General features: G+C 33.7%; 10 protein-coding genes, 1 long non-coding RNA gene and 1 other non-coding gene across 13 annotated transcripts; 7 read left to right on the forward strand and 5 right to left on the reverse strand.

Moving 5' to 3' along the window:
- Nucleotides 1–3,123: 3,123 nt before the first annotated feature.
- LOC138335130 (tudor domain-containing protein 6-like) lies at nucleotides 3,124–42,392 on the reverse strand. The gene is given in 31 exon segments (XM_069284068.1): nucleotides 3,124–3,220; nucleotides 3,223–3,312; nucleotides 4,824–4,994; nucleotides 5,528–5,638; nucleotides 6,046–7,400; nucleotides 7,710–7,907; nucleotides 8,340–8,463; nucleotides 8,943–9,123; nucleotides 9,422–9,640; nucleotides 13,054–13,158; nucleotides 13,656–13,698; nucleotides 14,257–14,344; nucleotides 15,994–16,168; nucleotides 16,983–17,201; nucleotides 17,585–17,686; nucleotides 19,019–19,164; nucleotides 19,638–19,854; nucleotides 20,306–20,366; nucleotides 20,690–20,798; nucleotides 21,349–21,411; nucleotides 23,135–23,521; nucleotides 25,147–25,379; nucleotides 25,995–26,068; nucleotides 33,773–33,877; nucleotides 35,911–36,049; nucleotides 36,295–36,386; nucleotides 37,015–37,069; nucleotides 37,411–37,515; nucleotides 38,002–38,040; nucleotides 39,471–39,512; nucleotides 42,304–42,392. Coding segments are annotated over 30 exon segments (5,073 nt in total). The 5' UTR covers nucleotides 39,494–39,512; nucleotides 42,304–42,392; the 3' UTR covers nucleotides 3,124–3,176.
- Nucleotides 42,393–42,631: 239 nt separating this feature from the next.
- Nucleotides 42,632–42,704, forward strand: Trnav-aac (transfer RNA valine (anticodon AAC)). The gene has a single exon. It is a non-coding gene; the product is annotated as a tRNA-Val (tRNA).
- Nucleotides 42,705–55,167: 12,463 nt separating this feature from the next.
- LOC138335131 (probable sodium/potassium/calcium exchanger CG1090) lies at nucleotides 55,168–128,616 on the forward strand. Its single transcript, XM_069284069.1, has 11 exons — nucleotides 55,168–55,675; nucleotides 100,060–100,257; nucleotides 104,673–104,773; nucleotides 105,834–105,920; nucleotides 108,339–108,439; nucleotides 111,322–111,545; nucleotides 112,330–112,395; nucleotides 118,607–118,831; nucleotides 119,497–119,598; nucleotides 121,491–121,619; nucleotides 123,982–128,616. Exons 1-11 carry the CDS (start codon nucleotides 55,519–55,521, stop codon nucleotides 124,179–124,181), a joined length of 1,590 nt encoding a protein of 529 aa, XP_069140170.1. The 5' UTR covers nucleotides 55,168–55,518; the 3' UTR covers nucleotides 124,182–128,616.
- A 19,628-nt stretch (nucleotides 128,617–148,244) lies between these two features.
- On the forward strand, nucleotides 148,245–148,952 carry LOC138334506 (uncharacterized). The gene is made up of 2 exons (XM_069283165.1): nucleotides 148,245–148,677; nucleotides 148,927–148,952. Exons 1-2 carry the CDS (start codon nucleotides 148,245–148,247, stop codon nucleotides 148,950–148,952), a joined length of 459 nt encoding a protein of 152 aa, XP_069139266.1.
- Nucleotides 148,953–150,992: 2,040 nt separating this feature from the next.
- Nucleotides 150,993–153,934, reverse strand: LOC138334507 (L-rhamnose-binding lectin CSL2-like). Its single transcript, XM_069283166.1, has 6 exons — nucleotides 153,877–153,934; nucleotides 153,230–153,526; nucleotides 152,698–152,833; nucleotides 152,101–152,240; nucleotides 151,587–151,792; nucleotides 150,993–151,001 (listed from the first exon to the last, which is right to left on the reverse strand). Exons 1-6 carry the CDS (start codon nucleotides 153,932–153,934, stop codon nucleotides 150,993–150,995), a joined length of 846 nt encoding a protein of 281 aa, XP_069139267.1.
- Nucleotides 153,935–155,897: 1,963 nt separating this feature from the next.
- LOC138335775 (ferric-chelate reductase 1-like) lies at nucleotides 155,898–166,295 on the forward strand. 2 transcript variants are annotated; one of them, XM_069284940.1, is made up of 14 exons: nucleotides 155,898–155,951; nucleotides 156,605–156,748; nucleotides 159,345–159,493; nucleotides 159,775–159,866; nucleotides 160,326–160,419; nucleotides 160,721–160,918; nucleotides 161,278–161,373; nucleotides 161,702–161,873; nucleotides 162,104–162,220; nucleotides 162,415–162,530; nucleotides 163,323–163,409; nucleotides 163,859–164,015; nucleotides 164,956–165,102; nucleotides 165,645–166,295. In XM_069284940.1, exons 1-14 carry the CDS (start codon nucleotides 155,903–155,905, stop codon nucleotides 165,773–165,775), a joined length of 1,749 nt encoding a protein of 582 aa, XP_069141041.1. In that variant the 5' UTR covers nucleotides 155,898–155,902; the 3' UTR covers nucleotides 165,776–166,295. The 2 variants fall into 2 exon arrangements, with proteins under 2 accessions (XP_069141041.1, XP_069141042.1); XM_069284941.1 differs by lacking the exon at nucleotides 155,898–155,951 and adding an exon at nucleotides 156,071–156,138.
- A 12,635-nt stretch (nucleotides 166,296–178,930) lies between these two features.
- Nucleotides 178,931–180,916, reverse strand: LOC138334508 (uncharacterized). The gene has a single exon (XM_069283168.1). It carries the CDS (start codon nucleotides 180,914–180,916, stop codon nucleotides 178,931–178,933), a length of 1,986 nt encoding a protein of 661 aa, XP_069139269.1.
- Nucleotides 180,917–194,377: 13,461 nt separating this feature from the next.
- On the forward strand, nucleotides 194,378–197,978 carry LOC138334509 (glucans biosynthesis glucosyltransferase H-like). The gene has a single exon (XM_069283169.1). It carries the CDS (start codon nucleotides 194,378–194,380, stop codon nucleotides 196,412–196,414), a length of 2,037 nt encoding a protein of 678 aa, XP_069139270.1. The 3' UTR covers nucleotides 196,415–197,978.
- A 34,484-nt stretch (nucleotides 197,979–232,462) lies between these two features.
- On the reverse strand, nucleotides 232,463–240,683 carry LOC138335814 (uncharacterized). The gene is made up of 2 exons (XR_011210331.1): nucleotides 240,545–240,683; nucleotides 232,463–232,647 (listed from the first exon to the last, which is right to left on the reverse strand). It is a non-coding gene; the product is annotated as an uncharacterized lncRNA (long non-coding RNA).
- On the forward strand, nucleotides 240,610–243,462 carry LOC138335813 (uncharacterized). The gene is made up of 2 exons (XM_069284974.1): nucleotides 240,610–240,700; nucleotides 242,402–243,462. The coding sequence occupies exons 1-2, from the start codon at nucleotides 240,647–240,649 to the stop codon at nucleotides 242,852–242,854; spliced, it is 507 nt and encodes a 168-aa protein (XP_069141075.1). The 5' UTR covers nucleotides 240,610–240,646; the 3' UTR covers nucleotides 242,855–243,462.
- An 11,887-nt stretch (nucleotides 243,463–255,349) lies between these two features.
- Nucleotides 255,350–256,070, reverse strand: LOC138334510 (uncharacterized). Its single transcript, XM_069283170.1, has 2 exons — nucleotides 255,870–256,070; nucleotides 255,350–255,448 (listed from the first exon to the last, which is right to left on the reverse strand). The coding sequence occupies exons 1-2, from the start codon at nucleotides 256,068–256,070 to the stop codon at nucleotides 255,350–255,352; spliced, it is 300 nt and encodes a 99-aa protein (XP_069139271.1).
- A 2,282-nt stretch (nucleotides 256,071–258,352) lies between these two features.
- Nucleotides 258,353–284,490, forward strand: LOC138334511 (uncharacterized). Its single transcript, XM_069283171.1, has 4 exons — nucleotides 258,353–258,471; nucleotides 279,551–279,797; nucleotides 280,695–280,769; nucleotides 281,839–284,490. The coding sequence occupies exons 1-4, from the start codon at nucleotides 258,353–258,355 to the stop codon at nucleotides 282,379–282,381; spliced, it is 984 nt and encodes a 327-aa protein (XP_069139272.1). The 3' UTR covers nucleotides 282,382–284,490.
- The last annotated feature ends 3,868 nt before the right edge of the window (nucleotides 284,491–288,358 follow it).

Here is a 288,358-nt window from a genome sequence, read left to right on the forward strand (position 1 = left end):
ATCCGGTATTACGATCACCGCAAGCTATTACACTAAGTTGACAATAATAAAACAGATGGTGTTGCCTAATAATCTAACATTGCAGGAAGTTTTACGAAAATCCATCAACATTTTATTATATAACAGTTATCTGGAAACCAAATTTAGAAAAACAGTTTATTTTTAGTAACAGTGCAGACCTCTGTAGTTGACCATTTGACCCAAATTTAATCCAAAGTTGTAATAAGCTACCATTTTATGAAGCATCAACACAATCCATTCAAGTTATTGTCTGGAAACCAATATCCTGACATAAGATGTACAAACCAATATCCACACAGACAGACGGAGACTAATACTATAGTTCCATCAGCAGGAGACTTGTAATTTGAAAGCTACTAACCACGAAAGAATGTACCCAGAAATATTTCATGTTATACAGTGTGCGAAACAACTGGTTCTACCTTTTGTAAATGCAATCGTTTCAAGAATAATTGCTGATAAGACTTGCAGATTTTGATGCAGAAGACTACCTGCAGGTTAACGATTACTTTATTAACAAACAGTCCAACCAGTTGACCATATACAAACGAAAATGTCCCAAGACTCCATAATGAAAGTTGTCTAGCAGAAAAACATGTTTATAGCAAACACATATACAACCAATTCTAGATTATAATGTACCGTATTTTCCGGAGTACAAGTCGTGACTTTTTTCCCTGAAAATCGGGAGTACAACCTTTATACACCAGTGCTTTTAATTCCTTGTCAAGATTCCTGTTAGATGGTTGTAATATATGTATAACAAATTACATATACAAGAAAGTGATTTTTTGTTATAACCATGTTTTACTGTAATTGGACTTCCTTCCAATTGTATGGTAGCTAATCTAGACCTAAGTCTTGAGATTCACATCAAGAGTCCTGAGGTGGGGTAAATATTTTACTACAATAGCACTTAAACAATTTCTATTGTTTTATGTACCTTTTGTAAATACAACATGTGTGTTTTTATTTGCACTGACAATGACCTCAACAGTTGCCATTTTCCCAGGTTACTGTTATGTCATAATCAATGAACTTAACTCCTGAACTTTGCCTATTAATAGCCATCAGGAAATCCAGTAACAGATTAATATTCATCGATACACTCAACTTAATGAGGCTTATAAACCAAGCATGTAAAATGACCTAGCCAAAAAAAGTCAGGTAAACTTGTGCTTGCGTCATTAGGGCACACCCTACTCCATTAGGTTTCCTGATAAGGAACTCAATAATATCTTGAAGGCTTACCATCGCAAAAGTTAATTGATTTCTTACAGTTTGTTGACTGCAATCCATTGTATTATCCATATGCAGTTCACGGAACTTTCTTTAACTCACTAGTCCACAGAAGCTTCTATGACTCACTAAGAAGTCAACAGAAATTTTGACGAAACTTTCACGATCCACTAAAAAATCCTCGGACAAGTCGACGAAACCTTCCATGATTCACTAAAAAGTCCACAGAAAAGTTGACGGAACCTTCCACAATTCACTAACAAGTCCACAGAAAAAGCCAACAAAACTTTCCTCTTCTGTAATAAACGAAGATTACTTTCATTTATTTATATATATATAATTTTTAATTAATACTATTTAGGTTTTTACCTAAAAACATTGCTGATTCTATCGACTTTTATCAATTACATTAATTGGTTATGGATCCTCATTATATATTACTTCAAACATATGAATTGTTCTTGTTTCTAAAGATTCTTTACAATGGAATTAAGCATAACATAAGTTTAAGTACAAATATTACAAACAATTTTAGTTTTGTGAGATGCAAACTTTTGCATAATTTTGCGAGGGCACAAGCACAAATTCAATTGTTCTGCAAATAATTGTAAAGAAGGTAAAATTAATGCACTATTAACCCTTGATGGCAAATTTAAGTACATGTATTGGTGAACATGGACTCAAAATATTGTCTATATATACGAAAATAAGTGGTTTACTGTTGTACTAAAAATAAAACTTTATTTCACGAGGTATACATATTTAGTAAAGTACATATGGCCTTCACAACAATACCAAGAAAACAAATTTATAGTATATTCATTTTGACAGAAATAAACGTTAAATATTGTCATTTTTCACCGAATACACTTTCATAAAAACACAGAAATTCTTTATAAACATTATTTTTTCCCCATTAATATCAAACATACCTTGTACATCTTAAAGTGCACATATACATAACAATAATTTATCAATCATTTACAAAAATATAACAGGATAGTGCATCAACTAGGATGACGGTAGCCAATATGGTGTTGATAATATATAAATACTACAACTCAGCCTAAGTTGGTCCCTTCATTAAGATGTAACAGATGTGATAAAATACTTACTTCTAAGTCTTTTTACTTTTCACCTTGGACAGTTGTGCTTGAAGAGCTGCAATTTGTTCCGCAATTCTAGCTGCCTCATCATCTTCTTCTGAAAGCAAGTCATAAAATGATAAACATAATCTTGAAGCTCCAATAAATCCTAAACAAGAAATAAGTTCATGATGATGAATATTCGCTTAAGACCTATTTTTGTCCTAAGTCAGGTTTTGTTGTGGAGAAAAACATTAGTTCCGAAAGAGAAAAAAAATGCTGAGACCTATGATCTGCCTTGACAATACTGTAAACCAATTTCTATCGCGGCTACTAGATTATGTGATTTTCATTTCAAAACATTTTCGTAGACATGAATTTTCGTAGATTTAATATTAAATGGATGTACATTTGAATGTATTTGCGAAAGAATCGTGTAAGATTTCAATTTGCGGAGATCAACTCTCAGAAATTTACCTTCAAACTCACAAAAACAAATCGCAGGCAAAAGAAAGTTAGTTTATACGGAATCTCCAAATTAGTGACCACAACATGGGTGACTAGTGTTAGAATGGAGACATCTAACTCAATGATCCATCAAACTATCAGATACTGACTGTTGGTTGGTGGTTTTTCTCTGTGTACTCCGGCTTTCCTCACCAACAAACCTGGCAAGTTCTTGCGCGACCCTGGCTCTCAATAGGACATTAAACTAACAAAACCATACACTGAAATAAACTGCTCCATTACTAAATAAAGCAGAACTTCTCACCTTCATTTTCTGCAGGTCTCGTCGCAAGACCACTTTCCACTAAGAAGTCGGAGATTCGGTTACCACCAGCACTCAGTTCTACCATATACACATCCCCAACCTTCTCTATAATGTCTAATGTCAACTTCTCATTGCAGAATTCATTCAGTTTAACTATAACTTCTTGTGACCATGCTTCACCTACTGGCTTCAACCCTGGCAAAACAAAAACATAGAACTTTACAGAAGGTTGATATCTATTCTCTTTTTTCAAATTTTCTCTACTATAACGACTCTACTATCTGAATCAGTTTGTAATTTTTATACTTCTGCACAACAACTTAAAGTGAAAAGTCGGGCAAAGGAAAGCTAAAGTTGGTAAAACTGATGTTATTTTATATCCAGTACAATTTCTTATGAAATAAAAGAAATAAAAAAATTTTGTATTTTTTATTTTCAGCAAAATTGCTCTGTATGCGAAGACGTTAAAGGGACATGAACCTAAATAAACCATGTAAATTTGAGTAAAATTTAAGACATGTCAGATACCTTACTGAAAAATATACATCATTTATTGGGCAAATGTTTCAAATAAAATAGTTATAATGGAAATTCCATCTTTCTGTATTTTGAATCAGCCCGGTTTAATTTTGTAGACTGCAGTGTGATGAAAACAGTAGTATTGAACTTAAGTGACCTCCCACAATGCACTGCACAAATTAAATGAACGTAAACAAACTGGTGGGTCGAAAACGTGGGTGAAGCGAACACAAATGAATTCCGATAGACACTAGATTACGACAAGAGTCAGTAACGTGCGCAATTGGGAAAGTAGGTAAATATAAATGGTTCGATGAAATGCAAGAGACGGGAGCAACTTCCCACTTTATACTTGCATGATGTACATATGTGCCTCTCTTTGCGGTATCCCATCAAATGAAAAGTCTTATTTGACTTTTGACTTATCATTCAATTACGCTAAACACAAACTGTTTTATTACGAATATTAACAAATACAGCTTATAATCATATGTCAACGATCGTAAATTAGAAAATCATCTTAAAATGTGGAAAACTTGTCATGTCAGCAAGTTTGTTGTTCGTTATAACCTCGCTTTTGACCAGCTTTCGTTTTGTGTTATGACGGTTATTTTTCCCATTTTGGGGGTAGGTATTCCCCACGTTTTCCTGTCGTTTTAGATAACCAATCAATGTAAAAAAATATTCAATAAACATCTGAAAACCATATCTTAGCATACAGAAAAACTGAATTTAGATTCATGTCCCTTTAATCTATATTATAGGAATCTTAACATGTCCTCCCGGCTGGTTATGTCTGTGTTGGCATTTCCATGCAGCATCACTTTCATAGAGTTATTTTTTAGAAATGTTCTAAATCTATATAGGAGCTTTTCCATAATTTCAAAACTGGACAATGTATGGAGATCTGGACCATCTTCTAGGTATGTAAGGACTTTTGGAAGGCAAATGAACACATTTTCTTTGCCCGATTATTCACATTGCGTCAACAAGTTTAGACTCACTTAAAAGTCATTCGCCCCTGAAATTTTACAACGGACTGGTCTATTCTTTGAATAAGAAGAGTCTTAGTGTGTCTCGATTATCATAAACAATGGTTTTGGATCGCCATCTGGTGCTAATGGGCGACATCATTAGATTTCGAAATATTTATGATGTGTTGAGAAAGGAAGCTCAGATATACTGACCTTGTAATGCACATTTGAATGCTGTGACATTGAGCTCTGTATACTCGGGTTGGATTGGTCGAATATTCTCCCTCGATACCACCTCAGTATTTCCAAAGTCAACAAAATGGACCAGCAATGTATTGTCAGGGAAAATCTGTTCTACAGAAGCTCTATACCATGACTTGTCAGCTGCAAAAGGATCATAAAACTCTATACAAACATAGGCCAGAGAAAAACGATGGTGCGTAAAGGTACCAAGGATGTAGAGGGAATAATGGATAAAACTATTTTTGATATCTTATAGACGCTTAAATTCAAATTGTTCACGATTTTTACTAATAACGAGAAAATTAATTTCTAGACATTTCAAAATTCATCCAATTGTCTATTTTTACTCATACATTTCTCAATATTTTGGGAATCAATTTTTTTTCTTGGGTTTTATCAAAACAAGAGGCCAAGAGGGCCTGTATCGTTCACCTGGTTTGTAATGTCAAGTAATGTTCTGAATACAGGTTTATTGTTCTTTCCTGAATAAATTGAATTTTACCTCTACTTCCCCTAATGGACATCACCCCTCCTGCACCCCACCCCCCTATGACTAAAGGTCATATTGTTTCAAAATTTATGTTGTCAAGGTTTTGATTTTGATCACAAGCTGAAGGAAAGAAAAATAACATGTACATAAGCCTTTAGTTCTTTAGTTTTGAAACATTACTAACTGAATTGAGCACAACAGAGGTCGCCAACTTGAGGGTTGAACGAAGGGTTGATGTTCTCCATCTCACAGTGTAGCATAATGTTCTGCAGCAGCAGCGTCAGGGCCTGGATATCTAAACAACAGACAATGTGTGATTACCACATTTATTTCATTTTTTCACCATCAAAGCATACAAAAATTATATCCGTAACAAAACATTGGATATAATTTTACAGGAAGAAAACATTCTTCAATCAAGCTGGCTTAGTTAATATAATATCTAGTTTCTGTGTGATTGGTTTTGCATTGATACCTGATCATCAACAGACCCCATTACTGTAAACCAACTGCAACTTACTTTCAAGTTTATGAAATTTCAGCAGCTTCAGCTGCCTCATTTCAAAACAAGTTCATGAAGATATTAAAATCTGAAGATTTAAACATTTTATGGATATAGTGTAGATATTGATTTGCAAAGCAAAAGGCTTTAACAATACTAAAGTAGAAAAGACAAAAGCATACTTTTATTGTAATACTTACTTTCTTCTGCAGTTATCTGGCAGTAGAATTCCGCAGGATTTACAACATAAGAAATGACAATTTCAAATTGCTTCTCCTTTGGGGCAAATTTTTTGATCTCAGACAGTTTAAAGTTGCCCTTGTGCTGCTCCTCTGGATGTGGGGAAAGTTGGTGTGTGGGTTTGGCTTCTTTGATCTGCCTGGGAGAGGCATCGTTAACCTGCCCGGAAGAGGCATTATTTACCTGCTTGGGTGTGGCATCGTTCACCTGCCCTGGGGAGGCATTGTTTACCTGCCTAGGAGCAGGGTCATTCACTTGTGCGACATTTGTTACCTGAAACCTTTCATTGACGTCTACTCCATTTGCTGTTGTGAGAAGTATAGAATATACACCATTGTCGCAGCGCTTCGCCTCAACCTGCACCTTACACTCTCCAACCAATTGAGCAAAGGCCTGAAGGGTTTCATGTGACTGCCCCTCATTTGTGACACCATGAAGCTTACAATGGATACTCTGACAAGGCAGCGACGTAAACTGTGCCGTCATCTTTCTGATACTGTCTGTACTGACCTCGTCACAGTTACCATAATCCACAAACTGTGTATTAAACTGGCCGTCCTCTAGCACCTCTAGAACCTTGGCCCTGTACCAATCACCATAGTACTTGGCACAGATCAGCTCGCCCTGAACTGGAGTGTATGGACTAGCAGAATCACAGTAGGCTAAAATACTTTGCTGTAACTCTGTTCGCTTTGTATGTGATTTCACAAGTTGAATGTAAAAGGATTCAAAGTCCACAATGAATGATATTACTGCTTCTTCAATTGTGATAGGAAGATCTTCAGAGGAAATATCAGAAGCCATAAAGGGCACTGTGTTTTGTCCTGGAGAAGTGTCTACTTTTGGGATGGCACCCTGATCGGTCTTTGTGGGAATATTAGTCTCCTCTACAGTGGGTACTGCAGAAACAGTGGCTTCAGCTGCCTCAGGCTGTAGGTCCACTAACGCCAGTTGTATGACTTCGCTCACAGACATCTTCTCTTCTCCAGCCTTTAGATCAATCATAGCTACGTTATCTACCATACATTTGAATTCTGCTTCCTGTGGGTTTGCTGCCAAATCACTGAAAACTTGCAGGATTTCTGGTGGCCAAACCTCAGGCACTGTCACTCCATGTAGACAGCACTGAACAGATTGAGCAGGAAGCGAATCACAGGTTTCGATGGCAGCAGCCAACTGAGAAAATTCCTTCACTTCTCTGTTACCAAAGTCGATAAAATAAACTTCGGCTTCGTTTTCTGTCAGACGGATGACCTCTCCTCTATACCAACCTCCCTCATAAAGTCCGAGCACCAGCTCACCAACCTTTTCAGGCCTGTAAATATTGTTACAAGGACATTTCACAAGGATCAATATTGACTCATCAAATTTTGAATGTATTTTCTAACAATAATTAGGTACTGACAATTAAGAAATATATGATCTAAAACATTACCGTGTACATTGATCTTTTTGTGTATGGATATTTTTGCTATCCTTGCTTTCAAACATTTCACAGTGTGATAATGTTGCAGTGCAAATATGATCAAACTATTCACATGCACTTGATGTCTCCATGCGTAATTATGGACAAAGATTAAATGAAAGTGATTTTTTAAATCCAATATTTCCATAATAGACCTACCTGTAACCAGTGGTAACAGTCTCCATGGTTTGATTGAGTTCTAAGCTGAAGGCTGCAAATGGTCGGATGAACTCATCCAGGTTCAGTTGTATCACAAATTTGGCGGGTGAGGTTACATCTGTCATCATCACAGGGACTATGTCATTAGGAGACAGTTTATCGGCTACACTTCCAAGTGACTTCGCCATCACAGAGATTCTGTAAGCATGCAAATATGTGTATAATATTTCAGTTGCTGTATTTGACCCCCTAAGTGCCAGGGCAGTTTAAGATATTGAGTGGTGCTTAACAAGACCTAATTGAAACTTAACATTTACAAATAACCATAAAAGGAATTGCCATTTTCAGTCTACATTTGATTAAGATTTAAATTCAATGAAAGTTATCTTGGGCCTTGAACAAGGGAAAGTGTACTTAAAGGAACTGAAGCACTGATTGGGTCGAACAAAGTACAAGATAATTTTCATACAAACATAATTATGTCATTTAATTAAACAGAAAACAAAGATATTGCAAGAAAACATTAAAGTAGTTGTTATATAATATTTTTTTTTGAATATTCATACATTACATTTCAAAACATTCCAACATTTGAAAGTGTTTTTTTTTATATAAACATGTGCGTCCTACCGTTTAATCCCAGACTTTGGCACTTCCTTTTCTTGGTTTTTGGGAACAGCCACACTTTCTGATGCAGTTGCCCCAATTCTTCTAACAACCCCTGCCTCTATCAATTTTTCAGAAATATCAGTGCCTGAAATAGAAAAAGACTGCCATTACATTTGTGCACTGTTTATTTATATCAAATGTGTTATTCAACTTTGGACACTGTCTAGTCTTTTCACATCCCATAATTTTGCTTTCGCTCAAGTCCAATCTAGTGTTTGTGATGTCATACTGTCCCACCAAAATACAGAGGAGTATAGTCTGCAATTTTGTTGGTCATCGGCATGATCGCGAAATTTTGATTAAGAAATACAAGAATTGGTTGAATTATATATACCCTTGAAGCAAAATTGCAAAATTTTGATTCACAAAAATTTAATTTTCAGAGTTATTAGTCCAAATCGTGAAAATTTTCAACAAGGATAACCAGCTACTATTTCAAAACTCCTGTATATACCCAGTGTATTGATCATTTTAATGTGTATAAATCATACCGTCAATGTCTGCTAGTCTTGACGGTGGTAGAGTGTATTGACCTCTGACCTTTTAAATGTGTATAAATCATACCGTCCATGTCTGTTAGTCTAACAGTGGTAGTAGAAGCTGAACGCTCCACGGCCTCAGCCATGTACTTGTTCTGTGATTCTGCAGTGGGTTGAACCAGTTCTCTCAGTGTGGCTTTAGCATTGTCACTCCATGATTGTTCTCCGGCCAAGGGGGCTATACCATCCAACACCAAGTGTACTCCCTGACAATGAGAAATGATACAGTCAGATTATCAACAGGCACCACAATATCCCCGTATTGACAAATAGCAATTACATAAGGTCATCACTTCGTCTCAGGAAAAATTAAAACTGTGTGAAAGTCCATGACAGAATCGAGTTACTTGAGTACTGATACACTTGAGACAATCAAACCATCCATAATTTGTAAGTTGATACTAAAAGTTTTAGAATAACAAAATATCTCGAAGTGAAACTAAATTTCTGAATTCATTAAGTAACCAATGAAATGGAAGTCCACATGTTTCAATTTTGACATACAGTCACAGGCTCAGTCTTTAAGAAGTCCACCAGTTCTTGCATCTGTGATAGCGAGACACTCTCCTGGTTGCCAAACTCCAAGTATGTGACAAGAATTGTTCCGTCCTCCTTCACACGATCAGCACGTGCACGGTACCAGCCCACATCTTTGGCACTGTATGCTGCATACATCTCTCCAGGTTTGACATCCGTTACTGGTTTCAGTAGTTGTCGACAAACCTTAAGAGGTTCAAATTCAGACAAATCACCAGACATGATTACCAACAATGCTGATAGTTCAAATGAAACCATAATGTTAGCTATACACCAGGTCACTTTCTGTAGTGACAAAAAGAGAAAACAAACTAGCTAGCAACCAATGACAAGGAAACTAAAAAGCTAGCAACCAATGACAAGGAAACTCAAAAGCTAGCAACCAATGACAAGGAAACTCAAAAGCTAGCAACCAATGACAACAAAACTCAAAAGCTAGCAACCAATGACAACAAAACTCAAAAGCTAGCAACCAATGACAAGGAAACTCAAAAGCTAGCAACCAATGACAAGGAAACTCAATAGCTAGCAACCAATGACAAGGAAACTCAAAAGCTAGCAACCAATGACAAGAAAACTCAAAAGCTAGCAACCAATGACAAGAAAACTCAAAAGCTAGAAACCAATGACAAGAAAACTCAAAAGCTAGAAACCAATGACAAGGAAACTCAAAAGCTAGCAACCAATGACAAGAAAACTCAAAAGCTAGAAACCAATGACAAGGAAAATCAATTGCTAGCAAATAATAACAAGAGGCCCATGGGCCTTAACGGTCACCTGATATTTTATACAAATTAGTTATGTCATTTACGAGCTAACTGATGTCTTTATTCATAAAATAGGAACATAGATCTTAATGGTTTCCATACAAATTTTAATTAAGCTTCATGCATAATAAGTAACATAATCGTGTTTACAAGGTTCAATAATTATTATTGCAAGGGGCAATAACTCCTTAATTAAATTAGAGTCGAATCAAGCTGATTTTAAAACTTATCCAAGATCTTTCCAATGTTAGTTTACATACAAAGTTTAATTAAGCTCATTTCATACTCACACAAGTTAACGTGTTCACAAGATTCAATAATAGTTATTAGTGCAAAGGGCAATAACTCCTTAAATAACTGTCGAATCACGCTGATCAAGGCAAAATCAGGGCAATAACTCCTTAAATAACTGTCGAATCACTTGTCCAAGATCTTTCCAATATTAGTTTACAAACGAAGTTTCAGTAAGCTGGGTGCATACTAACTAACAGGGTTCAATAATTAGTATTGCAAAGGATAATATCGCCGTAATTAAGTTGGAGTTGAATCACGCTGATTTTCGAACTTTTCAATATTAGGCTACATACAAAATTTCATTAAGCTCGGTCTACATTTACTAAAGTTATCGTGTTCATAAGGTCCAAAATTAATTATTTGTGTAAATGGCAATAACTCTGTATACGTAAATTACGGTCGGATCACATTGATTTTCTAACTCATCCAAAATCTTTCCAATATTAGTCTACATATTTCAGTAAGCTCAGTTTATATTACTCAAGTTATTGTGTTAACAGGGTCCAAATATAATTATTCGTGTAAAGGGCAATAACTCTGTTAATTACAGTGGAATCACGCTGATTTTTGAACTCATCAAAGATCTTTCCAATATTAGTCTACATAAAAAGTTTCAGTAAGCTCAGTTCATATTTACTCAAGTTATTGTGTTAACAGGGTCCAAAAATAATTATTCGTGTAAAGGGCAATAACTCTGTTAATTACAGTGGAATCACGCTGATTTTTGAACTCATCAAAGATCTTTCCAATATTAGTCTACATACAAAATTTCAGTAAGCTCAGTTCATATTTACTCAAGTTATTGTGTTAACAGGGTCCAAAAATAATTATTCGTGTAAAGGGCAATAACTCTGTAAAGTACTTTCAAATCGCGCTGTTTTCGAACTCATCCAAGATCTTTCCAATATAAGTCTACAAACAAAGTTTCATTAAGCACATTTCATAATTTCTCAAGTTATCATGTTCACAAGGTCAAATAATAATTATTAGTACAAAGGGCAATAACTCTGCAGATCTTTCCAATGTTAGTCTAGATAAAAAATTTCATCAAGCTTGGTTTATATTTACTCCAGTTATCTTGTTCACAAAGTCTAATTATATTTATTAGTGCAAAGGGTAATAACTTCTAAAACTACTGTTGAATTGCACTGATTTTCGAACTCATTGGAGATCTTTCCAATGTTAGTCTACATGAAAAGTTTCATCAAGCTCGGTTTTATGTTAACTCCAATTCTGTTCACAAGGTCCAATAATATTTATTAGGGCAAAGGGCAATAACTCCGTTAATTACTTTTGCATTGCGCGGATTTTCAAACTCAACTGAGATCTTTACAATGTTAGTATACATACAAAGTTTCATCAGGCTCGGTTTCTCTTTAGTCCAGTTATGGCGTTCACAAGGAAATGTTAACGAACATGGCATGACGGACAAGGCATGATGGCGGACAAAAGACTATTGCAATAGGTCACCATGACCTATGGTCAGGTGACGTTACAAGGAAACTCAAAAGTGCAGCAAACAATGACAAGGAAACTCAAAAGCTAGCAAAGAAAACAAAACTCATTAGCAAGCAAACAATGAAGATCAAACTAGTAAACAAGAAGAAAAACAAGAGGCCAAGGGCCTTAACGGTCACCTGATATTTGATACAAATTAGTTATGTAATTAACTAGCAAACTGATGTCTTTTGTTCACGAAATAGGGACAAAGATCTAATATGTCTGCATACAAAGTTTCATTGAGTTTGGTGCATATTTACTCATATTACTGTGTTCATGAGTTGAATTAAGCTTATTTTCAAACTTGTTTGAGATATTTCCAATGTTAGTCTATATGCAAGGTTTCATTAAGCTCGGATCATATTTACTAAGTTATCATGTTCACAAGATTCAATAATTATAATTGCAAAGAGCAATAACTCCGTAAGTTGCAATTTAATCCAGCTGATTTTCAAACCCTTGTGATACCTTTCCAATGTTAGTCTACATGCAAAGCTCGGTGAATATTTACTCAAATTATCAAGTGCACAAGGAAATGTTATGGGACGTCGCAGTGCGACGGACAACATATGACGCACGACGACGGACAAAAGACTATCGCAATAGTCTAAACTAAAAAACAATAGCAAGGAAATAATGAAGACAAAACCATATTACAGTTATTTTTTGGACATTGCTACAAATAACATTGAAAATTTTGATATCATTTTTTTTTCATTTACAAGAAACAATACCCATCATTTGAACAATTATTGTTGTTTAATCGCGTATATATGTGTCTAATTAACACAAAAGTACATACACAATCAGTACTTAATTCCATGTAACTAGGGTATAGTGCCATGGCTTTTGTCGGGATGCAATTGATTATTTTCATACTTTTTAAAACAAGAAGCTTAAATTTTTCAATAGCATAAAGTTATATTTGTAACTGAAGAAAAATACTGATAAAGTAACTGTCTATCAATCTAAATATATTCTAGCAATGAAATATATTAAAAGCTCACTCATAAAAGTCGAAACCTTGTATAAACTCACCACTTTATTAAGGGATTCTGTAATTTGCATTCCTTGTTGAATTTTTTTCTCAACTCCCTCCTGTACCCAGATTTCACCAGGACTTACCACCTCCATTGGCAATACCTACAAGTATGAATTGTAAATCATGATATAAAAATAACACTTTTTGCTCCACAAGTAGATATGTCACCCGTGTACTATTCATAGTAACAGTGACCTTGACATTGATATTCAGACCAAGAAACATAATCGAAAGTATTAAAAGCACTTTTGGTAAGATAACTCAAGTTACCACATTAAAAATAACATGATGTTTGATTTATTCTCAGGGCATTGTATCAAGTTTCAAATAAATCATTCAACCTCTTAATCTAATTATTGAAAGGAAATGGCCACAAATATTTAATCAAAGGACTATAACTCTTAAAATATAGATTGGCAAACTTAATTTACTTGGGTAATCCAAATTAGCATGTAATAACCATGATGCCGACTGGAGAGAAAAAAAAATTTAACATTTGAGGCAGTTATTCCACGGCAGTTAAGCACACACAACCAAACCAATAACAGGGCATAAAAATAGCAAATCTTATTGTTGTAGCATATTTTGTTGCACTTACCAGTACTTTTTCATTTAATGGAAGTGTACTGTAAGGGACTGGACTGAAAGAAAAGGGGACAAATATCATAGTGTGATACTACAGTATACATTGTCAAAACCGGTCCTTGTATAATCTAGGTCTGTGTATTCTGGCATTTTCATTCTTAATTTATGGTAAATAAAACATGTATAATCCAGAAACCTGGCATCAGGCTAAGGAAACAGACTCCAAAACTGTTCTAATTTTAAACTTAGTCAATGAAAGATGACGTTACAAAAAGTTTATGATTGGCTACAACAAAACTTTAGTCTAAGATTTTATTTTTGCCATGATCCTAAAGCCTGGCTATATTGATCCCAGTGTCAGTTTAGACAAGTTATACTATAATCTCTATCCATTAGCCATTTTGTATATGTATAACTAACCAAAAGAGCATCTCAGCAATTTAACATAATGTTGACGGTTTCTTCTTCAATTAGCTCTCTCATATTTTAATTTTTAAGATCATCTTACAATCGTCAGTTGAAGCAATCACATGTTCACAACTATAGTAAGAAACAATTTCATCTATTATATGACAACTTCTTTCACTTGGGAAACAATTAAACAACATTCTTACCAAGAACCAGCTTCAGCCAGTGGAGGTGCTTGTGAAGGTACTTCTAAAACTACGCCAGCTTTCACAAGTTTCTCACTGATATCTTCACCTAATAAATGCATTTCAACATACTAATGTATAGTATCAAGAATAATTAATTAACAAGAGATCCCAGAGGGATCTTGGCGCCCACCAAAGAATGATCTACGTCTGACAATGGAAAGAGGGATCTTTTCCCTGCTTTTCAAACTTTTTCAAACACACTACATATAAAATTTGAGACAGATCGCTATAGTACTTTCTAAGAAATAGTGGTAACAAACTTCAACAACGTTCAACCATCTTGTTCACCGATCAGTTACAAAATGCAATATGCACAACTAGGGCCCTAGGGAAGCCTACAAACTTTAACTATCAAAATCCAAGATGGCTGCCATGCGTCCATTTTGTTGACCGATTGGTTCCAAGACACAATATACACAACTAGGGCCCTAGAGGGACCTACATATGAAATTTGAGAAAGATCCCTTAAGTACTTTCCGAGAAAAAGCGGTAACAAACTTCAACTGTCAAAATCCAAAATGGCCGCCTGTCGACCATCTTGTTGACCGATTACTCCCAAAATGCAACATGCACAACTAGGGCCCTAGGGGAACCTACATATGAAATTTGAGAAAGATCCCTTCAGTACTTTCTGGGAAATAGCGGTAACTATCTTTAAATATCAAAATCCAAGATGGCTGCCTGTCGGCCATCTTGTTGACTGATCGGTCCCAAAATGCAATATGCACAACTAGGGTCCTAGGGGAACCTACATATGAAATTTGAGAAAGATCCCTTCAGTACTTTCTGGGAAATAGCGGTAACAATCTTTAAATATCAAAATCTAAGATGGCTGCCTGGCGGCCATCTTGTTGACCGATTGGTCCCAAAATGCAATATGCATAACTAGACCTCTAGGGGAACCTACATATATAATTTGAGAAAGATCCCTTAAGTACTCTCCGAGAAATAGGGGTAACAAACTTTAACTGTCAAAATCCAAGATGGCTGCCTGTTGAACGATTGGTCCCAAAATGCAATATGCACAACAAGGGTCCTAGGGGAACCTACATATGAAATTTGAGAAAGATCCCTTCAATACTTATTGGGAAATAGCGGTAACAAACTTTAACTATTTAATTCCCATCTTGTTGACCGATCAGTTCCAAAATGCAATATGCACAACAAGGGCCCTAGGGGAACCTACATATGAAATTTGAAAAAGATCTCTTTAGTACTTTCTGAAAAATAGCGGTAACAAGAATTGATAACGGACGGACGGACGACGGACCACGGACGAAAGGCAATTTGAATAGCCCACCATCTGATGATGGTGGGCTAAAAATATGATTTTGGGACAGCATGCATACTTTAAAATTTTTTAACAAGAGCACAAAGAGAGAGGATCAACATTAGCAACAAAAATTTAATAAACATATTAAAATATTATCAATATAATGCAAAATTGGTAACAAATCGATTAACTTGTTAAGTTACATCATTTCAAGATTAAGCAAGTACCTATTGTAGTGAGTACATTACAGATGTCATTGATTGATACATCCCCAAGGCATATCATTATATTTGGTATTCTCATTACCCATATTGTTATTGTTTTGTTTGTTTTAATTACAAAGTTATAAAATTATTTAATACCTTAACTATATCCCAAACCCTAACATGTTTCTAAAATGAAAATTTAAAACATTGCCTTACCGTTTTGATCCAGCACAGACACTGTGTAACAGTCTTCGAGTTTGGAAAGCACCTTGATAATGTACAATCTCTCAGATTGCGAAGATGGTGGCAAAAGTGACTTGAGTAATTCTGCTGCTTCTCTCCAACTTTCGGGCGTCTTTGGTTTCACACCACTCAGGCTGCATTTCATTACCTACAAAATATATATCTACAAATTAATTTGTCTTTAAAGACATTTTTTCCATATATCTGTATTATTTTCTTCCTTGGACACAATCTAATACAACTTTATCTTCATAAGAGGGATAAACAAATTTTAAAGAATGGATTTTTTTTTTATTTTGAGCAACTGATCTTCATGAAATTCAGTGTTGTATAAATATGGTAAAAAGATGCTAAAGAAATATTCATTTCGACCATGTATATCTTTTTTATGGCAGAGGAACAAGATTTATCAAACAGACGTAACCATCATAAACAAAATGGCAGTTTGTTAACATTTTCTGCTTCGCTTCGAATTGCAATATGTTCGATCAAAATCTAGATGCAGGTTTTAAATAATTTATAAAATGATTTCTAAGTAAGTTCAAATAATTGCACTAACCTTAGCATGTTTAAATTAAACAAATTAATACACAACAATCAGAAATTTTGTTCATCACTTTCTCAAAATGTCCAATGGCAAGGACGATGCCATTAACTACTTCCATGATGGAATCAAGAAAGAAGACAAAGTATGAAAAGAGTGAATAAGACCATTACCTTGGTGCCCCAATAGCAATTTCAACACATTTTGACTATTGTTTAAAGAGCTATATATAGACCTTTTGTCTTTACACATATATATGCACAGACCATCAACAAAACAAGCAGTACAAAGCTGTGAGATTTAGCCTGGATTATCATTTACAGAACTAAAACTATTGCTAGACTTTGGCCCATTAACTAAAATACTTAAATGACGATAAAATTAAACTCAAACCTGATTCCAAGTGTTTGATGCTTACCGCTGCTGGTAGTAACGTCATCTCATCCTTTAATTGGCGTAGTTTGCAGATTCCGACAGTTTCACTGTTACCATAGTCTATGTAGGTCACAGCGACCTTGTCTGACCCCTGAAGGGCCGTCACCTTGGCTCTGTACCAGTTCCCGTCCATACTGAACTCGGCAGCGTAGTTATCTCCCACGACTGGGGAAACCACATAATTATTTGTGGTATCATAAAACTGCAAGAAAAAAATGTTTTAACTGCAATATTTGCCAACCATGTGAGTAAACTGACAGGAGTTATAACTCCTGTACTTTTACGTCTTATTTTCATGTTTAAATGCCAGACAAAACCTCTTCATGGCGATATAATTTTGCTATTTAGAGTTGTATAATTCTGATATTCCTTTGCTTGAAACATTTTCACAGGAACTTATTTTTCGCAATTTCTTGTGGCCTGTTACAACTTCCAGTGATAAATATAGAAAGAGCAAATACCCCTGACAAATGTTGAATTAGAATGTCAAAATACAACATAGTAGAAAGTATGGAAAAATGTATCCATTCTCAAAAAATGACATAAAAAAAGAAAAAAATAAAGATGATTTTAAGTTGTACATACAGTCTTCATTTCCTGCATTAAATGTGTCAGTGCTGTGATGTTGTCTTGCTGATAGAGCTGAACCCATATCGCATGTGGATCCACAACCTCTGATACACAGACCTGGTACAAAAAATTATCAAAATGAAGTTTCATTGCCAGTAAAAAGGATTCTTCCAATGTTATTACAGTGTTTATCTATTTTGTGTTTTATTAGTTTAACTTCCTATTAACAGCCAGGGTCATGTAAGGATGTGCAAGGTTTGTTGGTGGAGGAAAGCCGGGGTACCACTAACAGCGGTCAGTACCTGGCAACTGCACCTTATGGGATTCAAACTCGTGACCCAGAGGTGGCGAGCTTGTGATAATATGTCGAGACATCTTAACCACTCGGCAACAGCGACCCAGAGGTGATGAGCTTTCGGTATGTTCAGACATCTTAACCACTCAGCCACCGCAACCCAAAATGTTATTACAGCAATCACAGGTATAACAAAATGTTATAAGCGTAATTTTTTATACACAATAAAAATTAAAACTAATTTTCTTTCTGTAGGGAGACTGTCAGTCTCCGTTTCCTTTTAAGTTATATGTGCCGTAACCTGGGCGAAAATTATGACATACTTTTTTTTCTTCAGTAATCTATTGAAAACAATAAGATGTGACGAATTACGCAGTGAAAATCATTCAAATGGACAGACAAACATGTATGATGCCTTATAAACATAAGTTACAACACAGAATTTATGCACTGTAAAATTGTTGTTTTTTATGCTTTATATATGTTTAATTGTTTTTATGCTTTATGTATGTTTAGATGGAACCATAATGGGAGAAATCACTTTGATAATTCCTAATAGTACTGTAGAAATGTGAAATAAAATTGTAGACCACTACTTGGCTTCATGGTCTGACTGTATGAACTCATTTCAATGCACAGTAGATGTAAATATAATGATTTTTGGCAGTACTGCCAAAAATCATTTTCAGCTCTTATTTGTTCTTGTAAAATGAAAACCTATGCATATTAAGTATTGTTATTCTCAAAATGTTTGTAACTTTTGGTAGTTAATAAGATATTAAAAGTTCATCTTGATTTGTGAGTATAAAAATTACGGCACATATATCTTTAAAGTTAAGTGTCCAAGTCCACATCTTCAGTTATTTACTGTAATATATATCATAATAAAATGACTAATTAGGGATTTGAAACTTCATGAATTTGAACTAAAGGAATTTAATAGAATGTATCAATAAAGATTACAGCATGCTATCAGACTTGAGTAAATCTTTGCCTTTTTCTATATAACTTGTATTTATTGAAATTAAAATGTAGTTGAAATTAAGCTTAGGTAGTAACTAAATCCACCTGAAGACGCCTGTGATAACAGAAAGGGTTTGTGGCAAAGACAGATTCATTAAATGCAGCGTAGATTTAATTCGACGACAATTTACCTCAACATCAGTGCCTACTGGCAGCTCTGAATCCTTTATTGCTTTTCCTGGAGCTTGAAGTGTATGTGGTGGTGGAGGCGATTTGGCCGCTTCCTTCGTTTCCACACTACGTCGCTGAACTTGAAGTGGAACCATAGACGTTGCAGCTGAAAAATACAAGTTTGGAAAAACATTCTAATTTCAGCTTTAAAAACTTTGAACTATAAGCTCTATCTATTTTACATCGACTGTGAAACAAGTTTTATAACCTATACAAATCACTTTCCATGACCCGGATATGGGAGGAAACTGGAGTGTCCAGAGAAAACCCACGTGATCAAGAAGGCCACCTCTGACCTTTTCACATCCATGCTGGGAATCTCATTGCGGCTGCCAAGATAAAAGGCAAGTGGCTTATTGACTACACCACCAGATCTCTTAAACTGTTCTATAGCCTTATTATATTAAAATCAATACTGTTAGATTTGGTATATGTTAAGTTTTGGGTGCTAATTAAATTGTTTTTCTTTCTTTTCCAAGTCAAAATTGTGACACTTTTTACATGTGTGACAAAAGAAAGCATGCTCTACAGTTTTAAGCTAAATAGAGCAAATTTATGTTTATGTTGGTGGGTACATACCTGGCACTTCTTGTTGTGATGGTGATGTGTTTGCTGATGGAGACTTTCCTTTGGCACTTGGAAATTTGTTGGATTTAGGCGGGGTCTTGTCAGATTTAGGACTTTTGTTTGATTTTGTTGGAGTTTTCTTCGGTGTTTCTTTGATCACTTTACTAGCTGACTTTTTGTCAGAGACTGTCACCTCAATTTTTTCAAGGGCACCGCCAGCAACCATTTTCTACAATGAGGAAAACATCAAACCGTTTAATAAAGATTAATACTACGTAAATATATAAATAATTTTCGAAACAGACTGTATCAATACTTCCAGACAATGTTTTCTCGACTACAGTGAAACTTCACCGCACCACCTCTGTATAAAGACACCTACTGATATAGCCCATGGTTTGTCTTATGAAAGACAGAATTTTCAAGTAAATTTTTTCTATCTTAATCAATTATTTTGGTCCCTATTTGCAAAATTATGTAATCGTATTCAGTTGATTGTCACCTACATATTGTGCGATAAATGAGATATACATTTTTATAATATAATTAAGGTGTGGGTCATAATCAGCATCAGAATTTTTTTTGAACGGTCAACATTCATTTGTCCGATGGCCAAATCCACTTATCTGGGCGAGTGGACTAGTATATGTCTCCAGCCCTGCTTCAAGCAAGGTACAAACCTGTATTAGATCATCTCCTATAGATATCTCTCCAAATTCTTCATCCTCTTGTTCAACTTGTCTGAAATAAAAAAAACCAATAAATCAATATAAAACATATTTCTATGGATCATATGCACATTAACTTTCATTCATGATACAATACATGTATTTAACTAAAGATATGTAGCATAAGATTTCACTCAATACTCATTAGTAATTTCTACAAAGTGAAAATTCAAATACAGGTAAACGTAAAATTTACATCAATCTTTGTCATTTGACCAACACATAATTGAGCAATTTCTGTACTTTCTGTAACTCTTTATGTGATTGTCCCCGTTTATTTACCACTGCGTTTCTTTACACTTCTCATTGTTATCATCACAGCGTACCAATACTTACTTGTGGAATTTCTGTATTTCTTTACATCTTTCTTTGTGATCATGCCAGTGAGCTTTCTGACACTCCGGTGAACAGTATGATGTCTTGCATCTGCTGCACTGATAGCTCCCTGAAACACCAAGTATAAGACATTAAACCACAACTTACCTTAGTAACCACCTCTATATAGAGACCACCTGCTAAACTCCTTCACCCTGAAGACACATTTGAACTCCTCTGATTAAATGGCTGGAATAGTTCATCATTAATTTTCGGGAGTGAATATGTGAACAAGATCACTTTCAACTTAATTCAACCCGCTTATAAAAACTGCTATTAAGGCCAGTTTTTCTCTTTCCATTGGGTGGTCTTTACAATCATCAAAATTTGAACCAGGATCCATTTTAGCGTAACTCGATCTGAGATTCTTTTTTTTATGGTACAAACTATAACAAATAAATACAATAAATCCTCCCAAATATACAGTGAACTTCTCAGAGTAAGGTTTTTGTGCATGTTACTACTACCAATTTGAAATCATTTCATGTCATGAAGTGATCGTTGCAAAATATATGGGAGACTGCTTTTTCACCATTTGGCCTTGAAAAATGTACTTTGAAAGATATAAATGAATGCAGTAAATACATTGAATCAACATGTGTGGATTTATTTTTTCATACCTGGTTGTTCACAAAGTGCACATGGATGTTTTTTATTCATCTGTTTAGGACGACTGACACCAGCTAAAATCAAAAAGATGGAAAACAATGAATAAATGATAATTGAATTTTCTTTAGGGAAGTGTCTAAATTTCTTAAGCAATGAAAACTCTTCATAATATAAATATAAATACAAACTTTATTTAATTGGGAAACAAGTTATACAGCTTATACAAATCACTTTCCAGATGGCCAGCATGAAAGCATGCGAGAACAACGAAAATCTCTTCACATGGTCAACAAATACTTAATGTTATACAATTTTCTCTCTTCACATATTTAAGAGTTACCTCCCTTTCTGATAGGTATCCATTGTGATGTCATTCTTCTGTGAGCGCAACTCATGTCATTTTCTCAGAAAAGTATGACATTAAGCTTGTAAATACACGACGTCACAATCAATACCTACCCTCAAGGGCAGATAACTCTAAAATATGCAAATACGGAATAACTTGAGTTCAATTCACTTAACCCTTTACCACATGCAAACTAGTAGACTGCATCACCAGGCTTCCATGAGGAAAGTATACAATGTTCAACATGAACATTGTTGCAACATCTGTCAAGTGTATGCACCATCTCAATGGCACTTTTTGAAGTTTTCAGTCTGGATTGATAATACGTTTTTAAAGTTGGATTTATTTACTTTCATGTTTATTTTTGAGAAATGTTTTGGTAATAAAGTTGCTTCAAAATGAATCAAACTACACAGTGATGCTATCAATTTCAAATATCATTCGTTATGAGGACGTCAAAAACTATTAAAAATATCTACAGGTCAGAAAATGGTTGATTTTCTCTGTCGGAAATACTCAAAATATTGCCGATTTTTTATAATTTTTAGAAAAAAAATTGCACAAACTACTTGAAATATCGTAAACAAACTAATATATATCTGAATCATGGCTCAGTCAATATATTTGCTCTGAAAAACAGTGTTAATTCTGCTTTGTCCGTGCCGGTTCACAACCCGTTCACCGCTACTTTCACTTTCTATCGTTCCGAGTAGTGTGTTTGTTGTGGGATGTTTATACATTATTTGCCGTTGAAAAATGCACGAAAATAGTCTATCAACTTTAAATGAAGTATATTAAAGGTTTATTGAAGTTTTGACAACAAGTTTCTAACAAAATTAGCTGTAAACTCGCCAGTCCATTCCAACACGGCGTCAGGTAATGGCGATAGTACGGGACCTCGCCGTTCTTCAATACCGTCAGATTTTCGATCGGTCAAATTGAATAAAACATCGTCTAAATCATTGTCAGATTATATGCTTTTAGGTCTGTGATATTTAAATATCATGACATTGTACTTATAATTACAAATATCTGCCGTAATATCAACAACAGAAGCCATGATGGCGTCCCCGGTAACATGAGTGAAGCAGTGAAACACATGTGTGATTTTCTCGGTTAATTTATTCAGAGTTTTATATAGTAACACTGCACTGATTTTTGATTGGTTAGAAATTTGGTCACGTCTATAATTAGATTGTAAAGTCTGAACACAGGTGGCGCTTTTATCACGTTATACGAAGCTAGCAAAACATTGATAGTCAAAATGGCATCCAGAGTCGCTTGCATTGAGATTGTGTAGGGGCGTCCAGAGGCGCTAACATTGAGATGGTGCGGTGGCGTCCAAAGTCGCTTACATGGGGCAAGGGGTAAAGGCGTCCAAAGGCGCTTACATGTGGTAAAGGGTAAAGGTTTAATTTCCTATCTTTATAAAATCTTTTTGTAATATTTACCCATCGAGTTCAGAGACTCCATACTACCATGGTGGTACTGGGGGCGACAATCTGCGGGAGCTTGGAAAGGTCCTTGGTAATGTTGTTGAAATCCCCCACCCCGTCTGGCACCTCTGAAGTTCTGGTTTTGTGGCGGGATTCCACGCCCATAGCCCATCTGAACATTCCTAGAAAAATTGCCTGGTCCTGGTCCAAAATAGTTGGGCTGTTGGTAGCCATGCCCGCCACGTCCGTAGCCACGACCATAGCCTCGCCCATATCCACCTTGATACTCAAATTCTTCATAGTAATGATCTTGGAAGTGATGCACTCCACGACCCCTCCTGACTCCTCCGAAGTAGCCTCGCCCTCTTCCCTGTGCAGATCCCTGACCTGGCATTATATTCTCTATAACGGTGAAACGTTCATTCAGAGTAGAAGACTTTTGACACAGTAACACTGCAGGGTCTGCAGATTTCAGTTCATTCTCTTAGTAAGCACATGGAAAAAGAAAGCAGACACTCTTTAGAATCATGTTAATACTGACTATAGGTAACTGATTGACTAGTTATCTCGATTATGTTTGTTATGTAGGTTCTAAAAGCAATAGAAATGGATCAAAGAAGTTATAATTCAATGCTCTGGGTTGCAAAACCTTAATTACCGTAACATACACATATGTTTAAACTTTGTGAACTCAAACTTGCATAACTCTGGTAAACTTGAGTTGTACACTCTTGTGTTTTGTTAATTTTGACAAAAATTTTTTATTCTACTTTTACCAGTAATCTGACACCACAAGGAACAGTTTTGATGTTGATAATTTTGCTGATGATAAAATTTTAAAATACATCTTGTCATACACTTATTAGAAACAATGCCTAAGGCACCATTTCAGTTTAAACATGTGCAATTTGTTGAAAATAATAGTTTGAAACCTGTGATGATATCGAAATCTAGATTCACAAAGTCATATGTCATCAAAAGAACTTTCATAAAAATGTCAGCAATCTATTGCCATATATTATTCTTGGACCTTGCACCAACAGTTTTAGGAATTAAGCTAAGAGCAAAGAAGATGAGAGCTAAAAGCAAAAGTGTTGTTGTAATTGTTAAGCACACTCATTTACTCCTGAAGTTTTGTAATCACCTGTTCTAATCCTTTATTTAGGAGTCTAAATGCATAGGGGTCAGAGAGTTAAAAGCTGGGTTATAATATGGAAAAGCAATTATACTACTAAAATGAATATTGTTTGTTTCCCCTTCCTTATTCCATGGTCCCGAAAACTTGTCACCCATTTTTCCCACATAAACGTTTTTTGTTGTTCCCCCCCCCCCATTTAGTTCTGTATATTCACTTACTGCAAACCGAAAGGTATATGCCACATGTAGCAGCTCTTTATTCCAAGTGTTTCAGGTCATTTACTTTGTTACAATACTTTTTTTCCAATTTGCTTATTTACATTTACATAGTTTTTTTCTTTTTTTCTTTTAAAAAACTTGTTTGCTTACCTACCAATCCAAATTATTTTAGGGAAGTGGAAACAAACATTTAAAGGATGGCCTATTCACCACAGTAATGTTTTTTTCAGGTGTTTTTTCTCTCTTCACCAATCTAATTTTACTACATTTGAATCTTTTGTCATAGTCATCTTTTGTAATACTCATAAAAGCTTCATATAATCTTCCAACATTTTATGCCTTGATTTATGGTGTAATTCCCTAATAAAAATTACTTTGTAAAATTACTTTGTATCTTTTGCTCGTTACTATGCTATTTCATAAAGGAAATATTCCTTTTTACTAAGTTTGTCGTATCTTCACAAAATGTTCTATGAAATTTTGTCAACTCAAACTAATCGATTACTAAAACTGAAAATGAGTAATGAGGCATTGATTACGTGCTCTACAGGGATACACAGCCGGCAGTGGTAAAAATATTCATGCAGTGAAGAAAATCAGTGAAAAAATATAGGGATGAATGGAAGGCAGACAACCAAGGCACAACCAATGACACGACGAGTCAGTGTTACCTTGTCTCCAGCTATGTACAGCCGTGCCCCTTGTGTGCGACATCCCACCGACGTTGCCATGGTAATAAGGCCTACCAACTATACCTGATGGATAGTACCCTTCAGAGTGATGGGGTACATTAGGGGCCTGACCGAGTAATCCTAACCCTAATCCTCCTGCAGGTCCAAAGGCGTTGTTGTTGCCGTTCTCGTAAGGATAGCCTCCGGCAACTCCGTGAGGGTAATGTTGTGCACTGTGTAAACAAACTTTCAACATTAATATAAGCGATCTAACATAGTGACAAGACAAATTCATAAATTATAATTCCTTACAAACTTTCATCTAAGAATAAGATTGGCCTGTTTGCTGTAGGTCAAAGGTCAAAATGTAACTTCCATAAAGGAACATAATATGTCTCTGATAACTCCCCATGGCAAAAAGATATCTGAAGGTCATTCTCTATGGTAAGGTCATTTTATATAATACAAGAAGTGTGCATGTATGTACTGAACTCATGTATGAACCTTGAAAGAAAAGTTAAATTATTTTAAATGTTATGGTAAAACTGTGATACATTACCAAATTTCATTATTTTTGTTGCTGAATAACTAGTCAATGAGGAGATATAATTGTAAATGTATTATCTCCTATTACAACCATCATTGTCCAACAAAAAATATGTCAGCAATGCTACACACCATATATCCATTACGCAAGAGAACTCATTTTATACAAATGTGGAAAGAAGGAATTTGAGCAATATTTGAAAATATTTCAACATTGAATTGAAACCCAGTATTGGTCTCAGAAGTACCTGAACATATATAAATGTATTAAGGTTTTTTTTCTTGTTTTTCTAGTTACCTACCTGGCTTGATCTATAGAATGGCCGTTACTAAGTTCTGGTTTGCCGTTTGTCCTCCCCTTACTTCTTCCATTCATCTGTAATCAATATAAAGATCACTGACAATTATCGGGTAATAAGTTTAAAGAAGGAAGTATCAAGTTAGCAAGTCTTAAATTGATACAAGGAAGCTAGCAAGTCTTAAATTGATACGAGGAAGCTAGAAAGTCTTAAATACAAGGAAGCTAGCAAGTCTTAAATTGATACAAGGAAGCTAGCAAGTCTTAAATTGATACAAGGAAGTTAGCAGGTCTTAAATTGATACAAGGAAGCTAGTAAGTCTTAAATTGATACAAGGAAGCTAGCAGGTCTTAAATTGATAGAAGGAAGCTAGCAAGTCTTAAATTGATACGAGGAAGCTAGCAAGTCTTAAATTGATTTAAGGAAGCTAGTAGGTCTTAAATTGATACAAGGAAGCTAGCAGGTCTTAAATTGATAGAAGGAAGCTAGCAAGTCTTAAATTGATACGAGGAAGCTAGCAAGTCTTAAATTGATACAAGAAAGCTAGCAAGTCTTAAATACAAGGAAGCTAGCAAGTCTTAAATTGATACAAGGAAGCTAGCAAGTCTTAAATTGATACAAGGAAGCTAGTAAGTCTTAAAATGATACGAGGAAGCTAGCAATTCTTAAATTGATACAAGGAAGCTAACAAGTCTTAAATTGATACAAGGAAGCTAGTAAGTCTTAAATTGATACAAGGAAACTAGCAGGTCTTAAATTGATACAAGGAAGCTAGCAAGTCTTAAATTGATACGAGGAAGCTAGCAAGTCTTAAATTAATACAAGAAAGCTAGCAAGTCTTAAATTGATACAAGGAAGCTAGCAAGTCTTAAAATGATACGAGGAAGCTAGCAAGTCTTAAATTGAAACAAGAGGCCCATGGGCCTTAACGGTCATCTGACTCATGGCACAAAACAACAAAGTCACAGTATAAAGTATTGGTTAACGATTAATATAAACAATACAAGGAACTCCTTAGTTGAATCTAAGTTTCTGAAAAAGGTAAATGTCATTTGTTGAACAAACTTGGTAGCCCTTCATCCAAATATGGTCGAAACCCATTCAAGGATTAATATAAGGAGGAGTCAGATTTTAAAGCCAAATTTCAGTAAAGCTCCCATTTTGGACCTCGGTCATACTATCACCATGGGTCTTACCTCGGTCCTTTATAAAATATGATTGTCCTTACCTAAAGTTCCCCCTTCTGAATCAATTAAAACCACTATAGACCAATTTGCATTAAGATCGGAGACTGAAACCTTAAAACAGGAAGTGGGCCAGCGGCCATCTTGGAATACCAAAATCTTTAAGAAAATGTTTGCATGTTGTTCGGCATCAATTAAAACCACTATAGACCAATTTTCATTGAGATCGGAGACTGAAACCTTAAAACAGGAAGTGGGACAGCGACCATCTTGGAATACCAAAATCTTCACGAAAATGTTTGCATGTTGTTCGGCATCATTTAAAACCCCTATAGACCAATTTTCATTGAGATCGGAGACTGAAACCTTAAAACAGGAAGTGGGCCAGCGGCCATCTTGGAATACCAAAATCTTTACGAAAATGTTTGCATGTTGTTCGGCATCAATTAAAACCCCTATAGACCAATTTTCATTGAGATCGGAGACTGAAACCTTAAAACAGGAAGTGAGCCAGCTAAAATTAAGAAAATTTGCCCTTTTGGGGCCCCACCCCTCAGTTCCTAGGGATCAGACCAGACTCATTTATATAAAATATAATTGTGTTTCCCCAATGATGCTTCACACCAAATATGGATAAAATTCATCCAAGGATGGAGGAGGAGTAGGATTTTAAAGCTAAAATTAAGAAAATTTCCCCATTTGGGGCCCCACCCCTCAGCCCCTAGGGGTCGGACCAGGCTCATTTATATCAAATATGATTGTCCGTCCCCAATGATGTTTCACATCAAATATGGATGAAATCCATCCAAGGATGAAGGAGGAGTAGGATTTTAAAGCTAAAATTAAGAAAATTTGCCCTTTGGGGGCCCCACCCCTCAGCCCCTAGGGGTTGGACCACGCTCATTTATATAAAATATGATTGTCCGTCCCAAATAATGTTTCACACCAAATATGGATGAAATCCATCCAAGGATGAAGGAGGAGTAGGTTTTTAAAGCTTTAAATAAGAAAATTCGCCCTTTTGGGGCCCCACCCCTCAGCCCCTAGGGGTCACACCTATCTCAAATATATAAAATATGAATGTCCTTCATCAATAATGTTTCACACCAAATATGGATGAAATCCATCCAAGGATGAAGGAGGAGTAGGATTTTAAAGCTTTAAATAAGAAAATTCGCCCTTTTGGGGCCCCACCCCTCAGCCCCTAGGGGTCACACCTATCTCAAATATATAAAATATGAATGTCCTTACCTAATGATGTTTCACACTAAATATGGATGAAATCCATCCAAGGATGAAGGAGGAGTAGGATTTTAAAGCTAAAATAAGAAAATTTGCCCTTTGGGGCCCCACCCCTCAGCCCCTAGGGGTCGGACCAGACTCATTTATATAAAATATGATTGCCCTACCCCAATGATGTTTCAAACCAAATATGGATGAAATCCATCCAAGGATGAAGGAGGAGTAGGATTTTAAAGCTAAAATTAAGAAAATTTGCCCTTTTGTGGCCCCGCCCCTCTGACCCTAGGGGTCGGACCAGGCTCATTTATATAAAATATGATTGTCCTTCCCTAATGAAGTTTCACACCAAATATGGATGAAATCCATCCAAGGATGAAGGAGGAGTAGGATTTTAAAGCTAAAATTAAGAAAATTTGCCCTTTTGGTGCCCCACCCCTCAGCCCCTAGGGGTCGGACCAGGCTCATTTATATAAAATATGATTGTCCTTCCCTAATGATGCTTCAAACCAAATATGGATGAAATCCATCAAAGGATGAAGGAGGAGTAGGCTTTTGTATAAATAGTCTTACGCACGACGCACGGCGCACGGCGGACGGCGGACGGCGCACGGCGCACGGCGCACGACGACGGACGAAACACGATGACAATAGGTCATCCTGACCTTCGGTCAGATGACCTAAAAAGGAAGTTAGCAAGTCTTAAATTGATACAAGGAAGCTAGCAAGTCTTAAATTGTTACAAGGAAGCTAGCAAGTCTTAAATTGATACGAGGAAGCAAGCAAGTCTTACATTTATACAAGGAAGCTAGCAAGTCTTAAATTGATACGAGGAAGCTAGCAAGTCTTAAATACAAGGAAGCTAGCAAGTCTTAAATTGATACAAGGAAGCTAGCAAGTCTTAAATTGATACAAGGAAGCTAGTAAGTCTTAAAATGATACGAGGAAGGTAGCAATTCTAAAATTGATACAAGGAAGCTAGTAAGTCTTAAATTGATAAAAGGAAGCTTGCAAGTCTTAAATTGATAAAAGAAAGCTAGCAAGTCTTAAATTGATACAAGGAAGCTAGCAAGTCTTAAATTGATACAAGGAAGTTAGCAGGTCTTAAATTCATACGAGGAAGCTAGCAAGTCTTAAATTGATACAAGAAAGCTAGCAAGTCTTAAATTGATACAAGGAAGCTATCAAGTCTTAAATTGATACAAGGAAGCTAGCAAGTCTTAAATTGATACAAGGAAGCTAGCAAGTCTTAAATTGATACGAGGAAGCTAGCAAGTCTTAAATTGATACAAGGAAGCTAGTAAGTCTTAAATTGATACAAGGAAGCTAGCAAGTCTTAAATTGATACAAGGAAGTTAGTAAGTCTTAAATTGATACAAGGAAGCTAGCAAGTCTTAAATTGATACGAGGAAGCTAGCAAGTCTTAAATTGATACAAGGAAGCTAGTAAGTCTTAAATTGATACAAGGAAGCTAGCAAGTCTTAAATTGATACAAGGAAGTTAGTAAGTCTTAAATTGATACAAGGAAGCTAGCAAGTCTTAAATTGATACAAGGAAGCTAGCAAGTCTTAAATTGATAAAAGAAAGCTAGCAAGTCTTAAATTGATACAAGGAAGCTAGCAAGTCTTAAATTGATACAAGGAAGTTAGCAGGTCTTAAATTGATACAAGGAAGTTAGCAGGTCTTAAATTGATACAAGGAAGCTAGGAGGTCTTAAATTGATACAAGGAAGCTAGCAAGTCTTAAATTCATACGAGGAAGCTAGCAAGTCTTAAATTGATACAACAAAGCTAGCAAGTCTTAAATTGATAGAAGGAAGCTATCAAGTCTTAAATTGATACAAGGAAGCTAGCAAGTCTTCAATTGATACAAGGAAGCTAGCAAGTCTTAAATTTATACAAGGAAGCTAGCAAGTCTTAAATTGATACAAGGAAGCTAGCAAGTCTTAAATTGATACAAGGAAGTTAGTAAGTCTTAAATTGATACAAGGAAGCTAGCAAGTCTTAAATTGATACGAGGAAGCTAGCAAGTCTTAAATTGATACAAGGAAGCTAGTAAGTCTTAAATTGATACAAGGAAGCTAGCAAGTCTTAAATTGATACAAGGAAGTTAGTAAGTCTTAAATTGATACAAGGAAGCTATCAAGTCTTAAATTGATACAAGGAAGCTAGCAAGTCTTAAATTGATACAAGGAAGCTAGCAAGTCTTAAATTGATACGAGGAAGCTAGCAAGTCTTAAATTGATACAAGGAAGCTATCAAGTCTTAAATTGATACAAGGAAGCTAGCAAGTCTTAAATTGATATGAGGAAGCTAGCAAGTCTTAAATTGATACAAGAAAGCTAGCAAGTCTTAATTACAAGGAAGCTAGCAAGTCTTAAATTGATAAAAGGAAGCTAGCAAGTCTTAAATTGATACAAGGAAGCTAGTAAGTCTTAAATTGATACAAGGAAGCTAGCAAGTCTTAAATTGATACGAGGAAGCTAGCAAGTCTTAAATTGATACAAGAAAGCTAGCAAGTCTTAAAATGATACAAGGAAGCTATCAAGTCTTAAATTGATACAAGGAAGCTAGCAAGTCTTAAATTGATACAAGGAAGCTAGTAAGTCTTAAATTGATACAAGGAAGCTAGCAGGTCTAAAATTGATACAAGGAAGCTAGCAAGTCTTAAATTGATACGAGGAAGCTAGCAAGTCTTAAATTAATACAAGAAAGCTAGCAAGTCTTAAATTGATACAAGGAAGCTAGCAAGTCTTAAAATGATACGAGGAAGCTAGCAATTCTTAAATTGATACAAGGAAGCTAGCAAGTCTTAAATTGAAAAAAGGAAGCTAGCAAGTCTTAAATTCATACAAGGAAGCTAGCAAGTCTTAAATTGATACAAGGAAGCTAGCAGGTCTTTAATTGATACAAGAAAGCTAGCAAGTCTTAAATTGATACGAGGAAGCTAGCAAGTCTTAAATTGATACAAGAAAGCTAGCAAGTCTTAAATTGATACAAGGAAGTTAGTAAGTCTTAAATTGATACAAGGAAGCTAGCAAGTCTTAAATTGATACAAGGAAGCTAGTAAGTCTTAAATTGATACAAGGAAGCTAGCAAGTCTTAAATTGATACAAGGAAGCTAGCAAGTCTTAAATTGATACAAGGAAGCTAGTAAGTCTTAAATTGATACAAGGAAGCTAGCAGGTCTTAAATTGATACAAGGAAGCTAGCAAGTCTTAAATTGATACGAGGAAGCTAGCAAGTCTTAAATTGATACAAGGAAGCTAGCAAGTCTTAAATTGATACAAGGAAGCTAGCAAGTCTTAAATTGATACAAGGAAGCTAGCAAGTCTTAAATTGATAGAAAATGTTTCTGCATACTATAACTGCATTACACAGACTTTTCAGTTTGCAAAATTCATTTATTTCTAGTGGTGCAAAGATTCTAAAACTATACAGTAGAATCTGGTTCAATAACTACTTGGCTGTCCTGGCGATTAACCTTCACAATAAACTTTCTACTTCATTGAACTTCAACACTCAAGATTACTCTACTAACAAACTGCAAATTATTCTGATTTCAAAATGTTTTACTATACATAAACATTAACAATTTATGTAGTTTTCCCAGATTTTTAGCTCACCTGGCCCGAAGGGCCGGTGAGCTTATGTCATGGCGCGGCGTCCGTCGTCCGTCCTTCAACATTTCCTTTAATCGCTACTGGTCATAGAGTTCTGCATGGATTGTAACCAAATTTGGCCACAAACATCCTTGGGGGAAGGGGAACAGAACTTGTATAAATTTTGGCTCTGACCCCCCGGGGGCAGGAGGGGCGGGGCCCAATAGGGAAAATAAAGGTAAATCCTATAAAACGCTACTAGTCATAGAGTTCTGCATGGATTGTAACCAAATTTGGCCACAAACATCCTTTGGGGAAGGGGAATAGAACTTGTATAAATTTTGGCTCTGACCCCCCGGGGGCAGGAGGGGCGGGGCCCAATAGGGAAAATAAAGGTAAATCCTATAAAACGCTACTAGTCCTAGAGTTCTGCATGGATTGTAACCAAATTTGGTCACAAACATCCTTGAGGGAAGGGGAACAGAACTTGTATAAATTTTGGCTCTGACCCCCCGGGGGCAGGAGGGGCAGGGCCCAATAGGGGAAATAGAGGTAAATCCTTTAAATCGCTACTAGTCTTAGAGTTCTGAATGGAATGTAACCAAATTTGGCCACAAACATCCTTGGGGGAAGGGGAACAGAACTTGTATGAATTTTGGCTCTGATCCCCCGGGGGCAGGAGGGGCGGGGCCCAATAGGGGAAATAGAGTGGACAGGGATTTCTCCCATACTTGACAAGAGTTATCTCGCGGTTGCTAGGGAAAAGATAACTGTCTCTTTTACCGGGTAGGGAAAAGACAGCTAACAAATGGTAGACAATGACGTTACGTCATCAATACATGCAGTGTCTATTGTCGGCGACATCATTAATTTTGACTCAATGGGATGTTCCTATGATGGTGGCGCTTTGGAAACATTTCTAAAAACTGAATTTTCATAATGTCTCGTGAAAGTGTGGCAAAATGAATCAAACATGGGTCTATCAAATGGACAGGGATATCTCGACCTTTGTGAAAGATTTTCGCCGCCAACCCTCAGCAAGCCTCGGGTAGCCCAGTCAAAACCTTTCACTCGGGTTGAGATATCCCTGTCCACTTGACAGACCATGTAAGATTCTATTAATCTCAACCTGAGTAAAAGATTTTGGCTAATAAACTTGAGGCTTTCCAAGGGTTGATGGCCAAAATCTTTTACGAGGGTGGAGATATCCCTGTCCACTTGACTGACCCATTTAAGATTCTTTTCTCCCATACTTTAACAAGAAATGGTGAAATTTCAGTCGTCATGATCGTTGCTGTGCGTAAAAACTGGTGCGGCAAGTATTGATGACGTCACTGTCTAGCACATGTGAGCTGTCTTTTCCCTACCCTGATAAAAGACAGAATATCTTTTGACTGAAAACCAGAATACTAAGAAAATTTGTTTTGTACAGTTTGATCTTTCCACAAATCTACTGCTATTTATGTTATGTATATACTCTATCTGAACCAAAACGTTGCTGATAAAAGGACCAGCTACATGGTAAATATTGTCTGCCCGTTTATAAAGTTGCCGGTCACTGGCAGTTGGACAGGCGTTAATTTTGAATGCTGGTCATTGTCTAGCGCATGTGAAATGTTTTTTCCCTACCCCGTTAAAAGACAAAGTTATCTTTTTCCTAGTAACCATAGGATAGCCCTGTCAAGTATGGGAGAAACAATGGTCACGCACAAACCTTATCGGGTATCACATGGTACATGAATGAGTCCCATTCTCACCTTAGATTGACTTCCAGATGAACAGCTATCTGTATCGGAACTTGCTCCTGCAGCTCTTACTTTACTTTGCTGGCTTGGAAGAGACTTGATGAAATTTTCTTCCTCCTGTCGACAGAAAAATCACTTTTGAAAATTGTTCATATCATATGCTGTAATAGATCTAGAAAGGTTTGATTATCAACTCATTTAAAATGCTTCAACTGATTTGTAAGGATATAGATTTACTACTAGATCTTTTTTTGTTCTCATTTAAATGAGATTTCTTCAAGACTTGAATATTTCTGATACACAATGGGTATATATTTTATACACAATGCATTGCCAAAGACTTTTTTCAACTTTGTGATGTTTTGTAAAATTGAACCCTGTTTTAATAATATACTTTGGAATAAATTCAATTAGGGTCAATATTTTTGATTGTATAGGAGCAACACTGAATTCAGTTAACAGTTCAGCATCGACCATAAAACCACCTCACTTAGCTTACAACCTCGAGAAACACTTAAGACTGTGCAGGTTCGAACAATGATAACAACAGCACAAAATAAACAACAACACATGCATGGGTTTGTATTAGGATATTCTTTACTGAAAATCTTTAGTATCTTATTGTGATTTATTAGAATTCTACTACTGTATTCCGAATTTGCATATTACAGAGTTATCTGCACTTGCAAGTAGGTATCGATTGTGACGTGTGTGTGTGTGTGTGTGTGCGTAACGTCATACATTAAAACGACGTGAATTGCGCTCACAAAATATTGACGTAACAATCGATACCTACCCGCAAGGGCGCTAACTCTGCAATATGCAAAGACGGAATATCACCAGACTTATATTTTTTTTGCAAATGTAATCCAAGTAGGGTCCTTATTGGCAGATACATCAAAATCAACTATTTCTCCAGCATATACCACTAGATCTAGACCTATTGTCTTAACTTCTGCCGATAAATAGATTATAAATAATTAATTAATATCAACTTCAAATAGATTACAAATAGGTCTTCAAACAATGGGCACCCATTTTCACACAGGAAGCACCTTTATAGGACAATCTATATAAAATTAGACTTGTAATTCCGCTCTACTACGATACTCTGCGATACACTCCAACAACACCCTGTTCAGGGTCACCTCAGCATGACCCCTAGCCTAGAATCGGAACATATCAGTACATACTAGTAGCCATTCATACTTCCGAGATATTCACATCACACTTAAGATTTCATAGGAAACATGCGGATTGGCTACCCATAGAGGTTATGCTCAGGTGACCCAAATTGGAAGTTGTTATATCTTGAATTGGAGCGTATTGTTGAGCATCGTAGTAGAGCAGAATTACAAATCTAATTTGAATTAGATTGAATGAAGGATAAACTTAAACATTACTACAAATGATAAGTAGTCAAGAAACTTAATAATGTTTCATAATTTAACAAAAGTAGTTGTGTTCCCTTTTGCAATATGGAAAATTTATAATTATCAACATCCTAAAAATAAGGCAATATACTGTGATGGTACCCTTCACATTACTGTCCAACTGATGTTTACATAGTCATGAGTATTACAAAATTAAAAGTACATGATTATGAACCAAGGAATACAGTCAATACACTGCACATCAGTTTCGGGACAGTAAAATGAATTGGGAGTATGATTCATCCAATTTTCCCTGAGCTTATTTATGACGTCACACAGTTCCAAAACTATATCAAAATCACAAGTTATTTATCATTTTACTTCTTGCAACCACTTCCATGCTTGTACATGTGTTTTTCATTCATTTAAACTTTACCATTTCAGGATATAAGCCTTTTACAAACTAACACTTTGGACAAAACTAACAAATATTTTTAACAATTTTGGTCTTTTAAGTGTATGATACCTTTAATTTTGATACTGAAAGAAAATTGAAGTACAAAAACACCTTTTTTGTGAGGGTTCTATGGCCCATCATGTATACAACAACAATTGAACATCTAACTACTGCCCTACATGGGTCTCAAATCTACACTCAAGAGTAGGAAGGTTATTGCAGATAATATCTAAGATTACTACTTAAATTTAAGTTCTGAAGGCTTGTCCTTCACACATCTGCTATCTATACTTCTGTATTAAACTGTCTTCATTCTTTACCAGTTTCTTTTCTTTCCGTTTCCTCATTTCTTCCTCAGACATGGCTATTCTAACCCGCATACGGAAGCGGCCGATATTGAAGTTGTTAAATCTGGCGAGGGCATTGTCTGCATCAGCTACGGATCCCATAGTTACAAATCTGTAACAAAAAGCAAAGAAATTATTTATTTTCCAACACTGTATTCATGTTAAGATAGAATTTATACAATTGATGATTATCACATATAGTTGGTTTTTTTTTGCAATTTTCATTCAATATCATTGTTCCTACAAGATGTTTGTAATGTGTGTACAACAAACTATTCTTAGAACAAAGTAATTACTGTGACTGTTGTATGTAATATTATGATCCAATTTTTAAACTTGAAGGCTTTGAAAACTCACCCATATGTGTCCCCAGCATCAGGATTCTTAGAAACACATTTTTTGGAACGAAGGCAACTGCCTGCTTGAGAAAACAAATTGTAGAGTCCATCCTGTAATGAAATATAGAGATGTTGCAAGTCAATTTTTATGCCATTTAATAGAGATTACAAACTTATTATTGTGAGCTATAAAATTCCATCTATTTCGCATATGAAAAAAAAAGAGTGAAAACTATTTGGCACAGAAATAGTTCAAATTACAAATTAAGATGCTGTAAATAGGTTGTTGGGACATGAAAGTGTAAGTTAAATTGCAGAGTAAAATAATTTAGTTTACAACATAACCAGTATATCAGGAGTCACTTTCCTTTGAACAACCTTTAACTAGTTCAACTTAATATCCTGATTTGATGGTACTTTAAAGACAAAGTCATTTAAAAATAATAACATCATGGAGACCAGTATATAAAGATAATTGAAATCTATCGATAAGAATTAGGAGTCAGTGGGTAGAATTCATTTCATACATTTGCAATCATGATAAACAGGCCTCAGCCTTTACATCAGGTTATCTGACTTGTTTGATATAATTCAGGTTTGGAAAAGACAAGGTAATTAATTTGAAACGGAGTTAGGAAAAGAGAAGACAAGGTAGTTAAAATAATTTGATCAGAGACTTGTTGAGGTTTAAAAAATAGAAGGCAATTAATTTGAAATGGAGTTACTAAAAGATAATTACCTCTGTTAGATCATTAGGAATGCCACTGATGTACAGCTGAATCCCATCGGTCTTACTGTAATCAATGAAGCAGAGAGTTGAGCATAACATCTGAGTATTTGACCCAATAAGAATTTGCATTAAATGCAGTCTTTTAAGGTACACAAGTTTGAGTTAAAATAAAGTTAGAATTTATAAGTAGCTCAGGTTTCCCAAACACATTTTGCAAGAGGGAATGTTTTGTTAAATGAGAAATTCTTAGATTCATTACATATTAAATTACACCACATATCATGGCCAATAGTAATATTTACCAAATCAGTGATTGTTAAAGTCATAAAATAGATGTTTTATCCTTCTCAGCCATGTAGGTCAATGTAGTTCTATCAAAATTAATAAATAATCAAATGTATTTACCTTCTATCAACTTTGCTAGGTAAAAATTGTCCTGGCCCCCGATCATATGTATTAAACTTCTGGCATTCAAAATCGTCTTGTCTAGGATCCCATTCATCAAAACTTCTGTAAGACACAAAATATAGCACTTCCTACATACTATTATTTAAATACACATTCTTTACAGCTGTGTGTGATATACGTTCATAATAATTAATATGGAGTAATAATGAACAAAATAATAGCATGTGCATGTAACAGCAGTAGAGAACATTTAGCGACCAGAGCAAGATCTGAACCAGGTTCTCCGACCAGTAGCCAGAAACACTACCAATTAAGCTACCTGGTCACTAATGATCGACCGAGTTCAAATCCACTACATGAATGTTCATTTCAGCATTTTCATTACAAAATGTTGCACATTACTTTCTCCCATTGATTTGCTTTTGATATTCAACTAAACAAAATTATCATGACTTGAACTGGACTATTAACAGACAGCACTATGGAGATATAAAAATGCTTATTAGCACATACAATAACTTTGGTACAAATGAAGCAACTGATGAATTGATTTATTTGATTAATATATTGAGAAGTCATTAATCATACTTTGCAACTTTAGGCCCCTCCTCTGGTTTATCTTCATCTCTGAAACAAATATAAAGCAGAAACTTGCACTGCCAAAAATCATATTTCCGTCTACAGTGCAGTAAAACGAACACACAGACAAAATAATTTCTTCGGTAACGTTATGCATAGGAATGGATTATATATCTTTTTTGATATATTTTATGAATTAAATATATCTTTGTGAAAAGAGTTACTGTATCAATCGACTTCGTTTAGAGTGTTCTTCCACTGTTTGTAAACTAGGTATCTCATGATGCAATTCACCGAAGCCTTATTTTTGTAAACTTCCAGATTATGACCTCGTGGTGTTTGCCGCTACAGAGATCGATAATATGGTATTTTATAGACTATTTGATGCTCATAACATTGCTATAATGTTCTATATAACATGTAAAAAAATAAACTTGATTGCTGATTATTTCATTGAAATCACAGCGACAGGATTCCGAGAAATACACATGTTGACCGAGTGTAACATGTGTGCAAGTTAGCAATAGCAGTCATTCAGAAGATCGTTTTCTTGCTGTCCACGGACATTTCTTGCACACACATATTATTTAAACAATATATTTAACTTATTGATTGATATTTGATGATTTTTGACGTTTTAATTATTATTTTCTTGGTAACAATCCTGCAGCAAATCGATAGCGAAATCAGTCCGCCATTTTGTTGTGACTGTAAACAACCACGCTTCAGTCGGCCGATTTTCCGTGAATTAAACAATTGATCATGTATCTGGTACGTTATTATTTATATCTTTATTATATTTTTATCACATATTATATAGTTTAAACATTTTTACAGTGATTTTTTCGATGTATAACTTTACTAAACCGCCATTGTGTTGTGACTGGAAACAACCACGCTTCAGTCGGCCGATTTGCCGTGAATTAAACAATTTTACGAATCAACATGAATCTGATACGTAATTATTTTCATCTTTAATATATTTTCATTGCATATTTTATCTTTTAAACACTTTTTACAGTGATTTGGTCGATGTATAACTTAACAAAACTGGCGAGTAAAACTAACGATTTCCACACGTGAATCACGACGTACTCATGCAAAAACATGGTCAGATTTTGGTTTTCGTCCACGGATAAGCCGCACTGATGTATAAGCCGCACTGCCAATTTTCAGGTAAAAAAGTAGCGGCTTATACTCCGGAAAATACGGTAAGTCAAACACACAAAATAATAAGTCAAGGTATGGCCTACAATTTCATTTCACATATTTTTGTTGTTATTAGTAATCATAAAATTACTTCTGCAGATGTTTTTGTCTAAACATACATAAAGCATAAAAACATGAACTATAACGGTTTTCAGTTTTTAATAGACAACTTAAGAAAAATTAGGATGCCAATTTTTTCACCCAATTAAGGCACATAAATCAGTTTAATGTATTAATCTGTACATAACATTGTGAAAAATCAATCTTACTTGAACTTTCCACATTCAGCCATTTGAACTTCTTCAAGTCATCTGGAACAGGTACATAAACTGAAAACTTACACAACATAAAAATTGTAATAATACATGTAAGATTTCAAATCCTACTACAGCTATAAAACATTTTGACTTCAGTAAAATATAGAGATGTATCATGAAGCTTTCTAAGCCAAACAAACCTTGTGTAAGGAATCTAAGCATATACAATCATATACTTGTATATTAATTTCCCAATTTGAACTATCATTATTTCTATCATAAATATTTCAATGCAATTTCACTATAACCATTCCTAAATGATCAACATCCATTTTGTATTCTGGCAAATATAACAAGAGGTCCGATAATTATACCGGTAAAATAATGAATTGACTGTGGTTGCAGATCAGTTATAATTAACATGTCTTGGCATACTACAATTTACCACAAGACTTAAGCCTCCACCTCTGGGTTGTGAGTTTGAATCCTGTGTGGGACAGTTGCCAACTGGGTATGCTACTGGACCAAAGATTGGTAGATACTTCCGTTTTCAAGCCTAAACAGGGCACATCCTTAAATGACCCTTGACATTTTAAACACAAATCAAACCAAACCTAATATAATATAATAGCTACGTGCAAAGATAATTGAAACGTTCACATGCATGGATTCATCAGTCTTTAATCAATTATATGCATTTTCAACTAGCGATATTTACTCCATAATACCAGAAAGTTGGCTCTTTTTTTTTTAAATACAAAGAATTTATCATAACATTGACAACCATCATCTTAGAAATTGTGCACCTGTTGAATTTAACTTCTACTCAAAACTTATTATTTTTTTATTATCTGTTTGGTTGTAAGTTTTCTCTTCTTTCATTTTTTTCAATGACTCAACTTTATCATGCCACTGATGCCAATTTGAAGTGTTTTTGGGGGTTTTTTTTGTTTGCTTTCATTGTGTTAAGACATATATGATTATAACAAACATAATAATAGGTTTTTGAGTTTAATTTTTTATTGTATTAAAAATTAAAGGCAATCTTTTTGGCTATAATTATAAACTTGTGTAAAGTCTGCAAACAGTGCTTAAATCTTTATAAATATATACTGGCTGGCGACATATTATCGTGAAAAAATAGCGATTTTTCTCGATTTTTTTCTAAACGTTGTATTTAAATTTAGATTTTTAGAGTTGTAAATAAGCTTTGGTCCACAACACTTTAAATAAATTAGCTTTAAGTGAATTTATATGATATTTTACAATAAACACAGCCCTTTGAAAAAAGTCGGTCAAATAGGTTTTCCGTGTCATTTTACTGAACATATTATCATGATTTTTTTCAAAAAATTATTAAAAATAGTTACGTGTGATGGAATAAATTAAAATTTGGTATCAACATAAAGTATAACATTTGAACTATTTTAAAAAAAATAATTGATGTAAAAAATGCGTTGCAAAAGAGGGAAAACGTGTATTGTTTATGACATGTAAAATCGTTAGATTACGCTGACGGGAAATGAAGAGGTCGCCATTTACCGATCTATTTCTGGCAAAATGACAAATATTTCTCACTTGTCTGTATAAATTATTAGTATTCTGAATAAATATCAAAGATATTTGAATGATTTCTGGTGGTGATTAATTCTGTAAACAATAAAATAACAAATCAAATCGGCATTGTTTTCTACCTTGTATTTTGTCGTCTGGTCAAAAGCGCTTGAGTGACCCCGATCAGCGTTCTTTTTTTAAGATTGAATTACCTCCCTTACAACTTTCGTTTTTTGAACGCTGTTGTCTGTCATCAGAGGAAGCAGACGATATATAAATCGGGATTTTGTTAAGACATATATGATTATAACAAACATAATAATAGGTTTTTGAGTTTGATTTTTTATTGTATTAAAAATTAAAGGCAATCTTTTTGGCTATAATTATAAACTTGTGCAAAGTCTACAAACAGTGCTTAAATCTTTATAATATGTCGCCAACCAGTATATATTTAGTGACTGTCTAGGGATAGAGATGAGATGCTTAATGGCAAAATGGCATTTTTTTACTGTGAATATAATGTGAATGAATCAAACCAAATGGATTTTAACATCAAACTATAAATACAGAATCATCAATAAATCTTCCATTCTTCGTATATATACAATCGTCAAATTGTTATAGTATATTTTTTGTTTGTGCTGTTTGTATTTTAATTTCCATAGACGTGCAAGTTCACACACTCATATTATTCTTGTTTCCTTTATCACCGACGATCAGGGCGTGAGAGGGGTTATTTATATATACAGATATACTTACCATGCACATGGATAAATTTTCCTGCTTTATTAAGTTTTCGAAAAACAACGATCTCGGTTGCTTTAATAACATTTAATTCGGTATGTAGCAATCTTGTATAGTACAAAAAAAACGGTTACAACTTTGTACGAAAAGTTGTTGGGCCTACCACTGGCTAAAACCGGAAACGGGACGTTATGTCATGACTGTAGCCGAAGGCAGCGACACGACAAATCAGATAAAAGGTGAAAATGAACAAATACAATAACGATACGAAAACAAAATCGTTGACATAGGATAGCAAGCTTTCGTGAAACAATAACAGAGATAATCTTAAGAAATCCTTCAATCAAGACCCGAAGATAACGTGCATGATTTCTTTCCCGCCATCAATCAGATGTTTTGAGCAGGAGCCATCTGCAACTGGACATCGTGTTTCGAAAGCATCATCAAAGCAAAATAATGCGGAATGCCATTTGACTTTCTTTAAATAAATCCATAAATAAATAGACAAACAATTGTCAATAATTGTGCATTATCAATATTAACGTACCAAACAACTACTAAGAAGTTTTGAAGTTTGTCAGGAGCACATGCTTATCCATCAATCCAACTATGCAGCAAACTTAATCTGATCAGCTGTGCGCTTGTAATGAAAGAGGTAATTCGAAGCGTGTTGACTACGTCGATGTCAATATTATGATCTTTAATTTGTGTGTTTATCAAATAATTCGACAGAAAAGTAGGTATAAGAACTCAAAATATAACAAATGTGTAAATATAATACTGCATTTTCCTCTCAAACAATAGAAAATATCCATAATTTAAAACGATGATTTAAAATACTTTAAGTAATATCTTTTTCACTGACGGATGTAACAGGTTCCGTGGTGTAGTGGTTATCACGTCTGCTTAACACGCAGAAGGTCACGAGTTCGAAACTCGTCGGAACCTGGATAATAATTTTTATTTATTTCGCATTATGTTTTTGGTCATAAGTAATTCAACAAAGAAAAAATATCAAGAAAAACGCTGACAAATTGTTATTTTTTTCACTATCAAAAACATGAGCAGACAAATAAGTATTTATCTTCAGTTAAAAAAAGTTACTAACTTTGGACCATTACCATTATTGAAAAGTTGGAGCTTTTTATTTTACTTTAAAGAGAATAGTCGGGCAAAGAAAACCAGTCTAAATGCGTTCATTGGCCTTCCAAAAGTTCTCACATATTAATACGACGGTCAAGTTCTGCTTAGTTTCCCAGTTCTGACCATTAAAGTAAAGAAAAGTTGAAAGCATTGAAAGCGAGGCTGCGTGGAAATGTAACCACGGACATAGTGAGCCGGGAGGACGTTTTAGAATTTCAATACTTTGAATTAATTTCTTCGTACGCAGACAGATTTTGACGAGAGATTTTATTTTTTTCATTTCATAAGAAATTATACTGGATACATTTACACCATTTTTACCGACTCTAGCCATCCTTGCCCGACTGTTCACTTTAAAACAAAAGCATTAAAAAATAATAAATTGCATCTCGAAAAAAATCTGTGGCACTATGTTCTATATGGAATAAATTATTTTATATTATTCTTTGTGTAAATTAGACATACATATATACAAATAAACACTAATTATTGTGCAAATGATGTGTATCATTTATGCTCTGTCGGCGGTGGAGCATCTTTAAGCAATGGCTTTCTAATATGATTCTTAGACTACTTTATCAATCTATACAATCCTGTTATGATATAGGTTCACTTGTAGGTAGTCAATTTGAGCTAGATTTCCAAATCCACATATTGCCGAAAATCAATTACTAAGATTTACTTTTTGTGTTTGCAAACCTCTGCAAAACACATGATAATTGACGTAAGTTCCTGACATAGCTATGGTGGCTTTTTTCGGCCAAGTGGCGGGATCATGTAGTACGACCATAGGGGTAGGCGCTTTCCTTGGTCACAAAAGTGGTTGGGTGAAATAGCCCCCCCTCGCGATTAGGCGACCCATCTCACGAATTGGGACGGGTCATACTCGGGAGGGGCTATTTTTTTCATCTTTCAACCGTCGTGGGACGGGTCAAAATTGGGAGAGGGCTACACCAAGTGAGTAAAAGAGTGAGACGGTGGAATAGCAACAAAATACACCGACAATACCACGAAATCACAATCCTGTTATTTTTTCAATTTATAATTGGTTTTGGACTGGCAAAATTAAAAATTTAGGCAAGCGTATTTTTTAACATACGATGACGCTTGGTCCGTAAAATATATATTAGAAACAAAAACTGATACCATCCCGCAAGCTATATTCTGATGGTCCGAAACTTCCTATTCAATTACAAATTCTGATGTGAAAAAGGGGGGGGGGGGAGGAGGGACAAAACGACAAAACTTCTTGCGAACGCCTTCGCCCATCGCCACGGGCTCTTCTTACAATGATAATGTGACGTGAAACACAGGTTTACGACGCGCGCAAAAAAAAAAAAAAATAAAAAAATTTTTTTTTTTTTTTTTTTTTTGCGCGCGCGCGTCGTAAACCTGTTTGTGAATCAATAAATCATATTTACAAATTCTTAATTCTTCCATCAACTATTCAAACGTATACATTGTTATACAGATCAATTGATTTTACCTACAACAGAAAGAAGGGAGATAAAGAATCACAAAATACGTTTCAACATGTGGTAGAGAGAATTTATTTTTGATATTTTAAAAGATCAAAATATTGAGATATCAAACAAACGAAAAACTAGTTTTCAGACCGTGTGGTCGCTTTCAAATTTTAATCGATATACGAGTAAATGCACCGATATAGATATATAGGCATATACGTACCGGCCTACTATACCTTTCGGCCGGGTACGAATTGGTCCCTATGTGTCGTAGTGGAGCAGTGCCCCCGAAAATCACTCGGGCACAATTTTCTTTACGTTTTCGTAGGTTTCCAATTATTCTATGCGTATACATTCATTTATATATTATTTTTGTCCAAAACAAACATAACTACCATTCTTAATATCTACCGTACCGCTCACAATACGTCAAATTCACAACTTGTGGACTTGTCGTACGTATTATATAAAAAAAAAATGCCTCGATGAGAATTTGATATTTAATGTGGTTCAGTTTTATTGTCTAGTAGGTAAGCGATATCAAACAAGTACGATAAAATGCAAACAAACGTTTTATGATGGTTTGCATAATAATTACTTTGCTCCATTAGCAGTAATAGGTAGCAATTGTAGCTCTAAAGACGACACCATTTTCTGTCTAAAAGTCTTTTGAGCTACAATATTGCAGCTAGTAATACCTGGACAGGATGTTGTTTACCTGTACGTTACAACGCCATTCATCGAACTCACCTGTAATTACCTGGCCGCTGGCAATTTGCTATTGGGTGGACTATATCGGGTATTTGCTATTGTCTTACTGTCAATGTCATCCGTTAATTGGATTGTGATTTAAATTAAGGAAAACCCGTACATCTATGCTCTAGGTTTTTTTTTATTTTCACCTCCATTTTTGTAATGAAGATGTAAAGGCAAATGGAAATAAAAATATCCCTGATCATACCTAGGAATATATATTACATATATGGAAAGAAGACAAAAAATTCTATTAAATCTTTTAACATTGATTGCCTTGAGATTATGTGTGAAGATACTGTAAAACTTTTAGGTGTAGATATTGACTTTGTTCTTAAATTTGATGCACACATATCTCGACTCTGTAGAAATGCTGCCAAACAACTCGCTGTTTTAAAAAGACTGGGAAATATTCTTACAAAGAAGGGGGAAATTACCATTTTTAAGTCTTTTATACTTTCAAATTTTAACTATTGTCCACTTGCCTGGCACTTTTGTATACTGACAAATACTTGGAAAATGGAAAAGTCCAGGAGGGAGCACTTCGTTTTATTGACAATGACTATGTTTCCCCAGTCTTCGATATTTTAAGGAGGCACAAACCTGATTTTTTACATGTAAAGCGTATGAAAAATATGGCCTCTGAGGTTTTTAAAATTTTAAATGATATTTCTCCTCATATTTTACAAAATCTTGTTGAGAAGAAAGAAGTTTTTTATAATCTTAGACAGGACAACCTGGTAAAGATTCCAGGGGTAAACACCTCCACTTATGGTAAGAGATCTTTTCGTTTCGCTGCTCCTCAGGTGTGGAACAGTCTGCCAAATGAGTGTCGGCTAATTTAACTGAAAACTACAATTCGTTTCGCAGACTGCTTCACACCTGGGATACACAGATCTGCTCCTGTGCCATCTGTACACACCATATAGGATGAGTTGTTCCCCTTTGGAATCTACCTGCTTGAAATTATACCATACAACCTGTGATATTTCAAACCTTTTCAAAGATCATTACTTTTATAAACCTTATTTTAGCTTATTGTTTTCTACCTATGACTCCAATATCTATTTTAATTCACACTATGTTAGTGTATATCCTGTAATTTTTTACACTTTGCTATATTAGCATTTATGTACATTACACTTCAGTGTCTTAACCTATTTTGTGTAACAGTTGTGTGACAAACAAGTGTAATTATTAAGTAATTACCTTTAAATTAAATTTTCTTATTTCTGCTAAACTGTGATAGCTGTTTCCAAATAAATATCATGTATCTATTGCATGCTTGTGATAGTTAAATTGTTGTCTGTCTATATATATTTTACCTGTTTGTACTGTGATATTTTTACATATGTTTGTCGCAAGAATAGCACTACAATGCTCATGTTATTATGTTCCTCATGTATGCGACTCTAAATAAAACTTCTTGACTCTTGATATTTATATGTCGCACACAGGTAAAACAATAATGGAAGTTGACTTATTCAAAACAAAAATGGTTATAAGAACTATTCCAACTAAAGGTTTGACATGTCTCACTGGTGCGATTTGATCGTATTATATAAACGATTATCGTCTTATTTCGCCAAAACCAGTTAGTACGTAAAATTAACGCATTTTTGCGCTCTCAACTATAGTCCGCAAAACCTGCCTATTTTTGAGTTGTTTTTTTGTCTATTATATATTCCAGTCAGGATATAGGAATATTCCGTAATTGCTAAGGTATTAGTAAGAATTCTAAGAATGTATTTTCACAGTTTCTAATCTACAGGTATAGTCATACACGAAGAGTTACAGCATTACCACGCTAAATATACTTATCTAAATATCACTAGGTGCATTTTTAAAACGTACAAGATATTACATCTATTTATAATGCCTGTATACAAGTAATTTCATTTTTCATTTTAACACTTTATGTGGTTACTTTTTGGATTATATGATAAATGCTCATATATCCGGAGACTTAGATATATAGATCTTAGTCTCTGATATATCATATATACTATTTAAATCTTGGTGTGATATACAAAAGGATCGACAATGAATATACTATTTTAAGGATTTAGTATAATTTTGAAATAATGAATTTAAAATCTGCACTTATACTGTAATTAAGAAACATATCAGAATTATCGTTGATGTGTTTCTGCTTTTTAGTAAACGTTATGGATAAAGTCTCAAAGGCAACAATATAGATATACATATCATTTTCAGCTTAGTTCGCTACCGTTATAAAGATAGTGTTACATTATACTGATTTTATTTCACAGAAATCTACACAATATGCTATTTAAATCTCAGTCCAGATTTATCCGAACATCATTTTGTTATCGCTATCAAATTGGACTGATTATCTAATATAAAGTTAGATATTTGCTTGTTTGCATTTTTGAAATGGTGTAAATGGAATGTTTTGAAACTGAAAATATCTACATCATCAGCTAGAATAACCATTTACTCGAAAAACTGAAATTGTGACCGCCCAGCTTATTAATTATCTCTGAACCGTAGGGGGGGGGCTTGATTTTTCATTCATCCAAAGTAATATCCTGACGTATTCCTGACGTATTATAAAAAAAAATGACTGCACAAATACTTAAAGAAGTGATTTATGATATACATGCATAAAATAATGATAAAAAACCACAATACCAGTGGGAGAATAGCTTTCGGAGTACATGTATCTTCTCAAAATCAAAGTGAACGTTGAAGTGCCATTAATTCAAGATAGTCGGTTTCATGATACAGAAATGGTTCCAACAAGAAGTAATTTGAAACGCTCTAGATAGTTTGAAACCTGAATGGAAATCCGATAAACCAGAACGTTCTATATTTGCCGGTCTTTATTTTCTCGTGTTAAAAGTCAATTTAATATATTTTTCTGTGATTTAGATAGGCCTTTTTTTTAAATGCGACATTTAAAAGACATTAATTAGATCAAATCACTCTATTTTCGACTTCGCCAAAAAACCTGACTAGATTCAATAGATCTAGGCACAGTTTCAAAGTTTGGGTTGCATACATAATTTTGCTTAAAATATAGCATGATGAATTCGGTCGACTTCTTGTGTGTCAATCGTAAAATTATACCTTAGGATACTGAATAAAGACATTCCAAATATTCATGATCTTACATATGCTGCAAATGTAATCTCCGGTCTCACTGGTGCGATTTGTTTGTATTATATAAACGATTATCGTCTTATTTCGCCAAAACCCGTTAGTACGCAAAATTAACACATTTTTGCGCTCTCAACTATAGTCCGCTAACTATATTATTAGGCTTTTGAATTATTTTTTTTGCCTAATATATCTCAACTTCACCTCCAAATAAACAAAAGGACAAGATGTATCTCAGTGTGTCATTACTGGCCCTCAAATCTGGCTGTTCTATTCGAAATATTGAGAACATCCCTGATGCATCTATAATGGTAGTTTTTCTTAGTTGCCATGATGACCATCCGAAATATGCATAAGTTACGGAAATTTGAAAATATTGCCATTTCTAATAGATTATTCTGCAAGAAGCAATAGAGCGAGCGCAATCTTGAACAAATTCAACATTTACTCTCATACAATACATCTTTTAGGAGAAATATAAAGCTTGTACAAGGATGCACTCTATGATTTCTAGACGAAAAACTAGGCCAAAAATAATCAAATATCTCGGATGGTTACCATAGCAAAACTACACATGCAATGTTAAAGGGACAGTTCAGTCTAAGAGAACATTAAAATTTGTACAAATATCGGAAAAACCCAGTTCTTATATAATTTAGATCAGTCGGTTTTTCTGTGATGTGCCAGAAAAGCCCATGGTGTTGAAATGCGTGTATCATTAAAGCCCCACCCCCACCATCACCATTGTCCCCACCCCTCAGACCTATCATCAACACCTTAACATCACCAATGTCCCCACCCCTCAGACCTATCATCACCAATATTAGATTTGATATGTTCATTACAAACTAAGTCCTCACCAACAGCCTTATTGCTTCCTAATTTACTGACACATTTAAGTATTTCAGATGCTGATATTTGTTGATTCAAGATACTATGAACACCACGGTTCGACAACTCTTTGATTTCTTCAATTGATAGTACATGGTCAATATCACCTTCAACATTATTATTAAAGGGACAAATCAATCTAAGAGAACATTAAAATTTGTACATATTTCGGGACAAAACCCAAGTTATAAATGGAAATTAGATCAGTCGGTTTTTGCTGTGATATGCTAGAAAAACCCATAGTGGTGAAATGCGTGTGAAATGTTAAAACTCGTTCGCTGTCCGCCATTACACATTGTGGTCGAACATCTTGTGTGCCGAACCCTGTCCCTTGCTCGTAGAGTAATGCACTTTTTGTCTAGAACTGCTCAAATCGCTCTGGCAGTAGCGTGTTTACCTTATAAGGTTAATTTTCTTGCCTGAAAAATCATTTGTCACCTCCTCAGTGGTTATTTAGTTCATTTGTTTAACGTGCGTGACTTTGGCTCGAGTATGGGTACAGCGTACATATTGTACCTGCTTAATCGTATTGATCAACGATTTGTAATTACAACGGTATTAATTAAAATACTAATCAATGACGTGGAATTTGTTTCAATATTTCATGTTATATTTTTCTTAAGAAATGTAGAACGATACATTCCCATATTTTGCTTCTTAGTTATGTAACAGAATTAGCCTGAATGAATTGTCCCTTTAAAGGCCGCTACCTTTCAGATTTTTTTAAAAAAAACATTAATAACATAAGGAAATATATATCAATGGCCTCAGATGAGGTTACGATACCAAACAAAAGCAAGATTTCCCGCGTAAACTATGTTTACAGTGAAGATTCATTTCGCTGTTTTGCCGTCTTGTGCAGTGATAATCAACTAACGCTCGGTATTTAGGACGACGGTGGGAAACATAATACGACCCACATTATAAAAATTAATATATAATTTATTTAAATTTAATTTTTCAGAAGGTGATAACAAGTGTAGTATTAACGGTAAGCTAATAAATTTTGCGACTCTACAAAAATATCAATCTTGTTTTACTTTCCGATTTAAAAAAATAAAAGCCGATTTGGAAAGGTAGTTGGCTTTTTTTGAAATAAAAAAAATCATCACTAAATAACAGTTTTGAAAATTGACGGGGTGAAGGGCCAAAAAGGGCCCAGACGCGGGCGAAACTAACAAAATTAACGGGGTTTTTTCGCTCTCAGTAATAATGGGGTAATAAATTCATTGTCTTTATTTTTATACAAAACGTTATGTATTAATCATAATGTACGACATCCTCGATACACCAGGGGTTCCGATCACTTACGATCTCTACACCCCTGGACTATCTCATAGCGAAACTGGAGGCAACCGGACAGAACAGGTAATTTAGTCATTTGATGTACATCAAAAGAGCCGTATAACGGTACACTGTGGTTGACTGTGTGGCTTTGATGTTAGGCGTCGCTCTCTCAAAAGAAATCTTTGCAGGCCTGTGATTGGTCAGAAATTTTCTTCTGAACTGCCTTCAATTTTACTATGAGATAGTCCAGGGGTGGATATAACGTCAGTTATGGTAACCCCTGGAGTATCGAGGATGAATGTACGAGAGACCAATGATAAAGCAACAAGCTAATCGATTCATCTTTCATAGTGGTGAATTTGTCCCGTCTTATTCTGTTTCGCCTACTCGAGTCACAATCTGGCTCTCTCATCAAAGTTGCAGGTTTTCATTCTGGTTCTCTTCCAGTGGATGCCTTATAAATAGTTTTTCGCTGATCATACCGGAAGTATATCCCATAACTTGTTTTCAAACATATCCTGTAGACCGGAAATACACCCTCGCATGCTTCCAGTATAGTTTTGATGGTTATGACATTAGAGACAGATGATAACGCCTTATCAAAGCTAATTAACAATATTTGTATGCAAGCAGCAACGAGCGCATCTTCTGGTACTAATATAGAAAATCGTTTCCCGTGATCTTGAAAACCAGAACAAAGTGTGATTGTTCCCGGATATCTATTTGTATTATCCTTTTTCTACATCGTGCTGGTATGAATTGACAAGTTGTCACACTTTTTCTATGTGCTGATTTTTAAGGCCCACTTCCTTTTCGAAACAAAAAAATAAAAACAACAGACATTAGAAAATGTATAGTGATGGCCTAAAATGAGGTCATAACGCCAACTGAATGCGAGATTCCTTTCTTGAAGATTCTAGCCGACTGGCGCAGTGATAGTCAAATTATGCGCGGTACTTAGCACAGGGATCTGAGAATTAGTTACAGATTACATAATAATGGACCCACCTGAGTGCCGTGAGACGTTTTAGAGGTCTGAAAAACGCTTTTTCATTTTCCTTTCTTTGTTAAAATTTACGCTAACAAGCAGAAACATATTAAAAATGTAATGAAGTAAACTTGTGCAGAAAAAAGTTGTTTTATGTACTGTCAAACCATCTTGTCAACTCTTTTAACCTCGTATCATGGAAATCAATCAATCAATCAATCAATCAAAATAATAAATGAATAAACAAATTTTCTATAAATGTTTGTGTACTGTTTGGCACTTCGTACACATACAACAGAGACATCACTTTACATAAACATCTTGATTAAAGCAAAACTAAGATCATTGATGTGAATGACTCTTATATTTCGATTTACAATGCTACCTGTGTGTACATATAAATATGATCTAAAATCATCCTTTTTTATAACAACAAGATGCCACCATGCATGACATAGCTCACCCATGTGTACCGAGTGTAAAGATGACAATCAATAGAACTTATTATTAGCCAGGTAGGTGTTTACTATGCATTTTCTATACATTCCACCCCATTTCAACCCCAGTTTTTGTCGTGTGTTTTTGCGTCTGTCAATTATCGCTGCTTTCTATTTGATAACACAGGGCCACGGCATGTGTATGATACTATATCATTAGTAAATATAGACTTATATATACCCTGGTATGATATTCGTGTGAAATCCCTGTGTTTGAAGATATAGCAGTAAATGTTGCTGATATCAAATGCGATTATGTTGAATTATTAGAGTATTTTAACATATATCTATTTTTATAGAAACGTATTGGCCTATCAAAATACAACAAAAGCACCAGTCATTAATAAAATTCTTTTATGTACGTCAAAGGACTAAAATAGCCCCTAGTTTTGCTATACGAGATGGTCCAGGGGTGGAAAAACGACAGTTATAGTAACCCTGGAAGTGGGGAGGATGGGGGACAAACATTGATTAAACGTACGCGTCCAGTGCTACGGCATCCTCGATATTCCAGGGGTTCCGATCACTTACGATCTCTAAAATCGTAAGTGATCGGAACCCCTGGAGTATCGAGGATGGTGCTACGGTAATTTAAATGGAACTCTTGCTGTTTTTGTTGTACAATGCACCGAACAACACACTCCAATCGATGATATTCTCTGACAACGGACAAACCAGTCGTCCCTCTAGAATCATGTTGAGATTGAGTGATATTGAAAGTGAATAAGAATGAAAGTTTTCAGTATTTTGGTAAATCACCTTTGATATCAATATTCCAAGGGGTTACTACCACTGTCACGATATTCTATAGTAACTTCCTTAAGTATCAAAAATGCCACTGGAATAACGAAGATGACTACACAGACTTTGTCTTGGCCGAGGACAGAACTTAAATGCCTCCTTCTTAGGAACAAGCGCTCAACTGAAGGCGATGTTAATTAAATATGGAGATATTCGGCCTATAAAAGTTAGTCATCAGATCCACAGTTTAGAAGTCTTTCTAGTTTTTACGGCCATTAATGGGGACAGCAGGTACAACAACCTACTCGATACTCCAGGGGTTACTATCACTGACGTTACATTCATCCCTTTTAGTATGAGATAGTCAAGGGGTGGACATAACGTCAGTGATAGTAACTCCTGGTGTGTCCAGGATGGTAGGACAATAAATGAATGAATGTTACCTAATGCATATTAATATTCATAATACACTGTAGATATATAGACATGAATTATATATACATGTATAATGTTATTGTATTGTGACGTGTCAGTCACACGTGGCATCGATTCCTTCTTCCACATTTATAAATCCGCGTGTTCCGTGTCATTTTTTTATCGATCGCAATCAACTGTGATTCGATTTGTTATGACACATGCAGTAATACGCAAACATTTTAAAATATAAATAGTAGATTCGAATATCATTTAATTTTAGTCTTTTGATCTTAATTACACTGTAGGAGTTGACAGGCAATGACAGTGTGACATTTATTTATTTTATATATTTATTTATTTATCTATTTATTTATTTATTTTTGCATTTATAAGGGGTTTTTCTTATGACAAAAATTCATATTGAAAACTGCAATAACTAAATACAGTACTCCAGTGTAATGAGTAAGAGCTATATATATGTTTTGTAGATCAACCGATCTAAATAATCATACAGAATAGGACCTTTACTTATTTGATCTTTTAAGCTATATATGTGCCGTTATCTTCATACTCGCGAATCAAGAAGATTAATATTTTATTCACCATAAAAAATTACCAACGTATTGATAATTACAATACTTACAATACATCATCCTCGGATACTCCAGAGGTTATTATCACTGACATATAACGTACACGTCAGTAATTATATAGTAACTCTAGGAGTATCGAGGATGACAATGCAAATGTTTGAATTTTATTATTTTAAAAGTACAACAAGAGGCCCAGGGGGGCTGTATCGCTCACCTGTTGTTGTTTTTCTTCTTCTTCTTCTGTAATTTAGTAATTAGTGATTCAAATATCACAAAGACAAATTGACAAATTGACCTTACGATTTGTTTAATTTTGAATCCCTGCAACCATATAATGATGCTAAGATACCATACGAATATGCTATCCAATACATAGTTTCAGAGAGGAAGCAATTTATATGAAAGGCCCCGGGGGGTCAGCCCTATCATTTGTACAATTTTGAATCCCAACCCTATAAGGATGTTACCATTGCATTGTGAGTGCTATCCTATGCTTAGTTTCAGAGAAGAAGTCGTTTATATGGAAATAGCCAAATTCACCCCTTTTGACCTCGTCCCTCAGGCCCCCGGGGGTTCAGCCCCATCATTTGTACAATTTTGAATCCACACCCTATAAGGATGTTACCATTGTATTATGAGTGCTATCCCATGCTTAGTTTCAGAGAAGAAGTCGTTTATATGGAAATAGCCAAATAGCCATCAGCCCCCCCCCCCCGATGGGTCAGCCCCATCATTTGTACAATTTTTTAATCTCCACTAACTCCCTTGTAAATTACTGGGACAAATTAGATGAAGCAATGGATAAAGCATACAGTTTGAATAAAGATTTATTTATTTGTGGTGATATTAATCGTGACATGCTGAAATTAACCCCTAATTCACATCTTAAGAGAATTATGATAAAATATGGTTTGCAAAATATTATTAATGAACGTACTAGGATAACCTCCACATCTTCAACATGCCTTGACTTACTTTTGACAAATGATACTAAACTTCTTACGTAAGTATTCATCCTCCATCTAAAAATGGTCTTAGCTAGGGCACTCTGGTGGGTCCATGACTATATAATCTGTAACTAATTTTCAGATCCCTGTGGTCAGACCATGAATTTAATTTACAGTAACATTTTTACAGTGTTATTAGTAATAGTAAAAAGATTTCTGCTTGTATACTTCTATCGAAACATACTTAAGGCATAAAAAGCTAGAAATTTACAGATTATTTATGTATATTGTATATAATTTTTACAGCTAATTCATCAAATCAGATGGTTTTCAATAGCATTGCCGAAGAAAACATAACGTGTCAAAATCTTTGCCCATCTATAATATATATCACTTAAAAACAGATTGGCACCAAAGATAATATATATACTCCATAATTCGATAAAATACAACATCGTTTTGCGCATAGCAACATGAACACGCTATCTGAGATGGCATTTAGAAAAGCCTAGAGATGTTCCGAAAAGACGCACCTGTCATTTCTCATTAATTATGGAACGTGCTATTTTGAAGTGCTTTGAAGTAGGTTGTTCATGTTTGTATTTACCCCCAATCAAATAAGGGAAATGGAAATTGATCTTTAATTCAAATACACACAAACACAATACGTCATTCAGCAGTTTTACCATCAAATTATATATTTTGCGTCTTGGCTTCGTACGTACGAAAGTAATGGACTCGTCCAATGTAAACGTCTGTGTATATACCGAAAGTAGGTTCGTATAAACAGTCGACAACTCAGAGACGTCAGGACGCTGTCTGTAGAACGTGTGTGTGTCATGGATGGTTGATTGTTGTTACTGGGGATAATTTGGAAAGTTACATGTAACCGGTCATCAGTTATCTTTACCAAGCGATGAAACGACGGGAGGTGAGATGTATACAAGTGGCGGTCTGTTTGGTGGGGCTGGTGTGTGTTTTTGCCTGGGATCGTCTCGGGCTAATGAAATTTGACAGATCAGCGAATGACCGGCGCGACACTGGACAAACTTCGGACACGTGGGCCAGTCGAGGTAAGCATTATTGATAATAAAAAACACAAAAATGCACTTACATTTCATCATAAAAATCGACAACAATTAGTCAGTGTCGTCTGCTAACAGTAGACATCAGCCAGTATCTTGTGTGTTACATGTCATGTTGTCATCACCAGATAATTTGAAAGTATTATGTGTAGAGTGCTTCTGTGTGTTAATCGTAATCACCCTGTAATGAATTTAGGTGTAATCTGTCCGTCCACATAATTTTATTCAACGACAAAATTAGTTTTCAATCAGTGACATTTGTTTATTCTAATGGAACAGAAATGCTTGGGTTAATTATAGCATTCAGAGTTAAAATCTATGTACAATATTGATGTAACGTTAAGTGCTAGCAATTATAGCCTGTAGTGAAACAATGTATATCTCAAGCTGAACTTGATATATACAGTAGCTAAATTTACATAAAATGTCATACCTGAAAAGTTACCTGATATTCCAGTGATTACTGATATATCACTGTCGTTATATCCACAAGAGTGATAGTAACCCCTGCAAAATGTTGAGGATGATATTTGAGGTATCTGATACTTCTTAAAGGACGCAGTAACTACTAGCTATACTGTTATGGCGAAAAATGTATTTTATACACTAACAATGTCAAAAGTCTTATATATCATTTCCACAACAACAGTAGCTAAGTAACTACACATGCTATGTATGTCAGTTTCAACTAATTAATTACCATAAAGGACTTACAAGTTTTATTAAAAAATACAGTATAACTACTAGATATACTGTCATGGCGAAAAAGATATTACTAAAAGACATCAAAAGTCTGATATCGTTTCCATACCAACAGTAACTACTACTAGTTAATCACATAACTGGCCCGTTCAGCCATATCATACGACCATGTCCTAAATATATCGTAAGACACATGTGTAATAACACTATTGTGACGTCACGTGTAGTTGACGTCATAATATATTAATGACGTCGCATGATTGTTTCAGTAGACGGGAACTTCATATCTGAGCCAGATTTCTACTGTTTTATATGAGATGATATTTAAAGTTTTGCTTATATTTCTATTGATAAAAGTTATATGATAAATAGAATCTTACACTCGTGGCTATGTGATATGAAATTAACTTGTTGAATAATTTGCTATGCTACAAGCCTTAAGAAGGCTCATGGCATATCAAATAATTGAACTTGTTTGATAAATTTCATATCACATAGCTTCTTATGTAAGATCCTCTATATGTCAGTTTTAACTAAATAATTACCATACAGAATGTTTATTGATATGGACATGTATGATATACTAATACTGCAGAAGGTAAATATTCTTAAATGTTACCTATGAAATATGAAATTAAAATTTAAAGGTATCTGATATGAAAATAGCATGATGGATATAGGTCTATACTGTAGTGAATACATATATATAGTGGGCCAGTGTTGGTCACGACATTTTCAACTTGATTAATTGCCATAGGACAAATTCTACATACTACTATTAGCTACCTGGCTGCATTTTAAATTCCTTTCTCTTCACAATAAATTGGGTCATAAGCCATAATTTTAAACATGTCTTGGTGTTTTTAAAATGCAGGAGAAAATAAGTAAACTTGACTGATGTGATATACGATTTGTACAATATTATATTCTAAAATTAAATCTATCTAGAGTAGGTAATGACAAAGTGGTTAGTGGTTATGTATTCCAACATTCTTCCTATTGTCTAGCTGTCACCTCAACCTCAAGAGCCATGTGGGGCAGTTAACAGATACTGAAAATACAAGTATGATCTTCTATGAGTTTTCCTCAACTTATGTACACAGATGAATATCCTTAAATGACTGTACAAGTATGCTGATCTGTTATGTAAGAACCCAAATGAGCTAATCCCATCACTCACATTTTCAAATTTGAAATGATAAGGGTATTAGTAACTGAATATCTGCGAAAAATAAGTCTTCATGCTAAAATATTCAAAATAAAATGATCTAATTATGTACCTATTTGACCCAATAAATGCCATTATGCCTATAAGCATTAACCCTCCCCGTTATTGGGGCTTCAATTTCACTTACCTTAATTTAAATGTAAATTGAAAATATGAAAACCGTGTAGATTTATTTATTGAATTCTTTTGTAAATTGATTGATAACTTAATACGGGTATGTGCAATAATTTTATGAATTAAAAGGTAGCCCAAATTTGGTTCTATTAAAGTGAATAGTCGGGCAAGGATGGCTTAAGTCGGTAAAAATGGTGTGAATGTATCCAGTATAATTTCTTATGAAATGGAAAAATAAAATCTCTCGTCAAAATCTGTCTGCGTACGAAGAAATTAATTTAAAGTATGGGAATTCTAAAACGTCCTCCTGGCTCACTATGTCCGTGGTTACATTTCCACACAACCTCGCTTTCGATGCTTTCAACTTTTCTTTACTTTAATGGTCAGAACTGGGAAACTAAGCAGAACTTGACCGTCGTATTAATATGTGAGAACTTTTGGAAGGCCAATGAACGCATTTAGACTGGTTTTCTTTGCCCGACTATTCACTTTAAATATAAGCGCCTCTTATTTTAATTTTTTTAAGCACCCTGGGTACTTATTGGGTTAAATACGTATTTGTAATTAGTCTATTAGTACATGTATTGTAAGCGCTGAACAGGTGATCAGAACCTTGTATGTTCCTGGCTTAATTGATATGTTGGGACTGGTCGTCTTATTGATTAATTGTATTACAAACGAAATGATAAGCAATTACGTTTGTTTCTTTTAGTCTGTACATATATTGCATCATAGAAAAAACTTTTGTTTTTCACCTTGCTAATAGATGTTAAACCGGCTGTTAGTTTACCAGTTTACAATGCATGTTCCTCTTCCTTGGTACAGCTTAGCTAGACAAGGCTTTGCTTTAATAGGGTAAAGATAACCGATTGTACAGTAAATATATTTTTAAATGCATGTAAATACTGGTTATAGTTAGACAATATGTTATAATAAAAACTTGAAGAAATGTTATACTTAATTTGAGAAGTGACTGATTATCACAGCATCATAACATAGAAAATACCAACAAGATATTTACATAAACTCCAGGTTTTTTTTGACAAATAAACAAAACAATTAAGACTATGAAAGGGACATCTGTCTTTCATGGTTGAGCAGAGGTTGGAAAAAAGTGAATATACAGTACCTGATCAGGAAGAAAATTAGGACATGAAAATGTCTCACTTACTGGTGACTGTGAAGATAGATATGATAAATATTTTAAGGAGCAAAATGTCCCACATGTTGGTGATTATTTAAGTAATTTCTTTGATAAGTCCGTGCTGAGATTCTATCATGTATTTACTTACTGTTGTGTATAACTTTAAGTTTATAGAAATTCTGGAACACAACTCGTGTCATTATATCACTGTAAATCGATATACATTTTTTTTTTATTGGAAAAGCAAAGAAACAAAATGTATCACGTTATATATATTTTCGGGTGAACTATTTTAAACCAATAAGCTGAAAAATTCCAGTCTTTATCATAATTTAAACTAGTCATGCAAAAAAATCAGAATGTGTTATGAAACACAATTTTAGCATTTTCTGGAGCATTTTATAATTGAGCAATAAACTTAAAATTTAGCATGCAATCATATGATACAAAATGAATCTGATGTTTATTTTTAGTTGAAAAGTTTAAGAGTAATCATTTGTAGGATGTATCACAGTTTATATATTCGGCTTTAACTTCTGGAGCATTACAGTTATCAAAGATATTAAACCAATCTCATACAATCTGATATACAAATTTTCAGCTGAAAATTGTCTGATGGAAAATTTTATCACTCAATCACCACAAAACAAGTTTCTGGAACATATTTTACAAGTAAACCTTTTTAACTCCAACTTGTTTCAATCTTGTATCATTTGTGCAGGTACACAAAATTTTTTGGAAAAAGCATTGTCCATGCCAGAGTCCCAAAATCATTGTATGAAGGTGACAATTTTCAGTGCAAAACATTCCCAATAAATGTTTGGCAATTTCCACCAAGATATGTCGTATTTAAAAGAAATAACATATATCAAAACTGCGTTGTGTTAGTTTTCCTTTATGGAGACCATCAAACCCAAACCACAATGTCTTTGTTTGTTCCCAGTTTTGCTTTATTATAGATTCTTCATATCCTGATTCCAAAAATCAATCCTGAGTGAAGTGTATGTTTTATGTCATATACAACATTACAATAAAATGGTGAGTCTTTTTCACTATATTACTGTAACAAAATGTAAACACTATAACAGTATGTAACAGATGTTTACAGAACTATGGTATCAAGTTAAGCTTGGTTCTTTTGTATTATACAACATGTATGAGATCAAAAATTATATACACAATATATGTATTATGAAGATAGAGATAAAAAATCTATTCTGTAATCTTAAAGATACATTCAATAAGTTAACAACTATGTACATCAAAAGTTTGTTTTTACCAGTACAGTATATTGGTACTTTTTCATATTTTTTTTTGGTAAAGATTTATAGGACAATTTGAATAATACAACATTTATTCTTTACTTTGAGGGGGTTTACACACACTTTTATGATAATAAAATGGCTATACTCTTTTTCTCTTTTTTATATATTTCATTGTATTTTTCTTTTCATTTTACTCCCTCTTCCGATAATGATTCAGGTTTACTGTTAGCTTATCTGTCTGTGTTGAACCAACAATTGACCGACTACTCCTCCTAAATTACTGGATGGATTAAACAAAACTTTTTGGTGATAATTCTTATACAGTGTAGATGTGTGGTGTCTTTGGTAGCATGCTTCAGTGATATAGCACTATAAAAAATGTCTGAGTTCCAAAGTACAAGAAGACACAACATGAATATACCGCAGTCTCCCAAAACACACACGTCACACTACATATACGATACACACCGCATACATGGGAGGCCGTCCTTACATGACCATAGCTGTTAATAGGTCGTTAATTAATCAAAAAAAAAAAAAAAGGAATCTACATTGAACAAAATATCTACACCTTTTTCAGATTTATGCCCCCTTGTTACAAAATTGGGAGGTAGAGTGGGTAAGTTGGCCTTAATGGCCGATAGTTCTAGTATTTTAGTGGGGCGGCAGTGGCTGTATGAGTCAGGTATTTTGACATATTACCACTTAATTCCTTTACCTCTATGTTGTGAGTTTGAATCTATCATTGGGCAGTTGTCAGCTGTGTATGTCAGTAGGTTTTCTCAAGGAACTCAGGGTTTCTTCCACCTTCTACACCTGGAACATCCTAATAATCCTAACTTTACACTTCCTAGAATTACACACAGTAAAAGATTGTGTTACAGGTTTTGGTTGATTTTATTGTTTAAAGAAAATGTTGTAAATATAAGGATTAACCTCTTACTTTAATTGTTTAGTTTATGGGATGATAAACCCAATGGAGCAGTTGGTAAATTGTACCTAAACTCTTCACGTTGATGCAATCTACCTCTTGCTCCATTGGGTTTATTATCTCATAAACTAAACAAAGTAAGAGGTTAATCCTTAAAAAAGGAAAGATTTGGATGGTCTTGAGCGAAGTTATGTCTGTTTCATCAGTTTTCTTTCAATTAGACATGACATAAGACTTATCTTTTAAATTTTAAGTTTTCTACAGCACAATCTCTACTTAATAGCTCCACTTAGTATTTTGGTGTTAAATTCCATGTAAGTCTGGTGTAATTGCAGTAATTAGGCTATTTATTATTAACAGAAGTTATATACCCAGTATTTTATGTAATTTCTGACTAGGAATGAAGAATTTTCTTTGCATTCACAGACTTTATTGAACGTGACATCATGAATAATTTCTCTTGTGGCTAAAGTGTTATTGTATATGTCTCGCAATGTTTATGACGTAACTAGTCATAAGGTATATGTAGTAGGAAAAGGTCAGTTGGGTGTATTGTGTGGAATTTATGGTTATACCGATGAAGCTGATATTTTATTACTCTATGTACATCTGTGAACATTAGTAAAGGACTCTAATATACCCTTGTACTCAATTATGAATGGACAGCCATCTGACAGTGATGATATTTTCAAGTGTACGCACCTATATGTTTAACACTTTCACTAACTGTACTTTCAAATTTCATTTTGAAAATGAAGATGACAGGTTGCTATTAGAAGTCTGGTTAAATGTAAACTCATTTTAAATTCTATTTTTATTTTCTGTAACATTTGTTTAATTAATATTGTATGTGTCTCTATACTACATATGGTTTGAGTCTGTCATCTCTCTCTTTTAATTATTTCCTCTCTTTGCATGATGTTATTTGCTCCACTGATGGATCATATATTAATAAGTAATAAAGAATTGAACTAAACGAAATTCTAGATCTAACAAATGCTGCCAAACTAATAGAAACTTTTTAAAATTTCAATTTTTATTGATTTTCATAACACACACAGTACAATATTACATTGGACAAAACTAAACCTTACACTAAAATACAGACTCTATACATTACAATGATTGCGTGTGTATCACACTTGGCTGTACTATTGATATATAATGAATTCGACATACATGTTTAGAAGAGGTGACAAGCAATACACATGCACCACAAGACCAATATCCATTTAGGTTAAAATATGTATATCACAAAAACTGTCAAGTGATTAAAAATTTTCAAATAAGGAATACCATCCATCCCATTGTTTAAGGAACTTAGTATATTCACTTAACTAATAGAAACTTAGCCTAAATCCTTAATATATATTTTTTTGTTTGCATAGACCCCTAAATTACCACATGGTGTTCTATTGAAATCAAGTTCATCTCAATTCATCCAACAGTTCCACTATACAAGAAGACACAACATGAATATACCGCAGTCTCCCACAACACACACCTCGCACAACATACACACAACACACCGCATACATGCGAGGCCGTCCTTACATGACCATAGCTGTTAATAGGACGTTAAGTAATCAAACAAACAAACAAACAAATCCATCATTCAATCTCATCAGAACTTAGCATCCACCTTTGATCAATTTCAGTTACTCCTTATAAATTTATATGCAATACAGCTAAAACCTGCCATAGCAACCACCTCTTTATAATGACCACCTGTTTAATAAGATCGTCACCACTTTCAGAGCCCCAAATGTTCAATTTCTTCACAATTTGACATGTGTATACAGACCACTTGGCTATACAAACTATCATTTCTATCTTCCTCGGCCATGAGTGGTGGTGGTCTTTATAGACAGGTTGGAATGTATAATTCAAATTTTTCTATATCTCTTCTGTAATTACACATTTTCTAATGCAGATCATAATTATATACATGTTTCCACCATGTTGTTGTAATTTATTAATTTATGTATCATAAAATTGCGATGTTGTGTTATATTCAGAATAATCTCCGAAAGCATGGATACATATATTATACAGTTAGGATACATTACTTTTAATGACATCTTAAAATTATATTTAACTTCCAGAATATACATTTGGTTGGTCCTAATAAGCTTCTTCTTTTGAAACAAGTTTGTAAATTTCATGGGTACGTACTAAAACAAAAAATCTAGTAGTGTTAACATTTGAATGTAGACGTTTTATGTATCAATATTTGATGAGTTTGTTGTCAGGAATTGCTTGAAAATTACCTAAATATAAATGTTAGTGTAAAACTAATTTGATAATTTTGTGGAGTCGCAATTAAGTTATTTCATATGCGTACTGTTAATTATCATTGCTTCCTGAACTATATAACAATATATTCATATGTTGATGGCCCACCATGAAAAAAGGGAGTGGGGGGGGGGGGTTGGGTTAGTGCGGCCTGTCCTGTCGTGTCGTGCTCTAGCTACTTGATATAGGAGACAGAGATGCGCCATTTAAACATACATGTTAGCCATTTCTAGTTTGATAATTATAAGTAAGAATTTGACAGGTTTACTGCTAAGCTTAACCATTCTATCACAAGATTTCTGTCTCAATGACTATAGTCATTGTTCTGTCAGAGTCAGGAAATTTTGTTAAAAGCTGCCTTGCTTAAATATCTCATTTGAATAATAGAATGTGTTTTTGCAACATTGATATGAACTTTGCTAAATGATAGGGACAGTAATTTGATTTACCCATTAGTTGTAAATGATTTATCAATATGAGATATTTAGTCAAATAATCATTACATCATAGAGTATAGATAAGTGCTTGAATGCAGTTTTAAATTCTTCGAATTAAATTGGAAAAGTCAACTGCGTGGTAATCTTCAAGCAATTCAATCCTGTGTGGTATTAAAGGTTAGCAAAAAAATTATATTCTAACTTATTTAAATTTCAACTCTTAGAAGAAAATGAAATTGAAACTATTCCAAATAATTCTGAAATACCGTAATGTATAATACTGTAATCATGCAAAATTATACACTAGGCTTGGCAAACATAAACATTTTGTTTGCAGCATATTTTCAATGCATTCAGCTGTTACAAAAATTTCACACCAATATTGTGAGTCTTATTTACTCCTGTCACGGAATTAGATATTCTGATTTCTGTCAGAATGCAATTTCCAAGCATAGCAATAAAGATGAAAAATTAGGACAGGTAATCTTGATGCAACTTGGTCTTTTTTTTGTGATGTTAGGTTGGAATCATGATATCTAATTAGTGTTGTATATGTTATGGATTGAGTGTCTTATTTATGGATGCCAACAAAGTGTCTTGGACATGTATGTAATTGCCATTACACAGTAATGTAATCTAGTTGGTCTTAACCATACCAAAGTCATTGCTAGACCTGCAAGTATTTTGTCAAAATTATACCTGCATGATCCTAGTAAAAGGTGACAATATGAAAAGTTTGGAATTTCTTTTCTTTCCTTCATAACTGACTTTCTTTTTCCTTAAATATCTTTAAACTGTCTCACTTTTGGCCTTGAATTTAGCTGTATCCCCCCCCCACCCACCAGTGAGGAAGACTCTGAGTGGCCAAGACATGTAGTCTATAAAAGTGGTAGTGTCTGATTCTACTTGGTCAGCATAAGAAAGCCGTTCAGTTTGTTTTCATTATGAATATATCACAGCCTCCCAAAACACATTTTCACAAAGAAGCACACACAAATATACCACAGCCTCCCAAAACATATAGCACCACACACAACACACTGCATACAGGGGAGACAATCCTTAAATGACTTAAGTATTAATAGAGTGTTGCACAAAATCACCAAACCTGATTCATTTAAATAAGCACAAAGAGTGTTCAATATAATTTAGGAAAATATGAGAGATGTTAATGGATATCGGAACTAAACACTTTGTTTAATTACTGTATTCGACCCAAATCGGAACTAAACACTTTGTTTAATTACTGTATTCGACCCAATAAGCGCCCCTCCCCTTTTTGAGGCCTCATTTCAAAGCCCAGACATAGACCAAAACTATTAAAACTGTATAGGTTTGAAATAATTTCATCTTATTAAGCACCTTTCAGTTTTTCATTTTTTTTAAACGTCCTGGACTCTTATTTGGTTGAATACTGTACAAGTTTAATTACACAAGCAGAAACAGCCCTGTGTGTGTCTGTTGCTCTACATCACTGCATTTAGATAGAGGGCGTGTATATAGACATATTGCCTTTTGCCCAATTGCCATTGTCTTTAACATCTGACAATAAAATATTCTGAAATGAAATAACTGCATTTTATATGGATTCCCCATGTAGAGGTGATGTCTAACAGAAAGGAAAAGATAGAGAGAGCAGGGTAACAATTGTATAGATATAACAAAGCCCAGGTGTTTATTTGTTTTGAAATCTCAGGTATTGCTTTAAAATGCTCAGGTGTTGTGTTACAGATTGTTGCCTTCTACTGTAACTTATAAATCCTATATATCACTGTGTTTAAAGATCCATGACAATTTTTTTTTACATAATTGGCTTGTCTTCTCTTAACGATCGTTTTGATACACATTATTTAGTTGTTATGGAAGGCACAAAGCAATTAGTTCTAGCACTGATAAACATCTTGATTTCCTGCCATTCTTATTGTAACACACAAAAAAATTAAGTCGATAATGGAAATCTTCAGGTAAATTATGAAAAAGTGAGTTTTATAGGTAATAACTGTCCTATTAAGATGGAAAAAATGTTATTTAAAGATGCTCCACCGCTGACAAATGATATTTTTTCACTATCAAAAACAGCAGCAGACGATCTAGGTCTTTTCTTCAGTTACAAAAGTAACTTACTTTACACCATTACCATCGTTGAAAAGTTTGAGCTTCTAATTTTATTTCAAGTTTAAAATATCAAAAATAATTAATTGCATCCCGAAAAAATTCCCTGGCACTATATGCTATATGGAATGATGTACTGATTGGGCATGCACCAAAGTTAAAATAAATTATTTCATATTATTTTTTGCGTTAATTAGACATATATCTAAACGATTAAACACCAATTATTGTTCAAATAATGAATACCATTTATGCTCTGTCGCCGGTGGGAAAAAATGTTATTTAAAGCAATTTTTACGAAAATGAATAATAATTTTTTTATGTTATAATTCATGACTTTTGAATGCCTTGATATGTATATACGGAATACAATTTATATAAAGTAAATGTCGGTACACAATACAGGGCTGGGGAAATGTACACGTCCGCTCATCTAGAAGAATGGATTTGGCCATCGGACGAGTGAATGTTGACATCACGCTTGTCCGTCGGACGAATGAAAAATTCTGACAATGACTATATGACCTACACCTTATTAATTGAATCATTTCTCAATAAATTTACATAGGGTCTGACATTCGTATCAGTTTCTTAAAAATACGACGAAGCAATGATGAGCTTTCGCTTTCTGCTCACGACTTTCGTTTTCAATGCGCATGCGCGTGTACAGCATTGTAACATGAATAAATCTAAGGTCTATTGATATCGTAATCAAGAGTCTAGAGGTGTATAGAATAACAAGATGTCACAGCGAAATTTGCTTCAGTTTTTTGCGACATTCGCCACAAAAAAATCTTACCAGAAAAATGTCATTAAAAATAATATATACCTACTACATTGGAAAGTAAGTTAAAATATCGACCATTTAAAAAGGTATCTTTTTTATTACACTTGCACACAAAATTGTTTGTGAATTAAATGTTTTTGTCAGTCTTCTTGTAAAACTGTCTGTTAGTCATCTTATCCCGAATCGGCATCAATACAATTCTGACAATCAAATGGATATATCTTTAACCGCTGTAGGCTAATATATACAGTCACATCTACTTATTATCTGACAAATATTGCGGACAAGTAAAAATGTCATTCGGACGAGTAGATTGTGATGCCAAGCACTTGTCCGACGGACAAGTACATTTCAAAGTTTTTCCGCGGCCCTGACAATATCTCCTCAATAACAAAAGAATAACAATGGTCATTATTACAATTACATGAATAAATGCTTGTAATCTGATTATCGTCTCCGAAACAGGATGACATTGTTTTATGTAAACCTCCTTCATCTGTTTGAACAGCAATATGCGGATCACAATTGCTCTCTACTTATTCATTTTGTCTGATTTTTAGGTCATCTGACCCGAAGGGTCAGGATGACCTATAGTCATCATGCTTCGTCCGTCGTCGTGCGCCGTCCGCCGTCCGCCGTGCGCCGTCCGCCGTCCGTAAACTTTTCACATTTCAATCTTCTTCTCAAGTTTGACCAGTGGGATTGAGCTGAAACTTACATGAAATGATCCTGACATGGTCCCGACAAAGTGTTGTTATTTTTCGGGTCGATCCGAAATCCAAGATGGCCGCCACAGCCGCCATCTTGAAAACACATTTTGAACTTCTTCTCAAGTTCTACCAGTGCGATTTGGCTGAAACTTGCATGAAATGATCCTGACATGGTCCCGACAAAGTGTTGTTATTTTTTGGGTCGATCCGAAATCCAAGATGGCCGCCACAGCCGCCATCTTGAAAACACATTTTGAACTTCTTCTCAAGTTCTACAAGTGCGATTTGGCTGAAACTTGCATAAAAATGATCCTGACATGGTCCCGACAAAGTGTTGTTATTTTTTGGGTCGATCCGAAATCCAAGATGGCCGCCACAGCCGCCATCTTGAAAACACATTTTGAACTTCTTCTCAAGTTCTACCGGTGCGATTTGGCTGAAACTTGCATGAAATGATCCTGACATAGTCCCGACAAAGTGTTGTTATTTTTCGGGTCGATCCGAAATCCAAGATGGCCGCCACAGCCGCCATCTTGAAAACACATTTTGAACTTCTTCTCAAGTTCTACTAGTGCGATTTGGCTGAAACTTGCATGAAATGATCCTGACATGGTTCCGACAAAGTGTTGTTATTTTTCGGGTCGATCCGAAATCCAAGATGGCCGCCACAGCCGCCATCTTGAAAACACATTTTGAACTTCTTCTCAAGTTCTACCGGTGCGATTTGGCTGAAACTTGCATGAAATGATCCTGACATAGTCCCGACAAAGTGTTGTTATTTTTCGGGTTGATCTGAAATCCAAGATGGCCGCCACAGCCGCCATCTTGAAAACACATTTTGAACTTCTTCTCAAGTTCTACTAGTGCGATTTGGCTGAAACTTGCATGAAATGATCCTGACATGGTTCCGACAAAGTGTTGTTATTTTTCGGGTCGATCCGAAATCCAAGATGGCCGCCACAGCCGCCATCTTGAAAACACATTTTGAACTTCTTCTCAAGTTCTACTAGTGCGATTTGGCTGAAACTTGCATGAAATGATCCTGACATGGTCCCGACAAAGTGTTGTTATTTTTCGGGTCGATCCGAAATCCAAGATGGCCGCCACAGCCGCCATCTTGAAAACACATTTTGAACTTCTTCTCAAGTTCTACTAGTGCGATTTGGCTGAAACTTGCATGAAATGATCCTGACATGGTTCCGACAAAGTGTTGTTATTTTTCGGGTCGATCCGAAATCAAAGATGGCCGCCACAGCCGCCATCTTGAAAACACATTTTGAACTTCTTCTCAAGTTCTACCGGTGCGATTTGGCTGAAACTTGCATGAAATGATCCTGACATAGTCCCGACAAAGTGTTGTTATTTTTCGGGTTGATCCGAAATCCAAGATGGCCGCCACAGCCGCCATCTTGAAAACACATTTTGAACTTCTTCTCAAGTTCTACTAGTGCGATTTGGCTGAAACTTGCATGAAATGATCCTGACATGGTTCCGACAAAGTGTTGTTATTTTTCGGGTCGATCCGAAATCCAAGATGGCCGCCACAGCCGCCATCTTGAAAACACATTTTGAACTTCTTCTCAAGTTCTACCGGTGCGATTTGGCTGAAACTTGCATGAAATGATCCTGACATAGTCCCGACAAAGTGTTGTTATTTTTCGGGTTGATCCGAAATCCAAGATGGCCGCCACAGCCGCCATCTTGAAAACACATTTTGAACTTCTTCTCAAGTTCTACTAGTGCGATTTGGCTGAAACTTGCATGAAATGATCCTGACATGGTTCCGACAAAGTGTTGTTATTTTCGGGTCGATCCGAAATCCAAGATGGCCGCCACAGCCGCCATCTTGAAAACACATTTTGAACTTCTTCTCAAGTTCTACTAGTGCGACTTTTATCTGAAACTTGCAATGAAATGATCCTGACATGGTTCCGACAAAGTGTTGTTATTTTCGGGTCGATACAAATCCAAGATGGCCGCCACAGCCGCCATCTTGAAAACACATTTTGAACTTCTTCTCAAGTTTTACGGTTCGATTTGGCTGAAACTTGCATGAAAGGAGCCTGACATGGTCCCAACAAAGTGTGTTGACATTGTTTTATGTAAACCTCCTTCATCTGTTTGAACAGCAATATGCGGATCACAATTGCTCTCTACTTATTCATTTTGTCTGATTTTTTAAAACTATGTCGGTTTAATTAAAAAATTATTTAACAAATCTCATCCCTTAAAGTTTCACCTACCTGACATTCACTAAGTTCAATTTACTTACATAAACGTAAAAGTTTAAGTCCAAGGTCACTTGCTTGATCACATGAGTTTTCTTTGAATCCTCTGGTTACCTTCTAATCCAGGACCATGGGCTTACAACCAGGCCATCGAAAGGGAATTGCTGAAGTAAAATAACAATCAATGTAACTATATAACTAGTCCTGTACCCAGCAAAACACTCCCTTAAAAAAGCACGGCCCTTTTAATACCACTTGGTAATATAAAAATATATAGTTATAGACCATTCTTGCTTAGGCCCTCATAATTATAGGGATGCAAATTCCATAAGGTTAGTTTATCTCATAGACCACAGATTTTGATTAATACTCACAAAACAAGAATCAAATATCAAGTTTAAGTAAACTTAAAAAATCAATTTTGATAAAAAAAAAAGGTTAAGTTAAAAATACAGGAAAAAAATTAAAGTTAAAAAATAATCACACATGGAAGAAAGTGGAGATGATATTTTATTTTTTTCTTCTCCTAAATCGTATTTTGATTATTGGAATTCATTTCTATTTATCTCCACAACAATGGAGTTTTTTTACCTGTAGGTGCATGAATCTTGTTTGATTGGTGTCCTATTCACAGCCAGTGACATTGACGGAGATGACTGGTTTAGAAAGTGTAGGAAAAGAAGTAGTGCCCTGAGCAAACCTTGATTTCTCGTCTTCTTCTTCTAGAATGTATCTTCCATTCACTCGATTGTAGCTCTTCTACTTCTAGAAGCTCTTCCATCTACATGTATATGCTGGAAGATCTTCTGAGAAGACTTCTTTTCTTAGAAGAGCGCAAATCGAGTGGAGCTCAGGAAAAGAAACACTGAGCGACAGATCAATACCTGCAGGCAACTGCCCTACATGGATTTGAACTCCCGACCCAGAGGTTTGTGCAGGTTAGATAATATATATTCGGACATCTTAATCGCTCGGCCTTTGTGGCCCTTATGCCTGAACTTGCAGACATATTGCATGACAAGAGTAATAGCGTGATACATGTACTTTCTGGCTTTCATGTTATCCTAGTCTATCATTTGTAAAGATATAAATGTAAGATACTAGATGCTTTTTCTTAATTAAAATATAACCTATGAATGTTTGTCATTTTGTTATTTCTGCAGACAGCTGTTCTACTGGCTGTCTTATGTCTTGGTTTATGTAGCTAATGTTGTGACATTTTTTTGCGTGCTAATTGAATAAACGTTTTAGACAGATCATCACACCCAGACTACCTTAGTAATACAACTTTCTTCTCGTTTGAAATTATTCAGAATTTATTCAATGATGACACTTAACAGCACGGAATCGTGATATTCCGTTTATGCATAAACCATGGTAATTTGGTCATTTTCCTAAGAGGGAGGAAAATTTGTGTCAATAATATTCATGAAACTTGGTTATATTTTCACTTGTCGTTACGACAGATATAATTATGTGTAGGTAAATAATGTATCTGATGTCAAACGGTCATGTAATAAACATACCTGTCTCCTACAACTGTATGTATCACATAGGATAACTGATGGGATGTAGCTTCATTAAAAATGTTATGTTTTAGATGTTGAATAAACAATGCTATTTAAGGCTTTTTCATCCAATTAGCAGACAAACATGGCTCTAAGTCAATGTTATTTGTATACAACCTAGAGCCGTGGTGGCCGAGCGGTTTACAAGCATTCCACCTCTGGGATGTGAGTTCAAATTCTATGTGACAGTTGCCAAGTACTAACTGCTGGTTGATGGTTTTTCTCTGGGGACTCTGGCTTTCCTCCACCAACAAACCTGGCAAGTCCTAACATGACCCTGGCTTTTAATAGGACGTTAAACTAATGAAACCAAAAAAAAAAATAAAGAATTCATCCTTGTGTAACTTGATAACCTTTTTTATTTTGATTTGGAAAAGTTACAAAAAAGTCTTAAATTATGATTTGACTGTACATTTAATTACATGAAGTATATGGAATGGGGCGCATTTGTTTAAGAAGATATTGTGGTGAATTCTAATAAAGATTTTTTTTCATAATTAAACTTATTTTGAAGTCAATTTCATGTGTTATTTGAGTCTTGGTATTACCACAAACACGTTTTGTTTAATATGAAAATGCACAACAAGGGTAATATTTAAAATGTGTAGTCGGGCAAAGGAAGGCTAATGTCGATAAAAATGGTGTTGATATATATATCCAGTATAATTTCATATGAAACAGAAAAATAAAACTTCCGATCAAAATTGCTCTGCATTTCAATGGGCAAAACTGGACAAAGTCTTAGGACTTGACCGTCATTTTGATATATAAGGACTTTTGGAAGGCAACAAACACATTTAGACTGGATTCATTGCCGACAATTCACTTTAAACTTAAAGATTGATTTTTGCTCAAAACTTTAGTTCAAGGGATCAAATACATGTAATCTTCAGACAATCATCTTTCTGAAATACTCGGGGCTAAATGAACTGTCTTCACTTATTTTCAATAAATGATTAGTAATGATTTATATTTGGAACGGTATTTACAAGCGATGTCCGTGATCTGTGTTATTATGAACTACGGTCTGTAGATCCACTGTACTTAGTTCTCATCCACTGTTTGGAATGTTTCGAAAATCAAGGGGTCAATTGCCATGGTTACGAACCTTAGGTTGGTAACTTTTTTTGGGAACTCTGACTTTCATCCACCTTCTCAATCTTTGCATTTCTTTAAATGATCCTTGCTGTTGAAATGATGTCAAAAACATAACCCAAACTAAACTTTACCAAAGTAATCATTTTATCTGTTTACACTTTCAAGAATAGATTAGATGAAATATGGAAAACCTAGAAATAAATATAATTATAAGGCAGCCGTAACTGGAACTTGACTGTTCCAGTACTGGAAAACAACTACCATACGACTAAAACTGATCCCCTTCCTCTATTATACAGTATTCCACCCTGTCCCTTTCTATCTGGATTCAATACAACTGGCTAATTCAGGAAACTGCAAATTCAATTCTAGCCAAACTCCTAATCAAAATTGATGTCTAGACTTACTGATCTGTCTATTTTTGTCCAGATCAAACAATATGGCCACCATTGCCAGTCTGATTGATTGAGCCTTTTTTGTATGGACAAGATGACTTTTATGTCTTGAAGACATTTTTTTTTAGATTATTTGAGTTACGAGAAAAATTGATCAATCAGGAAGCTATTATGTGCATACTAACCATAAGGGATTAGGATTAATTAAAGATGCTCTACCGTCGACAAATGGTATTTTTTTCACTATCAAAAACAGGAGCAGACGATTTAGTATTTTTCTTCAGTTACAAAAAATAATTACTTAATTATTTTATATTAATTTTTGTGTTAATTAGGCATTATTGTTAATTAGGCATATATATACACGATTAAACACCAATTATTGTTCAAATGATGAATATCATTTATGCTCTGTTGGCGGTGGAGCATCTTTAAGTATGTTCTTATAAAAGATATTGTTAGATAAAAATAACCCTTAGCTCTTCATGGTCACTCTTAATTTTTACCTGGTACCTCTTCGTAGACACCGTAGTTAGCTGGTTACCTAATAAGGAAGTGAACCTGTTGTCATGGATTAAGTAAAAGCATAAAAAAGGGGAGGGGTGCTTATTGAGTCAAACATGATACATTAATGATTTTCTCAGAATGGATGTAACTTTATATCTATAGTTCCCCTCGTACCTTATACCTGGTAAATTTTTCAGGTAAACATTTTGTTGACTGGGATAATTAGATGCTGTCACTATGGATCCGACAGGTTAACATAACTTTTTATTGTATATTGAGACAGCTAGGAATAGAGTTTATTTGCTCACCTTTATAAGGTGTATGAATTAACCACCTGGTGGTTTGAGAACAATGGATGTTTCAAGGTCGTATGTAAAAAGGGATCTGAGGGGTCATCTGTCAAACCACCTGATTTGCTCTCACATTACATTGAGCATGAACTCTCTGACATGCTGACCTATCTGTTTATCTTGTTAGGTAATTGAGGAGTACAACCCATGTATTCTTTTTTTTTTTTTACTTAATTGATAGTACACTCTCTCGTAAATAGAAGATCTTACATGAGTGGGAATGTAATAAGAAATTTTTTAAACAAGTTCAGTAATTTAACATGCCACAAGTTCATATTACGTAGTCATGAATGTAAGATTCTATTTAAAAATGTATTACATAATTATTTCCCTTATATAGACAAAGCTTTCCATTTCATTTCTACATAATAGTGGGCGAAATCAGACTCAAATTTGATGTTTCCGTCTACCGAGACAATCGTACGATGTCATATCTTAATTATGATGTCATTATTATCTTTGATAAAGAGTTATTACACATGTTTTAAGATATCGGTGTCTTTGATTCCAGCCACAATGTCTACTTCATGTTGTGTCCAGTCTCATTGTGGCTAATTACAAGTTATTTTCCACTACATTTCCTCAGCTCATATAATACATTCATTAAATGTGACATTTAAAAAAAATTGTGAATCTGAAAATATGCCATCATTACCAGGTAACATTTTCTGAAGTGTTATTCTATTACATATTTATTTTGCATATTTATTTTTCCCTCAGTTCTATTATAGAGTATTAAGTTATAAACCTTTTTTTTCTTTTCTGTTTTCATCATCACCTTTATTATATTTTTTTTATAAAAATTATTTATTTTTGTCATTTCCGGACATTGGAAAGGATTTGTATAGGCTTTGCCTGTTATCTTATCCAATTGTTAATACATGTACATTGTACTTTATTCATGATCTATATTATAATTTTGTTTATATTTATTGTATTATCAATAAAATATTTTGAAATGAAAAGTGTTAGTGATGATACAACCACGAGTATTTATCATCAGTTCAGAGAATGTTACATAATACTGTACAACATTGTGTAAATCTACTCGTGGATCAAATTAAACACAAAATGTAGTAAAACCAGCTGTCCCTCTTAAACATGTATTGGCAAAAAATTGATTTTGTCTTATTCAGGTATGCTGATGTTACTAGGGATTCTATCATTAACTAAATGTGAGATATTTTGTACATTTTACTTTTTACCATACACCAAACAAATTCCTGTACAGATCTTTTTCTCATTTTAATCTTTTCATTGATTTATATATACATCTGTCCAAATTCCCTGGAATACAGATGAAATGCTGATAAAAGCTTGAATTTCATTTTGTCAGTTTTTCCATCAGTTCTCTAAGAATTTGGTGGGGCTCTATCTTATTCATATACTTTAAATCAACTTTCTTTCGTGTGCAATTTATTTTTACGAATATTGCAATCAAGGTAAATTGGCAAAAGTCTATCTCCGCAAATCGATATCTTCCACATTGCTTGCCCCATTATATTAAAAGATATTTCCATTCAATTTTAATCCGGGAAACTTAATCTCCGCGAAATGTTTTGAAACTGACATCGTGAAATTAAAAAACGAAAGTTGGTTGAGAGTACCAGGGTCACCAATAACACTTTCTTTCGCATATAACTTTGAGACTCTTTGGTCTTGTCCTTGATTTTGACCTTTTGACCTTCATTGAAGAGGACCTTATCTTAATCTGTTAGCATTGTCTACTTTAAAAGTGTAAAGAAGCCACATGATCTAAAGGTATTGTACATGTCAAATTTCAGGCCAGATTTACATACGTAAATGTACTGTAATTAACACTTTACTTCACTGATGGTTTTGTGCACTGTGCCCCCAATAAAGCAGAGTCCCAGATCACAATACATCCATATAAAATGATTCTTCCATGCAAGATAATGAAGATTTTTTGGCCAACTTTGGTACGTGGATTAAAGACTGTCAGGTATGATGTGTATGTTTGTTAGTCTACAAGCGTAGGCATGTTATCGAGGTTGGCCAAAAAGCTACACTTCTTTAAAGAAATTGTTTTTCTGGAGTTATTATACAGCATGTTATTTGTGGGTGTGCCAAGCCGAAAAATGATCAATACAGTAAGTGAAATGTTAAATACAGAACATTTTCTTACCTGGAATCGGCTGTGTACAATACCTTTTGATCACATGGCTTCCCTCCCCACCATGTCTTTGTGTCACTAGAATTTCATACTGGGATACATGTTTACTTTAGGCAAAAGACAATGTCGTTATAACCATGTTCTAATGCTAGGGCATAGTCTTATCATTTAATGATTACTGCATCTAGGAATGAATTTAACCTGACTTCAACTTCTATAGTACTTCCAACTGGACCTGGCAAATGTGTTTTAACCTATGAAACTGTGCTACAAGTATTCTGTCTTTGCATATTACAGAGTTAAAATTATGTCCCCTGTGGGTAGGTATCCATTGTGACATCATTATTTTTTGAGCGTTTTCTCTGAAAAGTTTCACATGACGCTCACAAACACTTGAATCACAATTAATACCTACTCACAAGGCAGATAACTTTTTAATATGCAAATACAGAATATGTACCAAAAATAGGTCATTTTGACCTATATTTTGACACTTGATTTACATAAAAGGATAACGCTTTTGCGGCATACAGCCTGTTTTGGGGACTATAATATATGTTCACAAACAATATCAAATAGCACTAAACAATACATTGGACCTGTAAGTGTGTGATGAGTTCTTCCTTCCTATACGTAATATTGCATGCAAGTGAATAATTCATTGATAGAAAGATCAGGAAAATAAACTTTTATTGGAGAACCCATTAAGGCAGCTGACTCTAGGAAGAGGTGTGTCAGGAATACTGAGACGCCAGTTGCTCTTAAATCAATGTTGAATTTTTGGCTCTAGACATGTTGTATTTCTATGTGCATAAAGTGGCCCTTGTGTAAAGTTAGTAGCTTTAAGAGGCATCCAAAAACAAATTTCTTATAGCGTCAGACTCATAACTTATGGAGTTTTGTTGAAGGACAAATAAAAGGTTAAAATTGTTATACAAAGAATTGGTTCAAGGTAATACTTATGGAAAGACAATGTAACCAGCATAATACTTCTCAAGGGGACAATTTGTAAATAAAATCTAATGATTTTTGGAGAGTCAAATTTATGGATGCATTTGAAAGGCCAAGGACTCTTTGTATATTACATTTATTCATACAATAACCAAATAAGGGACAGCTGACAAATGAAATGTGAGGCTGAAAGAAATGAAATGATAAGTTATAAGTTCAGTTGAACCTGTTTGATCAGCCACCTGTCTAAGCAGTCATTTTTGTTGGTCCCTTGGATCACCGCTAATCCACTTTAATTTAATCAACTGGTCTCATTACACAACAAAAATCAACTGGTCTCATTACACATACATTGGACAGTATTACTGTAATCGACCCAATAAGTACCCAGGGCGCTGAAAATTTTTTTAAAAAATAAAAAATAAATAAGGGATCACTTGATAAAACTGAACTTGGACTAGCCTTTCATGAAATTATTGCACAAGATAAATAAATTTCCAAAACAAAATAAAGAAACCTACATGATTTTCATATTTTCACACTACATTTAATTTGAAATCAATTAAATTGAGGCCTCAAAAAGGGGAGGGGTACTAATGGGATGTTTATTGGGTCAAATACGATAATAAACTTGCCTAGATGAGTCCTGGACCCTTGCTTTTCATGTTGGATTTAATGTGCAGTTAGTGTTCTGGAATCATCTTTACAAATCCTACATAAATTTCTGTTAGATGTTAACTTGTATGTGATCGAAGACCATACAATTTTAACTTGTATGTGATCGAAGACCATACAATTTTAACTTGTATGTGATCGAAGACCATAAAATTTTTAACTTGTATGTGATCAAATACCATACAATTTTAACTTGTATGTGATCGAAGACCATACAATTTTAACTTGTATGTGATCGAAGACCATACAATTTTAACTTGTATGTGATCGAAGACCATACAATTTTAACTTGTATGTGATCGAAGACCATACAATTTTAACTTGTATGTGATCGAAGACCATACAATTTTAACTTGTATGTGATCGAAGACCATACAATTTTAACTTGTATGCGATCGAAGACTATACGATTTTCATTGGAGTACACTGTAACTTATCTAAACTGGATGTCAAAGAGACCAGCATATTTGGCCGGTATCGTCAGGATTCCGGATTATTCAAGTTTCAATTAATATATATTCAGAAGGAAAATGCTATACAAATTACGCCAGAATATATACACAAAGATCTGGAGTAGACAACTTCTCCACGCTGGTTTAGACATTTCAGTTATATGCTGTATTTTAAAAGTGCATATCAAAGATAATTGAAAAGATTAAAAGCAATTAAAAACACACTTAATTATTGCCACTACAGAACACTGTCATTATATATTGTATTAATTTGCTATCAGGAGGAAGTCTGTTTTGTAATTCAAATCTGTTATATACATTTGCATAATTTGATCAATGTGGCATACACCTGTACAAGTCCTGGTGGTAACATCTGTATGGTTATAAGGTCATGTGTTTACTTATACTATATAGTTGATTAATTAATCTGTTTATTTGATGGGAAAAGTTTTTTAGATGTTGTAATGTGAAATGAATTGAAATCATAAATGCAATATCATCAAAATATCATTCCGGAAAATGTATGAAATATACTACCACGATCTGGGTTCTTTTCATCATTTATTTAATTATTTGGATATACATAATGTACATGTATTTGATAATAAATGATATGTAATCTTCATCAAAATTGCTTTAATATTGGAAAAATACTGTTCTAATGACTCTTAGCTTTTCTGTCTGTCTTTCTGCCTTCCCCATAACCAGATCTAGAGGGCACAGCTCGATTCATATTTGAAATTTAGCAAATTCTTGAATGTTATAAATCTGGAGTAACTTTGTTTCGTCAAATATGTGACCTTGACCTTCAGTTTTCAGGTTTCATTAATCAAATACTTGATAACCTTTAGTTTTTCTTTTCTATCCATAAAATGGTAAGAGTATATGATGGAATATACTCTGCTTAAAATGAGCAAAGAACTTAAAGTATCCAGAACTTTTAATTGGCACTACAGTATACAGAAGTGTCTCCTGCATCTTTAATTCTATTACAAAGAATTGAAGTGATTGAAATAAATTTCCTGGTATCATTCAATGTGTATATATATACTAGGGTTTAATATTTTCTCTATAATTTCTTTCCTGATGTGATATGGAATTTATCGTGACATGACCCAAATCAGTTGGTAATGTATTTGAATACTTTGCATGATCTATAATTATAACTGTCAAGAAACTGTCAAGCATACATTCTGTGATGGCCATGTGGTAAAGGATGTCTAGACAATTTACCAGAAGCCCTCAACCTCTGGGTCAAGAGTTTATGGAACAGTTGCCTGTAGTACTTATAATTACTGGATGCTGGTCAGTGGTTTTTCTCTGGGTACTCCGGCTTTCATCAAAATTTAAATCTGGCATGTCCTTAAAAATGTACCAAATAAATCGAATATTCTTAAGGAAGAGCTACTGTTTTCATTGATACAACAAAATAATAAGTGTTTCAGTTTTCTCTGCTGATATGTAGGGCTCATTGCTTATGAAATTTACCAATGACTTTGTATGTACACTGTAGCACCCTCGTAATGCTATCATGTTGATTGACATTTAAAAAACAAAAGGTAACATTTTCAGTGTTGTAGTATAATATTAATGTTAATTGATGATGTAAGTTGTGCCATTAAATCATAACTACAAGGTGCTGACTAGACATACATTGTGTGATTCTAATGGACCTTAGGCTATGTAATGACCTTCACCCTCATATCAAACTATTAATGATCGACGGAGTCTTGCTGTAGGCATTACATTTGTACCGCAAGAAAGTACATATAATATTAATTGAATCTGTTCGAGTGACTATTTGTCACTTTGAACTATAATGGGTAAAATCACATTAGGCAATGAGGCCTGGGTTCAGATAGGTAATGTATTGTTTATTGTTCCTCTAGTTATATTCCATAGGAGATGTTGTCATTGTTTAAATGATTTTTTTCAGTCTGTCAACGATCCATAACAATTCTTGTTTTGCATTAATGAAGAGGAAGGCAATGCTAATGTTAATCTTCTCTACATAAATTATAATAATTAATTACATAATTATACAAAGTCTAAACAGATAGACCACCACAAATTCATACCCCAGATGTGATCTTTATCTTTGTAAGGCCTTTACTAGTCATTAACTCCAGAAACATGGATTTGAATGTTTTGGCACCATGGCGTATACCCTAATGTCGAGTTTTACTCTATTTTTTCTGCAACTGAATTAAACCAGGATATGGAAATCATAGGAATGGAAGCCGAGTTCATGCGTTCATCATGTTACCATTTCCGCCCACCTATGGGTAACCCATGTGAGGCAGTAATAGATAGCTATATATAGGAGATACATGTACTGATTTTAGGGTGGTGACTTTTCATGTAAATTTAACATATCAATTTTTATTAACTCACCTGGCCTGAAGGGCTGGTGAGCTTACTCATGGGGCGGTATCCATCTTCTGTCCGTCCGTCGTCCGTCGATATTTCTTTAAATCGCCACTAGTCTTAGAGTTCTACATGGATTGTTACTAAATTTGACCAAAAACATCCTTTGTTTACATGGTAAATTTTGGGTCTAACCCCCAGGGGAACGAGGGATGGGGCACTGACAGGTGGGCCCAATAGGAGAAATAGAGGTAAATCCTTTACATTGCTACTATATAGTCATAGTATTCTGCATGAATTGTAACCAAATTTGGCCAGAAAAATCCTCTTGGGAAGGGGAATAGAATTTGTACAAGTTTTGGCTCTGACCTCCTGGGTCAGAAAGAATGGGATCCTATAGGGAAATTAGAGGTTTAAATTCAGTCAGAGAAAAAAACCCCATTGATCTTGTACATGCATTCAGAACATTTCTTGGTATTACAAACCAGGTAAGTGATACAGGCCCTCTGGGCCTCTTGTTATGTTAGATAGAACTACATTCTTATATGTAAATGATTTAAAAAAAAAATTTAAATATGGAGTTACAATGACGGAGTCATACCTTGGTATTAATACCATGTTCCGTTAGCCCTGACCACCTCTAGATTGTGAATTTGAAACCCAAAATGGGGTAGGTGCCAGGTACTCATGACTGTAGGTTGATGATTTGTCTTTGGGAACTCCAGCTTTCCTTCACCTCTTTAGCTTATCACATTGTCCTTAAATAGTCCTGCCTGGTAGTAATAGGAATTTAGGCAAAATAAACAAAACAAAATCCAATCGACAATGTATTTAAATATGATTTATGACGTGTAGAAATAATCTGTGTCAACAAATCATTGGTTAATCTTATGGTTTACTTTAGCTGATTCATAATTCAGTATAAGTCAAAGACAGGTTAAAGAACTCTCTGATATAAACCGATTTACTGAAACATGACTGTTTGTTCACCAAGTGTGTAATTGTAACACAGCTATACTGAGCTACCAAAGACCCTGTAAGGATTAGAGATCAGACTAAATGTACTTTAAATGATTTATATAATATGTATTTGACCTAATATAAGCGTCCCAATCCCTATAAGTGCCCACCCCTATTTTAGGCTTCAATTTTTCTTACTTTGAATTAAACACCGACTGAAAATATTAAAACTTTGTTGGGTTTTCTTACCAATATCATATGAAAATTGATATATGGCTTACTTTAAAGAATAATTTTGTGAAAAGCTATTCCAAAATTGTTTTTATTAAGTGCTTCCTGATTTGCATCAATTTTTTAAGCGCCCATGCAAGCTTGCCCATTGTGACCTACCTGTCCATCCTCATGCCCTGCAGTCCCTTTTATACATTTCTAAAAGACTTCACTTCATGTAATGAATGTTCATATCTATCAAGTAAAAATATTAAGAAACTATTTCAAAGGAAAGACATCGCAAAGTTTCATTTTCATCTGAGACTAAAAGTTACAAAAGTTTATTTAGCGTTCATTATAAAGCATCTTTAAAGTTCCTCTTTTTTGAAAAAACCAGAAGATATTAAAAGTTTGAGGCACCGATGCCTATAAAGAGCGGTCTGAAAAGACTTGTGACCTTTTAAGGTATAACATGATATTTTTTTAACCAAATCTATTTGGTGCTTGAGTTAGTTGAAATGATGATTAAGGCTTTGGTTTAATGGCAATATCCTGATAAAAGCATGGCCAGCACATGGCACGCTAATTATCTTGATTCCAAAAGTAACAGATTTTCTGTGAACTCATTACAGGGACATAGACGCTATTGCATGTGTCAAGGACCACGGTTCTTATAGAGGTTCTTACTTGCTGTCTGATGTACTTAAATGATTTTATCACAACTCTGTTCCGTGGATTACATCAACAGCTTCCAGACGTGACCATGCTTTTCGTAAATCGATTAAGTGTCGTCATGTCAGTGGACTGTTTGTTGTACAGTGGGCTGTCAAGGAATAAGATATAGCCTTCATAGGTCACTGACCACAGAGGATTTATCTTAACTGTCCTCCCCCTCACCTTCTGTATTGGATTTGCTCATAAAACAGAGATTTAACACACCAATTTTACAGCCTGGGTTTTTCATTGAGCCCAGAAGTTGATTTTTTTTTTCTTAACATTTTTTTGTGGGAACAAAATGAATTAGTAAAGAGATTAAATATTTGTTAGTGTTTTACATCCACTTATCACTCGGTCATGGTCATTTAAGGATGTGCCAAGATGAGGAGATGGATAAAAGCCAGATTACCTGGAGTAAAACCACCGACCTATGATCAGTACCTGTCAACTTGGGATTGGAACTTGAACCTAAAGGTGGAGAGCTAGCGTTGAAGATGTTAGGACACCTTAACCACATAATCACCATGGTTATAAAGGATTAAAGCAAGATGATCTTTTTAAGTCACTGACTATAGAGAGTTTATATTTATATTAGCTGTCTTTTCTCATACCTTGAGTTTTATAATAGATCATAAACCGGAGATAAAAAATTGTTGTCACTGCCAGGAATTTTTATCAAACCCAATTCATTTGAAGGATAAAAAAAGGACTTTTATTGTTGAGATTTAACTTCACACATAAGGTATTTTACTTTTCGAATTTAGGCTTATGTTTCAGCATCCTGAAGTGCACTGCATAGGGGGGGGGGGGGGGAGGGGAGGGGGTTAAGGTCCTGAAGTAGATATAACAAAAATCTCTAGGTCTGCGACTGCATTTTATAGCCCCACAACATCTACAGGTCTGCTATCCCTGAACCTTCATTGGACAAGAGATTAAGAATTCATGTCTTAAACTTAGCATAATTGTTCTTAATGAACAGTGAAATGTCTTCCCACTTGGAATAATGATGGTATAGGAATCTAGACATAGAAAGATAATTCAAAGTATTTTAGATGTTCACAAAAATCCAAAGAGATCCAAGACACCGTTTTACTCTTAGATTCGTCTTATACATCCACTTGTGAACTTAAGTGTTCCAAATCTTCCTAGGTATAATTAAGCACCAGGTATCGCATGTTCTCAGAGAATTTTATGAGAATGGTTTGACTGGTTTGCTGACTTGCCTGTTTAAATTGTTGGCTTTGAAGGCTAGTCGAGTACTGTATGGATTGCATGTATCAGACAGCTAGATTTTCTACCTTGATGATATTTTATGAAACAGATCAACCAATAACCTCTAAACCACTTGTTAAATAGAGGAATAGGCAACTTTTAGATTGAGCCAGCTTTACAAAATTTGTAATTACTTTCTCCAAACGTACCTGCTAATTCGTAGGGTTTTAATTTCGATACATTTGCGGATCCACCCAAATTGGGGAAGGTTAATAAAAAAAAAAAAAAGAAAAAAAAATCATACCAGGGGGTTCTTATACAAAGGTCAAATTATTTTGATGACCTGGGCTATGGCAGGTTTTATTGTAATCTTACGTCTTTTGTGTGGCATCACATAATGTAACATTATGTTTCTACCTGGAGTTTTACGTCTCTATATGTTTTATAGACATTTCTATATATAGTTGTGTTTGTTATTAGTATACTCATTTGTAATTAATGAACATAAAATACTCCTACTACTATCATTTACATACTTATTTCAGTTTTTTTTACTACAAGCACAAGATGTAATATAGTGTCTAATAGACAAATTGTGTAGCTGTCAGGTCTAAAAGGAAACAGGAAATAAAATGTTTGGCAGAATTATTCAGATTTCCAGTCAAAGTTATGATTATTAAACATGTACTTTGGCTCTCAGTATAACCCATTGCTACACATATCTACATATTTTTACAAGTAAAATTTTCTTGCTTCTCTAGTGTTTTCCGTATTATTTGTCACGTTTCTGGTGTCAAAAACCGACATTTCGACAAAGCATAAATGTCATCTAAGCAGCTAATTACCGTGGATATATGACTTGTCCATGTCTAAATTTGTATAGTCTTAGCCTGTAAAATGTAATATGATACAGCGATACCTGTCTATAAAGGCCACTGAAAAGTCAAATGATTCATCATTATACACAAGTCATTTTGTGTTGAAATTGGTCATTTGGGACTGCAGGGAAGTATTCTTCTTAAGCAGGTGGTCTTTATACAGAGGTGGTCACTACGACAGGTTTTGTTGTGTTGCTTACTATGAACCAATTTATTTACATGTACAATTAATTTTTTCATATTTCATGTGAAAAGGGAACCACAAAATTGTTTGAAAATTAAGTAATGTAGATCCATAACAGTCGAGATAATAAAATTTGATTGTTGTTGATAAGTTTTTGGCAGAAAAATGCAAAAATAAGTTACCGTGGACATACCTAAAGGTTGCATTTCAGTAAATCCTGCATTAGTGGCCATCTCTGTTTAAAAAAACACCTGCTTAATAAAACGGCTATTCTAGGGTCGTAATAGTCAATTTCAAATCAATACAGTTCAACCTGTGTATCAAGACCACCTGGCTATAAAGACCTCTGTCCCTTGGGTGGTCTTTGTAGACATGCTTGACTATAATTGGAATGAAAAGCAGATAACATTGACCAAATCTGTCTCCAAATCATAGTATGCACAAACTCCTTCTGAATTAAAGGGAGATAAGCCCCTTCTGAATGAAAAGGAGATAAACCTCTTCTGAATTTAAGGGAGACAAGCCCCTTCTGAATTAATGGGAGACATGCCTCTTCCAAATTAAAGGGACGTAAGGCCCTTCTGACTTAAAGGGAGATAAGTCACTTCTGAACTAAAGGGAGATAAGTCACTTCTGAACTAAAGGGAGATAAGCCCATTTTAAATTAAAGCGAGATAAGCCCCTTCTGAATTAAATGGAGATAAGCCTCTTCTGAATTAAAGGGAGACATGGTTCATCTGAGTTAAATGCATTTATATTTTTCTGTTACTTTCAAGTTAATTAATGGTCTGTCTTTTTATTTCAACTGTCTGTTTTGTGGCTCTAGACTCTTGAGAACGAGATTAATTTTGCTGACTACTTTTCTGCTTTAATTTACACAGTGGTAATATGTAATGCAGCCAACATTTTCTTTAAAGTGTTGATTTATTGCTTGAGAAGCTGCGTAGTTAAACATAATTATATAGCATGATAAATTGTGTAATTTACAACCATCTTTTCCAGGTAACGTGCTGGGGACACACTTATAGGGATGGGGACATACTTATAGGGATGGGGACACACTTATAGGGACTGGGACACACTTATAGGGACGGGGACACACACTTATAGGGATGGGGACACACTTATAGGGATGGGGACATACTTATAGGGATGGGGACACACTTATAGGGATGGGGACACACTTATAGGGATGGGGACATACTTATAGGGATGGGGACACACTAATAGGGATGGGGACACACTTAAAGGGACGGGGGCACACACTTATAGGGACAGGGACACACTTATAGGGACGGGGGCACACACTTATAGGGATGGGGACACACTTAAAGGGACGGGGGCACACACTTATAGGGATGGGGACACACTTATAGGGATGGGGACACACTTATAGGGATGGGGACATACTTATAGGGATGGGGACACACTTATAGGGACGGGGACATACTTATAGGGACGGGGACACACTTATAGGGATTGGGACACACTTATAGGGATGGGGACATACTTATAGGGATGGGGACATACTTATAGGGATGGGGACACACTTATAGGGATGGGGACACACTTATAGGGATGGGGACACACTTATAGGGATGGGGACACACTTATAGGGATGGGGACACACTTATAGGGATGGGGACATACTTATAGGGATGGGGACACACTTATAGGGATGGGGACATACTTATAGGGATGGGGACATACTTATAGGGATGGGGACACACTTATAGGGATGGGGACATACTTATAGGGATGGGGACATACTTATATTGATGGGGATACACTTGTAGGGACGGGTTGCTTATTGGGTTGAATAGGGTACTTGGAATTGAAAGACGTTTTGAGATTTAAAAAGAGCTAAGATGTGTGTGAGTTTGAGGAGGGGGGGGGGGTCTTGCTTGTTTGGAGATAAAGATGAATATAACTAAGGGCTAAGGGGTCTATAACATTTTTGAAGTGTGTATTTAACTCCCAGGGACACATCGCCAAGGCCAAAAATGGTCCATAATTACCTAAAATATTTCAAAATGGGTCTGCATTGTTGCTATGAGTTTCATTTTTAGCTCGCCTATTCGAAGAATAGGGGGAGCTAATGTTGTCACCCCGGCGTCGGCGTCGGCGTCAGCGTTGGCGTCCCATTTCACGTTAAAGTTTTTGAGCAAGTTTCTGTTTCGTCAATTGTTTAAGCATAAGTCATCATAAATGTTTATGATTTTATTTTCCTAATGTGTATGGATGCTGAACGTGATAATACAACCAATTTGGGGCCCTTTAGGTTTTTTTTGAGTCTGTTGATTTGTCATATTTCCATGTTAAAGTTTTTGAGCAAGTTTCTATTTAGCTCGCCTATTCGAAGAATAGAGGGAGCTAATGTTGTCACCCCGGCGTCGGCGTCAGCGTTGGCGTCCTATTTCACGTAAAAGTTTTTGAGCAAGTTTCTGTTTCGTCAATTGTTTAAGCTAAGTCATCATAAATGTTTATGATTTTATTTTCCTAATGTGTATGGATGCTGAATGTGATAATACAACCAATTTGGGGCCCTTTAGGTTTTTTTTGAGTCTGTTAATTTGTCATATTTCCATGTTAAAGTTTTTGAGCAAGTTTCTATTTAGCTCGCCTATTCGAAGAATAGAGGGAGTAGGCTAATGTTGTCACCCCGGCGTCGGCGTCAGCGTTGGCGTCCTATTTCACGTAAAAGTTTTTGAGCAAGTTTCTGTTTCGTCAATTGTTTAAGCTAAGTCATCATAAATGTTTATGATTTTATTTTCCTAATGTGTATGGATGCTGAATGTGATAATACAACCAATTTGGGGCCCTTTAGGTTTTTTTTGAGTCTGTTAATTTGTCATATTTCCATGTTAAAGTTTTTGAGCAAGTTTCTATTTTGTCTATTGTTTAAGCTCAAGTCATCATAAATGTTTATGATTTTATTTTCCTAATGTGCATGGATGCTGAATGTGATAATACAACCAATTTGGGGCCCTTTAGGTTTTTTTTTGAGTCTGTTAATTTGTCATATTTCCATGTTAAAGTTTTTGAGCAAGTTTCTATTTTGTCAATTGTTTAAGCATAAGTCATCATAAATGTTTATGATTTTATTTTCCTAATGTGTATGGATGCTGAACGTGATAATACAACCAATTTGGGGCCCTTTAGGGGGTTTTTGAGTCTGTTAATTTGTCATATTTCCATGTTTAAATAGTAAATACTTGAACATCAACTTCTTCTGAATAGGCGAGCTTTGCTGTTCTCCAACAGCTCTTGTTGCTATATTTGTAGGGATTGAAACAATCAATATAACATCCATTACTATAACAAGTTTTACAATCTAATAAATATTCTTATAACAATATAACATTGATATTCCATATGATTTACATTCAGTCTAAACGTTATCTCAAAATCGCTTGACTTGAAATTCTGTTTGAGCCGAATTAATGTTTAATTCTGTTTTTTTCCCTTCTTTGTATGTGTATTTTTAGCTCACCTGGCCCGAATTTGGCTTTAAATCGCTACTTGTCATAGAATTCTGCATGGATTGTAACCAAATTTGGCCACAAACATCCTTGGGGGAAGAGGAACAGAACTTGTATAAATTTTGGCCTCTGACCCCCTGGGGGCAGGAGGGGCGGGGCCCAATAGGGGAAATAGAGGTAAATCCTATAAATCGCTACTTGTCCTAGAGTTCTGCATGGATTGTAACCAAATTTGGCCACAAACATCCTTGGGGGAGGGGGAACAGAACTTGTATAAGTTTTGGCCACAAACATCCTTGGGGGAAGGGGAACAGTACTTGTATAAATTTTGGCTCTGACCCCCCCGGGGGCAGGAGGGAGCGGGGCCCAATAGGGGAAATAGAGGTAAATCCTATAAATCGCTACTTGTCCTAGAGTTCTGCATGGATTGTAACCAAATTTGGCCACAAACATCCTTGGGGGAGGGGGAACAGAACTTGTATAAATTTTGGCTCTGACCCCCCGGGGGCAGGACGGGTGGGGCCCAATAGGGGAAATAGAGGTAAATCCTATAAATAGGGCCCAATAGGGGATTTAGAGGTTAATATTAAAATTCCTTCAGAAAAGAAACAATGAACCTGTATTCAGATCATTATTTGGCATAACAAACCAGGTGAGCGATACAGGCCCTCTGGGCCTCTTGTTTATATTGGACGACTCCAGATATCGTGGTTTCTATATTCTACACTGAATACAAGTTTAGTATATACACAGCTGTGCTATCATCAATAAATATGGATTAATTGTCCATAAATAAATCTATTTAACTGTATTGCCTATCAAACAATAGAATAATCATCGCTTTTTATGTATGAATACGTCCATGTAAATATCTGGTAGAGAAAAATGATCAATTTATGTCTATATATATATTGTGATAACTAGTCCATAGATCAGCTGTAAAAGGATTGGGCATGGTATTGGTGATGTACACAGGTAAAGGTAGACCGCCTAGAAGTACTGATAGGTCACAGTTACTCAATTCAATTCAATTCAATTCTTTTATTACACTCAGATACACTATTGTGTATAACAAGAGGTCATACATATATAATTCAATTTTAAAGCATGACAGGCAAAATTAAGATGCATTATTTGTATAAAGATTCAAACTTTTACAAACAAAATTCAGTGTGTCATAACATTTTTTCCAACAAATTGTTTCACCTTTAAAATTGGTAACATAGGAGATATTAATATACATGTATTGAGTATAGTAATAATTGACTTATTCATATGTGTATATATTAATACATTAGAACAATACATATATTTTAGATAATTTTGAGCTGTAATTAATACTATAACAAATTGCATAATTTCTGAACAAATAAGCATAAATTTGCGTACATTTTTTTATGAAAAATGGAGAACATGCCTTTCATTTTAATGTGATTAGGATGTCTTGTGTAGTAAGCAGGAATGTAATCCCCACGTAGCTGACTTACATTATAATCTGAACATAAAAACAAATAATGGAATTCATCACCAATACCGGTATTGCATAAATGACATATTCTATTGTTACGTTGAACTCCTATCCATCTTCCGGTTTCAACCGGAAATTTAATATTTGATGTTCTGAATTTGCACATTGTTTTTCTGTCTTTTTCATTTAATCGTATTAAATAATTTTCAAGTCCAAAATGGTTTTTAAATATAGAGTAATAAGAACCTCTCGAAGAATATCTTGGAACCACGTCTGGATGAACTGATCCCTTAATTTCTGGGTAATAGTTGACTTCAGATACTTAATATCAGGTAAACAGCTTTTTTGATATATCCAAACAAAACTTAAACCAGAATTATCTAGAATTTCTTTAACGCACTTAAGCCATTTGAATTCAGTTTTCCCTGTTACATGGAGGGCATACATTAATTTATACATAGAGCTAGACAATTTCTTTTCATTTGAGATGAACTCTCTGACTGATAGCAGGTTGTTTTCGTAAGTCAAAATTTTCTCGATTTTAACTAAAACCAAAACATTGAATTTAAGTGAATTGATTTTTGCATTATTGGTGTCATTTTTGATATAACTCGATCACTTTTGAAAATTTTGCGGATCAAATTTTCGTAATCATAACAAGATGGTTATTCTCTATTGATGACCAGTAAGGATCTGCTTAAAATCACAGGAAGTGCGGTACATGTATATTTATTTCATATTATATTTTGATACAAAGATCAGCATAACAGCTCCAGAATAACTTCTCCATGATGATAACTTCTGAATGACATCTCAAAAAGTTTTGTATCAGAAAGGCAGCTCTGAAATCGTAGCTCAAAATGGCAGTTCAAACCCCATTCATTTAATTGACAACTAGCTTGGCTTACTTGCTTTATACTTCATAACCATTCATTATAATATTATAACCAAGGTGACTGACGGGTGAAGGGGGTGAAGGATGGTCATAGTATTTAGCAGAAAATCAACAACCTACTGTTAGAGCCTATCTGGCAAGTACCATAGTAATATCTCAGATCACCCTACCGTCATGGCCACTATAGGTACTAAAAAGATAATGTCTTGATGCTGAAGGTCAAATTAACAGTGATGATGATTTAAGAACTGCTTTTAAGACAGTTGGTTTTGTTTTAGTGATTTGGAAGTACACATTGGGGGTAGAAATTTTTCAGAATAAATTTCTTTGTAATTTGGCTGAATCTCATTTGGGAAAAAGAAGCAAATTTCAGCCCCTGAAGCATGGAGAAATCATCTAAATTCTTTAAAAAGGCAATGCAATATTTCCTCCCCGACACTCACTTGTGTATTGAAGTTGTCTCTCTCCTTTATTCTCAATTGCTATAATTTTATCAATAGTTTGACTCCTTCTTCAGTGTGGAACAGTTTTTTTAGCTGACAGTGTAACAGTATCACCACGATGTTGTATCAATAATAGATTACATAGCTGAACTAAAATAACATAGGCAGTATTTATAGATCATCTAGGGTCCAAACCAAAGAGCAAGCCAAGTACATCAGAAATAATATATCCAGAGTTATCAGATAAATACAGGGATTCCTTGGGACTCTCTCTGGTTACCAATGGATTGGAGAACTTCTTTACAGGGTAATTGTTAAATGATAATTGACACTTTGTCATTGTTTCAAAATTCAATAATATTCCTATGGAGGAAGCTGTCAGTCAAATATATAACTTAATATTTCTCTGACTGTCACATAGAAATTGTGTGTATAACTGTATATGATCTCCTGCTTTTTGTGAATATTTATTGTATTTCTGATCTTGCCCTAGTCAGATATTTTGAATACAGTCAAACCTTTAGCGACCTCCTCTTTATAAAACCACCTGCTTAATAAAACCATTTTCATAGGGTCCCAAAATTATAACAGTCAATTTTAACACAATTTTACCTTTATATAAAGACCTTGGCTATAAAGAACATTTTTCCTTGCTCTCATGGCTAGTCTTGACAGGTTTGACTGTATTGATTTCATATCATTGAAGTTTTAGGCTGTTTGTTTCCCATAGCTGGCATATATTACTACTAGATTTTCACCTCTGGGTTTCACGTTAGAATCCCATGTATCTTCAATATTGTAGCTCAAAAGACTTTTAGACAGATAATGGTGCCTTTCAAGCTATACAATTAATGCCTATTACTGCTATTAAAGCAAAGTAAAAAAATAGAAAAAGGCTATTTACACCTTTATATGCATGTGATTAAGCCTATATCATGTCCATTACCTATAGGCAAAATATCAAAGATTGTTTAAAAGTTACAGCCATTATAATTATTTGCCTTATATAAAAATATGATTTTCCTTTTCAAAGGAAAATGCAGAGCAACTATAAGTATATAGATTGTGACATTGACATCCCGTGGGCGGTATGATAGATATTATTAATGATGGTTATGTTGGTTTTAATAAAAATGATATATACAGGTATCTATAAACATGTAATAATTGGAAACATTTAAATATTCCAAGTGGTGACATGAGTATACTACAAGACCAGTCAGAATTCTGTATGAATATGACATAACTATAGCTGAATTTCACACCTCCACTGCCCACTAACACACCAGTAACTTTATTCATGGTTTACGACAACTTGATTATCTTAAAGACACGCACATTGTAAAATAAGAGAAGAAAAAACCCAGCTTTAATCCTTTTAAAATGTTACACCTGTGTATTTGTCATTTCTTTATGTTCTGGGAAAATTGTAAGCGACCTTTTCCAAAGGTGTAACATCTAAAATGTCAGCCGGATTTGTGTGACAGTAGATCATGATTGATGATGCCAAGGTGGTATGCTACAGGCCTGCATGTACTGCTGTTTTATAGGGGCTGAAGACATTTGTATATGTTTCCATATCTGGCCTCTCTGAACATGATCAGATGACATTTGTGGAAAGTGATAAAATGAACGGTTTTCTCTCTAAGGTATAAGGAATAAGTTTTAGCATTTTCACTGCTTGACATGGGAACATTTTTACACAGCAGTCAATTAAGGGGTCAACCAAATCTTTTTGTTTGATTCACTGTGAAATCTTCTGTATTGGCTTCATTGTTCAATTTTTCTGAGCTCACATGTCATATTGGTAAGTGAATTTATTTTGTGACACAGAGTCTGTGTATGTTTTTTTTTTTCTTTTGCTTTTTGTTTATGGTCGATGGATCATCCAGACTTTTTCTCAATACTTAAGTGGGCTAGATATGATATTGGGCCTATAGCATGCCAACAAGTTTGTTCAAATGAGTGACCTTGATCTGAATTCAAGGTCTTATCATATGGGGTCAAATATAAAAAAATCTTCTCACTAACAAAGAGACCTTCGACCTGACCCCAGTTTCACGAATATTCCTTAACATTATTGGATTCTTTACCTTAAAATGGGTCATAAGAAAGCATTCCAGAAGATCAGGAAAAAATCTAAAGTTAAAAAGCCTTCCATAAAATCTGTAATGCTTTCCTATATAGACTTTACAAAGTTCAGGAATTCTTTAAAGTTATGGAAGTTTTGCGAAACTGGGCCCAGATTTATTACAACAAAATTTACTTAATGAGCGGATTAATTACGGATGAATTTAGTTTATAAAACTGGGCCGTTCGTTGTCATCCGCAACAAAATTTACTTAAAATAACAAATTTTCAAGTATAGATTACGGATATATTAATAACATTCTGCGAATTTATTACGAACAAATGCGGATATTTCACGAATACAAGCGAATACGATAACGGACGCTCTCCCATGAGGTGTACAATCGGTAACAATGCGGATACGTAACAAACAATTACGAATAAATAACGCATACATTGAGGAAACAGATCGGAAGTATTGCGATTGTTACGGAAATATTACGAATCTATTAATAATGCATTGCGCAGATGTAGCGGAAATAACGGTTGTATTGCGCATATAGGGCATCTGAATTACGGAGGTAAAAGAAGCGCGCTCTGGCCTTTCGGTATCGCTTTTCACAACAACACGACTGCAACAAAGATAAGCAAGCTGCAACTTTCATCCTACCTCCTCCAGATACAAAAAAGGTCCAGTCTGTTTCAAATTCAATTCAAAGCAGACAACTTTTTCTTTTCTGTCTTTGAAACAATTTCATGACTTGAACAAGTAGATTAATATGTTGTTGGATACCATTGTTACGCTGCATTGGTATTATTGCCGATTACCCAGTATTACACCTGTACTTCTCGACGGACAGGAAATAATAGACAAATATGTCGATTTTTGCTATATTTATACAGTAGTTTTGGTTTACGCAACACGTTTGTTATACATTCGCAAATTATTCTCAAATCAAATGCAAAACAGACGCAATACAAACGCTGAACTCAATATGCATTCGCTACAAATTATTTTAATTCGTGATGTCAACGTGATAGGTACGCTATACATTCGTTTTACACACTGTCCCAGTTCGCTATAAAGCCGCAAAACCCAGTCAGTTGCGGATACCAACGAATAACAGCGGATATACAGCGCATAAAGTAAGCATGTATTGAGTATGTATTGGGTACGAATAGCGCATCTAATGCGAATGATTTCCGCAATCAAAATTTTGTGCAGTTCAAAAATCCTGGGAACGGAAAAACATGCCATTGCGGATAATTGCGGACGTGTGCGGATGTTGGGCGACAGATACAAGTACGATTTACGAATATTGCGTATGTTCAGCGAATACCAGCCAATTTTGTGCGCAATACATTCGCAAATCTTCCTAAACACCAGTGGGACCGGGCCTGCTAAAGAATTGTGTACATAGGAATGACCTTAACCTTTGATAATTGCTGTAGGTAGGTTCTTAATTTCTACTTATTACCTTGACAATCATTTCTAATTATTTCACTGACAATAGCTAGCTTCACTAGTCTTCTGGGTATAAATGAGCAACAGCAATATTGTGTGTCCAAAGCAGCAAAATTTACAAATGACATTAGTATTAAATTAGTCTTCATTCTGGTGTCATGAAGTCCACAACGTTGCGATAACAAAACAATGACTTTTAGTTTTAGTTCTTTTGAAATACAGTCAAACCAGTTCTCCTTAAGGGAAAGTGGACAAATGGTCTTTATAGCCAGGTGGTCTTTACACACTGGGCATATTGTATTAAAATTGGTCATTGGTACCCGAGAAAAGTGGTCTTATAAAGCAGCTGTTGGTTATACAGAAGTGGTCACAAAGGCAGGTTCTGTATATTGCCATTCTCTATGAAAGGCAAAACATAAGGCCGTGTAAAGGAATATCAAGACATTCAATGAAAAATCTAAATAAATGAAAAAAAGAGAAAGATTTCATTAATTATTTGTCTTTTAATTGTATTTAATTATTCTCATGTTATGAGGGCAATCTGTGCAAATTTTGCTTATTTGCTCATTGTTGATGGGCAGATTTAATATTCTGTATTTGCATATTACAGAGTTATCTTCCCTTGCAGGTAGATATTGATATCATATTGTAGGTTTAAATTTACATTATTCAGAGAAAACAATGTGAGTTCCGCTCACAAAATAAAGATGTTATAATGGATACAACCCACAAGGGAAGTAAATCTGTAATATGTGAAGACTGAATACCATGGTTTTAGCATAATTAAAAGAGCTGTGTATCAAAAGGTAGGTGGCAATTTGACACATATCGCAATACAGGGGTCAAGATACAATGTATTTATAAAGATACAGGGGTCACGATACAATACATATCGCGATACAAGGGTTACAATACGATACAAGTTCTGATACAGGGGTCACGATAAGATACACATTACGATACAAAGGTTATGGTACGATACATATTGCAATTTAAGGGTTATGATAAGATATATGTTGTGTTACAAGGGCCACGATACGATACATATCTCAATACAAGAGTTACAATATAATACATGTTGTGATACAGGAGTTACGATACGATACAAATCATGTTACAAGGGTTACGATACAATACATGTTGTGATACAAGGGTTACGATACGATACATATTGCGATACAAGGGTTATGGTACGATATTTGTTGTGATACAAGGGCCACGATATGATACATATTGTGATTGTTTTTTTTTCTGTTTCCAACAAACAGCTCTTGTATTGGAATGATTCGAATTTGAGAACTCACAACTGGCAATTTTATACATAGTTTATATTTGCCCTCTTGGTCTGCCATTTTGTTGACAACTAAACATATACTACATTGCTCAAGGTAGATAAGTATGTTTCAACTACTGCGATACAAATTGAGGATAAATGATGCACCACTCCGCAATCCAAATGCATCAGTGAATTGTCCCATCTGTAATAAAAGTTGATGCACTAACCTTCCAATGACTTCTACTCCTCTCATTTTATGACTTTATCACATACTATCTCGAATGTTTGCAACTTTTCTGAATTATAAAGACACTATTTTATTTATTTATTTATTATTTTTTTTTTTATAATTTATTTTTTATTTCATTTTCATGTGCAATATACCACATAATAAACAGGGTTGGGGTCAATTACATTGCAATGTAATTAATTACAATTACAATTACTTGGTCAAAACTCAATTACAATTACAATTACAATTACTCAGTTTTGTAAATGTAATTAATTACAATTACAATTACATTCAAAAAGTAATTAATTACAATTACACATTACATTTTCTTAAGATGTTTATTTTTACAAATATATACACAATTGTATAGTATATAAGTCACTATCAGTAAGTTCTGATAGAACATATGCTTCACAAGTTACAATTGAGTATTGGTAGGGTGTACGTGTATTAGTTTTACATGTGCATTTTTATTAGACCTAGGTCAAATAAAAATGTACATTTAAAACTTTTCAGACTCTGATGATGATAAAATGCAATTTAAAAATATGATGGTACCAGGTATTCATATTTATAAATTGCATTTTATCATCATCAGAGTCTGAAAATTATCATCAGACATATATGCATTCTGTTTCTGTCTGGTCGGAATACTTTGCCAGCAACACTAAATAATCTCTCTACTGGAGCTGGTAAAATACACAAATGTGGAAATCTGCAAGAATTATCTTTCCGGAACTTAAATGGGTCCCAACATCTCTCTGTGCAATATTCACCAATGTACCCGTAGGTGTCTACTTCATTGGATTTAAGAGTTGTGTCTCTTTCGTGAGGGTGTAGTGGAATGAACTGAAAAAGTCTTCTAGCTGTTTTAATTTTCTTGGCAGGGGCGGTTGAAGACTAATCTGAGCTATCATCTATATTTTTGCCGTCATTAGATATGCTAATTAGGTGATCAACATGTATATATAGGTGTTATATAAGCAAGACCTTTGTGATTTGTAATCACAGGCTATGTGTTCACAACTCACACCTGTATATATTGCCTCAGGAGAAAACTACAGGTAAAAAGAGGTACAAGTGTAGGGTATACTATGGTCACTGCCTCACATATGTAACCTGTTTAAATTTCTATATAGCCAAATAAATGTCTTACATTCATTAATTTTAGTATTAGACATTAGTAAATATATATATGTAATTGAAAAGTAATTGAAATGTAATTGTTAATTACACATTTTTAGAATGTAATTAATTACAATTACAATTACATGTAATTGAAATATTTCTTAATTACAAATTATTTCATTTTCATGTGCAATATACCACATAATAAATAGATACTTGCATTCTTATTCACATTCAATATCCCTATCACGCTCATTCTCAAAACATCTTACTCATATCATCATCATCATCATCATCATCACATCATCAACTATTTTACATGTAGATGGATGGTTAGTTGTTTTTTCTTAAAGGAAAAAAATGAACATCAACAGAGAAAGACATCAAGGATTCACATACAATATCAAAGCAGTAGGATACCCAGCCTGTTACTATGACAACAGTTTGTCTGTTAGGCCTCCATTACAAGATAATGATATATTTTGGTTCCCAATGTTGTGAATTTCAATAGATTTAAAAATGGTAGTTTCCAATATCAACGGAATAAAGCAGGGTTTTTTGGATGAATTATTGCAGCCACAGCGCCAGATTATGCTTTGAGATTTCGCTTGTTTACATTTGTTACCTAATCTAGACAGGATTTAGTTGCATGTGAAATCTTAAATTATTCCTGGATTTGTGTGTTTTGTGTAGAATTGTTGTTTCTGTAGGACTGTCATTCATCCGCAGTAACACTTGTGAAATAAAAGTGAGAGATTATACCAGAAAGCGTCAGAAAAAAAAATCTGCAGCTTTAGAAAAATCTATTACTGAATCAATCTGATGTATTCTGTCAGGGGAGATATTAGCCACCATATTCAATTAAACAATGCTTATCTTAAGACACTTATACTGATGCAAGGATATGATATGGAGTTCTTATTCCACAAAATCAATATGGTCATATCCTAGTGTTTCCAACAGCATATAAATCTTGTTTTTTATGTGTGTGGAGCAGTTTTATGTGAAGTGTTCTCCTTACTTAATCTTGATACAGTGGACAGTTTTTTTTATCCGTGTGTGTGTGTGTGTGTATATATAATGAGATAGTGGGAGAATTTAAATGGTGGATAATCTGCAATTTTCATTGGTATATTTAACTTGTGGCTGTTCTTAAAGAGATATACATTTCTTGTTATTTGTACCTTTTACTTCTGAAGTAATTAATTACCATACAATAAGGGTATAGCTGGTCTCTTAAATGGGTACAGTAAAACATGTTTATAACGAACACACTTAAAACAAATTCATGGTTATAACGCAGTAATTTTCTTTCCCCGTTACGGTTCATATAAAATACATACTTTATGTGTATAACGAACTATGATTATAATGAAGAAATTTTGTTGGTCCCTAGAGGTTTGTTATAATGGTGTTTTACTGTAATCACCATCTTGTTAAACCAAAATTTCTCATAATCAAAAAATTTATAAAATCTTTTATTTACTTAATGAAGACAATGTTCATGATAACAAGGTCAGAAAACAAAATTAAGCATGGTAGAGAAATTAATTGATAGACAGACAGTATGTAGCCACGTCTCATGCTCCCACAATGTGGAAGCATACGTCATATAGCATACACACTACAAAATGCAAAGTCACATGCACTACCTTAGCGATTTGATTGACAGCTGGCCATCAGTTAATGTTTATGCCACCTCCATGATATGAGGGCAGCCAGAGGGAGGGGGGGGGGTAAGTATGTGTATAATATAAAGTCTTACTCCCATATCCACTTTGATATATATGGAGGTAGGGACATTGATGTCTTACTCTAATGCATCTGTTGATGGGTCTTCATATCCCTCCCTATACTCATTATTTCCTTCTTTTAATGAGAAAAAGTCAATTACTTGAAACTACAAGATTGGGATTCAATTTCCTAAAGTAGATTGATTTCATTGACATTTCACATTTCATTATTGAAGTTGACTTATGAAATTGATCAGTCCTAATAAATAAAATAATTGAGATTCAACCAACAGAAGTTGCCTTGGCAAGCTAGCTTTATTTATGTATTGTAGTGGATAAGATAAGGGGATCAAATGGCAGAAATAAATTGGATCACAGTATTGGCAAGTTTTGTATAAAATCAGGTAATAGAAACCTTGATTAAGACTTGGATGAGCTGTATTTAAAGCTGATGGCTATACAAGCCATGCTCAGCCAGGTTTATTTTAAAATTTAGATCAATGTTTCCAATTTGTTTACAAAGTTAGTAGTTGTTTACGTAACCTTGGGAACGTTTTCTGTAAGGACTGTCTCGTGCCATATGGAAGAGTTAAAATTGAATAGATAAATTTTCAAAGCAGTATGGACCAGGCTATTTATCATTTTAAAAGATATAGTATACTTCCATTGATGGAATTTAAAGCAAGAGACCTGTCAGAGAACGAGGATCTTTATACTGAAGTTTATATCAATATTACAAAATATTTCCATGTTCTCACCATGTTAGGTGAATGGGGGAATAAACAGTTACCCATACTTGTCCGATACTCCTCCACACAGATCTGTTCTTTTCTTTCTTGTCTGGCTTTAATATATAAAGGAGAGGGCATTTGTCCCTGAGACATTTTAAGGTTTTTGAATAAATGTGATTATTTGTCGCTGTATCTATATTCACTTAAAGTATTACCTAATCCACCAGACATTCATGCACTGACTTACACCATGTCTTACTAGTGTACATATCATTGGCTGTAGTGGTTTTCTTTGGCAAATAAAATGTAATTAACGTCAGGAAACAAATCACATGACTTTTGGATGATTCAAGTAAGGTGGCTATTCATTGCTGGAAATTGTATACCTCCTCCAAAACGAATTTAAGTTTAGGGGGGCTGGGGGACAACTTTGTCAGGCGAACTCCTCCTAACCTAACTACTTGACAGATTTTGATCAAATTTGGTACACAGAACCCTGACATAAAAGTGGAGTTGAGTAAACTATATAGGGTTCTGTAATGTTACCTATTAATGGAGTTATTACTAAATTTGTGCAACGGGGGATATAAGTTGTCCACTCTGGCGACAGTTCTAGTTTGTTTTTACTTTGAAATCCTTCTGAATTCTGGTTCTTATAGTGATGTGATATAGTGTATCTTTATAAGATTTCTTTGATAAAATCTCACATGAAATGATCACTCATTTAACATCCTTTCGATATGACATTTATATAAACACTTTTTCTCCCAATGTCTATAAAAATAGTCCCATTAATAACAGATTACTTTATATATGGTATATACTTTGTGTATTTCAGTGGAGTCCCGCCACCTTACAGGCCTTGAGAACTGTACTCCGCGAGCCGTAGAACAATTCCCGAAGGGCCTGTTTACTCAGGAGGAACGGTTACACGGAGCAATCATCATCCATGTCCTTGTATCCCTCTACATGTTTCTCGGCTTCGCCTATCTTTGTGATGACTACTTTGTGCCTTCTCTTGAAATCATCTGTGATAGTAAGTTGTTTGTTTGTTTGATTAAGTTAACGTCCTATTAACAGACGTGGTCAGGTGAGGACGGCGTCAGGTAATGTATTTGGTGTGTTGCGTGTATAAAGTGTGGTTGTGTGTTTTGGAAGAGTGCAGTATAATCATGTTGTGTCTTCTTATAAAGTGGAATTGCCCTTTTTAGGTCATCTGACCAGAAGGGTCAGGATGACCTATGGTCATCATGTTTCACCTGTTATGTGAGTCGTGCACCGTGCGTGAACTTTTCCCATTTTGAACTTCTTCTCCAGTTCTACCAGTACGATTTTGCTGAAACTTGCATGAAATGATCCTGAAATGGTGTTGTTATTTTTCGGGCCAATCCGAAATCCAAGATGGCGGCCACAGTCTCCATCTTGAAAACGTATTTTGAACTTCTTCTCAAGTTCTACCAGATGTTTCTATGCCTTATTACATAATTCAAAGATAGCACGAAATCTGCAACATTGTTCAGAAATATAAAGTATGCTAATCAGACAAACTGTATCAAACGATCAAAGCTATTTTTATGCCTAATTATACCATAGGCGTCTGTCCTCCGGCTTGTATTATTATTCCTTTAATAACAGCTGATATAGAGAGTCTGTTATCATAACAAGTTGTCGATTATGTGATTATGTTAGAGATATTTACTTTACTGCAGGTACCTGTACTCTAACCAATAAATGTTTACAGAGAATAAAACATGTGTAGGTGCTAAACTAGATCATTTCTCTTTAATCATTGGTTATTGCCAAGAACACTGGAAAAACTGAGTTGGTGTTTTATCATGTATCTGGTTATCTAAATGTATTGGGAAGGTCAGACTGTGTAGCATCCCTTAATATGGCTTCATAAATACCACTTACAGGATAAACCTGATATTGTATCTACACATTACTAACTAAATGCAGACTGAGCGAAAAATAGGATTACTGATGGGATTCAAGCAATTAATAACAACTGTGTCTGTTTTGAAATTTTGTCTTTTTTGTTTTGCTTTGAGAGGCTAGCCTATTTCCAGTAATCTCACCCAGCCAGTCTTGTCAGTTAACATCCTTCCAATCTAGTATCCTGTCATTTAACCATCTTTCCCTTACGCCAGTCTTGTAATATTTCAAGTTATCTCCCCTGTCAGTTTAACCATCCTTCCAGTTATCTCCCCTGTGAGTTTAACCATCCTTCCAGTTATCTACCCTGTGAGTTTAACCATCCTTCCAGTTATCTCCCCTGTCAGTTTAACCATCTTTCCAGTTATCTCTACTGTCAGTTAAACCATCCTTCCAGTTATCTCCCCTGTCAGTTTAACCATCTTTCCAGTTATCTCTACTGTCAGTTTAACCATCCTTCCAGTTATCTCCCCTGTCAGTTTAACCATCTTTCCAGTTATCTCTACTGTCAGTTTAACCATCCTTCCAGTTATCTCCCCTGTCAGTTTAACCATCTTTCCAGTTATCTCTACTGTCAGTTTAACCATCCTTCCAGTTATCTCCCCTGTCAGTTTAACCATCCTTCCAGTTATCTCCCCTGTCAGTTTAACCATCCTTCCAGTTATCTCCCCTGTCAGTTTAACCATCCTTCCAGTTATCCCCCTGTCAGTTTAACCATCTTTCCAGTTATCTCTACTGTCAGTTTAACCATCATTCCAGTTATCTCCCCCGTCAATCTTGTTATATTTCTAGATATCTTCCCTATCTGTTTAGCAATCTTTCCAGTTATTTTCCTTGTCCATCTCTCAATATTTCAAGTGTCTATATTATATTCAGTTTAATTGTTTTCAATCGTCATTCAATTTGACCCTTGTTTGCTCCAATATGTTTCTTGTTATATCTGGTTACATTTAACATTTACTATGTAATACTAACTCCTAGTCATCCAGGATATCATTTCCTATTTCAGTTACTTTTCCTACCCTAATCAATATTTCTAATTTTCATTTTGATTTCTTCCTCATTAATGTTAATTCTTTTATTGATCATCTTCATTAATTCATCTGTACTTACAAAGTGTACACCCATCCTTTTTTTACCAAGCCTTGTTATGCTAAATCCCCAGGGTCTCGTTTCTATGTGTTACAGTTCTATATAAACCGTTTCTTTGCCTCCCTTTAGACTCCTCATCTGTCCTGACGACTTCACTAATGACATTCTAAAACGGATACAATAGGCACAGTCATTATTTGTGTTGTGGAGATGGTCACTCATAAAGCAGATACTGGATGTCTCCCACTCAACTTCCTAATGGCTTCAATGCCACTCATCCCAGCCTCTTATTTATACATTCTACCTGTTTATATCAAGAGGGATGAAGCCATTGTGTTTCTTTGTTATTGCTGTTGTCCTCTGAAGAGATTGACATCAAATAAACTAAACATATATGCTATAAAGTTACTTAGATTAGCTGAACACTCTAAACACCATTACTGTTCATTGCATGATCAGGCCGACTTTAATCCAGTATGGTATTGGTCATATTTTAAGTTGTCATCAATTTGATTGATTTCAATTTGATTATTTGCAGATCTTTATTATAAATGCTAGAACATCTTGCTATTATCTGTCTGGCTGCATGATTGATTGTTGCAACACTGACAGACATTAAAAAATACAGATGACCAGCTTATAGATCGATGATATCGGGCAGATTGTCTGCAAATAAGACACGTACCACACCAATTTTAGGCTTCTTTAGGTGGGGTGAGGTGCAATATGGTATAATCTGTATTACCAGTGCTTGATTTGTAAATTTGATTCAGATCATTCTGCCTTTGATGTGTTAGACAATCTCAACAGACAGGACTGGTGGGTGTTTTTGAGATTTATTCAGGTAGTAGGTCTACTTCCTAAATAAATCTCAAAAACACCGGCTGTTGAGATTGTGTCTACTGAATCATAGATTTCCCTGGCAGAGGAACCATTTACCCAGCTACCAAACAACGACAGTGGTGGCTCTACTTCTTGGATATATGCATTAATATTGTTACAAAACTTATACATTGTCACCTTCATTAGACAAATCACCAGGCACCATAAGTACACAAAGATGTAAAAGTGTAGAAGTTGTCTTCGAAATGAAAGTTGAAGATTAATGTTTCATTTTTGGTACTGCTGAATGTACAACATATTTTATATAGCATTGTAATGACTTGATTCCGCTGCTCTTTGTCTAATATATATTTATATAAGTGCTACACTCTATGTGCCCCTTTGTCTCGATTTAATGCTGGCCCACTGCGGCATATCCAGACAAAATGCCATTGATATATGTCAAAAAAGGTGGAATTAGAAGAAATAAAAAAAAATTAAAAGCATAAATACAGAACCAAGCCATAATTGACGGATCGACAGCTGTCAATCAAACCGTACATGACCTTGTTACCAAGGACAAAGGTGAGCTTATGCCATGCCATGGCCTCTGGCATCCGGCACCCGTCCATCCGTCAACAATCCACTTCTTCTCCAGGCTGACCCCCTGGGGCCTGAAGGGCGGGGTCAAAATGGGTCAAATTGGCCATTTCCATATAAATAACTTCTTCTCTGAAACTTAGCATGTGATAGCACTCATGCAATGGTAGCATCCTTCTAGGATGGGGATTTCCAAATCGTGCACATGATGGTGCTGACCCCACCCCCCACCCCCCCCCACCCCCCTCAAAAAAAAAAAGTTAAAAAAAAAAACACCAGGTGAGTCATACAGGCCCTCTGGGCCTCTTGTATTTTGTATTTTACAATGTTATTGAATATATTGCGATATTGAATGAAACCATGTGCGTTTGTGAGCATGAGGCTTGACTTCATACTGGCTGGCGATTAGCTATTTTTTCAATACAAAGCTTAGTAGAAAACAGGAATACTATAAATAAAACAGATTTTCTACAAAGAATCAGGGATTCAGAACCACATGCTCTATAAGGGGAAGCTCAATACTGCTAATTGTCTACTTTTCATGAAAATACAATTTTGTTTATTTAGTCATAGTGACAGCTATATATTGTAACTTCAATTAGAGAAGATGTTTGCAAGAGGTGCATGTGCTGGACTTTCGTGAATTCACAATTCAAATAAATTCGCAAAAGTTTATCTCTATGAACTTATATCTGCATCATTAATATTTTGGAATTTTTGGAACCTTCCAGTCATTGTTTTAAAATTTTGAATGTTAATCTTCACAAACTTGTATTGAAATTGAAATCACGAAATTAAGTAGCCACGAAAAAAGAAAATTGTTATACAGTATGTGAAGTATGGGAGAAAAGTAGTGGTGGTGGTTTGTGCTGTCTATTCTAGAACAAATCTGATATATAACTTACAATATAGAGTTACTCATTCCATATAATGTCTATATGATTTTAGCTTTTAGTAAATTATCTATATCATCATTAATTTCATGAATTGTTTATGTTGTAGCTTTACACATCCAGTCTGATGTTGCTGGGGCAACCTTCATGGCGGCTGGCAGCTCCGCCCCTGAACTGGCCACCGCAATTATTGCTGTTTTCATTGCTAAGGTTAGTACATTCTGAATATTTTCATCACTATGACTACTTTTTTTTGCCACACAAAACATGTGGGGGATGTTGATTTGGGCTCTGTCTGTCCATGTGTCCATCAAACCGTTGGAAATGCTTTTCCGGGCTGTACCGCCAGAACCATTGAATTGGAGATGACATTATGCCTTATAATTCATTATCCTTATAGCACTAAACAGGATGTAAAACTAATAATCCTTATAGCACTAAACAGGATGTAAAACTAAAAACAAAATCCATGCACCTTTGGGTTGTGGATCAAAAAACCTACATAAGGCAGTTGCCATATACTGGCCATAGGTTGGTGGTTTTTTTCCAGGTACTAAAGTAAATTTAACCTGCCCTATAAATGACCTTGGCTGTTGATGTGCCATAAAACAAACAAACATACAATAATTTTAAACTATCTACAGCTTGTCTCTATGGTAACTACGTCAAACATAATCGTCCTGTTGTCATGTACTATTAGATCTTTTATCATCAGTAATTATGTAACTTTCCCATGTATCCTAAGCTCAGTCTGTGTCCTGTTGTCTCTGAATTATGTAGCAAGTATTATGTGATATTTTCCTGGATTTGAACACCTGTAGGAATTATGTAATTTATCCATCCTTGTTTTTCAAATCATCATTGAAACTGATGATAAAATTATGTTCATAGCATGAGATCCAAAATGCTTTTAACAATAAACAAACATGTTGATACCCCTGCCATAAGATTGAAGGATATCAGTGTTAACTATGATGTCCATTATTTCTGTCACATCACGTCCTACCATTTCGCCAGCTTTCCCAAAGCATCTTCTCCCATCCCAATTCTATGTTCAGGCTGGAGATTTTCATCAGTTGATTGCATGTTTGATTATCAAGTTAAACCGATATATGTAGATATTCAAAACAGTCTCAAATTCATTTCCAACCAATGATGCATATATACAATTAATTTTTGGCATGAATAACAAGTATTTGCATTTCATTTCAGCAATTGAAATATATTCTGATGAGAAATATTAAGAAATAATTTGTCTCCATGGTTACAGGATGACATCGGACTGGGAACAGTTGTGGGATCAGCCGTGTATAATGTGATGTTTGTCATCAGTGTATGTGCACTACTGGCTGGTATGGTAAGTATGACATCATTAAAGTGATGTCATCATTATTCATATACCTTGAATATGTGATGTCATCATTATTTGTATACCTTAATGATGTAACCATTACTTATACCACCATTATTTTTTTACTTTATCATTTCATTCATATTTGTTTAGAATATATGATATAATTGTTTTATCTGAACATTGGTTTTTTTTTCATGATACCAAAGCAATGTGAGTAAAGTACGTTATGATTATCAGTCAATTAGTCCAACCTTCAGGTACGCAATTGTGATTTCACAAAAACCACTTCAAAATATGTCATAACAATCACCGGAAGGTGGGACTAATCGACAGTAAATTGAACTTTGATTACCCATGTTGATTTGGTATCTCAAAACCAACATATTATATGAGTTCCTTCTGAATTGGTTTTTATCCAAGTTCCCTATAATCAGTACATTTAATCACATTCAGTACAAACTGCACCATAATTCAAATCCTTCACTTGTTTTAATTTAATCACCCCTGAAGATACAAATGAACTCTTGTAATTCTAAGACTGGCAGAGTGCATTATGAAGTTTCAGGGGTAAAGAGTCAATTAGCGAAAAATGTACTAAGGCCAAAAAAAATATATGTTTGTTAAGGGTTACATCGGCAAAATAAATAGGGTAGGTAGGTCGGGATATATTTTTAGTGTCTTTCACTCTAAAGTAATGGCCGGAACTGGAGTCTGAGATCAATTAAATCCTGACTTTTGATTATTTTTTTTGGTCCAAAGGACCGAGGTGAGCTGATGGGATACCGCAGCGTCCGGCTTCCGGCGTCCGGCGTCCTTCGTCCGGCGTCTGGCGTCCGTCGTCCGTCAACAATCGACTTCTTCTCCATAACCGCTGGTCGGATTTCAACAAAATTTGACTGGTAGCATCCTTATGGGCTACTAACTAAAAATTGTACAAATGATGGGGCTGACCCCCCGGGGGCCTGAGGGGCAGGGCCAAAAGGGGTCAATTTGGCTATTTCCATATAAACGACTTCTTCTCTGAAACCAAGCATGGGATAGCACCCATAATGCAAAGGTAGCATCCTTATAGGGTGGGGATTCAAAATTGTACAAATGATGGGGCTGACTCCCCGGGGGCCTGAGGGGCGGGGTCAAATTGGGTCAATTTGGCTATTTCCATATAAACGACTTCTTCTCTGAAACTAAGCATGAGATAGCACTCATAATGCAATTGTAGTATCGTTATAGGGTGGGGATTCAAAATTGTACAAATGATGGGGCTGACCCCCGGGGGGCCTGAGGGGCGGGGTCAAAAGGGGTCAGTTTGGCTATTTCCATATAAACGACTTCTTTCTCTGAAACCAAGCATGGGATAGCACCCAAAATGCAATGGTAGCATCCTTATAGGGTGGGGATTCAAAATTGTACAAATAATGGGGCTGACCCCCCGGGGCCTGAGGGGCGGGGTCAAAAGGGGCCAATTTGGCTATTTCCATATAAACGACTTCTTCTCTGAAACTAAGCATGGTATAGCACCCATAATGCAATGGTAGCATCCTTATAGGGTGGGGATTCAAAATTGTACAAATGATGGGGCTGACCCCCCGGGGTCTGAGGGGCGGGGTCAAAAGGGGCCAATTTGGCTATTTCCATATAAACGACTTCTTCTCTGAAACTAAGCATGGTATAGCACCCATAATGCAATGGTAGCATCCTTGTAGGCTGGGGATTCCAAATTGAGCAAATGATAGGGCCTGAGGGGCGGGGTCAAAAATTTCCATATAAATGACTTTTTTCTCCGCAACTTAACATGGGATTGTGCTCATAATGCAATGGTTACATCCTTATAGGGTTTGGATTCAAAATTTTGCAAATGATGGGGCTGACCCCCCGGGGGCCTGAAGGGTGGGGTCAAAAGGGGTCAATTTAGCTATTTCCATATAAACGACTTCTTCTTCACTAAGAATGGAAGAGCACTTATAATGCAATAGCATCCTTATAGGGTTGGGATTTGAAATTGTACAAATGATAGGGCTGATCCCCGGGGCCTTAAACGGTAATAGATGCGAGGTCAAAAAGGTCAATTAGGCTACTATTTTCATATAAATTACTTTGTCTCTGAACCTATGTATTGGATATCATATTTGTATGGTATCAATAGCATCATTGTATGGTTGTGATTCAAAATTCAACTTTGGGAGTCAATTTCGCTTATTTTTTCTAATTGTCAGAGTCTTAGTGATAATTACTAACAAAAAACCAGGTGAGCGATACAGGCCCTCTGGGCCTTTTGATTATTTTTTTTTTTTATTTTTTGTTGAAGAGTGGAATGAAAATTAGGGTCTGGGGTAAAAAATTAGGATCGGTCAGGTAACCCTAAACAGACATATTTTTGTTTTTTTTGGCCCTATCAATGTTGTATTGTGTCTTATTTTGTAGGTTGTATACCTGAACTGGTGGCCATTAATACGAGATTGTGTTTTCTATTCGTTAAGTGTCGGTGCCCTGGCACTTGTGATATTGGATGAAAACATATACTGGTGATTATGTCATTTCGCATTTTATTTTTTTATACAGTAAAACATAATTATAATGAACATCATAGTTGGTTATGTGCATAATACAAACATATTATGGGATCTTTTCAGGGTGATAAAAATACTAATTCATTGATTTTTTTAATTGATTTACGTCCCTTACTGTATGATTTACCTCCCTTACTGTATGATTTACCTCCCTTACTGTATGATTTACCTCCCTTACTGTATGATTTACCTCCCTTACTGTATTATTTTAAATTTATTTACCTCCCTTACTGTATTATTTACCTCCCTTACTGTATGATTTACCTCCCTTACTGTATGATTTACCTCCCTTACTGTATGATTTACCTCCCTTACTGTATTATTTTAAATTTATTTACCTCCCTTACTGTATTATTTACCTCCCTTACTGAATGATTTACTTCCCTTACTGTATGATTTACCTCCCTTACTGTATGATTTACCTCCCTTACTGTATTATTTACATCCCTTGCTGTATTATTTACCTCCCTTACTGTATGATTTACCTCCCTTACTGTATGATTTACCTCCCTTACTGTATTATTTTAAATTTATTTACCTCCCTTACTGTATTATTTACCTCCCTTACTGAATGATTTACCTCCCTTACTGTATGATTTACCTCCCTTACTGTATGATTTACCTCCCTTACTGTATGATTTACCTCTCTTACTGTATTATTTTAAATTTATTTACCTCCCTTACTGTATTATTTACCTCCCTTACTGAATGATTTACTTCCCTTACTGTATGATTTACATCCCTTACTGTATGATTTACCTCCCTTACTATATTATTTACATCCCTTGCTGTATTATTTACATCCCTTACTGTATGATTTACATCCCTTACTGTATGATTTACATCCCTTACTGTATGATTTACATCCCTTACTGTATGATTTACATCCCTTACTGTATGATTTACTTCCCTTACTATATGATTTACATCCCTTACTGTATGATTTACTTCCCTTGCTGTATTATTTACATCCCTTACTGTATGATTTACCTCCGTTACTGTATGATTTACCTCCCTTACTATATTATTTACATCCCTTGCTGTATTATTTACATCCCTTACTGTATGATTTACATCCCTTACTGTATGATTTACTTCCCTTACTGTATGATTTACATCCCTTACTGTATGATTTACTTCCCTTGCTGTATTATTTACATCCCTTACTGTATTATTTACCTCCCTTACTGAATGATTTACTTCCCTTACTGTATGATTTACATCCCTTACTGTATTATTTACCTCCCTTACTGTATGATTTACCTCCCTTACTGTATGATTTACCTCCCTTACTGTATGATTTACCTCCCTTACTGTATGATTTACCTCCCTTACTGTATGATTTACCTCCCTTACTGTATGATTTACCTCCCTTACTGTATGATTTACCTCCCCTTACTATATTATTTACATCCCTTACTGAATGATTTACCTCCCTTACTGAATGATTTACTTCCCTTACTGTATTATTTACATCCCTTACTGTATGATTTACCTCCCTTACTGTATTATTTACCTCCCTTACTGAATGATTTACCTCCCTTACTGAATGATTTACTTCCCTTGCTGTATTATTTACATCCCTTACTGTATTATTTACCTCCCTTACTGAATGATTTACTTCCCTTACTGTATTATTTACATCCCTTACTGTATTATTTACCTCCCTTACTGAATGATTTACCTCCCTTACTGAATGATTTACTTCCCTTACTGTATTATTTACATCCCTTACTGTATGATTTACCTCCCTTACTATATTATTTACATCCCTTGCTGTATTATTTACCTCCCTTACTATATTATTTACGTCCCTTACTGTATTATTTACATCCCTTACTGTATGATTTACATCCCTTACTGTATGATTTTCCATCTGTTACTGTATGATGTACCTCCCTTACTGTATGATTTACCTCCCTTACTGTATGATTTACCTCCCTTACTGTATTATTTACATCCCTTACTGTATGATTTACATCCGTTACTGTATGATGTACCTCCCCAATTGTATGACTTACCTCCCCTACTATATGATTTACCTCCCCTACTGTATGATTTACCTCCCTTACTGTATGATTACCTCCCTTACTGTATGATTTACCTCTGTTTCTGTATGATTTACCTCCCCTATTGTATGATTTACCTCCCATACTGTATGATTTACCTCTCTTACTGTATGATTTACTTCCCTTACTGTATGATTTACCTCCCATACTGTATGACTTACCTCTCTTACTGTATGATTTACCTCCCTTACTGTATGATTTATCTCCCCTTATACTACCAATGAGCCTGCCCAACATGATGCAATTCATATAATGCAAGATTTTTTCTTTCTTAATCGTGCATATTCAACCTATAGTTTTCTTTAAAATTTACTGCTCGATATAAAGTTGTCAATAAAAATTTTTTTTTTTAATTTTGCTAAATTTGTGAAATTTCATATCTCACAAATTGAGCAACATCATGGTTTTACTTATCAGAGCCTGTAGTGCGAACGACATTTTCCAAGGCGATAGAGGGATTGATGAAAATAAGCCCTTGCGAAAATGTTCAGAACAGTAAATCACAAAATTTTACATCCTCGAAATTTAATAGCTAAAGAATACCTTCTACCATTATATATTTTTCGATATCAATTTTCTGAAAATCTCTTCTTTGGGAGGAGGGGAGTTGTTGGAATGGAGATAAGGAGACTTTGAGGAATCTCTTTGACAACCAAACTAGTTGATCAATTTATATTCTGAATAATATTCTTGTTCAGCATCTTTTAATTTAAAAGATTTTTGGTTGTCCTTTAAGTAAACAAATGATATCTGATTGTAATGTTTCAGGTACGAGGCCCTAGGACTGGTGCTTTTCTATATGGTTTATATAGTGATAATGTACTACAACAGTAAAATAGAAGCCTGGCTGGTACCAAAAGTAAAATGTTGTGGTCTGGTCACAACTGGCCAGAAGGAATCCGAGAGAGTTGTACTCTACGATAAGTTACGGGACGCTAATAGTAATGGTGCTGTGATAATGAATGCTAATAGTGTGTCCGAGTCTTTATCAGGTAAATATTGGTATGGAAGTTTATCATCAGATTGAATTCAGTAAATGAATGAATATGACTTATAAGATATAAATAATGGAAAAGAGAAGTGTTTGAATGTCTATTGAATGAACGAATGTGAATGAATGAATGAATGAATGAATGAATGAATGAATGATAATAAAGAAAGATGAAAGAATGAATGACTGAATTTTCATGATTGAATGAATAAATGAATGAATGGTTATGAATGAATAAAATAATGAATTTTAAAATTGATTAATTAATAATTGATCGATATTATTTAATTACGGTAATTAACAATATTGCTGTTAAAGATGCTCCACCGCTGACAAATGGTATATTTTCACTATCAAAAACAGGAGCAGACGATTTAGTATTTTTCTTCAGTTACAAAAGTTACTTACTGTACACCATTACTCACATTGAAAAGTTTGAGCTTCTAATTTTACTTCAAGTTCCGTGGCACTATATCTTATATGGAATGAAGTAATGATTGCACATGCACCAAAGGCGAAATAAATTATTTTAAGTTATTTTTTGTGTTAATTAGGCATATATATACACGATTAAACACCAATTATTGTTCAAATGATGAATATCATTTATGCTCTGTCGGCAATGGAGCATCTTTAATTGATTTATACAATATTGCTGTCAATTGATTAATTGATAATTAATTAATATTATTGAATTGATTAACGATATTGCGGTTAATATCTCTGTAATCATCCCTGCCTAATTCATCCTTAGTGTTGTAACCCGGTGTCCTGTTTTATTTCAGAGGAGCTGACTGCCTTAACAGATTCAGATTCAGACGATCCCGGTGAAGGACATATGATGAAAATGGGTAAAGATTCTTTTTATGGTTTTTTTGTCCCTCAAAATATTTCACACGTGCTTAGGTAATGTATTTAAACCATGCTCCTTTCAAAGGGTAATCCAGCACAACAAAAATCTGACATTATATTCAATACTACAATATATGAATACTTTCATTGTTTATTAAGTTGCTGCAATCTCTTTGATATAACCATATTGCTTTTGCTAAAATATTTTGCTTTTCGTTTTATGATTATAATTTTGCAGCAATTTTATAAAGAAATTGATGCTTATTTGTTTATAAAATTATTGTAAATGTAATATAAATTTGGTGATGTTACATGTATACAAACTATATCATACATTTGATACTTTTACAGCACTGTTATAATTTTGTAATCTGATTGTATTGCACACAGTTATATGAAGGAAGCCTGCCGTTATGCAATATGACTGAATATTATAGTCATTTTGTTTATGACAACAAACACACATGCTGATGAAATACAAACAATAGGTCGAGTCATGTAGTAGAAAATTGACAGAAATTAAAGATATAAGGTCAAACAATAGATTGAGTCTTGTAGGAGATAGATGAAATTGACAGAAATGTTGGAGATGAAGTCTGACAATAGGTTGATTCATGAAGGCAGTAGCTATATACATGTATATATAGGCAACTGGGTCGATTGTCAGAAGTTTTGTAAATGAAACCTGGCAATAAGTAGTGTTGTGTAGGAAATCAACCAAATTATCAGAAATTCAGGCTATGAAATTTAGAAATATGTTGATTCATGTAGGTGGTATAGTAGGCTTAACTGACAAAACATGGTGAGATTTGACCTAATGATAGGTTGAGTCATGATTTCCAATCTTTTGTTATACCCCCTTGTCCTCTTCCTCCCAGAAATGTGGTGGGGGTTGTGTTGGAGAGAGGGGGTGTCACATCTAGTGTTCAGTCACCCAAGCCTATAATTCTGACCCTTCCTGCCCCATGTCTTTAATGTGTATATCTTTCCTAATACAGGAGGAGGCATCTAAAAGATTTTTTGAAGACATTTCTAATTCATTATGGTGATTATGATATATCTTCAAAGTTTTATTTTAGCCCCTGAACATCGAGATGAAAATAACCCAAAGGTTTTAGTTTTCATTGTGAATTTTAGTTATGCTAACAAGTATTCAAGGTAATTATTATGAGATGTTTTCATCTAAACCTGGGAATCAACTTTCAAACACAGGCGACAGTAATAGTCCCTAATTTGCATAACAAGTATGAATGTGATTGACAAAACCCATCTTAGAACCTTTATTTTCCATATTAATTACCATACTGGGATATTTAATGTCGGTATAATTGCCGTTCTAGGATATTTGAAGTCGAAAATAATATTTCTAAACTCTTCAGTTTATATTCTTTCTGACAGGCAGATTTTAATTTGCAAATTAAAATAATTAAAAGTAGAATTTGAATATTTAATTGATTTTAAAGCTAATATACTTTCAAACAACTTGAATAATTAAAAAGTGTTAAATTTGCCATAAAGTAATATTTAATTGTTTTGTTTTGACGACACATATCTAATATCAGAAAGAAATTAATTATGTATTTTGCCTTTGGTGCATGCACAATCAGTACTTCATTCCATGTCAGATATAGTGCCACAAATTTTTTTCGGGATCCAATTAATTATTTTTTATATTTCTAACTTTAAGTAAAATTAGTAACTTTTGTAACTGAAGAAAAATGCTAAATCGTCTGCTTCTATCCTTAATACTGAAAAAAACTACCTACAGTGGATAGAACTTACAATTTAAGTGCTACTTCACTCAGATAAGCTTGGTTATTTTGGTCCAAAAAGTGTTATTGCAGGTGATGCATTAAATTGACTAATTGTTACCAAGACATTTTTTGCTTGGGTTACAGTGTGATTTATCCCAGTATTCACTGTCGATAGATAGAGATATGGCAGTTTTGATCACCCAATAAGCGCCTATAAGTGTTTATAAAATTGAAAGAATGGAAAGGTACTTAATAAGGTAAAAGTTATTGCAAACCTATACAGTTTTTGGTCTTAATTTATGCCTGGTGTACCTCCTGTAATGGGCAATTGAAATTGAGGCCTTTGGGGGAGGGGCGCTTTTAGGGACATGGGCGCTTATTGGGTTGAATATGGTAGGTACTTAAATCTTTAAAAGGGTTCTTTATCAGAGTGGAGATGTTATCAATAACTTTTAAGGACTTAAAATTCTGAGGATGAAAGTTATAAGATACTTAAATATGATTAACAAACAACAACATACTGTTTGAACACACAATAAGATTGACAAAACAGATCCCACATTTACATGTTAAAGGAAGTAGTCGTTTGACATTTGACAAAATCAAGCTAAAATGACAAATGAAACAAGTAAAGCAATCTGTTACTTCAGAAGTGATATTACTATGACATTGTGAAAGTGCTGAAGTTGCAGCACAAATGTTTCTTCTATAAAAAATCTACAATATATATTAAATTTTGCTGTAAGGTAATATGTGCACTGTCTGCTATTCTGAAAAAAATGTTACGTATACATGTAGGTAAATATACGTGTATATGTATAAAACATATTGATTAAGTCATTTGCTCCATCACCGGGTATTGACTACAGGTTTAGTGTTTCTGAATGAATATTTCATCTTTCCTCCACATGTGACATCTGTCCTTAAATGATCCTGCTGGTTGTTGATATTAAACAAAATAACCAAGCCAGACCAAACCTTACCTTTGTGTCCTACTTAGTGACCTGTTGGTTTAGATGCCGGATCTCTTAATAAATCTTTTACACATAATTTTTTGAACACAATTTTTTAAACACATAATTTTTTGATCATAAATGTTAATATAAGCTTAACTATACATCTTAACATGCCAATAGACTGTATTGATGTTGGACTGGCGAGATACTGGTGACAATCCACCTCTGTGTCAATATTTTGTACATTTTGCATATTGTGTATTTTATATTTTTCTTGACCATGTGTAAGACGAGCTGCTAAGCTCAACATGTAATCAACTTTAAATAATGTCTATTATTGTTATTATTATTACTACAGTACATAGATTTATTCGTTAATTAAATCAACTCTAGGTAAAAATAAGTATTATTCAATTAGTCAGGTTTTATACATAGTTAGTAGAGATATTCATGTGAATATCTCATCAATAGTTAGTAGAGATATTCATGTGAATATCTCATCAATAGTTAGTAGAGATATTCAGGTGAATATCTCATCAATAGTTAGTAGAGATATTCATGTGTATATCTCATCAATGTGATAGAAAAGTGTTATGATGAAAGCATTAGCAGTATTAAAACAATTGAAGTGTAATCTTGCCTCATATAGTATGAACTTTTATTCAATTAGGAAGTAACAATTTTAAGATAATGACTATAGACTAACAAAGATACTGAAGCATGCCCTAAATGTTGATTCACTTGTTGTAAGTTGATGTAGATAACTTAGCATGATCATGATGTGGTATGGTACAAAATTAACAAGAGATGCGTGCATGTAGACTTCAGATTAAGTACTACAGCATTACAAATAAAGTTTCACTTTTGAGTGATGTATTCTACCAAGGCCTTAATTCACGGTAAGCGTCGATTAGATACACTACATTACTAAAAACTGAAATAGTTTTCAAAGGGTTGTAAAAGATAATTGATAAACTAAAGATAGGTTTTATCTTCTAATATCTTTGAAAATATGACAGGTACCCAATAATAATTTTCTTGTTACATCTATAATAATTTCAAAATTTTCAAATGCTTATATGTGTAGTACAAGTACAAGAATGGGGATGGATGATGCTGAAGAAGTGCCTGAGGAAGGTTTAAAAATCGTAACACTCTAACCTACCTTCATCTAACATATGCTGCTATATACAGACAAGGGGAGGTAATCCACTGAAATAACATGAGTAGCTATATACAGACAAGGGGAGGTAATCCACTTGTTTCTGTCTCTAACTTCTCTAAGTAAAGTAAATCTGATACATGTACAGTATAAACAAATTTGAAGATTACTATGACAATGGTTCTGTCTTTATGGTATGTATATATGTTAATTAAACATTTTCCTGTTTTTTTCATTCCTACCTTAGTTCATGTATAGGATTTTATCCTTTTAAGCAGAAATATTGATATACAAATTATATAAATAGTTATGGAAATACTAGAATGTCTTGATTGTGTATCGTGTATCTCTGTTTATAAATTACAAATTTTCCCATTAACCTGTCTACCCCAGAATATACATGTATAAACTATATGATCCTTTTGTATTTCCCATTTAACAATACATAACTGTCTCTATCCTAGAACTCATTAATTGTAACCAAAACCACTGTCGGGGATTCAAGATCTGTCATGAAAAGATTGAGATGATGGTACTGTGATGTATGAGCTAGGAATGTCACAATAGAACTAAATATCTTGACAATATCCATGCTTGTTTAATTGATGCTCTGCCGCCGACAGAACATAAATAATATTCATCACTTGAAGATTAATTGTTATTTAATTGTGTATAAATATGTCTAATTAACATAAAAAATGTATACTAATTTATTTTGCCTTTGGTGCATGAAGAATCAGAAATTCATTCCATATAGGATATAGTGCCACAGAATTTTTTTCAGGATGCAATTAATTATTTTTCATACTTTTAACTTGAAGTAAAATTAGAAGCTCAAACTTTTCAATGGTGGTTATGGTGTAAAATCAGTAACTTTTTTAACTGAAGAAAAATACTTAATCGTCTGCTCCTGTTTTTGATAGTGAAAAAATACCATTTGTCAGCGGTGGAGCATCTTTAAGCAGACATGTTTTTACATTATAATGTTATCTAATTCTTAATCTTATTGATTGTAATCAGGAACAGTTTACATTGAGATTATTTAAATTTTCCTAAAAATGTTAAAAGCATCTTTACTAGACCATATATGTATAAGCAGAATTTCACAAAGATAGGTATGCATGATGTCGATGATTGTGTAAAATCATGACGATGGTGATGATTATTACAATAAATGATGGCTAGGTCAAATAGACTATGAGGATGAGGATATCGCTCCTACGTCTGATGATTTTGATGAAAATAGCGATGAAAGAATTTTCTGGTGATGATGATGATTGAACAAAATTATGAAAATGGCGGCATTGGGGATGATCAATCACAACAATGCTTATTCTGGTCACTGATGATGATGAAGATGAAGATGGTCAGATGAAGATGTCCATGATTGCATAAGATGGTGACGTTGATGATGATTAATCACGACAATGCACAATGGTGGCTTTGATGAGGATCAAACATGATAATGTTTATTCTGGTCACTTATGTTAATGGCGATGATGATGATGATGGTGATGATGAAGATGATTATATAAGATGGTGGTATTGATGAGGATCTATCATGACAATGCTTATTCTAGTCAATGATGTTGATGATGATGATGGTGGTGATGATGATGATGATGATGATGATGATGATGATGATAATGAAGATGATTGTATATGATGGTGGCTTTGATGAGGATCTATCACGACAATGCTTATTCTGGTCACTGGTGATGGTATATTATAATGGTGATGGTATATATAATGCATGCATCTTATTTGTATCAGAGTATAAGAATGTATCATGTAACAATATTAATACAATGCAATAATGATAAAGATATAAAATTATTTCATTCACATTTATTTGGTTTGATCGATAATGATCGGAAAAAATGATATGCAATACATGATTTATTACTGTTTATAGACATTAAGACTTTATGTAAAATTAATGGAAAATGAAACATTATGGTACATTATTAATTTGATAAGATATGCAAAACTACTTTCATATTTCAACCTTCAATATTTTTTTTGAATAACTAATTTTCTAATACTACAGCTTTGTGACTGATGTGTTAGGATTTAATTTCTTGTAACAGATTTTAATAGACTTTGTGAAGATATTAGCCATACAGAAATGAATGTCACATTATAATTATTGCTTTGTATTTCTATCAACAGTAACTGAAACATTTCCACATTTTCTCTTTTTCAGCAGGCTACGGTACGGTTGATCCAGTCAACCCGGTTGACCCAGTGGTCGACCCAGTGGTCGACCCAGTGGTCAAACCAGTGGTCAAACCAGTGGTCAACCCAGACGAAGCAGAATCATCTTTTCTAATTTCAGCTACTTACGATGACACCGAACCGGAATCTGTTTTTGCGTGGCCGGAATCATGGTGGAAGCAAATGTTCTATGTTATAGCGATACCGCTGAAGATTTTATTGTTTATATCGATTCCCGACTGTCGTTTGCCCCGATGGCGGCGATGGTTTGTTGTCACCTTTATCATGTGCCTCGTCTGGTTGACGATATTTTCATATATTATGGTCTGGATGATAACTGTTATAGGTGAGTAAGATAGTGCCATAAAGCTTGTTGTATTATAGATTTAAAATTATGTAATCCAGCAGAGGCTGTCATATTGTCCGACTGTCCTCAAAATTTTTATGTGACTTCATTTTTCTGGCATAGCTAGCCTGTGAAAATTGCTCCAGGTCATATTACACTTGACATAAGCAAACATATTACATAGACAAAATCACTAGATATCAGGTAGGTTATAAAAAAAAAAAAAATGTTTCAAGGTAGCATTCCATTGATTTTTCAAGGCATTATTTTTCGAAATCAATGTAACCCCGATGATGCTATTGTAACTTCACAGTAACATTGCCCCATGCTTGAATTTAGCAGAAAATTTTGTTGAAAATAATCATTTCTACAAAATACTCATTTTAAAAAAAAGGAACCAGTGCTCTTTTGATATCGGTTCACCATGTCCATTGGTGTGTTCACAATCTTACCCAAAATCAGAAATACTCATGTCTCAGGGAAAACAGGGTTTGGGTGAAATTCAACTTTCAAGATTCAAAGAAAAAAAATGTTCTTCATACTTATCCTGCGGTTACTACGGAAAAGATAACTTTATTTTACTGGGGTAGGGAAAAGTCTAATTTCAGTTGTTCACTTTTGCATGGTCATTGTAGACAGGTCTGACTTTTGATTGTGTTTTTCAGGATATACAGCAGATATCCCAGATACTATCATGGGTCTTACCTTTATTGCCTTTGGGGTCAGCATGCCTGACGTTATAGCTAGTCTCATAGTGGTACGAGAAGGTAAGTACCTTACGATAGTACTATTGATTATTTCATCAAATCTCAAAGAGGATATATATTGAGTAAAAGCTAAATTGATTCAATTGTAATGAATTTGTAAGAGACTTTACAAAAAAATTTAAACCGCGCTATTTAAAAAAAAAAATTTTTTAGTTATATTTAGAATCACAAAATTTTTACCCACATATATAACGGGCTATACAATAAGTCTTTCATACATTTCAAGTTCAATTTTTTGAACCAATTAGAACCCCAATCCCTATGAGCACCCCTAGCCCTTTTAAGGCTATGATTTCACTTACCTTGAATTAAATGCAGAATCAAAATATGAATGCTGTGTAGGTTTCTCTATTTGATTTATTTTAAAAATTGATAAATAACTGACTTTGTGCACTTATTAATTTTGTGAGGCTAGTCCAAAGTTGGTCCTTTTAATTGCTCCCTCATTTTTTTTTTACATTTTTGAGTGGCCTGGGTGCTTATTTGGTGGAATACAATAATTCTATTGGCATTTAGTATGTATTTATGGGTTTAAAGTGAATAGTCAGGCAAAGAAAACCAGTCTAAATTTGTTCATTGACATTCCAAAAGTCCTTACATATCAAAACGACTGTCAAGTTCTGCTTAAAGCTGACAATGCAAGTTAAAAACATTCAGTTGAAATTAAAAAAAATATATATTAACGAAATATTTTTTTTTAAAAATTGTTTCTTAGACATCCCCTAGTTATGACAGTGTGGTATCTAAGGAAGTGGCAGCCATTTTTCTTTTGCTCTGCTTAGTAACCTTCACTGGCCAACCTCCTATATAAAGCACGGGACACTTGACACACGTGTATCATTCCAAACATGTCTTGTCTCAGATACATATGGCCCGATATTGCAAATAACAATGTCAAATTGAAAATAAACACTGCACTCACCTGACAATATTTCATTGAAGTAATAGATGAATGTGTTGTTAGCTATATCCCAACATATGTCCAATACGAACTAATAAAACACTTCAATATACACTAAGTTTTACACGTACATGTACAACGACACGTGTGTGTCCTTGATAGTTATCGCTCGTTCGGGTGAGGTACGTAGTAACGTGTATATGGTCAGTTGAGTGCATCGGGTACGATGATATACGTGGAGATATGTGAACTGATTATTGTTCGGATTTCTATTCACTTGCGTTGGAATTTTATTTTGAGAAGTATCTGAATAACAACTTAGAGGAGTTGACATGTTTTCATGCTAAAAAAAGTCCCATATAGTTTTACAGGTGAGGGTTTTGTTTACCTATTTGTAGGTGATATAACCTGTGGACTGCTAGGTGTATAGGTACATGAATGAGCGCACGTGTGTCAATTCACACGCTTTATATAGGGGTCGGCGAGTCGTCGGAATGTAAAACAAAAATGGCTGTCCTCAACTGGGGAATGTCTCATAAACGATTCTTGAAAAAACGGGTATACTTATTTTAAAAAAAAAAATCATTTTAATAATTTTAACTTGCATTGTCAGCTTTAAGTTGTCCAGTTTAGACCATTGAAATTATGAGAAACTCTGTGGAAATTTAGCACAGTGCTAAAAATAAATTTGCCTAACTCTTTGAAAGCAAGGCTGCGTGCAAATGTCAACACTGACATTGCAAATGTCAACACTGACATAACCAGTCGAGAGGACGTTTTAGGATTCCTATAATATGAATTAATTTCTTCGCATGCAGAGTGATTTGACGGGAAATTTTATTTTTCTATTTCACAAGAAATGATCGATACTGGATATATTAATACCATTTTATACCATTTACAGGCCTGCCTGTGCCTAACTATTCACTTTAAGTACAAGTGTATATATATAAATGTATTCTGTTATAATGACCATTATTTTTCTTTGAAGGTCATGGAGATATGGCGGTCTCTAACGCAGTAGGAAGTAATGTATTTGATATCCTTATATGTATGGGGTTACCATGGTTACTCCAGATCATAATCAATAAGGGAGAGCCTATAGAGATTTATAGCGAAGGTGAGTTCAAGGTCATACGCTGAAATAGATTGATAAAAGTTCTGAATATAGTTTCTGTTACTGTGAAATCATTATATTTTGTGAGGGTTTCTTTTATGTGATTTTCGTTTTTGATCTGAAGCATTGAAAATAAGCCCCCACAAAATTAGATTTGTTTAAAGGGACATTCATGAACATAAACTCTCATGAATTTAAATCCCAACAAAGTTGTAAAATTTTGTCTCCAAACAAAATTGACCTCAACGAAAATAAAAGACTTTGTAGTTTGTTACAGTTAAAATATATAAATTCAATTTTTCCAGTTGAACAATTAAGTTATTTTTATGTTTTTGTTATATTTGAATTTGCAACACAGTGAACTCTCGATAATCTGGTTAACTTTGATCCCAGTCTAAACTACCCCGATTACAAATTTTCTGAACGACCAAATTTTGTGAACTTTGTCAATATGTAACATTCTGGTTATCCATTTCCTAACATTTCTCTCAGGACCTAAAATTTTTTGGCCTAACAGTGACTGGATTATCGGGGATCCACTGTACTCTGTTGTTTGTGTAAATTTATACCCTGTTGTTTGTATATATTTACATTGTGTTGTTTGTTTATATTTACACCCTGTTGTTTGTATATATTTATGCCATGTTGTTTGTATATATTTATACCCTGTTGTTTGTATATATTTACACCCTGTTGTTTGTATATATTTACACCCTGTTGTTTGTATATATTTACACCATGTTGTTTGTATATATTTTTACACCCTGTTGTTTGTATATATTTACACCCTGTTGTTTATATAAATTTACACCGTGTTGTTTGTACATATTTACATTCTGTTGTTTGTATATATTTACACCCTGTTGTTTGTATATATTTACACCCTGTTGTTTGTATATATTTACACCCTGTTGTTTGTATATATTTATACCCTGTTGTTTGTATATATTTATACCCTGTTGTTTGTATATATTTATATTATGTTGTTTGTATATATTTTTACCGTGTTGTTTGTATATATTTATACCCTGTTGTTTTTATATATTTACACCCTGTTGTTTGTATATATTTACACCCTGTTGTTTGTATATATTTACACCCTGTTGTTTGTATATATTTACACCCTGTTGTTTGTATTATATTTACATTCTGTTGTTTGTATATATTTATACCCTGTTGTTTGTATATATTTATACCCTGTTGTGTGTATATATTTATATATGTTGTTTGTATATATTTTTACCGTGTTGTTTGTATATATTTATACCCTGTTGTTTTTATATATTTACACCCTGTTGTTTGTATATATTTACACCCTGTTGTTTGTATATATTTACACCCTGTTGTTTGTATATATTTACACCATGTTGTTTGTATATATTTACACCCTGTTGTTTGTATATATTTTACACCATGTTGTTTGTACATATTTACACCTGTTGTTTGTATATATTTACACCCTCTGTTGTTTGTACATATTTATACCCTGTGTTGTTATATTTATACCCTGTTGTGTGTATATATTTATACCCTGTTGTTTGTATATATTTTTACCTTGTTGTTTGTATATATTTATACCATGTTGTTTGTATATATTTTACACCCTGTTGTTTGTATATATTTACACCCTGTTGTTTGTATATATTTATACCCTGTTGTTTGTATATATTTACACCCTGTTGTTTGTATATATTTACACCCTGTTGTTTGTATATATTTACACCATGTTGTTTGTATATATTTACACCCTGTTGTTTGTATATATTTACACCCTGTTGTTTGTATATATTTACACCCTGTTGTTTGTATATATTTACACCCTGTTGTTTGTATATATTTACACCCTGTTGTTTGTATATATTTACACCCTGTTGTTTGTATTTATTTATACCCTGTTGTTTGTATATATTTACACATTGTTGTTTGTATATATTTACACCTGTTGTTTGTATATATTTTACCCTGTTGTTTGTATATATTTTACCCATTGTTGTTTGTATATATTTACACCATTGTTGTTTGTATATATTTACACATTGTTGTTTGTATATATTTACACCCTGTTGTTTTTATATATTTATACCCTGTTGTTTTTATATATTTACACCCTGTTGTTTGTATATATTTACACCCTGTTGTTTGTATATATTTACACCCTGTTGTTTGTATATATTTACACATTGTTGTTTGTATATATTTACACATTGTTGTTTGTATATATTTACACATTGTTGTTTGTATATATTTACACCCTGTTGTTTGTATATATTTACACCCTGTTGTTTTTATATATTTATGTCATGTTGTATTTATTTATACCCTGTTGTTTGTATATATTTACACCTTGTTGTTTGTTGTTTGGCAGGTCTTCTGTACTCGTCGTTTACTCTACTAGGCACAGTTTTCCTGTTAATCCTCATCACTCACCTAAACAAGTGGCGTCTAACAAAGACCTACGGAGTGGTGCTGATGATTATATATGTATTCTTTACCGCCCTCACCTCGCTGTACGAACTCAATATCTTTGGTTATGTCCATCCCAAGGAGTGCGCCAGTAACTATTGAAGAATCTGTCAGGAGATCGCGACGTTTCTCTTAACTGCTGGACATTTATCCCTGTGTATGATTGGTTCGCTGGCTTGCAATCAAACCAATCATGTCACTGCATGGGGATTTGAAATTCAATGTATATTTGTCCAGACAGAGATGTGCTGAGACGGAACAGTTGTGAATGCTTTGATATAAAAGTCGATGGCCGATTGTTCTAGTTGGGTATAGTATAAATGTGCGAGGTCAAGTCAATTGTTCAGCTTAAGAAGGGGCTGATATGCCTTCATAGAAAAGCTGCGGGATATCATGATTGGTGCTATTCCTATTATTGCAACTAAAGGCTTGATTTGATAAAAAAAATTATGGCTGATATATTAACTACAAATGTAACAAGGTCAAACCATATCATGGCCCTGTTTGGTATTCAAGAAGAGGCTCTGTCATGTGGTCCTTTTATGACATTGCAAAACTCCTGTATGTCATAGTCAATAGCAACGACATCATCAATTTATAGGAGCTGCCATAAGTGGGTTTTAGGGGATGCACCAATTGTGGAATAGCAGAGTGCATGATTTTACATCTATTTAATCTTTGCTTCCATTATAAATTGAACCCCAGGTTATTAGTCTAACACTTAATCGGCTGAGCTAAAGAGAAGCTTTAGTTGATAGGTATATTATGGCTAGTATTGACCAGAGTTACATAATATATATATACTCCACCTTCATTAATAACTCGTCCTTGAGTTTCCAGGGGTTAACATCAATACGTGTGGGGCAAGGCTGAGTATCGTCCTGAGTCCCTACATGGGTGCCATTGTAACAGAGCACTTGATTTCACATAGATTTGATAACTGGCTTCACTTTAGGGATCAAACCTCGTACTCTGGCTTATTAGTCTAATGCTCAACCCATAGTGTTAAGGAGAAGATCTCTCTAGCCAAGAGATAAAGTGCAGCAGTGTTCAATCGTCATTGTCCCTAACCGTATAAGGTCCATCCACACTAAGCACCCCTATGATCAATGGTTGTGCTCAGTACATATTCCAAATTGACCCACGATATTAATTACTATTACCCCAGGGTACAGCGGTTAACATAAATACGTCAAAATACGGCTGGGTTTCTGGGAAATCGCTCATGACACGAAGACAAATTTTAGGTATGTAGGGCTAAAACAAGATTGCTCAAGTTTGTATTGGGTTTATGTTATATATGAACATGTGTTAATATGTTATTTTTTCCAAGTTCTTGATGATACATCACAAAACACTTGTCAATGATTGTAGCTGAATGTATGGATTTGTATCTACAAACTAATGTATTGTTAGGATAATTTCAGCTCAATTTCAATTTTGATACTATTGAAATGAGTTTATCAAATGTAAAAAATATTAAGATTACAATTTAAGGTTGTTTATTTATTGTTTTACTGAGTTCATATACAGTGTATATTATTTTATTAGTAGTTTTGACAGAAAGGAAAGGGAAAAATCAAGATATTAGATATATGTTACAATTCATTATTAATACATGTAACCGTTTATAAATATATAAAATTAATATATCTATACAAATGTGGGCTGATTAATTTATGATTTTATTATGAATATAATGGTATATGTTATGAATATTATAAATGGTATTATCATAACCGTAACCATATGGAATGCTTTAAGTACCATGCACCATTCTTGCCGTTAAAACCTTAACATTCCTGATAATGTTATTAGATTGTTTTGATATTGTTAAATGTTTTGTTATGGTGATTATGTGATAATAAGGCAATTTAAGTGGAGGTCTGAAGTACATCAAATCTTTAATTATTGTATACATATTTTATTTCTATGATATATTGTATGGTTTAACGTTAATTTTTTGTGACATTTATTATTGATGATTCATGAATTGACTATTCCGTCTTTGCATATTACAGAGTTAACTCCCTTGCGGGTATAAGGTATCGATTGTTACGTCATTATTTTGTGAGCGCAATTCACGTCGTTTTCTCAGAAACGTATAACGTTACGCTTGCAAACACATGACGTCACAATCAATACCTACCCGCAAGTGCAGATTACAATGCAATATGCAAATTCGGAATTAAGAAGGCTGTCATTATAGAATATTTCTGTAAAAAGTTTACATGATATTGAAAATTTATTACATATGAAGTACGCTTTCATATCAGTTTCTTTACTCACATAAATCTGCTGTTATTTTTAGTCAGCAATTTATCAGCTGTAAAATTTTATATTGCATTTTGAAAGCTTTAACATCTACTCAATACATTAAGAAAAGAAAACTGAAAAATATTTAAAGATGCTCAACCGCTGACAAATGGCATTTTATTTCGCTATCAAAAACAGGAGCAGACAAATTAGTTTTTTCTTCAGTTACAAAACTTACTTACTTTACACCATTACCACCATTGAAAAGTTTGAGCATCTAATTTTACTTTAAGTCAGTATTAAAAATAATTAATTGCATCCCGAAAAAATTCCATGGCACTATGTCTTATATGGATGAAGTATTGATTGTGCATACACCAAAAGGAAAATAAATCATACACGTATACATGATTAAACACCAATTATTATTCAATTTATAAGTATAGTTTATGCTCTGTCAGCGGTGGGGCATCTTTAAACATGTTTACTGTCTAGTTAATAAATAAGCCCTTGTTAGGGGAGATAACTAAGCCACAGTATTTGCTGGTGTGTTGACTAGCTCATTATATTGTTTTACCTACTAAATATTTAAGTTATCTAGATGTAAAATTAATTAAGTTACTTGTATATTTGAAGAAATTAGCTTTGTCTTTAAACACAAATTTAAGTTTCAGTATGAAAATATATTTTGTACCAATTAACCTTTTTACATTTAAGAGAAAAAATTGTTGACTCAAATTTCAATGTACATGTACTTGCTCAACTAATAATTTCTATCACTAAATCCTTTCTAGTCATGATTATATACAAACTTTTCACTTGCCAGTTTGTTAATTTATCAAATTCATGCTCTTTTAAGCTTATCTTTAATTTTTGTCTTCATGGGAGTATATTGATGTTTACTCTTCATTGCCACTATAGGAAGTTACCAAGAAAATACACTTTCTAAAGCTATGAATGCTACTAAAATTCATCTGTACTTTTGTATTGTTAAATTATGAATTTATATTTTTTTCTTGACAATTATTTATAAATACAATCTGTCTGACTAGGTATACTAGCTCCAGTCCTTTTAAATAATAATCGAGCCAAAACAATAGAATCTCAAGGATTATGCTTTAACTGATATATTCCATTTTTATTTATATTCCTTATTATGTGCTATAGCTTTAAAGTGCTGAGATCTCTATCGCTTCAATGTTTTCATGATCAAAATCTGCATTCAAATATCTCCATTGTCATTTTCGCTATGAAGAATTCCTTTCTTTATGTTATTCCGCATATTTCAGAGTTAGCTCCCTTGTTGGTAGCTATCGATTGTTACATCATTATTTTGTGAGCGCATTCACGTCGTTTTCTTCAAAAAATGTGACGTTAAGCTCGCAAAGACATGACGTCACAATCAATACCTACCCGCAAGGGCAGATAAGTCTGTAATATGCAAATACAGAATATGCAATATCTACAGCATGTAAAGTTTCAGTTTTGTGTTATTTTAGTTTATTACTGTGATTATAACAATAAATCATTGGGAATCTCATTCATGACATCAAATTGAAGCAATATTAATATTTATTAACCACGTTACAATTATTTATAAAGACAAAAACACCCAAGAAACTCAAAAGAGATGCATACTCCAGTTATAGCTTTAAGGTCAGTTTTTGTTGCTCATCTTGGATGTCAAACTAAATAATTAATTCTTTAAGACATTATTTATTCCAAAACGGATATGATTTTTATTCTGATTACCTCCCTTTATTTATCAATACACAACAAGAACAGAGAAAATATTTTATTTCACAAGCTTGCCTCTTATGGTTTGAAAGATTTTATATCAAGATAATTATTCCCTTTTAAGTTGTATAAACAATGTTAAAATAGATGTTTTTTTTTTAAGTTTTAAGAAAACAGTAGGTTTTAATTTTTTATAAAGCTGAATCTATATGAATTTTAAGAAAAAAGTAGGCTTACGGGGGTAACCTAACGTGTATGTATCTTTAATGTTTTTAAATAAAGAGTATAATGTTTTACCTCCTTAACAGTGCATGGTGTAAGTGAATCATTTGATAAAATTCGATTTACCAGGTATTTCAATTTATTAATTTGAAAGATTGTAAACTTATAGATTATGAATGTGCCATATTTTACAAGTTACTTAAGTTTCACATCACTCCAAATTAGGTTTCATCAACATATATATTATTATGTGTCCTAAATTCCAGCTATAAGCTTAGCTCTTAATTATTGTTTTTGATCTGAGAGGAAGCAATCAATTTTATTAACTTAACGAATTTCAAAATCTGCATTCAAATATCTCCATTGTCATTTTCGCTATGTTATTATTCCGCATTTCAGAGTTAGCTCCCTTATTGGTAGCTATCGATTGTTACATCATTATTTTGTGAGCGCATTCACGTCGTTTTCTTCAAAAAATGTGACGTTACGCTCGCAAAGACATGACGTCACAATCAATACCTACCCGCAAGGGCAGATAAGTCTGTAATATGCAAATACAGAATATGCAATATCTATAGCATGTAAAGTTTCAGTTTTGTGTTATTTTAGTTTATTACTGTGATTATAACAATAAATCATTGGGAATCTCATTCATGACATCAAATTGAAGCAATATTAATATTTATTAACCACGTTACAATTATTTATAAAGACAAAAACACCCAAGAAACTCAAAAGAGATGCATACTCCAGTTATAGCTTTAAGGTCAGTTTTTGTTGCTCATCTTGGATGTCAAACTAAATAATTAATTCTTTAAGACATTATTTATTCCAAAACGGATATGATTTTTATTCTGATTACCTCCCTTTATTTATCAATACACAACAAGAACAGAGACAATATTTTATTTCACAAGCTTGCCTCTTATGGTTTGAAAGATTTTATATCAAGATAATTATTCCCTTTTAAGTTGTATAAACAATGTTAAAATAGATGGGTTTTTTTTTAAGTTTTAAGAAAACGGTAGGTTTTAATTTTTTATAAAGCTGAATCTATATGAATTTTAAGAAAAAAGTAGGCTTACGGGGGTAACCTAACGTGTATGTATCTTTATTGTTTTTAAATAAAGAGTATAATGTTTTACCTCCTTAACAGTGCATGGTGTAAGTGAATCATTTGATAAAATTCGATTTACCAGGTATTTCAATTTATTAATTTGAAAGATTGTAAACTTATAGATTATGAATGTGCCATATTTTACAAGTTACTTAAGTTTCACATCACTCCAAATTAGGTTTCATCAACATATATATTATTATGTGTCCTAAATTCCAGCTAAGCTTAGCTCTTAATTATTGTTTTTGATCTGAGAGGAAGCAATCAATTTTATTAACTAACGAATTTGTGAAATGGTGTGTTATTAGCATTCAGTTATATTGGAATACTTGGTGATCAGATACGAGAGTTTGATGTTCAGGTAGGAACTCTGGGTAGGAGAGCTTGATGTTAGGTAGGAACTCTGGGTCGGAGAGCTTGATATTCAGGTAGGAACTCTGGGTAGAAGTGCTTGATATTCAGGTAGTATTCTGGTTAAGAGAGCTTGATGTTCAGGTAGAACTTCTGGGTAGGAGAGCTTGATATTCGGGTAGGACCTCTGGGTAGGAGAGCTTGATGTTCAGTTAGGAACTCTGGGTAGGAATTAAAGCTTGGTGTTCAGGTAAGAACTCTGGGTAGGAAAACTTGGTGTTCAGGTAGGAACTCTGGGTAGGAGAGCTTGATGTTCAGGTAGAAACTCTTGGTAGAAAAGCTTGGTGTTCAGGTAGGAACTCTGGGTAGGAGAGCTTGGTGTTCAGTTAGGAACTCTGGGTAGGAAAGCTTGGTGTCCAGGTAGGAACTCTGGGTAAGAGAGCTTGGTGTTCAGGTAGAACTTCTGGGTAGGAAAGCTTGATATTTGGGTAGGACCTCTGGGTAGGAGAGCTTGATGTTCAGTTAGGAACTCTGGGTAGGAAAGCTTGGAGTTCAGGTACATAGGAACTCTGGGTAGGAGAGCTTGGTGTTCAGGTAGGAACTCTGGGTAGGAGAGTTTGATGTTCAGGTAGGAACTCTGGGTAGGAGAGCTTAGTTTTCAGGTAGGAACTCTGGGTTGGAGAGCTTAGATTTTAGAGAGGATCTCTGGGAAGGAGAGCTTGATATTCAGGTAGGAACTATGGGAAGGAGAGCTTGATGTTCAGTTAGGAATTCTGGGTAGGAGAGCTTGATGTTCAGGTAGGAACTCTGGGTAGAAGAGCTTGATGTTCAGGTAGTAACTTTGGGTTGAAGAACTTGATGTTCAGGTAGGAACTCTGGGTATTAGAGCTTGATAATGTGAAAGAATAGCTTGATTCTCAGGTAGAATATCTAGATTGTGGAGCTTGATGATTCGGTAGAAAAGGTTGATGCTCAGGACGGAGAGCTTAGTGTTCAGGTAGTGTTCAGGTTCAGATAAATATATGTTATGTTCATTCGATTGGTTAATGTTCATGTATTAGTGGGTGGTGTCGAGAAAAAAGTGCTTTGTGTTCAGGTAGCCAGCCATAGTTTATGTTCACATAGACGATGTATCATTACTTATGCCAAAGAGTAGTTTAGGAAATGAACATGAGGATCTTGGGAGCTGGTAAAACTGGCAGGTATCATTAATAATGTTATGATTGATATTATTTATAAATTGTATTTTGTTTTCATAATTATAATATAGAGATATTTTATGAATGATTATATTTTAAGCTATTGAAATGAGTGATTAATGCATTATAGATATATAATAACTGCTTTGTACTTATGATTTTAATACTGGGGAGGTTGTTTATAATATGTATCTACTTATAATTGCTGCAATGTATCTTTGATTATTTCATTGTTGGTGTTAATTTTCACTTGTTCTTTTAGTTTTGTTGATACGCTAGGGTCTAAAATTAGAAAAGTAAAGGAAACCCATAGCCACTGATGCAATGCTAATATGATATTATTTAAGGTAGCCGGTATGCTTTGTTAATGTGATAATTTTGGTTGGAAGAATGATAAAAACTTCTACAAAAACTTTCAAAAACAAATATACATTTTAAACATTGGGTATGACAGTTAAAGTGCATATTATATAGTATTCAGTTCTGTGATGTAAAATAGTTGATAAATGCTGAAATATCAGTGATTTAAGATCAAACTTGACTCATTCACCACTGAAATGTCATAATGGACTGTTCTAGTCCTTGATTTAGGAGAGTCTAAATGTTTCTTCAGGGGTGTGCCATGTTAATGTCTCTGTGCTTCTTGTAGGGTCTTTGCTGGCAAGATGTACCAACATTAACACTGACTTTCTGTATTTCTGTTGCCAGTTTAAAATTGGTATCGGAAGTGTTTTTCAGTACTCTTTCAGCCCCCTTTTGGGGCACACAATGGAATGGCCATGAATGTTTTATAGAAGGATGTGAAAAAATGGAAGCCAGGCTTAGAATATGAAAACATTTATAGTATGAAATATGTTTAACTGTTCAAGGCAGGCCTGCCTTTTGTTTGCATTATTATTAAGAAAGATATTGGTGTCATTAAATTTTATTATTATCTGGGGAAGAAACTGTGTTTTTCTCTAAGATCAATAAAAAAATTGAATTAAAATTAGATTTCAATTTTATTTTTTATGCCATCCAAAGGTCTTAAAGTGAACAGTCGGGCAAGGATGGCTAAAGTCGGTAAAAATGGTGTAAATGTATCCAGTATAATTTCTTATGAAAAACAAAATCTCTCGTCAAAATCTGTCTGTGTACGAAGAAATTAATTTTAAGTATAGGAATCCTAAAATGTCCTCCTGGCTGACTATGTCGGTGGTTACATTTCCACGCAGCCTCGGTTTCAATGCTTCAACTTTTCTTTATTTCAATGGTCAGAACTGGGAAATGTAAGCAGAACTTGATCGTCGTATTAATGTGTGAGAACTTTTGGAAGGCCAATGAACGCATTTAGACTGGTTTTCTTTGCCCGACTATTCACTTTAAATTACAAATAAAAAACATATATATAGAAAACATATGTTTATTAAAGGAGACCGTTTTAGAACTTTCTTTCTTTGTTAATTAACATTCAAACACACTATCATGTTGCATAACAGAGCAATATCAAAATGATGAACATTTCTGGTGATGGGACCAATACATTCTTGTCAACTGTTATTATTAATAGATATTGGAACTTCCATGTCACAGGGCTTTACTTAATAATAGTTTATCATGAATCTAGCACTTTAAACTTTGTCTATTAACAAAAACTTGCATTTTTTATTCTGGTAGTATAATTTAGATACACTAATTAGGGGTCTCTATAGAAATATTTAAATAAAGAAAAGTAACGGATTATTCACAAATTGAAGAGAAACACCATTCTAGTCAAATCAGACTAGAAAAATCAGATCTAATTTTGTCACCCTTGGAACCTACACTCTGCTATCGTACCTTAAAGTCAAACCTGACATTGATTCTCAGTCTCATATCGAGGAGGCCTTTTCTAAAGTGGCTGCCACTTCCATGGAAAACGCTAGCAAGAAGTGTCAGTCTAGGGTTAAAATATAAGTACCAATGATATCCAAAAGTCTGGAAATTGTTTGCTTAATAACCATATATTACAGATGATTCTAAAGAGAGCAAGCAAACGAAGACATTAGCAAAGAGAAGAAAAAAGAATATATTGTTTGTTATCTTTAACTCCGACAACATATGTTGTATTTTTGTTTCTTTAATATTTCACATGTAAACTAAGAGTTGTAGTTGTATGTTTGATTATTTATATTCATAATTTGTGCCAAATCCTTGTGTTTGAGTTAAATAATCAAACAAATACTATGGAATTTTCGGCGAGAATAGATATTAATCGTTTTACAGGTGATGCAATACTTGTTCCTGTGGATATTCTGTCTTTGCATACTACAGAGAGTTATCTCCCTTGCGGGTACGTAACCATGCTACATCATTATTTTGTGAGTTTTCTGTGAAAAGCATGACCTTATGCTCGCAAAAAGATGATGTCAAAATCAATCGCTGAATCGCTGAATCGCTGAAATGACATCTTTGGTAAGCTTCTGGGCTTGTTTGATGTACGTTGATGCTTTCTTCAACTGGTATAGTACTATACATATGCGTACTATTTGTTAAAAACTTCCGGTTGCGTTAAAAGGTGTCTATATTTGACACTTGATAATCGTTCGTTAGTTCCTGTAATATTGATTATGTACATATACGGTACATTATGGTGACCCTATTGGGTGTTAAAAATAACCTCTCCATTTAAAATGTTAGTGGTTGTTTAACAGTTCATACTACCACTACACTGTTCAGTTGACTAACTCATTAGTAGAACGTTGGTCGAAATTTGGTTGGGTGGTTGACCCACAATTTGTTCAGTCTGGATTTGAAGCAATTAAGCGTTGGTGATGTAACCACTTCCTCTGAGAGCGAGTTCCATGTATTAATTACTCGATTACTGAAGAAATTTCCGGTTGAGTTTAGCCTAAATCGTTTTTTGAAGAGTTTTTTCGAGTGTCCTCTAGTTGCTATACCCGTTAGTTCTCTGAACATAGTTGTTTGATCCAGAATGTCTATTTTGTTTAAAATCTTGTAGACTTGAATCACATCTGCCCTGTTTCTTCTATATTCTAAACTTGGTAGCCCGAGTTTCTTGATACGCTCTGAATACGATAAGTTTTTAATTGTTGGTATCCTTTTAGTTGCTCTTCGTTGTACGTTTTCCAGTGTAATTTTATCAGGTGTCAACATTGGTGACCAGATTGTAGTTGCGTACTCCAAATGGGGACGAATAAATACTTACCTGCAAGCTTTATATATGTATGGTTGTCAAGGGTTATATTTTTTAGTTGCATGTTATTATGTCATACATGTTAAAGGCCCACTACCTTTCTAAAAAAAAAAAAAAAAAAAAAGTTTCTTAAAAACATAAATAACATAAGGAAAGATATATCAATGGCCTAAGATGAGGTTACAATACGAAACAATTGCAAGATTTCCTGCGTAAACTATGTTAATAATGAAGATTCATTCGCTGTTTTGCCGTCTGGCGCAATGATAGTCAACTAACGCTCGGTAACAAGGATGACGGCGGAAAACATAATTCGACCCGCGTTATGAAAATTAACATTTAATTTATTTAAATTGAATCGTTGAGAAGGTGATGACAGGTATTGTATTAACGGTAAGATAATAACTTTTGCGACTATTCAAAATTATCAATCTCGTTTCACATTCCAATTTTTAGCCCACCATCATCAGATGGTGGGCTATTCAAATCGCTTTTTGTCCGTGGTCCGTGGTCCGTCCGTCCGTCCGTTAACAATTCTTGTTATCGCTATTTCTCAGAAAGTACTGAAGTGATCTGTCTCAGAAAGTACTGAAGTGATCTGTCTCAAATTTCATAAGTAGGTTCCCCTAGGGCCCTAGTTGTGCATATTGTGATTTGGGACCAATCGGTCAATAAGATGGCCGCCAGTCAGCGTTTTTGGATCGATCGGTCAACAAGATGGCTGCAGCCATCTTGGATTTTGATAGTTGAAGTTTGTTACTGCTATTTCTCAGAAAGTACTGAAGTGATTTGTCTCAAATTTTATATGCAGTATGTTTGAAAAAGTTTGAAAAGCAGAGAAAAGATCCCCTTTTCCATTGTCAGACATAAATCATTCTTTGGTGGGCGCCAAGATCCCTCTGGGAACTATTTTAAATATTAAAAGCCATTTTTGAAAGGTAGTGGGCCTTTAATTTGGGACAAAATGCATAAAGAGAACAAGTTATGTTTGGTTGTTTGGTTATACAGGTATTGATCTTCAAGCTTATCTATATTTAATCACACCATATACAGTGTAACTTATCTAAACCAGAGGTCAATGTGACAACCAGCATATTTGGCTGGTAAAGCCAGGTTACCAGATTATACAGGGTTTGATTACTATAAATCCAAAAATACAGTTACGTCAGAATGCACAGGAATCCGCATTACAATAAGGCTGACAATGACAAGTTATACTGTAAAATTTATTGGGTTTTTTCCATCATCAAATGTGATATACCACATGATAATGAACCGTTCACTCTCCATATACAATTATGATATATGAAGTTTATTTTTTTTAACTGAAACTTTATAATGGCCTGTTCCACTCTTTGGATCAGAAGAGTTCAAATGGATGTTCAGGGGTGATTGAATTAAAACCAGGCTTAAGGTGGAAGTTGAGGTGTAAACAGATGGATATAATAAATGTATCTTTCTATATTAGTCAGAAGGTATACTATATGAATGATGCGTGAATGTAAGACTTTTATTTATACGGTTTACTTAAATGATAAAACTGCATTGTCTTATGAATGCAGAGCAAGATGATTTCATAGTGTTTGGTCATCATTGGTGAATCAGTTTTTTGTCACACATAATAATTACTGGAATTTATGAGTGTGGATAATATACTAGTATGAAAAAAGGAACTTTTCTATGGAAAAAAAAAAAGAAAAAAAATGCAGGTTGATAATTATTCTTTTTTATATATATTAGTCAGAAGGTATACTATATGAATGATGCGTGAATGTAAGACTTTTATTTATACGGTTTACTTAAATGATAAAACTGCATTGTCTTATGAATGCAGAGCAAGATGATTTTCATAGTGTTTGGTCATCATTGGTGAATCAGTTTTTTGTCACACATAATAATTACTGGAATTTATGAGTGTGGATACATGTACTAGTATGAAAAAAGGAACTTTTCTATGGAAAAAAAAGAAGAAAAAAAATGCAGGTTGATAATTATTCTTTTTTTATATGGTTATAAATGCAATTACTCTCAGTTTCTTGATCACAAAAAGATTAAACTGTCATGTTAAAAAGAAGTTATGTTAAAGAGACCATATGTTAAATGTACAAAAACTATAATAACAGAAAATTTGGATAGTTAGTAATGTATGAAAACCATACCATTACATGTAAGTCAATTTTTGAGCATTTTTTTCTTTTTGTACAGAACCCATAGTAACAGAAAGTTTGACCTATTGCTATTGTGCAAAAACCATTTCATCGAAAGCGGAAGGTTCCAGAAGTTGTTATATTAAAAAATATTAAATGAATTTTTGAGCAGAGGTTTTATGTACAAAAACCCTAGTAGCATAAGGTGTGAACAGTTACTATTGTACAGACTCATATCGGTTACTATTCAGCATGTTAGTTTTTTTTCAATTTTTGAGCATTTGCTTGTTACAATAACCGTATGAGTAACTTAAAAATACGAGGTGTCAATTGATCAGATGGCTTTTAAATCCTGATATATATACAGTGTCGGATATGAATCGAGTAAATTTAGGCAAATATATGTAAATTTTTTGGATAACTTTATATTATAAAATTATCTATTTCATGGTAATAATAAATTGTCTTTCAATTGTTATTTGGTATCTTTTGTCTTTAATGTCGACAAAAAATGACTAAAGCCGGTGTGACAAAAATAGACAATAGACAAGAGTCCGATTGGTGATAAATTAGGTACATACTAGCCTGCAGAAGTAAAGAACAGAAAACCTTCATATGCTATTTGTGTTTTAAATTTCATTTAATTTTTATTTGAAATAAAAAAATAGTACGATCTAGTTAAGGTCGGGACGGGTTATCTGTTTGGAAGTGAATATCAGTGTGAGATGTTGCATGTAATTTTAATAAATACATTACTTACATAGGATTTCAAACTGGTTATCAATGGCAATGAAGAACACTGTAAACAAACGTATTTTCGTGTGTGATTTATTTTCATGCTAAATAAGATATCGCAAAAATGTATTGTTCCGTAAATGATTAAAGCACAGGGATAGAATAACGAAATTTCTCTAAATCGCAAAATAAAATCGCTGTAAAAAAGGCATAAAAGCGTAAACGTAATTCGCCATGAAAATAAATTTGTTTACAGTATTACATAAGTAAGCAACATCAATGTTAAAGAACAACTGTGACATGTACTGAATGTATCAGATATTGAATAAAGAAAATAAAATGCTGATTTTTTTTTTTTTTTTTTTTTTAATAATTCTTGTTTTCGTTTACCTTCAGAAGAAGCTTTTGGTGCAACGTCTTTTTGGCCATTCTTCCGGTGCCATTTTCTCCATGTAAACGGCTCAAAATACGAGGCCTGTAAAATGCTGGAGAGAAGGGCAATCATGTCATTCTGTTTAAGTGAATCGCCTTGATGAATGATCAAAAGAAACCTTAAATTAGGGGTATAATTTTATTGAAAGGAATAAGCTTTAAGGTCATGGGGTCAGATACGTTTAACAAACAATATTTATCAAAGTAAATTTATGGATGTTCTATTATCATTATTTGGTTAAAAGAGATAAATCAAATGCTATTGAATATTAATGCACACTTGTCATTAAAACGCCCCTAAGCCCTGATTGGCCTTCCCTTAGGTTTACGCTGATGCAAAGTTTGATTGTCTGACGAAACTTCAGAACATTTCCTTCGCCTTTGTCCAAATTTCCAACAAACAAGAATGGTCTGTTTTAGAAACCTACCCCATGACTATGATATTAATACTTTACTCTATGGTAACCCTAATATGCCCGATCAGTACAATGTTAATATTTTTGAGACGGTTCAAAATTTCAAAATCAATCTTGTCGTTATTCGTATATCGGTTATATACTCAAACCCGTGATAGTTTTACTTATGACCAAACTATGATCGATTTCTCAACAAATCTTTTGTATGGTTGAAAATTTTTTTTTTTTCCTTTTCATAATCCCTCGATCCCAATCTAATTAAAATTCGAACATCGAATTTTAATTAGATTGCCTGGATCCGTTCCTTTTTCCTATCAAAGCACCTTATAATTAACACTGAAATAACCTTTTATGACATCTATGTTGTACTTTATCGTTATTGAATAAAATATTGTTTAAACCAAAGTTAGATTGTTTCAATGTACTGATACTAGATTTTTTTTTGTATTTTCCCTCTGGGTACTCTGACGATTTTATGTGTGTACTACAGAGGTTCCTACTACAATGTCCCATAGGATACACATATCACCTACTGTTTCGTTTGGGAAAAAATAATAAGTACGAAATAATAGTAAGCTGTAGTGGATTAGAACAAGTTATATTTCTCCAATACTTGAGTGGATTTCCTCTCATTGACAGTGTTTTCTCTCATAACTGACAGGGCAATTCCGCGGCTGCTAGGGAAAAGATAACTAACTCTGTCTTTTACCGGGGTAGGGTTAAGACAGCTCACGCTAGATAGGCCTAGTGACGTCATCAATACAGGCGACGACCATTTGTACGCACAGTGACGTTCATGTTGACTGAATTTTTATCATTTTTCGTTAAAGTATAGGAGAAAAAGAATCTTACATGAGCCAGTCAGGTGGTAAGGGTATCTCATTCCTCGTGAAAAATTTTGATCATCAACCTTCGGCAAGCCTCGGGTTGATTAGCCAAAATCAAAAATCTTTCACTCGAGTTGACCTGTCCACCTGACTGGCCCATGCATGATTCTATTAATCTTAACCCGAGGGTTAAAATGCTGGAGTTGTCAAACATGAGGCTTTGCCGAGTTTTTGGCGGCTTCAGAATGTTATCCCAAGGGTTGAGACCTCCTGTTTCATCCCAAAGAGGGTGAATGTTTCTTTTTCTTTTACCACGTGCACCACTTTGTGTATCTAATAAACGTGTCACTTATACAAAAGAGGATGACGTGACCTCAATGAGTCGCCGTCTTTGTGACGTCATTTCATAGTTGTCGTGACGTTATAATACTATTACCGTGACGTCATAACATTTTTGAGCACGTGCGAAGATCTCGTGTAACTTGTCTTTACCCTAGGGTGAGATAGCCCTAACACCGGTAAAACTGTGAATATCCCTGTCTGGGGTAAGAGAATTTTCTGTCTCACCCTAGGGTAAAAACAAGCTATACGAGATCTTTGCACGTGAGGCACAAAGTGGTAAAGGTGGTCTGTGAGACACGAGATATGATTTGTAAGCTGTTAAATACTCGGGAAGGCTTTGTTTTTGTCTTTCCCCTCGGGTTGAGATTCTACTGTTTCATTCCAAAGCGATTCGACCTGTCGCGACGTCCATGTGATGACGTCAAATGAAAACGTTTGTAAGCAACTTGTTTTTCATCATTTTTCTTTGAAGTATGGTAGACAAAAATTAACAGTTTAGCCCTCAACCGTGGCAAGCATCGGGCTGAGCAGCCAAAAGTTTTCCCTCGGTTTGAGATATCCCTGTCCATATGATAAATTCATGTAGATAAAGGGAAGCGTGGATAAGTGTATGAGAGAGAGATTGTTAGTGAACGAGAGACGGATATAGGTTGAGAGTGGGAGAAAGGGTGGGCGTATTGGATAAATGACCAAGACAGTCTGCCTGCAAATTGACGTTTAAAATCTAAAGATCGACTTAGGCTAAATTGTTCCGTCACAATATGTGACAGTGAAATATACTCTAATGATTACATATTAAAGTGTGTTGTGGATTACAGTTGGCATATACTCTCCTTATGTTCATGTATAATGTAACCTTAGTTATATTTTGCATGCCAATAAAATACGCTGGTGCAGTTGAACAAACGTAACTGGATAAATTATAAGTATGCATCTAGAACGAATATACTTTTCTATGCTTGTTACAGGTTTCCAATTATTTCATGTTCATAGATCATTTAAGCATTGAAGTCACTGGTGGTTTTTTTAATTTCATCGGGGTATGAAAGAAAATTTGTTTGCAAACTGTGTGAATCCGCGTAATGGATATTCTCACAAAAGTTTGCAAACAAAATTTATTCCATAACCCGATGAAATTAAAAAATAGTGACTTCAATGCTTATAATTAATTTTCCAGGCTACTTTATAAAATGAAATACGTTTACACGTACGATTCCATTGATTTTTTTTACAAGGGATTATTTTTTCCAAATCAATACGCAACGTCAATGTTTCTATTGTGACGTCACGATAACGTTGGGTTTCGGCGTTTTCGGCGCCATTCTCGGATTTTTTTTTCATCGTGGAATGAAAAAAATATGGATAGGCCAATCAGAAAGCCAGAAACAAATAGAAAATTAATTATTTTTGCGTAAAACCAACAAAACAAACATTAATAATAAGTATCTTAACGTTCACAAGACGTCAATTTGACAATCTGTAGAACTGATGTACATTTTTGTAATGCAAATAATTTCTGCCTGTGATTTAAATCTTTAATACGCTGTCTAATAGGTATTCAATAGTGTAAATAACTTTTCAAAAGCTTTTTCTTTGTTCCGCTAGCATAATGGGCAGCAATTATAGTTCTAAAGACAATACCTCTATCTGTCTAGAAGTCTTTTGGGCTACATTATGTATTATAGCTAACCACATATATTACTGACATTATGCAATTTATTGAGCTACTATGATTACTTGGTGTATGAGCTACACAACTTTTCCTTTAACTATGTTTTGTATATTTATGTAAAATGTTCCAATTAGCTGAGTAAGAAGCGTGTTATCAGTAAGCCATGTAGTTAGTTATGGTACATACCAATACATTGACCAAGGTACGTTTGTCCAACTGCATTACAGTAACAATATATTGGCATACAAAATATTACTTGATTTACACTGTACACGAAATTTCATGCAGAAAGAGTCTATAGGGGAGAAATAACACCGTCATGATCTCTCAGCAATAACATATAAACTGCTTGGAAATAATAATGGTCAATGTAAGTGATGGATGACTTTGGCGGAAAAAAGCCTTGTCTTATAATTAACTTTTTACTTATATGTAGTATCAAAAGTGTAACCCTTCTGTTTGTACGTAAAATATCGATATTCTGTATTAGCATACAAGATATATTTGTCATGTGTATTATTCAACGAAAACAGATATTTTCTTTAGTTTGTCTTAAACTTAACCCTTAATATCTGCCTTCAGTTCTCGTATAAACTAAATAATCACACCAACTCAATAATTGGATAAGCCTACTCGCTGAAGACCACTATAAAACCTATACACAAATGTAATCCTTTATCTATGTCCGTACATTGTAATTGATTGTCTAAAGGTAAGGTGTTAACCTTCCCTAAAATTGTATAATAATAATAAAAATGTCAGGGAATATATTTTTATGTCATAATTTTGTGGCGTAATTATACAAAAAGGCTAAATGTAAAAACACACCGGTTATAAAACAACATTATGATATACATGTATGATAACTTTCAAATTTTTTCCGTTCGGATCGAGGTCAGACTCCTAGGTCACGCTTGTAAAAGCATAATTACCTCATGTATACTTACTTCCCTGTTTCACCACACCGAGCTTTTTTTGGATGTTGTGTAAGAATTGACATGATCACGTGATCGTTGCACATCTATCACATGGCAGTCTGGTGCACTTTAAGTGCATACGTCCCTTTAAAACACGTGTTTTTTCATTACTTGCATTTAACTGCTGAAAATATCACAATCTTAAGGTGGGCTAAACTAGCATTTCTTCTTAATTGATGTTGGATGACATTACTAAAATCACTGAAACTTATAATACGTTTTTGGAAATTTAAAATAAAAAAAAAACTCTCTCTTAGACAATCCTTACAATTGGTTGGCTCGACATCCAAGGTCATTTAAGGACGACCTAACCTGTATGTAATGTGTCATTCCTTTAACTTATACAATAAAATTGTTACAAATTGAAATTGACTATTTTGATAGATAAGGAGGTATTATTTATAGTTTTCTGCTTACCGTTGATCATAAAGGGAGTGGGACGATTGGTTTATCCATTATGGCCGGCTGGAGTGTACTGTTCGGTGTCTGACGGTATAATCTGGATGATATAGGATTATGAAATGGACTGGATTTCCATTTTTACAAAGAGACACAATACGGATATTCTGCATTCTTCCAACATTACAGAGAGACAAATATGAACACTACCCCCTTTAGGTATTTGTGATGATATCAACTTGTTTAGTAGTTATATATTTTACCTGGATATGCAGTCGGTCACAGATTTTGCCAACATTTGGCACTCAGAAAAATAATGTACATTATATAAGATGACATTGCACACGATGGTGTAGAATTCTGTCTGGTACTTCATGTCCCTACTAACACTCATAATCGATTACCCACCATATAGTAACATAAACATCATTAAACAATTTTAAATGTTCGAAAGGCAAAATAATATGTCTGCATCTAGAAATAGAGACGTCAATATCAACGTATTAGGAATAAACAGGCATTTAGGTAAACACGAATATAACACAGCTCCCAAAACATAGACATCCATACTCACAACACACTGAACGCCAGGGAGGTCGTCCTTCAATGACCTTAGCTGTAAATAAAACGTAAATAAAGCCTGATCAACGAAAAAATAATAGTGTGCTATCTTAATAGGACGAGAACTTTGCGTTGATTTAAATATTATTATTTTTTAAAACCTCAAGTTAATAATTATCATATGCCATTGCCGTTTAGATGTACTCATTTTGAGGGCTAATTTTGCTCATACAAAAGTACATTTAGAATTGTACTTGTTTGTTTGTTTGTTTGTTTGATTTATTAACGTCCTATTAACAGCTATGGTCATGTAAGGACGGCCTCCCATGTATGCGGTGTGTTGCGTGTATGTTGTGCGAGGTGAGTGTACTGGGAGACTGCGGTATGTTCGTGTTGTGTCTTCTTGTATAGTGGAACTGTTGCCCTTTTTATAGTGCTATATCACTGCAGCATGCCGCCGAAGACACCAAGCAAGAATTGTACTAAATCTGGGTCCAGTTTCATCAACATTCCTTCAAGATTTTCTCTATCATAACAGGAGCAGACGAAATATTAGTATTTTTCTTCGGTTACAAAAGTTACTTCTGATTCTTTTATTACTTTTTCCCGTTGAAAAGTTTGAGCTTCTTTTGCTTTACTTCAAAAATAAATAAAAAATGTAAAAATGAATTAATTGCGTCCCGATAAAACTCCATGACACTATGCCCTATATGAAATGAAGTACTGACTGCACATGCACCAAAAGCTACATAAATTATTTCATATGTATTTTTGTGTTAATAAGACACGTGGTTATACGATTAAGTATCAGGTAACGTTATAATGATGGGGCGTCATTGACTTTAAGGAATTCTTTGACTTAAAATTCGCCATTGAAAAACATTAGAGAAGTTAAAAAAAGGATGTCAAATTAAGAAGTTTATGTAATGCTTTCTAAAAGAAAATTTTAAGTTAAAGAATTCCTGAAATTTATGATGGAATTTTGATGAAACTGGTCCCGTTTTATATTTCAGTTTTACTCGCCTCTAATAAACAATGCCTTTGTTCCACAGGATCGTTGACGAGTTACAGAAAAGATTTCTGGTAAAGTATATATGTCTGTTGTCGCTGTCAAATCCCACTGTCATATAATTCTTTAGTATAGTGATGCACAATGCCAAATTAATTATAATATCGAATTGCTGTTTTAGACAGGAAGTCGTGCGATTGCCTTAGTGTACCGGAAGTTGTCAAATATAACATTTACATAACTATCATTTATGATACAAGTACGTAGCTTGTTTCTTCCGTCACCCATATATCATCATTCAAAAGATATAATAAGTTGTTATTAATTAATTATTTGTCAAATTCTGTTTGTCGGTATAACAAAACAGTTATCATATATAGATTTTCATCCTTATAAACAAATATTCCTATTCTATATGTAACATTGAAATGATGACCTACAATCTTTTTACCTTTATGTTTCTCGATATGATATTACATATCATCTTTAATTAATTTGCAATTTGGTTTGTTTTATTCATTATCTTGTTAATCTCAAATTTCAGTACATGATGACATGATGAATCGCGACACATAATTTGTAAGGCCCAAGAAAGAAACATCGAAGAAACGCATTTGGTAACAATTATCTGAGGATTAGAAATGTGTTTAAATACGGAATTACTAAAGGTCGACAAAATGTGATCTATATTTCTTTATTATATGATTGTAATGATTAACGTGTAGAAGTTTGTTTGTTTGTTTGATTATTTTAACGTCCTTTTAACAGCCAGGGTCATGTAAGGACGGTCTCCCGTGTATGCGATGTGTAGTGTGTAAGAAGTGCATGGTGCGTGTTTTGGAAGACTGCGGTATCACTGAAGCATGTAGCTGAAGATACCAAGCAACACACTCCATCCAGTCACACTATACTGACAAGGAGCAAACCAGTCGTCCTATTCCCTGTATTCTGAGCGCTAAGCAGGAACAGAAAACTACCACTTTTATACCAGATTCAGACATCAAAGTAGCCCAATACAATATTATCTTTTTCGAGTAGCACGAGTGGGAGAACTAACTTGTTGTGGATTTCCATGTGAAAATACTTTTCACTACTTTTCCGAATGTCCACTTTATATGAGACAGGGAAAAAATATATGACTTTTTGATTAAATTGAATATTCCAATTGATATAAATTTATTGCTAAATGGAAGCGAAAACTTGTCTGATAAAATTAATGCAAATTTATTTGTTCAGTTTGATTCGTTTATTTCACACTCTAAGCCACACGTATATATGTACCCATTCACTTTGTTGTATTTATTATATATACTATTAGTTATATAGTCAGTTACAGACCCCCTATAATGGCTAAAAGGGTCAGTAAGATTTATAGGGGGCGAGGGCGTAGCGCGAGCCTCCTATACTTCTTAGTGACCCTCTGCGTTTATAGGGGGTCAGTAATTGACTACATGTATTTAACGAATTTATCGCATCGAGGACCATTTATTTGAACAATACAATTAATATATATATATGTGTGTGTGTATTCTCTCTGTTGTATTTTGGGAGAAGGTCTTTGTTAAGATGTAATAATTTGTACCCAATCTCTTCTCATATGCTTTTTACAATAAATACGTTTAAACTAAAAAAGTAAAACCACTTTTATAGACTTTGGTGTGTCTTGGCCAGGGACAGAATCCAGAGCTTACCTCACAGGGGGCGAGCGGTCAATAATTGGCCAAAAATGACTTAGTGTCAAAGGAGACACTAGGAAGAATAAAGTCAGTTAGGAAGAAAAGAAAAGATCATAAATTTAGTCACCTTTTATGATCATGTAATAGGGGCAGCAGGTATAATTTTAAAGCCCTACCTGCCCTCTTACGAAGGGAAGTAACTCTAATGTTCAGAATGAGACTAACTGCAAAAAACCCCAAACCAAAACAAAACTAAATATAGCTAAGACCTTTATCGTGGACAGAGATATCAGAGATTGACTTGTCAGTACTTCGCAGGCATTATGCTGGTCTACCAAGCTCTTAAACTAGGTTACAATAATAGAGCTATATCATGTTTGCATTATAATTTATTTTGAACATTATCTGATAAATCTATTTCAAAATATGATGAATATTGGATCATAATGCCATGGCTTGAGAACAAATATCACAACTTAGCATTTTGGTAACAGACATATGAGGAAATTAAATCAATAATAGAACTTTATCGTCAACGGGTATATACTGCAACCTTTGTGTTAGAGATCGCATATCAGTACTTTGCAGGCATCGCGCTGGTATATAAAGCTACTCTTACACTCGTGTTGCGATAGCTTTGTGAGCAGAAAGGAACATATTAAGATACATAATTGAGCGGTAGCAGATTATGAAACAAAGGTTTCACGCCTGAATCTCATGATAGCAAAAAGTTTAGCTACAATTTTCCGTCTGAATTGTGAACATTTTTGAATTGACCAATCAATACTTTGACCTACAAATGTATTTCGAAATTAAAAGTTTTTGTGTGCTATACATTTCCGTTCATGTTCACTACGCGTGTTTTTATAGTTCATGGACATATATCATCTACATTCCTACAATATGACACAATATAAATTTAATTGTGCAAAAAAAACTCTGTAATGTAAATCCTGTGTTGCTGTTTCTGTCCTATGTTACAGCGACATTTGTTTTTGTTTACAGAACTTGACTTACCGCGTATGAATGTTACCTGTCAGCGACTTAAAATGAAGCGAAACAAACGTATGATTTGCCCTATATATACCATGATGTAAAACCGGCATAGTACAGAGATCTATACTGGGCATTGTACAGTACCTCAATCCTTTGCCAAGGTGAGTCCTTGTTTATTCATACATTAATTTCTAATTCATCTTTATGTTATCGTTGTAAATTGATTGTACAATGATGAAAATAACTCGTTCTAGTTATCAAAAAACCTTCTCCCTCGTTGGGGTGTACATGCAGTGGCCATAATACACTGCGCAAGTGAAATCTGTGTGTTATATTTTACCAATAATTTGACATATTTTAACGGTTAATCTTTAAGTCATTTTGCATTCAATCATAACAAGATTTAATGAATAAGAACGTTTTTGCATCCTAAATAAATTATCTATACATTTTCTGTGCTATTATAGACATGAATTTTTTACCCTATTTAAATATAGACAAGAAGAAAATGGCGATGTCATCAAACGTTGTTTAATTACTCATAGCTCTGACATATTGCAACGGAAGAAAATAAAAAAATAAGCGCTAAGCTTTTATGTTGTCAACTTTGAAGTTTGCAATTGATTTTGGGGAGGAAGTTTTAAAAATTTATAATGATTAAGAATATATAGTAAAAATATAACTTGCGTAGGCTACACAGGAGAAGCAATTTTCTGTTTTGTCCAGTTCTGTTAAAACGAACTGATATTATTAAATGATTTTACATGAATTTTAATTCATTTCTATGCTGAAAATGAAACATTTTGGAAAATATAACTTAGTGTCAAAAAAAGGTCACAGAGGGACCAATTGACACTCTTCCTTTCAAAAGCAGTAGTCATTGACGAAACTAAAATATTGGTTATGTTATCAATTCGCCACAGTCGTACTCACGAACATTAGTGCATGGGTACTACTGCACCCAATTATCCTAAACATATTATAAGAATGATGCTTAAATGTCACACAGGTTATTCCAAAATAAATCGTTCAAACATTAATGTAGAAGATTTCAATTGCCTTGCAAGGTTAAAAAGTTTATATGTGAAATCTGAAATGAGTGTTTATTTTATGTCTAAGACGTTTTTATTTTTCCGAGCCTTGACGACTTCGAGAAGAGTTTCATAAGTTCTCATATGAAATGAACACGAAACAAAATTGATATACATTATATCACAAAACTGCCGACACCACTTCAAAGAATCTGACGTCAAATTGTATAGCTAAAATCTAGCGGAGGCCTCCATTTTGTACGGTTGTCCTCAACATCCTGAAGACATGTTTTTTTCCTGGTGGCATTTCATTGTTTCTTTCATAACGTCACAATGAAAAATGCACCAGGTTATATTACACTAGTGGCATTTGCAAAAATATTACATGGGCGAAATTACTGGATTCCAAGCAGATTATGTAATTTATTATCATATTTTTATTTTTCACATTGACCAAATATTTAAGATATTGATAATTATTTTTGACCATGCATTTATTATTTTGACCATGCATCTATTATTTTGAACATACATCTATTATTTTGAACATACGTTTATTATTTTGACCATGCATCTATTATTTTGACCATGCATCTATTATTAAGAACATACATCTATTATTTTGAACATACATCTATTATTTTGACCATGCATCTATTATTTTGAACATACATCTATTATTTTGAACATATCGTTATTACGTTTACAATATGTTCCTTTTAATAATTTTTTAACAAACATGTATGTATATATGTTTAAAAAATTCATTTTGAGCACATAGTTACGTGTAATGAAGACATTTTTATCTTTTTAACAAAAATAAAAAAATAATTGAAAATTTTGAAACGTTTCACGTGCCATACATTTCCTCTAATTTTCTAATTTTAGATGAAGACCATTGCCATACTCCTCAGCTGCTTAGTTGGTACCGCTGTGTGCACCTATCCCATGAGCATGGGCATTGGCGGCATGGGCGGCATGGGCGGCATGAGCGGCATGGGCGGCATGGGCGGAATGATGCCCTCTGGATCCTACTACTATAGATCCTACAGGACCAGCAATTCCGGATACCCAATGGGCGGAATGGGCAGCATGGGCGGAATGGGCGGCATGGGCGGAATGGGCGGCATGGGCGGCATGGGCGGCATGGGCGGCATGGGCGGAATGGGCGCTTGGGGTAGCGGAATGGGCGGCATGGGCGGAATGGGCGGAATAAGCGGTTGGGGTAGCGGCATGGGCGGCGTGGGCGGCTGGGGCAGCGGAATGAGCGGAATAGGCGGTTGGGGTAGCGGCATGGGCAGCGGAATAGGCGGAATGGGCGGTACGATTTTACCTATATATACTCCCTTTGTGAAAAAATGATTCATTTGTATTTATTTTATTAACAAAACTATTTGTTTCTCTTTACTATAATTTACCATTCAAACCAGGTATAACAAATGAATATCTTTTCATTTTACTTCAATTTTAATGAAATTGATAATTTTACGACTGAATCAAAATTTGAAAATGAATGACGTATTTTATATTATGCTGATCTTTATTTTCCATTCTTACATTACTCTTCCAGGAGGCTATTACAAGAAGTCATACTGATAAAAACCTGAATGCTGCCTATCAAAAGGAACACACAGACCTCCCTATCTTATAATAAATACAATATTAGTGTAATAAAATTGTTTCTTGCAATGGACAATTAAAATGTCATAGAAATGATTGTGTGGTTTTTTTCTTTAAGTTTTATGTGCTGTCATTGGGTGAAATTTTTGACTTATTATTTGTTCTTCAGTAATCTATTGAAAACCTTCAGGTTTAATTAATTGAGCTGTGAAAATCATTCAAATGGACAGACAAACATGTAAGATGCCTTTTTTAAATATTAGTTACAACACAGAATGTATGCACAGTAATATTCTTATACCTTATATATGTTTAGATGAAAAATACCTGCAGAAATATCTTTACAATACTAATAATACTGTAAAAATGTAAAATGAAATTGTAGACTATAACTGGACTTCACAATCTGATCGTATGATCTCATTTCACTGTTAAGCAGATAAACAATTTAATGATTTTGACAGTACTGTCAAAAATCATTTTCAATTTAATGATTTTGACAGTACTGTCAAAAATCATTTTCAGCTCTTATTTGTACTTTTAACATTAAAATCTATGCATATTTAATTAAAACAAAATGATATAATTACAGTTGATTTTAAGATCTTACTCTAAATTTAAAAGTGTTATATGATCCACTGAACCATGCATACCATTAACATGTTCATTTCAGTCCTACCGATTAGAATCTACAGTATTGGTTATGGAACGCGCTACATCAGACATATAGATCTTCATTTGCTATCGAAATTCTATTATGTTGAAAACAAAGAAAACATTTCTATTAGTACTATTTCAAAGCATTTTGAAACGATTAGGGTATTATTGCTTTTATATACATCATATTATTCAAAGGAACAATTAACAATTCTTATATATCCCCATCTTTCATATGGATGCCGCCATGTTGAAAAAATGTGGGCCTTTAGGTAGTGCTACACCAAATCAATTCAACTGGGACGAAAAAGGAACGTGCGAATGTATTATGTAGTGCATCTTGTATATCATAGCCAATATTTTGCTTTAGTATTACATACAAAACAAAAGTTCGGGTTTGCGCATTAATTACATCTGGCTCTATGATCATGAAGGAATCTTATACTTCAGTTTTGAACTAGTCAATCTTAAATGACGTAACTTTTTGTAAAGTCATCTTCTATTGGTCAAGTTTAAAATTAAGACAGTTTTGAACTTAAGTCTGTTTCATGATCCTGATGCCTGGTTTACAAAATTTACTCGAAGTTATAAAAAACGGGCAATTATTTTTTCATGATATAAAGCATATATAAAGCAATCCTTTCTATAATATATGAGTTTGGACATAATTTAATAAATTATATATAGCAGTTGTGTAACAGCAAAACGCAGCAAAATATTTTAAATAAATGTAGATCTACATGTTAATGATACCCATCTTATTGATGTTAATAATGATTTTAGTGTATGTGCAATTAGAATTTCATTCCATATAGGATATAGTGCCATGAATTTTTTTGGAATGAAATTAATCATTTTTGATATTTTTAATTTGAAGTAATATTTGCTAAACTTTTCAATGGTGGTAATGGTATGAAGTAAGTATCTTTTTTAAATGAAGAAAAATACTATTTTCGCCTTCTACTTTTTGATATCGGAAAAAAAGCAGCATTTGTCAGCAATGTACCATCTTTAAAAATCATGAAATAAAGCATCGATTGCTATTGCAATCATTTCTATATAATATGCGTTTGGACATAATTTAATATATATTTGTTGTGTAACAGCAAGAACAGCAAAATGTTTAAAATAAATGTGCATGTAACTGATACTCATTTTATTGATGTAAATAAATAGTTATATATACATTCATGATAGTGTTAGTGTTACACTTTAATCAAAAGGATGACAGATAAAGTTTATATCAGACTCTTATGCTAAATAGTATGATGAAACCATCCATCACTTCCACTAATGCAAGGCGTCAGTAAAAAGCCCAATCTACATCTGACGAGAATTTAGTAATTCAAGATGATGTCATCATTCGTCCTGTAAAAAGAGAAAAGAACAAAAACGAAAAGATAAATAACAAAATAAAAATACATGTCAAATCATGTAACAGTAAACTATCATCCAACTTATTAATTTAATTAGAAAATGAAACAAAATGTACAATTGTATACTGACTCGCGAATAGTCGAACCAGGCGGTAAAAAAGAGTAAGAACAGTAATCGTTCTCTTTTCCCTCGATGGTCAACGCCATACCGATAAGGTCAACCAGAGCAAAGATAATATTAAACTATTAATTGATCTACACAACTTTATGAATAAGCATTTGAATGTTTTTAATGAGGGCCGAAAGAGAATAAAATAATTATAAAAAAAGAATTAATATTCTGCATTTTCATGTATCTTGTTAATATTCTTTTTACTACACTATTTTGATAAGTACAACTTTGCTGTTACAGTCTCAGAGTAAAAACTACGTACCGTAGCCATCCAATTCAGCATCCAAGCAGAACAAATAAAACTAACTTTTATCTTGACAGGAAGATGAAAAATCAATCCAAATGTTATGAAAAAAATATTAATGAAACCAAAGGAAATTCTTAAAATTATCAAACTAAACTTACATCACAAACTGTCTTTGAGAGACGGAACGTTCCCTGACACGCCTGGTCCACCCATACTCGGTTACCGTTGATACCGAACCTCAGCCCATGTATACAGTTAGCCTGTGACTTCTGTTGTATCAGCGTGATAGTATCAAATGTCCCTCCAAACTCACATTCTTTGTACTTTGAGTTGTGACTCTCGCACACGATAATCTTCGTCTTCTCTAAATAAATAAATAAACGTTTCATTTCTTTGGAATTTTATATATCTACATAAACAACATTTTAGAGCAAATCTATTACTTTAGGCGATAATTGTGTAATAGAAATAATTCTGAAAGTTCCATTGGTTGGCTTTACCGGCTAAATTTGTTGAATTCAATCCTATATACAAAGATGCAGAATAATCCTCTCATGATACACCATGTTTTAGTTTTTAAAGTGTCAACATACTCGACCGTCTTCTATAATAAATTGTGATACTTTGTAGGTAACCATGGATACAGCGATACCTACATTTTTTCATACCTACCGCATCTATATCTGACTTCCAAGTATTTGTATGTTCCAAGACAAGGGTTTCCGAAAACAGAATTTTTAGCCACCAGATTACAAGATTCCTTTCCATTACAGTGCAAGAGTTTCTTCATCGCTACATTACTGTGACATGTCCTAGGATGAAAGATGAAGCCATGTTATTAAATTGGTTGATACTTGTGCTGTTAGTTAAGCATATGATAGAGTTGCTTATCTGAGAGGAAATCAAACATTTCGTTCATACATATTCCATAGATATCAAGACTCTCTGTATTCAATAATATGTATCCGAATAATTATGAACATTAATTTTACACCAATATATTCATATCTTTTGAAGGTATTGGATAGCGGTGTGTTAGGAATACATGACGACAAATACGTTTACCACCAGTCGGTATATCAATGTGGTCTAATGAACATATATTAAAAATTATTTTAAACAATACACTCGTTAAGCGGTTTACTGAGCATTTCCCAACGCAAAACTATAACAAACTGAATTATAGATTGATATTTAAACATGCGTAAGAACCAAAATAAAAAAAAAACTGAAATCCCTTGAAATTCCATAAATAGATAACAATCTTACAAGTTATACATTGCAGGGCTCGGGCAAGTAATTTCATCATGGCGGCCATAGTCGACACCTACAAGGGCTAGTTTGTGTCCCGGTAGGCAACGAATGTTGGATTTCTGGCTCTCACACACGATCTCTGACCTCAATCCTGTCACACAAAAACGGTTCCAAATGAGGTGACAGCCATTGAATAATAATGGCAATGTTAATAAACTATATCTTATTTTGCCACTTCTCTTAAATGAAATACGTTCCATGTTTTTTCCATAAAGTTCCAACTCAAAGGCATACCATAGGGTTGTTAATATTAGCAAGGGTTTTAATTTCGCTAAAAATCCGCAAAATGAAATTCCTCACATTTAAAAAAAAAAATTATGATTTTATATATTACACCCTGTCATGAGAATGACGATTTAAAACGTTTCAAAGGTGGATAAAACATCCCCTCAAACTCGTTCCAAACAGCAAATTGTGAATTTTTACACACTCAGACAATTAAATATAAAGAATGAGATGCTTAATAAAATTATACATCGTTTCTTACCTGAACTTACACAGTCATAGATAACTTCAAGGTATTTCGGAACGCCACGACACGGATCACCAAATACTCCATTATGAGCCCTTACATCACATTTTTGTTTTCCGTTACAATGGTTTCGGACGATGTCTACCGCTCGCGTTGCCCGGCATTGTTCGTTGTCATGGTAACCACATGTTTCCTTGTCAAGACGTCCGTAGTTCGCCGCCTGGACGTACAGAACTTTACCACAAGGACATCGAAGATGTATGGCATTGTTCAGCGAATGCTCACAGGCCACTTGGTGCTGATTAGGCAAACCTACAGCAAAGGAATCCTACAGTTCATCTTGTTATATCTATGTAACATGGATGGCTAATAAATGTACTCATTCACGGAGTTTGGTGTACATGATGAATACAGGTCTGAAGATATTTTCATAGTATTAATAATGGTTTTTTTAAATAAGACTTGGTATTTATATTTTGTAATGTTTTTGCATAACTTTATAATAGTTAAAGATATTTTTACTAAATTCACCTTCTACTTTTTTAACCTATCGAAATTTAATTGTAGTATTAAAATCCTTAAGTCAACCAGCAAAATATTCATCATTTCAATTCCATATCAACTGAACTTATACAGCTATTGTTCCCAATACAGATGCTTACCTATAGCCTGTATTAGTTCCGGGATTGACAGCAATATAACCAAGGACGTGATCTCCATGTTAGGCTACAGGTAGGATAACAAATCCCGGCATACCATTAGCTTCCGTCTTATATACCCACGTGGTAGATATGGCTCATCGCCATTTGTGTTATCATTGACATCATCCTGGTCATAGTTGTGCTTTGATGTCTACCAAGTCTCAGTAAGTAATGTTATAGGGGAACATAATGTTGAGATACGCTTGACTAAAGCATGGTATGCTTTAAGTTTATTTTGTACAACAATGTGAAAATTTCAAATTTTGCTTGTTGGTCTTTTACACGGCAACTTGATACCGGCTCAATGTAATTGTGATAAATGAAAAAATGGTATTGTTATAATTTACTATATATATCTCAATACGTTACACATTAAGCTATAAATGGACACATAATTAACATAACTGTGGAAAAAACATTATCTAAAACTACCAGCACGTATTTGATAGCAGAAAAAGGAAGTATATAAGTGGCAATTAACATCACAGCCATTAAAGGCATGGACATTAAGCTACTACCATATTTTCCCAAATAATATCGAAGTTTTATCACTTTAGGATGTTATTAGCTTTCGCGAGGAACACGTTATATATTGAAAATCATTGTATTGCTGTAACTGAAAAATGTTATCTCTGTATCGCTAAGACTTTTAAAACAAATTGAATTTGAGGGGTATTCGTCCATTGCACAAGCATTAAGGAAAACCGATGAAAAATAAGTTTCATACAGGGACATTCGAGGAAAACCTGAGCAGGAGAATAGTTTCATAGATACAGGCCGATAGTCTGTCTTTGTTTGTCTTATTTCGGTTAAATATTTCATATTCAAATAGCAATCGGACTGCTACAATGAAAGCGCAAGTCATATCAAGAAGCGTTGAATAATTTACAAACCATATTGAAATGCGTGTTCAATTTCAATTTAATTTTCAAGCTGTAAGTGAAAGGTATTGAACGGGAAACGTAATGTGTTGTATATCAGCTAACAGTAAGCAAGTATGAAATATTTTGAAAATATCTATACACGTTAGTCTATTGCTCCTTGCTCAAGGAGCTCATTTACTTTATGTATCTAATATTTTACTGCCATCAAAACAACGGTTCCATATATTAGGGCTATTTTACGTTTGGATATTCATATCAAAACGTTTAATATGTTATTTACAAGTTTTAGCTGTTAGTTTAACATAGTTAAAAGATGAGAGATAAGACAGATTTAAATAATAATTTTACGTGAAAAAGAAATTGGTTGTGTGCTGGTTATTTCTCCGTACAACTAAGGAATTTCATTTGTTGGAGTTGAAATATCATTATATAAATGGACTATAGCACAATAAAGTTATACAATCATTTAAAAATAATAACGAGCAGCGTCAGGCCATTGCTTCTATTTGAATCACAAATTTCATGTGATTATTATCTTTTACATACTAGAATAAATTAACTTACTTCATTGTAAACTTCCAACGGAAGAAAAGTAAAAGCGTGTCAGATGACATGGTCACATGACTGGATCTCAGACATCATGTGACTTGTTAACATGCAATTTTTCTGACATGTAAACACCTATAATTTAGTTGTAAAGATTCCTGTCTCCATTTATACTAGCGACATGTGAAATGATCCTGAAGACCAATCTTTCTAACCCGAAACAAAGGTAGGTGTCGAAAATTCATTCATTAAGAGACATAGATTATGTGGGAATTAATATGATATTGTTTTAGGTATAATATAATATCGAAAAAAGATAAGATTAATTTCTAACCTAGAGATATAAAATGTAATATGTCGAGCTTGGACTTGAACGGTTGTACATAGAAATTATTCCATGTCTCCCCTTCTGCTGTAATATGAATGGTTGGTATGTAAGGATGTTCAATATCATCAAAGCCTTATGGTCATATGGTGATTTTATCATTTTTGTATTTTTCCATTCCATTTAATTCAAATGCGATTGTTTCAGCATTGTTTTGTGACAGATCAAACCGATGAACATGTTAATACTGACGCTGATTCTTTGGACATTTCATAGATCAAGTAAGTACTAGAAACCGTTAACCATCTTATTTTTTGTGCAATTAAAATTCGCGTGTTTCGTAGGCGATTATGTAACGCAAAAATGCTAAAAAATAAAGTTAAAATAACCTAAGAGTATACATCGTCTGCTTAAATTGAATATATCCTGAGGCATAAAGGCGCGAAAACGAGACTCCGCCAAAATGAGGTGATTCACGTGCTCATTCTATTTTCGTTATTTTTGACACTGTTTAGTCTTCGCTACATTTGTATCAAGTTTATGCCTACAACAAAATGTACAAAATGGCTGCCATATTTTTAATGAATTTTTTTTTACTATAGATATATGTTTTTCTGAGACAATTCTTACCTGACAATTTTCAGATATTTAGTGATAACAATCTATTTTTTGTGAAATCATAATTTGTGTTCAGCTCATGTTAAAAGCCAAAATATCGATATATTTGTCAAGAGCAAATTTTTCCAAACGATAACTTTAAAGAGAAAATAAGGGAGTCATACTATGTTAGCACAAGTTCGTCGTTCAAAATATGTATGCTGCTAATTTAACGAATCGAAGATACATTCAAATTATGGTCAAAATATAATATTAGATTTACTACATTTCTTAGTGTACTTTATATAATTGTGATAATGAGTAATTGATATTTCAGTCTATAGTTACCCCCAAGGGGCCCCATCTGGAAGCGTCCTGACTATGTTTCCGAAACATCAAGCGGCCAATCAGCAGACGACAAAGTCTCCATTTATCATAGAAGTGGGGCAGTCTTCATTTAGCCCGTCAGATCAAGTAAATGGTACGTTAGCATTCAATTCATGATACCAGAAAATGATTATGTCGCCTCTAACACCGATGACTTTTTCATCATGGGATGTGTGAATCAGTTAATTCATTTAATACACAACTCTCTCTTTTAATCTATTAAGTCTTCTCCTGGAAGATGGAAACGTAATTAACTAGGTGACATTCAATTTGACTACCTGATACAAATTATATTACTTCAAATAAATACAAATATTTTTCGTTTTTACTTCTCACTTTTTACTCTTTCCTCCTTATTCGTTTTGATAGTAGTGAAAAATTTGGATACATAAACTAAATGAGCACCTTGAGCAATGAGAAATAAACTAACATGTATGCATATTTTCAAAATATTTCATATTTGCTTACTGTTAGCTGATATACAACACATTACGTTTCACGTTCAATACCTTTCACTTACAGCTTGAAAATTAAATTGAAATTGAACACGCATTTCAATATGGTTTGTAAATTATTCAACACTTCTTGATATGACTTGCGCTTTCATTATAGCAGTCCGATTGCTATTTGAATATGAAATATTTAACCGAAATAAGACAAATCAAGACAAACTAAGGGCCCGTATTATTATTACTCCGAATATGTATATCAAACCTTTATTTTTCTTTTTTCTTCCTTTTTCTTTGTTTTCCCCTTTATTTCTATTTCTCTCTTTCTTTAAAGTGAATAGTCGGGCAAAGAAAACCAGTTTAAATCCGTTCATTGGCCTTCCAAAAGTTCTCACATATTAATACGACGGTCAAGTTCTGCTTACGTTTCCCAGTGTTGACCACTGAAATAATCAAAAGTTGAAAGCATTGAAAGCGAGGCTGCGTGGGAATATAACCACGGACATAGTCAGTCGGGAGGACGTTTTAGGATTCCTATACTTTAAATTAATTTCTTCGTACGCAGACAGATTTTGACGAGGGATTTTATTTTTCTATTTCATAAGAAATTATACTAGATACATTCACACCATTTTTACCGACTTAAGTCATCCTTGTCCGACTGTTCACTTTAAAGATATTAATTTTTCCCCTCAATTTCGCCTTTTTGGTACAATGTTAAGGGTTTGTAATGTCACAGCTGGAGTAGGACCTGACCACGCCCTATGTGATTCACACAGGTTACTTTGATCTGATGTCACAGCAAGGATGTGTGGATGTCACCTAATGCATTTTAGTTGTCTACATATGACTAGAAGGTATACTTCCTCAAATCGTCAATCGCCTTTGATATTTCAAGGTTTTTGCTGAACACGTTTAACCATTGAGTATTTTCTTATGAAATAGAAAGGTCAAAGTTAATGTTTCTCAGTGTTATTATTGATATGGTCTGTCGGTGAAATAGGACAGTAATAGATGCACCTGATTGTATGTATATCTTATTAAATGTTATAAGATATAGATATTTGATTTCCTTTCTTTAAGTTGAACATTTTAGTTCACGAGAGATTCCCGTGATAATCCTTTGCCGAGGTCATTTCCGCTTATGTCAAGTCAATACAATCTTTATAATGTACGATAATGCTTTTAAGTAATATTTTGGGGGTTTCCAGCCTCTTGGAACTTAAGAAAATTATGAAAACATATTTTTGGTTAATTTTTCACACGCCTATTAGGATTTAATCAATTTAAAATGTTGTGCATTATGAAACATGGCATAAATTTTAAGAAATTTCGTTATTTTTAGATTAATGCATTTTTTTCACATACATAATTGTATATATCCCCGGTTGCCATGGATACAAAAAATATTTTTTCATATCAACCAACTTTTTATGATTAGTTCTTTATATATAACAAATAAACAAACAATCATCAACTTCTGTGAATTTCACACTTTCCACTAATATAGTGTACGAATCTCGATGCTTATTGGCACGGTCTCTAAAAGTGATCACTTAACGCGAATATCGTATTAACGTTATCTATAGATAAAAAACCGAAATACCAAAAATTGAAATTTTATTACAAAGAATGACATAAAGAAAGTATGTAATAACACACGATACCTTACACTAGCCAACAAAACAAAGAATAAATATACAATATAAACCATCATTTAAAAAAGAGCACGTGGGGGATTAAAACACCAAATTAACGTAGTCAATTAATCATTTTGAGTATGATATGTGGCACATAATATATTAAATGTTTTCAATTAAGAGGTTTTAGTTTTCAATTAAGAAGTTTTACATACAGTTGAAAATAAAGTTTGATTTTATTAACTTTGTTAATCAATAATGCAGTTTTTTAAATTTGTATTTTAGCTCCACGTTGGGCTTAGCTTATATTTTAGGTATCATAATAATGGCATCTACTGTCAACGATTGTATCTAAACCTGTAATTTTTATCACTAAACTCTGGCTTCCATTGTTTTCCATCCAAATTAGGAATTTGGTTATATTTATAAATTTAACACGTAAAACACTACATTAAACATTTCATTCTTTTTTCTTATTTCTAAAACGTAACGATAAAAAGGGAGGAAAACAGACGTCAAAAAGCAAGATAACTTGTCAAATGTGAGACACATGGAAAGGTGAGACATGGATAAATGCTCTAATTCGATTCCTGTATTACAGTAAGTCTGTATGCCCCTGATGGCCGTAACTTTATCGGAGTTATCCTAGTTGTACAAAGACAGTCTGGGGACAGAGAGGAGGTGTTGGGAAATTTTGGTAACTTCCCAGAGGAAAAGGTCATGGCCGGTAACTTTATCGGAGGAAGAGCGGTATGTAAACAAGCACTCATGTATCTAGCAGAATGCAGTAATTCTTTGAGATAAATATCATTACGCTGTTGTTCTTTACTTTTCAAATGTTATCAACAGATATGATCACATTACTATAGTATTGATATTGATTATGTAAATCATTGCGAAATGAAAAAAACATCCATTTATTTAGCAATATGTTTGCTGATCTAAGTGTTCCTTAAAATATATTTTCCAATGAAATAAAAGGTGAATAATTTGACAAACTTACTCATCAGGACACCATTATCTTATCCTAGAATTACGTCACACATAAAAACAACGACCCCGTGAGTGAGATCAAATTGACGTGGACCGCCCCTGATGTAGAGACAGGAAACGTCACGTTCAGGTGATCTTTAACATGTCAAATAGAGCAATTACGTTTGCTTTAGATTCGAATAGGGATTAATAAATGAATGAATTGATATACAACATAATCGAGAAATAACTGAAAGGTTCAGAAATAGTACCTAACTAAAATTATTACAATCCTGTAACACTAAAGCACTAGATAATTTGGCAACCCTCCCCCCCAAAAAAAAATATCACAAAAAAAGATACATTAAATAAACATTGCTGTTAAACATAAAGATGTTCTATTTTCAATGAAAACATATTTTTCATATGGCTGATTTTAAAAGAACATTGCATTTCAGATGATATTCTTAACCATGTGAAATAGTTAAAATGGAAACAATATATATATTTAAAAATGTACAATGTTATTGACATGCTTTGTTACTTATCTTATTAATATATAGACACTTGAAACTTGTCCTGATATTTGTTTCTTACAATTCTTTCCAAGGGCTACTTTTCTGGAATCATTTAAAGTATTTTGGTGGAACGTCACGAGTGATCTCCCCTCCAACACGCCGACCCAGCAACAGGCCAATGATATGGTATACTGTAGGATCAGATTTCATTGTATTATTACTCATTCATTCATTTTCGTGTTGTCAATAGTTTCATGGCAAATCCTGAATTAATTCCATTACATGTACAATTTAAATGATCAGAAATACATATCCTTCCTGCCCACGCATTCCTGATAATTTTTTAGCGATTCTAATGCGATATTGTTTATGTTCTGTTTTTTGTTTAATTCATGGTACATTTCAATCGCAATTACATACTACTTTTGACATATGTGTTATTAATTAAAAATGTGAAGCACAGTATTGCTTTTTTCCTGGACATCAGATTGTGATTGAGCCGATCAGTATTGACCATGACGCGTGTGGAGTTACTTTAGGCTGCCTGCTGTATCCGATTTACTGCAACGGACCGGACTGTACTGTAGGGGTGACCTTCAGCACTGACCAAGACAATGTCACGTTTCAAATGTGGGCCCAAGCTGAGAGTTATGTCTCCGTCGGCTTCTCAACAGATATAGACATGGTACGATTGTGGTTAAAATGTTTAATGTTTTCTAAGCTAATACATAACACTACTAAAGCATGCGCACAGCAAGAGATGGTATTGCTAGACCCCAATCAAACTTTGCTGAAGATTGTTCTATGTATGACTTACTTGTTCATGATATTTATGAATCTTTCCTGATTGCATACTAATATCAAGATGTGTTCTAATATTGTAAGAATCATCGGAAACTCGCGGTTTATCGCACTGCGATACGCTCCATTACACGTGTAGCGTAGTGCGATCAACCGTAGATATCAGACGATGATCGTAAAAAAGTTCTTTAATTTTATAACATTGTTAATTTTTATTTTATGTAAATTTTCTGTGACGGACAGGGTGATGATGAAACAATCTCCTGTACATTTGACGGTACCAGTGTCGGTTTTCAACATGGCTACAACCCTACTCGACACAATGACCGCCAATACAAGGTTTTTGTTTTTTATTCTTCCGACTTACTTAAGATCCCCTTTATTGAATTTAAAGACAATTATCAAAAAGTCAAGTTTGATTAATGGCATTTTTTGTTTTATTTTAAGTATATATCCGGCATTTTAAAATCAGACACAATGAGACTTCAGCTGAAACATGAAATTAAACAGAATTTGCATTATTAATCAGCATATTAAAAACGGTTATCATAAAGACGTATTGTTTTCAATTGGCATCACTATACATAATTAAAGCCATGGTATCTCAAAAACTTAAATCTTTAGGCAATATGTTGTAAAATTCCAATTGTCCAATTGTCTTAAACAGATGGGTTTGTTAAGTGAAATGGCGAGTACATATGTCGATGGAATGCTGACATGTTCATTCAAGCGACCCTACGTCATGAACATTTCCACCAATAATGAGGACGAGAGTATGGTGACCTTCGACCTTCATGATTCATATCACGTGATGGTAGCTTGGGGCGATGTATTTGAAGGTAATTATCATAATAACATAAAATTATGTTACTAAGAATAATTAGGGTCAGCAGAATATTTTATGCACTTAACAATACTTTTCAATCCGGGGGCCTTTACGATTTAAAATTCAGATATATAAAAATATGGATGATATTCCACTAAATTAACATAGATAATGTTCTCATTTGAAATGGATATTTCCAACGGCAAATATATTTTCAACACATTACGTTTCTTTTCCTGATAGGAACTGACGTAATGGCAAAACACCAACAGCTACCAGTGACGTCATCACAACAAATTATGTTCAACAATTACGTCATTTACCGGGGACGGTCACTTCCACTCTACACAAATATCCACGGTATGTCTCACAAATTGTTCGATGACGTAGCAAATCTCACAAATTGTTCGATGACGTAACAAATTAAAAAATACTGATATCAACATAGATTCTTACGGCTGTTGACGTCGATTTCACTAAAAACGCTTGTAACTCCATGACACTTGGTTCCAGGCTGTGTTAGTTTAATTGATTATATATATATTTATGAGAAGGAGTGCTGATGTTGGTTGCCTGGATTCTGTTTGGTGGGATAACAACCATTGTATCACGGTACCACAAACAACTGGCCTCGGGTACAAAGCTGTTAGGCACGGATGTATGGTTTCAGGTAAGATTTTATTAAATCTTTTATAACTTTGAGTATACATTTGAAAACATAACAGGATTTCGAAGTATAAAATGAAAACAAGAAAATGATACCTTTGTTATAGCATATATGGAAAATCACATTCATTTTGTTTTGTCAAATGTTTTATTGACATCGTTGCTGTCAAATTAAAATAGAAAAGAACAATGCAATAATGATAAAATGAAACTTCTCTTGCCTTCCATTTGATAGATGTTTTAAGGCCTTGTATTGGTTCCTGAATAAAGCGTTTTTCTTTCTTCAGCTACTTCATTGATGCAGTGTCAATGTAAATGGTCATTTTTAAGTATATTTTGTTGTTATCGCACATCTAATAGCTACACATTTCTGTAAATCATCCCATTTTCGCGAGATATATTTTTGTGTAATTCCACGAGTGAGTGTGAACGCGAATTCAAACATTTCGTAAATAGTTCAATACAGAATACAAATCTAGTCGTCCTTGGGCACCAATATGTTGAATTTAACAAAGACGCGAAATAAAGGGATTTTACTATTTGAAGTGGTTGACAGTACTGTGTAGTTGGTAAAATTCGAGGGTGGTTTATTTTGGCTTTATTCGGGTTCGTCACAGAATTCCCAAATTTTAAACTTCAGCGAAATATTCATTAATTCATTGACTTACCTATGAACAATAAAATTATAGTAAATAGTGAACAGTAAAATTAAACTTCGCGAATATGTTCCATATAGGAAATCGCGAAATATTGACACCGTGAAATTAAAGGGCTATACAGTATACCTTAACTACAGGTACACAGACTCTGTGCTGTGCTGACTTTCGGGATTACGACTGCCTCTGCGATACTCATCTTTTTAAAAGTGTACGGGCTCACTAAAGTAAGTTGATTCTAGGACGATTTTAATGTAAAATGTTTATCTAAATAAAAACCTTTAGTGGAGAAATTTCAGTCCATTTAAGGGTTATTATTCTTATTTATATATGCTTATCTGGTTGTAAAAATGAAGAAAAACTCTCGAATATTAAATGTGCTTTGATCCCTTTTAAGTTTTTGAAGCAATTATTACGCCTGTTTCAAGCCAACCAAAGTGGTGTAACAAACAGCAATGATATAGTGTTTTCAAAAACACTTGATGATGATTGAACGAAGTAAAATGTTTAGGCTTGATTTATATTTAAAAAGCGAAAAAAAGAGAGAAAGAGATCAACCACCAAAAATATTCCAATGAAATAATTTGATCTGTTCTCTCTAAATTCCTTTCACTGTATGTTTTATCATTGACGAGGATATCATATACAGTGTAATGTATGATGGAATTCGTTACAGGTTGCTGAGCTGCATGGCTGGCTTGGTATTGCTGTGATCTCTGGTGTTGTCTTACAAATCATTGGCGGTCTATGTCGACCTGGGTCCAAATCCTCCATACGTCCTGTGTTTAACTGGCTCCATTTCATACTCGGAAAATCAACTCATATTGCTGCAGGTTGATTTTTTTTGTCTATTACATTTTAAAATTTCGAAATGTAAGTGAATATGTATGTAAAGAGTGTATAAAATTTTATCCTACTGTGTATATTTAATTTAACACGTTTCCCTATTTTACCGTTTATGTTAGTTAACATCCGAATTTCTCCTTAGTCGTTTAATTGGTATAATATTGATGTATTCTGTATTTCGTTGTAGCCCTATCATATTATGTTATATACACCTAAAAGTATTTTAACTGGTATAATATTGATGTATTCTATATTTCGTTGTAGCCCTATCGTATTATGTTATATTTAACACGATTCCTAGTCCCAGTTTATTGGTAAATATTGATGTATTCTGTATTTCGTTGTAGCCCTATCGTGTTATGTTATATTTAACACCGACTTCCTGCCAGCCTCCCAACAGTTGTTTATTGGCATTGTACAATAATATGATGTATTCGGTATTTCGTTGTAGCCCTATCGTGTTATGTTATATTTAACACCGACTTCCTGCCAGCCTCCCAACAGTTGTTTGGTACAATATTGATGTATTCGTATTTCGTTGTGGCCCTATCGTGTTATGTTATATTTAACACCGACTTCCTGCCAGCCTCCCAAACAGTTGATTGATATAATATTGATGTACATGTATTCTTTATTTCGATGTAACCCTATCTTGTTATGTTATATTTAACACCGACTTCCTGCCAGCCTCCCAACAGTTGTTTGGTACAATATTGATGTATTCTGTGTTTCGTTGTAGCCCTATCGTGTTGTGTTATATTTAACACCGACTTCCTGCCAGCCTCCCATTAGTTGTTTGGTACAATATTGATGTATTCGGTATTTCGTTGTGACCCTATTGTGTTATGTTATATTTAACACCGACTTCCTGCCAGCCTCCCAACAGTTGTTTGGTACAATATTGATGTATTCTGTATTTCGTTGTAGCCCTATCGTGTTATGTTATATTTAACACCGACTTCCTGTCAGCCTCCCAACAGTTGTTTGGTACCATAGTGACAACAGTCTGGGTCGTACTACAGCTGGCCTGGGAGATGATCTTCGAGATTTGTAAAATCAGGAAGACAACGAAAGGTTAATAAGAAAATAGATAAAATCTTTCAAATATTAATAAAAATATATTTCTTAAAATATTGAGGTGATGAAATTAGAGAGAGAAAACGGGGGAAAGAAAGAATGTTTTGCTATGTATGACATATCTGATTGTATGAATTGTGGTAAGCGTTGTGCAAACATAAGATATAAAGCAATCATGATGCACTGTGTATTAGAAAAATAGCAATAAATTATTGAAATATTAAAGAAATAAAAGAATATGAATATAAGCGTTAAACTAACTCTGTGTGACATTATTGTGGTCAAAATTAAGAGTAATACAACATAATGGTTGTCTGCACCTTGATCAAACACATAATCTACATATTAAATATCACCAAAAGTGTAATTGTAAGTATGAATTGAAAGATCGCCGCAGACGATTGTAGAAATTGTAGAAATATGATAATCAAATGCAAAGTCATTCCATCTTTGTCAACAAAAGACGTCATATTGAGATAGTATAATACTAAAATATACAAAGACGTAATGAATGATGCTACTTTTCTGTATTTTGACAGCTGCCTACTGTTTGAAGAATGAGGGAACTCAGGAAACAACGGGGTCTGTGCCGTCGATACTACTCTTCTTTTACATAGTTACAATGGTCGCGGTGCTATTTCCAGCCGTCATGGCGATATTTTTCTTTTAATGATACACTTAGAAATATCTAATTTCAAATGGTAGTGGAAAAAGACATAGGACTTGTGTATCCCGCACGGTTTAGGTTTCATACTCGAGTTATTTCCCTTCCTTCAATTGTTATCGTTAATTATAAAACAACGAATATATTATAACATGTAATGATTTTTTTGCCCTAACGCCAAATAAAATAAGCAAATGAAAAATTCTAATAAAAGTTTGAAAATGTCATATTTTTGTTCTCTGACAAATTCAATGCAATTGCGTGTTATAATTTAACAGTGTAATATTTTGTGTTATTATGTACTACACTGAGGCCGTGAGATAACTTATCCGTGTCTTTTTCGAACTCGAGAACTAGTGGTGGGGTCTAGTGATAGAATACCAGACACTTAACGACTGTCCATTAAAATTGATTCCGTCTTTTGTGTTAGGCGTGCTGCTATTTAACATCTGTTGGCCTAATTATTTCTATAAATAGCATGTAAGGCTATTCAGACAATTGATGCCGGGTTACCGTGATACAATATACACAGGAGAGAGGCTTCCCTCTAACACCTTAATATATCATTAACCTCCATTAATCACTTGCATGAATCAGCTGATTCAACTTTCTGTCACAATACCGGTTTACTATTCCATACTTAATATTTAACGCATAGTTAACTATGTAGGTATGTCCAATAGTTGCAAAGTAATCGAAATAGCTATACGCCGTGTTCCGTATAGTGATTCCTTTTCCTTAAAGATGCTCCATCGCTGACAGAGCATAAATGATATTCATCATTTGAACAATAATTGGTATTTAATTATGTATATATATATATATGTCTAATTAACACAAAAAATAATATAAAGTAATTCATTTTGCCTTTGGTGCATGTGCAATCAGTACTTCATTCCATATAGGATCTAGTGCCACGGATTTTTTTCGGGATACAATTAATCAATTTTCATATTTTTAATTTGAATTAAAATTAGAAGCTCAAACTTTTCAAAGGTGGTAATGGTGTAAAGTAAGTAACTTTCGTAACTGAAGAAAAATACTAAATCATCTGCTCCTGTTTTAGATAGCGGAAAAATGCCATTTGCCAGCGGCGGAGCATTTTTAAATACTGCTCTTGTTCTGATCTCTTATACTTCAGTAATTATAAGGGTATACTGTTCATGGGTAAAAACACATAGTCTAGCCCGGACCGTCTGTTGAAAGAGTTGCGATGTACTTTTAAATGGAGATATCCAGCTCTACCCAAAGTATAGCAACATTTCTTGATCTTACAAACAAACAGATAAAATCATGATTTTTGTGAAGATTTCTATTCATCAATAGGACCTATTTCCTTTCATGAACCTCTCAGGATGTTAAACGCCTATGTTTGTTTATTAATCTCTCTGATCTAGGTACAAAAATAGACAAAATAGTTGGTGATGACCAAGATATCAAATACATATACTGTACCTGTTATTTTTGGACGAAAAAAACTATGTTACTCTGTCATGGAGCGAAAAGAATAAGGACTTTGAAGAGAAAAGAAATGTTTATTCGAAGTTTGTATGCATTCCTATGATACTGTCTAGGTCACCGCACCCTTATTTTTTATTTTCCTTTTGATAATTATGTACTGTTTCTCGGAAAAAAATGATTTGAGGTAAATGCAACAGCTGGTCTTTTCTTGATTACGATTTTCTCATTCCCTGTCTATGCATCTTGGTCAGCATGATGCTTTATGTCTGCTGATTATACATGACATGACAAGTTTCATTCACTTGAGGCATATCCGTGTCTAATTGTCTCATAGAAAGAAGTCAGTTTTATCAATTATATCAGGCTAAAATCATTATTCGTTTACACTGCTCTTCCATCTTTGTATGTTACAGAGTTACCGCTCATTGTGACGTTTTGTGAACGCGGTCAACGTCGTTTTCTCAGACAAGCATAGCGTAAGGCTTCCAAACAGATGACGTCACAATCAGTACCTACCCGCAAGGGCAGATAACTCTGTAATATGTAAATACATAATTTCTTGCTTTTCTATGTAAATCTTACATTAACGATAACATTTCATAAATATGTTGGTATTTTTTCCATTTAAATCCTTTGAAAGACTGCGCCTGATATAAACCACCTTGATGATGATGTATAAAGAGAATGAATTTGGTGATGATGATGATGATGATGATGATGATGATGATATGATGATGATGATGATGATGATGATGATATGATGATGATGATGATGACGACGACGTATTACATTTTAAACAAGAATAAATATTTAAAACGAAAAGCTAAGGCTTCATAAGTAATTAAAGCGATGTGAATTTTAATGTGTTTTTCATGCGTTTTATTTCCAAATATATTGTGAAATAAATAAAAAAGATCATGGCAACTCAATTAAACTGTAATGTTTTTAAGGAAGCAAAATATCTCTAAAATTCTAAATAAATGACATAAAGAGGAAGGAAAATGTTTTAACTTGTTTTAAATAAAATAATTTAAATTATGTCCGTTATTTTAGAAATTGAAATGGATTTATGAGATAACTGTTGTTTAAAACGTCCAATGTGAGAATCATCCACAAAATAAATTAACCCTTATAAAAGGTAATAAGAACTCTCTTAGAATGCACATACATATTTGTTATCACAATACTTTTAATAATCCAAACCTACGGAATGTATTGTTTAATTAAGATTTTTTAAGTCATTAGAACCCCGAGTTTGACACTAATGTGTTGGGGCGTAATGTCATTTAGCGGTGATTCAATTCTCCAACTTTCTTTTCACACTGAAATAAACACATTGCTTTCAGTCAACTAATGCCAGGTTACTGTAACATAAAGAGTCTAGGTGAGTGGCCGCCTCCCCCATACCTAAACATATCATTTACCGCCCCTAATCGACCTTGTGAATCAGCTAAATCCACGTGCTGTAACAATACAGATGTGTCACATCAAAGCTGTAGACAGGTGAAATAATGCCGTATTCTTTTCATCAGTAGTAAAAACATTCAAACGTGATTAATCTGACGACTCCTTGGGAGAGGTTTGGGTTTTCTTTAATGGAATCATATATATCCTATTTCTTATATACATTTTTGGTGTTCTTTATACAAACAATACTTCGTCACGATTTTTTACTTATGAAGAAATGATCGATGGACTGGTCAATCTCACCATGAGAAGTAGCAGCACAGCCTTACAAAATTCAGCGGTGTTTTCATTGAAAATAGGTGTAAACTAAAAGTACACCAAAGTTGAATTGAAATTACTTCGTCTTTTTAAGGGACACTTCGCTCAGGCAAATTCTTTTACATAACCAAGAAGCAAAATATGGCATAAATGTCTTGTTCTATATTTCTTATGAAACACATAACATAAAATATTGACAAATTCCACATCATTGTTTAGTATTTTAATTGATACCGTTGTAATTACAAATTGTTGATCAATACGATTAAGCAGGCACAATATGTACGCTGTACCCATATCCGAGCAAAAGTCACGCACGTTAAACAAATGAACAACATTACCACTGTGGAGGTGCTAAAATGTTTTTAAGGCAAGACAATTCACCTAATAAGATTAACACACTACTGTCAGAGCGATTTGAGCAGTTCTAGACAAAAGTAGCATTACTCTACGAGCAAGGGACAGGGTTCGTCATACAAGATGATCGACCACAATGTGTAATGGCGGACAGCGAGCGAGTTTGAACATTTCACACGCATTTCACCACCATGGGCTTTTCTGGCATATCACAGTAAAACCGACTGATCTAATTCCCATTAGAACTGGTTTTGTTCTGATAAATGTTCAAATTTTAATGTTCTCTTAGACTGAAATGTCCCTTTAAATATTGCAAAACGTTTAGAAACTATGCCTTTAAGTTTAGAGTGTAATCGATATCAATATGAAGCGAACTATGTGTTATTTCCATAGGGATATGTTAAAACGTTTAAAACCTATTCTACAGAAATGATGTTGACGTACTTGTTTTAGTGTATTCAAATTGAATCGCAAATCTGATTTTGAAACACGTTAGCGCAATGATAAATTAATTCGCGCATTTACTCTTATTGTTGCGTCAATTATTTGCAACACTTCTCCTTAGCACAATACTTTTTACAGCAAAGTTTCTTCGCGCAATATGCACTAAAATATGCTTACCGATAAAATATCTACGTTTCCAATAGTGTAGTAAAAAGTAGAATGTTTGGTTATAGAATAGCTCGGAATCTGAGAATTCAAATTGTTTTGCAATATTAGAGTTATGTTTTTGCTATGAGAGAGTCCTAAAAAATCATAAGATATATGAAAACTTATAATTTTAAGATATAAAGATCAATATTATTCATATAAAATTACTTATAATCATTATCTTTTTTTTTTATTGTATAACCAGTCATAACCTTTATCAATTAATTCTGGGATATAATTCACATTAATATATCTCTACTTTATTTACACTATATAAAAGATATTTTGTTAAATTTAATAGCTCCCTGCTTTTTCCAAAAACCTCTCTCAGCTGTGTGTTAGTCATCGAACTAGCACACTCCTGGAAGCTAGCACACCCTTGCACTCGGGTATTTCCGTTTAACCAATCAGATTTGAGGTGGGCGGGACTTGTTTCCGATCACGCCATCAGTTGCTAGGTGACGTAACAATTGGACGGAGCTAGTTTCCGATCACGCCATCTCCGTTGACGTACTCAGACGACGTTAGTATCGATCGGAAACTGTTACCGAACACGTCGTCATGTTTATCTTGTAAGTGAGAGGCTTGTGAAAAAATGTAATGGGGTCAGAGGACAATACCTTTTACATGTACGTACAGTTGTTATGTATATATTTAGGCTACCTGTAAGTGGTTAACGTCTCGGAATTTCAACAATATTTATAGATCTATACAATTTTAGTATTATGCCTAGTGGTATAAATGTTGAAATATCGAGAAATCATAGCGGAATCAAATTTTGACCTGCGGTTTGAATAGAAGCAAAACAAAACGGACATAGAATCACAGTTATCATCTCAGAATAATTTGTATGTTTGAAGATAAGATTACGTAGATCGATTACAATGTAAAAATATCTCAATCTCTAATGGCCATTGCCGTACGCGACAGGAATAGAGAGAACGTTAGCGTATGAAAGAAATATATTTTTAGTCTTATCATAGCTTTTGTATGTATCGGTATATTAAAACAGTTAAAGTATGGGGTTGAGAGATATATCAAGTTTCCGGTTTCCCTCGAACTTGCCTATTTCCCTCGGCTCCGCCTCGGGAAATAGACAAGACTCGGGAAACCAGAAACTTGCTATATCCCTCAACCCCATACTTAAACTGAATATTATCGGCGGGAGGCATCCTCAATACTCCATGGGTTAAAATGACAGTAAATATATCCATCCCTGGACTATGTAATAGCAAATCTGAAGGCTCCGTATTTGTGCCAAATGAGCAGTGTGGTATAATATAATAATGATAAGAATTTTTGACATTTTATAATTTACTATATGAATAACATGGCGACGAATGTGGTATAATATAATAATGACAAGAATTTTAGAAATTTTATACTTTACTATATGTATAACATGGCGACGAATGTGGTATAATGTAATAATGATAAGAATTTTAGAAATTTTATAATTTACTATATGTATAACATGGCGACGAATGTGGTATAATATAATAATGATAAGAATTTTAGAAATTTTATAATTTACTATATGTATAACATGGCGACGAATGTGGTATAATATAATAATGATTAGAATTTTAGAAACTTTATAATTTACTATATCAAATAATATCTATTTGATATAATGTATAACATGGCGACGAATGTGGTATAATATAATAATGATTAGAATTTTAGAAACTTTATAATTTACTATTGATATAATGTATAACATGGCGACGAATGTGGTATAATATAATAATGATAAGAATTTTAGAAATTTTATAATTTACTATATGTATAACATGGTGACGAATGTGGTATAATGTAATAATGATAAGAATTTTAGAGTTAGAAATTTGGACTAATATTAAAAGACTCTTTACTATGTGGATATGAAGGATAGGGATATTCTACCCGAGGGTCACAAAATGTAGTAAAACCCGAGGCTTGCCGAGGGTTTTGTAACATTTTGTGATCCCGAGAGTAGAATATCCCTATCCTTCATATCCACTTATGAAAGAATATTTTTCTTTCATACCTCGACGTTTTATTGCAATTTTACAACTATAATATCCCGCCATTTTGAAATAAATTCGAAGAAATCCACGACTCAAAGTCAATCTTATTACGTGATATTTTCAAAAAAAAATCTGTGTTTGCATCTTTTATAGTAAAACCAGTCAAGTTTGTGAAAAAAGTTAAAATTTTACAGAGGAAATAGAAATTTTGTGACGCCGCGACGTCACGATGCTTTATTGCATGGGTAGCCTGCAATACAGCCTCAGACGGCATGAGTGTATTGTCCTAGACAAGCCAGTATTACACCCGTAGGTATGAAAGAAATAATTATCTACATTTAATGTGCGGTTTTCAAGTATTGTATAGGTCAAGCACATGTGTTTCTTATTTAAAATAGCATACATGTAAAGTCTATTGGAAACCAACTTCTGTTAGGGTCATTGTATGACTACTTATTACATAGCCATGTTGTTAATTATGATACAGGATAAGTCCTAATGATTATCCATGTTTCCTTATGTTATATAGTAGCTACCTTGGTATCAAATGTTCCAGGTATTGGGTATCATACCCAAATATTGACATTTGTTATCCCGGTGTACTGCTATATTAACTCGCCAGTAACTTCTGTACAGAGTCGACTCCAAGACTCCAATAAACGTACCATCCACTCAATCTGCGTTGGAGTTCTACATTTCCACAATATACACAACCACAAGAATACAGCAGTTAGTTTGGTCCTCTGATGTATATCACAAGAATCGTATAACGGTACACTGTGGTTGATACTATGGCTTTGAAGTTCGGCGTCGCTCTCTGTAGTCTTCAATGGAAGTTTCTGATTACCTGTGAATAGTCAGTTTTTCTCCTCGACAGCCTTTAGTTTTACTATGAGATAGTCCAGGGTTTGATATAACTACAGTGAAAGTAACCCTTGGAGTATCGAGGATGAAATCATGGTTGTAATGTAATGCAATATGTGTTCCTATTTCATAAGAAATATAGAAAAAGTAAAAGCAGTGATGCCCAGAAAACTAATACAAATCATAACAATATGAAATACTGCCAAAATTCTATTTTATTGGCACACGATCAAACTAAAAGATAATTGTCTTTTTCTCAGTAAGCATTTTTCTTCCAGACAAAATATCACGCCATCTTCTAACAAATTATTTAAGTAGTTGACACTTACGAGTTATGACACCGTGTCACTGAACGCCTTTGTTAAGAACATTTCCCTTTCATCACACATAAACATATTGCATTCATGAAACTGATACCAGGTCGAGGTAACATAACACAAGTAAGTAGGAGGGTTCCTCGTGTGTCTATATATACACGACCTATTACCACTCAATTTCAAAGAGAAGTACTGATAAAATAAAGCGGTCTTCTTTTCATGGATATTTTACGCGTGATTTAACCTGCAAGTTCTGTCAAAGATTGTCAATGTCATATTTAAACGCAAAAAGGTCTATAAATGGTATCACATTACCTATGTTCCTTTTTATATATACCAATTAAGATATAACCTGATAAATACTTATAAAAAAACTTTATCATCTTATATAAAGGATATATTTTTAAAAAGTTTTAACCACCCTGGTTATACTTAATTTGATATACTTGCTCGCGTACTGTTTTGGTTTGTAGCCCAATATCGTTGATATACACATCTTTAATTCACATAACTTGACTGAAATTCGACAATGCACAATAACTTAATAATTTGTTTTTACATGTTCATGTCACCACCAAAACTGTCAATATAAAATGAACCTTGATCACTAATTAATAGTTACCTCTTATTACTAGCTCAAGGTAATTAAGGCACATGTTGTTCTTAAGCTCACATTGATATTACGAATATCTTATTGTGGTAAGGATTTGAAACAATTTAAAGGTTAAATTATGAAACATTTACTGATTTGTGTGATATATAAATAAAACAGACTTTTAAGAATTTTAAATGTCTTTACATATCGTACATCCACATGTATTGCCCAGTCCACACATTAAACATTTGCAACTGATCCACCCTGAATACCCAATCATTTGGTTTTATTATTTTAACGTCCTATCACAGCCAGGGTCATGTAAGAACGTGCCACTTTTGTTGATGGAGGGCTTGTGTTGATATGTCGGGACATCTTAACCACTCGGCCAACGCGGCCCCTGAATACCCATACAACAGACTCCGAAAAAGTCACTTCTCTTTGAAATCATTATGGAGAAGATTTATATAGGCTTAGCCTGTTATCTTATCCATTTATATGTATTTGCATATAACTTAATTAGTTGAAATGAAAAAAAAATCTTGTGTCAATGAGCAGATTTCCAGAAATCTAATTTTAGTTTGATTCTGCGGTCCCCTTTTTAGACACGATATTGCGCAGTGGTAAGCATTGGCTGTGGTAGTTCTTTTCTGTCATTTACTCTTTCCCTTTTAACTCTCTTTCCAAAGTTTCTTTGTTCTGTAAGACGTTTTGCTGGTGTACCTTTGCCTTATCAATATTCAATCATATGTATAATTTTTTTATGTTACTGTACAGCTGACAATGCAAGATAAAATCATTCAATTGAGATTAAGAATATGATAAAAAAAATCACAAATCGTTACTGAGACACACTCCGAAAATGGCAGTGCCGTAACCAGGTAAATGAAAATGATAATGAAATGTCTCATGAAACGATTCTAGCAATGCATATTAAAAACTCTCCGTAGTGACCACGACTCAGATGATGCGACAATCATTAACAGACTTATTCTTGTTTGTTTGATTATTTTAACGTCCTATTACCAGCCAGGGTCATGTAAGGACGGCCTCCCATGGATGCAGTGTGTAGCGTGTGTGACGTGCGAGGTGCTTGTTTTGGGAGACTGTGGTATGTTCGTGTTGTGTCGTCTTGTATAATGGAACTGTTGCCGTTTTTATAGTGCTATATCACTGAAGCATGCCGTCGAAGACACCAAGCAACACACCCCACCCGATCACATTACACTGACAACGGGCGAACAAGTCGTCCCACTCCCTGTTTGCTGAGCGCTAAGCAGGAGCAGAAACTACCACTATTATAGATTTTGGTGTGTCTTAGGCAGGGGACTGAACCAAGAGCCTTCCTCACAGGGGTGAACACTCAACTCAAGGCTAAAAGTGAGGCAGACTAATTCAGGTTTGAAAGTATGGTTTACATAACGATATTGTTACACAACCAGTAGAAAACTGTGATTATCCAATGACTAGTACGATGTGTATCATCGTACACTTTTACACCTTTGTGCACCTATGGTGTCTTGTCATTGTCTGATGAACGTGACAGAGAACACACTGTACTAGACACACTTAAAATGTTCACTTGTTGTGTAATAATGTCGCTACACTACATAAATGGTAAACATATGATGTTAATCAGATTACATTCGCCGGAGTTTTCGTATACCTTTAATTTCATTGATATTTGCCGATTATTATACGTTGTTCTTTTTCGGTAACTAAATTAGTTTTTCTTATCATTAAAAAAAGTAAAAACCGAAAAAGAAAACAACTGGCGATTACATCAAATAAAGAACTATGATTATTGAGACATTTTTTTGTTCATTCTGAACAATAAATGGCAAAATATCTCCAATTTTCTGAAAGGTTCTATATACTCTCATACTTCATTCACCAATACATTACTGGGTCAGGGATCCTCTTTATGTCATGAATATAATAAAGTCAAGCTTGGTAACAACAATTTATTGGAAAATACATTTATGTATGCTCGTGCAACAATACTGAGTGTGTCATCCTATGAAAATAATTAAACTTTGTGTATATCTATCAAAGACACCGGGTAATTGTCATACTGACGAATAAAGGGAACTGTAAATATATAGAGTAGCATTCACTAAGAAGACCAACATTTCTAGAAATACATTTTATATATGATAATAAATACATGTAAGTCTTAAGAACTTAAGAATCCTAAAATGAAAAAAAAATTACATTGTGTATAGTGTTTGTGATCCCTGCGATCCCCTCCCCCTCCCCCCCCCCCATCATTCCCTTCTTTTTCAAAAAATGCATGTAGCTAGATACACATCGCATGTTTCTTTTACAAGAAAAAAGGACGTCATTTAATCCTTAATTCTTTGACGTATCAATTTCAAATACTAGTAACACAATTGTTTATCCAGAGAACAGTAAAAGATTAACTCCAGAATATTTGCGCTAAGTTTTCTTTTTCCACAAACATATATCATTATTTTACCTTTATTTCAAATACACAAATCAATTTGAATAATTGGAATGCGTAATGCGATCAACAAAATCAGACTAGTTCAACGCGTTCGTAAACTCTATTCAAATTCAGGGAAATTAAATATTCAAAGTTATCAATATTGTAGATAAATTAGGAAATATTTAATGAACCTGCAATTAACACATAGGCAAAAATACACATGAGAAATCAAATTGATATCTGTCATTCTTCTGAAAATTTCAAGCTTTGAATAAATATTTGTTATACGTTGGATTTTCTATATAGCAATTCCTATTCTTAATATCTACTGTAATTGCGAAATCACGAAATTATAACATGGACGGAGTTTTTGTAATACGCATACAATGCAAAGTGCATTTAAACTTAGTGATTAATTTGTATTTCAAAATCTTGATTATAGTTTTTAATCATGTAAGCTGTTTCATACACCCGTATGTTGCTACAATATATTGAATCAACTCATTCATAAACCATTCATAAACAGTGTAACCTTTGAGACGACATCAAATCATGTGATATAGACATGGAGTACATTGTCGATTACTATGTTAGTTTCACGTTCTTCGACGGTTCTATGATAATCTAAATTTCATCATATATTTATAAAAGTGCAAAACAATTGAACATGAGACTTACAAGTAGATTTGATATCCTTATTCGAGTGAAATATTTGGCTGGTTAGCAATGGGCATGTGTTCTTGAACCAAAATATACGCATTATTATTATAAATATCTACTATCGTCAAATTCGCGATTTTCTGTAAAAAAGAAATTCAAAGTTATATTAAGCGGGTTTAAATTTTCACGATCTCAACTTCAGGGTGTATATGAGTGAACCATTTCTCAATATTTGGCGAATCTAATTATCGCGAGCAAGCGATGTCCCGCGAAAGCGCGAATTATCATTTCCGCGAACATAACCGGCTATACGGTATCAGTCATATGGGGGATAACAGTGATCTGAACTCTTAAATTAGAGAACAAATTGTCAGCATATTACACGAAGAAAACATATTCTCAAGACCAAGGATTTTGGTAAGGTTTTTATAATTTCATAATGTCTAAAATATGGAACGGGGGTCTTCTATCAGTCGCTACAATAGGTGGTATGTACAATGATATATACTTGACCTACAATGATGCTCTGACACTCTAACGACCTGTTCTATTTTGAAATGAAATACGATATTGAGGTTACCGACTTTATTCCCATAGTAATGATACGTTCGTGAGCCAGATTGTCTTTCACCAGGGGTAGATATTTATGAAGTGTGCCATGTTTGTGATCAGATAAAAATATTCATTTTGTGATTGATTAGCTAACATTTATGATTTCAAAGAAGATTTTTGTACGAAAAAAACTTTTAAGTGAATTATTAGTAGCAACTTTTCCGTCGTAAAATTTACATGTAACATATTCACCTTGATATGAGCAAAATGTAGTTTATATGTTGATAAAAATGAAGACACATTTGTATGCTAATTTTATGATGGAAACTAAATATTGTAGAGTGAGGTAATGTTGATTTAGGATGGATTTGACCCGATAACCTTTTATTTGTATTTATGAATTAATATATAATTTCACAACGCTTTTGTTTGAGTAAGGAAAGTTATGAAACATAAAATCTTTCAGCTTTGTTTGCATTCAATGTTTGAATAAAGAGTTTTTTATTGTTCATTTATATTACTATTTATTATAAAATTATTGTTATATGATGTACTCTGTATAGACGCTTAAGAATTTCTTAAGCTGTCTGTGAGTTTTAAAGATACAAAAATAAAATAGATAAATATAAAAGACCTTATTACTAATGAAAAAGTACAACAGATTCTTCATCACATTCTTCACAAAAGAAAATTTCAAATAATGATATACATATTCTTTGAACACTAATTCATGCAAAATTGTTTTGCAGGATCCCACTTCTCAAGGCTTTTATTATGGAAAAAATCATTTAAACATTTTGCTTCATGAAAAAGAAAAATATCCATAAATACTTGCATTCAAATCACAACGGATTATACTCAAGTCAATACACACACTTGATGACAGATGACCAAAAATTAAAAAAATGAGGTAAGCCTCAGGGTAACAACAGAAAGATAGACAAATTATACAAATAACGGAAAGCACCATATCACAAACACGTAATACAATAGAATAAGAGAACAATTGAACGACTTCGGAATCAAGTACTACAAATACACTTATTTTAGCGACGTTAAATTTTAGCGTACATGTGAAAAACTGTAAATTATTATTGATAAGCGCCGATATAAATCAGCGCCGTTCGATACTGGAAATACCCTTAATAGCGCTGTACATGAATTAGCGCATCAAAGACAGCGCGAAAAGCGCTAAAATAAAACTACTGCTAAAATCGGTACGTTTGCAGTATCACTTGTTCCACACAATAACGCTATTCTATATATTGAACTGACAAACTACTTAAAGTGCTACAGAGACACAACTTGTTGATATACTTATTTCATAAAGAAATATTCCATTTATCAAAATTTGCAATATACCAACTCTATAGGAAGAACATATATTTAAAAACACATCGTAAAAAAAATATTTTTTTGATTAGTTTTGAATTTCTTATTTTCAGAAATTTTTCAATATCGTTATTTTATCACAGGTACAAACTCATATTCCGGAATTCATTCTTGTGCGATTCAGCGTTTTAGTGAAGAGAGGAGGCTGTTGTGGTGGTGTAGGACGAGGCGTTCGACCCACGAGTATACACATCCGGTAGTCGTGTGACCCACATATCTGCTTCCGGGTCAACTCGACTACGGGTCCTTCCAAAATAGCGGGAATTTCTGCTGCATTGACAACTGCATTTCAAAGTTTTGAGTGTTTTGTAACGAAGAGCGGTGCATCCGGCAAATAACGGAAGAAGAAATACACTACCTAGAAGAAAGTATGCTAAAATGCCATCTGGTCGGATGAAGAACAGGGTTATAGCTATTCCCAGCGCTATGACAGAATACAACCCTAAATGAACAAATGACTTCAGAAAGGGATTTGATTCCCGGAATTCACTTTCTACTTGCCGTGAGGGAACCCAATTCACATGTGCAGATATATTTGCATGGAAAGCACGGGCTATACGCACACATCCAACTATTGCTTCCGGCGTGAACTGCATGACGGATAAAAATGTTTCAGCAATAACGAATTTATAGTTGTACCTGGTACAAACTGCAAACTTTGGAAAGACGATGATGAGGAAGAGAATGGCGATGACTGGTGCCCACATATATCTAAGGTTTAGATTCACGTGTATGAGAATGTAGACAAGAAGGAAAGGTTTCATCAACATCTGACGCAACGGTGAATGTGCGACGTAAGATGACACAAAATCGTACGTTAATTTAGTCCTTTGCCTGATTCTTACGTGATTCTTCCCCCGAAAGATACGCTGTAGGCCTCTCATTGGCGCGCCAATAGCATACTCCCAGAAGTACATGGAATTGAGAATCTCACCTCTGTTCCAACGCCTTTCACGAATATTCCACGCTATATAGTTCAGGGGTGGTTGCTCTGAGAATGCAACGGCACTGACAAAAAGTGGATTCATGACAGTAGCCTCGTATGTATCATGACTAAGTATATCTATTGGGACGAGTTCGATAAGCGCCCCTTTTCGTCCGATCACTCTGTCTATATACATAGAGTTACGGATGAGACCTTTGCCGTAAAACGAACATCTATCCAACAATGCGTTTATTGCATTTGTCATAGGTTCGTAAAGAGTATGTCGTGCATTCTCAAGGTGCATAAAGACAGTATCCTCTGATGGTGAGTTGCATTCCATCGTTACCGACGGTTGAATAATCCCGCGATCAGGATTTGCTTCTGCAATATCTAGCAACGTAAATATAATTCCATGTGGGATCCCCGTATCACCATCTGCCACAACAGTGAAGTCAAATTTCCTCCCACATATATTGTCCACGTCTTTGCTTGTGATAAAAAGTGGTTCACCCTCGGTACGGGCAGACTTTCCATAATAGGACGTATCACAATATGTGAAGGCTAAGGATTCACCGTGAGACAGAAGCATCAAGTCTTGGTATTGTCCACATTTTTTCAATACACGACTGTTTCGCTGGACTAACATAAACTCGTCACATCTCGTATCACAAAGTTTTCGCAAAATGTCATTGACGAAATATGACTTTTCAATGTGTTTATACCACGACCAAAAGTGTTCTAGTCTGGCAGGGTGCACCAGTTTGTAGTTTCCCCTGGAAAATGAAAGTCCTTCAGTGTACAAGACATCGAAAATTAACATTCTGTAAAAATCTCTCATATATAATTCATGCTCTCGTAGCCTCCTACCTGAAGTTGCACTAACCAACACTGCTGAAATCGTCGGAGATAGATTCCCCATGTACGAATCATACATGCACCGAAAACATTCTTCTATGTCTTCCTTTGAATGAGCTAGAAGATTGTAATTGATAATGGCGGATAAACGACTTCCGTTTCCGGTTGCAACTTCACGTCTGTGTCCCCCTATAATCAAAGTTGCTATTGTTTGAAGAGGGATTTCTATAACAGTGCCCTGAAGAAGTGTCACAAAAATCACGACTGCTATTCCGGTGGCCAAATCGGAAGTCTCCCAGATGATATTGAGCGCATTCAAAGCACAAAGAAGCATTGAGACAAACATCCATGACAAAAAGTAAATAAACAAACGAGGGTTCTTCATTTCTAACACTAGGAGAGATATCACAGATGATGCTATCAGAGATCATAGCGTGTAAAAATCTTTAACGTGTAATCGCGTGTTACCTTAGTCATAAATGTCCGCATGCGTTGTAATTGCGTACATTTCCAATCAATGTCTACTTTACCTAGACTCCAGTAATCTGTACAAAGGTATATTCCCCATTAGTAGTGTATAACATTAATTCCGATTACTTCTTTGATGATTTTGCTCAAATGAAATTTACATACACCGACTCGCATTGTGACTGCTCATAATTTCGGTAAGTTTTGTTTCGCATGATCCTTCAAGTTGCAGAATTAAATCCAAAAGCTTCAATACATCTTTTTTTCAGATTTAAGTGATCATTCAATCGAAAGTTATCCACCAATTATGTCTGGTCACTGAGTTATATGAAAACTATGTAATAATGCCAAGTGATTTTATAATCCCGTCACTACTTTAACGCTAACCATTCGGTGATGTTACGGTGTGCGTATTCCCACATTGGTGACCCTTACCGTGGAACCACAATCCAACTTATATATCTATTACCTATATAGGTAAATACATATCAAACGTCATCAATTACTGAGGATGGAATACAAAAGACTAAAGAAATCGAATAAAGGCAGTACACAGTTTTAACAGTATATGCAATAAACAAAAAAGTTTAAGGGGGCATTTTCTTTGTTTGATGTTATTTGATGGTGACTGAGATGGGCGTGACGGTTTATAGTCAATTCTGTACTCTATTATATTTGCTGTCATTTCTGAAGAAGCCGTCCGATGGGTTCCGATGCATAAGCCGCAGCCTGATTGGTTGAGATCCCGCCAAGTTACGAAACCTATCATTCGATGATGTGTAACCCTATCGGGAGTTTTGGTTTGTGTGTAGTCCTTACAGATATCGCTCCACCGCCGACAAGGTGACAAAGCAGCTTTTGTGTAGAGGTATTTAAATGGGTAAGCGTTTTCAGTCAATTGTTTTATTTTTATTTCATCGCTAAATACTATTAAAACATGTACATACTGTTCAAACTGTTCCATTTAACGATTAGAACACCACTAAATTAGCTTATCAAAAGGAAGATCATATTATCAGGACACAGGGAGGGTAAATGTCATCATTCAGTGCCATCTGAACTTGACCCCTATGTATGTAATTGTTAGTATCGCATTTAACCCAAATGTTCAGCATTTTTAGATATTGAGGCTTTACTGTGGCATGTGATTCTCTTTCTTTAAATAATAATAAAAAAAACCTCTAAATGATCCTAGTTATCAAATGTTATCAAAAGTTACTTAGACAGTAAAGTAGAATCGTATTTTAATCCCTAACGAATGAAAGTCATTTAGTTGTGCCTTGATGAAATTATACATTTTCTTAGTAATTGAATATTGTAGTATATCATTGCATGAAAATTTTAAAATCAAAAATCTAATTATGAAAACCTGTATTATCAGGAAACCTCACTATACCGGCCAAATTCGCTGGTCGTGGTGATAAAAAAGATACACTGCATATAAAAAATAATGCTGTAATCATATAAACCATCTGATGACCTTCACAGACCAGCTTTGCTATTTACAAAAGACACTTCAGCCAACCCTTCTAAATACCACCAGATGTACTTCACTTTTAAAATTAGGGTGGGAAGTGTCATTAACGAACAGCTGATAACAATTTGTGGTATGATTTGAACTATGTTGCTGTTTTAAATACTGAATTAAACAATATTTTCTAAACTCTCGTGTTTTTTATGTTTATTTTTTTCCAATTAACTCTACACATTGTTTGTAATTGTCAATGTGTTTACTCCTGTGATGGTGTTTAATTATTTACTTATTTTATCAGCATATCCACTGAAATGCGAAATGACACAGAATTGGTCTTGACAGTAAAGATCTACGTCTGTTATAGAAATTCTAAACATACCTAAGTAGGTTAAATACAAGTATGTAAAAGTACATCGACAAACAGATAAAAAGTAGTTTTTACCTTAGAATTTCTACAAATGCACAATAGATATGACATATAAGCATGTGTATTTACGGCGTAAACCTGCTATCAATTTCGTTTTGATCATATGTTTTGCATATGATATTTCATTTTCGTCTCATAAAAAGGCGGCAAAGGATTTTTATTTATATTTGACAGTGTTGACTGTATTCTATAACAAAAGACTCACTTTTAAGACATTCTGCAGAGGCAAAGAGTAGACATTAGAGAACATCCTAAATACTACAGGGGTTACTATCACTGTTGTTATGTATCCATATCCTGGACTATGTCATAGGAAAAGGTATTTCAAGTTTCTTTATTCCGCGGGCCTTACGGACCATATGCAAAACATACATACATACATGGTTACAATATATAATTATACAGGAGAGTGATTGTTAAACTCTGCAAAATGAAACCATTTCTCTAATTGTAATTTTGACAACAAAGTGCACTAAGTAAACGTACATGTATAATTTGAAAATTATGTCAAGATATAATCGACACTAATTCATACACAATACAATTCATGTTTGATATATTTCTTAACAATACAAGTAAGCATACATAAACATATATACAAGATATATGCACTCGTCTGCATTTCTAAAATTCTTAATTACGATTTAAATTTATTTTCTTAAATGCATGATATATGTATTTCCAAGATTGATTAATTCTTTAACATTATTTACGCTTAATAATTGCAGGTTTGAAAACACTGGGAGATTTGAAATAATATCTTTTAATATATTTTTTTCTGTTTTCTAAATAAAATGGATATTGCAATATAAAATGAAATTCATTTTCAATTTCATTACATCTACAGTATTCACATTTTCTCTGTCGCCTTTCTATATTATGATATCGACCATTTTCAATCTTTAAATAATCTGACGACAATCTGATTCTTGTTATAGACCTTTTATATAGATTATCAATTGGTTTTGATAAATAGTATTGCATACAGAAATTGTCTATTATATGTTTGTGTAAATAACCTTTTGTAGAATTTATAATTTTTGATCTCATTTCTTGTGAATAACAATCTTCAAAACGATATTCTATAATTTTATATTCATTACCATTTAACGTATTGGTATTCCAAATGTAAGTGAGACCGAGTTTATCCAGTTCAGTTTTGATATTATTAGTCCAGTCGTCATTCATAGCTAATCGTTCTTCCAAGCATGTGCTCAAAATACAGTTTTTTGATTCCTTTAATTTTAACCAATATTTCATAATTTTTAGATTTCTTCTCATATAACGTGGTTCTCTACCAAGCTCATAATAAACAAAATTATAACAAGCATTTCTTTTACACCAAGCAGACGTTTACAAAAGCATGAATGAAGCTTTTCAATATCTGGTGACTTATGAAAACCCCATATCTCGCTTCCATATTCAAGTATGCTGTTGACGTATGTATCAATATTAAATTTACTGGTGACAGCTAATAGAACTTTTCTCCCTTGATTAGCAATGTGTGTTTGCTCTATAACACGGTTGTCATATGTATACTATACTTGGGTAGATAAATTATTCGTTTGTTGAAAAGACCAAGATAATTTGGGCTTTTCGGAGGTCAGTTTGAATGGGAGTTAACCTGGCCCGATACCAAACGATGTCGGCGAGTTTCACCTTTTGATACAGCATTGCGCTCTGGCCCTACACCAGACATCTATCTGTCATACTGTCTAAGTCTGGTGTCAGGGCCAGGATATCCCGGGCTAGTATACTTGTACAACGACAAATTGCAATGACACCGTTGATGCTGTATTTTATCAGAATATCCGCAATATATACACCTTCAGAATTTTGACAATAAAGGTCATTCATGCACAAAATATTACGCGCGGGGGAAATGTTCGCGATTAAGCGATCTTCGCGTAAATTAGCATTAATTTCCCTCTGACATTTTCACGTTTACAGAATCATTGCGTTGAGTATGTAAGTAATACTCACTTAAAATTTATAAACTTTTATTTACATTATTTCCTCAACTTACCTCAATGTAAATACAAGCCATTCTTTAAATAATTACATACCAATGCACTCTTCAGTAACGTATATAACTCCCGGAGTAGCTGTTGCACTAAATGACATACCAATTGTTCTTTGCGTTGCATTATTGTTTGTAACAGATGAATGTAAGTGGATACAAATATAAACAAACACGTGGATACCGATTAAGATCTTGTAATATTAGAACTTAGAAGTTCAGATAAAAATGTATCTATTTATGTTACGGGGCAGGAGAGACATGCAGGTTTACAAAAGATATGATAACAATACAGTGTTTAAGTTACATTAGTGTTTTAACCCTGGCTCCGTCTTTTGTGGATGATTTTAGAGAGAAAAAAACGTGTTTTGAGACATTGAAAACATCTGGTTCACTGGGAATATAACGAGTTCTCCATTGAGTAATGGTACAAGGAAAAATTAAATTCAATACAAGAAAGAAATGTTTAAATCAGAATTATAAAACATTTTTATGCGTTTAGCCTTTTAGTGTGACAAATTGGGGTTATTTTGCGTTATCAATCACCGATGTTTGACCTACAAAATTCTAATGGTTGCAGGAAAAAAATTCCTTCTACTTAATTCATTGATTAATTTCCACGTTCTAACTACGTTTTTGTCATTCCTTTCTAATTAAAAAAAATAAAAACCTCCATGAACTAGCTTCCACCTTGATTTTTTTACAGTTTTATTACATATAATAATATATTTTTGTCTTAGTTACAAATATGAGTACTGTGTGTTGCAAAACTTTCCTTATAGTCGACCTCAAATGATTAAGATATAATGACAGAATGGATCTAGGGAGACCTTTATAATCTTATAGTATAATTTATTTTGACCAAAATATCACAAAATATTCTCGTCCTGTTCTGGAAAGCACAATGTGTTCCTCATTCAAGTATTAATAGATTGATGGCACACACAATGGAAACTTGGAATACTCTCCTCTGTAGGTGCGCGTGTTGGAAAAAATATCATTGAAGTGAAATTATAAGTTATATGAACTCTTTTCAAATACTTTTATACTGTATAACACTCATTATTCAGGGGTTCTTTCTTTAGTGGTTTTAGTTTTCAACTTGCAAAATAATTTAAATAAATCAATTCTGAATTTTAAATTTAAAAATCTGAAAATATCAGGACGTTAGAAAGCATCTCCTATATAGGTGGTAAAAATAATCACAAAACGCATTCTGTTCTTATTTGCTAATGCATATGCAGAGCAATATCGGACCCGCCGAAAGACGAGAAGAATAAAATTTTGAATATCAAGTCAAACTTCGTTTGACTATCATAGCATGGGACAGCAAATACAATATAATTACTCTACATCCATTGACTTACATTAACGAAGAAATGTTCCACCAAGTATGCATGCAATTCAACTCATTGATACTCATTAAGCGATGGTCCCAATTGTTACTTCTAATGTTTGGTCTAGACTGTCTTTTGTTTATACCATCTTAATTACTGATCCGACAGGGTACTGTGACATGACCTGGTGTCATACTTCCATATAAGGCCCCGATAGGCCTGTTATAGGCCATTTAAAAATAGCCCTTGGGTGGCCCCATTATGTTGGAATAAGACTCTAAGCCTTCTGCTCTAATGTGATGTTGTTAGAGACAGTAGCACACACAATACACAAACAGTAAACATAGATAGATAAATGTTCCGGCTCACTTGTTTGAGCTCTATTTTCACCCATTGTACAGAGAAATCCGACTATCGTGTGCTCTTTACAGCAGATCTCCATATCTGATTTCCTTTTAGATGGGATGAAACCGGTACTTAAATCCTCTGTCAGGAGTGTATAGTATTGTGAATAGTTCATCTAAGTCATCAAATAGAGGTGGATGGCTCGATGTTTGACCTACTCTGCTGTTACAAAATGTACATCGAAGCCTCCGTCAGCTCATGTTAACATAACCATTGAAGTTATCACATAGGAAGTTAATAAAACGTCTTTCTAACAAACTATTGAAAACGATTCTAAAATAGTCTTGATAAGAAAGCGCCATCTGACAAAGGCAGATGCTAAAGCATTTGTCTTTAAGCAATGTCAAAGACGGTATAATAGCCTGTCGCTCATTGGTCAGTACAGTGTAGTATATTATTGCTCATTGGTCAATAATACGTTATTTTTCATGATGTTTGGGGACATGTACCCAAGACCCAAGTACCCAAGACCCAAGTGACCGAAGGAAAGCAACGAGTGGTTATCCGTAAAATAAAAAATATTTTTTTTAGTAAAAAAATAAACAGAATATTGACCATAGGAAGACGTCTATTTGTCACCTATAACCAACCCTTAGAAATCGTACATTTATGACTGTCTTGCTACACCACATTTGGCCTTAGGTTCAACATTCGTCCCTGTGAGAAATTCTTTCAGTTTTGGTCCTTGGTCGAGAATATCATAGTCTATAAAACTATTTCTATTCCGGCTTAAAGTTGATCTCCACTTAAAGGGAGTGGGACGACTGGTTTGGTTGTCTGTCCTCAGTTTTATGTGACCAAGTGACCACGCGGTATGTGTTGATTCGTATCTTTTAAAATCTATTTAAATAGACGTTATATCCAATCGACGAAGCAAAGGCAAGTCTGATAATAACATCTACATGTATATGGGTAATGTTTGTGATCTAGTATTAAACGGGATTCTCGTATAGTAGGAAAACTAATCTATATTTCGATATATTTATATATTTTTATTATTATAATGTGACCGGGTGTGGTGTGTTGCTTGGTGTCTTCGGCGACATGCTTCAGTGATTTAGCACTATAAAAAGGACAAGAGCGCATTATACACGAAGACGCAACACGAACATATTACAGTTTTCCAAAACACGCACCACGCACTTCACACACGCAAGACATCGCATCATCCTGGCAGTTTATAGGACGTTGATATATAAACCAAGCCAAAATAAATATTCTGTTTGATTGTATACATATTTCAATTTTACTTTGTTCTCTGTAATTCCTGGTCAACAGTCTCATAATAAAGAAATTGATCAAGTAACGATAAATCAGCAAGAGAAACTGGAAATGTATATACTGTTGGCATATCACATGGACATTTTTTCATTATCTTTTACATTTATTTGTAAGTATCGTGATATAATATATAAATAGCAGTCTGTTTTTTGTAAACATTAAAATATATCAAGCTTACATACCTATATACGCCGTTTGTGTATCATATTGCAACACACATTTGTGTTAAATAGTAGAAATGACGGTTATACAACACAACTAAGAAAGATATTACAAAGGGACAAACGGCGCCTGTCACAAATTAGCTGGGTCAAAATGTGTTTAGGATTTCTTTTAAATATCTTATACTTGTTGGGTACATAAGCGACCCATTATTCTGTATAGCTAATTTTATTTGCGGCGATACAATTTCGCTTTTTGATTGTGTCGTGCCCGACGACATTTTAACGGCGGCTTACTGTAAACCAACTGATTTTCGCGGTGACTCATTTCGACTGTTTACTCTAATGTCATACGGTTCTTCTGTACCAATATTTCACACTTTTTTCGCGAAGTTTGCTTGCCCGCAAAATACACGCAATTTAATCGCTCGTAAAAATGATTTGGTTTACAGTAGTTTTATGATTTAGAAAGCTACAGTTATACTTTACTTAAATTTAATTTTACGGTTATCAATGAAGAAATAGATATAAAAATCAACAGAAATCGATTGCTGATGACCCAATCCACAATAACTAAAGACGACTAAATTAGAAATCCTAACGTTATCTTTTTTCTATATGATCAATGTACTTGACAAGCTTTACTTTTTACTTTATACTCTATACCGTACCTGATGCAGCTCTAATATTCCAAAATATCAGTATGTGGTACGACTTCGAAAAAAGGATAATTTATATCTAAAATAAAAGTATTGTGAATTTTCTATTACACCTTACCTACAACAACTTTAAAAACACTATATTTTCCAAAATCAATATTTAAATTAAATAATACCTAAAAAGACGGGATATATATATCGACAGTCACACACCTTAAAACACAATATTTTCCAAATCAATATTTAAATTAAATAATACCTAAAACGACAGGATATATATATCGACAGTCACACACCTTAAAACACTATATTTCATAAAATCAATATTTAAATTAAATAATACCTAAAACGACAGGATATATATATCGACAGTCACACACCTTAAAACACTATATTTTATAAAATCAATATTTAAATTAAATAATACCTAAAACGACAGGATTTATATATCGACAGTCAAAGATGTAGTTAATGTTCCAGACGAATATACAATTCCTTGTGTTAAACTATTAAAAAATTCCGGTCCATTTACCTGTTTTGTTATGCTGCATGACACCTGCTGCGCAGTAACTATGACAACGCCGGGAAAGATCGACGAACAGCGTCATTGGAATTAATATTTGAATCCTCAACCTTTGGAATTATATGTTTAATATCCAACGATCACCTAAAGCATCAATATTAAGGTGCAGTGTAATTGCTGTTAGTTTTTTTAAAAATATCAAAAGATATTTTACATTTATATTTGTAAAATCAAGATTCGTTTCGCTTTAGGTATGCTCACGTATGCATACGATTGGTATTCCAAATGTCATATACCGAAGGAAGACGTCAATATTGCTCTGATCAGTATACCAACATCAAATCGGAAGCGATCTCACTCCGTAAAGCTATGGAATATTCAGATTGCAATCGACACTGATTTCGTTACATGCAACCATATCGATAAATAGGGTGAAATTTGATAATCAACACAGAATGGGAATGAGCAATAAATGTGTAGAAGGCGCCTTGGAGGTAACATGTTCAGTTTTATTTTTTGGAATTCTTAGTTTCCTGATGCATAGATCAACTAGCGCTCTGAGATATTAGTATTTGGATTAAAAAATGACACTAATGAAATAAAATTGGTTTTATGCTGGTATATAGAAGAAAAATGAATACTAAAAACCAGCAGAATTAATAAGTTTCGTTTTTTGCTGAATACCTTTATTAACATCTATGAAGTTGAAGAATTATATCTGATGTTATAAAGACATCTCAAACCTCAAACGTAACAAAAATATTCTTACTTTGAATATTTCTAGGAAGAATGCGAACTAGATGTTTCAGAGGAGTGAGCGCTCCTTACGTCATCATTGATAGGCTTCATTGATAATTGACGGATCGCCAGCTGTCAATCAAACCGCACGTGACTTTGTATTTTGTATTGTGTGTGCTACGATGTTTGTTCCGACATTGAATAGAAACACGTGCGTTTGTGAGCGCGAGGCGTGGCTATATTACACCTGGCGATCAATCAATTTGATACATAGGTCAAACATAAAAACAAGAAAAAACAATGACAATTTTCAAACAGATGTTATCAACTTAACCGAGAAGCAAGTCCTGAAACAGAGAAAAAGATCAGCATATACAGCTAATCATATAAAACAACTGGCACTTGACAGAATATTTTTTATTACCACAGAACCATAGTCTGCTCTGAGGCAGGCGTATCAAAACAGGAAGCAGTTTAAACAAAAAGTGTTAAATTTATCAATCATTTAAACAAGAGCAAAAACAAACACGACAAGACAATGGATGCTTACATTAATAATAACCAAAACAGGTGTGTGTCCATACTATACAAATTTAGGTAAAATAAATTTAAATCAATTGCAATGTTAAATGTTTTTTTCCACTTTAAATTTAACCACGTAAACGCAATCATAAAGGCAAAAGAAACTTGAAAAAATAATAAAAATACAAGCGATATAGTAAAATGGTTAAGAAATATGTAAACGTTCAAATATTTTGAGTATTCGGGTTTACTGTACCTAAATATCACCATGTTTCTTTTTGTGAAAATCATACAATGGTTTCCTTTTTTATCGACAGAGACCGAGCGAACCTGATAGCCAATTAGACAGTAAGACTATTTCTATCAATCAGAGTTCACCGGGGACGTATTTGGGTGTCCACAGTCTAATCATTTAGATCAAGACTGCAATGGCACCTTTGTGCTTATTTGTAAAATATGTACCATCCACTCACGTACAAGCTTGTAGGTACTAGTTCAATACCATAGTGATTTAAGCTGATGACAGTGCCCTTTTTTCAAGGTGATAGTATGATGGCGGTAGATAGTATCTCGATCATCCAGTAAATGTATGATGTGATGAAATATTTGTTATAATGTGATGTAATATTTGTTATAAGTGATGTAATATTTGTTTATACATATTTGTTATAAGTGAGACGTATTTGTTAACGGGACATTATTTGTTATAAAGTGTATGTAATATTTGTTATAAGTGAGGACAATATTTGTTATAAGTGAGGACAGTATTTGTTATAAGTGAGGACAATATTGATTTAAGTGAGGACATTATTTGTTATAGTGAGGACAATATTTGTTATAAGTGAGGACAATATTTGTTATAAGTGAGGACAATATTTGTTATAAGTGAGGACATTATTTGTTATAAGTGAGGACAATATTTGTTATAAGTGAGGACAATATTTTGTTATAAGTGAGGACATTTATTTGTTATAAGTGAGGACAATATTTGTTTATAAGTGATGTATATTTGTTATAAGTGAGGACAATATTTGTTATAAAGTGAGGACAATATTTGTTATAAGTGAGGACAATATTTGTTATAAGTGAGGACAATATTGATGATGGACAATATTTGTTATAAGTGAGGACATATATTGTTATAAGTGAGGACAATATTTGTTATAAGTGAGGACATATTTGTTATAAGTGAGGACATATTGTTATAAGTTTGAATAGAATATTTGTTATATTTGTTATAAGTGAGGACAGTATTGTTATAAGTGATGACATATTTGTTATTAAAATTGTGTTATAGTGATGTAATATTTGTTATAAGTGAGGACAATATTTGTTATAAGTGAGGACATTATTTGTTATAAGTGAGGACAATATTTGTTATAAGTGAGGACAATATTTGTTATAAGTGAGGACAATATTTGTTGTTAAAATGAGGACATTATTTGTTATAAGTGAGGACAATATTTGTTATAAGTGAGGACAATATTTGTTATAAGTGAGGACAATATTTGTTATAAGTGAGGACATTATTTGTTATAAGTGAGGACAATATTTGTTATAAGTGAGGACAATATTTGTTATAAGTGAGGACAATATTTGTTATAAGTGAGGACAATATTTGTTATAAGTGAGGACATTATTTGTTATAAGTGAGGACAATATTTGTTATAAGTGAGGACAATATTTGTTATAAGTGAGGACAATATTTGTTATAAGTGAGGACATTATTTGTTATAAGTGAGGACAATATTTGTTATAAGTGAGGACAATATTTGTTATAAGTGAGGACAGTATTTGTTATAAGTGAGGACAATATTTGTTATAAGTGAGGACAATATTTGTTATAGGTGAGGACGTTATTGCTATCACTAATATACAGGGTAATTTGTTTTCTTCATTTGCTGTCTCAACCATTGAAACAGTCTTTACATTACTCTGGCTATTCTCATTGGCAATCAATCTCTTAGTTTCGATACATGTTTCATTTATGGTAAGGCTATATGTGCCCGTGTTAGGTCAGTCTCCCTCTAAAGGGTAATATAATCAATTATGTAATTATACCTAACAGGTCGGGGAATTATCTGACATCCGGCCACTTGTACTTTTATAATTCCTCTATCTTCTGTAATTACCTAACAGCGACAAATTTCCCAATTCAGTAATTATATTTGTAGTGACCCAAAAATAAAACATGAATGGACCATTTGAGCGGTCAAATATGTTTATGCATCACAACGTTATTGTGTTGGCACTTGACATTAAGATATTGATTTAATTACCACAGAACCATAGTCTGCTCCTGAGGTAGGCGTATCATAACATGAAGCAGTTTATACATATAAGATTGTGTTCCATGACTGAGGCTGTTACACATGTCCATATGGAAATTCATAAACTGTAATACCTGGTATTAAAACCTGATGCTGGTTTTTTTTATTTTCATAAAACGGATTATGCTTAATAGTGCAGGGAAAATTTCAATATGCAATTTGCAGATGCTTCAAGTTATCTTCCGGTAAGTTGAAATTACGCTTTCCTTTTCGCCTGTTCTTAATATAAATTCTGTATGTGTGTAATTCTTTGAAAAAAATAGCTTAATTAAGCGTGTATACATCTTGTGGAATTAGAGAGACATTGTAAATGGTACAAATCTGAAGAAAAATGGACCATGCCTTGGTAACTTTATTAAAACAATTGAAGTAAATGACTGTGGTGTATTTCTAAAACCATATTCACTTGTTCGTCAAAATAATTCGATTCATTGTTAAATTTGTGGAAAAGTTTGGTTACGTCAAAATTGGTTTTGTCTTTTTTTATTGCTTCATTCGAAATGTCCCCCCTTCGATAACCAAAATGGCTACGTGTTTTACAGCCTAGTAGTTAGTTTTGACCAAATTTCATGAAAAGTTAATAAATCCTAATGGACTATTCAGGTTTATTGGTATTTTGCGAATGGAAGAAGATTTACTCCTTTGTCGTAGTATTGTTTTATATGATGTCTTTGTTTGCTAAACTTATGCAATCACTTTGATCAACGGTACGATATGTATTTGCTTTCGATGTGTACAGCGAATATTAACGGTCGACATGCTGTAAAACGTATTTATCGTCAAATTATTGATTAACATTTTTATTTTTTATTGCGAAAATAGATAAATGAATAAAAAATAATATTATGTAACGTCTAGAAGCACCAGCAATTAAATAAACGACGAGGTAATTTTAGAGGCTGAAATTATTCTTTTCCAATATGTTTATGGCCAACTTGTCAGTCAGGACACATTTAATTATCAAACTAAATGATATTATATTTTTTAATTTCAGAGATAAGGTGGCCCGGCGTCAGATAAAAGGAGAACTTGACATAGGATACTTTGATAGTATAGTCGTGCTTAAATAGTCGGCTGCTTCGGCGTTCGTTTCCGCAATGATATCAAACTATGAGTTAATTGTGGAATAAAATTGTCATTATTTCATCTCCCTTTTAGATAATATGCAATATCAATTTCAAAATGTTTTCATTCATGGAATATCAATGGTAGTTTTGCATATCGGAAATAAAAATGTCGAAAAGCAATCGAAAATGTAAAAGAAAAGTTACAAACAAAAGCCAAATAATCATTTACAACGCTACGTTTTCTGTAGAGGAAGTGAAGATTAGTTTTGTAAACAACATCGTCATCCAAAGTGAAAGGGTATAAAGGATTGCATGGAATGATATTTAGTGTACACATATTCACACTCGGTTGACAGTGTCTTACGACGAACAAGTCAACTCTGATGGGAAAGCATGCACGAATTATATTATATTTTGTGACTTGGATAGTTTTAGCAATTGCAGCAGTCATTCTCAACATATTCAATATGGACTGGTCGAAAACAAATTTATTTAACGGCGTTGCTATTGTCTTACTGCTAGGGATTCTCCAAGGATGTGTCTTAGAATCGCCGGCCCAAACCATTGCTACTTTAATAATGGGCGGTCACACGCGCAAGCTGAAGAAAAATGCGGATTTTGAACATCTTACTCTTGTTCTCAACTATAATTTGCTTGCAACGAATCGGGAGGAAATCGAGGAATGTATGCAGATGATGTATACTGCTTATATGGGAAACCTTGCTCCAAATGTTTCTGCTGTACTGGTCAGTGCGACTGGGGACGAGGAATTGAAAGAATATGAACTCTTCATGCGTGACGTGTACAGGGTCATGATCTTTGATGAACTTTATACAGAGGGATTAGCATACGCTCGTGAGGATTATCTCCACGTTGACAAATACCGATTCTTATACTTATGGCGGCACTTCCGGCATATTGATTCCGTGTTTTTCATCCGGAAATATCTTTATGAGGTCTGTGATAAATACAGCAAGGAATTTATGCTTGTTCATCGCGTAAGTCGGGTTCTACGTAAGTGTGGCCAGTATCAAGACCTAATGCTACTGTCGGCTGGCATGGACAAATCTATCACGTATTGCGACCCAGCGTATTACGGCAACTGCGCAAGGGAACTGGGAAAGCCATTATTTCACGACTCTGATGACGTAAAAAGGATCTTTGGACGACAGTATGACTATACACTAGTGTTGGATGGGGATACTGGAGTCCCGGGAGGGACTGTTTATGATTTGATGAGAATCGCTGCTGCGTACCCAGATAAAGGAATTATCCAGCCTGCCATTACGCTCTTTTGCAACCGATGTGATACCATGTTTATGCATCTGGAGTCCATGCGACAGTCAATTTCTGAGCCTATTACTAATGCGTTGACCGACCTTTTCGGCCAATCCTCATTTTATGGAAAGGCCTTGATAAAAAATTCAATTTATATCGAGAAGATTCTTTACTGTGATGGAAAACTTATTGAAAGCGTACCTATCGACGTGCTAAGCCACGATACATTCGAGGCGTCATTGCTACACCCGTTGTATGCCGGATCCGTTTCTCTCATGGAAGCACCGTCTTACAACTACGTCACATGGGACATCCGCGAACGTCGATGGAACAGAGGAGAAATTCTTAACGCAATGTACTTCTGGGATAACTTATTTGGAAAGCCAATGAGATTTTTACAGAAAATTGTGAGGCGAAAAAAATTCACAGCAACAAAATTACGGACACGTTCAAACACTGACTTCATCAGCTCTTACATGAGTCATCTCGCGCTGAGGCAAATGTGCATGAAGCCGTTCCTGTTGTTTTTCATCTTACTACATGTAAACGTGTCGTTGCATCAAATATACCTGCCTATAGTTGTTGTTATGCTTTTGGTAATTATTTTTCCAAAGTTTGCTACCTGTAACAGAAAGAACTTTAAATCTGTTTGTTACGAAACTGTGGCATCAATACTGCAGTTCACACCGGAAGCTGTTGTTGGGTGCGTTCGGATACTTCTTGCATTTTATGCTAATATTGTAAGTGGTGTCCAGTGGATTCCTCAACGTTCAATAGAAACGGAGTTCAAAAGTAAGAACCCATTTTTATCAGCTTTGAGACATTTATGGGCCTATTCGTTAGTTGGCATAGTTGTTGGAATCTTTCTCATTGTTTTTCAAGTAGACGCAATGTTTATGTTTTTGATGCTGGTTACAATGGCTCTGCTTCCAGTTTTCACTGGAATAACGTCTTTACCGGCCGGGTATGTTGCTAAGTACCGAGGTCGGGTAGAAGCCGGATCTTCCACTTCAACGCCTTCCTCAAAGTATGACAAAGGTTTTGTTATTCCTCCTCCCTCAAGTAGGCTAAACACCCGTGAGAGGGCGCGACCGTTTGTGGCATGGACCGTTCCACTTTCGTATGATCTCAGCATAGTTTGATTCCAATGTTTACAATGCTATGTAAAGAACAGATATATGAATAATTTAGTAAGTCATTAAAATTAATACGTTTCAATATTACTATGTATAATGTAAATAAGGGCATTGTAAGAATTTTGACTTCGGTTATGAGGAAATGAAAGAAAAAAAATTTAAAGTCGGATTCTCTTGTCCATTGAAAATAGACATGTACTCTGAATTATTTCCACTGTCCCTATTTACATTCGATTCAACAAGCGATCCTCAATATAACGAAGGTTACCAATCACTATATCGGTGATATATGTGTTAAATATATTGTGACACTACTTAAAGCTGGCCTTGTTACCATATAACCTGAACATTTTGTAACTGGAGAGAAGAAATGTACATGTATCGGCCAGACCAAAATTCGTATCCGGGACCTCCGAATACCAGCCAATTGCTCTACCGATTGTACCACCTGGTCACAAATGATCGACCCAGTCCTATTCCGCTACATTCTTGCAAGATTACATTTTGCTAGTAAAAATAGTTAGAATTATCTGTTATCCGTGATATCTCGACACAGTAAACCATTTCGCGCTATGCCATTCGACATATCTTGGTTATACACCGAGATGTTTTCGTGTGTTTCCAGAACAACAGTTATTATCTGTGATACTTAATATTGATAAGTTCTCTGTGATCAGATATTGTTACAGTGGTTACATCATCGTAAACATTCTCAGTGATGTTATAAATATAATGAGTTATTGCCTGTTGATTCAAGGATTTAGATGACTACTTTACCTGTGATAATAGGTTTCTTGACGGTTACAAATATCTCGGTGATTCTGTTATAATACATGATACGTGTTTTTGTATATGTTATTGTTTATGTGTTCTATTTTACTTTGATGTATTCATGTCATATTTTTCATACTCACGAATCAAGAACGGCTTTTAATATGTATTTAATCATCAAGCAACATTTTGAGAATAACAGTTCTTTAAATGCATTGGTTTTAATTTTACAAGTACAAATACGAACAGAAAACAAAGTATGAGGTGATTTATATATAGGATATCCACACGCTGTTGTCTGTGTAATTGAAATAGCTTACAACAACCGCATATTTAGGCTGCATATTTAAAAAAAACTGATGATATTTTTTGCATAGATAGCCTGCATTTGGCTTCTTTTGATTTCGAATTAAGTTGTATAGCCCGCGAACAATACACAGAAAACTGCGGTACTTTTGTTTGATGAAAATAAAATAAATATTGTCTGTATGCGCCTTATGCATCCTAGTAGTGCTAATTAAAATATATGATCAATTAATTCTATTTTAGCCAAGTTCTTGATTGTCTTGCCTATATATATACAACTTATCAGAACAAACAGCAGGACCCAGTCACCTAGTATCTTTCAGATCAATTCACCTGTGTAATAAAAAGGTAACAAAAATAATTTATTTTCCATATTTGTTGGCGAACTCAATGGACATGCAAGTTAACTGTCATGCAGTTATGGCAAGTCAGATGTGTAACATATTTATAACTGCTTACAAACAAAAACATTTTTTGTTTTTGTTTTTGCATTTGCCGTTCTTATTCTTTTATTATTAAGTTTATGATTGACATAATCAAATTGCTGAATATATTTTAGTCTTATTAAAACATGAAAATATAAGAATGAGGCGTTTTCCGTATATTATTTGCGTTTTTCATTTTTGTTATTAACACTTTCTCAATTGTGTGACAGTTGATCCTAAATTCTCGAATTTCTTCTTATTACCAAGATTTTCATTTGGCATAACCACTAATGAGTGGGTTATTTAACAACATAGGGGGTCGAGTGCGCCAAACATCGATTTGGGTCATTTTGCTGCGTCGTGTTGATCAGCTAATATGTATATGAAGGAATGCAATATAAATATTGAACTTATGTGAAACTGAACAATAAAAATATGTTTTTCAGCCTTTGGATTTTGATCCCAGATACAACTTAAAGTGCGAATGAAAATATTTTGATAATTTTATAGGCACACAAACACAAAACATATTGTTAACCTTAATATATTTCCTAAAAAATACAAACTCAATGAAAACGCCGAAGAATTGCCCAAATACATACGCTGCTTTATTAAGTCTATTGCAAGGCTTGAGGTCATAAACATACTCTTAGTCGGAATCACGTTACATTTTAAGATACATCAAATTGCTGGTGTTGCCATTTGATTTCCAAAGGTACTTATGACTAGATGCAGTTGTGATTTTGTACAGCAGAGAATATCCTATTCTTTGTTCTTTTTTTGTGAATTTCTGAACTATATTTTTCTCCGTTTAATAGAATTTGTCCATCCTCGATACTCCGGGGGTTACTTCTACTGTCGTTATACATCTACCCTTGTACTGTGCCATAACAAAATCGTAGGCATTTCAGGAGAGAAAACATCCCTAACCACAGGCATACAAAAACTTTTTTAAGTTTATAGATGAGCGAAGTTCGACTCCAAATCCAATTCAGTGTAGACAATTATTCTATCTTTCTTTTTAAGACATCAACGGAGGACAAAACTGCCCTGTCTCAACTTCACAAGTTGTCTCACACGGAGCCCACAGTTTCACCAGGGGTGGATATACTGGAAGGATATCGTAGAAAAACGTTTTTCGCGATTTCTGTTTCAAAGCATTTTCACGGATTCAATATTGAATTGAAACACGTTTCAATCTTATTGTGCAAGAATTGTGAAAGATATTGATTTCGCGGATCTAAACTTTCGAGAATTGATTGTGATCGCGAAATTCGCGAAAATGAATCGCACGCGCAAGAAAGTTGTTTTACAGTAGTAAACGCGCGCGGTATATAGAGGATTGAATTTGTTGTATCGGTTTTGAGTATTGCGAACCACTTCATTTTTCCGTATACAATATTTCGCTTCTTAATTATTGCCAATATATTTGCGAATACATAAATTTGCAATTAATGTTTCTTAATGACAATTGGATATAATAAACATTGTATACAATTATTCACGAATCATATTAAATTTTCGGTCGAGCTCTCTCGCGAAATTACGGCGCGAAAATAAGTTTCTCGCCAAGATAAAGTGGTTTGCAGTATGTCCGTGACATAATATAATTCATCGTTATTATACAATGGAAATATAATATCACTTAAAATCTCTGTATTTCAGTATGGCATCACAATTTTTTTTATTAAAATGTTGGGCGTCATATAATGCGTGGACGAAAACAAACATACACAACCTAGTCAAATATACACCATCGGAAACAACAGCGTAAAACTACACCGCACTATGCTATCCGGTATTGTCTTGTTTCCAAAGCTTTCAAAAGCTTCATTCTGATTTGGAGAAAATTTCCCAAGAGACTTTCTTACAAAAAAACACACACAAAAAGAAAAAAAAAATGCGTGTATCAGACACAACAAATTGTGTAGACAGATATATGCATTAAGTCAGGTTCCTGTATAAATAATTAAAAAGGTAGAATAAAAATGATATAATGTAAAAATAAAAGTGAATGAATAATGTAAAGATAATCAACTTGTTATTGAGCTGTGTCACGAGTGAAATTTCTATTTTATTTAGAAGGTCAATGTCGAGGTCTCTTACCTCGTAATACCACGTCCTGACCAGAAATGGAACACTTCGCCCTCCCATAATGTATCTTTTCACCGACAGTTCAACGAAACTATAAATTATTTGCTATATAATTATAACGTGTCCTATTTCATACAATCGATATTGTTGACAGGTGGATGTAAGCCATTGACTTATTGCACAATACATTCTCTATTCAAGTGCCGTGCTATACCCGTCTATTTATATACATGTGGCATTGTGTATTTGTGCGTAATACGATATTCATGGATGTACAATTGGATTTTAAAACGTTAATTGATTTTGAATTTTAAGTGTATTTTATTTTAATGATTTTTTTTGTCAGTTGTGAAAAATGTGTTGAAATATTAAAGAAACGATTATTTCATATATAAATCAGGGTCCAGTTTCATAGGCATTCCTTAACTTAAAGATGCTCCAGAGCTGACAAATGGTATTTTTTTCACTATTAAAAACAGGAGCAGACGATTTAGTATTTTTCTTCAGTTACAAAAGTTACTTACTTTACACCATTACCACCAATGAAAAGTTTGAGCTTCTAATTTTACTTCAAGTTAAAAATATGAAAAATAATTAATTGCATCCCGAAAAAAATCCGTACCACTATATCCTATATGAAATGAACTACTGATGAATGCACATGTACCAAAGGCAAAATAAATTATTTTATATTATTTTTTTGTTTATTAGACTTATGTATACACGATTAAAGACCCTTTATTGTTCAAATGATTAATATCATTTTTGGTCTGTCGGCGGTGGAGCATCTTTAAAAAAAAAAACCTCCATAATATTCCCGATTACAGAAGTTAAGGAAAGTTCCTTACCCTAAAATTTTCCTTTAACTTATGTAGTGTTTTAAAGTTAAGGAATTTCCTTAAAGTAAAGCATGTTCGTGAAACTAACTAGATACTCTCTATTGGATAAAGAAATAAAGTCTGATTAGTTGTCATAGTAACAAAACAATATGCATTGAAAATTGAGTTTGTTTATGCGGGCGTCGCGATAGCATAATCCGATCATTTAGGATTGATTTGAGTAGATAATTATATAATGAAGATAAAAAACAAAAACCTGAGTATTTTTTCCACTTGGTGGTTAATGATGAGATTACATTAAACGTTTTGTGTTATGTCTCTATAACATAAAAATCCATCCAAATAAATCCTAATTATTCAATCTACCATAGGTAATCATTTCAAAATTAATTTTGGGACTCTTTTCACGCCGTTATATCATTCAATCACAAGCGACGTTACATCGGCAGACTCATAACATGATTTCCATTATATATTGATAAAATAAAGTCTCTAAGTCAATAAAAATGCATGTTGGAAGGAATATTGAATTATTCAAAAATGATTACCAATTTCGATATAATTTAATTTCAATCGTTCCTTGATTTTGTAATGATATTTGTTATATTAAGAATCAATCCCTACACCTCTACATTATGCAAAGACAGCAGTTATATCTATATATATAATGAAACAACTGCATAAATAAACTACACGCGAAAAGAAAGTTATGGAATGTATTGCTATTTACACATTGATATAAATTTATGACAACAGTTGTCAATAGCTTAAAATAATATTGTAAAGGTCAAAAATAGAAAAAAAAACAAAAAACAAGCTTTGCTTGAAAGAAAAATCTTAAGTAGATTACATATGACCAAAAAGTCGCTTTATACATTTAAAATTATTAAGTTGCTAATTCCAGTATATATGAAAAAGTTGCAGATAAGAAAGATCCTAATATGACAATAACATATATTCCTTCCGAGATATGTGCGTGTTTCTGTGCACAACGTTGTGAATAGAAGCTATTATAGAAAATGTAACAGCACCATTTTTCATTTTTTGTGTGTCGACACCTTAATTTTACCCCTTGTCGATCTTACTGATAACAATTGATTTAATCCTTCTCCTTAAGAAATTCTGTAATGCTATCTACCTTCATGTGAAAATTAATCTTTGTTAACGCTTACAAGCAAGAACGTTTTTTCTTCGACATAGAGGCTGTAGAGGAGTGGCGGGCGGTGTTCAAGATATTGGATATCTTTCTTACATACCATACAGTGGTGTATCTAAGTATATACATTTAGTAGATATCGGATACATGGCTGTCTTGTCATACCTATTACTTAAGATTGGGTAAACAACAGGAATAAGATATTTTTATTATAGTTTTTTGGCGTCAACGTTTTGAAGGCATATCAATTCTCGTAAAAAGATAACTTCTTAACCACATTTATGTCCCGAAATATCTTTTTTCAAGAAATGTATATGAAATTGAATAATACATCAAAAACGCAAAACAAAAGCTGATTCATAGATAACGCAGTTGATAAATATTTATGTAAGTGAATAAAATAAATAAAAATGGATAAATTTAAGTACATTGTACTTATTTCTATTTATAAAATAATGGTTCATTAAAGATATTTATGAAATTAACTAAAAATAGATATCATGAACAAAAAAAAATATATATAAAAAAAATGAAAAAACCATGTGTAAATAGAAGTGATAATTAAAATAGGTGCATGATATGTTATGAAATTAAACAAAGAAAAACGCAATTAAGAAGATAAAATATGATAATGTTATTGTCTGATCCTCCTCTTAATAACCAACAAATATCATCATAATTCTTCTTAATTTCCCCCCTTCCTTATTTTTTCTGTTCTAAAGGAACTAGAAAGTTCGTTATGCTACCGTTCTCCTATAGACCCCCACGCCACATGATTTACACCCGGACTTTATCGACCTGGGAGTGATCGGAAACTACAACAAGCATTTTCCTGTTCTTGTTTCGATGGACATTGATTTTGTTAAATTATACACCTATTTTGTGTTGCAGTTAATTGGAGACATTATGATGTATAGATCTTAAGAGAAAAGTCGTCCAAGTAACAAATTAAACCCTAGTACAACATGTCCCATCTAAATCCAGTCATAGTAACGAATCATAGTGAAAACTAAAAAAAAATAAACAAGCAAAATGTAAAAATAAATAATACGTAAGTTGTTTCTGTGATGTTTCAAGGCAAGTATTATGTCGATTTATACGGCCATCTAATGTTATTTCGCAGTATTCCCACCTAAGATCGTTATTTGAAGTGATATTTTAGTTTGAGTTTTATGTACGTGTAAGAATATTTCGATGTTATCTTATTGTATATAAGAAAATCTTTATCAAATATGTTATTCAATTACTCAGTTAATTATTACTTACTAAGAGTTTTAATTACGGTACAAATTTCTTTTTACATGACGTTTTGATTTGTTATAAAATTGACCAAGAGGGACAATATAAGTTTTATTTTGTTTGAACAATAGAACGGGAGGAACAATATACTGTTTATATTGTATTTGGTATTTCCAAACCCAGGTGGTGCAATGGCCAAGTACTGATGGTAGGTCGGTGTATATTTCTCCGAGTACTCCGTCTTTCATCCTTTTATTTCACCTGAAAATTCCTTTAATTGCTGTGCATGTTTATAAGAATTTAAACAGAACATATCAGATTGCTCTTATGATATATTCCATTGCGCTTAGTGTATTGTTTTAGTACATACATTTGTAAAAAAAATATGTAATGTTTCAACTCGTCATTGACGATATAACACTGACGCTATCAGACTAATATGAATCAGATAATTTGAAAATACGGCTTAAACAAGTATGATATATGAACAGAAACTAAGGCAATGTAGACTTATTGAACATTATTTTGTGACACTGACCGATTTTCGTTATTACCTCTCCGCATCAATATAGCCATTGTACAGGGAACTGTCCACGCCTCTCGTCCCATCGGGAGGTCGGGCTGGGCCGTCTGTGGCGGTTGTAATGTGTCTGACGATTGGTACGGGGCTTCGCTGTTGTAATTAGGCACTAGACGACCCTAACCGCCTGGTATTTGTAATCAACAGGTTCATTAACTAAACACGGAATCCATAGATTTTAACCTAAACAGGAAACAAATCATACTTTCGCTCGAGAAAAAATGTGAAACGTCATGATAGGTAAGAACAATGAACGAAGACAGGTGGAATTGTTCACATTTTAGTGTAACTTACATTAAGGTACGGGATGGTAGTACCAGAAATTATCATCTCAGTCGGGACTAGAAATATTTTAATTCTACAGTCATTTTTGTATTTATCATTATGTGAGATACTGTTTACAAGCCAAGTTATTTGGTTTATTTGTATTTAAAACACATTAATTCTAATTCCTTTCTGCGAGGCCATTTAATGCTGATATCAATTTAATATGTTAATTCAGTTCAATGAACTTTACTCGTTACGAGAAAAAAAAATCAAAATCGAATTATACACGCATGTTCTCTAGTTACCTTTATTTTAAATGTGTTTCACAATTGTCTAGTGATACGACTAATTAGATCTGTTTGTTTACCAGTATGGACTCTGACTTTCCAAAATTGTGAGTTTGTATTTGATAATTTCAGCAACCTGGATCCCATCACATTATTCAGTATCATTTGCAATATGCTTCATTTACATATAACACCATAAAACGAGCAAGAGTTCCACTATGGAGACATAATATGAACATACTACCCTCTACAAAACTATCTAGCACACATCAACAGGCCAGGCTATTGTTAAATCCTCCTAGCTATTATCAGTACGTCAAACAAAACCAGCATATTAACAAATATTTTAAACTTGATGAGGGAAGGAGTACTTCACATTTCTTCAGGGTACTGTGTCATTTGTACTTTTGTAAAGAGATATGCACTAGGGCTACTTATATTGCATTACATACCTAAAATTCCAATGATTTATATGAATGTCTGACGTAGTATACTGACACAGGAATAATATCATAAATAATGTGGTATCAAATAATGGATTGATAGAAACTACCTTTAAGCGTTGTAATCGTAATTTGACTTGACAAATATGTTTTCCATTGATTTCGCAACCGTCTGAAGCTGAAGACTAGCTCTTCCAGTTTTCAATGGTTCAATTTAGCAACAAGTATAGGGGTAAGATATAAAACATCATTTCTCTCATACCTACGGGTGTGATACCGATTTATTCGATGTAATATACTCATGTCACATGAGGCTTTACTACATGGCTATCCATGCAATACAAATTTATGACGTCACTGCGTAGATAAAATTACTATTTCCTCATTGAATTTTAACGCTATTTTCAGAAAAATATGTGGTTTACTATAAAGATTGCAAACAATAGAATTTTTCGTTTAAAATTACACACAGTTATTATGCATGGATAATTGATTTGTTGTTTCGTTTTCTTCGAAATTATTTCTTAAACTGGCAGCTGTCATAGTTGTAAATCTGTAATTAACGTCGAGGCATGAGAGAAGATAAACATACTCTTTCATAAGAAGATATAAAGGATGGGGATATTCTACTGTCGGGATCACAAAAAAATGTAAAACCCTCGGTAAGCCACGGGTTTAACAACATTTTGTGACCCGCGAGTAAAATATCACTATCCTTCATATTCACATATGAAAGAGTTGATATGTCCATGATTTAACATTTAACTATTGGACACACTTCAAAAATAAATGAAGGATATGCTTATTAAATAGGCAATTTAATCATATAATTATCCAGCATACAAACGAGGTAACGTATTGCTATAATGGTTTGTTATTAGACTGGCTGGCCAGTCCAGGTTGTTACCTGTAACTTTTAGAAAATAATCTAGACGCTTATAAAATCGTGTTTCTTAGCAGCTTATCCGTATTTCGGGAGACAGCAATAAATGTGACCATGTAAGTAAACTTCTGTTCACTAACAAGTAAGGGGAGATAATGACATTAGTTACTAAAACTGAGACTCAAATTCTATTAGCATTGAGCAAATATCGTGTTATTTGTTCGTGTGCATGTATATGTAAAAGGGAGATAACTTTTACTTTCTTATACACATCAGTACTAGTGTAGCGTATGTTAAAAGTCGGAGCGATGTCTCACATAATAGCATACAACTTTTCTCGACAAAGGATTGAGAAAGTTTGGTGGACCGCTAACAAGCTATATTTTGATCATACATATTTTTGCTTGGAAAGGGAAAAGAAAAATGTAAACAATTTTTGTAGACCAATGTAGAAAATACAATATAAACAAACGAAATGACAAAATAAAATTTAAAAAAAGAATATAAAGAAAACACACAAACAAATATGTATGACGTTCACTATATTGTAGAGTTTAGAAAATAAATGATAAGGATTTTGATATATTAAATGCTATGATATATATATTTATTTATGTGATGGATTGCTTAGTTGTACACCATGTCTCACCACCTCTTGTCTACATCGATGCATACTTCAACGTTTGTTTTGTGGATATATCGGGTATCAAATCACGATAGAATTATCAGTATCAATCGTAACTAATAATCACATCTAAACCTGTTTACAAGTGAAATGATTCAAACTTTTCAATTGTTAGCATTTCCAGTGATTCCCCAATCACATGTGATAATTTTACTGTCTTTATCATCCTGCATTATCTCGAAATAATGCGAAGAATTTTTTTTTCACGATTCATCAATACCCCATAATCATGGGAACAATGACCGCAACGTCAGATTTGCTGTAAACAGCTGTAATTGCAATTCTAGAAGAAATATGTTAAAGAGAACAGTCGGGCAAGGATGGCTAAAGTCGGTAAAAATAGTGTGAATGTATCCAGTATAATTTCTTATGAAATAGAAAAATAAAATCTCTCGCCAAAATCTGTCTGCGTACGAAGAAATTAATTTAAAGTATAGGAATCCTAAAACGTCCTCCTGGCTGACTATGTCCGTGGTTACATTTGCACGCAGCCTCGCTTTCAATGCTTTCAACTTTCCTTTACTTTAATGGTCAGAACTGGGAAACGTAAGTAGAACTTGGCCGTCGTATCAATATGTGAGAACTTTTGGAAGGCCAATGAACGCATTTAGACTGGTTTTCTTTGCCCGACTATTCACTTTAACATAATGTTAAATTTATTTATAACATACGTGTACACTATAATCTCATTACCTCGAAGTCGACAGAACCATGTAAGACTTCTAGATATCCGAGTATTCGAGTTAGGTTTTCTTGAATTGATAGTGAAACGTTTAGTTGAAATTATCATAGTACTTCAAATTAAACAATACCTTTGATCTTTAAGAGTTCGAGATACATTGAAATGATGTTTGACTGTATCGACAACATTTGTTAAGTAATCATTGTCGTCTGAAGACTCATATCTCCACATCAGTGAAACAAGTTTCTCCTAGGTTATCTCCCTTATATTAGATAACGAAGCGATCTCGTTTATGTACAGTCGTAGTCTAGTCTAAGTAATGTTTTCAATATAAGATCCGCTTAATTCAGGATGCATTGATCAAAGCAATAATATAAAGTACTGCATAGAAAATAGATACACATGGCGAGAAATGGTACTTATCACTGGGCTACACCATAGAGAAACAAAGCACCAAATGTGTAGATGGAAAGGGTTGGAAATAGCTTAATAAAACAATATACATAAATATTCATATTTTTTTTATAGATTAGACGATAAAACAATTTATAAAAATCTTCATATTAAAATTCAGAAGATTTATTTCTGAAAGTTTTGGTTTCCAAGCATCCAATACATAAGACACTGACTAATCTAGACGATAACACTTCAAAACGGAAATTTTAATCGTGAGAATTGTTATCGCTACTCTTCGGGAACAAACAAACTCTTAAAGTAAACATTGCTGATAAACAATATGTGAACTTTTGTGATTTTTTTATTCAGAGGAAAATTGAGAGTTTATGAAATCATGACCCACACGTCGTATTTACTATGTAACGGCAAGTGGATAGTTTTGAAATCTATTTTTTAATATACATTTATTTTCACACTAACATTCGTCCCCTTATTGATATTAGCACAGGGTGACCCTACTCCACCCACCTCGGGACTTGTTATTGTACTATTATACACCAAGTTTTTCATACACTAAACATTTTTTTTTGTGTAATTCAAACAGTGTGGTGAACCGGTTTTTGTTGGTTCTAAATTAATGCCAATGATTCATTCCGTACGCGGATTTGAACAGGTTAATTTCCTACTATAAATCATATCGTTACATTCTTGTATGTATTCTTTGCATCATTTATTGATTTCGATTGTGAATGAGACAATGTATAAAAATGTTACAATAAGGTAGTAAGAAAAATATAATATGTGGTGTTTGTTTCTAGTAAATAATAATAATATCAATAATGATTTCACAATTAACGCAATTTAATGAAAATAGTATTAAGACATTGATGAAAGATGATCAAATTAGATCAATATTGAATCTTTATTGAAACGGTCAGTAGATCAAATGTTTACGGTATGTTTTATAAAACCCTTTCCTATATGATGTGTATGTAGTGTGTTGTGTATATGATGTGTATGTAGTGTGTTATGTATATGATGTGTATGTAGTGTGTTGTGTATATGATGTGTATGTTGTGTGTTGTGTATAGGGTGTGTATGTAGTGTGTTGTGTATATGATGTGTATGTAGTGTGTTGTGTATATGATGTGTATGTAGTGTGTTGTGTATATGATGTGTATGTAGTGTGTTGTGTATAGGATGTGTATGTAGTGTGTTGTGTATATGATGTGTATGTAGTGTGTTGTGTATATGATGTGTATGTAGTGTGTTGTGTATAGGGAGTGTATGTAGTGTGTGTGTTGTTGTGTATATGATGTGTATGTAGTGTGTTGTGTATATGATGTGTATGTAGTGTGTTGTGTATATGATGTGTATGTAGTGTGTTGTGTATAGGATGTGTATGTAGTGTGTTGTGTATATGATGTGTATGTAGTGTGTTGTGTATAGGATGTGTATGTAGTGTGTTGTGTATATGATGTGTATGTAGTGTGTTGTGTATATGATGTGTATGTAGTGTGTTGTGTATAGGGAGTGTATGTAGTGTGTTGTGTATATGATGTGTATGTAGTGTGTTGTGTATATGATGTGTATGTAGTGTGTTGTGTATAGGGAGTGTATGTAGTGTGTTGTGTATATGATGTGTATGTAGTGTGTTGTGTATATGATGTGTATGTAGTGTGTTGTGTATATGATGTGTATGTAGTGTGTTGTGTATATGATGTGTATGTAGTGTGTTGTGTATAGGGAGTGTATGTAGTGTGTTGTGTATAGGGAGTGTATGTAGTGTGTTGTGTATATGATGTGTATGTAGTGTGTTGTGTATATGATGTGTATGTAGTGTGTTGTGTATAGGGAGTGTATGTAGTGTGTTGTGTATATGATGTGTATGTAGTGTGTTGTGTATAGGATGTGTATGTAGTGTGTTGTGTATATGATGTGTATGTAGTGTGTTGTGTATATGATGTGTATGTAGTGTGTTGTGTATATGATGTGTATGTAGTGTGTTGTGTATATGATGTGTATGTAGTGTGTTGTGTATATGATGTGTATGTAGTGTGTTGTGTATATGATGTGTATGTAGTGTGTTGTGTATATGATGTGTATGTAGTGTGTTGTGTATATGATGTGTATGTAGTGTGTTGTGTTAGTGTGTATGTAGTTTGTGTGTGTATGTAGTGTGTTGTGTATAGATGTATGTAGTGTGTTGTGTATATGATGTGTATGTAGTGTGTTGTGTATATGATGTGTATGTAGTGTGTTGTGTATATGATGTGTATGTAGTGTGTTGTGTATATGATGTGTATGTAGTGTGTTGTGTATATGAGTGTATGTAGTGTGTGTTTGTGTTATGTAGTGTGTGTATGTAGTGTGTTGTGTATAGGGAGTGTATGTAGTGTGTTGTGTATATGATGTGTATGTAGTGTGTTGTGTATAGGGAGTGTATGTAGTGTGTTGTGTATATGTTGTGTATGTAGTGTGTTGTGTATATGATGTGTATGTAGTGTGTTGTGTATATGATGTGTATGTAGTGTGTTGTGTATAGGGAGTGTATGTAGTGTGTTGTGTATATGATGTGTATGTAGTGTGTTGTGTATATGATGTGTATGTAGTGTGTTGTGTATATGATGTGTATGTAGTGTGTGTGTTGTGTGTATGGAGTGTATGTAGTGTGTTGTGTATATGATGTGTATGTAGTGTGTTGTGTATATGATGTGTATGTAGTGTGTTGTGTATAGGGTGTGTATGTAGTGTGTGTTGTGTATATGATGTGTATGTAGTGTGTTGTGTATATAGTGTATATGTAGTGTGTTGTGTATAGGGAGTGTATGTAGTGTGTTGTGTATATGATTGTATGTAGTGTGTTGTGTATATGATGTGTATGTAGTGTGTTGTGTATAATGTATGTGTATGTAGTGTGTGTTGTGTATAGATGTGTATGTAGTGTGTTGTGTATATGATGTGTATGTAGTGTGTTGTGTATATGATGTGTATGTAGTGTGTTGTGTATATGATGTGTATGTAGTGTGTTGTGTATATGATGTGTATGTAGTGTGTTGTGTATATGATGTGTATGTAGTGTGTTGTGTATATGATGTGTATGTAGTGTGTTGTGTATAGGATGTGTATGTAGTGTGTTGTGTATGTAGTGTGTTGTGTATAGGGAGTGTATGTAGTGTGTTGTGTATATGATGTGTATGTAGTGTGTTGTGTATAGGGAGTGTATGTAGTGTGTTGTGTATAGGGAGTGTATGTAGTGTGTTGTGTATAGGTGTATGTGTAGTGTGTTGTGTATAGGGAGTGTATGTAGTGTGTTGTGTATAGTATGAGTGTGTTGTGTATAGGGGTTATGTAGTGTGTTGTGTATATGATGTGTATGTAGTGTGTTGTGTATAGGGAGTGTATGTAGTGTGTTGTGTATATGATGTGTATGTAGTGTGTTGTGTATATGATGTGTATGTAGTGTGTTGTGTATATGATGTGTATGTAGTGTGTTGTGTATATGATGTGTATGTAGTGTGTTGTGTATATGATGTGTATGTAGTGTGTTGTGTATATGATGTGTATGTAGTGTGTTGTGTATAGGGAGTGTGTATGTAGTGTGTTGTGTATATGATGTGTATGTAGTGTGTTGTGTATATGTGTATGTAGTGTGTTGTGTATATGATGTGTATGTAGTGTGTTGTGTATAGGAGTGTGTATGTAGTGTGTTGTGTATATGATGTGTATGTAGTGTGTTGTGTATATGATGTGTATGTAGTGTGTTGTGTATATGATGTGTATGTAGTGTGTTGTGTATATGAGTGTATGTAGTGTGTTGTGTATATGAGTGTATGTAGTGTGTTGTGTATATGATGTGTATGTGTGTGTTGTGTAGTGATGTAGTGTGTTGTGTATATGATGTGTATGTAGTGTGTTGTGTATATGATGTGTATGTAGTGTGTTGTGTATATGATGTGTATGTAGTGTGTTGTGTATATGATGTGTATGTAGTGTTTGTGTATGTGTATGTAGTGTGTTGTGTATAGGGATGTGTATGTAGTGTGTTGTGTATATGATGTGTATGTAGTGTGTTGTGTATATGATGTGTATGTAGTGTGTTGTGTATATGATGTGTATGTAGTGTGTTGTGTATATGATGTGTATGTAGTGTGTTGTGTATATGATGTGTATGTAGTGTGTTGTGTATAGGATGTGTATGTAGTGTGTTGTGTATATGATGTGTATGTAGTGTGTTGTGTATATGATGTGTATGTAGTGTGTTGTGTATATGATGTGTATGTAGTGTGTTGTGTATAGGGAGTGTATGTAGTGTGTTGTGTATATGATGTGTATGTAGTGTGTTGTGTATATGATGTGTATGTAGTGTGTTGTGTATAGGGAGTGTATGTAGTGTGTTGTGTATATGATGTGTATGTAGTGTGTTGTGTATATGAGTGTATGTAGTGTGTTGTGTATAGGGAGTGTATGTAGGTGTTGTGTATTAGGGAGTGTATGTAGTGTGTTGTGTATATGATGTGTATGTAGTGTGTTGTGTATAGGGAGTGTATGTAGTGTGTTGTGTATATGATGTGTATGTAGTGTGTTGTGTATATGATGTGTATGTAGTGTGTTGTGTATAGGGAGTGTATGTAGTGTGTTGTGTATATGATGTGTATGTAGTGTGTTGTGTATAGGGAGTGTATGTGTAGTGTGTTGTGTATAGGGAGTGTATGTAGGTGTGTTGTGTATATGATGTGTATGTAGTGTGTTGTGTATATGATGTGTATGTAGTGTGTTGTGTATATGGAGTGTATGTAGTGTGTTGTGTATAGGGAGTGTATGTAGTGTGTTGTGTATATGATGTGTATGTAGTGTGTTGTGTATAGGGAGTGTATGTAGTGTGTTGTGTATATGATGTGTATGTAGTGTGTTGTGTATATGATGTGTATGTAGTGTGTTGTGTATAGGGAGTGTATGTAGTGTGTTGTGTATATGATGTGTATGTAGTGTGTTGTGTATATGATGTGTATGTAGTGTGTGTGTGTATAGGAGTGTATGTAGTGTGTTGTGTATATGGAGTGTATGTAGTGTGTTGTGTATATGATGTGTATGTAGTGTGTTGTGTATATGATGTGTATGTAGTGTGTTGTGTATATGATGTGTATGTAGTGTGTTGTGTATAGGGAGTGTATGTAGTGTGTTGTGTATAGGGAGTGTATGTAGTGTGTTGTGTATAGGGAGTGTATGTAGTGTGTTGTGTATATGATGTGTATGTAGTGTGTTGTGTATATGATGTGTATGTAGTGTGTTGTGTATAGGGAGTGTATGTAGTGTGTTGTGTATAGGGAGTGTATGTAGTGTGTTGTGTATATGATGTGTATGTAGTGTGTTGTGTATATGATGTGTATGTAGTGTGTTGTGTATATGATGTGTATGTAGTGTGTTGTGTATAGGGAGTGTATGTAGTGTGTTGTGTATAGGGAGTGTATGTAGTGTGTTGTGTATATGATGTGTATGTAGTGTGTTGTGTATAGGGATGTGTATGTAGTGTGTTGTGTATATGATGTGTATGTAGTGTGTTGTGTATAGGGAGTGTATGTAGTGTGTTGTGTATGATGTGTATGAGTGTGTGTGTATGAGTGATGTAGTGTGTTGTGTATATGATGTGTATGTAGTGTGTTGTGTATATGATGTGTATGTAGTGTGTTGTGTATATGATGTGTATGTAGTGTGTTGTGTATAGGGAGTGTATGTAGTGTGTTGTGTATAGGGAGTGTATGTAGTGTGTTGTGTATATGATGTGTATGTAGTGTGTTGTGTATAGGGAGTGTATGTAGTGTGTTGTGTATATGATGTGTATGTAGTGTGTTGTGTATAGGGAGTGTATGTAGTGTGTTGTGTATAGGGAGTGTATGTAGTGTGTTGTGTATAGGATGTGTATGTAGTGTGTTGTGTATAGGGAGTGTATGTAGTGTGTTGTGTATATGATGTGTATGTAGTGTGTTGTGTATGTAGTGTGTTGTGTATAGGGAGTATATGTAGTGTGTTGTGTATATATGATGTGTATGTAGTGTGTTGTGTATATGATGTGTATGTAGTGTGTTGTGTATAGGGAGTGTATGTAGTGTGTTGTGTATAGGGAGTGTATGTAGTGTGTTGTGTATATGATGTGTATGTAGTGTGTTGTGTATAGGGAGTGTATGTAGTGTGTTGTGTATATGATGTGTATGTAGTGTGTTGTGTATGTAGTGTGTTGTGTATAGGGAGTATATGTAGTGTGTTGTGTATAGGGAGTGTATGTAGTGTGTTGTGTATATGATGTGTATGTAGTGTGTTGTGTATAGGGAGTGTATGTAGTGTGTTGTGTATAGGATGTGTATGTAGTGTGTTGTGTATATGATGTGTATGTAGTGTGTTGTGTATAGGGAGTGTATGTAGTGTGTTGTGTATAGGGAGTGTATGTAGTGTGTTGTGTATATGGTGTGTATGTAGTGTGTTGTGTATAGGTGAGTGTATGTAGTGTGTTGTGTATAGGGAGTGTATGTAGTGTGTTGTGTATATGATGTGTATGTAGTGTGTTGTGTATATGGGAGTGTATGTAGTGTGTTGTGTATATGATGTGTATGTAGTGTGTTGTGTATAGGGAGTGTATGTAGTGTGTTGTGTATATATGATGTGTATGTAGTGTGTTGTGTATATGATGTGTATGTAGTGTGTTGTGTATAGGGTGATGTGTATGTAGTGTGTTGTGTATATGATGTGTATGTAGTGTGTTGTGTATATGATGTGTATGTAGTGTGTTGTGTATATGATGTGTATGTAGTGTGTTGTGTATAGGGAGTGTATGTAGTGTGTTGTGTATAGGGAGTGTATGTAGTGTGTTGTGTATATGATGTGTATGTAGTGTGTTGTGTATAGGGAGTGTATGTAGTGTGTTGTGTATAGGGAGTGTATGTAGTGTGTTGTGTATAGGGAGTGTATGTAGTGTGTTGTGTATATGATGTGTATGTAGTGTGTTGTGTATAGGGAGTGTATGTAGTGTGTTGTGTATATGATGTGTATGTAGTGTGTTGTGTATGTAGTGTGTTGTGTATAGGATGTGTATGTAGTGTGTTGTGTATATGATGTGTATGTAGTGTGTTGTGTATATGATGTGTATGTAGTGTGTTGTGTATATGATGTGTATGTAGTGTGTTGTGTATATGATGTGTATGTAGTGTGTTGTGTATATGATGTGTATGTAGTGTGTTGTGTATAGGGAGTGTATGTAGTGTGTTGTGTATATGATGTGTATGTAGTGTGTTGTGTATAGGATGTGTATGTAGTGTGTTGTGTATATGATGTGTATGTATGTGTTATGTTTTGATGTGTATGTAGTGTGTTGTGTATATGATGTGTATGTAGTGTGTTGTGTATAGGGAGTGTATGTAGTGTGTTGTGTATAGGGAGTGTATGTAGTGTGTTGTGTATAGGGAGTGTATGTAGTGTGTTGTGTATAGGGTGTGTATGTAGTGTGTTGTGTATAGGGAGTGTATGTAGTGTGTTGTGTATAGGGTGTGTAGTGTAGTTGTGTTGTGTATAATTGTTGTGTATAGGGAGTTATGTAGTGTGTTGTGTATATGAGGTGTATTGATGTGTATGTAGTGTGTTTGTGTATAGGGATGTGTATGTAGTGTGTTGTGTTATATATGTATGAGTGTGTTGTGTATATGAGTGTTATAGTGTGTGTGTATAGGGAGTGTATGTAGTGTGTTGTGTATAGGGAGTGTATGTAGTGTGTTGTGTATAGGGAGTGTATGTAGTGTGTTGTGTATATGTGATGTGTATGTGTATGTGTGTTGTATGTAGTGTGTTGTGTATAGGGAGTGTATGTAGTGTGTTGTGTATATGATGTGTATGTAGTGTGTTGTGTATAGGGAGTGTATGTAGTGTGTTGTGTATATGATGTGTATGTAGTGTGTTGTGTATGTAGTGTGTTTGTATAGGGATGTATATGTAGTGTGTTGTGTATATGGGAGTGTATGTAGTGTGTTGTGTATAGGATGTGTATGTAGTGTGTTGTGTATATGATGTGTATGTAGTGTGTTGTGTATAGGGAGTGTATGTAGTGTGTTGTGTATATGATGTGTATGTAGTGTGTTGTGTATATGATGTGTATGTAGTGTGTTGTGTATAGGGATGTGTATGTAGTGTGTTGTGTGATGTGTATGTAGTGTGTTGTGTATTGTATGATGTGTGTAAAGAGTGTATGTGTGTTGTGTATATGATGTGTATGTAGTGTGTTGTGTATGTGTGTGTGTTGTTGTGTATGTAGTGTGTTGTGTATAGGGTGTGTGTGCATGTGTTGAGAGTCTTTTTGATTGTGAAACTCTAGCCCTTTTGATAGTGTTACCTCCTAAACAAGCATTTGGTGGTAAATAATCAAACTCATTTCTAATTTTTGATAACCACCGGCGTTTATTCCGAAGTATAAACATTTTATAAATGCAAAGATAAACATGTACATTTAATGGAGAAAGGAATTAATTCACATTTCAACATTTTTCATTTCATTGTTTTATCACGAAGATTATACCTGAGTACGTGACCAATGCAGATAATCTACTACATTTGTACTCCTACTAAGAATTTCATTTTTGACTACTACGCAATTTTTTTACATCAAACTTTATTATGATGAAAATTATCCCATAATTCCGGTTATCGCATTCTATATCAGTACGCCGAATTACTGTCATAGATGAATTTTACCTTTGGTATATCATATATCTCGGCTATGGTTTGCTACATTTAATTTATGTTTTATTAATGATTATGAACGTAACAAGAAAAACAGTCAAAGGAAGAGAAAATAGGAGAAAATGATATATGTGTTATTTTTATACTTTGGTTAAGTGGGTCAAGCCATATCATCCATTATTCTGTGTCCGGAGCCCTCCTTTAGTCGAGAGGTATCTACGTGTGCAAAGTATACATTTTTAAGTAACAATTTATATAAAAACTGATTAAAAAAATTAAAAGCATGAAAAGTGTATATGACTATTTGTTGGATGAATCCCCTCCTGTGTAAGGACACGTAACGTTATGTCATATACTATGAATTTTAAATAAAAAATATAAATATAAAAAAGTACAAACATTAACAAGATTTCAGTATCTTCAGCCATAAACAGAATAAACAAACAAAAGAGATAAAAATAAACTTGATAAAAGTGTACTATCTATAAGGTATGCTAAATGTTAAATAAATTAACTTAAATGTCAAAATCTGTTTAGTATGATGAATAATTTATAAATTTATGACCCATTTCGTAGCTTTTAATCGTTTTGCATGAATAAATTTATACTGAACTGTGATATATAGTAACTAAATATATAAAATTGAATTTTGTACGTTAATGTACACATATATTAGTCATTACACCTGTGTGGGATCGTATGGGGAATCGGGATTGGGTGGTGGGATGTGTAGGATGGGGGGGGGGGGGGGTGCATTAACATGATAGATTTAAAGATTGGTTGTCAGGAGTATTTGAAATACAACATGGATTTAATGATAGCACCGAAAGGACGTAATAGATGAAAAAAAACCTTGCTAAATATGTTGATAAAGATTCCACTCCATTTAAAATATTTAGATACACTGCATATAATTCTCAATGTGCACTTTTTAATACACCATGATCTGCCAGATAAACTCAATGTCCCTATTTACATTCATGTTCTATCAATTTTTTTTAATACGGATAAATGTGTTGGGAATGCGGATGTGTAGGGACAACTTTTAATCAATATCAAATCTCACTAAATATAGAATCTGTCAAAATGCAACATTAAATTTTTCTTTTAAAATCATTCTCCTAACACCTTTAAACATTTTTTTCTGATTGAAGCTTAAGACGAATTTGTTAAAAATAATTTGGACAAAGCGAAATCTTCCATTGAGTTCCAAAAAAGTACATAATGTAAAATCTATGATTGTTTCAGAAAATAATAAGAAAAAATGTCACAAACATGGATATCCACAACGAAAAATAATCCATATTGTTTTGCTTGATTTTGAATAAATCATTGCCATAACTAGCAGTCGCTTATAAGCAAATGGCACGAAAGAAATCTTATATTATATACATGTATATATGAAAAACTTGTTTAGCTTCCGATATACTTTTTTTGATAATCTTGAAAATAATATGGACTCTTTCAGAAGTGAAATGTGGTGATTGTGAACAACTTTAATGTACCACATTACAAAATCTTCAATTCAGAATCTGTCGTCTGTGTGTTAAAGCACGATGTATGATAGCACATGAAACCAGAACCCGAAACAGGTTTAACAGAATTTCAATAAAATGATTAGGAGAATACAAAAACAACAAGTTTCTCAATTAGTAGAATGATTACAACATGTTTTATGATTTGCAATGTTCATTTTCCAAAATGGTCAAAGCAATATTTTGAATATATGCGTATTTTATTCTGAAATGTTTTACCGGTACAGTATTGAAATATATGTAGATCTATAATGATTTATAATTTTATTATTGCACAACTCTACGAACTTAACTCCGGTATATCATGTATAGAAATTAAAGGGACAATTCACTCAGACTAATTCTTTTGCAACCAAGAAGATAAATATTGCATAAATGTATTGCTCTAGATTTCTTATGAAAAATTTAACAAAATATATTGACAAATTTTACGTCATTGATAAGTATTTTAAATGATACCGTTGTAATTACAAATCGTTGATAAAAACGATTAAGCCGGTACAGTATATACTCTGTATCCATACCCGAGCTAAAGTCACGCACGCTAAACAAATGAACTACATAACCACTGAGAAGGTAATAAAATGATTTTTAGGCAAGACAATTCACCTAATAAGGTAAACCACTACTGTCAGAGCGATTTGAGCACTTCAAGTCAAAGGTTGCATTACTCTACGAGCAAGGGACAGGGTCCGGCATACAAGATGTTCGACCACAATGTGTAATGGTGGACAGCGAGCGAGTTTGAAAGTTTCACACGCATTTCACCACCATGGACTTTTCTAGCATATCACAGTAAAACCGACTGATCTAATTTCCATTAGAACTGGGTTTTTCCCGATATATGTACAAATTTTAATGTTCTCTTAGATTGAATTGTCCCTTTAAGGCTTTGAATGAAACTATTACAATAATAATGAAGAATATGTTCTTGAGTAAAATGTTAGATCAGATCCTAAAAATAAGATATTTGGTCAACTTACATCATCACCAGACATTTGATTAGTAAACTAATCAATTAGAAAAAATCAATTGCATTCACTGTTCATCTCCTATCTCCGACTGTCAAAACGTAGTCTAGGGTGAAAACATGCATTATCACTACATGTCAGAAACAATTGCAAAAAAAGAAAAAAAACCGATTGTATTCTGTTTTATAAGAAATAAAATAGTATTTTAAATGTGTATGTATTACACTGAGTAGGATGAATAAACATATATGACACAAACGATTGCGAAACCAATTGAAAATAAAAGGCAAATCCGTCGCCCGAGCAAGAAGCGAAGCATGTAATCGACCTGATACTTACCTAATTAAAACATCAAGGAAAGTTGTCATGAATGAACGCATTCGGAAAGCAATGAATAGATATGCTATGGGATGCAGTTTAAAAATAACTAAGTTTCCGATTAAAATAACCAACTTTATATTATCAATGTAAAGCGTTTGGGCGTTTAATTAATGCAAATCATGAAGGCAAAAGTGCACCTGAACATTAGAGAGATGAAAAAGGTAAAAATAGACAAAGTTCCCGTTTAATTGCATTGTTTGTTTGTTGTTTGTTTAAATTTAATAATATATCGACAGCAGCGTCATTTTGGGCCAAACTTAACAATTATTACATTGACATTTAACAAAACATCTGGGAACATGAGCCGCTGTGTGTGTAGGACAGAGAAGGAGTACCCGGGAAATCCCATATTGTAGGACTAGAGGGTACCTTTCTTTTTTATTCATGATGTTGGAATGTTACAGGAGGGTAACATTTTGGACCATTTAACGGCCACGCACTGATAAGCAATACAAATTATACTCTAATATTTAAGTTTGGTCTGAAAGATGCTTCACCGCTGACGAATGGTATTTTTGTCTCCATTAAAAACAGCAGCAGATGAATTTGTGTTTTTCTTCAGTTACATTTGAAAAAAATCCACGGCACTATTATACCTTACATCGAATGAAGTACTGTTTGCACCAAAAGTAAAATACATGTATATTAATATACATTTATATGTTTGTGTTAATTAGACCAATATATACATGTATATACACAATTAAACATCAGATTGTTGAAAACATAGGTATAATTCATGCTCTGTCGACGGTGGAGAATATTAAAATTAATTTTCACCATTTAAACATGATCCACATAAAAACATTGATATTCTGACCTAAGGTATCTTCATGCAAAATATTTTGCTCAAAACTAAGTGATCTTAAAACGGCCAAAAGTGATACCACCCCTTTTTATTTTTTTTCTATAATAGAGAGCGCAGCGAACGGGCCGAAGGCCCGTTCGCGAAGCGAACTCTTGTGATAGAGGTGTCTCCCTAACGTTATTCTATGTAAATCATCCAATATATGTAGAGTTGGAAAACTTTCTCACCAACCGGAAACAGGAAGTCAACACAAGATCCAGCATCGCGCAAGACAGTATCTAAAGTCACACTCTCGCGTGATTACAAAATCACACTCTCGCGTGATTACAAACAAGTAACGCTTGGAAAAATAAAAATGAAAACATTAGTGAAAGATAAACCTTCCAATTTATTCTTACCTGAATCTAATAATTACATTTTGTCCTGAGTCTTAACTTAAAAGCCGTTTTACGTGAGCAGTTGCTTCGGAATTTTCCGCCTGGCAACGGAGAATGACGTTGAGATATAATTTGTAGCCGCAGTCACGTATTTTTTGCAGAAAGTGAAAGTAGAAGTATTCTATGTTCAATATTGTTTTTCTTGTTATAAACTCAATGCCAGTAATTCAACAAAACTATTATTCCAATAATTAATAATTCTATAAATGGTTTCTAGCAGTACAGTTATTCAGCGCACCCAATAAGCTATAAAAAACAAAACACATGTCAACATCGATAAGACTGATGGGTCAGGGGAGACTACTCTTTCGCCGTTGGAAATCCTTTATTTACATGTCAAACGAAAGAATGGATTAACTGCTGCGCTCTCAGATAGGCTTTGCCTAAAATTATTTTTTTTTCTATAATACGTTTATATGCAAATAGTTCACAAAGTCTTTTCCCGGTACCTATAAAGATGTGGAAAACGGAAAGGCAATCATGATGGAAGAAGCTTGGAATTAAAATGTTCACTTTACTTAAAGATCATTTCACCGTCAGCCAATGATATTATTTATAGTGTACGTGCTTTACTTTTAGCTCTTCTCCTATAATGTTACATTTTAATGAGGTTATTACCTTACGTACACAAATAAATTCATCTCCACATACAGAGAAGACTAGAAACGATGGGTTTGGAGTGGCATGGGTAGCTATAACCCAATGAACATTAACGACATTGACAACTTTGTAATAAGCGAAATTATGAGAATGCACCGGAAGTAGAACGCAACGGAAGTAGAGCGAATATCAACAATACCAGGCAAACATGGTCAGAGATGGGATTCGTTTATGACTAACATTATGAGACATCAAAATAAAGATGCTCCGTCGCCGACAGAGCATAAAAGATACTCATCATTTGAACAATAACGAGTGTTTCGCTTTTTGTGGATGTGCAATCCGTACTTCCCTTTCAATATAGGGCATAGTGCCATAGACTTTTTTTCGGGACGCATTACATTATTTTTAACACTTTTATCTTGAAATAAAAGAAGAAGCTCAAATTTTACATTAGTGGTAGTGGTGTTAAGAAAGTATATCTTTTTAACCGAAGAAAAATTCTAATTTGTCTGCTCCTGTTTTTGATAGAAAAACATTCGTAGGCGGTGGAACATCTTTAAAAGTGAGCAATATACTCAATATTATAAATATACTCAACATACTCGCGCGTCATATTTCCGATACTGCATGTATTCATTTATTTAGCATTTATTTATGCTGTATTAATCACGATTTCAGTGAAAGATGTGATTGGTTTGATAAAGCATGGTTTTTGTTGTTCGACTCATAAACTAATGATATCGAATGATGCTATCATCTTTGTGAACTCAAAGAGATTGACCAGTGTTTTGATTGCGTTAAAGGTGGTATGAACGCAATTGGATACAGATATAGTCCGATCCTGCACTGAGTTGGTATTCACACGTCATTGCGATTATGCTAATTACAACGCAACTCTCCCCTCCCGTTGACTATATAGAGGCATATGTAAATGTATGATGACACAGCGGATTTTGGGAGTGTCCCTTTTGTAGTGTAGGGTATCTATAAAGTTATAGGGATCTGTAGAGTAAAAGTATTGCAGTTTTTTATCAGTTTTAGATAACATGCTATTGACGTAACGTGCGATGTTGATGACACATATCCATTGCGTTGTGGTTTCGCTCTCTTTTCATGTACTTACGTCATATTATATATCACTGAAAGTACTTTGATTAAATGAGAAATATAATCCCATTTATATTCTTCAAAATACAAAGATAACGGCATATCCTTTCGACTGCCGGCAGGAATCGAACTTGACTCAATTTTGAAAGTATGTTATAACAAATGTCATCTATGAAAGCAGTTTGCACCTAGATTTCCGTTTGATGCCATTTTCACGATGATAACAAACAGTACACACTACAAACAAGCAAAAACAGCCACCGGAAGTCCCCTAAAGGTCACCACGCACGGGTATGTGAGGCAGAAACCCGCGCGTGGGACTTGTTTTTTTGTGTTTTTTTTTTTTTAAATCGGTGCTATTTTCGCCCTTCCCTTTCCCTTTCTCTCTATTTTCTCTTACTTTGATATCTCTTCTATCGTTTAAGACCATCTGCATGTCTGTCTCTTGATAATTAAGCTCACAACGACAGGTTTCCGGGCACAAACTAAAATCCGGATTTCAGACCTCAATTTTTGACTTATTTGGGCATGTTCAAAGATGATTTGTGACGTCACTAATGCAATGACCGAATCGACATTAACATGCAATATAGGGATGAACATCTCTTTTTCAAAAAACTAGTATTTAGTTTTCAAGGGTCTCAGTGTGGCTCCATAAGGGTGCATGAATGGGGCAAATGAATAATTACGCATAAATACGTTACGGCCGTTCAAAGTATATAACGCAAAAATATATCAACATGACCCAATGAAGTAGTAAGATGTGTCAAATGATGTTTCAAAGGTGACAGATGACGTACAATGTGGTAAAACCTTCAATATTCGCCTTTGTCAAAATGTATTAACCCAGAGTAATCGATTTTCAATTTCATAATAAGAGAACGTGTTTAAGTGTTTGAAATGATGTACGAAATGTGTTTTATTAAAATCATAAATAGGTTTTAACCCAGTTATAAAAACGTTTTCTCTAAAAAAGTAATTTGTCCACTTAATGATTTTTCAACGACTTTTTGAAAATATAACGATTTTGGTGACATATATCGGCATATTAGGAAATCTTGAAAAAAAGACAATTTAAGTGATATTTGCAATGTGTCCTATCAAAAAAATTATAACAGTTTTTATTTTGAATGTGCGATCATTAATAAAAAAACTAAGAGCACGAAGTAGAGCAGATCACCGGAAACGGGAGGAATATAAGACAGATATATTGTATTTCTGTGTGGGTTTGGTTTAACGTCAGGCTATGTTTGTGATAGGTTGCGTGTGTGGATTTTTGTGGTATATTCGTGTTGCAATGGAACTCTTGTCAACCTCCTTGGTAAACGCCGGCAGTAAGTTTAAACATGAACTTGGATAGATTTTTTGGTTATGAGGATCGGGAATCATACAAAAATCTTAGTGTAGTCTACAGTGAAACGATTAAATTATTTTGGGGTTATGGGGATGGGGTATCATACAAAAAATAATTGCTTAGTATACAGTGAAACGATTTATGTTTACACCATTTTTAGGTTATGGGGATTGGGTATAATGGGGATTGGGTATAATACAAAAATCAAAGTGTAGTATACAGTGAAACGATTTATGTTTACACCATTTTTAGGTTATGGGGATTGGGTATAATACAAAAATCAAAGTGTAGTATACAGTGAAACGATTTATGTTTACACCATTTTTAGGTTATGGGGATTGGGTATAATACAAAAATCAAAGTGTAGTATACAGTGAAACGATTTATGTTTACACCATTTTTAGGTTATGGAGATTGGATATAATACAAAAATCAAAGTGTAGTATACAGTGAAACGATTTATGATTACACTTTTTGTGCTATAGGTCCATAACATAAAATTATATTCAAGTTAGTTCTTATGAATCAATCTGATTCAGTCAAATTCCATGTTTGTAGACTTTTATTTTATCAAATATAAATCAACATCATTGTATCAGCCAATCAGATGCGACGTTACATACGACGACGTGATTGTATGGTATGAAAATATATTATATAAGCCAATAGAAATACTCGTTATAAGCAAGGTTACATTTTAATAGTTACAACGATATTTTTGACTCTCACTCAAGTTTCTTGGTAAATTTTACATGTGCCGTCTTGAAAATGATTTTTAAACGAAATCTTATATTTTTCATTAATACATTAGTTTATTTGTTTATGTGCACTGAATATAAATTCATAAAGAGAAAAAATCATTCAAGAAATGAAAGACAGTGAAAATTTAAAATGATTGATTCAATTATTAAGATTTTTAAAATCTTGTTTTGCTTTCTGGAAAAATGTAAGTTTGAAATCACCATTGCACCATTGTTAATTGGTGCGACAAACTCAAATGTTTTGGTAGGGAGTAGGAAATATATATAATCCGATCATTCGTCCTTATTTTTCACCTCAATTGTGAAAAAATCTTAACAGCAAAATAAACATTTAGTTCGTTAAATGTTGAACTTTCAGTATCATTCCATAGCTGATAATTTTTTTATGTTGTACCGGAAGTAGAACGGACCGGAAGTAGAACGGATATCAACAGTACCAGGCGAACATGGTTAGAGATGGGATTTCACTTTATCTACGACGAACATGATTACATATCAAAACAATGTTACTATCCTTTCCTAATCGTTGCCATGTGATCTCAATTTGCAGATGATACGAAGAAAAATAACGAATACAAGTATACATTTAGAAAATTATTACTGTTATAAAATTTTATAAAAATCTCAGACAAAAATAATCAGATTATAAATTACCACGAAGACTGTGTAAAAATCATAACAATAAGTTTACCCGAGAGTTTCGTAAGGGTAAACGTTCTCTATTCCATTGTCAATATCTACCGGCTACGTGGAGAAAGTTCGCATTATTTATTTATTTAGTTTATAATCATTAACTTTGTTAGTGATTCTGTATTTTTTGTAATATTCGCAGGATTATATTTTTTAAAATTAAACTTGCGGACTAACTTTCTTCAAAACGAGGTTTTACATATAACACTCTGTCGTGTGAATGAAAACCTTCAATGATGATTCGCGAACAATAACATCCGCGAATAATTCTATCGCGAAATGTCACACACATACGATCTTATAACTCAGCATAAACAGAGTGCATTGACTGTTTGTTCGTTTTCAGCATTATGTCACAAGGTCGGAATGTACTGTTTTAAGTCTTTAGTAGTATGATTCGGGGGGACAGTGTTATAATATGGAGAGAAGTTTCCACCATTACAAGAAGACACAATACTATTACGTACCGCAGTTTCCAAAAACATACTTAAAGGGACAATTCATTCTAAGAGAACATTAAAATTTGTACATATATCGGAAAAACCCAGTTCTAATGGAATTTAGATCAGTCGGTTTTACTGTGATGTGCCTGAAAAGCCCATGGTGGTGACATGCGTGTGGAGTGTTCAAACTCGCTCGCTGTCCGCCATTACACATTGTGGTCGAACTTCTTGTATGACGAACCCTGTCCCTTGCTCGTAGAGTAATGCAACTTTTGTCTATAACTGCTCAAATCGCTCTGACTATAGTTTGTTTACCTTATTAGGTGAATTATCTTGCCTCAAAATCATTTTATCACCTTCGCAGTGGTTATGTAGTTCATTTGTTTAACGTGCGTGACTTTGGCTCGGGTATAGGTACAGCGCCCATATTCTACCTGCTTAATCGTATTGATCAACGATTTGATATTTCAACGATATTAATTAAAATACTTAACAATGACGTGGAATTTGTCAATGTTTAACGTTATTTGTTTCATAAGAAATATAGAACAATACATTTATACCATATTTCACTTCTTGGTTATGTAAAAGAATTAGCCTGAGTGAATTGTCCCTTTAACCAATAAAACAAAACACACAGGCATTAAACCCATTCAATATATGGCATCATTTGGAGGTAGTCATTTTATGACCTTAGCTTTAAAGTTATATGTGCTATAACTGGGCGAAATTTTTGACGTGTTATTTTTTCTCCGGTAATCTATTGAAAACCATAAGGTTTGATGAATAAAATTGTGAAAATTATTCAAATGGGCTGGTAAATAATGTGTTATATTTCATGCCTACATGTGTAATACTGGCTGGTCTAGGGCAATATACTCATGTCGCCTGAGGCTGTATTGCATGGCTACCCATGCAATAAAGCCTCGTGACGTCATGGCGTCAACAAAATCTCTATTTCTCGGTAAAATTTTAACACTTTTTCACAAAATTGACTGGTTTTACTATAAAAGATGCAAGCAACGGAATTTGTGTTGAAAATATCACGTAATTTTTCATGTATGGAAATTGACTTCCAGTCGTGGATTTCTTCGAATTTATTTCAAAATGGCGGGATGTTATAGTTGTAAAATTGCAATAAAGCATCGAGGTAAGAAAGAAAAAATACTCTTTCATAAGTGGATATGAAGGATAGGGATATTCTATCCTCGGGATCACAAAATGTTGCAAAACCCTCGGCAGGCCTCTGGTTTTACTACATTTTGTGACCCTCTGGTAGAATATCCATATCCTTCATATCCTCATATGAAAGAGTCTTATAATACATTATAAGCATTAGTTACAACACATAATGTATCTTCTGTAAAATACTAATGTACAGTATGTCTAGATGGAAACCAGCAAAAATCACTTTGCAATTACTAATAACATTGTAAATATCAAAATGAAATTTTAGACCACAACTTGGCTTCATGGTCTGACTGTATGTGCTCCTTTCACTGCGCTGTAAATGTAAATATAATGACTTTTGTTAGTAGTGACAAAATCATTTTCAACTTTTATTTGTACTTGTAAAATTAAAACCCGTGCATTGTAAGCATTGTTTTTCTCAAAGTGTTGGTAATTTTTGGTTGTGACTAATAAATCAAAAACTCTTCTTGATTTGTGTGTATGCAAATTACGGCACATATTACTTTAAAATAGGTTTAAATTTATTGAAATCTCTAGTTTAATACTGAATACAAAATTAACTATCCACGTAGTTGTCTGTATTCGCTAACAAATATGCTTTTGGGGCTTACAAGTGAATAGTTTGTTTTATTACCAATATTCCAATGTTGTTATTGATACAAAAATCGAATTGATAGCTTAATGGTTAATTATATGATATTTCCGGCAGTTGTAAAGGAGAAGACACTCACGTGGGTTTTTTGTTTTTGTTTTTTGTTGTTGTTTTTTTAGTGTTCATTAGACTTATTTTTTTTACTTTTAATTTCCTACCATGATAAATGATTAGCAGGTCAATGTGTCATAAAGTGAATAAACACGTAATGAAATACTCTGTGTCAACTATCTTTCGGATTTCCATACATATCATTTATTTTTGTTTTTACTTTTAAACGAGATCAGCGTTCTATCGGAAGCTGTACCGACAGATCAAATGTCCTTTTCACTCGGAGCGTAATTTCCTAAACAGGGAAACAACATGCAAGTTAATTCTATCCTGTGTTATGTTATATTGCCTGAACTGATGAGATCATTAGGTACACAAACATGCACCGTCAGGGAGCATTATAATAATAATAAGTAGAGTTAAGCTTCCTGTTTTGGCTAGGAATACTTCTCCCTATGTATAACAGCATGTAATGTTGATGACTTCCTGGTTATAGAGCTACTAAAACACGATATCGTGACATCTACAGGGGAAGCAAGAGAATTTAAAATCATTGTCAGTAGGATTGCGTGAAACAATATATACAAGACCAAAATTAAATGTCGGCGAAACTCACATTTGCTCAGAGGTAAAAATTTTTTTGGTCATCCCAGATGCCTTAACGGTAGGTCGTCAGAAACTACATTATTACTTCATTTCATTATCCCCAATGGTAATTAAAGTAACTAATTACATTGCTATTCCCTTTCTTTTTTTTAGATTTCTAAAGAGAACAACTTATAAGATATGAAAGCCAAATAAAAAACAACTTTCGAAAATTGAAGCCAACGAATAAGTTTGATATTAAGGCTTTAACAAGCGTTCGCTTACAAGCTAAGGTCATTTGACAATGGCATCCTTGGTATGCAATGGCATCCTATGTATGCAATTTTACACAACATGGAGCATATCCTGTTAACTATGTATATTTTTCGTTTTAATGAAAAAAATTGTCTCATCATGATTCATTTTAAACACATCCATGCAACTAGTAAATCCGTGTAAAATAGATAAAATAAATTACGAATACAACACCTTTTTGCATTTAGATTCTTGCGAGAGTTTCAATTTCATGTTGAATTTGATATAGTATTTGTTCAGATCATTATGCTATAATATAAGATGAAACAATAAATATTTCCCAGGAAAACTCCCTTGGTGTTTATTAAATGAGCTTTCATGGGTAAACATTTTTCTGTTTGCATATTATAGAATGACCTCCCTTGTGGGAACGTATCCATCGTGACGTGAGCGAAATTAACGTCGTTTTCTCTGACAAATATAACGTTACGCTCGCAAACACAAGGACTAAACCCAAGGACAGAAATCTCTGCAAAAAGTGTAATTACCAACTCCTTTCCAGGTTTTAGCCAGACAAAAAAATTGAAATGAAGGTTATTATTACCTAAAGGCGTTTTAACGGTACACCCACATAATATGTTGCAAGGGGAACAAACGAAAGTAGAACTGAAGCAGGAGTTTACAATTTTCAGATAGTAGCATGTATGTTTGACAATAATAAAATAAAGAAAATAATGAAATATTTTAAGATGTGGACGGGTTTATTAAAAATATCATTGTAACTTGTTGAATAGCTTAACGTTACTAAACAGTTTAGTAAATAACATTACTAAACAGTTTAGTAAATAACGTTACTAAACAGTTTAGTAAATAACATTACTAAACAGTTTAGTAAATAACGTTACTAAACAGTTTAGTAAATAACGTTACTAAACAGTTTAGTAAATAACGTTACTAAACAGTTTAGTAAATAACGTTACTAAACAGTTTAACGTTACTAAACAGTTTAGTAAATAACATTACTAAACAGTTTAGTAAATAACGTTACTAAACAGTTTAGTAAATAACATTACTAAACAGTTTAGTAAATAACGTTACTAAACAGTTTAGTAAATAACGTTACTAAACAGTTTAGTAAATAACGTTACTAAACAGTTTAATAAATAACGTTAATAAACAGTTTAATGTTAGTCAATTTTATTTTATGACGGTTTTCATAACGATGTATACACAGGGACCTGGCACGATTTTTTTACCAGCAGTATACATATATATATATTATAGTATCAAGGGTATGATCTCGGTGGTAAAGAAAAATTAACCTATCTTTTAAAACCGCGATATTTTTAATAAACGGGTTACATACACAAGTGACGCATATCTATCCTGAAAGAGTAATAATTTATCTTTCTAATAAGTGCTTGATGAACACAATTGGCCAAGTATTGACCAAGTTATGGCTTGATGAATCGGGAAATTTACGAAAAATATGCTACGTGGACATTTACCTGTCCACTCGAAATGTCGTCTCGCCTCTTTGGGTAAACAGTACCCATAACTGTCTTCATCTACAATCTCCTTTTGAGGTGTCATGTCCCGTTCTTTGTAGAAACCCTATTTAAACATCGTGTAGCTCACTTACTTTAACCACCACCGCCATATTCATTTTTTTCTCGGAATGCTCCTCGATTTTACACATCATGACTGCATTGTGCATATTATGTAGTGTTGCGCTGGTCGGTACAATCGGGAAGTGTTCCGAAGTACAAATGAACGTGGCTGTAGTAATTAAATTATGAGCACCATTATGTTTAAACGGTTTTTCTCTACCGCCGAGTTCATACCCTTCACACCATAATATAAAGGTACACTTTTGGTTAAAAAATTCCGTGCTAAGTCCCTGTGGATGTCTGTATGAAAAGAATCAACTAAATTCAGTCATGCAGTCATGAATTCGAACTCCAGTAAAAGCTAAAGTTACATTGTTGCTAATTCACAAAAATCAATTTTGCAAACAGAAAAAAACCAAGGATGGTCGGGTTGTGTAGCTGGTTAAGCTGCTCGCCTTTCACCTAGTCGGCCGGGGTTCGATCCCTGGCAAGGACGTGAAAAGGTTAGGGGTTACCTACCCGATCACGTGGGTTTTCTCCGGGCACTCCGCTTTCCACCCACACTAAGACCCCCTCACGCACTTACATCCGGACAATCGAGAGTGATTTACATAAGTTGTATAACTTGTTTCTCAATCGATATAAAATAAGGAGCATGACATACCTTATACAACATAACATACACGTAAGTGGTAAAGCCTATATAATAACGAAGACAAGAAAAAAGAAAAACTTCGAAAAAGCAGAAAAGCAACAAAAAAAATCAAAAGAAAAAGAACAATAAATACCACAGTTGAACAGCAGGTACTACATATGTATACATATGTATATCGAAATGGAAATAATAAAAAACGCTGACATATAAGAAAGCAAAATAGTCAAACATTAAAAATGATATCCTGGTTATACAAGGTAACCGTCAATGCAGGGCGAGGAGAAAAATAAGATATCTGATACTGGAGAAATGTCCTCATCACGATTCATTCGAAAGACCTCTAAAACACGAGGATAAAACCAGATTATAAATATATCACTTTTTGTAAGCCGATATTACAGTTTCAGTTTCAGATGAATTTTCAATAGCTTATGTAGCATGTCATAATTCTATTCATTAGGGAAAATACTTGTTCACAAGAAGATTTTATTGGTGTAAAACAATATTTAACAATTCACGGATACCTTTATAGTTGCTATCTATCTCCTTTAACACGTATTGTAAAGAACAAGAAGAAGAAAATATGCACCCTACATTTATGCACATAATCATAAATTGATTAAGGATTAACTTGAATATGTTTTTATTTTATGGAGATATATCACAAAAATCTGAGTGTACTCTAAATAAACCGCGAAGCGGTTTATGATGAGAGTTCACTCAGATTTTTGTGTTATATTTCCATAACATTAAAAAATATATATTCAAAATAATCCTTATAATTCAATTAACCAAAGAGAATCCCTTCAATATTTAAAATTCATTTTCAAACTCTTTTGTCTATGAAATCATTGTGCCGTTATCAAATCCAATCAGCAGAGACGTTACAAACTTCAACGCCATTTTCCCCTCTATGGGCTGATAAAGTAAAATTTTAAGCCAATGGAAATGCTCGTTACAATCAAAATAGAATTATCTTATAATAATAATAATAATAACAAAAACAATGGATGGTAAGTGATTGGAGCACGTCTTGAAGTATCGGTATCGAGGATGTCGATTTTTTTTTTGCACAATTTGCCATTTTTAGCAGCACAGCAATCTACGAGTCAAGAACAATACCTAAGATTATGCCCGATACATACACACTTTTTGTTAACTTAGTTATGTTCAAAAACACATCAGAAATGATGTAAATAAGCATACAAAACAAAACTAGTTTTCACAGTACCTTAAATAACGCTACCATACCCATTGATATACAGCATATTTTGCAAGAGTATGGTTTTCATCTTTTCCCATTTATTTTTCATCTTGCAAATCATTTCAAAAGCTATTTTAATACTAAGATTATAGAATACTTTTTGCAACAAGAGAAAACATATGTTCTCAACAAAGAATTTTGATTTGATTGGTCATTGTAAAAATGTTGAGAGGGAAACTTGGTTTTGATTGGACAAGAAATTCTTGGTTTATTTCTGATGTTGCTACTTAGATTTCAGGACCTCGCCAGTGGCTGTAAAATAAAAGTAGCGAATAGATGCACGGTAACAGATAAAAAAATCAATAATAACTGCAAAAAATGGTTGACAGGAAGCATACCGGATATGTGTGATTAGCCAATATAATGTAATTTATACTAAAACGTATGTCAAATGTTATCTTTGGTTTATACGGTATAACTGCCAGGTGTAGCGAGAATAAGAATTTATCAGGATATTCTAAGTGTGCATATAATAGAAATGACTACAATACCAATTCATCAGCTACGAATAAATGTATAACACATGATAATGCTGAAATCGTGTTGTTGTTATTTTTTTCTAGTATTTCCTCTTCCTTGTATCGTTATAATTTGCGACTGCACGTACTGACCTGGCACATTTTTGTTAGACATTAAGGTCAAGGTAGATTGTAGCAAACGGTTATGTTAACATGGTTCGGTGCGTTTCGCGGAAATATGTGTATATTTCGTAGTGTCGCTTTAAATAATACAAGGTTTGAAATCTTAATCTCACCAGCCCGATTACAAAGGAGTAACTACACAACAGTAACTCTGTATACCTAAGGTATTCTTATATCACCTACGTCACACATCTATTGTTTTACAGATTACTGAATGAATAACATTATCATTTTCTTGATATCACTCTATCTGCAATAAAGCATTTACAAAACATGACATCTTACAACCATATTACGCAATCATATTTAATTCTCGTGATATTGTAGCCGTCTTGTGGCCCATTTACAATTGTCTATCTGGCCTCGATCTATGTTGATCACATGACTCAGACTGTCCCTGAAGCCGGATCGACAATCCTGTGTGCGTGTCTTCGCCCAGATTTTTTTCAATCGGGGGAAGTCCCCCTGCTTCTGGAAAAAAAATCAGAAGAGGCGAGTTAATTATTTCAAGGGTGAACACATAAACAGGAATATCATTCATTATTTTATTGAAGGCATTTGAGAGCGTGTAGGAGCAATGATGACTGAACTCTGGCAATTTAGGGTGCTTTGCCAAGACAAGCTAATTCTGAGTATATACCATTATTTTCTTGATACGTATTTATTTTGTCTCCTGAACCTGTATTGTATGGCTACCCATGAAATAAAGGCTCAATTTTTACAATTTATTTTTTGAAATTAAGTTGGATTTACTTTAAAAGATACAAGTAACGGGATTTGCAATTTAAATAAACCATGGTTACTTAAGCTCCATAATACACAGAACGACTGAATTTTATCATTTAAGGAGTAAGATCACATTTCGGCATTAGAAAAATGAACGAGAACAATTTTCAACATCATAGTCTCACTACCTCTGAGAAATAAAAAGTAAAAGTTTATATACCAGCCATTATGATGTCAGATTATCTACATCTATGGCCTAAAATGAAAAGTTTCAAGGACAATAACTGAGAGAAAATTTATATATGTTATTTCGAAAATCATCACTTTTGATGAATTGAGCTGGGAAAATCAATCAAATGATAAATATTAGTTAAAACACAGAATTTATGCACTGTAAAATTCTTGTTTTTATGCCTTATGTATGTTTGGATGAAGATATACCTGTATATATCACTTAACAATTACAAATCACTTTGTTAAAATGTGAACTGAAATTGTAGACCACACCTTGGCTTTTTGTAAATCAATTTCGCTGCACTGTAGATGTAAATATAAAGGTTTCTAGCGTTACTGCCAAAATTCATTTTCAATTTCAACCCTAATTTGTACTTTATACACTTTTATACTAGTATTTAAAACCTATGCTGCAACCCTCAAATGTTGATAACTTTTACCGGTGAATAACATAGGCTATTCTTGATTCGTGAGTACGGGACATGTAACTTTTAGTCTATGTTACGTAACAGTGAAGACTCAATATCATATCGTGTGCTTTGTGGAACAAGGAATATAAGCAACTATGTACAACTGTTGCCAGGTGTATTCATTTGTGTACAAAAAGTCCAAATTGCTTTGAAGTGGTATATCCTTATTTTCCTTAATCATAGAGGGCTGTTAGTCAAATAGTGCTATTTCACAATATGTGTTTTTATATACATTTCATTCAGTAAATAGAGGTTCTTTAAATGTCCAAATATGTCAAATTGAAAGTGTCTCGTAAAGCATTTGTTTTGTACGCTAAATGCAGATTTAGCTTTCCTTCTTCGTGTGTTATAAGGACAAGCGAAAGACTGAAATTAAATGCACACGATTAATTTACGATTATATTATAAAATCGACAAAAAAACTTTTCAACATCCAACAGTCGAGTGTTCTGTTGATATCATAATAATTTAATTTCACACGTTCACTCATTTATTTTGGTTGGATCTTTGAGAATATTTTCCCTTGGACTGAAGGAGATGTACGTCAAATAATATGACGTCATATATGCAGAACGTTTTCGCGGGATATTTTAAAAGTGGCACTGTCATTGGCCAAACTGAATTATATGATAAAATATCAATGCGCCACAACTCAATTGGTTTTATTGTAAAAGTAACTAAAATCAAGTAAATTCATGGCTAATTAGTACCTGATCGAGTTATCTAAATTAGATCTTATGTATCATTCTCAATATACATTTTTAAAACATGGCTGTGATGTCATCTATTGTTATAGCTTGAGGTATAGTCGGAGCAAAGTCTACTATTATCACCTTCTACTGTGGAATAGTTACCTTTTGCTGTGTGAACTATTCCACGGGAAAAGGTAACTATTCCACAGTTGAAGGTGAATGTAGTGACTCAGGTGAACATAGCTTAGCATGTAATCAGAAATACATCCTCATTCATTAAATCCTCGCAGAGATGGATTCAAGTTGTATGGTCTATAACTTTCCCTCTTTTGGTCATAGTGAAAACTGTTAAAGTGTTATACATATTTTTCTCCGTCTGTCTGAGGTTTAAACTTTCTAATTTTACCACTTTTTATAAAGTTGCAGCACTGGAAGTATCTTTAATTATAAAAGTAAAAAATCTTTTTAACGTGTACACGTGAAAAATAGGCTCGAAAGATGCCGAATCATTCCGAACTCTTCCGAACATCGTCGCGACAATCTCGAAGTAAAACGAGAGTTGTGAAACCAAGAGAAAATATCAACAATTTTTTCATAAACAAAATATGTGGTCGACCTCATCAGACTCTATCTACAAAGAAAATAATGCTCGCACATTACAATATTTGATACACACAACATTTTACGGTAATGTGTAAATTGGATGTTTCAAATACTCAATCTGTGGACATATACTAGCATGATTTGCTCATATAGGCCAGAAGGAAAACGTAAACAAACACATGTGCAGGTCGTGTCGAATGTCAGTCACGTTATACGATTAGGAATCCGACAAAACCCGAAGTCACTGAACATGACGGTGATTGAAGGCGCTTTATTCAAAACCAGGAATATATGATTCCTAAATTTCGGCTCTCTTACAGGCCGACATATGCTTTTGGGGAGCTAAATCATCAAGTTACATGTCAATGTTTAAATATCAAATGTTTAAGTTACATATCGTTACAGTGAAATTAGCAGCAATACAACTTTAAAGATTAACCCAGGTACTTGTCAACGTTGTTGTGAGCGCACAGTATTTGTAAACTTATTTGGCACAGTCACTATTGTCTTGTCGTCGCGATTCCTATCACTCGGAACTCCTACATTTGTGATGTCAATATCATGGTAATCATGATCAGTTAATGTATCGCGCGCGTTTGCAGTTGTATCACGTACATCGCGTTTCACTTGCTGTAAATGTCTACGGTTCCTCTGGTTCCTAGATTGTCCATTGGATGTTGTGACAATGTATGAACGTCTTCCTGGATCAGCACTTTCCACGCGACCCATTGTGTTCCAGGTTTTCTGGTTATCAAGCTTAATTCGCACTTCCTCCCCTGGGTGCAGTTCTGGTAATTTCCTTACTGCGTGATGCTGGTTGTACTGATATGTATATTTCTCCTTGTACAACATGTCATGGTTTCTAACTTCTTCAAAGTTCGGCCATCTTGGATTTAGATTTTTCTCCATTACAGGTAATGTGGTTCTGATTTGACGTCCCATTATCAGCTGACAGGGGCTGATGCCAGTTGATGCTACAGGTGTTGACCTGTAAGCCATCAAAGCTTTGAATATGTCATCCTGCTTTAAGATTCGTTTTGCGATCTTAACGGCACTTTCGGCTTCCCCGTTTGACTGTGGGTAATGCGGACTAGAAAATGTCTGTTGAAAATTATAATCAACTGCAAATTCATTGAATTCCTTTGAAGCAAATTGTGGCCCATTGTCAGACACAAATTCTACAGGTACGCCTCAACGCGCGAAGATGTTCTTTCCTATGACATTAGCACTGGATGTACTAGGTAAGTATGCAAGTTCCAAATACCTTGAAAAGTACCACTTTTGAAAAGTGACCACCAAATAACTTTTGTTTTCAAAGTCACACAAGTCTGCAGATATCTCCCATGGACGTCCAGGTAATGGCTTTGTAATCAAAGGTTCTTTCCTCTGTGATGATCTATGTGTTTGACAGAACTGACAGTTCTCCACTTTTACCTTTATATCCTTATCGATTCCTGGCCACCATACAGATGTCGCGGCGCGTTCGCGAGAATTCGCTATCCCTCGTGTATTGTCTCAAGGACCTCAGATCTCTGACATTCCGGTATGACGATCCGATCTCTGTACAACAGTAGGCCGTCTGATATCGTTAACTCACCACGTGCTGCGAAGTATCCTTCCATACCTTCCTCCAGGCCTGTTATACGATCTGGCCATCCTCGCTTTGTGAATTGCTTTCTGAGCATACTTGTCATCAGCCAATGCTTGCCGAATGCTGGATAGGGACTGCGCGACAGGGTGTCTGGTACGACTAATAGCTTTTCCTGGTACATGTTCAGCTGTGACATTGAATCGGTGTAGTCTCATTAGTAAGCGTTGACATCGCAGCGGTGTTTTGTCGAGATCTTGCTTGTTCATAAGGGATACTAACGGTTTGTGATCTGTCAGGATTTTAAATCCATGTAAGCCAAGTAGATGCCTCTCAAACTTCTCACAAGCCCACACTGACGCGAGACACTCCTTCTCTATTTGAGCATATTGTTTCCGCAGATGTCAATGTTCGTGAACAAAACGCGATGGGTTGTAATTCATACCCATCTTGCTGAAATAATGCTGCACCGAGTCCATAGCTGCTTGCATCAGCACTGACAACTATATGCTTAGTCGCATCATAGAAAGAAAGTACTGGCGTGTCTGTAAACTTTTCTTTCACGTCATCAAATGCTTTTTGTTGCATAGTTGTCCAATTCCAAACTTGGTCGGACTTGAGCAAGTCATGATTCTTGTTCTCCTAGTGAGGTAAATAAATGAATCATGAATAGGTCTCAAGGTTTAATAGGTAGTAAGGGTTTACCTGGAGTTGTGGAATAGTTAAACAATACCCAGTGTAATAGTGGAGAGTACCGGTGACATTCAGTGCCATGTTTTATTTGTATGAGAAACACCGAAAACTGTGGAATAGTCAAGATAATGAATAGTTCTCGGCCTTATGGGCCTCGAACAATTCATTATCTTGCCTATTCCACAGTTTTCGGTGTTTCTCCTATACGTATTTTGCGTTTATGAAGTCATAGATAAAAACGGACGGTTCTCTTGTATGAAGAATGTCCTTCCATTGAGAATAGTGCGTAAATATTATTCTTTATTGAAAATAGAAACAATGTCAATATCCATGGAATTGAATACAAATAGCACACTTAAATACAGATATCATAAGGTGATTTCATTTCGATTTAACATTTAAAAAAAATCAAATTATGAACAATATAAATAAAACTAAATAAAACTAAATAAACCAAAATAGATAACAAGGTGGTTTCAGCTTAAAAGACTTCTGTAGTTTTATTGAATAAAACAGGCTACTTTTCTCCATTAGGTTAATTGTTTGCTATTTCTTTATCTTTATTACATTGTATACATTGTAAAAAATACTTATTTTAATGAGCAAAGCCTAAACGCATTCTTAGTCTCGGATTTGTATCTGGATACAGACATCAGCTGGAATACATAGATATAACATATGTAAAATTACCATAAAAGACTTTGACCTGAAAGCACCAGAAATTCAACTAAAGGTAACGTATTTTGCACATGAAGGAAACGTCATATCAATATCAAATAAATTTCGGATCAAGATTGACCTGAATGTATTCATGTGAATTTTTACTTGAAAATCAGCTCGATAGCAGATCATCTTAAGGCAAAATTTTATCTGAAATTGACTTGATTTTGTTCATGCAAAATTCATGTATAATTAGGGTCATTGTCGCGTCGAATTATTTAGAATTTACTTTAGTGCTCTTACCATAGATCAGTCCATAAAGGAAACATAATGACGTCGCCGTTTATTACGTCATTTCGGATTGGCTGATATAACAACGTAAATGATTTGGTAGAAAAAAAATCTCAAAATGAAACTAATTATAGAGTGACATGTTGCCTGTGTATAATTTCTCATGTAGAAAAAAGAAAATTTATCCCAGATTTAAAAGAAATTATATGAACAGGTACTTTCTACATAAGTTAAGACTCACACACACGAGTTGTAAGTTATCAAATATTTTGTGACGTAATTATGTTATTATACCTAGTTTAAATAGCTAGGTGGAGGGTAGTAGTGAACGCTATGTACATCGTTGTATGAGTCAGTTCAAATATAAACCTACGGTATTTTAGGGTTTAAAAATAGCGTGTACATATATGTCAAGCTATACACATACAAATCATAGTTCCTGTTTACTCATCTGTATCGTCAATGTTTATGAATGGAAACGATCTCCGGGTGTATTAAGGATTTTTTCCAAATGAAATGGACGTGACTACAATATAATCCGGTTAGTACTTAGGCGGGGGAGGGACAATAGTTAGACTCCTTCCGTGCGGCTATTCCAAAGTTCCGTTAGGTTTCTAATAAGGAAATCCCTTAAAAATCATATAAAATAGGAGATAAATGTTAACATGCAATATAATCTAATCATCATTTCAAAATGATGCTTAGTTTTCATCTCCGCTTGACGCTATGTAAGTAACAGCATATCAGTGAAATATTATATATACCAGAGCTCTCGTTTAACAATGAAAAACTCTGAAAGCTTAATATATGACACTAAATAGTAACTAGGCAAAAGTGTATTACAATTATCTACAAAAATTTTAATGATTTTAAAATAATATTGATACAGCTCATTTGCATAATACGAAATAGTTTAAGATGGTGTTTAACCATTTCTTTTTCCTTTTCTTCTAGAAGAAAGTAATGCAATAAATCAACTGCTATTTGATATGTAATATTTAGTGTTTTTCAATATGATATTGTTTTTTTCAAAAGATCATTCAGATTACCATGAAAATGTCACTTAAGTTAACCATAATCTGTCTGAATCATGAGTATGTAGTGGTTTATCAATTTCAGGACAAAACTAAATTAACATTAACTAGATGTAGAGAAAGAAAGACATATCAGAATACCTTAAATTTCTTTCCTTTCTAGAAATCACATTTCATATATTTAACAAAAGAAAATAATTCACTTTACAGTTTTATCGTTCATTAAAATAAAGCTTTGAGTGTGTGCATTTAACATTAGAGACTAGATGGAACATTTCATGACACAAAGTCTTAAAAGATATGAGTAGAGTGAGACAAGTGGTGAACCGATGATGGATAAACACTATGAGTGATTTTGTCAAATGACGGTCACCATAGGTTGCCTTCACTACATTTTATTCTTCCCATTATGTAGCACATTTTTAGTTTATGATCAAATTTAACATTGTCATTGGAATTATCTAGTAACCTTACGGTATATATATTCCAGATTGGTGTCTATTTGGCTGTGTAATTTGGGCGTGTGACATTGCTAAACCTTGTGAACATGGTGATACTTCTGTGCCATTAAAAGCACAGGTACAGAAGTTACATGACGTTATCAGGACAGGTCACTTTGTGGAGGAGTTGGTATGTAATAATCAGATTACGAATATACGTACCCGGCATATTATATTTTTTCGGCCGGGTTGGATGTACGATGTTACATATATGTCCTAGTTGAGCTATGTTAGATTTGCTCCACTCGGACGCAATTTTTGAACGCTATTTTATTTTTAGGTTTCCAGTTATTTGATGCATATACATGCATATGCATGTTACATAACATTTGATCAAAACAAACACCATCATACCTAATATCTAGTTTCCCACTCGGAATTTCACAGTCTGTAGAATTGCTTTGCAGTTTTTAAAAATGTAATATTTGATTTTAAATTTAATACGTCCCTAGAGCACACGGAAAATAACCCAGATCCAATGAAATACATACAATACTTACAAACTAGCAGTAATAGGCACCGATTATAGCTCTAAAGACGACACCATTATCCGTCTGGAAGTCTTAAATTAGAACTACGGTATTGCAGCTATCAAATAACTACCAATTTATTCACGTTGTCATGCGAAAAGAATCTTTATACTGTGTCAGCTGTTACTAAATCGTCAGTAGTCTGCTCAGATTTAGAAATATAATTCAAGGCAATTTTGGAATAAAGTTAATATATTCATGCGATATTGATGATCAAATTTAACTAGAACCAGTTCATGACATGTGCATTTTGAGTGTAAACACAGTGAGGAAATGGGTCATATATTCATTCAGACAAAAATATAATGAATAATAAACGATGCCAATATAGCTATCTAAACTCTTACCGTATCATCGTATATAAATCCGAAAACAATATTAGATATATCCTTATTTCTTCATTTCAGAGGAATATTGCAGACACTGAAGAACTACCGGGGTCAAAAAAGATGTGTCCCCTACCACACCTACCCTCCAAGCTTAAACGCAAATCTCGTTTCAAGGTAAACTAAATATAGAATGATTTTATACTTCCGGAAATGACAAGCAGTGTCATCTCATCTTAATCGAAAACCGCTACCCTTTATATTTACTGGGCGTTATCACATGTATATGTAGCAAAGAATGATATATTATATCTATTGTTTTATAGAAACGTGTTGCAAAACGTAAACGGTCACTTATTGTATTTATCTTGTATGTTTCCATGGTAATAAACCACGTTTATTTTATTCATCTTATATGTTTCCATGGAAATAAACAACAAGTCGTCAGACCATAGATGTAACATGACACAGATAACATGCTATGTTATTTATGAGTCTCCTTACTCGTATTTATATCAGAATAAATTCTTTCTATGCCTTTTCTTATTGCAAAGTAGAAAAAGTTTAGCTATAATTTATCCTCGCGATCTCGTTTCACTCCTGAACCTCTCTGATTAGAATAGTTTTTCTTGATCCCAATCACCGTTTATAACGTCGCTTTTGATTAGCAGCATAATGATTTTTATAGAAAACAAATATCTCCAAATGAAATTATATACAGTAGAGTGAATTATAAGGATTGATTTGAATATATGTTATGGAGATATAATACAAAAAACCTGAGTGTACTTTCATCATAAACATCGATGTGGTTTATTTAGAGTACACTATGCTTTTTCTGTTATTTCTTTTTAAAATAAAATTATATTTACATTTATTCTTTAAAAAATTCATTAATTGGATTGAGTACTGAGATTTTGGCGCTGCTGTGGCCGAAGTTAAGATGTCCCAACATATTTCGACAAGCTTTCACCTCTGGGATGCGAGTTTGAATCCCATGTGGAGTAGTTACCAAGTACATACTGACCACTGCTAGATGCGTTTTCTCCAGGTACACCGGCTTTCCTACATCAACAAACTTGACACGTCGTCCTTACATGACCCTGGCTGTTAAACTAATAAAACATATACCTTAACCAAAACCGTACTCAGATAACTGACATAATTTAGTCTAGGAGATATATTCTTTACCTACCTCATTAACACACCCAAAAACCATATAGATATCAATCTCAATTTTGGCTAATTTCTGTAAACTATCTTATTTTCGCTTCTAACTAAATTTTCAAGATTGTTGTTGTCAAGGAAAAATCGTAACAATACTGTAATAGTCAGAAACAATTTTATCACATAATCCGTCTGATATCCAGTGATTTCGCACGTGTAATATGTTTGCGTATGTCACTAGTGTAATATAACTTGGAGCGATTTTCATGGACTGAAAATTCATTGTGACGTCATTCAGAAACAATAAAATAACGTCAGGAAAAAACACAAGACGCCAGGATTACCAGGACGGCGGGAAAAAATGGAGGCCTCCGCTGGATTTTCGGAAGACATTCTGACATGAAATTCTTTGTTATGTAGGTTTTTGTAGTTAGTTATGTGATAAAACATATCTTAAATTTGTGTTCATTTCATATGGGACTTTATGAAACTTTTTTCGAGGTTTTAATTTTTGCTCGCCAAGGCTCGCAACAATAATTTTTTTAGACTCATTTCATAAAATCTTATATGAAATGAACACTCATTTAAGACCTACATTTGTATATATATTAAGTCGCTACGAATTTGTAATATAAACCGAAAGTGCAGTATTATGTCATCGTGAACAGAGGTTGATAATAATCGTTTATTTTAAGCATTCTTACTTTTTAGGCAACTCTGAGACATTTCTACAGTGATTTCGCAGCTTACTACTTGCTCGTCGACAAAATCAAAGACACCCACGCACGTTGCGCTTCTAGTCTGGATCAGAAGGTCGTCTTGCCCATGTGTGATATCCTGTGCCTAAGCTTCAAGCATATGAAAAGCAAAAAGAAAGCAAAACAAATCGCAAATAAACTAGACAAAAAATACGGAGACTTTGCTGTCACGGATAACAACACTTGCCAAATCTTCCAACCTGTAACCATATTGGAGACGTTGACAGCCTACGTTCAAAACGCTCTTCCAAAGCTTATGGATAAAAAACAAAATCGACGATCAAAACGAAAAACAAAGTCGATGTCAAAGCGAAGGAAAAGGAAACAAAAGAGGAAAAGAGGACCCGGCCGTAGGAACAAGAAACGAAAAACAGGGAAAAATAAATCTGGTCGTCGACGTGCTTAGATTTAGTATTTTAATACTTCAAAATGTGCCAAAGATTATTAATTTATTTTCCAAACCTAGGTGTTCATCTTCTCTCCTTCGTTGTCTAAGATAAAGCATTGATATAACATAATGTATTCTGTATAATTTCTAACATTCGCGGATCCATCCAAATGATATCCCACCGTCTAAATGACGCTTTTAAAGACTACTAAAATAATTCGCGAAAATAAACCCCCGCGAATAATAACAAAAAGTAAACTTTACAGTAGTTGTTTCATTTTGTGGGGGGAAATTGCGATTTCATCTCTGATACTTATTCGCAGAGAGAACTTTCGCGCCATTTCGAACAGTTATAAACTATATCGGTTAATCTGTTTGTTTTATTTTTCCATTTCATCCGCGAATTTTTAATTCGCGGAAATTAATTTGACCGCAAATAATATATCTTTTCGACTAAAAACAACTTTACAGTAATGTCATTCAAAAACCGAACGGCTTAAAACTTTTGTTTTATGCAATATTGCATTTTGTGACAAGGATGGTTGTTTTAATTGTTGACATATTCTCGTCATATTCCTATGAAGGTTTATTTGATGATCTCAATACTTCTTATGTAAATGTTATTTCAAAGAAATAAAGAGCAAACATGTATATACCAGAATTGTCCATTTTATAAGATTATTTAGATAAAATATTTATTTATATTATATAGACTATGTTTAAATTTTTTTTCAATACATTTTTGATAAATTATACATTTTAATAAATTATATTTTCATATTTTTCATATTTTTATGCTGCTGTTATTTTTCTGATATTCAACAATATAGTAAAACCCTTTATTTTTGCTAAGGTCAGAATATCCCTATCCTTCATATTTTATTTCATATTGAAAGAATATTTTTTTCTCATACATGGACGTATTTATTACTATTTCACAATGGAAATATCCGACATTTTGAATATGCTGCAATCGCATTCAATTTTCCATGCGTGAAAATTGCGTAATATTTTAATGTAAATCATGTTATTTGTCTCATTTACAGAAAGACCAGCCTGATTTCTGAAAACGAACGTCAAACTTTACTGAGAAAGATTTCTATAAACTAACAGATATTTTTTAACAGGAAGTCAAAAGGTTCGAAATTTATGTGATGCATACTGATATGTTATTTGATACAGTTATGATAATGATGATTTAACAAAATCTATAGCAATATACATTATTTATGGACCTTTGTTGAAGTCCGTATGGTGTTATATTATCCGCGTAGTATAAACAATAACCGAGAGCGTAGCCGGAGGTCATTATTTTAAATTCTACAAGAGCGATATAACACCATATGAACCAAAACATTTTTTTATCAAATACGTCGTTTCTTTAATAAATGTCAAAAGCAATTTCTAATGTGTATATTGATTACTAGATAAACATAAGTCAAAGAACGGCCACTGAAGAATGCAGTGTTTAGGCAATGAAGTTCGCAAATTTATATTGACTCGGCGTTACTAAAAATGGAAACACCGAGTCAATATGCTATACGTAGCACGATGGTCCAGTTAATTAATGTTTAACAATTGGTTTTGACTAATATTCTTGATTATCACTCATATGCACTGTTTAAACTAATAATTAATTAGGACAATTCAAATGACCACTGGTATTTAATTGTTATCAATGTTGGTATTAAAACAATCATAAAATTCTTTCAAGACAGATGTCATTCATCACATTATATATAGATCAATAGTTTTATAAAAAGATTGATTTGTGCAGAACAGTTTTTTTCTGAGCAGGATTTTAGTGTGAGCGTATGCAGAAGCAGCATCTTCTTAGTAAGAATATTGTTGGGACCAACTCAAATAGCATCAACTTAACTTCAATATTAGAAAATTTAATAAAATTCAAAATTTAACAATGCTGTTTATTCAAATTTATCAGAATATTGTTATATGATAAAAAATAATTGGGGAAACTGTTTCCTGTATGATTGCTTATCGGTATCACACATGAACAACTATGTATAATCAACACACATGTACAACTATGTATAATCAAAGTGTTAAGTTGACTAGACTTTTAAAAGATACCTGCTGGAGGAGGGCTTAATTCATTATAGGTGTCAAAAAAATCAATGATGTTTGGCTTTCCCGGTTATAAGAGGTAAACTGAAGTTGCTTCAATACCTTGAAATTAATTACTTATCTTTTATCTCATTTTCTTCAACACAATATAAATTTCACAATTAAGATAACAATGCACAAGTTGTATTGGCTGGGTCTCGGCACAACGGAATGTGTACTACGGGTCAACAAATTGACATTGGCAGCTACAGTCGAGCCTTTCCCAGGGCCTTGATAACAAAATACATTAATTAACTCTCAACCATTGTTTTTCCCTTTAACAGTAAATGGTATATGTAACACATTTACACACACATATAGGCCTATAAACAGCATCTAGATGAAACTAGGTCACCTGACTTGTGACACTGTCCAGGGAATATAGATTATCCAACACAGGTAATTATGATGTCATGACACTTTGAGTAACATATTTAAGAATAGAAAAATAATGAATATTTCTTAATTGCCTTAATCTTTTCTTAAACTTTATTTCTTTTGAATGAAGTGGTACCGTCGGCCATATAATTTCCCATAATGCATTGTGTTTCTCATTTAAATATTACTATAGACAAAGAAGGAATGAAATATATTTTAATTCCTCAAAAATAGAGTTTATGTCTGTTTGTCGCCAAGTTTTATCAGTTCGGTCCTTATCTATAACTACATGTCTCTGCCAAATTTCATTGCTGTCAATGGTGTATAACTTGAGATATCCTGTTCACAACGTGATTTTCAAAACTAGGGGGTATGCTATAAGCTACGATGGAGCTACGCTCCATCGTGCTAAAAATGGAAAACACCGAGTCAATATGCTATATATTGCGTGACCATGTATTAGCTATTGAGAATTGTAGAAAATCAGAGCATATCTAATATATATAGATATACATTTACATACTCAGTAAAGCAGATGTGTATCCCATGATGTAGTTATTATGCAGTTATATTCTTTATAACTAAACTTGATTTTGAGACATGTTGAAATTGTTGGCTCTTGTATTGTTTTCAACTATTTAAACTTTTTTCAGTGTAAATATGATTTAATTTATTAACAGGACTTATATGTGATTTCAACAAAATGTTACATTTTTATGTTTTTGATCAAACTCCATGTGCATCTCTCCATTGACATATATTGTGTATGATTTTTATTTGCTTTGAATGTCATTTTTTTAAAATAAATTGTTGTAACATGTTGATCAGGATTTTTTCAAGAAAAATCATTTTCCTCGCGTAGGAAGACTCACAATCCTCATCCGGTCATACATACTGTAAATAAGAAACATATTGTGCACGAACTTATCGATATGACTGAAAGTCAAATTATAAATATTTTATTTCATACAAGTTTTTTTTTAATAATCAATGATAAGTATTAATGAATATATGTTAAGAAAATGTCTGAAAGTTATATACATTTTGCGTTTTTTGTACTATGGTTGATATTTTGTGTTTTGATTAGTTTACAGGTATGTGGATATACAGTTCACGTCTTAATCACACCACATACATGTACATTATACATAAAAGTAAATCCACAGTGACTTGGATCTGTACAATTCATACATGTAGATATTTTTGAATTTTATTACACATTTTTTTGTTTATTATATTGATGAGATTACATATACAATTTTACAATTAAAAATGGATTTCTGAGACAAATCTTACTATTTTTTTTATCTTTTGTGGTTGTTAACGAATATTGCTACATGTATTAAAGAAGTTTGCTTTTGATATGCTACAGTTTATCATTTAGCTATCAATCAGGTTTTAGATTTAATGTATGCTCTGTTATGCTCAGGTCATTTCATTATTTTGTTTTTCATTTCAACCAATATTATTGACAAGATGTTCTAGTCAAAAGGATTGAATAATAGGCAAAGCCTATCTAAATGCTTTCTTTTTGACATTCGAAACTGTAGTTAACGCTTTTAGATGCTTCGATGTATAACAAATACTTTTCAATGCTGATAGTTTATCAGGCTGCAGTGGCTGAGTGGTTAAGATATCCCGACATATAACCACAAGCTCTCCACCTCTGGGATGCGAGTTCGAATCTCATAGGGGCAGTTGCCACGTACTGACCGCTGGTCGGTGGTTTTTCTTAAGGTACTCCAGCTTTCCTTCACCAACAAATCTGGCACGTCCTTACATGACCATAACTGTTTATAGGACGTTAAACTAATAAAACCAAATTTATCGTGAAGGGAGTGGGTATAGAGCTAACTGGTAAAAAAGAACCATTCAAATAAGTGTCGATTACATGAGCAATGAGCCTTGTAACACACATTAACACTGACCACAAGTTTCATTTCCCAACAAATAAACATCAAATACATATATTCACATATTAACAAATGAACCTGAAATACCTGTGTAACAAAGCATAACAATGACCATAAGTTTCATTTATCAACAAAGGAACCTCAAACACCTGTATATTGTGAACGTGTGCTACGGATCAAATTACTCATGAAATCAGCATCTGTTTTAATACTTAACTTGTACCAAGGTGCTTTGGAGTTCACCCTTAAAAGAAAGACATCCATGTATACTTGGGGATTAAAATCTCCATGTGTATCAAATACATATGTATTTCATTTCGAAGCTGTTCCAGTTGGCTTTTATTTCACGTGTAATACAACCATCATTATTCTAAATTTCAAAAAGTTGGTTCCATCAAAATATTAGACGATTGCACAATATTCAAAGAAAGATTACAAAAACAGTGTAAAGTTTTTAGAACAAAACAATATTGTTACCATGGAACAAACAATAATGTTACCACGGAACAAAACAATAATGTTACCATGTAACAAGCTGCTTGTTCTACTAAGTGTTCTATTAAGACCTTTCTAGAACAAAACAATAATGTTACCACGGAACAAAACAATAATGTTACCATGTAACAAGCTGCTTGTTCTACTAAGTGTTCTATTATAACCTTTCTAGAACAAAACAATAATGTTACCACGGAACAAAACAATAATGTTACCATGGAACAAAACAATAATTTTACCATGGAACAAAACAATATTACCATGGAACAAAACAATAATTTTACCATGGAACAAAGAATAATGTTACCATGGAACAAAGAATAATGTTACCATGTAACAAGCTGCTTGTTCTACTAAGTGTTCTATTATAACCTTTCTAGAACAAAACAATAATGTTACCATGGAACAAAACAATATTGTTACCATGGAACAAAACAATAATGTTACCATGTAACAAGCTGCTTGTTCTACTAAGTGTTCTATTATGACCTTTCTAGAACAAAACAATAATGTTACCATGGAACAAAACAATAATGTTACCATGGAACAAAACAATAATGTTACCATGGAATAAAGAATAATGTTACCATGTAACAAGCTGCTTGTTCTACTAAGTGTTCTATTATAACCTTTCTAGAACAAAACAATAATGTTACCACGGAACAAACAATAATGTTACCATGGAACAAAACAATAAATTTTACCATGGACAAACATTTACCATGGAACAAAACAATAATGTTACCATGGAACAAAGAATAATGTTACCATTGAACAAAACAATAATGTTACCATGTAACAAGCTGCTTGTTCTACTAAGTGTTCTATTATGACCTTTTTAGAACAAAACAATATTGTTACCATGGAACAAAGAATAATGTTACCATGGAACAAAACAATAATGTTACCATGGAACAAAACAATAATGTTACCATGTAACAAGCTGCTTGTTCTACTAAGTGTTCTATTATGACCTTTCTAGAACAAAACAATAATGTTACCATGGAACAAAACAATAATGTTACCATGGAACAAAGAATAATGTTACCATGGAACAAAGAATAATGTTACCATGGAACAAAACAATAATGTTACCATGGAACAAAGAATAATGTTACCATGGAACAAAGAATAATGTTACCATGTAACAAGCTGCCTGTTCTATTATAACCTTTCTAGAACAAAACAATAATTTTACCATGGAACAAAACAATAATATTACCATGGAACAAAACAATAATGTTACCATGGAACAAAGAATAATGTTACCATGGAACAAAGAATAATGTTACCATGGAACAAAGAATAATTTTACCATGGAACAAAACAATAATGTTACCATGTAACAAGCTGCTTGTTCTACTAAGTGTTCTATCATGACCTTTTAAGAACAAAACAATATTGTTACCATGGAACAAAACAATAATGTTACCATGTAACAATCTGCTTGTTCTATTAAATGGTCTATTATATCCTTTCTGGAACAAAACAATAATATTACCATGGTTCAAAGAAAAATGTTACCATAAAATAAATAAAATTGTTACCATGAAACAAGGTAAATGTTACCACGAAACAAGGTAAATGTTACCATGAAACAAGATAAATGTTACCACGAAACAAGATAAATGTTACCACGAAACAAGATAAATGTGAAACAAGGTAAATGTTACCACGAAACAAGGTAAATGTTACCACGAAACAAGATAAATGTTACCACGAAACAAGATAAATGTTACCATGAAACAAGGTAAATGTTACCACGAAACAAGGTAAATGTTCCCACGAAACAAGGTAAATGTTACCATGAAACAAGGTAAATGTTACCATGAAACAAGGTAAATGTTACCACGAAACAAGGTAAATGTTACCACGAAACAAGGTAAATGTTACCATAGAATAAAAGAAATGCTCATATGGAATAAAGAACAATGTTCACATGGAAAGAAGAAAATATTCAAATAGACCATTATTATTATTCATTTCCTGTTTCAGGCTTGTAAACTTAATTATCACAAGTTATATTATGATATTGCATAAACACTTCAAATATAAAATCATTTTTGGCATATTTTTAATTGGCTTAACAATTAAGAAATGATGATTACAACATCGTAAAGATTAATTTAAAAACATTGTTTAAGCTAAAAAATACAGGAATTAGATCTTGTCATTTTTTTCAGTTTTTTAGAGTGTACTATTTGATTTTTATATATGAAATTGTTTTCGGATTTCTCCTTGATTATTTTGCACAAGTTTTCATTTCATATTTTATTGACATTATTATGAAGCAGACCTAGGTTCAATTGTATAGCCTTGAAATAGCTCTCAATAACAGTACAAGTGTACTCTATTTAATTGTAACATATATCTCGCCATTTCCTTTACACTTAACATACTATCAAATATTAGTAAGCTAACACTTAATACTTTCCGCTTGATTTTATCTTCATCAAAACAAATATTTACCTATCAGACATTATTAATGGCCATGAAAAACTCATAGTAACCATGTTTTATATTGACGCACTTTATAATATCTTAGTTTTCAAAAACAGGTTAAATTAAACAATTAAAATGAATAAAATATTGAAAATACTTAAGGGGAATGTTATAGCATGACTACACCTGGTAATCAGCACATGAGCAGGAAGGTCTATAGTTATTCAGTGACAAACTTTCAAGTACTTAATATTTTTCACGAGCGGAAGAACTTTCCCAGCAAGTACCGAGGCGTACCAGATAGTGCAAAGCATGACCAGACACTACATCGTTGAGGATAGTCGATGTAAAATTATTGATTTGGAATTGGTTTGAAAATTTCTAAATGGTCACGTCAGTGAATTCCTAATTAGATAATGTCAAAGTTTCCCGTTGGTCGGATATCAATGTAAAGACAATTATGAATAAAATATCAAAAGTAGAATTAGTAGTACTTAGCGTAAAATAAATGCACTTTCAATATAGGATTTAATAAATCAGGTTTTAAAAGAATGGAAATGCTATTATAGAACATAATTGCAAAATTTTGATCATGCTTGTACATTTATTTATGTATCTTTATTTTATTTTTTTTTCTGTATCGGGAACTAATATCTATCTAATTTAACTAAATGTTCATTGATTCAATTCAATGAAAAGGTCGAATGATCAAGATGCTAGCCTAAACAATGTCATATGTTAATCATATGCTTGTAATTACAACGGCATCTTATGCTACAGTAAAGATATGATTGTTTGCTTTGATTTGTTTGGTTAATTTAACGTCGTATTAACAGCCAGTGTCATGTTAGGACGGCTTTCCAAGTATGTGTTGTGTAGCTTGCACGTGTGTGAAGTACGAAGTGCGTGTTTTGGAAGACTGCGGTATATTCGTGTTGTGTCTTCTTATATAGCGGAACTCTTGCCGTTTTTAAAGTGCTTTTTCACTGACGCATGCCGCCTAAAACACCAAACAGAACACCCCACATAAGACATAACCGGTACCGTGGCATAACAACGTTACTTTGATATGATGTGCGATGAGAAGCCAGAAAACAACTTAATATTCATCTTTTTTATACCATCATCATCATATCATCATTATCATCATCATCATATTATTATTATCATCATCATCATCATATTATTATTATTATCATCATCATCATATCATTATCATCATCATCATCATCATCATCATAATTATCATCATCATCATCATCATCATCATAATATTTATCATCATCATCATATTTATCATCATCATCATCATCATTCATTATTTCCCCCTTACGGAGATTAGGTATTACAACAAATAAGAAGAAAAAAGAATGTCGTTGTAAAGAAAAAATGGAAAATATGCATACAAGATTACTCACAGTAAGTTCCCAGCTCATTGGAATGAGTACAGAAGGCTCGTCTCGTTAGTTGAAATAAACACTCAACGCCTTTCTGAGGTGCATTGTAGTCAGCGCTGTAGATTTACAGATTTTACAGATTTTATTTCATTCTCAGACATACAAGTATGTAACAAGAGGTCACTATACATAATAGAAACATGTAAGTACATGTATGCTGGGCCCATAGCGCGACAATAGGCTTTTAATTTTTTATGACATTATGGTTTCTATAATAGTAACTTGGTATATACATTTATCGTAAACGTTTCACCATTTCGTTACTGCATTGAAACTATTAATGATATTCGTTTCCAATATCAGTAAAACTTAGATTACAAGTTCTGTTTACTTCATGGGTCCCAGTCCATCTTCCAGTTTCTATAGGTAAGTGCATGTTCGAGGTTCTGAATTTTTTGATGATTTGTCTATCGGCTTTAATTTCACAGAATATTTGTCAAATTTAAAAGAAAGGGTGGTATGTGAAGGGCATTCTAGTGTCGCTACCATAACAGGACGGAAATCTCAATTACTAAACCATTGTTAGGCAAACAATTGATCACAGGTCTTTCATCGAGTTTGTCCAATTTACAAAAGAACTTCTCTTGTTTGATTTACAGTGCTATTTCGACGATATAAAGTGACCAAAAATCCTAGATTTGCCATAAAATATCAGGGAATAGAATGAGTGGAAAAAAGAAACCCGTGTTTAGTTCCTACAATATAACGTTCACAATATATCATTCAACCCTACAGGAACTCATTTTATGTAAAATGATAAAATGATGGATTTTACTCGCAGGATGAATTAAATTTGCTTAAGTAAAGGTAAGTGGACATAACTAGTATAAAATAAACCGTTCCATATAGAATATTCTATCGGCATTTAACTTTTAAGAATGTAGGAGTAATGTCCCTTATCGTGAAAGCTGTCAATAAGTTCTATGTCCATGGCATTTTATAATATCAAAGAAACACAATTTAACAAAGCATGACAATTTATTGACTCGTGCCCTATCCGGCCCTCGAACTCACGATCTACGGCACCCAATCGCCAAGCCAAACATACCTGCGCTTTCTACCACTGCGCCACATCCACATCCCCAAAAAAGGATGTTTCTATGACGAAGTGATAGTTGGTTCGATATACTAACATGATCATTGTGGAAATTGTCAAATTTAATCTTCGGATCAACAACACATAGTGTATTAAACTTCAAAGAAACACAATTTAACAAAGCATGACAATTTATTGACTCGTGCCCTATCTGGGCCTCGAACTCTCATGGCATTTTTTATTAATTTATAATGTATTGACATTTCTTGAATTAAGATAACATAAATATACACTTTGGCGCACGATGGACGAAGACGGACAAAGGGTTATTTAAACAAGTCACGTGAGACGTACTTTATCTCATATACCTAATATATTTATGTTTCAAAATATTTTATTTTTTTGATGTTCCGACGACATGAATTGGACAAAAGGTATGGAAATTCCTCTCAAAAACAGTTTGTATGCGTTATTTTTTTGGGGTGGTAGATATATCACCGTGGAGCATAATTAACTTATACATGCCGTCCCTATTGCATGATCGTAAAATGCAACTTGATTTTGGATATTATCTTTTCTTCATAATGTCTTTATTCTTTCTAGTTCCTGTATATTGAATCTTTGGAAACTATATTGTACAAAGTACCTCATTTTTGGCTTTAAAATTAGCGTTGACAGCGATGAGTGTTTGAACTCATCTATCCATGAACATTGATAATGAACTCCATCTATCCATGAACATTCATAATGAACCTATATATCCATGAACATCATCATGAACTCATCAAGCGTTTGAACCAGAACAACCACCTTAAGTCTCGGACATACTTCCATTTCAGTAAGAAGTTATAATTTAGCAGGCCTGTTTAACTTGCAATGCATTATATTATGTTGATGATAAAAGTGTATATATAGTCATGGAAACTGAATTTATTCAATCTATCCAACAAAATCAAAATGATTTTTTTTTATTATTTATTACATTTGATAACAGTAACTGCATTTTGTAAAATAGTCTTACATCAAAGGGAAACATGTATAAACAGGGAACCTGTTATGTAAACACCCAATCATTCACACACATTATGAAATATAACTAGTGCTAAGAACAAAAACAAAAATGAAAGAAGTATCCTCATACATGAAGGTAAACAAATACGTTTTAAATAACACAAACTCTGAATAACGTTTTTCCTATCTTTGAACACTGAACACTTTTAAATTATTTCGTTTTTATATTGCTGGTCATTTTCGATGGATGAGATTTTCGCGGAGCAGATTTCAGCGATCATCTTAATGACCCGCGAAATCTTGAGACATGAAATATACCCCGATAGCCAATCCGCAGAAATTTAAGACCGCTAAACTTAATGTTCTCGTTTCCAGCTAAAATCGCGGAAATTTTGACCCGCATAAAATAACCGGCAATCCTACATACCCAGACGGTATGAATATATGTAAATATTTACAGTTTGCACTGACATGGACTCAATAACCATGCTTTCTAGTATTATCATTTTCAATGTATAATGTTAGCACAACACGCGCGGCGATTCTATTGTTAGTAAACAGTCGACGGCGTAGCAACGTGGGGTCATGACCCCACTTTTGGCGGGAACATATAAAATCGAATTCGTTGATGATGACGGGGAAAAAATATGGATATTTCAATAAAAAATATGCAACTACCGCGGGAAAAATAATATTAATTTACTTGAAAAACTGTAAATATAAGGAATAGATGTCTATTTTGTTGAGGTCAACAAAATAAACATCTAATCCTTAAATAAACCCGCAAGGGAGCTAACTCTGTAATATGCAAAGACGTAATACTTTGGCAGCGTTTGTTAAATAATCAACATCAACAATAAAAATCACAAACAATTTAAGGTTTCAACACATCTCTGAGTACAAGACAGTATATAATAGTGGGTATTCTTAATGTATAATTGGTAAATATCAATCAGGATGGTGTACATTTTGATATCAAATACGACCCAATAAATGTGGGGAAAAGAGAGGGCACTGTGACATAACAATTCTTAAAGTTACTGTTCAAAGTAAGCTAAAAGTCAATTTATTTTCCAGAGATATATGATAATTAAGCTATTAGTATTTCATTTTTGTGCCCAATAACGGAGCGTTTAAAGCCTTTTACAGAAATTAAAAAAGAAACAAACATGTAATTTACCAACCTTCTAACAACAATTGAAATCATTTTCGAGAGATACATGTTAAAAACCTATTATAATTTAATTTTTTCCTCAAACGATGAAGAGTTTACAAAAATTAATAAAGAAAGAAACATGTAATTCACCAACAAGTGAAATCAATTTCGAAAGATATATGTTAAGACAGCTATTTAATAATATTATTTCATTTATTTCTCTGAATGTACAGAAATTAATAAAGGAACTAGAAATTGACTGTAATTGTCAACTGTAGGTATCCAAATGATGAAAGAATGTTTATATATGGATAGTAATGGGCGCTTTTTTTATTTATTGGGTCAAATACTTTATTAAAGTAAGGCTAAGCTCTACACATATCATTTAAATCATGAAAGTCACTTTTGATTTTCTAAATCTGGAGTAAAAACGTTGTTCTCCACAGCTTCAGTAGTCGATGTAACACATCTTTATCACAGATTATCTTGCAGTCCTTGTGTCTAAGCCTTTAACAGCGACATTATTTTGCCGTTTTTAGCACCAGCAACTGTGTCATCACCTCCCCCAAAGAATTTACCGTTGATGAAAACTCTTGGGACCTGTAAATATATCCATTGTGACAATTTGAATTATGGAAAAAATACTGTTATTTTATTATATAAAGCATAAAAATATCAGTCGAATTTAATTAGTGCATTTTTTAATTACTTGCTCGCCTAGATAGCTCGATAGTCGACCAGACTGCACCGGAGTGGAAACAGATAAGGGGAGATAACTCGTATAAAACAAACCGTCCCATATTTTCACCTAGAGGTAACTGGGTGTAGTTAATAGTTGTGCGTGTTAAGAGCATTCAATTAAAACACAGTAAAATACGGTACATGATTTATCGAGAGCATAAACATGAAACGACAACATCTATGATTATTCACATACGATTTCTTTACAAAGATTAGATAATTGAAAGGTCACAGAATAAATATGACACAACTAGCCATGAAACTCAAAAATTTTACTTACAGAGCTTGCACCTGTCATAGTTTTCAGGATGCCTTGTGTCGACTCCCCGTCCGGTTTCTGATCGAGTTCAATGGCTTCGTATGTAATCCCAAGATCACTTAGTGCCTTTTTAGCATTTTTGCAATATGGACAGTATGATTTTGAATATACAACAACCTTGTGTTTTTTAAGAGTGTCATCTATTTCCTTTTTTGAAGGCATGCTGAGCAATCTGCAACCTGACGAAACCCTTTTAACGGTAGGCCTATAGTTGGACAGTCCTCTTAGTAATCCAAGTGTTTGTAGACTAGTTACCGGGGGTTTCATCCTCGTGTCTCTAATGACGCAAGTCCATTTCCGGTCAGGTTAATTTAGGAAACGATCTCGGTGAGGGAAATCCGGTATGTTTTCGGGAAAGCCGCCAAGCTACAACAAACCATCGCCATTAGCGTATAGTAAGATAAAGCGTAAGAAGAGGAGAGGGGAGTAAAGATCTTCAATATTTTGTACACACTGCACGAAAGTAATAGGAGCATATGCAGATTAACAATACATATGTAGGGGAACTCCACTGTAAAAGTACCGCATGTTGCGACCGGCGAAGCGAGAGATTTGTTTGGAAAACACAGTATGCATGTGATCAAGGTCAAGTTTTCGATACTTCTGCACGATTACGAAGGTTGTCGCAAAATATCGAATAGATATATACATTAAAGGGCCACTACCTTTCCGAAACGGCTTTTAATTTTTGAAATAGGAATGTAAAACTAGATCAATAATTTTGTAGAGTCGGAGGATTTATAAACTATACGTTTACTAGCACACTTAACATCACCTTCAGAACTGTTTAATTAGAATAAATAAAATGTTAATTTTCATAACGCGGGTCGTTTTATGTTTCCCGCCGTCGTCCTAAATGCCGCGCGGTAGTTGACTATCACTGCGCCAGACGGCAAAACAACGAAATGAATCTCCACTGTTATCGTACATAAGATAGGAAATCTTGCATATGTTTCGTGTTGTAACCTCATCTTAAGCCATCGATATATATTTTCTTTTGTTATTAATGTTTTTAAGAAACCTTTAAATTTTGCTTCGGAAATGTAGTGGGCCTTTAACCTTTGATACTAACTTTTACTTCTTCGGAAATGAAACTTTTATAATTACCTGAAATTAGATCTAATCAGTGCCAGTAGTACTCTCTGTGGCTGACAGTCTCGAAAATTGTTTTAAAATTTAATTCGTAGGTCATCTTTCACTTACAGTGTACGAATGTTTCCTCCATTTGATTATGCTTTAATTCAAAGTAATTCTCAAAGCATTAGAATGTTAGATTAAATTGCACCCTTGGACACGCTACTGTTTGGCTTGCTGATATGGGGTACTGGTATGATATTTAATGTGTGTTTAAAACATTCAAAGGGCTTTATATATCGTTGCATATATCAAAAAAGATTCAGCGAATATCTATTTAACTTGTACAATCAGTATAAAATGTTTTATAATCTCTCGCTGTGGCGGTCGCAACATCCGGTATTTATACAGTGGAGTTCGCATACTTAGATATTTTGAGATCATTACTAATTGGTAAGCGGATTAACTGTATTTATACAAGTAGGAAGAGTTACCTACCATGTAACAGAGAAACAAATAATAAAATAAAACATCCATTATTTTACGCAAAGATAAAATCAGTCTAGCAGATTTATAATTGCTCAGAAATTACAAAACAGCTATTTATCGAAATGATTAAATCTAGGAGTAAAAGAGAATCACATAAGGATCCAATCAAAATATTGATATTTGGTAAGATCGACGGTTTCTGACATATACAATAGACAAAAATGGATAGTTTTACCTTCATCAAACACCGGTGCGCCTTGTTCCAACGTGTAATCAAAGCTTCCCTAAACCCTGATTGTCCTTTCCGTATACACTGTACTTCTACTACACTTACATCTACTTTTTGTAAATTTCAGATAGGGCACACCTGTCGATAGTAGCTGTTTCTTTGAGAAGTTCCCCAAATATAGAGTATGAGGAAGTTAGGTAGGGAGAGTGAGGAAGAGAGATAGTTAAGATGTGGTTGACGGACTGAAAGTGACCGATATATTTTAATAATGGCTTCCATATGGTCCAATTATTGTCAATTACAGACAATAGCTATGATCTGAATTCCATTGTTTGTCAGGATATTACTTCATTATCAATCAAAGCTGAACCAAGCATCAAGACTGTTATTTAATAACCAGTCATGGCTTCTGAAATGGCCCATCCTACAAATGAGATGGGGAATCGAAATAACTACAATATGGAAATAGGCATTTCTTGTAGGAGTTCGCTCCCTTTACTCAGTTTTAATCCAAATGCGAAGTGTATCACATGTCGGTTCATTTTAAAATATTATTAATTTCAACGAAAAAAAAACAACAACATGAAATGACGTAATATATCATATAAAGTATCGTGACAAGCAGCACCAGAAACTATCACATTTATAGACTATGGTTTGCCTTGGCAAGGGGACAGAACCTAGGATCTTTCTCACGGGGACGACGCTCAACTCAAGGCCAAGCATGAGGCGATGTCAAAAGACACGTGAGGAGGAGGAAGGTGATGGCGGGTAATTTGTTTGGTGGCTTTGTTGACACGGTTTGGAGATAAAACTATAAAAAGAGCAATAGCCTGATAACATCAGGAAAGACACAACATAAATATACCGCAGCCTCCCGAAATATACAGAGAGTCACACACGCAACTTATTGCACACAGGAGAAGCCGTCCTTAAATGACCATCGCTTACCTTAAGGACGTTACAGTGAGCTAATCAACCCACCAGCTAAACAGTTAGATGCTTAACATGATGATGGACGTAAACCAATTGCTTTCCACAAAAATATATTTTAAATAAAAAGTCACAATAATTAATTTAATTGCAATTCTTATAACGTTCTTAGCCAATCATTGAAAAAACATCAAAGCAAACATCATTGTTTCTATTAATCAAGGAGACTGAAAATGGCATCTGAACGAACATTTGAGCAATCAAAAATTCCCCGTCTTAACGATTAGCCAAAGTCTATTTCGTCAAAGGCTTTATCTATAGTTAGTAACATCATAGAGGTATATCAGAAATTCAAAAAGTATCTAAAATGTCTCGTGAAATCCTTAAAATATGGAAAATCAAGTGGTATAAAATTGTAAGAAATGCATTATATAGAGTTCGTCAGGCTTCAAAGATTTGTTATTGACTCACTCAGACACGTGAAAATGTTTTACATGATGACATATGGTACATGTATAAAACAAATGTATATGAAGATACATAACAGGGTGAACTGAACATACATGTACAATGCACAAGGCATAAACCAATATAGAATGTTATCATTTCATCTATAATGTTCAATATAAAGCAACTTCATCACTCACCTAAAAATAATGTGCAAAGAATGTGTACATACAGTAGCTGAATTTTGCAAAATTGCAATAGACGGTTTAGTACGAATGAAAATATTATCCCCTGATAGCTGTAATTTCCACATTTTCCCATTTGGAAAGGCGATGCAATTCCTTATCGATATCAGCATTAATTACGAAATGACTCTATTCTCTTTTGGGATACCAAGCCATCGCCCAGTTTCAATATAGGAATCATTATGGTATATATCACAGGGACCTGGCACGAAAAATTTTGACCGATAGTATACATATATATATATATATATATATATATATATATATATATATATATATTATGGTATCAAGGGTATGAACTCGGCGGTCGAGAAAAACGGACCTATTTTTTTAAAACCGTGATTATTTTAATAAATGGGTTCTATACAACATTGATGGATATCTTACCTTAAAGAGAAATAATTTTATCTTTCCATTGAGTGCTTGATGAACAAAACTGGCCCAGTATTGACGAAGTTACGGCTTGATGAATCGGGAAATTTACGAAAAATATGCTAGGTAGACATTTCCCTGTCCGGTCGAAATGTCGTCTCGGCTCTAATGGGCACCTCAAAAACCAAGCCAAAATCACAAAATCTACTCTTCTTGTGGTAAACAGTATCCATAACTGAGTTCATCCACAATCTCTTTTGGAGGTATCATGACCCGTACTTTGTAGAAACTCCATTTAAACATCGTGTAGCTCACTTACTTTAACAGTCACCGCCATGTTCATTTTTCTCTCGGAACGCTTCTCGACTTTAAGTATCGTTACTACATTATGCAAATTATGTTGTGCTTGTCGGTAAACTCGAGAAGCGTTCCGAAAAACAAATGAACATGGCGGTGACGGTTAAAGTAAGTGAACTACACGATGTTTAAATGGAGTTTCTACAAAGTACGGGTCATGACACCTCCAAAGGAGATTGTTGATGAAATCAGTTATGGATACTGTTTACCACCACAAGAGTAGTTTTTGTGATTTTGGCTTGGTTTTTGAGGTGCCCATTAGAGCCGAGACGACATTTCGACCGGACAGGGAAATGTCTACCTAGCATATTTTTTCGTAAATTTCCCGATTCATCAAGCCATAACTTCGTCAATACTTGGCCAATTTTATTCATCAAGCACTCAATGAAAAGATAAATTATTTCTTTTAAGGTAAGATATCCATCAATGTTGTATAGAACCCATTTATTAAAATAATCACGGTTTTAAAAAAATAGGTCCGTTTTTCTCGACCGCCGAGTTCATACCCTTGATACTATAATATATATATATGTATACTGTTAGTTAAAAAAAGTCGTGCCAGGTCCCTGTGGTATATATCTATAAGTTACGTTAACCGTTAGGGAAACATTTAAAACAATAAGACTCAGGATGTGTGATGTGACTGTTTTAAAACTGAGTGATCTTTTACATTGCTTTTAATGAATGTTTTGGTATAGAGAAATATCTAACAACTGTGGCATCCAGGTAAAAATAATCATCATCATCATCATCATCATCATCATCAATATCATCATCATCATCATCATCATCATCATCATCATCATCATCATCATTAATATCATCATCATCATCATCATCATCATCATCATCATCATCATCATCATCATCATATCATCATCATCATCATCATCATCATCATCATCATCATCATCATCATCATCATCATCATCATCATCATCATCATCATCATCATCATCATCATCATCACATCATCATCATCATCATCATCATCATCATCATCATCATCATCATCATCATCATCATCATCATCATCATCATCATCATCATCATCACATCATCATCATCATCATCATCATCACATCATATCATCATCATCATCATCATCATCATCATCATCATCATCATCATCATCATATCATCATCATCATCATCATCATCATCATCATCATCATCATCATCATCATCATCATCATCATCATCATCATCATCATCATCATCATCATCATCATCATCATCATCATATCACATCATCATCATCATCATCACATCATCATCCATCATCATCATCATCATCATCATCATCATCATCATCATCATCATCATCATCATCATCATCATCATCATCATCATCATCATCATCATCATCATCATCATCATCATCATCATCATCATCATCATCATCATCATCATCATCATCATCATCATCATCATCATCATCATCATCATCATCATCATCATCATCATCATCATCATCATCATCATCATCATCATCATCATCATCATCATCATCATCATCATCATCATCATATCATCATCATCATCATCATCATCATCATCATCATCATCATCATCATCATCATCATCATCATCATCATCATCATCATCATCATCATCATCATCATCATCATCATCATCATCATCATCATCATCATCATCATCATCATCATCATCATCATCATCATCATCATCATCATCATCATCATCATCATCATCATCATCATCATCATCATCATCATCATCATCATACATCATAATAAATCAAGGATTTCCTTCAATTTTGTATTCAAGACACATTTGTTGAATCTCAAACACATAAAGAAATTAAATTGAGATATTTTAATATGTTTTTTCATCTTTTCTTCCGCTTATCGCAATTCACAAAAAAAAATATTTATTTGGTTGGGCGAAACCTACCTTTAAAAAAAAAACATACATACTTATACATACCCTTCTCTCATACAGTCTTTCATTCACGAAGGCGGTCAATTGTGATATTGGTAAATTAGATTTACGTTAAGGCGTATAGGATATATATATTGATAGAGAAGAAAGAAAAGAAAAATAAATATAATAATAAAGGTGTACAATAGGATACATGTATTGTCCTAGAATATGATTAATCATGCATTTATCTTTTCTGCCTAATTACCTTTATTAATATCAACTCCCATGACACCACCTCGTTATATGTTGCTGTTTCTGCTTTGCGCTCAGGATCAATGGAGTGGGACGACTGGTTTACCCGTCGTCAGCATACCCTGAACTACTGCAGTCTCCCAAAACAAGCACGAACTTCACATACCCAAAAGAACGCATACATGGGATGCCAACCTTAAATTTCTATGATTTTTGATAGAACGCCAATCTAATTTAACCAATTAAGTAAGATAATATGCAAATTTGTTAAATAAAATTGTGAGTTTACTGATGAATTAGACGGTAAACACTTAAAGGTCCAGAAGGGACATGGAAAATGAGATAATACGCTAGAAATATTTGTATGCCCTATCTAAACATATACCAGTTTGATATTTGCTTATATTTTGTCTCTAAATAGTAAAATTAATAAAAGCAACCTTCATATCTTTTCGACGACAGATTTTTTTCTATGACTTACCTCCCTTGAGTTCCGATGAGTTGTGACGTCATCTGAGACAATCAACTACCTGAAACCGGTGTGCCGATCGCGGAACTGTCATCATGCATGTGTATTTTAGCCACAGGTCTTAGTACTTACGGAAATACACACGGAGAAAAATATGTTATATTTCGACTTATTGGGTAGCGTGATTTATCCCCTACATAATGACACATTATTGACGTCATAACCTAAAAAAATGACGTCACTTTATGTAAATGATGATGTCATTAATGTCGAGTACATATATCATGTGGAGTATCATGTAAGGGGTTAAATATAAGGTCATTTTTCACGAATGAATAAGTATTACTTTCCTATTCAGTCCACCCTGGAGTAATACGACTGTGCATGTATGTAATTTATAGTTTACACATAAAATTAACCGGGGAGTTTTGATAAACATACTGGTAATTTTATGTGCAAAATAAGATCGTAGTGAAAATGGACAATTATTGCGGGCCACCTCTTAAGACCTACGTTTTGATGAAAAAAAATCATCCGTTACAAGCATACGGAGACATAAAAAATACACTCAGATTATTTATCTGTTGGTGTCTTTTTGCCCCCCCCCCCCCCCCCCCCCCCCCCCCATTTTCGTCGACTGAAATGTTCTGCGCATTTAAAAGAAAAAAAGGGTCCTCCTAAACAGTTATCATACTTCACTTTAGGGATTCTACTGCATGTAGTTCAAAAAATCTTAGCAAGACAATTAATTCATTATTAAATTTCTTTGTACTTTGAGTTAAACAACAATGTGCCGATGGCGTGAAGCCGGTATGTTCAGATCGAGCAGGGTTGCATAATGATATGACGACATTAACAATATTATCATTATTTAAATGCAGGTAATTTAAAATCGAAAAATTACAATGTTAAAAACGCTTTAAAATTATCAAAATACATCGTAAAACTAATCACAGCCATTGTAAATAGTAATATTTTTCCTTCTCGGGGGAGACCTTCGGACCCCCAAACACCAAAATATCGCGCCTTCGCCGCGCACAAAATACATCGTGAAACTCATATCTCAGCCATTCTAAATCGTAATATTTTTTCCTTGGGGTCTCCCCCGAACCCTCAAAACACCACAATGCTCGCCAATTTGCGTACTCATTAATTTCCTGTTATATTCTACATAGTACATTTGCGTATATGTAGAATACGAATTTTACCGATTTTTTTTAACTAGACCCCTAAATCGTCTCAGAGTGTTCAATAGGCTATCTAGTGTACATGTGTCCATATTGATATAAACTAAATAATAGTCAAATCACTGTGGACTGTTCGTATACTTTTAAAATTTACATAAGGTCGACAGGTTTGTTATTTCCAAAACTGCGCACGCTTAGATAATATATAATGAAGCGGTCTTGTGAATGATTTGTGTTTTATAAGAAATATGTTGTTTCATGGCCCTGTGTTATATTAAACATGCATATCTTGTCCACGAGTACATGTCATGCATATTTGGTCATTGTATCTAGTATCTGTGTTTTGTCCCGTCTTTTTTATCGGTCGTGCGTGTAGTGTTACTATTGTACATGTTATTCTATTTTCGTACACGGAAAGCCCCGAAATTTTGTCGAATAAATCCGTAAAACTCATTACAGAACTTTAAAAAATAAATAAGCCTAACCCTTTCTGTGCGGTGTTCTGAAGGATTAAGTTCCAAATAGGAAATAGAGGTGTGTAGTACATATATAAGGCGGGATAGGGGCACGTTTGTCGCGGTATGATAGGATTTTAGAAAGGGTATGAAAGGTGGCGGGGTCTACTTTATATGCATTTAGTGTCATTGATGTTTTGGTCCATTTTCTTGCAAACTTATATTTCTTATTGTTGATATAAACTTTAAAGTCTATGTTTAGAGTTTTAATTTACAGACAAAAGTCAAGCGTAACCTCCTCGAACCTGAGTTGACACACCCGTAGCCTACACGATGTCAAATGACTTTTGACCTAAAGAATATAACAATTTTATAGCCCAGAATATGACGATTAGAATGAGTAAACAATCGTTTTTATTTTATCAGGGTATGTAATAGATTGTATATTATATATATGGATACATGTCCACTTATCATTATAGCAATTACACGTAGCGCGACTGTTTTAAATATCTATAATCGCCAATACCGCAACACTGCCCCATATGAATTTCCCGGCTCTTGTCACAGCTGTTTGTCTCAGATGACGTAATGAATCTACGGCCACCTGGTGATATCAGGGGCGATAAGCGATGCGATCGTTCTAGACAAGGGTCGTTGTGGACTTTGTTTCAAGCACATTTTATGGAAATTACGTCAAATACAACCTGTATTTTTTGTTGGATATCATAAAGTGCACCACAATAAACAAATATCAACACAAAAATAGCATATTTAAAATTTGTTTTTATCACCTTTAATGAAAGCTGGGTCATTGATTGTTTTATCTAACTAGCCAAGAATTGATTTGTTAGTGTAGATATTGCAGTTTATACATAAACCATATATTCCTGGTACAAAACAGAAAATTGACTTTGCAACACCGCTCAGACTTTTATCAGTTTATTATAAAGATCGAAATTAAGTGATGAAGATATTAGTGTTATTGTTAATGTACACTGAAGAAAAATTGTTTAAATTTAGAACCACCATCTCTTTTGTAATAAATACAATTCAACTATATTTAGAAGATCTACACCAAGAATAAGTTATACTCCTATATGCTCCTATACAAAACCTAGCTAAATCGAAACTAGGTTTTACTTTCGTTTTGATATGTAGCGAATTGCTGGCTTCTATTTGTTATGATAGTTAATTGGTGGTGGGTCTCCCCATTTTATCGGGATAGATGTGATACCCGGTCTTGTTCCGGGTTTGGTCAAGCATGTTTACATTGTTACTATTTCTATTTATAGAATTGTTGGTTTCCAGCCAGGATTGCATGGTACCCGACTTTATAAATCTATATTGCCATTGTAGATTTGATAAATTCCAAAATCTACTAAAAGACTGAAATTAATGAATCTTTTGTTGATTCGATGATTTTCAAAAGATTTTGTATTCAGTTTCATGTGCCATGTACAATTTAGAAAGAGGTTCGTATTCAGTTTCATGTGCAATACACAAAATAGAAAAATTATCTCATTCGTCTTGAAACTATTTCTTCATCCCAATCAACATTTATACAGTTACAATTCTATCGACATCTTATCATCATTTTCATCATTATTCACATTAGTGTGTTCATACATATTTCAAATCATCATCAACATCATCGATCATCTCCGTCATCTTCATTTTCTTTTTTTAACCTGTGCTTTAATGGGATAGCACTATAAAAAGAACCAAATTTCGACAATCACAAGGTGACACAACACAAATATACCGCAGCCTCCAAAACACACTAGCACAAGGAGACACAACACAAATATTTCGCAGCCTCCAAAAACATGCAGACATCCACACCACAACACGTTGTACGCATGGGAGGTTGTCCTTTAGCGACCCTGGTTGTTAACAGGACGTTTATGTAATAAACCAAACAAAATCAATATTTATCATATCAGTCGTCACAACATTGTCAGTATGGTGCTAGAGTTCATTGTTATTCGTGGAGTCATTACCTTATCAACCTTTTTCAACCCTTAATTACATCAACCTTGCCAGTGAATATTCGTTTTATTTCATTTCAAAGTGTCCTAAAACTCAAAATGCTTACAACACATTAGTAGCCTCTTCTCACATCTGAACAATTTTTTCTTTCATCTATAAAACAACAAACAAACAACAAACAAAATAAGAAATTGTGCCTAATATATCACTGCTGAAAAAACCCACCTTTCTATGCTGTTCCAAAGTTGTTTGGTTACTGTTCACTCATTTTCTGTAATGCCATTTACATATTCGGATGAATTCAAAGTTGGGTTTAAAGTAAGTTTAAAGTTTCATACGACTGTATGAATAAAGATAACCTTTACATTGAGCCTCTAGCGAAATATGTAACATTTTCCAAAATGTAAGGAAGTAAGGGATTGAATTAACCTTATCATTTACAAAAGGATACCAAGTGGCTGTAGTAATGTCCCTTAAATATGTCGTTTCATAAATGTATTAGTAACATTTAAAAGCCCATTTTTTTTCTTTAAAACAAAGTTTAAAGTTTCTTCAAATCAATTATAAAGTACGGAAATACATATCGATAGCATAAGACGATTTTCTGCGTAATCTATGTAATATAAGAACGAAAATTTGTTTTGCTGCTATGCCGTCTGGCACAGTAACAGTGACCTTAAGCGCGGTAACTAAGACCACAGCGCTAATCATTTGCATAAGACGTTCCACGTTATGAAAATAAACAATTTACATATGTATTTATTTTAGTTAAATTGTTCAGAAGGTGATTGTAACTGAAGGAACAACTATACACTAATATCTCTTATAGCTCTACACAATTATCCATCTTGTTTTACACTCCCATATTAAAATCCGTTTCAGAACGGTCGTGGGATCTGATCACGTGGTTTAAATTATAAAATTGTTGTTTAATCATTTTGTATCATCAGCCAGTTATCAGCCAATGGTTGATAAATTCATTTGACGGTTAAATCTTACCGAAAGCGAGCTTCCATGAAACGATTACATAGAACTTAGAAATACTAAACACATTCATAAAATCATTCTTATTAAAAATTATCTAATAATGAAATTATAAATCATGCCAACGAAATACTTTGTATAATTAGCCAATCATCAGCTAATAAACTGTGTGCACTTGTGCGTGTACCAGCCACACAAGGTACACATCCTTAAAAGTATTTCCGGAAGATGGTGTAATACTACAGTACTTATATCATCAATAGTATTGTTATGACAAGACTAAACACAGGCAAGGCAAACACGACAATCATTCAAAAACAAATTTAAATGTATTATAATAAAATTCAAAATCATAAACCATTATATGTCAATTCAATACTATCACTGGAGGAATAGGTCCATACTTCCAGAAACACTTAATCATAAACACTAACATAAAAAATATCAAAAACATTAGACACTTCTTAATGCTGCTTTAAAGTGAACAGTCGGGCAAGGATGGCTAAAGTCGGTAAAAATGGTGTGAATTTATCCAGTATAATTTCTTATGAAATGGAAAAATAAAATCTCTCGTCAAAATCTGTCTGCGTATGAAGAAATTGATTTAAAGTTTGGGAATTCTAAAACGTCCTCCCGGCTCACTATGTCCGTGGTTACATTTCCACGCAGCCTCGCTTTCAATGCTTTCAACTTTTCTTTACTTTAATGGTCAGAACTGGGAAACTAAGCAGAACTTGACCGTCGTATTAATATGTGAGAACTTTTGGAAGGCCAATGAACGCATTTAGACTGGTTTTCTTTGCCCGACTATTCACTTTAAAGAAAATACATATATATTATATATTTCAAAACCTTCATTTTGTCAATCATGAATGAATTAAATGAAACAAAAGTTAAAGCTTGCAATCATGTTTCAGTTATTTTTATAACCTTAAGTCCATTTTCTTTTGTAAAACCTTAATTTTTTTTCTTTAATGGCGTATCGATAGGCATCGAATTGTTATATGTCTACATGATATAGTTCCTGAAACAAACAAACGTTTCTTTAGACTATAACCCTTTTAAGTATCATTCATTATAAGCTATCATATGTTTGACAGAACTCGACCTCAGGCAGCTAGTTTTTTTTGTGTCCATCTAACAGCATGAATTTTCATTTTTTTTAAGGACTATTATAGTAAATAAGATTTCGACTAAATTGATAAGTTGGCTCTTTTAATGTCCAAACTACATATGTGTAGCGCTATTACGAGAGTGTGTACAGGTGCGACCAATGCAATGGTCAAATAGAATCCCTGGCTTCTACGATTGGTAGACTGAGTGGGTCTCCCAATTTAGTGATATAACAGATATCCAGTCTTACAACTGGATTGGGTAAAGTTGTCTGCATTTTGTTTTGTTTTGTTATTCAATATTTGTGGATTTTCTACTTAGAATGCGGAATATCTAATAAATTTTCATTTAAACCAATCTTAGTGTAAATAATACAACAGTTTACACAAAAACGAAAGCAGAATATATTAAACAATTTGATCCGTTCTATTAAATGTTTTAGTAATGTATCTACCGCACATATTTAGACATGCAATTATTCTGATAAAATTTGTATGTTCTTTTCATATTGGAAGTCATATACCTGTACATAAAAATGTACAATTCATGGTTCAAATGACAAAACACAAACTGATTTTCTAAAACAGGTCAAGTAACCTATATTTCGGAGTTATCTCCCATTACACGATTGTAGCTTGGATGAATTGTAGCGTTTTCCGTTTTATCACAAAACGATGAGTGACTGATATATGTCACTTTTCATTGTTCTGTTGCAGCTGTCATTTAAAATGTTTAATACATTAGGGGCAAAGTTTGTTTTCTCTGCCATAGTGTAGCATTATTATGGTTACATAATTAAGTTAAAAATACGTTTGTATTTTCCCTAGGTGTTACTATTTATAGATAGAGAATTTATGATGGTCCTGTATGTATTATAGAAACCAGCACTGTACTGTGACGGTGAAACCAAGAATATCGACGACAGTCGTTTAGGCCATAAAAGAGGTCGATGGAACTAATACAATCTAACTCAAAATAGTTTTACTTTGTGTTCAAGGTACCTTAAAATCCCATCCATTTATAAATATGTCATTCGTTTTATAATTGAAACGGTTTTATCACATTCATGGTTGTGTTAAATGACCTTTCACAAAAAAGACCTCCGCGAAATTTAAAACACCAAAAAATAAAGTTTTACATATTACAACCTCCCGTATGAATTCAAAGGCTACAAAGACAATTCGCGAAAATAAACCGCGAGAAAGTTCCAAACAGGAAATTGCGAGATTACTCCACAGGATAGGCTTAATACTGCAGTCAACATCGATAATGGAAATTGATATTGCCTGCGGTCAATGGGCCTACATCCTTTCTTATTGGATTAGAAAATATTTGATAGCATGTATGTAAACATACCTAGGGATCGAGCACAAGTTATCTGGCTTATTTAAAACCATTTCCCGAATGGATGAATAACTTTGAAGTGATGGCATGTTTGGTGTCTTGGTTATGCATTCTTTGGTACAGTTGTTACCAAAATTAACTTTCTAAAATAATTCCTGGATACTTACCTACGCAATAGTAGACACATGACCCAAAAACGATGAATTTAATCGACAAAATATGGTATACTTAGCAATACACATTATATTTTATTGATATGCTATGGAATATTATCCTCAAAATCAGGAATATACTATAAGTATATCAGGCCCCGATTTCTCGAAAAAAAACCAAAATTGCAGTGTAACTTATATGGAAATTGCGCATTGTTTTACTGAAGTTTGTGTCAAGAAGTCGAAAACATTCTTATATTAGAGTTTATTCGATCTCGCTTGTTACGAACATTTTTATTGGCTTATTTATGTTCTTATCTTGCAACAGTCTGATTGATTGGTTCATCGAATAACACACAAAAATCAAGGGTTACCAGCATTTTGAAAATTATAAAACTTACAATGTTATGCACTTCAATTTTACCATGTAAAATAAGAATGAATTATGGCAGTATTGCCAAAGAAAATAACTTTGATGTATACTGTACAGTGTAATATGTACACACGGATAAAAGAGAAACCAAAAACAGTGATATATAATATTTCACATTTGTACAGTGTTATAATTAGTTGATAAATAACTTCTGAGATAAGCATGTATAGAAACAGAAATAAAACATCAGGACGTTTTGCAATGTGATTGTGAAGCAAAATACACGATTGTGTATCCTTATCTTCAAACAGTTACCACAGCTTAAATCATCAAGACTTATGGACTTTAATAGATAAATGAAGAAAATACAGCTTGTTGATGTTTTTGCTTAATTATGAGACATATACAGCTAAAACGCATGACTCGCACGTCATAATGCACCATCAACCAGTTAACAGTGACGTGACAAACCCAGAGGGCCTTTAAGGTCTATCTTAAATAACCATTCGGGAATGTTTGTTTCAGCTTATCCAGCATTGTAGATAGAATACTACAAAAACTTTCAAAATGGGGGACCAAATCGTGAAGAATACGAAGAAGTTCTATATTCTTGAGTTCATAGCGCTCCCCAGATATGATTTTAAGTAAAACAGAATTGTCAAGCTTCGAAAACAAATCGAATAACGTAAAGAACAAAACTGTAAGTGAAATACTAGGCATAAGATAATAAAATATAACTACTTTATATATCCAACGATTTATAAATAAACTGTTACATCTTTCCGGAAAGGAGCGCCCATAACACGATTACAGAGAATGTAGAAATACTGAACACATTCATAAAATATTTTCTTATTAAAATGATATCATAATGAAATTGCAAATTGTGGCAATTATTGATGTTCTGTATTATTAGCCAATTACTAGTCAATAAACTATGTACACTCGTGTGTGTACAAGCCGCTTCTATGGTACGAAGAGTACAGACGCTAAGGGCGGAAGTTGGAGTAATAACTTATATCATCGACAATATGTCCATGACGAGACTACAGGGGGAAAATGAAAGTAAAAAAACAGGTACATGTGCGTTTGCAAGCATGAGGTGTGGCAACATAATACCTGGTGATCGGTCAATTATTTCTTTGATTGTAAAGTTAAGATCATTTATGCAAGTAAAAAACAGGTACATGTGCGTTTGCAAGCATGAGGTGTGGCTACATATTGCCTGGTAATCAGTCAATTATTTCTTTGATTGTAAAGTTAAGGTCATTTATGCCAAATCTATATACAAAAAGCGTGAACAGCATTTGCTGTTTTACCTTTACTTAAAACGTACATAGCTTAATCCCTCCTGATGTAGCCCAGTCCAATATTTCTCTTTTGCACTCCTCAGTATGCTTAAAATCTTGCAAGTGCATCTGTTCTAAATATACCTAAACCGAAACTAAAGAGGTTTAACGAATGAAAATCTTTATATTTTCGTTTTGCTATGTAGCCAATTGTTACAAGATACATGTAATAAGTTTAATGTAGTTGAAATAAATAACGGAACTGTCAAGTTTCTTAATTGTTAAATCATCACCCAATAGAATGAAACATGCCTAATGTGTTAATGTTTTAAGAAGCGAAAACATGCCATCAAACATGCAGTTCTTTCCAAAATCACTTTCAATTCTCATATAGTAAATTCATTTTGGCCAAATGGATAGTGTGCCGTTTGAAATGTCCGTGTAATATAGTTAGCAACATACGTTGCTTCCTGTATTTACAAGATTGTCTTTCAACAGCCAACCGACTTTGAAAAAATATGGAATTCCTCGCTTCTGCTGATTTTGATTGGTCGACTACTGGGTCTTCCCAATTTATGATAATGTACCCTGATATCCAGTGTGACACCAGGATTGGCTATTTGTATTGTTATTGTTCACACGTGTAGTTTGTTCAATAACTGTCATTTGTCTACAGGAATAACAATGTCATGGTTTCCGACTTTATCAATTAGTTCGTCATGCTCCACAAATAGCGACGAATCGAAAGTTGACCTATACTAATACAATGTAATTGAATTTATTTGAATTATATTGTGCCGAAATAACATTTTCAAAGACAAAATACTTTGATGCAGTGATCTTCATTAACAAAATATTATCACAATTAGCAATGGCACAAACATTTCTTTCTTTCGAAATCCAAATAACTTTCGAATAGTTATTGTCAAATACATTAATACTAAGTAACCAAAACTTTTCTCGGAAGCTGAGCTGTTAAATTTATTTGTTGAATGTTTAGTAATTTAATTTTTGTTTTAAGGAATATACAATGATACATTTTTTTCTCCATTGTCCATTATTTTATCCATTATTCATTTTTATCAGATTCAATTATAAAATGGAAATCAATTTATTTTACCGTTATTTTTGTACTACTTGATTTTTTTCCTTAGACTTTCCTTCTAAACATTTATTTTCCTTTTTGTATAAAGCAGTATTATAACAATCATTTTTATTTTTAAGATTGCATTTTGTACATCTTGAAGTGGTTAGTATTATCAGAACGTTGGAAATCAGTAAGAATAAAAATATAAAGTGTATTAAAACATCAAGAAAGTGAAACTTCACACTTTCTTTTAGAATTATCACAATTCCTGATAAAACGACGTTTCCATGAACAGAGTACTCCTTGTCAGTATTTATGAGACAATAAAGAACGGGATTGTTTAAAAGACTGACTCAGACGTCATGCGTCATCGCCTGTATTAACACAGTAATAGTTAGACTTTATTTACCATTCCTGCTTAACTCTAGTTTTAAAATCAGATATTGTGAATTAGAATTAAACGTGCTTGTATTAAGAATTATAAACAAAGTTTCTTTTCTCTCTTCGATTATGTACATGTATTATTATTGATTCTTTTTGTGGTTAAAAAGGATTTAATATTTAAAATATTAAAAATTAGAAGCTATTAAATCTGAGAAAAGAATAGTCTTTGAAAAGATTATTTTGTCAAGGTATACCTTAAAGATGCTCCACCGCTAACATCTGGTATTTTTTTTCATTATCAAAAACAGCAGCAGACGATTTAGTATTTTATTCAGTTACAAACGTTACTTACTTTACACCATTACCATCAATGGAAAGTTTGAGCTTCTAATTTTATTTCAAGCTAGAAATATAAAAAAAAATTAATTGCATCCCGAAAAAAATCCGTGGCACTATATCCTATATGGAATGAAGTACTGATTGCCCATGACCCAAAGGCAAAATAAATTATTTTATATTATTTTTTGTGTTAATAAGACTTATGTATACACGATTTAACACTAATTATTGTTCAAATGATGAATGTCATTTATGCTCTGTCGGCGGTGGAGCATCTTTAATGAAAAAAAGGAATCTCGTTGCATTTCATTTTTAGTCGGGGAAACAAGTCAACTCGACAACTCGTCCTGCGCCTACATTAAATACTACTGAATGCTATATTGGTATGGGTTGGTCCTGGCCTCTTCACATATCCTTGCACCATGATAAATAGTTCCGTAAAAATTGTACCTAATTGAAAGTTATAATAACCAGTACTATATCTAATATGTAACAGATATTTGCAGTGATTACTGAAAGAACCTAGCGCATTTTTTTTATAAAGATAAAGTTTATAAAGGTTAGATGTATTACTACGCGGAAAGTCACTCATGCCTGTCAAAATATACTTTTACCTGCTGTGTATAATTGGGTTACTGATAAAGCCATCAGTGAAGGCTCTCGCCGCATTCCCCAACCCCCACTTGGCGGATTTAATCATAAATTGTTGACATGAGTTATGTCACCAGACATCCCCCCCACCCCCCACCCCCCACCCCCCACCCCCTTCCTCCGTTGGTAGGTTTTTAAAGCGACACTGTCTAATTTTAAAGCCGCTGATATCAGATATTTTAAGAAAAAGTCTATACATTGACTGTTTCAACACATGTAAAACTGTAGATAATATTTCATAACAATTCCCTTTTATATAACCTATATAGATATGAATTAGACCTGTCTATACTGAGTATTTAGTCTATCTGTTTCTCGTTTGTTTTGACGGTAATAACCGTATCCCTCTGAAACTTGTCATTAATAGGTGGTGGGGTGGTGGGGGGAAGCGTGGGCGTCATAATGGAATATTGGAATATCTAGTATGTGAAACAGTAACAGTTGTCAATGACATTAAACCTGCCATTGTGGGCGAACACCATTATTTTGAGAAACTTATCGAAGCGTCAAATTCTTGACTTACTTATTACTTTTAAACACAGTTTCATTTTTACAATATCACAAATTGTTTTCTCTTCCTGCTTTGTATGCTGACATAGTTTATCTTTGCTCCTAAATGAGTGATGCGAAAAAGTATAGTGAAAAAGTATCATTTCAAACTAGCTGTTATCAACATCATTAAAGGGACAATTCACTCAGACAAATTCTTTTACATAACCAAGAAGCAAAATATGGCATAAATGTTTGTTCTACATTTCTTATAAAACATATAACATAAAATATTGACAAATTCCACGTCATAATTTAGTATTTTAATTGATACCGTAGTAATTACAAATCGTTGATCAATACGATTAAGCAGGTACAATATGTATACGATGTACCCATATCCGAGCCAAAGTCACGCACGTTAAACAAATGAACAACATAACCACTGTGGAGGTGCTACAATGTTTTTTAGGCAAGACAATTCACCTAATAAGGTAAACACTACTGTCAGAGCGATTTGAGCAGTTCTAGACAAAAGTAGCGTTACTCTACAAGCAAGGGACAGGGTTCGTCATACGAGATGATCGACCACAATGTGTAATGGCGGACAGCGAGCGAGTTTGAAAATTTCACACGCATTTCACAACCATGGGCTTTTCTGGCATTTCACAGTAAAACCGACTGATCTAATTTCCATTAGAACTGGTTTTGTTCTGATAAATGTACAAATTTTAATGTTCTCTTAGACTGAAATGTCCCTTTAAACAAAATTGTGTTCGTTTACTTCATTTTTATGTTATTTTATTTTCAACATATTATGGATAATCACATTTGCTTTTCTATTCCTCGCAAAACAGCACTAAGTAACGTTAATTAATGAGACTACAAGAATTGAAATTACACCGGTAACATAGAACAAAATATTTAGTCTTTAATCATTTCTCATATCTAGATACCCATGAACCTAATAACTAGTTAGTGGCATCACATTTTATTTATTGGAAATTAAATCTAAGCGTATTGCCTGGTGCTACCAAACTTGACAGTTATATTTTTCACAAATGATTTCCATATATATGTAGGTAAAAAATATTTGTATTCATTAATCTATAATGTTATCAAAATTATGCTTATATCCTGATAATTGTTTTGTTGTATTGTTTAGCAAAACATTTAAGCACTTTGAACTATTTCAAATGATCATATACCTTTGTTATTTTGTTGTTCCATAGAATTACACACGCATGTAGATTGTCCTATTCTCCAATCGGAACACCGTCCTGACCTTTACGAGCGGTGATTCGTTCATTGCTGGGGTTCCCTCATTTGTCATACAGGTGGGCGGTCAAAGTCAGTATCTCATTGTTCAGATGTTTATATATGTCTTTATCATTATCTACATTTCTCTCTTTAATGCCTCTAAGATTGGAGACTTGGAAAACTTGAAAACCACGCTTATCGTGAGCGATAAAGATAATTACGTACTAAAGGAATATTAACATGAATCATATCGCCATTTTATGTTAACATATGTCACTGCTCAGTGCGTTAGATTTGTATTATAGGAGAGGGCACAAAGGTAGCTACTAGATAGTCAGCGATTTCTGAAAAATATATATAAAAAAAAATCTAATTTAAAATGTGTGCTTGACCATAGGTATTAAACTCGTTTGACAATACATGTCAATATATAGTCTATTGACATGTATTGTCAGACGAGTTAAATACCTATGTGCTTGACCTGCAAATTAACGCTGCTCAAAGCGGGATTTCAGTAGGAGACATACATGTCTTTTTCTATATAATTTCGAAAAATACAATTTGTGTTTACTAGGCTAATGCTAACCATCTTATCATTTATATGAATATCATGTACGAATAAAGCTTATTTAAAAACAAAAAGTATTGCTAGTTAAATAAAATGTGATATGGAGAACTGTGGGTTAATTACAAAGTACTCAAGATTTTTCATATTCCGCAAAATCCAAATACTTATAGTTAATATATACATTTATATACATTTTCTCGAAGAGCCCAGCATGGATGATTTTTGGAAGTTTTTGTAATAAAGTGAAACATGCCATATTTCTTTCAAGCCTAACCGGAAGTAGCAGAAGAAGACTAATATAGGCAATATGCCTGTTCTTATTCTTTTGACAATATAATGTATTTATATACTCAAATATTTCTGAAATGAAATGAAATAGATGAAAGGCACTAGGAAGATGCCCGTGTTCATTTTTTCATCTTCTATTTATTTAACTCTACCTGGACAGGAACTTTTCTCTTGGTATAGATATACAGTAAAACATGTTTATAACGAACATACTTTTGACGAATTCATGGTTATAACGTAATAATCCCCCGTCATGTCCCTAAAAGCTGTCTGTAATACGTGTATGGCAGTCCTTATAACGAAGTGATTTCGTTGGTCCCTAGAGATTCGTTTTAACCGTGTTTTACTCTATATCAGCCTAAGCATTTGGTCGTGAATACAATATCAGTATTTGCTGGGCATATGCTGTTATATAGGTACTTGTGCAATTTAAATATATTCTTAATTTGAGAATATATTAACATTATTTCGTTGTTGAATCGTTTTAAGATGTTCGTTAAATTGTATAATATATTTCATCTATTTCTACTTAATACGCCATATACAATAACATCAAATGACTTCATTTTGAAATGTCTTCTTTTGTAGCAATTTTTTCACGTTAAAATTGCATTCCCGAAACTTTAAGAAGTAGTCACACAGACACAAGAGTATCATAAGAAATTTATTTGGGTTGATAACACGCAGCTGAGAGACTTGTGTAAGAATTAAGCCTTCTTGGCTAATTGAATCCATCACGGTCATTTCAATCTAGAATGAAACACAACTTGCCTTTGAGAATCGGTTTTTTATCAAAACATCACCAGGTTGCAAATGCCAGTACGCCTTTTACATCAAACTGCATGGTAATCAACATCACATTATTATAACATCGTGATTTCCCATAGTCTTCAACTACCAAACAAGATTTTATTGCTGCAGAAAATGTATTTTGCTTTACCTTTGGAATTCTGTGGCTCTTGAAAATAATAACAAGAAAATATTTATCATGTCAAGTAATGATTTCAGATAAATATCTTCTCTGTGGTTTTCCTCTCTTTGTGTGTTTACTGGGCCTTGTGATGTGGCTTAATAAGATTTTACACACCCTATTCTGATAATTACAATATTGAACTTTTATCAATTTTAGACCAGCATTACTCTACTATTCTAACGTACCTTATACCATTTAATCAATTAAACCAAGATTATTATGATATATATGTCAAAGACAATATTCCACAAATCATTGGGTTTTTTTCTTTTAAAAAATTAGACAAGACCTTCATTAAAATCAATTAGTAAAGGAACTTGGATGAAAATAGGATCAAGATGCGGTTGTGGCAAAATTGTTTTGAAATAAAAAGAAATTGTCCGTGTTGATGGTGTCTAAAGCCAACCTTCATTTGTTTATTCTTATTTGTATTCGGCCATTTAACCGCATTGAAGTGTTAATACACGTGTTTGTATTAATTCTGGATTCTGTTTATCAGTGATAGTATTATATTATTGTCACTATACAACTCATGCTTTTAATGATTACAGGCTTTAGTATGTTCTGAAAACGAGGTTGTCTTCATAACATGGTCATCTAATGACTTGCCAGGTTTAGACGGTGAAGGAAGACTATGTACCTAGAGAAAAACATCGACCAGTGGGATTTGAACCCGCGAACTTGTTCGAAAAATGTTCTGTACAAGATAGCTTAGTTGTAGAAAAAAAAATTCTTGAATTATGAAATACTTATACCGTTACGATGGTAACTTCATTTCACATTTTAGCACATTTTACTTTGTTTAAACAGCATTTATCATTACTCTTTCTTCACCTTAACATTCTGATTTACGTATAGCTGGTCTATATGATATCTTTACACAAGGTTTAAACATGTTAAATTTCATTTTGTGTGTGTGTATTATTTGTGTCAATAGTTTTTTTCATACCAAATTTAGGACGGTGAGTTTACGAAACTAAGACAGTAATTTAAAGTAAATCAATCTATATTTATATTATATGATCCTTTTCCTCAGTTTTCATCTATTTTGAAACATAATTTGAAATCTTAACACATTTCCAATAGCTCTGACAGCCAGCTAATCAACGACTGTGACGTACACATTTCTATGTATACACGTGTGTAAAATGAAACCGGAGCGACAATATGAGACTGAAACTTTTCGCATCTGGGCAGAAATTCCGTTTGTTAGAACGTATAAATATATCAGTCCAAAATGGCACATAATTCAGATCACCACCAATACCAAATACCATGGCACGGTATTGCATTTGTAAGTCTAGCATATATGGTTTTATAAAAGTAATACATAGAAAAATATGTTGACTATATATACTTAGTACGGTTAAGGGCTACCTCGTGTTGGTCGCACCTGATATCGGCTTTTATATGTGTATATGTTGTATAAGCACCGTTACACATATAACACTTTGTCGCATCACGTGTGTACCTACATTACATATAACAAGAACTAATAAGACTTTCTTTCGTGGTTTGAACATATTTTGAATTATTTCGTGGGAAGAATTATTCATGTTAAAGCGCAACAACAATGTTAGCATAGTATATTAATACAACGAATTTTTCTACGTAATCAAAAATTCATGCTATGCCGAAATCTGAATATGTTCATATAATTAATAATAATCTTTACAAAGTTAGTCTTCCGTATGTACATGATTTTAATATTTATCTGAAGAAAGATTTGTACTATGTACGTTATATTTATAAGAACTTGCATATTCATAAAATTTGTTCCATTACTTTTATTTCTCAAAGTGTATGACTTGTATTTATTTCTTCTTATTGTCTGTCTTTAAAACGATTGTAATGTTTGTGAAGATTCATTCTACAACATGAGTTAAATTCTTCAATTTGTTTACTGTTTTGGTCTGGAAGTAATATTATGGACATAATGGAATTATTATTTTTTTTGTTTTTACTTTTATATTTTTTGTTTTGTAGATTTGTCAGCACTCGTATTGGTGCTGTGTGACATTCTCGCCAACGGCGCTGCCTCTAGATGTTTGAGACGGACCAACTTCTGCGAGGCCTGTGATGGGAACAATCCTATTGGAGTAGTAGACCAAGCTATCACCTCAACGTTAGCGGCGCCGATGAAAGACGAAATCAACATCGCCCTACATCATCTTAACACGTCCATTGGGTCCAAATATCATAATCTTGTAAGTGTATCTTTTATTATATTTACAAAGGAATCAAATATCACAACCTTGAAAATATGTATCGTTAAAAATTCAAACACATTTTGAGTGAAGCCCTAAAAAATTGAATTTATACAAACAATCATGCACTAACACTTTTTAGAAGTTTGTCTTTTTTAATTATATTTTTTGTTTGTTTATTTTTAGCTTTGTTTGTAAATGTATGAATATCTTTTGAAAGCTTCGCTAAATATTTTCATGTGTCTTGTTTCATTTTACTTCGCATTCAGTTATCATCTCCTTAAATTTTGATTTAGAATCACTAATAAGTTATATACATCCTCGATAGTTTAAGGATTACCATAACTGTCGTAATATCCACCTCCGGCATATGTCTTAGCAAAGCTGAAGGCAGTTCAGGAGGAAAACATTCAATGCCATACAGTGTATCATTATTCGATTCTTTTGATGTGTCAAAGGACCAAATTATCTGCTCCTCCGTCCTGATTTGCTATGACATATTCCAGGGTGGATATTACGACAGTGATTGTAATCCCTGGAATATAGAGGATGGTTTTATAAGGACGTAAAGTTAATTGAGTGGTTACATTTGAAAGATTCTAAATACAATTTCTTGTTTGTTCATTTATAAACGTTTACAAAGTGAGGCACCACGATTTTTACCACAGCCTCCCAAAACATACTAAAGACAAACACGCAACACATCGCATACAGGGTTACTAGATCAGCGAACCAACCAATCATACCTACTGATAGATTTGTTTCAATAGCATAGCTGTATGTCTGTATTTCTATGTTCATTAACATATATGTTTGATTGATTTAGCCGTGTGTCTATGTTCAGAAATATATTTATTTTTAAGGTTTTACATGTATTTCTACATTACTCTCTTCCAGACTGTTGCCCATAATCCTGTGCATGCTGAATGCGGGACTGATGGCGCCTTACGTATTAGGGGACAAAGAAATATAGTAAGTTTTATTCATTTACTTCAAACGTTGTGTTATTCAAATCAAGATATTTTTCATAAGATTATTGAGATTTTTGTCTTCTTTACTTACTAACCGATTTAGATAAAGATATAAACACAGGTTTTGCAGTAAATGAGAAATGAAAATTTCTCTTATCAAGTGATAAAGTCAATCATCTTTCAAAACATCCGGACTCAGGAAACATTTAAACAATGTTTTAATTTGTTAGTTAAATTAAAGCTGCTTATTTTCAGAAATAATATTATTTTTATTGTTAATGTTTAGTACATTTGTTTCTTTCAACAATTTTTTCATATTGTATATATATGTATATATAATTCGACGATTGCACATTTAAGATAAACCATTTAAAAAATAAATAGGTTATATTCAAATAAAATTCTAATACATCCTGAATTTAGTTAAACATTTCATAGGCGGAAAACGCGAACTGTTCGCATGTATTTTATTATGTATTGATATGCACACCAGGAAGATGAAGAAATTATGTATATATATATATTTATGAAATATTAAAGTAAATAAAATGAAGTATATTGCAGTCAATTAAACGACCACTTCACCTTTGACTTACTTACATGTACATACTTCAGAAGGATACACCATGTTAGCAGTTATTCATAATGTTGTGGAATTTACTTATGGAGTTAATTGTTTCCTGTAGTGAATTATAAAGCATGACATAGGATGTTTTGCAAAATTTCTTGTTTACACAGTCTATAAAGCTCAAGTTCTTTATTAATTTAGTCATTTGCTTTTCAATTTAAAAAATATACGGTTTTTTATATAACAGAGTTACATCCCTTGCGGGTAGGTACCGTTGTGACGCCATTATTTTGTGAGTAAAAACCGCGTCTTTTTCTCTGAAAAGTATGACGTTATGCTACGCAAACACATGACGTCACAATCAATACCTACGGGAAGGTTAGATAGCTCTGTAGCATGCAAAAACAGAATATATCTAACAGATTTTATGTATGCTGAATGTGTCTCTACCAATTTTTAGTCAAGTACAAGGAAATTCTATTTTTATTCATTTTTCTTTCAGAACGACTATCTGAAGTTTTTGTTTCGACAAATAACACACATAGCGGTTAAAACAGAATATGCAGATTGCAAACTTGGTGATGGACGAACAGGAAACTACGACGATGTCAGGTCTAATATCAACCGAGTATTATGCGCACTTCTCCGTCGAAACCGGACATTTCGTAACGAAAGAAAGATTTGCTCTCCCAGGTATTGTCCTCTGCCGGGTCAGGCAGAAGCGTCCAACTCGGAGAGGATTGACTTTGAGAGATGTACACTGCTAGAGAGTTCTAGAATTTTAAATAGCCTGATTTCCTCCTGGGAAGAATGCATTAATGATAACGACGAGACGTATATGTGTTCAGTGTCATCTAGTAGGAGGCGATCCAGAAGACACAATAGAGGTAAGAAAGGGGGAAAGAGGGGACGTAGAAACAAACGCCGCGGGAGAAAAGGAAACAAAAGCAGAAAAGTCCTTCGCAAACGCTGTCTGAAGAAAACTGGAAAGGCTCAGAAAAGGTGCTTAAGGAAATTAAGGAGGAAAAACAAGAACAAAATATGAACAAAAGGATATTTACTGGTATTGATGATCATGCGAAAAACCTCTGCTATAAGATTATATTTTTGATATTGTTTTGCATTTTTCATTCCATTTCCATTTGATTGGCAGCTGTAGTTTATGTTTTGTTTATGTTTTGTTATCGTTTAATTGGAATTGGGATCTGGGGTATTTGTTCGTTTTCATGTTGATTTTTTGTTGTATTAGCAATTTGATTTGTTATTGTTTGTTTGAAATCCAATTAACACCTACACAAATGATTTGTACCTTATAATTTTAATCATTTTATCATATACGTTAGTTCATATTACCAAAATAGCAGAGTAGTTTAAAAAGAGATTTACATGGTTATATGATTTATATGCATACCTACACCTTTGGTTTCAACGGGCTCAATTATTACAATTTTATTTCATATTCGATAAAAAGCGATTGGCATTTGAAAGTTATAAACAATTATTAAGTCAAAGTAAGAAAAAAAACATTTTTGTATAATTTTGAAGCTATAATTTGTTATATAAAAAGATATTTAAAAAATGTAAATTCAAATTTCCCGCCCTCATGTATAGAGAGAAATTCAATCATTCATGTGTTTCAGCATTTTGTAAACACGGCGCGGCCAGGTAACTTGTCCAGGTAAGCCGCCAATGCATTGTGTGTGACAAATCAATATCATGTGTACACACACACACAGGTAGAGCTGCCTGGGTTTTTACACACCTGCAGTTAAAGCTAAATTTAGATTCTGACCAGCCAATCAGTCAACAGAATTTTCTTTAACCCACACTCATAGAAATTCCGTTAGTTTTGTTGTATGAATTTATAGCTCTGTGTATTGACGAATGATATCGTTTGAATCCAGGAGAATTCTCAGAGTTTTATATAGTTGCGTGTGTACATTTGTATTATTTACAGGGTTCTATGAGATATGTTGGAAAACCTGAAACTTTTGCAGCAGCTGTAAATGTGTCACAGCTATTTTGAATCTCCCTTATGATATTTTAGCTTTTTTTAATTTTAAGTTTGACATTATCTTAACTTGTATTTGTATTGCTTCATGATTGATATTATTTCTCTTGCAAGATCTGTATATATTTTGTTTATCATTTGCCTGTACATGGCGAGAATGTAAATTACTAAAATAAATATTTCATTAGTACATGTGGATGCAGTTTACTATGTAACATCAGTTACGATGCAATGTAGATACGGTGTATAACAAGATCCCAATCACTCATGAAGGATGCTACTAAATCCATTTTGAATTATTTGTTCTCAAGAGATATTTAGTTGATTTAAATATAACAAGATGTGTTTAATTAAGTTTATGAGTAACTTGTACACAGTTCATTGTATAATTGACATGCCTGTATCGGGCGTGAACTGTTTTCTCCAATGGAGACATGTTGGACGTGGTTATCTCCCTTTTTTGTAATAAATTGTGTATATATTACATGTCAAGTAAGGATGTTCACACTTGACAATTTCTGATATTATTTTGATTTTATATAGTTTCGTTAATTAAATTTTTAAATTATTGCTCTAAATCAAAATTAATTTAAATTCAATTTTCAATAATGAATCGATATACTCTCATGAAGACTCGGAAGAAAAGTCATCAGAAACAAAATGATAATTTTTCATTTCATCAAATTTTATTGACAAAGATTGTACATGTCAACTGGATTAAACAACAGGCAAAGCCTATATAAGTTCTCTCCAATAGTGGCAAAAGTGAGAACAAAGAAAAACAATTAAACAAATTAGACATAAATATGAAATAAAAAATCATAACACGGGTATTTCAAAATCATAATTAGGATATATCCTGTAGTTGCAAATAAACAGTAGAAAGATAATATCCTAAATAAGTTTTATATACACCGTGTACATGCAGGCCTACCATGTGAGGAAAGGCATTGGGTAGTTACCATTGAAAATAATGATTTTTGTCATTTGTCTTTGTAGACTCTGAGAGTCAATTTAATTTGCATGTCATAGCAAATCCAATACATTTTTTTAGATGTAACTGTGTAATCGTGGAGTTTTCTATTCTGATTATGTTTGTTTATCAATCATTTAATCATTAAATTCTATATTAAGAAAGGAGTTTCGTCGTTGTCATCTTTTTGAGTATTTTATATGTGTTTCAAAATCATTTATTTTCATATAAACATAGAGCAAAATGAATGAGAATATGTAGAGGGAAAAGACTCTAGTGTTTATGGCCCTGTTCTGACAATGGAGTTCCCTCTATATTAAGAAAGTCATTAACAGCCTTTTCAATCCCTTCTGTGATCTCATTGGAAGAGCTTTGCAAAACATTCCTACAAATGTCACCTTGAGATTATAAGTCTATTACGTCCGTTCATGCATGCACCCTGGTCGATTATAATAATGACTGAAAATGACAATACTTAGACCGAATTACCAAACACAGCAGTAGTAGTGAAGGATCCCACCTTTCTCGAATTTAAAGAGAGTTTTGATCAATCTGATTAAAATCATGCACATTATAGAGTAAGCGTATTCCATAAAAAATCAGTTTGTCTGCACGTTTACTATATAATTAACTCCGTTTCAAAATAATATTTTGAACTGATAGCAAGAAAGAATGATATCATGAACCAATCACTAAATAAATAATCAACGACAATAAACGGATTAATTGTACAAGATTTTAAACAATTAATATATTATTTATTACGTAGGGGAAGTAACTCTTATACAAATTACTTGTATTGATAGCGTTACTATCAAAAACATAAACAATACAGACTAAATTCGCCAATTTATTTCCTTTTAAAGCATTTTTTAGTCTCTAGATAGTACATATTAAATAACGATTCAATTTTGCTTGTTAAGAGCATTGTCATTGGCTTAAAATTTACATCCCCTAAAGAAAAAAATGACGGCGAAATAATTTCACAGACAAAAGAGTCCTAAAATGAATTTTGAATATTGCATTTTAAGGATTTCTTTGAATAAATTTGTTATGTTATGGCGATATGACATTAAAATCTGAGTGTACTCTCATCAAAAATAGCTTCGCGGTGTAATTAATACACTCAGATTTTTGAGTTATATCTCCATATCATAAAATTTATTCAAGTTAATCTTTAAATAAGTACAGTATTCGAATGTCAAGAAGGTATTTGAATATACATTTGAATAATCAAATTTTCCATTGTTGAAAAACAAAATTTCATTTATACAAAATGATTCCACCAATGTTTTGATAATATAACAATTGGACAAAGAAGTAATTCCAACCGTGTGGATAAAAAAAATTATCAAATTTTCGAGGCGATCTGCCCCTTTATCAAGACACACAAAACGAACATAATTACATAAAATGATACGAACAGTAATGCTTAACATTGCTCGTCGAAAATATTTCATAATGTTATAGGATAGGTCTGTCTTCCTCTTTCCTAAATATGTTTTTTTTTTATGAAATTAGGGTTGTGTTAACATTAATATTCTTTATCTCACTGGCATGTACCGTAAACCAACTTATTTTTATGCCCAACATTTTTTTCACGGGTATAGAAAATCATTTTAAAAATTTAGATTCATATGCTTCTACACAGGCATTATATCTTTAGGTTGATTTGAGCTGAAAATATCTTGACCTGAATATCACCTGAAATTTAGGTCAATTTCACACGAAGAAAACTTCAGGTCAATTTCAGGTAAAAGTTTTGACCTGAAATAAAACTATTTGCTCTTTTCAGGTAAATTTGACCTAAATGATTTCACTTGAAATTTACCTGAAATTGGCGCAAACTTTCATGAATTCATTATACTTGTGTACTGTACCTGTAGTTAAATATTTTTACAGCAATATAATTTTACCGATTTTAGCATATATATGAAAACGCAAAATTTGATCGCATATTAAAAGAAGCATAAGAAATTGTATCCCTTCTTTGATTATTCTGTAGCTTATATTATTGTTTTTCTTTAGGAGGCATGACTTAATTAGTATTCAACAATATTATTGTAATTCTAATTGCGCATACTATTCGAAAGCGTTTTGCTCTATCATTGGTGTTTTCTATTACTGCTATTACATATTTGATTTGACCGTATTTTTATTGCTATTTTATGGTGTTTGACGGGGTGTTAGAGTCTGTCCTTGTTTCGTTGTCCAAATGGAAACAACAAAATACTATATTGGGGCTTAAATGTGCTAAATGTCTTTCATCCCTACACACATCCAAATTGTTACCATTTCTAAAACTCTATTTCATTGCACGTCCTTTACATTGACATATGTGGCATTTTCAAAATTTAGTTGCAAATGCTACAAAATAGCGGTGTTTCTTTCGTCAGTAATTTTATAAATATCTTTTATAAGTGTTTATGTTTTCTATCTTTTTCTTTAAAACTATATTTCTTTCAATTCAAAAAGACAATAACTATGGACTTTTACAACTTGATTGATTTCAATACAATAAGTACTTATTTCTAGTAAACACGCAACTCAGACTTATCTAAAAGAAGATGGAATCTTAGGGACTACCAAAAATGTTTACTCAAAGATGTTAACTAAAGATTGGTATAAAAAGGGTGTTATTATCATTAATGACATGATTAAAAATTATTCTTCTAATACACTTATGAGGAATTTACACAAAAATTCAACATAAGAACAGACTTTCTTAAATTTCAAGGCATCACCATAATAATAAGAAATTACCTCACTCTAGATATATCCAATACATTGCTAAGCTATCCATATATACCTAAAAATTCAGAATTTTTTCTGAAGCATTAAAACGGTACTAAAGACTTTTACAACCTCTTAAATAAAAATGATACAATCTCTACCGGGATATCCAAATGGAATAATTTATTTAACTTTGATGATGATATTTGGAGACAAATATATAACAATCCTTTTGGTGCAACTAAAAACTCCAAACTACATTGGTTACAATATAGAATCAACCAACACATTTTAACATCCAATTCTTTCTTGTCTAAAATTGGGCTTGCTGAAAGTGCTAATTGTTATCGTTGTAAAACGGAAATAGAGACAGTATTACATATGTTATGGGATGTTTAGATGTGCAGAATTTTTTAATTAACTTTGAATCCATATTAGATAAATTACTCATCCCATTCGCCTTTAACAAAGAAACATTCATTTTTGGATTATTTAATCAACCAGTACTACATAATAGAGTAGACAATATGATTATCTTAGTATTAAAACAATACATATATATAGAACAAGATGTTATCAAGAGAATTTATCAGTATGTGCCTTAACTAAACTTATAAAGGAAGCGTACTTCACAGAAAAATATACTGCAGTCAGCAAAGGTGACATTCATATTTACAAATTAGACAATGATTGGAATAAATGCAATAGCTTAATCAATATGTAACCCTGGTTCAATAATTTTAAAAAGGAATATTAACAACCAGTAAATTATAATAAAAAATTCACATACACATGTAACATTAGCTGTGGCTTCTGAGATCTTTCTTACCATAACTCTCTCTCTCTCTCCTTTCTCTCTACTCTCTTATCTATCCACTATACAAACCCTTTCGCTTTCTCTCTCCTTTCTCCTCTTCTTCAGAAAAACAACAACACTCTATTTTCCTTTTAAAATAACTGATTTAGTATGATGTCTAATCACGTAATCTCAAGATTGTATAATGCATGTCAGGTTTATATTGTATATTAGACTGACTATGAAAGAATATAAAAGTATGTATGATTCGATAGCAAGAGTGTGAATGTTTGGATGAAAGAGAGTAATTTTGATGTCATACTTAATATATATATTTAAATATATATATATGATGTCAACGAATAGTAATGCTTGTGCTAGAGGCAAAACTGAAATTGAAGATGAATGGGTCATATGAATGTTTACATACTAGTAGCACAAACCAGTGAGATTGAAATCGGTGATGAAAGAATGAGATGAATGATGTATAATATGTATTTCAAAATGAT

This window comes from Argopecten irradians, chromosome 11 (genome assembly GCF_041381155.1).
Source record: "Argopecten irradians isolate NY chromosome 11, Ai_NY, whole genome shotgun sequence".
In the NCBI taxonomy this organism is placed as follows: Eukaryota; Metazoa; Mollusca; class Bivalvia; order Pectinida; family Pectinidae; genus Argopecten; species Argopecten irradians.

Coding starts and splice junctions, on each gene's coding strand:
- LOC138334507 (XM_069283166.1), bottom strand. CDS start 153,934: ATGGAGATCACGTCCTTGGTTATATTGCTGTCAATCCCGGAACTAATA. Junction 152,834..153,229: donor CTATGACTGTGTAAGTTCAG/GTAAGAAACGAT, acceptor TTTGTGTGACAG/GATTGAGGTCAGAGATCGTG. Junction 152,241..152,697: donor AGCCCTGCAATGTATAACTT/GTAAGATTGTTA, acceptor CTTTCATCCTAG/GACATGTCACAGTAATGTAG.
- LOC138335775 (XM_069284940.1), top strand. CDS start 155,903: ATGAACATGTTAATACTGACGCTGATTCTTTGGACATTTCATAGATCA. Junction 156,749..159,344: donor CCCGTCAGATCAAGTAAATG/GTACGTTAGCAT, acceptor CCTGTATTACAG/TAAGTCTGTATGCCCCTGAT. Junction 161,374..161,701: donor ACAATGACCGCCAATACAAG/GTTTTTGTTTTT, acceptor TGTCTTAAACAG/ATGGGTTTGTTAAGTGAAAT.
- LOC138334506 (XM_069283165.1), top strand. CDS start 148,245: ATGAAGACCATTGCCATACTCCTCAGCTGCTTAGTTGGTACCGCTGTG. Junction 148,678..148,926: donor CGGAATAGGCGGAATGGGCG/GTACGATTTTAC, acceptor TTACTCTTCCAG/GAGGCTATTACAAGAAGTCA.
- LOC138334511 (XM_069283171.1), top strand. CDS start 258,353: ATGGTTTGCCTTGGCAAGGGGACAGAACCTAGGATCTTTCTCACGGGG. Junction 258,472..279,550: donor GAGGAGGAAGGTGATGGCGG/GTAATTTGTTTG, acceptor TTTTTTTTGTTT/TTACTTTTATATTTTTTGTT. Junction 279,798..280,694: donor GGTCCAAATATCATAATCTT/GTAAGTGTATCT, acceptor ACTCTCTTCCAG/ACTGTTGCCCATAATCCTGT.
- LOC138334508 (XM_069283168.1), bottom strand. CDS start 180,916: ATGCTTCTTTGTGCTTTGAATGCGCTCAATATCATCTGGGAGACTTCC.
- LOC138335813 (XM_069284974.1), top strand. CDS start 240,647: ATGTGTCCCCTACCACACCTACCCTCCAAGCTTAAACGCAAATCTCGT. Junction 240,701..242,401: donor AACGCAAATCTCGTTTCAAG/GTAAACTAAATA, acceptor CTTACTTTTTAG/GCAACTCTGAGACATTTCTA.
- LOC138334509 (XM_069283169.1), top strand. CDS start 194,378: ATGGGAAAGCATGCACGAATTATATTATATTTTGTGACTTGGATAGTT.
- LOC138335131 (XM_069284069.1), top strand. CDS start 55,519: ATGAAACGACGGGAGGTGAGATGTATACAAGTGGCGGTCTGTTTGGTG. Junction 55,676..100,059: donor GGACACGTGGGCCAGTCGAG/GTAAGCATTATT, acceptor TGTGTATTTCAG/TGGAGTCCCGCCACCTTACA. Junction 111,546..112,329: donor TGTGTCCGAGTCTTTATCAG/GTAAATATTGGT, acceptor GTTTTATTTCAG/AGGAGCTGACTGCCTTAACA.
- LOC138334510 (XM_069283170.1), bottom strand. CDS start 256,070: ATGCCTTCAAAAAAGGAAATAGATGACACTCTTAAAAAACACAAGGTT. Junction 255,449..255,869: donor CTATGACAGGTGCAAGCTCT/GTAAGTAAAATT, acceptor ATATATTTACAG/GTCCCAAGAGTTTTCATCAA.